The 275,521-nt window shown below is 47.4% G+C and overlaps 5 protein-coding genes, 2 long non-coding RNA genes and 2 pseudogenes across 45 annotated transcripts, besides 54 other annotated features; 5 read left to right on the top strand and 4 right to left on the bottom strand.

Moving 5' to 3' along the window:
* Nucleotides 20,511-21,495: an enhancer, noted in NCBI's record as "H3K27ac hESC enhancer chr20:49651184-49652168 (GRCh37/hg19 assembly coordinates)". NCBI's record gives its function as "activates a minimal SCP1, AML or CMV promoter by ChIP-STARR-seq in naive H9 embryonic stem cells {active_cell/tissue: H9 hESC(naive)}" and the evidence as "EXISTENCE:reporter gene assay evidence [ECO:0000049][PMID:30033119]".
* Nucleotides 32,937-33,106: a silencer, noted in NCBI's record as "silent region_13038". NCBI's record gives its function as "represses an Ori minimal core promoter by ATAC-STARR-seq in GM12878 lymphoblastoid cells {active_cell/tissue: GM12878}" and the evidence as "EXISTENCE:reporter gene assay evidence [ECO:0000049][PMID:35858748]".
* On the top strand, nucleotides 33,035-52,486 carry KCNG1 (potassium voltage-gated channel modifier subfamily G member 1). 11 transcript variants are annotated; one of them, XM_011528802.3, is made up of 5 exons: nucleotides 33,035-33,272; nucleotides 42,298-42,413; nucleotides 43,726-43,783; nucleotides 45,778-46,577; nucleotides 51,336-52,486. In XM_011528802.3, exons 4-5 carry the CDS (start codon nucleotides 45,804-45,806, stop codon nucleotides 52,101-52,103), a joined length of 1,542 nt encoding a protein of 513 aa, XP_011527104.1. In that variant the 5' UTR covers nucleotides 33,035-33,272; nucleotides 42,298-42,413; nucleotides 43,726-43,783; nucleotides 45,778-45,803; the 3' UTR covers nucleotides 52,104-52,486. The 11 variants fall into 11 exon arrangements, with proteins under 11 accessions (XP_011527104.1, XP_011527103.1, XP_011527105.1 ...); XM_011528801.2 differs by having other exon boundaries at nucleotides 42,293-42,413; XM_011528803.3 differs by having other exon boundaries at nucleotides 33,035-33,488.
* Nucleotides 34,831-35,394: an enhancer, noted in NCBI's record as "H3K27ac-H3K4me1 hESC enhancer chr20:49637285-49637848 (GRCh37/hg19 assembly coordinates)". NCBI's record gives its function as "activates a minimal SCP1, AML or CMV promoter by ChIP-STARR-seq in naive and primed H9 embryonic stem cells {active_cell/tissue: H9 hESC(naive and primed)}" and the evidence as "EXISTENCE:reporter gene assay evidence [ECO:0000049][PMID:30033119]".
* Nucleotides 51,643-52,144: an enhancer, noted in NCBI's record as "H3K4me1 hESC enhancer chr20:49620535-49621036 (GRCh37/hg19 assembly coordinates)". NCBI's record gives its function as "activates a minimal SCP1, AML or CMV promoter by ChIP-STARR-seq in naive H9 embryonic stem cells {active_cell/tissue: H9 hESC(naive)}" and the evidence as "EXISTENCE:reporter gene assay evidence [ECO:0000049][PMID:30033119]".
* Nucleotides 62,736-63,030: an enhancer, noted in NCBI's record as "tiled region #8647; K562 Activating DNase unmatched - State 12:CtcfO". NCBI's record gives its function as "activates a minimal TATA promoter and a strong SV40 promoter by Sharpr-MPRA in K562 cells {active_cell/tissue: K562}" and the evidence as "EXISTENCE:reporter gene assay evidence [ECO:0000049][PMID:27701403]".
* Nucleotides 65,537-66,499: an enhancer, noted in NCBI's record as "H3K27ac-H3K4me1 hESC enhancer chr20:49606180-49607142 (GRCh37/hg19 assembly coordinates)". NCBI's record gives its function as "activates a minimal SCP1, AML or CMV promoter by ChIP-STARR-seq in naive H9 embryonic stem cells {active_cell/tissue: H9 hESC(naive)}" and the evidence as "EXISTENCE:reporter gene assay evidence [ECO:0000049][PMID:30033119]".
* MOCS3 (molybdenum cofactor synthesis 3) lies at nucleotides 92,213-97,324 on the bottom strand. The gene has a single exon (NM_014484.5). The coding sequence runs from the start codon at nucleotides 97,297-97,299 to the stop codon at nucleotides 95,917-95,919; it is 1,383 nt and encodes a 460-aa protein (NP_055299.1). The 5' UTR covers nucleotides 97,300-97,324; the 3' UTR covers nucleotides 92,213-95,916.
* Nucleotides 96,541-97,151: an enhancer, noted in NCBI's record as "H3K27ac-H3K4me1 hESC enhancer chr20:49575528-49576138 (GRCh37/hg19 assembly coordinates)". NCBI's record gives its function as "activates a minimal SCP1, AML or CMV promoter by ChIP-STARR-seq in primed H9 embryonic stem cells {active_cell/tissue: H9 hESC(primed)}" and the evidence as "EXISTENCE:reporter gene assay evidence [ECO:0000049][PMID:30033119]".
* Nucleotides 97,364-97,853: an enhancer, noted in NCBI's record as "active region_18108". NCBI's record gives its function as "activates an Ori minimal core promoter by ATAC-STARR-seq in GM12878 lymphoblastoid cells {active_cell/tissue: GM12878}" and the evidence as "EXISTENCE:reporter gene assay evidence [ECO:0000049][PMID:35858748]".
* On the top strand, nucleotides 97,578-121,287 carry DPM1 (dolichyl-phosphate mannosyltransferase subunit 1, catalytic). 7 transcript variants are annotated; one of them, NM_001317035.1, is made up of 10 exons: nucleotides 97,578-97,779; nucleotides 100,857-100,956; nucleotides 107,480-107,513; nucleotides 110,219-110,295; nucleotides 110,380-110,405; nucleotides 114,016-114,111; nucleotides 114,933-115,013; nucleotides 115,209-115,277; nucleotides 119,880-119,994; nucleotides 120,906-121,287. In NM_001317035.1, the coding sequence occupies exons 1-10, from the start codon at nucleotides 97,619-97,621 to the stop codon at nucleotides 121,008-121,010; spliced, it is 864 nt and encodes a 287-aa protein (NP_001303964.1). In that variant the 5' UTR covers nucleotides 97,578-97,618; the 3' UTR covers nucleotides 121,011-121,287. The 7 variants fall into 7 exon arrangements, 5 of the variants coding, with proteins under 5 accessions (NP_001303964.1, NP_001303963.1, NP_001303965.1 ...); NM_001317034.1 differs by having other exon boundaries at nucleotides 114,933-115,037; NR_133648.2 differs by lacking the exon at nucleotides 114,933-115,013 and having other exon boundaries at nucleotides 97,610-97,779; nucleotides 115,187-115,277; nucleotides 120,906-121,272.
* Nucleotides 111,008-125,158, bottom strand: ADNP-AS1 (ADNP antisense RNA 1). 3 transcript variants are annotated; one of them, NR_110007.1, is made up of 4 exons: nucleotides 125,088-125,158; nucleotides 124,693-124,767; nucleotides 122,315-122,418; nucleotides 111,008-111,785 (listed from the first exon to the last, which is right to left on the bottom strand). It is a non-coding gene; the product is annotated as an ADNP antisense RNA 1 (long non-coding RNA). The 3 variants fall into 3 exon arrangements; NR_110008.1 differs by lacking the exon at nucleotides 122,315-122,418 and having other exon boundaries at nucleotides 124,693-124,770; NR_110009.1 differs by lacking the exon at nucleotides 122,315-122,418.
* Nucleotides 124,217-124,396: a silencer, noted in NCBI's record as "silent region_13037". NCBI's record gives its function as "represses an Ori minimal core promoter by ATAC-STARR-seq in GM12878 lymphoblastoid cells {active_cell/tissue: GM12878}" and the evidence as "EXISTENCE:reporter gene assay evidence [ECO:0000049][PMID:35858748]".
* Nucleotides 124,217-124,447: a biological region, named in NCBI's record as "ReSE screen-validated silencer GRCh37_chr20:49548232-49548419".
* Nucleotides 124,260-124,447: a silencer, noted in NCBI's record as "fragment chr20:49548232-49548419 (GRCh37/hg19 assembly coordinates)". NCBI's record gives its function as "represses an EF-1alpha promoter that drives an FKBP-Casp9 reporter gene in an ReSE screen in K562 erythroleukemia cells {active_cell/tissue: K562}" and the evidence as "EXISTENCE:reporter gene assay evidence [ECO:0000049][PMID:32094911]".
* Nucleotides 124,547-124,666: an enhancer, noted in NCBI's record as "active region_18107". NCBI's record gives its function as "activates an Ori minimal core promoter by ATAC-STARR-seq in GM12878 lymphoblastoid cells {active_cell/tissue: GM12878}" and the evidence as "EXISTENCE:reporter gene assay evidence [ECO:0000049][PMID:35858748]".
* Nucleotides 124,705-167,224, top strand: ADNP (activity dependent neuroprotector homeobox). Of its 12 annotated transcripts, XM_047440077.1 has the most exons (7): nucleotides 124,705-125,316; nucleotides 127,317-127,491; nucleotides 137,361-137,403; nucleotides 151,293-151,376; nucleotides 152,141-152,253; nucleotides 154,033-154,125; nucleotides 161,630-167,224. In XM_047440077.1, the coding sequence occupies exons 5-7, from the start codon at nucleotides 152,146-152,148 to the stop codon at nucleotides 164,735-164,737; spliced, it is 3,309 nt and encodes a 1,102-aa protein (XP_047296033.1). In that variant the 5' UTR covers nucleotides 124,705-125,316; nucleotides 127,317-127,491; nucleotides 137,361-137,403; nucleotides 151,293-151,376; nucleotides 152,141-152,145; the 3' UTR covers nucleotides 164,738-167,224. The 12 variants fall into 12 exon arrangements, with proteins under 12 accessions (XP_047296033.1, NP_001269460.1, NP_001425929.1 ...); NM_001282531.3 differs by lacking the exon at nucleotides 137,361-137,403; NM_001439000.1 differs by lacking the exon at nucleotides 151,293-151,376.
* Nucleotides 124,747-124,966: a silencer, noted in NCBI's record as "silent region_13036". NCBI's record gives its function as "represses an Ori minimal core promoter by ATAC-STARR-seq in GM12878 lymphoblastoid cells {active_cell/tissue: GM12878}" and the evidence as "EXISTENCE:reporter gene assay evidence [ECO:0000049][PMID:35858748]".
* Nucleotides 125,086-125,876: an enhancer, noted in NCBI's record as "H3K27ac hESC enhancer chr20:49546803-49547593 (GRCh37/hg19 assembly coordinates)". NCBI's record gives its function as "activates a minimal SCP1, AML or CMV promoter by ChIP-STARR-seq in primed H9 embryonic stem cells {active_cell/tissue: H9 hESC(primed)}" and the evidence as "EXISTENCE:reporter gene assay evidence [ECO:0000049][PMID:30033119]".
* Nucleotides 125,117-125,166: a silencer, noted in NCBI's record as "silent region_13035". NCBI's record gives its function as "represses an Ori minimal core promoter by ATAC-STARR-seq in GM12878 lymphoblastoid cells {active_cell/tissue: GM12878}" and the evidence as "EXISTENCE:reporter gene assay evidence [ECO:0000049][PMID:35858748]".
* Nucleotides 125,307-125,486: a silencer, noted in NCBI's record as "silent region_13034". NCBI's record gives its function as "represses an Ori minimal core promoter by ATAC-STARR-seq in GM12878 lymphoblastoid cells {active_cell/tissue: GM12878}" and the evidence as "EXISTENCE:reporter gene assay evidence [ECO:0000049][PMID:35858748]".
* Nucleotides 126,441-126,490: a silencer, noted in NCBI's record as "silent region_13033". NCBI's record gives its function as "represses an Ori minimal core promoter by ATAC-STARR-seq in GM12878 lymphoblastoid cells {active_cell/tissue: GM12878}" and the evidence as "EXISTENCE:reporter gene assay evidence [ECO:0000049][PMID:35858748]".
* Nucleotides 126,521-126,570: a silencer, noted in NCBI's record as "silent region_13032". NCBI's record gives its function as "represses an Ori minimal core promoter by ATAC-STARR-seq in GM12878 lymphoblastoid cells {active_cell/tissue: GM12878}" and the evidence as "EXISTENCE:reporter gene assay evidence [ECO:0000049][PMID:35858748]".
* Nucleotides 129,692-130,192: an enhancer, noted in NCBI's record as "H3K4me1 hESC enhancer chr20:49542487-49542987 (GRCh37/hg19 assembly coordinates)". NCBI's record gives its function as "activates a minimal SCP1, AML or CMV promoter by ChIP-STARR-seq in primed H9 embryonic stem cells {active_cell/tissue: H9 hESC(primed)}" and the evidence as "EXISTENCE:reporter gene assay evidence [ECO:0000049][PMID:30033119]".
* Nucleotides 130,193-130,693: an enhancer, noted in NCBI's record as "H3K4me1 hESC enhancer chr20:49541986-49542486 (GRCh37/hg19 assembly coordinates)". NCBI's record gives its function as "activates a minimal SCP1, AML or CMV promoter by ChIP-STARR-seq in primed H9 embryonic stem cells {active_cell/tissue: H9 hESC(primed)}" and the evidence as "EXISTENCE:reporter gene assay evidence [ECO:0000049][PMID:30033119]".
* On the bottom strand, nucleotides 141,547-142,427 carry PSMD10P1 (proteasome 26S subunit, non-ATPase, 10 pseudogene 1; annotated as a pseudogene).
* Nucleotides 144,005-144,164: a silencer, noted in NCBI's record as "silent region_13031". NCBI's record gives its function as "represses an Ori minimal core promoter by ATAC-STARR-seq in GM12878 lymphoblastoid cells {active_cell/tissue: GM12878}" and the evidence as "EXISTENCE:reporter gene assay evidence [ECO:0000049][PMID:35858748]".
* BCAS4 (breast carcinoma amplified sequence 4) lies at nucleotides 173,466-261,248 on the bottom strand. 7 transcript variants are annotated; one of them, XM_011528887.3, is made up of 6 exons: nucleotides 260,969-261,248; nucleotides 237,860-237,931; nucleotides 225,762-225,863; nucleotides 214,242-214,376; nucleotides 179,538-179,656; nucleotides 173,466-178,728 (listed from the first exon to the last, which is right to left on the bottom strand). In XM_011528887.3, the coding sequence occupies exons 1-6, from the start codon at nucleotides 261,146-261,148 to the stop codon at nucleotides 178,725-178,727; spliced, it is 612 nt and encodes a 203-aa protein (XP_011527189.1). In that variant the 5' UTR covers nucleotides 261,149-261,248; the 3' UTR covers nucleotides 173,466-178,724. The 7 variants fall into 7 exon arrangements, with proteins under 7 accessions (XP_011527189.1, XP_011527188.1, NP_060313.3 ...); XM_011528886.3 differs by lacking the exon at nucleotides 173,466-178,728 and adding an exon at nucleotides 204,022-204,200 and having other exon boundaries at nucleotides 178,965-179,656; NM_017843.4 differs by lacking the exon at nucleotides 173,466-178,728 and adding an exon at nucleotides 180,049-180,145 and having other exon boundaries at nucleotides 178,965-179,656.
* Nucleotides 175,761-176,260: an enhancer, noted in NCBI's record as "H3K4me1 hESC enhancer chr20:49496419-49496918 (GRCh37/hg19 assembly coordinates)". NCBI's record gives its function as "activates a minimal SCP1, AML or CMV promoter by ChIP-STARR-seq in naive H9 embryonic stem cells {active_cell/tissue: H9 hESC(naive)}" and the evidence as "EXISTENCE:reporter gene assay evidence [ECO:0000049][PMID:30033119]".
* Nucleotides 176,261-176,762: an enhancer, noted in NCBI's record as "H3K4me1 hESC enhancer chr20:49495917-49496418 (GRCh37/hg19 assembly coordinates)". NCBI's record gives its function as "activates a minimal SCP1, AML or CMV promoter by ChIP-STARR-seq in naive and primed H9 embryonic stem cells {active_cell/tissue: H9 hESC(naive and primed)}" and the evidence as "EXISTENCE:reporter gene assay evidence [ECO:0000049][PMID:30033119]".
* Nucleotides 179,421-180,001: an enhancer, noted in NCBI's record as "H3K4me1 hESC enhancer chr20:49492678-49493258 (GRCh37/hg19 assembly coordinates)". NCBI's record gives its function as "activates a minimal SCP1, AML or CMV promoter by ChIP-STARR-seq in primed H9 embryonic stem cells {active_cell/tissue: H9 hESC(primed)}" and the evidence as "EXISTENCE:reporter gene assay evidence [ECO:0000049][PMID:30033119]".
* Nucleotides 180,131-189,650, top strand: LOC124904929 (uncharacterized). 4 transcript variants are annotated; one of them, XR_007067648.1, is made up of 3 exons: nucleotides 181,775-181,802; nucleotides 182,226-183,355; nucleotides 184,296-186,088. It is a non-coding gene; the product is annotated as an uncharacterized LOC124904929 (long non-coding RNA). The 4 variants fall into 4 exon arrangements; XR_007067647.1 differs by lacking the exon at nucleotides 184,296-186,088 and adding an exon at nucleotides 189,106-189,650 and having other exon boundaries at nucleotides 180,131-183,355; XR_007067646.1 differs by having other exon boundaries at nucleotides 180,131-183,355; nucleotides 184,416-186,088.
* Nucleotides 180,529-181,240: an enhancer, noted in NCBI's record as "H3K4me1 hESC enhancer chr20:49491439-49492150 (GRCh37/hg19 assembly coordinates)". NCBI's record gives its function as "activates a minimal SCP1, AML or CMV promoter by ChIP-STARR-seq in primed H9 embryonic stem cells {active_cell/tissue: H9 hESC(primed)}" and the evidence as "EXISTENCE:reporter gene assay evidence [ECO:0000049][PMID:30033119]".
* Nucleotides 183,382-184,094: an enhancer, noted in NCBI's record as "H3K27ac-H3K4me1 hESC enhancer chr20:49488585-49489297 (GRCh37/hg19 assembly coordinates)". NCBI's record gives its function as "activates a minimal SCP1, AML or CMV promoter by ChIP-STARR-seq in naive H9 embryonic stem cells {active_cell/tissue: H9 hESC(naive)}" and the evidence as "EXISTENCE:reporter gene assay evidence [ECO:0000049][PMID:30033119]".
* Nucleotides 184,809-185,521: an enhancer, noted in NCBI's record as "H3K27ac-H3K4me1 hESC enhancer chr20:49487158-49487870 (GRCh37/hg19 assembly coordinates)". NCBI's record gives its function as "activates a minimal SCP1, AML or CMV promoter by ChIP-STARR-seq in naive H9 embryonic stem cells {active_cell/tissue: H9 hESC(naive)}" and the evidence as "EXISTENCE:reporter gene assay evidence [ECO:0000049][PMID:30033119]".
* Nucleotides 185,522-186,235: an enhancer, noted in NCBI's record as "H3K27ac-H3K4me1 hESC enhancer chr20:49486444-49487157 (GRCh37/hg19 assembly coordinates)". NCBI's record gives its function as "activates a minimal SCP1, AML or CMV promoter by ChIP-STARR-seq in naive H9 embryonic stem cells {active_cell/tissue: H9 hESC(naive)}" and the evidence as "EXISTENCE:reporter gene assay evidence [ECO:0000049][PMID:30033119]".
* Nucleotides 191,901-192,647: an enhancer, noted in NCBI's record as "H3K4me1 hESC enhancer chr20:49480032-49480778 (GRCh37/hg19 assembly coordinates)". NCBI's record gives its function as "activates a minimal SCP1, AML or CMV promoter by ChIP-STARR-seq in primed H9 embryonic stem cells {active_cell/tissue: H9 hESC(primed)}" and the evidence as "EXISTENCE:reporter gene assay evidence [ECO:0000049][PMID:30033119]".
* Nucleotides 192,999-193,591: an enhancer, noted in NCBI's record as "H3K27ac-H3K4me1 hESC enhancer chr20:49479088-49479680 (GRCh37/hg19 assembly coordinates)". NCBI's record gives its function as "activates a minimal SCP1, AML or CMV promoter by ChIP-STARR-seq in naive H9 embryonic stem cells {active_cell/tissue: H9 hESC(naive)}" and the evidence as "EXISTENCE:reporter gene assay evidence [ECO:0000049][PMID:30033119]".
* Nucleotides 194,775-195,296: an enhancer, noted in NCBI's record as "H3K4me1 hESC enhancer chr20:49477383-49477904 (GRCh37/hg19 assembly coordinates)". NCBI's record gives its function as "activates a minimal SCP1, AML or CMV promoter by ChIP-STARR-seq in naive and primed H9 embryonic stem cells {active_cell/tissue: H9 hESC(naive and primed)}" and the evidence as "EXISTENCE:reporter gene assay evidence [ECO:0000049][PMID:30033119]".
* Nucleotides 206,480-207,087: an enhancer, noted in NCBI's record as "H3K4me1 hESC enhancer chr20:49465592-49466199 (GRCh37/hg19 assembly coordinates)". NCBI's record gives its function as "activates a minimal SCP1, AML or CMV promoter by ChIP-STARR-seq in primed H9 embryonic stem cells {active_cell/tissue: H9 hESC(primed)}" and the evidence as "EXISTENCE:reporter gene assay evidence [ECO:0000049][PMID:30033119]".
* Nucleotides 207,088-207,696: an enhancer, noted in NCBI's record as "H3K4me1 hESC enhancer chr20:49464983-49465591 (GRCh37/hg19 assembly coordinates)". NCBI's record gives its function as "activates a minimal SCP1, AML or CMV promoter by ChIP-STARR-seq in primed H9 embryonic stem cells {active_cell/tissue: H9 hESC(primed)}" and the evidence as "EXISTENCE:reporter gene assay evidence [ECO:0000049][PMID:30033119]".
* Nucleotides 210,962-211,441: an enhancer, noted in NCBI's record as "active region_18106". NCBI's record gives its function as "activates an Ori minimal core promoter by ATAC-STARR-seq in GM12878 lymphoblastoid cells {active_cell/tissue: GM12878}" and the evidence as "EXISTENCE:reporter gene assay evidence [ECO:0000049][PMID:35858748]".
* TMSB4XP6 (TMSB4X pseudogene 6) lies at nucleotides 215,318-215,923 on the top strand (annotated as a pseudogene).
* Nucleotides 218,011-218,839: an enhancer, noted in NCBI's record as "H3K27ac-H3K4me1 hESC enhancer chr20:49453840-49454668 (GRCh37/hg19 assembly coordinates)". NCBI's record gives its function as "activates a minimal SCP1, AML or CMV promoter by ChIP-STARR-seq in primed H9 embryonic stem cells {active_cell/tissue: H9 hESC(primed)}" and the evidence as "EXISTENCE:reporter gene assay evidence [ECO:0000049][PMID:30033119]".
* Nucleotides 218,163-218,212: a silencer, noted in NCBI's record as "silent region_13030". NCBI's record gives its function as "represses an Ori minimal core promoter by ATAC-STARR-seq in GM12878 lymphoblastoid cells {active_cell/tissue: GM12878}" and the evidence as "EXISTENCE:reporter gene assay evidence [ECO:0000049][PMID:35858748]".
* Nucleotides 218,473-218,552: a silencer, noted in NCBI's record as "silent region_13029". NCBI's record gives its function as "represses an Ori minimal core promoter by ATAC-STARR-seq in GM12878 lymphoblastoid cells {active_cell/tissue: GM12878}" and the evidence as "EXISTENCE:reporter gene assay evidence [ECO:0000049][PMID:35858748]".
* Nucleotides 221,833-222,332: an enhancer, noted in NCBI's record as "H3K4me1 hESC enhancer chr20:49450347-49450846 (GRCh37/hg19 assembly coordinates)". NCBI's record gives its function as "activates a minimal SCP1, AML or CMV promoter by ChIP-STARR-seq in primed H9 embryonic stem cells {active_cell/tissue: H9 hESC(primed)}" and the evidence as "EXISTENCE:reporter gene assay evidence [ECO:0000049][PMID:30033119]".
* Nucleotides 233,891-234,220: an enhancer, noted in NCBI's record as "active region_18105". NCBI's record gives its function as "activates an Ori minimal core promoter by ATAC-STARR-seq in GM12878 lymphoblastoid cells {active_cell/tissue: GM12878}" and the evidence as "EXISTENCE:reporter gene assay evidence [ECO:0000049][PMID:35858748]".
* Nucleotides 235,285-235,786: an enhancer, noted in NCBI's record as "H3K4me1 hESC enhancer chr20:49436893-49437394 (GRCh37/hg19 assembly coordinates)". NCBI's record gives its function as "activates a minimal SCP1, AML or CMV promoter by ChIP-STARR-seq in naive H9 embryonic stem cells {active_cell/tissue: H9 hESC(naive)}" and the evidence as "EXISTENCE:reporter gene assay evidence [ECO:0000049][PMID:30033119]".
* Nucleotides 236,770-236,819: an enhancer, noted in NCBI's record as "active region_18104". NCBI's record gives its function as "activates an Ori minimal core promoter by ATAC-STARR-seq in GM12878 lymphoblastoid cells {active_cell/tissue: GM12878}" and the evidence as "EXISTENCE:reporter gene assay evidence [ECO:0000049][PMID:35858748]".
* Nucleotides 237,307-237,356: an enhancer, noted in NCBI's record as "active region_18103". NCBI's record gives its function as "activates an Ori minimal core promoter by ATAC-STARR-seq in GM12878 lymphoblastoid cells {active_cell/tissue: GM12878}" and the evidence as "EXISTENCE:reporter gene assay evidence [ECO:0000049][PMID:35858748]".
* Nucleotides 237,367-237,416: an enhancer, noted in NCBI's record as "active region_18102". NCBI's record gives its function as "activates an Ori minimal core promoter by ATAC-STARR-seq in GM12878 lymphoblastoid cells {active_cell/tissue: GM12878}" and the evidence as "EXISTENCE:reporter gene assay evidence [ECO:0000049][PMID:35858748]".
* Nucleotides 240,818-240,987: an enhancer, noted in NCBI's record as "active region_18101". NCBI's record gives its function as "activates an Ori minimal core promoter by ATAC-STARR-seq in GM12878 lymphoblastoid cells {active_cell/tissue: GM12878}" and the evidence as "EXISTENCE:reporter gene assay evidence [ECO:0000049][PMID:35858748]".
* Nucleotides 241,048-241,097: an enhancer, noted in NCBI's record as "active region_18100". NCBI's record gives its function as "activates an Ori minimal core promoter by ATAC-STARR-seq in GM12878 lymphoblastoid cells {active_cell/tissue: GM12878}" and the evidence as "EXISTENCE:reporter gene assay evidence [ECO:0000049][PMID:35858748]".
* Nucleotides 242,162-242,211: a silencer, noted in NCBI's record as "silent region_13028". NCBI's record gives its function as "represses an Ori minimal core promoter by ATAC-STARR-seq in GM12878 lymphoblastoid cells {active_cell/tissue: GM12878}" and the evidence as "EXISTENCE:reporter gene assay evidence [ECO:0000049][PMID:35858748]".
* Nucleotides 243,745-243,794: a silencer, noted in NCBI's record as "silent region_13027". NCBI's record gives its function as "represses an Ori minimal core promoter by ATAC-STARR-seq in GM12878 lymphoblastoid cells {active_cell/tissue: GM12878}" and the evidence as "EXISTENCE:reporter gene assay evidence [ECO:0000049][PMID:35858748]".
* Nucleotides 245,810-245,869: an enhancer, noted in NCBI's record as "active region_18099". NCBI's record gives its function as "activates an Ori minimal core promoter by ATAC-STARR-seq in GM12878 lymphoblastoid cells {active_cell/tissue: GM12878}" and the evidence as "EXISTENCE:reporter gene assay evidence [ECO:0000049][PMID:35858748]".
* Nucleotides 255,812-255,921: an enhancer, noted in NCBI's record as "active region_18098". NCBI's record gives its function as "activates an Ori minimal core promoter by ATAC-STARR-seq in GM12878 lymphoblastoid cells {active_cell/tissue: GM12878}" and the evidence as "EXISTENCE:reporter gene assay evidence [ECO:0000049][PMID:35858748]".
* Nucleotides 256,462-256,521: an enhancer, noted in NCBI's record as "active region_18097". NCBI's record gives its function as "activates an Ori minimal core promoter by ATAC-STARR-seq in GM12878 lymphoblastoid cells {active_cell/tissue: GM12878}" and the evidence as "EXISTENCE:reporter gene assay evidence [ECO:0000049][PMID:35858748]".
* Nucleotides 256,542-256,651: an enhancer, noted in NCBI's record as "active region_18096". NCBI's record gives its function as "activates an Ori minimal core promoter by ATAC-STARR-seq in GM12878 lymphoblastoid cells {active_cell/tissue: GM12878}" and the evidence as "EXISTENCE:reporter gene assay evidence [ECO:0000049][PMID:35858748]".
* Nucleotides 257,152-257,231: an enhancer, noted in NCBI's record as "active region_18095". NCBI's record gives its function as "activates an Ori minimal core promoter by ATAC-STARR-seq in GM12878 lymphoblastoid cells {active_cell/tissue: GM12878}" and the evidence as "EXISTENCE:reporter gene assay evidence [ECO:0000049][PMID:35858748]".
* Nucleotides 260,529-261,348: a silencer, noted in NCBI's record as "silent region_13026". NCBI's record gives its function as "represses an Ori minimal core promoter by ATAC-STARR-seq in GM12878 lymphoblastoid cells {active_cell/tissue: GM12878}" and the evidence as "EXISTENCE:reporter gene assay evidence [ECO:0000049][PMID:35858748]".
* Nucleotides 265,167-265,852: an enhancer, noted in NCBI's record as "H3K27ac-H3K4me1 hESC enhancer chr20:49406827-49407512 (GRCh37/hg19 assembly coordinates)". NCBI's record gives its function as "activates a minimal SCP1, AML or CMV promoter by ChIP-STARR-seq in primed H9 embryonic stem cells {active_cell/tissue: H9 hESC(primed)}" and the evidence as "EXISTENCE:reporter gene assay evidence [ECO:0000049][PMID:30033119]".

Raw genomic sequence — 275,521 nt, 5'->3', positions numbered from 1 at the left:
TCTATTTTCTAACTTTCTAACTATGTATGCAGAACTGCGTATGTGTGCACACACAAGCACACCACATGCCACAAACATGCACACACGCACAACCCACATAGCCACACTGTCTTCCCCTGATGCTGCGTGTTTTCTTCCATGTCTGGGCTCCCGCTGGCTGGCTTCTTGCCACCCAGAACCACTTATTATCCTTACTCATCTGATGAACTCCTGGTCATGCATAAAAACTCAGTTGAGGCCGGGCACAGTGCTCACGCCTGTAATCCCAGCACTTTGGGAGGCCGAGGCGGGCGGATCACGAGGTCAGGAGATCGAGACCATCCTGGCTAACACGGTGAAACCCCATCTCTAGTAAAAATACAAAAAATATATATATATTAGCCAGGTGTGGTGGCGGACGCCTGTAGTCCCAGCTGGTCAGGAGGCTAAGGCAGGAGAATAGCATGAACCCGGGAGGCGGAGCTTGCAGTGAGCAGCGATCACGCCACTGCACTCCAGCCTGGGCAACAGAGCTAAACTCTGACTCAAAAAAAAAAAAGAACTACTCAGTTGAAGAATCAGGGTAGCAGGTAGCTAACTCAGTTGAAGAATCAGGGTAGCAGGTAGCTCTAGGATGTCCCTCAATGGTCCTTGCCCTGCTAGCGTTCACAGCTTTGTGCAAGTCCCACCCCTTGAGTATGAGCTGAACCTACCAACTCACTTCTAACAAATAGAATATAGTGAAAGTGATGGAATGTCTGTTCGAAGTAAGGTTACCTAACTACGCTGGGTCCATGTTGCTCACCCCATCTTGCTCTCTCTATCTCACTTGGTTTGTTGGAAGCTGGTGCCCACAAGAAACTGAATCCTGACAATAACCACGAGAAAGTTTGGAAGTGGATCCTCCTCTGCCAGCCAGGCTTTCAGATGAGACCTCAGCCTTCACTGCAGACTTTTGAGGGGCGAGGTAGGGTACTCAAGGAAGCCTGGAATCTTGACCCACAGAAACTGTGAAATGACAAATATGTGTTGTTTTAAGTCGCTAAGTTTTGAGTAATTCATTACACAGCAACAGATAATACAATCAGCTTCTTTAGGAAGACCCTCCTGATAAAACCATTTAGGTACAGACACACAGAGGCAAGCACACATTCATCTAAACACACACGCTCACATACATGCACTCACATGTATACACACACACAAGCATCAAGCACCCTCACTCTGTGATGACTTGACCTTGGAAAGAATCACACTTTCTCATAGCTGCATTTCATCTCCCAGTCTCCCCACTGTGATTCCTTGAGGTTGGGGACCGTGTCATTGTCCACATCGTTGGATACGTGATCCTTACAGGTATCAAAACATTTTCAATACATGAACATTCATCAAGCTCTCCTTCAGAAATGAGGATTGAGGACTCGTTCTGCCTCTTGGTTTGGCTGTGTCTCCTTGCCTCTTTTTCACAAGCAGAGAGATTGCCTTTACAACACCCCTTTTCCATCACTGCTTCTGATGACAGGAAATTATTTACCTTTTGTTCCTGGAAAACAGCCTGCAGGTTTCCTCACAGAGAGTAATGAGACCAAGAAGTCAAGAGCATTTGCTGGGCACCAGCTGCGTGCCTAGAACACCAGGAAGGGAAAGAGCGCAGCTCTTGAAAAGGGTATCGACCTCACTGGGAGTTACAGGCACTGCCAGGCGGTTTATGATGGTGTGACAAAGCGAACGGTTCAGACGGCCAGCAAGGCAAACGCAGGACACTCGGAGCCTGACTGCGTGAGCTTGGAACCAGCACTGCCACTTGACAGCAAGGTAACCTGGGGAAAGTTACTCAACCTCTCTGTGTCTGTTTCTTCTGCTGTAAAATATGAAAAACCGTAGCATGTGCCTCTCAGGGCTTCTGTGAGGATTCAAAAAGGAGCACATGTGCATCTCTCAAATAGGACTCAATAAAGAGTAACTATTATTTATTATTATTGTCATTATTAAGTCCAGAAAAGAAAGAGAAAAGAATGGGTGGTAGTAAGCAGGGCAGGCATCCTGGAAGAGGTGGAACTGAGGCAAGAATAACTGGTTGGGTGGCATCGATTAAGCAGACACTATCGAGGGTGATGCCTCTGGTGGCAGAAACTGCACAAACTGTTTGAATGGAAGAATGAGCATCAGGTTGCCGATACTACAACTCAAGGAGGGAACAGTGGAGCTTGAGTGTTATTCTCGCAAGACAGCTCAGGACAGACAAAGAAAGCTGGAGCCCAGCTCAGCTGTGGGGTTCGTGTTCCTGCCTCTCGATGGGTAGGAAGTAGGAATGTGAAGGGAAGTGGTTCCCCCCTGCTCTGGGGAGAGACACTGGGGCGCACCAAAAGCAATGGAAGACTGAGATCGTGGGAGATGGTGGACTTGGCACCGAAGACTAAACCCCTTGTAAAGTGAAATTAAACATGGTAATCCAGACTATTGTTGACCCAATACCATTGATGTGGTCAGTGCTTACCTTAGAGAAATACTCACCTGTGTGCACATGGAGACAAGTCCAGAGACGGTCACTGCAGCATTGGTTGTAAGTGAAGCCAAGTGAAATGAAATACTGTACAGTATCAGACAGCAATATAAAATGAATGAGGTGAGGAAAACAATAGGGCATCTCCCCAGCAGACTAAACATGGAGTTACTATATGTTCCAGCAACCCTACTTTTGCGTCTATACCCAAAATATTCTGAAGCAGGGTCTCAGATATTTGTACACATGTTCACAGCAGTATTATTCGCAATAGTTAAAAAGTGGTAGCAACCTGCCAATGAATGAATGGATAAGCAAAATGTGGAAAATACTTAGAATGCAATATTATTCAGCCTCGAAAAGGAAGGGAATTCCAACACATGCTATGACATGGTTGAACCCTGAGGACATTATGCTAAGTGAAATAAGCCAGTCACAAAAAGACAAATATGGTACGATTCCACTTCTACGAGGTTTCTAGAGTAGTCAACATCAGAGACAGAAAGTAGAAGCACGGTTGCCAGGGCCTGAGGGGAGGGAAGATAGAAAGTTGTTGATTAATGGGTACGAAGTTTCAGTTTAGGGAGATGAAAAAGCTCTGGATATGGATGGTGAGATGGTTGCATAACAGTGTGAATGTTCTTAATGCCAGTGAACTGCGCACTTAAAAATGATCAAAATGGGCCAGGCACGGTGGCCCACACCTGTAATCCCAGCACTTTGGGAGGCCTAGTGGGGCGGATCACCTGAGGTCAGAAGTTTGAGACCAGCCTGGGCAACATGGTGAAACCTCGTCTCTACTAAATATGCAAAAGTTAGCTGGGCGTGGTGGCTGGTGCCTGTAGCCCCAGCTACTCGGGAGGCTGAGACAGGAGAATTGCTTGAACCTGTGTGGAAAAAGTTGCAGTGAGCCAAGATTGCGCCATTGCACTCCAGCCTGGGTGACAGAGCAAGTCTGAAAAAAAACAAAGATCAAAATGGTAAATGTTATTATGTTATGTATAGTTCACCACCACCACCACAACAAAAAGAATATATGGGTCTGCATGTATTAACATTGGTTTTTTAAAAAGAGAGCTGGGCACAGCAGCTCACACCTGTAATCCCAGTGCTTTGGGAGGCCAAGGCAGGAGAATCCCTTTCCTCATCTGTAAAAAGGGAATAATAACACAGCTATCTCACAAGCTGCTGGGAATGTTAAATGAGTTCAAACCCATAAAGGCTTTAAAACTGTGCCAGGCACATAATCCCTTAGTAAATATTAGCTATTATTGTTATTATTAGCCTGAGTCCTAAATAATTGGAAGAATTTTAAAAATGTTTCAGGAGATGAGGCTTGCTTGGAACAGAGGCAGGCAATGTAGGTCCCCAAATGCCGGGCTTGCAAAGGGAGTCCAAGTGAATTGTGACTGTGGGGCTTATGCCTCTGGGGTAGCAGGGAGACCCTTTTCTAAACAGTGTCATCCTGGATTCAGATCCCTAACTCATTTCACCTCTCTTCCCAGGACAACTGACAATGAGAACGTCTATTTCTTCAAATGTTACTCCTACCCACCTCGGCTTCAACTGACAGTCACAAAATAATCCAAAGTTGATACGTTTCCCAAAGTCTGAGTAATTCAGGTTTATGTTTATTCAAGGGCAAGTTATTATACATATATTCTTGAGTTCCTTCTCTCCAACCTAATTCATCATCCTCACACACTGGCACTTCATTCACCCCCAAGACCCTCTAATGGGGCTTAATTGTGTTTACCTTGCCTTTCCCCAGCTTCTTATCTGCAAAGCTCCTGGCTTCCCTCAATGTATCAACAAGCCTGATGAATCCAGCTGGACTAAGGCACTCTCTGAAAAAGAGGCCAAGGTGGGGCTAAATCAACACAAATAGGAAACAGGATGGAACAATATGGCTTCACATCCTGTCTCAGTCCCTAGCCAGCACGACGGCTGTTCATTCAATGATGGATTTTTTGAGTAGGTATCAGGCCAGGTGTCAACAGCATCAAACTGGAGACCAGGTGCCCATTCAGAGAGGTCTCACACAAAACTCCAGATCTCAGGCTTCTCTTGGAGAAACATGGGCTGCGGCAATGCAGAATTCTCTCCTGGCAACAACTGGCTGAGCCTAGTGGCAGCTTCTTCCCTCCCCTTTTGTTCAGTGGAAGCATGACCTCTCTAGCTACCCATAGCTCCCTACTGTATCTTAGCCAGACCCCTTTCCTGCTCTTTTTCCCTATCATCATTCCAACTAATCACCCCTGTAATCACAAGATATGCCGAAGTAAATCACAAGTGCTATCTATACCCGGGAAGCTTGGAGACTAGCTGGAGAAACTCTCAGAGATCCACTAATGATAATTGCACAGGGTAGCAGGTGAAAAGATTCATCAAAAACAGGACAAGAATGAGGAGTCCAGGAGTCTTCCTGTAGGACATGACTATTAAGCTCAACCTTGAAGGACCTGTAAGATTGACAGAGGAGTATCCCAGGGGAAGAAATGACAAGGACAAAGGCAAAAAATAAGAAAGTGGGGCTGTGTTCAGAGAACAGTGTACATGTTCAATCAGCAGCCAGGTGCAAAAGGTATAAGGACAGAAGGTCAGAAACATATTGTGGATAACCTCAAATACAAAACTGAGCTCAGACTTTTTTTCAAAAGGAAATACTAGCGACGGAGTCTGTGTTGCAATTTAAGGAGAAGGATCTGACAACATCGTGCAGAATGCATTTGGTTCAGGGTGGGAGGCACCGTCTGGGAAGCAATTGCAATAATCCAGGCAGCACATTCAGGGGAAGCTATAGTAACAGAGAGAAACAACCCCCAATTCCCAGGCAAATCTTCTAAACCAGGCCACCGTGCCAAAGTCAGCCAACAATGAACAGGGAGGCCCTCCTCACGCTCCAAAGGAGACGGTGCCTCCAGCACTGATTCCATGGGGGAAGGAGCCTTCTAACTTCAAAGTCTTCTGAAATCCAATTATTTAGCTCCTCCAGGCATTGGAGAAACAGCTGGCCCACTGCTGGATGAAGATGTCTGCACCAGCCCTGACCCCCACAGGTCCAACAAGAGCTCTTCCATCAAAACTTCCCTGGGAAGACTCTTTCCTTTATGGTAACCAACACGTTTCTAGTCTGTAACCATAAAGCCAAGTCATATTTTCTTCAATATTTGAAGTGCAGTGGCCCTAAGCCATCAGCTGCCCATATTAGGAGGGAGTTCAGTAATTTCCCAGGGGACCCTTTCCATATTCTTTTCTTTTCCCTTGTGATAAATACATATAACATAACATTTACCATCTGACCCATTTGTAAGTGTACAGTTCACTACTGCTAAGCATAGTCACGTTGTCACCACCATCTATGTCTAAAATCCTTTTCATCTTGCAAAACTGGAACTCTATAGCCATTAAACAACTCCCCATACCTCCCTCCACCCAACCCCTGGCAACCACCTTTCTACTTTCTGTATCTATGAATTTTGACTACTCTGGGTGCTTATATAAGTAGAATCATACAATATTTGTTGTCTTTTGCTTATTTCACTTAGCGTAATGTCCTCAAGCTTCATCCACATTGTGGCGTGTGTCAGGATTTCTTTCTTTCTTAAGGCTGAATAATATTCCATTGTATGTATATGTCACATTTTGTTTATTCTTTCATCGATCAATGGACATTTGAGTTGCTTCCACCCTTTGACTATTGAGAATAATGCTGCTATGAACATTAGTGTATTAACATCTGTTCAAATTCCTGATTTTATTTCTTTTGGGTGTATATCCAGAAGTGGGAATGTTGGGTCATATAATTCTATGTGTAATTTTTTGAGGAACCACCAAGGTAGTTCCACCATTTTAAATTTCCACCAACATTGCACAAGGGTTCCAATTTCTCCACATCCTCACCAACACTTTTTATTATTATTTTTTTAATAGTAGCCATCCTAATGGATAGTGGTGGTATCTCCTTGTGGTTTTGACTTTCATTTCCCCTAGGATTTGTGACATAGAGCATCTTTTTATGTGCTTGTTGGCCATTTGTGTATCTTCTTTGCAGAAATGTCTATTCAAGTCCTTTGTCCATTATTTAAACCAGGTTGGTTGTTCATTTGTTGTTGAATGGTAGAAGTTGTTTATATAGTCTGGCTACTAACCCCTTATCAGATGATTTGCAAATGCTGTCTTCCATTCTATAGTTGCCTGACCCCTCACATTCTTGAGGACTACCACCTCCAAATTGTTTATATTGACTCGTAAATCTTACCTACCATCAAACTACCCTTTTCTAAACAGCATCATCCTGGATTCAGCCCCCTAACTCATTTCACCTCTCTTCCCAGGACAACTGTCAGTGAGAATGTCTATTTCTTCAGAACCTACTCCTACCCATCACAGCTTCAACTGACAGTCACAAAATAATCAAACTTGATATGCTTCCCAAAGTCTGAGTAATTCAGGTTTACATTTATTCAAGGGCAAGTTATTATACATCTGTTCTTGAAATTGTAACTGTGTGTTGGATATGAAGCAAGGAGGGTGAACCTTTTGTCAGTGATTTAAAAGTGTTGAAATCTTCAGTGATTTTTGCAAGAAAGTGACCATTAAGAGTTTTCCAGAATAAGAAAAAGAAAACAGTTTATGGCTGGATGTGGTGGCTCACGCCTGTAATCCCAACACTTTGGGAGGCAGAGGCAGGCAGAACACCTGAGTCAGGAGTTCAAGACCAGCCTGACCAACATGGCAAAACCTCACCTCTACTAAAAAACAAAAATTAGCCAGGTGTGGTGACACACACCTGTAGTCCCAGCTACTCAGGAGGCTGAGGCACGAGAATCACTTGAGCCCAGGAGGTGGAGGTTGCAGTGAGCAGAGATTACGCCACTGCACTCCAGAAACAGTTTATAACTTTGGACATAAACAGGCTGTTTCAGTCACATTTATTTTTCAGTAAGTCCACAACCTACAAAAGTTAAGTAAATATGAATGCCAATTGCAGAGTAAATCACTGTTGAAAGGCATTATTGGATTCCTATGCTCACAGTGAAATATCTTGGGGATTATGATAGGGAAATGTTTCATAAACTTGAGGGGAAAAATATTGTTAACCAGAAACCCACACTATATTTCATAGTAATTTTCCTCTAAATATGATGAAATGTCGAGGAATAATTGGGTATAATTTACACATTATTTATGTCAAACTTCTCTCTCTTTAGACCCATTGCAGCATTTATGAATCTTAGCAGGTTTTCCAACTTTAAATTTTTTTACTAAGTATTATTATTCTCTTTAGAGTTTCTGTAAGTGCAGTATAGATACAACCTGTGATGTGCAAGATGATTTTAGATTGTACACAATGAATATTTTGTTTTAATCTAATGACATTCAAGTCTTTGATTGCATTTATGTTTTGGCTATTTTTATTTATGCCAAGTGATACTGCTTTTCTGTTTACCATAATGATACCAACTTTCTTTTTAAAGTAAATCTATTAACCAAAAAAGTAAGTTGGTTTAAAGAAAAACTAAGTCAAGAATAGTACAGGTGGGCCGGGCGCAGTGGCTCACGCCTGTAATCCTAGCACTTTGGGAGGTCGAGGCAGGTGGATCACCTGAGGTCAGGAGTTCAAGACCACCCTGGCCAACATGGTAAAACCCCATCTCTACTAAAAATACAAAGATTAGCCAGGCCTGGTGGCCCACGCCTACAGTCCCAGCTATTTGGGAGGCTTAGTCAGGAGAATCACTTGATCCCAGGAGGTGGAGGTTGCAGTGAGCCGAGATTGTGCCATTGCACTCCAGCCTGGGCGACAAGAGCAAAACTACATCTCAGAACAACAACAACAACAACAACAACAACAAGAATACTACAGGTATTTGTAGGACAAAAGTAGCACCATCTTGGAAGCTAATCCACCATGTTGGCTTCTGATGAACTCCAGTTCTGAGAAGTCCTCTAAGATTTCCAGTTGATTTATTGTTCCTTGTATAAGAGCAGGTACTTACCATAAATCCTGCCCTTAAGTCAGACAACCTCGATGTTATCTTACTTCAACTATCCCACACATTCCTTCTGAACCACCCCTCCTCTGTGGCATAAGAAGCCCTGGGTCTGGGGAGTAATGGTGTGGGGACCCACCATCTTGTTTCGCTGCTGCCCAGCACACCAGCATGGCTTCTGGTCCTTATTAAATGTTTCTTTCTAAGTAACTGGATTTGTCACCCTCTTTCTTCGGCCTCCCAGCTTCTTCAGACTTTGAGATAGGTTTGCATAGGCCTGCTCACTGTAAAACAGTACTGTACAATGGCTTGGACTTGGTAAATAACTACCATAAATATAAAGACAGATGTAGACAACTAAAATTTGCAAAATACTTCTCGTAAATAGAAGAAAAATTTTTTGGGACCTAATAGACAACTTCCTGTTAAAATTAGAGGGTATTGTTTCCCTCTAATTTTATTCTTTTAAAATAATTCCCTCTCATTTCCAGTATCTTAGTATGGCAGGCTCTAATACATATTTGTTGAATAATTGAGTGAATAATCAATCAGTAGAAGAAACTTACCATAAGACCCACATTATTATTCCTAATTAATTCAGTTCATAGGGACAGTGCAAAAGCATCTACGATACATCATTGAATATTTCTTATATGCCAGGCTCTTGGTCAAATGTTCTTCATATATCATATCATTAAATGTCCACAACTTTATGCAAGCGTAAGACAAAGAGAGATTAAGTCACCTGCCTAGGTGTATTAAGTAATGGTCTAAAGACATGTGTGGCTTATTTATTTAATGAGAGGCCTGGAAGTGATGGTTACATTCAGTGGCTCATCGAGGTCAGGCATGTCTACAGCTGCAATTCTTCTGATTTACCTCTTGGTCTCAAGGTGGCTGCCACAACCCCACACACCACATCCTCACATAAGTGCCTCCGGTAAGAAGGCTATAGGACTTGACACCAGCCAGCTCTCCTCTCCAGAACACCTCAGCCAGGGAACAGTCTCTTTCCTAGAAGGCCCTGAAACATTTCCCCTGACATCTCACTCGCTGCATCACGTGGCAACTCCTAGCTGCAAAGGAAGCTGGCACAGCCAGTGTCTAGCACAAGGGTGTGGCATGATTGGCTTAGACCAGGTACCTTTCATCTCTGAGGCTGGTGAAAGACCAGCTCCTTTGAAGGGTGCCTCATCCTTCATCACAAGAATGGAAAGAGGACATTACATACAGGAAAACGTGAAGAGAGAGGTTCCCAGACTATAAAGCGTCCAGGAGTCAAAAGGCTAGGAAAATAGAGGCTTGGGAATTGTTAAGGGCAGGGCTTCCCAGCCTTGGCACTCTTGACATTTGGAGCAGGATAATTCTTTGTTTTATTGGGGGCTGTCCTATGCATTACAGGATGTTGAGCAGCATCTCTGACCTCCACCCACTAGGTGTCAGGAGCACCTCTAGTTGTGACAACCAAAAATATCTCCGGAAAAATGTCCTGGGGGACAAAATCGCCCCCAGTTGAGGACAACTGGCCTTGGGTGATGCTGTGGGATGCCCAGCCTCAGAGAATATCCTGTACCCTGAACATGGAACAGAAGCCAGGGCTTTCCTAGTGCTTTGGTATTGCTGGGACCCTGGCACACCCCTGGCAGTTGTGGAGGAAGATAGAGAGCCTTGTTAATGACTGAGGTTGAACTGGCCACCATTGTGAAATGGAAGAAAGTAAAGAAGTGTGCTCCTTCTTTTTCCTGGAGTGCCCAACTGATATGGTTTAGCTGTGTCCCCACCCAAATCTCACCTTGAATTGTAATAATCCCCATGTGTCAAGGGCGGGGCCAGGTGGAGATCATTGAATAATGGGGGTTGTTTGCCCCATACTGTTCTCGTGGTCGTAAATAAGTCTCACGAGATCTGATGGTTTTATAAATGGGAGTTCCCCTGCACAAGCTGTCTTGCCCACTGCCATGTGAGAAGTCCCTTTGCTCTTCCTTCTGCCACAATTTTGAGGCCTCCCTAGCCACGTGGAACTGTGAGTTCATTAAACCTCTTTCCTTTATAAATTACCCAGTCTCGGGTACGTCTTTATTAGCAGCATGAGAACATACTAACACGCTAACTTATACAGACGAAGATTTATACCTGCTACAGAGACCCCTGAGAAGTCAATGTGAGATGAACATTCACTAAGCCAATTGCAGGGACACCGCAATATACCACTTGATGGCTGGATGTTTCCCAGCCAGGCTGTTTACAGTCTTTGACAACCACAGATGTCCCATGCACAAGGCTGGTCACATCAGGGCATGGTTCCCCTGCCTGCCTGTCAGATTGGCCCAAGCAGCTCTGCTCACTTGGATTACAAGGACCAGTGTCCAGGACCCAAATTATGAATCTGGGTTCAAGCAGTATGGCTGGACACAGAACTGTGTGAGGACAAGTTTGGGCTGGGCCCATCCCATTGCAGCATGACATTTATAATAATGTAAGTAATTAATGTTGCATGTGGGTATTGGATGGGGGGAGTGGGTTGAGTTCTTCCTTTTTGTCAATGATTTCAGAAGCATTAAAATCTTGAGCTGAATTTTGCAGGAAACTACAGCAGTAAGAGTTTTCCAGAACAAGAAGGAGGCCAGGCGCAGTGGCTCATACCTGTATGCCCAGCACTCTGGGAGGCTGAGGTGAGAGGCTCACTTGAGCCTAGGAGTTCAAGACCAGCCTGGGCAACTTGGCAAAACCCTGTCTCTACAAAAATTAGCCAGGCATGGTGATGCACACCCATAGTCCCAGCTACTGGGGAGGCTGGGGCGGGAGAATTACTTGACCCCAGGAGTTTGAGGCTACAGTGAACTGTGATCGTGCCACTGCACTTCAGCCTGGGTGACAGAGCAAGACCCTGTCTAAAACAGGAGGGAAAAAAAAAAGAAGAAAGAGGAGAAAACAGTTTATAACTTTGGATACAAACAGGTTAGTTCAGGAGCATTTATTTTCAGGAAATGCACAACATGCAAAAGTTAAGTACAATCATATGTCGCTTAACAAAGGGGATACATTTTGAGAAATGCGTCATTAGGCAATTTTATCGTTGTGTGAACATCATAGTGTACTTTCACAAACCTGGATGGCATAGCGTACTACACACCTAGGCTATATGGTATAGCTCAATGCTCCTAGGCTACAAACCTGTACAGCATGTTACTGTACTGAATACCATAGGCAATTGTAGCACAATGGTAAGTATTTGTGTCTATAAATACAAATTACAGTAAAAATATGATATAAAAGATTTTTAAAATTGTTAATCTGGGCTGGGCACAGTGGCTCATGCCTGTAATCTAATCCCAGCACTTAGGGAGGCCAAGGCAGGTGGATCACGAGGTCAGGAGTTCGAGACCAGCTGGCCAACATGATGAAACCCAGTCTTTACTAAAAATACAAAAATTAGCTGGGTGTGATGGCAGGCGCCTGTAGTCCCAGCTGCTCAGGAGGCTGAGGCAGGAGAATTGATTGAACCTGGGAGGCAGAGGTTGCAATGAGCTGAGATGGTGCCGCTGCACTCCAGCCTGCATGATGGAGCGAGACTCCATCTCAAAAAAAAAAAGTTGATCTGTGTGGGACACTTAACCATGAATGGAGTTTGCAGAACTGGAAGTTGCTCTGGATGAGTCAATGAGTGAGTGGTGAGTGAATGTGAAGGCCTAGGACATGACTGTACTCTGCTGTAGACTTCATAAATGCTGCACATTTAGGCTACTTTAAATTTATATGAAGTTTTTGTGCTGTGACATTAGAACAGCTACGATGTCACTGGGTGATAGGAATTTTTCAGCTCTATTATAATCTTACGGGACCACCATTGTATATGTGGTCCATCACTGACAGAAACATCCCTAGGCAGCACATGACTATAAATATAAATGCCAAAAGTACAGTATATGATGGCTGAAATGCATTATTATTATATATGACATATAATTAATGTCATTTTTTTTTTTTTGAGATGGAGTTTCACTCTTGTTGCCCAGGCTGGAGTGCAATGATGCAATCTTGGCTCACTGCAACCTCCACCTCCTGGGTTCAAGTGATTCTCCTGCCTCAGCCTCCCAAGTAGCTGGGATTACAGGCGTATGCCACCACCACACCTGGCTAATTTTGTATTTTTAGTAGACATTGGGTTTCACCATGTTGGTCAGCTGGTCTTGAACTCCTGACCTCAGGTGATCTGCCCACCTCGACCTCTCAAAGTGCTAGGATTATAGGTGTGAGCCACTGTGCCTGGCCTGTTATTATTATTTATTACGTCGTAATACTAGAAAAGGAACATGAGGATCCTGGTTTATGGAGCATTTCCTTGATCTTGCCTCGGCTGGTTGGGGTTCCGGGCCAGCCTGAGCCACATGGAATTATTCCAGATGTATCCAGTTATGTTCTTTGTGGAGATGAGTGCAGCCAGGAAAATTTCCAGCTTCATTTTCGGGGCCTCTTAGCAGATCTCAGGGTTTGCCTTGGGTCTTCAGAGGAGTTAGGAGGCTGGCAAAGCATTCAGAGGAAGCCCAGGAGCAAGCCCAGGGCACCAGCCAGCCCTGAGTCTGCTGAGAGGCGGAGCCCAGTCCAGACCACCAGGGCCAGCTTCAGGGGCAGGCAGCCTGTGCATCACACGGATCCCCGGGCTCAGAACGGCCCTGTGCTTGCTCAAATGCTCTGCTGTTCCCACCTTGAAATTCTTAATATTTTTTGAACAAGGGGCCCCACATTTTCATTTTGCACTGGGCCCTGCAAACTACACAGCTGGTCCTGACCACCACTCACCACAAGGGGCAATGTCCTTTGAGAGGCAAGGTCCCATTCACTGGCCTCCAGGTGAAATCAGGGACGCGGTCTCCAGAGTCACCAGCAGACAGCAAGGCAGGTGAGCATCTGGCTTGGGAGGCAATTTGCCTGGGCTCATTTTCTGCCTCTGCCACTCCATAGTTCCATGGCTTTAAGCCATTACCTATCCTCTGTGCCTCAGTTTCCTTCTTTTTTTTTTTTTTTTTTTTTTTTTTTGGAGAGAAGGAAGGTCTCTGTTGCTCAAGCAGGAGTGCAGTGGTGTGATCATAGCTCGCTGCAGCCTTGACCCCCCTGGGCTTATCCTCCCATCTCAGCCTCCTGAGTAGCTGGGACTACAGGAATGTGCCACTACGCTCGGCTAATTTTTAAATGTTTTTATAGAGACAGGGTCTTGCTATGTTGCTCAGGCTGGTCTCAAACTCCTGGGCTCAAGCAATTCCCAAAGAGCTCAGGTGAGATCAGGAAATGCTCCACGGCAGGATGAGTAGCTGGGATTACAGGCATGAGCACCCAGCTCCACTGAATGATTTTAAGCAGGCAGATGACACGGTCTGACTCAGGCTTTCAAAAGATCCCTTCCAGCTGCAGGGAGGAGAACGACTTGTAAGAGACAAGAGTGACAGCAGGGAGCCCAGGTGAAAGGCTGCTACATTCCTCCAGGCAGGACATGATGGTGCCTGGATCAGGGAGAGAGAGCGGTGGCGTGGTGAGAAGTCGGATTCAGGATTTATTCTGAAGGGTGCCCCAATGACTGGCTGATGGACTGGATGGAACAGGGCAGAGGGCACAGGAGAATTGAAGGATGAGTCCTACAATTTCAGGCTGAAAATATTAGGGTGAGAAAGAGGTGAGGAAGGTGAGGCAAGTGTGGTCTGGGGAGGGCGTGGGGAGTCAGTGGCACTTTGTGATATCTGCATGGAGTTCTTGAATAGGTAGTTAGTACAGAGTGTACTACATAGTACAAAGGAGAATTGATGTCATAGGTGTAAATTTAGGATTCACCCAAATATAGATGGTATTTCTAAGACTTGGGACTGAATATGATCAGCACAGGCTCTATGTGGACAGGGGAGAGGAGAGGGCCAAAGACTGAACTCTGGTTTAGTCCAACATTCAGAAGTCAGGAGGAAGAGGAGGGGCCAGCAATGATGGCTGAGGAGTGGGCAGGGAGGTAGGTGGAAAGCCAGGAGTATCTGTCATCCCCAGAATCAAGAAGAATGCACTCCAGTGACATGATCGATGGTCTCAAATGCTGCCGAGAGTTTGGGTACATGGATGAGTGAGGATGGACGGCTGGATTTAACAAGATGGAGATTGTGATGATTGTCTTGGGCAGATTCAGTGGTGTGGTTCACTAAAGACAGCTGCGAAGGAACCGGAAACACAGATGTGTGCAACTCAAGAGACGGTGCAGTCAGGAGAAGCACAGAACCAGTACGGTGGTTAGAGGGGAAAGGGATGCTGGCAGAGGTTTTCCTTTTAATGTTGAAGGGGGAAAATACACAATACAGGAAGTGGAGAAGAGACAAATGCAGGAATAAAGTCCCCAAGGAGAAGGGATGCAGGCCAGTGCACAGGGAAGTTGGACTTAGGTGGAGGAGGGAGGAAAAGTGGAGTCTGTGGCACAGATGCAGGTCTGCTGAGGAAGGGCAGGGACTTCTCTTCTGACTGCTCCTATTTTCTCAGCGAAATAAGGAGCAAGTCATCAGCTGAGAGTAAGGAGGGAGAGAGTGTATTGAAGATCGACGAAAGAGGAGAAAATGCAAGATAGCAATCCCTGGGTGGAAGGAAAATTGGGGGAAGGAGGAAGTGGAGGGGGACTGTCGGCAGCGCTGAGGATCCACTTGAATTGTGCGGGCCCAAATTTAAAAACAGACCCGTCGGCACGGTTGTGTGTTCTACAGACACTGTTCAGCTTAGGCACAGCTATAAACAGCTGGATTTCATCAAGGTTTGGGTTTTGCTGGAAGAATTCAGAAAAAGGAGAAGGGGGCAAGAGAGTTGGTGCACGCAGGGGCATGGCTGTGGGTGTGGAACTAGCGTTGAAGATGGGCCCGCTTGGTACAGGCATCCCTGCCCTGGGGTTGTTACATCAGAAGCTGGGCTTACTTATTTCAAAGACTCATGAAAGCAGAAGGACTTGACCTCACTTCCCCTGGCCGGGACTAGTTCATCAGACCTGGCCTGTGTACTGGATTGAACAGAGTTCCCCCAAAGAGATAGATTTCAGTGCCTTTGAATGTGACCTTATTGGAAACAAGGTCTTTGCAGATTTAACCAAGGTAAGAGAAGGATTAGGGTGGGCCCTAACTCTAGTGTCTTTGTGAGAGAAAGGGGAGGGAGATTTGGACAGAGATACAGACACAGAGCGGAGGCCATGTGAAGAAGGACGCAGAGATGGGAACGGTGCTAACGCAAGCCAAGGAGTCCCAGGAGCCCCCAGGAGCTGGAAAAAGCGAGGCAGGATTCTCCGCTAGAGACCCGGGAGGGAGCACAGCCTGCTGACCCCTCATTTTTGAACCTCTGACCCCCAGGTCTATGAGAGAAGGTATGTCTATCGCTTTTTTGTTTTTGTTTTTTGAGACGGAGTCTAGCTCTGTCACCCAGGCTGCAGTGCAGTGGTGTAATCTCGGTTCACTGCAACCTCCGCCTCCCGGGTTCAAGCGATTCTCCTGCCTCAGCCTCCCAAGTAGCTGGTGTTATAGGCACATGCCACTACGCCTGGCTACTTTTTCTATTTTTTAGTAGAGACAGGATTTCATTGTGTCGGCCAGGCTGGTCTGGAACTCCTGACCTTGTGATCTGCCTGCTTCCACTTCCCAAAGTGCTGGGATTACAAGCATGAGCCACCGTGCCCAGCCCTGTATATCTATTATTTTATGCCACCCAATTTGTGGTGCTTTTTTTACTGTGGCCACAAGAAACTAATACAGCCTTCTAACAAGATTATCTGTTACTGAATAAATCCAACAAGTTTAGGAATTCAAAAGATTTTTTCCTGCATGGCATCTATTCTGAGGCCAAAGGAAAAATCATTCTAGTCATATCTCTAGATACTTTACTTAATCCTTAATATGCTCTGGGTACATTACTTAATAGTTGGTGTGTTAACTTTCTTTATTTTTACTTTTATTTTTATTTTTAAAGATATAGACAGGGTCTCACTATGTTGCCCAGGCTGGTTTCGAACTCCTGGACTCAAGGAACCCTCCTGCCTTGACCTCCCAAAATGCTGGGATTACAGGCATGAGCCACCATGCCCAGCCTGCATGAACTTTCTTTCTTTCTTTTTTTTTTTTTTGAGACAGAGTCTTGCTCTGTTGCCCAGGCTGGAGTGCAGTGGCTCCATCTCGGCTCACTGTAAGCTCCACCTCCCGGGTTCGTGCCATCCTCCTGCCTCAGCCTCCGGAGTAGCTGGGACCACAGGCACCTGCCACCACGCCCAGCTAATTTTGTTTTTTGTATTTTTAGTAGAGACAGGGTTTCACCGTGTTAGCCAGGATGGTCTCGATCTCCTGACCTCGTGATCCGCCTGCCTCGGCCTCCCAAAGTGCTGGGATTACAGGCGTGAGCCACCATGCCCAGCCTGCATGAACTTTCAAAATTGTTAAATAGGAAAATTAATTAGCCACCGTGAAGTAACTCTATCATGTTGTCTTTTTAAAGGTGATATGTGAAATTATCTTATTCCTTTCTGTGGTTACATGAATATTGTCCCCCTCTCCCCCTGCACCCTCTAGACTTAGAGCTTTGCGTGGGCAGGGACATGTCTGTCTTGTTTAATTGTATATTCCCAGGGTCTGGCACATAGTAGATGATCAATACGTGTGTCAAATAACTAAGGACCATGACAATAAAGGCGGTAATTTACACTCCAGAGTAATATTCAAAGGAAATGTTTCCCATAGCCTGCAAAATGTTCAGCCTATACCCTAGAACAATAGTTCCTAACCAGAGGCAATTTTGCTCCCCCAGGGAATTCTCTTTTTCACTTTTTTTTTTTTTTTTTTTTTGAGACAAGGTCTCACTGACACCAGGCTGGAGTGCAGTAACACGATCTCGGCTCACTACAGCCTCAACCTCCTGGGCTTAAGTGATCCTCCCACCTCAGCCTCCCGAGTAGCTGGGACTACAGGTGCACGCCACCACTCCCGGCTAATTTTTTTTTATTTTTTATAGATATAAGGCCTCTCTATGTTGCCTAGGCTGGTCTCGAACTCCTGGCTTCAAGCAGTCCTCTCACCTTAGCCTCCCAGTGTGCTGGGATTACAGGCGTGAGCCACCGCACCCAGTCTTATTTTTTATTGGAGTCATTTTTGTTTGTCACTACTTGTGAGGTGAGTGCCATAGACATCTAATAGGTAGAGGCCAGGGATGCTACTAAGCCCCCTGCAATGCACAGGACAGCCCCTCAAGAGAATTATTCTCCCTCAAATGTTCAAAGTACCAAGGTTGAGAAAACCCTGTCCTAAAAACATAAGGTATTTGAATTGAAAGAAGCCTCAAGTATGGCAGCACAAGACTCATTTTACTAATGCATATGCCAAGGTAGAGACAAGGAAAGAACTTGTCCAAAGATATGGAACAGGGGATTGTGGGAGCTGAGACGAAGACTCAGGCCTCCTTTGCCCAGGCTGGAGTGCTGGCTGCTGACCGCGGGACCCCCCAGGCCAGAAATGAGGATGGATTCAACACTGCCCAGTGGAGAAAAAGAGGGCCTCTTTCCCCACCCCCAATAACAAACAGGATTCTTGACTTGGTATCAAAGCCAGAGAGTGACAGCAGGCAAAGGCGGCTGGCTGAGAACTGCCTCTAACCCCTGAGCTTGGTACAATGCGCTGTACTCCGCATATGAGTGCCAAATCACAGCAATTAGCCAGCGTTGTGCCCACCTGCCAACTTCACACTGGGCTAGTGGCCCAGATTGCTAAAGAGACATGCCCGCTGCAGCTACATGCCTTGGCAACCACAGGCAGTGTTCTCTGCTCTCCTTGGAGCTGGGACCACGGGGCTCCGGCTGCGGGGTATCGCGTACCTGCTATAGAACGGCTTATGAGCTCCCAACAAAGAAAAGAGGGCCTGCAGTTTCCCCCACACTCTTCCTACAGCTTCTCAGGAAGCATTCGGCCCTGCCCACCACCCACCCATCTGTCCTCCCTCGCCCCAGGAGAGGTGCTCCCTTTGGCTGGAGTAAGGAAGGGAGGAGGAAGGAGAACCAATCGCCACTTGAAGCATTTAATAAGCTGGAATCAAGATCTTGTCTACAGCCCCCCAGCAGACACTGGGTGTCTTACATATGGATGGGTAACAGAACTGCTACCCACACCTGGGATCTTAAAGGAGTTTATGGATTTTTCCATCAAGGACCAATTTAAGTGGATGGGTTGGGCTGAAAACAGCTTTCATTCCCAGGTCCTCATGGCGACCAGTAACCTATTTTGCATCTAGACTTGGAATTTCTAAATCAACAATGGAAATGGGAGCTGGCAGCTGATTAAAAAAACCAATTTTGTCCAAGACTCAGCTGTTTACGCAGCACTTCTACATCCTGAACCTCATCGACTCTTCACAACCATCTGGAGAGGGATGCAGAGCAGGGATTTTTAGCTTCACGGAACAGATGAGTATCTGGGCTCAGAGGGCACGGTGACTTGTCCAAAGTCATACAGCTGGTAAGCAGCGGAGCTGAAATTCAAAGTCAGGCCTTGTACCTTGTGGAAATGTTGGTGGAGTGATCAAAGTCCAGCCCAGTGCATCCTTGCAAGACTGTGCAAAACTCTTTAATAAATCCCTAGGGGTCCAAAGAATACTGTTTGGAGACCCTCCCCTCCACAGCCCTTTCTCCATTCTTCTCTGTGCCCTTGGACGCTGACTTGTACATGACTCATCTCTTCACTGGGCTTGGCCAATGTGGAGGCTCAGCAAGATCAGAGAGAGGAAGGAGAATGGGGTTGCATCAGGCTGCATGGGGCCTTCACCTGAAGGTCATTAGTCCTCTCAAGACAGCTCTGTGTCACAGTGTTCTCCCCTAGATACCTGCCCTTGAAGATCTTCTCATCCCATCTGACCTAAAGGTAGTGGCCACTAATTAAAACATGCAGTAGAGCAAGTGATAATAAAAAGCCAAGGAGATAAAGAAAATGGGGATGGAAAATGCAGATGTCTACACGCAGTGGTGGGTTTGTCGCAATTTTAAATAGGGGGACCAGGAAAGACTCACCACGAAGGAAACATTTGAGCAAAAACCCATAAATAAGTGAATGACAGAGCCATGCAGGTATCTTGGGGAATAACTTTCCAGATAGAGGAAATGGCACATGCAAAGCCCTGATCTGAGAGGGAGCCTGGTGTGTTGGAACAGCAGCAAAGGGTAGCCCAGGGCACGGGTGGATGGAAGGCCCCAGGGATGGACTAGACTCCCAGGAATGCAAGTGGGGCAGGAGCCAAAGGAACAGGGTGAGGACGAGGATGGCTCAGCACAGCAAATCCCTGACTAGAGGAAAAAGAACATGAGGGGCATGCTGCATAGAGAAAAGATCCGTAACTCAACTCTGTGCCTTCAAGAAGTAACCATTGAGTGAGTTGAGTGTCCTTAGCCAGGGACATCATTTTCCCACATGAGCATGAAATAGCTGCCCCTGTCACTCTCTAACCCTCACCTACTTCACTTTTCCTTTATTTATCATTGTCTGTCATTACATGCACACTTGTTCTCTTGTTTATTGCCTCTCTCACACACAAATACTTATGGCATATGAAAGCAGAGACTTTACTTGTCATGGTCAAAGTCATAGCCCCAAGATCCCAAGCCCCAACTAGAAAGCGTGGCACATAGTAGGTGTTCAGTTAATGTTTGTTTAAAGATGAATACATGAGTAGATCAACGAGTGTACAAATGACTACTATTGCTGATAACTATATTTTTCTCCAAAAGATTATTTATTACAATCCACATGAAAGGAAACGCAAGAAGAGCTACCAGCATTACCAATAAGAGTAAAGCATATCTTTTAAGCAGTCAGGGTTCATGAGTCAAGAAAGCATTTGGCACACAATAGGTGCTGAATAAATATTCACTGGGCGGACTAGGGATATAACTTGACATGCTCAGAAAAGCATTAGCCTGGGAGTCCAAATTCTGCTCCCCACATCCCCATTTCTAAATGCCACAATGAGCTGTCTTGAAATGTGAGGCTTTATGCTTTCGTTGTCTTCTCTCCCTAGCCTTCCCGTGTCACTCTTTCCTGGTAAGTCAGAGGGATCTACACTGTGTAAAAAAGAATTAAAATCGTTTCAGCAGAAATGAAAGGAGAAATTGATTAGGTTCTTTTTTTATCTTTTTCTCGCTTCAAAAGGCAGCTCTTGAAAACAAACAGGGACAGCCCCAAGGGGAGCAAGGCATAAAGTTTACACCATAATGAGGATATGAAAAGAGAACATAGAAATTGCCAGAGACCCCCATTCCCAGGGCGCTGGGGGAGACTCAGCTAGGAGGGGACCGGACTTGAAGGGACAAAGTGAATGGGATCTGAGTCAGCATCCAGAGAGCCCCAGAAGCCAGAGGCAGAGGTTGCAGTGAGCCGAGATCGCTCCACTACACTCTAGCCTGGGCGACAGAGTGAGACTCTGTCTCAAACCAAAAAAACAAAAAAGCTTAGGGCTTAAGCCAAGCCCTGCAGACCACCCACTGCCAATTAAGTATCCCCCTGAGCTCTTCAGAGCCAGACAGGGGCCTTCTATAGGCAGCTGCTCAGAGGTCTTCAAGGATCACCCAGTGGGACAGTGCCCACCTAAAACCAGGACTGGAGTGAGTGCTCACTGAACCAAACCACTGTGGGCCAACCCTCTTGTCAACAGCCTGAGATCCTTCTAAGTTCCATCTCCTGGTGTGCAGAGGGCTGCTGGTAGTGTATGGGGCAGAAGCCCCAGAACCTGGACCCATCTGAGACCAGACAGCGAGTGGCCAAACCCAGGCCTGTTTTGTGAAGCCTTGACCTCTATAAGCCTCCATGTCCTCTTCTGTAAGATGACCAGAGTGACCCTTGATCATCACAAGCAAACAGCTGGCAGATGGAGAGAAGTGGGACTTTCCTCCCCCTTGAAGTGCTCTCAGCAGCATTTGTGTAGGAGAAGCATGGGGGAGGGGGTGGTGAGGAAGACTAGAGCCAGCCTGGCACAAAAGAGAGATGACTCCTCGGGAGCTTGCTTCCAAATAGCTGTGACGGCAAGCCAGACCATCTGTTCCAGAAGTTCTCTTCTTGAGGAAGCAATGGTGGGATCAAGACAACAAGCAGTCATTCATCCATCCATCCATCTACCCAGTCATTCATTCTACAAAGATTTATTGAGCATTTTCTGTGTGCCAGGCACTGGGAATAAAACTGCAAACAAGAAAGCTCAGGGTTGGCCAGGCGTGGTGGCTCATGCCTGTAATCCCAGCACTTTAGGAGGCCGAGGCAGGTAGATCACCTGAGGCCAGCAGTTCAAGACAATCCTGGCCAACATGGTGAAATCCCATCTCTACTAAAAATACAAAAATTAGCTGGGCATGGCAGTGGGTGCCCGTAATCCCAGCTATTCAGGAGGCTGAGGCAGGGAGAATTGCTTGAACCAGGGAGGTGGAGGTTGCAGTGAGCTGAGATCGCTCCACTGCACTCCAGCCTGGGCGACAGAGTGAGACTCTGTCTCAAAAAAAAAAAAAAAAAAGCTTAGGGTTTCATGAAGCAGACAAGCATTTAAAGTTACTTAAAGACAAGTGTTTACCTACAGTTGTCAAAAGTGCTCCAAGGAAAATGTACAGAAATCACGATTGTCTACTGCGAAGAGTCTGAGATTTACACTACTTGCAAGTTAGCAAGTTTTGTGGATGCTGGCAGAAGATGCAAGACTCCTGGGTCAAAGACAAAGGACAGTTGATGACTCACAGCAACAGCAGTAGCCAGATTACTGCTACTTGCATCACTTCCTCAAGTCCCAATTCCCACAGGGCAGTGCAAAGCCATGTGGAGAGCTGCATTATAGGAGAGGAACCATAAGCTCAGGAAACCCAAAACAGCATTTGTGTCTGTGGCAAACACACACACACACACACACACACACACACACACACACACAACATAAAATTACCACCTCAACCATTTCTAAGTGGACAGTTCAGTAGTCTTAAGTATTCACCTTGTTGTGTAGCAGATCTCCAGAATATTTTCATCTTGCATAACAGAAACTCTGTATCTACTGAACAACTCCCCATTTTCCCCTCCCTGAACCCCTGGCAACTACTATTATACTTTCTGCGTCTATGAATTTGAAAACTCTAGGTACTCATGTAAGTGGAATCATATAGTATTTGTCTTTTTGTGTCTGGCTCATGTCACTTACCATAATGACCTCAATTTTCATCCATGTGGTAGTGTGTGCCAAAATTTCCTTTCTTTTTAAGGCTGAATCATATTAAGAAACCCAAATCTTTTATAACAGATAGTAAACATACCTGCTCTTTGCTCTGAAGAAAGACACCATCTCTATCTTTCAAGGCAGTTTACTATGTGAACATTCTCTAAAATGTAATCTGGAACAAAGGCAGTCAGGATGTTTGCTTGCAAGACATGCAGAAACACAAGACTCCCATGGAAAATTATCTCCCAACAGCTATCAATCCAAAAGAGACTCGTTCGTACACTCATCCATTCATTCAATTCACATTCATCCTTGCTGAGAACAGGACAGCAGTGAAACACAGTGCTACAAATAATAATGGGCTTTGTCCTCACATAATTTACAGACAGAAGACCCCAGTACAAGCAGGTAGCATAACACTGTGATTGAAGACATATAAATTTTCTTTTTTTCTTTTTTTTGGAGACAGGGTCTCACTCTGTCACCCAGGCTGGAGTGCAGTGGCACAATTATGGCTCACTGCAGCCTCAAACTCCCAGGCTCAAGTCATCTTCCTGCCTCAGCCTCCTGAGTAACTGGGACTACAGGTGTGCACTACTATGCCTGGCTAATTTTTTTTTATTTTTTAATAGAAACCAGGTCTCACTATATTGCCCAGGCTGGTCTCAAACTCCTGAGCTCAAACAATCCTCCTGCCTTGGGGATTACAGGCATGAGTGAGTGTTGGGATTGCAGGCGTGAACCACTATTGGGATTACAGGCATGAGCCACTGTTGGGAATACAGGCGTGAGTGACTATTGGGATTGCAAGCGTGAACCACTGTTGGGATTACAGGCGTGAGCCACTGTTGGGATTACAGGCGTGAGCCACTGTTGGGATTATAGGTGTGAGTGACTGTTGGGATTGCAGGCATGAACCACTGTTGATATTACAGGCTTGAGCCACTGTTGGGATTACAAGCATGAGCCAGTGTTGGGATTACAGGTGTGAGTGTGACTGTTGGGATTGCAGGCATGAACTACTGTTGGGATTACAGGAGTGAGCCACTGTTGGGATTACAGGCATGAGCCACTGTTGGGATTACAGGTGTGAGTGACTGTTGGGATTGCAGGCGTGAATCACTGTTGGGATTACAGGTGGGAGCCACTGTTGGGGTTATAGGTGTGAGTGACTGTTGGGACTGCAGGCATGAACCACTGTTGGGATTGCAGGCATGAGCCACTGTTGGGATTACAGGCATGAGCCACCGTTGGAATTACAGGTGTGAATGACTGTTGGGATTGCAGGCGTGAACCACTGTTGGGATTACAGGTGTGAGCGACTGTTGGGATTGCAGGCGTGAACCACTGTTGGGATTACAGGAGTGAGCCACTGTTGGGATTGCAGGTGTGAGCCACTGTTGGGATTACAGGCATGAGTGACTGTGGGGATTGCAGGTGTGAACCACTGTTGGGATTACAGGTGTGAGTGACTGTTGGGATTACAGGCGTGAGCCACTGTTGGGATTACAGGCATGAGTGACTGTTGGGATCGCAGGCATGAACCACTGTTGGGATTACAGGCATGAGCGACTGTGGGGATTGCAGGTGTGAACCACTGTTGGGACTACAGGAGTGAGCCACTGTTGGGATTGCAGGCGTGAACCACTGTTGGGATTACAGGTGTGAGTGACTGTTGGGATTACAGGCGTGAGCCACTGTTGGGATTACAGGCGTGAGTGACTGTGGGGATTGCAGGCATGAACCACTGTTGGGATTACAGGCGTGAGTGACTGTTGGGATTGCAGGTGTGAACCACTGTTGGGATTACAGGTGTGAGTGACTGTTGGGATTACAGGCGTGAGCCACTGTTGGGATTACAGGGGTGAGTGACTGTTGGGATTGCAGCCTTGAACCACTGTTGGGATTACAGGCGTGAACCACTGTTGGGATTACAGGCGTGAGCCACTGTTGGGATTACAGGCATGAGTGACTGTGGGGATTGCAAGTGTGAGCCACTGTGCCCAGCGGACATGTGATTTTCACCCAATGAGTTCACTCCTAAGAATTTATCCAAGGGAAATGAGTGCACTTTTCCACGTGTTCTCTGAGGAAGCAACACTTGAGCTGATCCCCAAAGGAGGGAAAGGAGGAACCCTGAAAAGGGCTAGAGGAAGAGCATTCCAGGAAGTTGGGGCATAGGGAGGTTTCCCTGAGGCTTGGCCTTCTGAGATTCTAAAGAGGCAACCTAATATAACGCAAAAGGGATGGGCCTAGGACCCAGGAACCTGTCAGTCCTGCCTCTTCCAGTCACTTGCTATGCAACCCCCACAAGTTCTTCACCCTCTCTGAACACAGAGAACCTCTGACAAAACGACCTCTAGGAGCTGTTCCAGCTATGAAGATCCAGGGGCATTTGACAGGACAATTGCAAAGCACAGACCACGCTCTCTCAAGGTTTTGAGACCAAAAGGACAAATGACCGAGGGACCAAGTCCACCCAGGCAGTGTTCTGGACAAAACAAATTGCATCTCAGGCCAAAGGGGATGACAGCTGAGGCTCCAAGGCTCTGACAGCCTTTGCTGCTACAAAATGAAGATGTTCTCCTGTCTTCCTTCCCGTCTGCAGGAACGAAACAGGGTGGCAAAATCCCAGAGCATTCCACTCAGCTGTCGACAGCCCTGCGACTGGCTGCAGCCTCGGAAATAAATGGTCCCGTCAGCTGCTAGGGAGGGTGAGCTCAGGATTTCAGATGAAAATGAAATAAGAGGGAACGCAGCCCAGAAGCAATGCAAAGTAACGGGAAGGGGACGAAAAATCTTCCACTGCAGCAAGACGGACGCTAGAATGGTGCAATGGGACGCTGACCTCAGATCCGGGGACATGGGGAATGAGCTCATCCTGGGGGACCTGGCTGGTGGGCCCTGTGCTTCTGGGATCCAGGGTCTGTCTGAGGGGACCTGGACCTGGCTGGCAGGACCACTGCTTTCTTCTCTTCCCCACCCCCACCCTTCCCTCCTCTTGCGAAAGCCATATACTTCTGCATGTGTCCAGATCAAACAGCCTACAGTAATACACCTGAGGGGCTGGCTAGCTTCAACCCCCTGCTAAGGAAGAAAGCCTCAAGCCTGACAGACTCCTAGCAGGAGGGAGACAAATTACAATCCCAAGAGATGGGACAACACAGCAATAGCTCTCTAATCTGGGGGAGGAAAGATGACAACAATAACGAAATCCAGCATCTACCAGCACCTCGGATCCTGCTGTAAAATCCAGCTTCAGGGTCTTTCTGTGTGTGTTGCCATCACAGCTTCTCATGTTCTGGCTGTGTAATCCTGAGCAAGTTATTCACCCGTGTCTCATTTACCCCATCCCAGAAACAGGGAAAATCATGTTACCCACTATGTGGGGTTGTTATGAGAATGAAATATAAAAACTTTAGAATAGTATCTGGCACATGGCACATTCTCTCAAGAAGTCAGATTCATTTTGGTTTTTATAACTGTGTTGTTTTGTATTCACATGAAATATAGCTCTACCTGTACACATAACCCACATCACATCAGCCAGGTTCAAACACCCATCTGAGTTCATTGATACTAAGTATCTATGGACTGGATTCATAGTAAGCACCCTCCTGCCTGACTCTCTCCAACCCCCAACCACTCAACAGTCTTGGGTGCTCACACATCCCCTTTTCCACGCCCACCCTCCCTTTGAGCTACCTAAGCATCTGCCAGTGTGCAGTGCTCTGATGAGCTGTCTCTCTTCTTAAGAAAGAGAAAAGTTGAACCAGGACTTAAAATCTCAGATGCCTACAGGGACCAGACAGGTAGACAGGTAAAGGGTTCTAGACTTTAAGGAGTGGTGAGGAGTGTGACAAACTGGAGAACCCAGGCCCCAGCTAAAGGAAAATGTTGCTACCAGCTCTAGCCAATTTTTGCCAGGCAGGAAAGCAGGTTCAGAATTGGCACATCTTCTAAGTTTTCAAGGGAAGCCAGAAATCTGGATTCGTATGCGAAAATCTCCTAATTTTCAAATATTGGCACATACTTCATTATTTTTAAAACATGGAAGTCCTGGGAAGATACATGAGTTTGCACCCTCTGAGTAGAGGGGAATGAGCCCTCCAGCTATTACCAACTATCAGGCAGTGCCCTCTCCCTGCAAGAACCAGAATCTCGTGGCTGGGCTGAAGCACCAAGGAACTCTAGACAGATCTTAATTAAGTGCCAGGGAGAGTACCTATTAGTTGATAAAGGCTTAGGATGAGGGTAGGGGGAAGAGTCCCCTGAGGGCTGGAGCAGTGGAGGAAAGCTGAACGCAGGAGGTGGACTTGGAAATGGGCTGTGAAAGTTATCAGGAGGCGGAAAAACTGAGGGACAAACCACAACCCAGAGGAGGGATGGAGGGAGATGGGGTTAGAGACAACTGGAAGCTTTAACTTCAAGCTTCGTCCCTTCGAGTGTGGATCCAAAATGTAACACTGCAGCACTCTCTTGAGGAGGATTCTATTAGGAAGGTGCTATACACTGCTCGGGGCTGATGGCATCTGGAGACAGCACAGAGGATGCAGGCTTCCTCCCAGGAGAAAAGACAGTGCACAGTTCCCTCGAAGTGTCCTCATCCTCCCTGGAAGTCCTCCACTGCTGCAGGCTTCTCCCGGTCCCCGGATCTGCTCATGGGCAGTCTCCTGCAGTGGAAGGTGAGCTCCTCCAGGGCTGAAAACGTGTCTTTTGCATCCCAAGTGCTTGCTCAGTGCTTGGCATATAGAAGGTCCTTAAACAATGTTTATCCAATGATCTGGGGAATGAAACCAAAAAACAAAAAAGCGGGACATCAAAGAATAAGGTACAGAACCACATTTCCAAAACAGAAATTTCCTCCAGGACAGGAAAAAGGCATGAAGGCACTGAGGCTCATTGCATACAGCTGCTGCAAAGATTTTGTGTTTGCACAGAGGAACACCTCGAGTGTAGAGCCAAGAAATAAACAGTGAGTGACACCCCATAATGGCCAGGGTCAGCAAGGCTCAAATGGCTCCAAAGCCCCCAGGAGATAGACACAATGCACCACCGGTCAGAGTTCTAGCAGATGTCTTAGATCATTCTGGAATAGAGTTAGATATAACCTTTTCCCTGAATAGATGGTACAGCTGAGGCTCAGGATGCAGGGAGATTGTGTCCAACCACACAGCTAGTCTAGTGACACAAGCTGGACCAGAACCCAGGTCCCCTGACTCTCAGCCCAGGGCTCTTGCCAAAGAACCCTGGACTAGGAGCAGGGCAGGAGCTGGGATGAGGCAGGCAGGGTACAAAATGTAAGAGGGAGCCGGATGTGGTGGCTCACACCTGTAATCCCAGCACTTTGGGAGGCTGAGGAGGGCAGATCACCTGAGGTCAGGAGTTCAAGACCAGCCTGGCCAACATGGTCAAATCTCATCTCTACTAAAAATAGAAAAATTAGCCAGGTGAGGTGGCAGGGTGCCAGTAATCCCAGCTACTCAGGAGGCTGAAGCAAGAGAATCGCTTGAACCCGGGAGGCAGAGGTTGCAGTGAGCCAAGATCGTGCCACTGCACCTCAGCCTGGGCAACAAGAAAGAAACTCCATCTCAAAAAAAATAAAAAAAGAAAAGAAAAAAAAAGTAAGGAGGTGCCCAAAAGCTCAATCATCAAGGTAAATAACATTTTGAAACAATATTTTTTAAAAATCAAAATTAGTCCACAAAAATCCACAAGAAGCAAAATATCACATTTTAAAAGAAAGACTTCAATAAAGTCACACCCTTGCATGCCTCAACCTCACCTACTGCAACCTAACCCCATCCCAGACCAGGAATCCCAAGGTGACAATGGGCTGAGACCTGCAGGAAGTGGCTATATGGAAATCTGCGGGAAGGTGACAGGATTTGGGGAATCAGAGGAACAGAAAGGGAAAGTGCCTGGGGCAGAGTGTCTGTGGAGAGAGAGAAGGAGAATGCCCCCATCCCAATCCCTGCCTTGACTCAAACACCAGCCTTCACCCCACAGACACCCAGTGGGATCCCCTGTCCAAAGAGCTAACTCCAAACCAAGAAAATCCCACCCCACCCACCACTCTCAACAGATTCCTCCCAACTCCAACCAAATCCAAGCCTTTTCATCTCAAGGAGGAGATGGGTTAAAAAAAAATGGACAGCTCTGGATAACTTTTCCTGCCCTGGAAAAACAGCCCAGAACTTTATGGCTTACTGACAGCTGGTTATGGATGGGAAGGAAGGCATATTCTTAAACTGCTGACAGTAACTCCCTTTTAAGGTATTTCCTCAGGGCCAGCAATGTCACATTCTCCTCCTGCCCGAAAAATTAACAGCAGTTTTTATTTCAGTGACAAGCTTGGGCTTTTGGGTTAGGCAGGCCTGGGTTCGGATCTGGCTCTGCCATTTACCGCGCAACCCTAGACAATCTGCCAACATGAAAAGTCACCAACTCTTGCTTCCAGGGGCCTGGCAGTAACCGAGATGGTATGATGTGGGTAGAGGGGCACACCGCAGGGAGCAGAAGCCACTGCCCAGCGCCAGCATGCTGTGTGGGTAAAGGATGTTGGCCAGATCTCCCAGTGTTTCAAAAGAAAAAATTTTACATGAAATCTCCCAGTTTTTAAAGGTCAGCAACTAATTTTAAATTAATTTTTAAAAATTTTAACTCAGTAGGGACAAATAAAACAGGTCTGCGTGCCAGAGTCCACCTCCGGGCCCAGTTGTGGCTCTGATGTCTTCAAATCACCCAGCAACCACCTGGCACCTCGTAGCTGCCCAGCAAGCACTGACGGTTCCCATTTTCTCAGGAAGCTTCCATGGGTATCATCAACATCTCTTTCCACACAACAGCTTGGGGAAGGATGCTTTTCAAGAGGAAAATGAAGATATGAGGAGAAGAGTGAAAAATCTGGAAGGCTCTAAGGGAGGGAGGAACTGCAAAGAGGGAATTCCTTAAAAGGACTTAAAAGGATTTTATTGGACATTGTTTAGCACAGTCAGGGATAAGATCAGGCAGTAATTTAACTCCTGGGTACAGCAAGTGAGTGTGTATGTTGCGGGTAGGCAGGACCGGGTGGAAGTCATTGTTCTCACTGACGGTCTCCACACAGTGTACCAGGTCTTCTGTCTGCAGGTCACTATGAAATTTGACTCAGGTGCATAGTGTTCTAATAAGCCCAGCCCCATCTCTAGAGGTGGCCATTAGTTCCTATGGATCCTACATAAGAAGAAGCTGGCTTGAGTTTGTCCCGGGACCTCATGAGGGCTCCGAAGTCAGACCCAGCTGGGTAGGCGTTCAAGTCTTCAATATCAGTGGTTCTCAAAGTGGGATCCCCAGACCTGATGCATGAGCATCAGCAGGGAACTCCTCAGAAGGACCCTACGCCAGACCCACTGAATCAGCCACTCCAGGGTGGGGGCCAGCCGTCTGGGTTTTAATAAGCCCTCAGGGGGATTCAGATGCACAGTAAAGTCTGAGAGGCCCTGCTCTGCATCCTTACCCTGTGAGCATCAGTGAGGAGTCTGACTCTCTGACGCAGTCACATCTATTCCAGAAAACTGTCCTGAATTCCCCCAGGAATCATTTCCAGGAATCATTTAAGAAGCCTGCTCTGTATGTGCCTAGCAGAGTGGGAGCTGCTGGAGAGGGGAGAGACAGCACACAGTCCTTGCCCTGATGGAGCTTGGTCCCCAGTGGGGACACAGATAATACGCAAGTAAAAAAGATAGAAACATGGCCAGGTGCAGCGGCTCACATCTGTAATCCCAGCACTTTGGGAGGCCAAGGTGGGTGGATGTCTTAAGCCTAGGAGTTCCAGACCCGCCTGTCTCTGCAAAAAATATATTTTGTTTTAAATTAGTGGTGCATGGTGGTGTGTGGTAGTCCCAGCTACTCAGAAGTCTGAGGCAGGAGGATCCCTAGAGCCCAGGAGTTAGAGGTTACAGTGAGCTATGATTGCACCACTGCACTCCAGCGGGTGACAGAGTCAGACCCTGTCTCAAAAACAAGATAGAGAGCAATTTTCTGGCTGGGTGCAGTGGCTCACGCCTGTAATTCCAGCATTTTGGGAGGCTGAGGCTGGCGGATCACTTGAGGTTGCGAGTTCAAAACTAGCCTGGCTAACATGGTGAGACTCCGTCTCTACTAAAAATACAAAAATTAGCTGGGCATGGTGGCACACACCTGTAGTCCCAGCTACTCAGGAGGCTGAGGCAGGAGAATCGCTTGAACCCAGGGGGATGGAAGTTGCAGTGAGCTGAGATCACACCACTGCACTCCAGCCTGGGAGACACAGAGAGACTATGTCTCAAAAAAAAAAAAAAAAAAAAAAATTTCAGATGGGAAAGGAAGGCAGAAGCCTGATCCACCACAAGAGGAGTGTTTCTCAATATGTAATCCAGGGACCCTCTGACAACAAAAGCCCACCCCACCCCACTCAGGCCCCTCCCCCACACTGCTGGTTGGTCTCTTTGATGTTTCTCAGACATGCCTCCTTCTCTCCTGCTTGAAGGCCAGTGCCTTTGATGTTCTGTCCACCTAGAAAGCTCTCTTCCCATCTTGCCAGATGGGCTCCTTCTGGCTCAGGGCTCCATGTAACCATCACCTCCACAGGAGCCCTCCCCCATTATTCTATCTAAAGTGGCCTCTCTGGCTTCATTCTGCAATCACGTATTTCAGCAGTTTCCCAATTCTGCCAAGCCCCCAGTAGAAGGTGAGCTCTTGGAAACAGGTCCTTAGGCAGATCCTTGTCTGTCCAGGCCTCCACCTCACCAGTAAGCCAGTGTTTTTATTCTTGTTGTTTTAGAGGCTGGATCTCGCTCAGTCACGCAGGCTGGATTGCAGTGGTGCCATCATAGTGCACTATAACCTGGAACTCCTATGCTCCACCCGGCTGGGACTGCCGCGCAGGCTAGTGTGCCCTGCGCTCATTTCTTAGGGTTAACCCTAACCCACTTAATGAGCACCCACGACTCCCCAACCCGAGCCCCACTCAAGCAGAAGGCCTCAGGCTGGTCGGCAGCAGGGTTTCTTCATGTCCTTTCTTGGTTCTCTGATGATAGGCAAAGGCAGTAGAGACAGAAAGGAAAAGAGGAACGGAGTGCAAGAGACAGAAAGGAGAAGAGGAACGGAGTGCAAGAGACAGAAAGGAGAAGAGGAACGGAGTGCAAGGCAAGCCACCCTAAGAGGCCAGCCCTGCCAGCAGCACAGATCCCTCCAAACCAATAGGTCCCTCCAACTCAGTAGATTCCTCCAACCCAATAGATCCCTCCAACCCAACCTCCAGCATCTGTGCAGCATCCTACCAACTCCGAGGCTAGGCGGCCACACTGGGAGCAAGACCCCAGGACCTGGTCCAAGTGCCCTGCACCGGCCAGGGGAGTGGACGACGAAGTGCGGCTCTGCTAGCCCGGGAGGGCTCTGGGGCCTCGGCCCCGCGGGACTGGAAGGGAAAACACCTGGCACGGTACGTACTGGCCCTAGGAATTTGGCACAGCAAGATGCTGGCAGTCCCTGGGTGGCGGTGGCAGGAAGGGCCCAAGGGCAACATTGGTCTAGGAGGTCGAGAAAAGGCGCGCGATATATGGCCCCCAGGATGTGGAAGCTTGCTTGGAGCGTTCGGCTCCAGGGCAGCAGCGCGTGGAGGGCCTCAAGGATGCAGTATTTGCCCGGGGTAGGGGGGCGAGGGACCCAGAGGCAGCAGTGCACTTGGACTTCCAGGACTTCCAGGGAAAGGCAGGAGACATGGCGCATGTGGTTCCCAGGATGTGTAAGCGCGTGGAGCGCGGCCCCGGGGCAGCGGAGAGTGGGGTTTTAATATCTAGCACATGTAGACCCTGGGGCGGTGCTGCTAGGGGCGCGGACCCGGGACCACCGGAGCACTTGCACCGCGGGGAAAGCTGACAGGGCGCGCGACCCTAGGAGGCTGCCGCGCCGCCTGGTGCGTGAAGCTCCAGGGCAGCGGAGCGCGGGGACCTTGAAGGCTGTCGCGTGCAGGCGAAGGGGCCGCAGGGTGGTCGCTCCTGGGAGAGCAGACGGGGAAGAAGGCAACGGGAGGGAGGGCGTAGCGCGAGCAGTCCCGGACGCGGGCTCAGGAACTGGCCGCGAGGAGCGCAATCCAGCAGGCGCGCCAGGGCCCCCGGATCCAAGGTGCGGGGTCCCGATTGGGCGCCTGGACGCCCCGTGACGGTGGCGCCGCTGCCACTGTCCCGAAGCGAGGCGAGGCCAGGCGCTGCGCTTTCGGCTGCCCGCCCCTTCTCCCCGCCCCGCGCTCAGTCCCCTCCCTCCGTCCCGCCTCCTGCCTCGCTCCCTCCCTCGGCGGCTGCTGCGCCGCGCTCCCGGCGCACTCGGAGCCCGGCGGGGACCGGGAGGCAGAGACGGGGCGGCCGTGGCTCCGAGGGCGGGAGCTGAGCCGGGCCCCGGGACCGAAGTTTGGCGGCGGCTCCGGGAGGCAGAGCGGGCTCCCCGGGCGACTTCCAGGCCCCTCTCGCGTCCTCGCCCCGGACCCGTGGGCAGCCGGGGGGAACGGAAGCCGCGGCCGGGCCAACTCCGAGGCGGGGACGCCGCGACGGGAACTTGAGGTGGGAACTTTGCGCGCTGCAGCCTCGCCGGGCGCCACCGAAGCGCGAACCGGACCCCGAGCCTGCAAACTCGGGCTCGGGGGCGGCTGCACGTGGCCGTGGCCCTGAACTCCCTGCGGGGGCCTCGAAACCCGCCTGCGGGGAGGCCAGGGCGACAGAGGACTCGGGAGTCACCGCTGGTGCGTGGCGGCGTGGAGCGCGCTTGTTACGGCCAAGGTGCGGGTCCGGCTTCGGTTCATCCCAAGGGGTCACCGGGATGCGAAGTCCGGGACGTTCGCCGCCGCGGTGACCCCGGCGGGGGCGCATCCCGGCTGTGGGCCGAGGTTTCTCCCCCGATCCTGGGAGGAAGGAGAGTTAGGGATTGGGGTGGGGGAGTGTGTGTCACTTGCTCATTCACTGTATCCTTAGGCACAGTATGGAGCCCCCCTTCACCCCCACCGTGGGCCTGATTGAGTCATTCATTATGAACACAGCAAGCGTTTATTGAGCGCCTACTGTGTGCTAGGCACTGGGGATACTGAGACAGTTCACTGGGCACCCCCAGGAACTGGTAGGAAGGTGGTGGTCTCAGCCTTAGGGTTTCCATGTGGGAGAGAGGCTCAGCCCGGAGGTATGGAAGGAAAAGGGTGAAGTTCATTCATTCATTCATAGATTGGACAAAGATTGGTTGAGCACCTATTGTAAGCAGCTCATCATACCAAGCGCTCAACAGTCATTCATCCAGTTCACAAACATTTATGGAGGCGCTATGCTGGGGAGAAGTGAAGAGGGATGGAATGGGGGCACCCTTCATGCAGCTTAGAGAGAAGTAAGGATTAAGACCCAGGCCCCCGCTTGGGAGGCCGCAGACTGCCGGGGTGGCCAACTGTAGCAGCCCATGTATATAGGCAGAAGTCTTGGTTCATCTAATGCATTCCTTCTCAAGGTGGGAGGTGTGGAAGCTGGAATTGGTTCTAGAATAGGAAGAAAAGATCTTTTCAAAGCTCCTTAGGGGCGGGTGATGGGGTAGGGTGGGGAGGAGTTGAGAAACACTGATCCGACATTACTGAGGAATGCAGGTTCCCACCAATGGGGTTTATGAGTTAGGTTGTCCATTCAGCAGGCATTTTCTTAAGCACTCGCTGTTATTAAGCACTTAAAGGGTGCCAGGCACCAAAGTTACCCAGGTAAATGACAGACACATAGAAGAGGGAGACAGACACAGACGCCCCCACCCCCTTTGCTGACTCCCTGAGATAAGTACAGGGGGAAGTAAGAGGAGGGAGCAGGAACTGGTCTGATTCATTGTGGGGTGGGGGAAGTTCCTGCCCTATGAATCTGAGCAGAGGTTTATTCATTAGTGTGTGTTTGATACCCCCATACCCATGATGGCAGAGTCCCTATGAAGAGCCTCACCGGCAGCACATCTCCAAGAAAAGTTTGGCACTGCTGATTGGGGCCTTGCGGTCGGCACTGTGGCTAGGGCATGCTGTCCTTCTTTGGGGGATTTTTCAGGCTCTGCCAGACCTGAGCTCTATTTGTGCCTCCCCCGGCTTTTGGAGCCCTGCAGAGTCGCCTGATAGGAGGGGAAGGAGGGAAGGTGTGTTTGAAAAACAGGCAAGCGCTGGCCCCTGGGGATCACCCTCCTCAGTCATTCTCGAAGCCAGCCCGTTCCACGGGAAAGATGTCTGTCCTGGGACACACTCCTAACCTGCAGGGAACTGCAAGCACACTGGAAACGAGGCAACCTAGGTTCTTCTCCTGAGACTTGAGAGCCCAGGCCCGCAGCCTACAGCCTGGGTTGTCAAACCTTGGGAGTAAAAAAATCAACCAAACCCCTAGTTTTGCCAAACTCTGGGTTGCCTTTTTGGCCTCTGGGAGGGAGATGTGACATGGGAGGCAGAGGTTACTTGCTTCTCCCCATCCCCAAAGACTTTCCCGAAGCTTGTCCTGGAGCCTGATTGGGGCAGATCTGAGCACCACTTTGAATTCTCTGCACCAGACCCACAGCTGGGCTCTGGCAAGAGGTGAGGGAGGTGCCTCAGGAAACAGAAGAACAAAGAGATGTGTGCTGGATGCAGGGCTAAGCGACGCAAACCAGCTCCGAGGAACTCACCTCCTGGAGCCGCAGTAGGTACCTTGGCTCGGCTGTCCTTTCTCCACCCTGCTTTCCAATGTTGATGAAGAGTCAACATTGCCTGTTGCCAGAGGTCTAGGGGTACAGGAATCTACCCTTGGTTGTTGCATTAAGCCCAGAAATGGAGCCTGTGGGTGAAAAATGGCAGCTGGTAAAGCCCCTCTAAATAGAATTAATAAAAAGGGAGAGGCGAAGAACCTAGCTGAAGCACTCCATTGCTGTGGACCATTTTTATCATCCAGCAGACTGTATTTGATTAACGAAATCAGAAATGAAGTGACTTTGCTACAAATAGGATCTGAATTGTGCCTAAGACTGTCCGTTGCCCTGAGGTGAGTCTTCACTCTCATACCCACACCTCCCCGGGCAGGTCCGATCATGCTCTCCCTCCAGAGGACTCTGGTAAGCAGGTGTCTCCCTTCCTGCCGTCCTGAGGTCCCCACTGCTCCCCCAAGCCTGCTTCTCTGCTTAATTTTGAGCTACAAGGAGGCAAAGAGAAAAGGATCTTCTGGCTCCAGTCCCCAAACACCTCCCCGTAGAAGAAGGCAAACGCAAACGTGCATTTGGTGTTATTTTGCTTGCCTGCAGCACAGCAGGGAGGCTCCCGAGGCAGCCTGTCTTTTTTATAGGGGGGAGGGACACTGGCACTTTTTCTCATTTGGGGGCAAGGGAGGGATGGAGGGAAGAGCCTAGCTCCCAGCACACAATCTCCCCAGGAACTTGGGCCCCAGCTTTCAGGAGGCTGGGCCAAGGCCCAGGGTGGTGGGACTGTGGCGAGAACAGACAGCAGGTGGCTAAGAAAGATATATTCTCCACCAGGGCACAGCAGCTCTTGGAAATCTAACATGCCAGGACCCGGGCCAGGCTAATGGTTGGATCCATTTTGATTAACGTTTTAATTGGGGATTAATGCAGCCTGACCCGCCTCTGAGTCGGCTCGGCCAGAAGCCCTAATCCTGACAGATGAAGCTATACTGGCAGTGAAACGCTGCAGGGCCTGGGAAAGAGTGGCATGGAGAGAGACGGACGGGTCCCCGAGACACCCACTGGGAGTGAGGGAATGGCACAGGTTGAGAGGCATGGTACGAGAGAGAGAAACCAAAGCCTGCAGAGTACAGGAGAGAAATGCTTTCCTTCTGGAAAGTTGCCTTGGAAGCTGTGTTAATTTCCTCCTTTCACATACTTGCACACATTTAGTGGCTTAAAGCAATATAAATTTATTATTATTATTATTATTATTTTTGAAGACAGGGTCTTGCTCTATCACCCAGCTGGAGTGCAGTGTCACTATCATGGCCCACCACAGCCTTGACCTCCTGGGCTCAAGTGATCCTCCCACCTCAGCCTCCTGAGTCACTGGGACTAGAGGTACACACCACCATGCTCAGCTGATTATTTTTTAATTGTAGAAACAGGGTCTCACTATGTTGCCCAGGCTGGCCTTGAACTCTGGAACTCAAGCAGTTCTCTCACCTTGGCCTCCCAAAGTGCTAGGATTCCAGGCGTAAGCCCCTGCGCCCAGCCTGAATTTATTATCTCATAGTTTTTGGAGATCAGAAGACCAAATGACTCACTGGGCCAAAATCAAGGTATCAGCAGGGCTTCTGGAGACGACTCCACCCTCTGCCTCCATCGTCAACATCTCCTTCCCAGAGGCCAAAATGGCAACCCTGAGTTTGGCAAAACTAGGGGTTTTGTTGATTTTTTTTAACTCTGCTCACTTGCAAATATAAATAGTGATAAATATGTTTCCCCAGCCATGGACAATTGCCTGCTTCTCCCCATCCTCAGAAACATTCCAAAATCTCGTCCATATGAAATAGAGACTAGAAACCCAGTCCCTGACTCACTGCAAGGGGTGGAGACACCACACCAGCTCCCCGAAAGGAACAAGTGGTTCAAGGAGGCAGTAAAAGGCAGGGGTCAAAGAGGTTCGGCCTGGAGTCCCACAGATCTAGTTTAATTCTGGCTTTGTCGCTTATTGCCAGACATAAGTTTTCACTTCTCAGAGCCTCAGTTTCTTCATTTGTAAAATGGGGGTATTAGTGATAATGCCCACCTTTTTAGGAAAGGATGGAGACTCAGGCAATGAAGGCTCCTAGCACAGCACCTGGCACTTAGTGAGTTTGCAGTGGAGGGAGGCTGTGGTTGCTGCTATTTATAACACTTTGTGCAGTTAGCGCTCTCTCTGCATTCCCCGCTGCCACTCGGAAGAGGGACGGAGAGCATAAGACAGAAAGAACAGGGTCCAGAGAGGCCCGCAGCTTGTTGGAACCCCGGAGAGAGACCTGAAAGCAGTTGGGGTCAGCCCAGGACCATCTGTAGAACCATTTCATGCCCCTGATGGAATGTAGCCATGGGGACAGGAGGCCCAGTGACACTGCTCATCCCTGCAGCAAACCTCCGTTCACCAGATCCCCATAATAGCCCCGTGAGGTCAGCAATCTTATCCCCATCTTCTAGGGGAGGAGGCAGGCTCAGAGAGGCCAGCGGCTCAGTGGGTGTGATGGCCTGCCCAGGCCACAGGGTTATTAGCAGGAGCAGCAGGGACGACTAGCCATGCCTGGCTTGGACCTTCACTCCATCCCATTCCGCCCTCCCAAATCCCACCCCACAGGTCCCGCACCTGTACCCTCAGTCATGTGCTGACCTCAGGGTGGTCACGTGAGAACTGCCACTCAGAACGCCTTATGATCTCAATGATCATTTATCTTTGGAAGTATGTTCTCAGCCCTCAGCCATAGCTTATAAGCATCACCTTTTCCTCAAAGGAAAGATAGAAAAATTGCGAGGAGAGTGTCAGTGGATCTCTGGGCTCCTGAATGGAAATTTGATCAAGGCAGCCCCAACGCAGAAGATTTTTCTCACGAACCAGAAGGGATTTCATTTCTCCAATGAAGCGGGACTCACAGCCTTCCAGAGCCTCTAGGAGATTGACACGTTGGGCAGGGGAGTCCAGGTGAAAGCCCAGAGCAGCTCCTGTGCCTCCAGCCCCTGGGAGAACTCCAGGCATTCCCGGTCCCCTCTCTCACACAGAATCTCCATGAGAGCCTGTGAACATGCTCATTCCTGGGCCTCCCCTTCAGACATTCCGACTGGGAAGGGAGGGTCCCAGAAATCTGTATCTCCACCGAGCACCCCGAGCAATTCAGAAGGTTCTGTCGTTCCTGTGCTCTTCGTTTTTCTTTTTAAACCTGGGTTAAAACCCAGAGTTGTACAAACCACACCGCTTCCCAGCACGCCTCCTCATTGGCCTGTGCCAGGCTGTCTCATCTTACTCATTTTTCTTCTTTGTTCCAATCCCCGCGCTTCTTCCCCTTCCTCTGCCCTTCCAGGCACCCTCCATGTGGTTAATATAGATCCTCACATGTGCTTGAGACCTTGTAAAATATGTAATGTGTGTGTGTTCATTTACATAAATAGCACAGTGCTAGAAACTTCTGTTTCTTTTTCCACTCGGCACACTGTTTTTAAGACCTAAATGTGTTGCTAAATCTCCACTCAGTCCATTGCTTCTGATTCCTGGGCAATCTGCAGGCTTCCATAATCTGCCTCTACGAAGACTTGCCTGTCCACTCCCCTGGGGATGGATGCTAGGGGACCTCCTGGTACCATAAACAACACAGAACACACATTTTTGTACCTTGTTTGTTACTCTCTTCCATCTGGTTCCCCAGAAGCAAACCCTGAGTGAAGGATTTGAGTGCAAATAATTTATTACTGACAATGTCTGCCACAACCCTTTGTGGTCCCAGGTCTGGGAAATATACCCAGAAGTGGGATTCCTGGGTCACAGGGCAGCAGCATCTTCATTTCCCTCATTACCGCCCAGTGGCTTTCCCAGAGTGCTAGGCCAGCCCGCATACCCTCTAGCAATTGGATCCGGGGATCAGATGATGCTGGATCCAAATCCCAGTGGGTCAGGTCAGAAAAGAAGATTCTCTTGGGAAGCAGGGAGGGGGGCAGCGGACTCTAATCGTAGCTTGTGAGAATTCCAAGGCGACTATTGAGGGTTCACTCAGCGTCAGGCATGGAGCCAAGTGCATCACCTGTGCCATCTGCTTTTGTCCTCACCGTAACTCAAGGACGCAGGAGCTGTTTGTAGCCTCATTATACAGATAAAGAAACTGAGTCTCAGGGGTAGGGCACAACTTGCCTAAAGTCACAGAGCAACTGGCCTTGAACCCAGGTCTCCTGATTTTAAAGCCTGTGCGCCCTTCTGCCTCTTCAGCTTAGGGTGGTTGGCACATTGTCCCCCAAGCTGGAGGAGAACCAGAACCAGAACCAGCTTTTTTTCAACATCCCCTTTTTTTTTTCAAGACAGAGTCTCACTCTGTCGCCCAGGCTGGAGTGCAATGGCACCATCTCCGCTCACTGCAACCTCTGCCTTCCAGGTTCAAGTGATTCTCCTGCCTCAATCTTCCCAGTAGCTGGGATTACAGGTGCCTGCCACCATGCCCAGCTTAATTTTGTATTTTTAGTAGAGATGGGGTTGCACCATGTTGGCCAGGCTGGACTCAAACTCCTGGCCTCAAGTGATCCACCCGCCTTGGCCTCCCAAAGTGCTGGGATTCCAGGCATGAGCCACCATGCCTGGCCTCAGCATCCCATTTCCTATTGCAACTGTCACAAATTACCACAAACTGGGTGGCTTAAGACAGCCCAATTATATTATCTTACAGGTCTGGAGGTCAGAGGTTGGAAATGGGTCTGGCTGGGCTAATATCGAGTATTGGCAAGGCTGTGCTCCTTTCTGCAGGCTCCAGGGAGCTCATTTCCTGGCCTCCAGCCTTTGGAGGCCACCTGCATTCCTTGATTCATGGCCCCTTCCTCCATCTTCAAAGCCAGCAGTGGCCAGTGGAGTCATTCTCATGCCGCAGCCCTCTGCCGCTCCATCTCCTGCTTTCTTTTTCCACAAATAAGGACCCTGTTGATTACACTGGGCCCACCCAGATCATCCAAGATAATTTCCCATCTCAGATCAGCTGTAGCAGCCTTAATTCCACCTGTAACCTTCGTTCCTCCTTCCATGCAGTCTAACGTAGTCACAGCTTCCAGGGATTAGGATTAGGACGTGGGCATCTAGGGGAATGTGGGGACATTTTTCTGCCTACCATATGCCCTGCCCTGACCACTCTGGCCTGATGTGATGCAGCTTCAGTGGCTACCGGGCACAGGGCACAGGTGAGGCCCCCACCTCTGACTTCACCATAGCTCTACTACCCTGGCCCTCCGGCCCCTGCCAGCCTAGCCAGGTCAAAGCTGCCAGGTGACACCCTCACCCCCCGCAAACACACACCCATCAGCTCAGCATTGATGGTCTGGCACCGTCCTTGGGAGACACCCATCTCCCCCCTCTCTCCTGGATTTTGCCAGCTGCTTCTTCTGTCCATAATCCCACAGCCAGGAACAGCTTCCTCTGACTCAGCTCACCATAGCGCCACCTATCCGTCGCCTCGGTAAATGGCACCCCTGGAATCCTGATTCTTCTCTTTTCCCCCTCCCCCAGGCCCCATTCCTCAGCCAGTCCTGAGGGCTCTTCCTCCAAAGTTCATCCCAAATCCCTCCTGTTCTCTGGGACTTCCACCGCTGCAAACCTTAGTCATTTCCAGAATGACTTCCATAGCCTCCAGCCTGGGCTCCCCAGCCCACTCGTTGTCCACTGACCTGGCAGGCACACATGGACTCCTTGTCCCTTGCAGAATAAGCCCCAGCTCCTTATTGTCAGCCCCTCGGCCCTGCTGCACCTGGCCCCTGCCCCTCTCCTCTTCTCCCAGCTTCCCCTCGCTCTGTGCTCTGCATTCTCTGGTCTTTGATCATCCAAGCCCACCCCCAAGTCAGGGAGCAAATTCTTGCCACTCCCTCTGCCAGGTCCTCACGGGGCTGGATCTATCCATGCGGCTCAACCCCATGTCCCCTCCTCCAAGAAGCCCTCCTTCACCCCTCCAGCCAATGTTGCCCCACACCCCACAATAGTCATTCTCCATCTCTCACCTTGCTCTGTCAACAACACTGCAGTCGCTGCAGCCTGAAATGACTTGTGTGCTCATTTGGAAACAGTCTTCCCCACCAGAAGGTCACCTCCGTGAGGACAGGGCCTAGGTCTGTCTTGTTCTCTGCCGTGTCTCCGGCTCTAATACAGAGTCTGACACGTGGTGAGCGTTCAGTAACTACTGAATAAACGAACAAATAAAGGAATGAATGACACCTGCCTCCGGACTTCACCTCATCTCCCCCATCGCAGCCTCTGCTTCAAACAGCTTCCTCTCCCCAAGCATCCACAGACCCTCAGAGGCAAAATCACTTAAACCCACCATGCTGTAGAACTAACAGAACTAACACCACAGAGAAATAAAAAATTTCTTGTGAGGATATCAGGCTGCGTGAAAAGCAGTATTATTTTTCAGAAGGCCAGGCTTTGGGGCCTCTTTGATTTATGAACTTTAGTGTAGGGTCTAGAGGTGCTGAGCCGTCCATCTCACATCAGATCAGGTATCTGCAAGACCAAAGGCCATGGAGAAATATGCCTGTTCTTCCTTTAGCAAGTTCTGGCCTCAGCATTTCCCCAGGGGACTCTGGCTTTGAGAACAAGGTCGTTACTCTGTTTATTACCCTCCGAGTAGCATCAGCCTCTCCATACTCACCCTGCTGCCGAGACAGGATCACTTTCCACACAGGAAACTCACGTGGGGGCAGGGCGTGAAGGAAATAAATCACTAATTGGGGGAGTTTTCTGCTGGAGGGAAAGCTGGGAGGGTTGAAAGAAGAAATTCCTAAAAAGAAGAGGTGATTACAGCCATGGGGATTCACAAGAGCCCTCCAGGGCTTGTGTGAGGCATTTTCCGTTTACCTCCATCACCATTCTTGCCAAACAGAATGTCACTTTTTCTCTTTTCTGTGGTAGCAAAGATGAAACAGCAGAGCTGAAAAGAGAGATCACCAAGGAAAGTGCCTGAAAGGGATTATTCCCACGCCTCCAAAGGATCCTGGCAGGCTGTGCCTGAGGAGATGGGTTCCAATTTTAGGTGAAGTTAAAAACACTCTAACCATCTAAAATCAAATCATTTTTCTTTCAAACACAGGTGTACCCTAGTTTTCCAAACCCTGATCTCTGCAATTGTAGCCTTCCCCAAAGATCAGTGAGTAGTAGAGGGATGATGTGCTTTTGTAAAGCAGTTCCTCTTAGGAAGGAGCCCCTTTTAAGTGTGAAACACCCTCCCTCCCCTTCCAGCACCTATTAAAACATTTTCTCATTCATAGGTACATGTGTTTGTGTACGGGTGTGTTTGTGAGCGAGTATCTTCCTGAACATGTCCACAGCACCGACCCATATTTAAGTATTGGAAATGGGTTTCCGTTTGGAATTGATAGATTTTTACCACTTGATTCCATTGGGGATTTGTCTAGGGAGAGGGCTGGTGATTTTGTTTTTTTGTTTTGTTTTGTTTTGTTTTAGACAGAGTCTTGCTCTGTCACCAGGCTGGAGTGCAGTGGCACCATCTCAGCTCACTGCAACCTCCACCTCCTGGGTTCAAGGGATTCTCCTGCCTCAGCCTCCCGAGTAGCTGGGATTTCAGGCATGTGCCACCACACCTGGCCAATTTTTGTATTTTTAGTAGAGATGGGGTTTCATCTTGTTGGCCAGGATGGTCTCGATCTTCTGACCTCATGATCCACCCACCTCGGCCTCCCAAAGTGCTGGGATTACAGGCCTGAGCCACCGCACCCGGTCGAGGGCTGGTGATTTTTAAAAGCAGAGTATTTGACTCCTACTAACTTCTCTATGCATCGGCTTAATTCCAGAGAGCTCTGTGGCTATAATCTAAGGGTCTCAAACTCAAATGCCTATAGGGCCGGGAAGGAAACACACATGAGTGGAATAGAGTGGGTGTTAGGAAGACAATAGTTGGGGGTGGGGACTGTGGTGGATTGGAGCATGTGCTGCCTAAAGGGGTAGCCATTTCTCAGTTGGCGTTTGGGCCAAGTGTTGCCAGATATCCTGATTTTTTAAAAGAAGCCAAGGATATGGATTTTTACATGAAATTTCTCAACTTTCAAAAACTTCTCCAAGCCAAGCAAAATATTTGTGAACCAAATTCAGCCCATGAGCTGGTAATGAATAAGCAATCTTGTTCCAGTAGCACAAACCCTTAGCTTTGAGGGTTGGGAAGGAAGGAGTCCATGCAAGTTGATATTTTGACCTGAGTTCCCCAGAAGTCGCCTTATCATGTTGGTCTCGTCAACAAGAAATGTACTCATTTAACAAGCACCTCTTTGAGGCTTTACAGTGCTGAGCATAGGGATTCAGAGATGACTAAAGCACGTTTCTTCCCCCAGGGAGCAGGCTGCCTAATGAAGGAGCCAGGCTTGCACACAGACAATTCTAGAACTGGTGGTAAGTGCCGTGAAGACGGGTGCACCAGTTGTAAGGGGAGGGGTGCTCATTTTAGCTGGAAGAGCCAAGGAAGGCTTCCTGGATGAACATGGCTGTCCAGTTCAGCCCTGCATCCTCAAGGTGATGTTTGCTGACCCCTGAGCAAACGTGGCATTGCTTTCATAGTTGTGCATTTCTTTGTCCATTGCTTCTGATTTATGGCAAGTGGTATCTGTTTTCCATTAATGGAAACAATATTAGTTGTCCCTTTAAGATAAATAATAATAGGCCGGGCGTGGTAGCTCACACCTGTAATCCCAGCACTTTGGGAGGCCAAGGTGGGCAGATCACCTGAGGTCAGGAGTTCAAGACCAGCCTGGCCAACATGGCAAAACCATGTCTACTAAAAATACAAAAATTAACCAGGTGTGGTGGCACACCTGTAGTCCCAGCTATTCGGGAGGCTGAGGCACGAGAATTGCTTGAACCCGCGGCGCGGAGATTGCAATGAGCCAAGATCGTGCCACTGCACTCCAGCCTAGGCAAAAGAGCGAGACTCTGTCTCAAAAATAATAATAATAATAGACAATAGTTACTGAATACCTACTATGTGCCAGGCACTGCATTAAATGCTCCTATGTACATAATTCACTTAGGCCTCCCAGCAATCTTATCAAATCACGTGGCTGTACCCATTTTACAGACAAGGAAATTAAGACACATCAAGGTTGAGTCACTTGCCCAGGCTGTGTGGCTCCAAAGTCTGCGTTCATAACCATTAACCAGGCTTCTCCACCTCAGCATTAAGGACACTTGGGACCAGACAAGTGTCTGTTGTGGGGACTGTCCTGTGCATTGTAGGACATGCAACAGCATTCCCTGGCCTCTACCTACTAAATGCCAATAGCAACCCCAGTCATGACCAGCAAAAATGCTCCCAGGCATTGCCACATGTCTTTTGGGAGACTAAATCAGCCCTATGAGAACTGTAGGTCTACACTAAATTGTTTTTCCAAGCCAAATAAATACCAAAAAAAAAAAAGTTAATTTAAAATAAAATGTTAAGTAAATAACAGTACATGTGTCACCTGAAAATCCACTAGGATGTCAGCTGCCTGGGATCAGAGACCCCTTCACATTCTGCACACGGCTGCATCCCCAGTGCATAGATGGATATGGGAGAATTGTGAAGGCTGGGAGATGCTGAACAATGTTGTTGCTATTTCACTATTAGGTGAATGTCTTTGTCAGCTCAGGCTGATGTAACCAAATATTAATACCACAGACTGGGTGGCTTCAGCAACACTTATTTCTCCCAGTTCTGCCGGCTGCAAGTCTGAGAGCAGGGCGCCAGCAGCACTCTTCTCTGGGTTTCACACTTAGATGCCTCCCTGAGTGCTCCCATGGCAGAGAGAAAGCCCTAGTGTCTCTTCCTCTTCTTCTTTTTTTTTTGTTTTGTTTTGTTTTGTTTTGTTTTTATTTTTTGAGATGGAGTCTTGCTCTGTCACCCAGGATGGAGTGCAGTGGCATGATCTCGGCTCACTGCAACCTTCGCCTCCCATGTTCAAGCGATTCTCATGCCTCAGCCTCCCTAGTAGCTAGGATTACAGGTGCACGCCACCATGCCTGGCTAGTTTTTGTACTTTTAGTAGAGACAGGGTTTCACCATGTTGGCCAGGCCAGTCTCAAACTCCTGACCTCAGGTGATCCACCCGCCTCGGCCTCCCAAAGTGCTGGGATTACAGGCGTGAGCCACCGCGCCCGGCCTGTCTTCCTCCTCTTATAAGAACACGAATCCCATCGTGGGGGCGTTGCTCTCATAACCACATCTGAACCAAATGACATCTCAAAGGCCCCACCTCCTAATACCATCCCATTGAGGGCTAGGGCCTGCAACCTATGGATGTGGGGGACAAAGATTCCATCCCTAACAGTGAATATCTGCGGAATCTGCATTCTCAGCAAGGTGAAGCTAGGGGTGGTCACTGAGGGTCTTCCCTCCCTTCTCCCCACAGGCCCGAGAGGGATGTGAAGGCCCAAAATGACCCTCTTACCGGGAGACAATTCTGACTACGACTACAGCGCGCTGAGCTGCACCTCGGACGCCTCCTTCCACCCGGCCTTCCTCCCGCAGCGCCAGGCCATCAAGGGCGCGTTCTACCGCCGGGCGCAGCGGCTGCGGCCGCAGGATGAGCCCCGCCAGGGCTGTCAGCCCGAGGACCGCCGCCGTCGGATCATCATCAACGTAGGCGGCATCAAGTACTCGCTGCCCTGGACCACGCTGGACGAGTTCCCGCTGACGCGCCTGGGCCAGCTCAAGGCCTGCACCAACTTCGACGACATCCTCAACGTGTGCGATGACTACGACGTCACCTGCAACGAGTTCTTCTTCGACCGCAACCCGGGGGCCTTCGGCACTATCCTGACCTTCCTGCGCGCGGGCAAGCTGCGGCTGCTGCGCGAGATGTGCGCGCTGTCCTTCCAGGAGGAGCTGCTGTACTGGGGCATCGCGGAGGACCACCTGGACGGCTGCTGCAAGCGCCGCTACCTGCAGAAGATTGAGGAGTTCGCGGAGATGGTGGAGCGGGAGGAAGAGGACGACGCGCTGGACAGCGAGGGCCGCGACAGCGAGGGCCCGGCCGAGGGCGAGGGCCGCCTGGGGCGCTGCATGCGGCGACTGCGCGACATGGTGGAGAGGCCGCACTCGGGGCTGCCTGGCAAGGTGTTCGCCTGCCTGTCGGTGCTCTTCGTGACCGTCACCGCCGTCAACCTCTCCGTCAGCACCTTGCCCAGCCTGAGGGAGGAGGAGGAGCAGGTAAGAGCCCACGCCCCGCGGGGAAACGCGCCACCACGAGGGAAGGGACTCTGAGCATTGTCACCTCCTCCAGAAAGCCTCCTCTGATTGCACACTGGCTGAATAGCATCCCTGGTCCCTCCTGACATCAGGAATGTTTGTGTGCATGGTCTGCCTCCCTGTTAATATGTGAGCATCATGGGGGTCCACGCCTGTGCCTGTCCTGGCCTCCACTGTGCCCACCACTGCCCTCCCCCTTGCCAGTGTTTAGAACAGTGTCCAGCACAAACAGGCACTCAACCACTATTTGTTGAATGAACAAATGAGTGAATAAATGGGTGGTGTGATTTTTGACGTGCCTGGCCCTGAGCGAAGCACATTACATATATCATCAAATTTATCTCAACCATTCGGTCCTTTCTCAACGTTCCTAATCCTTTGCATCATAGTAGCCCAGACACATTTTCTGGGTCCTGAAGATAATTTTTATTGATAGGTATATGTGTGTCTACAAATGGTGAGCATTTCTTTTTGTTACATAAGAGAATGAATGGAAAGTTTATTTACTCCAGGGCCTGACACGGGGTGTGTGCTACAGTCTAAGGGCTCCCACTCATCTGGGAGTTCACGGGAGCCGGAGCTGGGCTGCATGTGCCAACTACGTCTTATCTCCCTAGGGAATGCTCCAGCAACCCTGTGGGGGAAGTGTTTTCACACCCACTAGGTATTTGAGGACACTGCCCAACCCCAGGTCTAAGTCCAGTCTGTCTTTGTAAGCATGGAAATATGGTGTCCACGTGGCAGCTTGGGGACCTAATATAGCCCCACAGGACTATGTGATTGGCCCACACAAGGTTTCCCAAAAATTTGACTTGGTTGCCAACAATAAAAGTGAAGTTTTTTCATATAAAAATTCAAAATCTCAGCTTCTTTTAAAAAAAATCATAAGATCAGGCCAGGTGTGGTGGCTCACACCTATAATTCCAACACTTTGGGAGCTGGAGGCAGAAGGATCGCTTGAGCCCAGGAGTTCAAAATCAGCCTGGGCAATGTAGTGAGACCCCGTCTTTACGGAAAAAAAAAATTTAATTAGCCAGGTGTGGTGGCTTGCACCTGTAGTCCTAGCTACTTGGGAGGCTGAGGCAGGAGGATTGCTTGAGCCTGGGAGGTAAGGCTGCAGTGAGCCATGATCACGCCACTGCACTCCTGCTTGGGCGACAGAGTGAGACTCCATCTCTAAAACACAAAATTTTTTTAAAAATTGTGAGGTTGGGTCCCTCCCCTCCCCCTGCCCCGCCACCAACATATACACCAGCCTGCGGTCCTACATGGCACCTCCTGGGGAGATCCAAGTCCACAGGGGCCCAGTTCAGTCTCCTTGTGTATGAGATCATGGGCCTTTGAGTTGGTGACTCCTTCCCTGTATATGGGGATTCTGGAAGCTTCAAGAAAGACCAAAAGTTTTCAGAGGTACAAATTGTATAGGCAGTGGAGAAATAGGTATGGCGGTGTGAACTGAACGTAAATATCATGCCAGCCAATATTTATTGAGCACTGACTGTATACCCTGCATGTGCTAAGTGCTTTACGTGCACTCTCGAATTTAACATTAGAAGTACTCACCATGTCAGGATTTTTCCACTTATGTATGTGGAGGAAGTAGCAGTAGCTGTTGCATTAATAATCCACAGAGGCTTACTGGTACTTTTGGTATACATTGAATTTATTTATTTATTTTTAAAAGATGGGGTATTGCTTTGCTGCCCAGGCTGGCCTCAAAGTCCTGGCTTCAAGCGATCCTCCCACCTCTGCCTCCCAAAGTGCTAAGATTACACTGTACTGGAGTACAGTGGTGCGATCTTGGCTCACTGCAACCTCTACTTCCCAGATTGAAGCGATTCTCATGTCTCATTTACATGCACTCTCGAATTTAACATTAGAAGTACTCACCGTGTCAGGATCTTTCCACTTATGTATGTGGAGGAAGTAGGCCCTCATGCCTGGCTTATAAGTTGAATTTTTAAATGGGTATTAAGAAAATAGCATTCAACCAGTAAGGTTAACTTTTTAAACTTTTTTAAATTAAAAAAAACAATTTTAGGCCACGTGTGGTGGCTCACGCCTGTAATCCCAGCACTTTGGGAGGCTGAGGCGGGTGGATCACTTTAGGTCAGGAGTCCAAGACCAGCCTGGCCAACATGGCAAAACCCCATCTCTGCTAAAAATACAAAAATTAGCTGGGCATGTTGGCACTCGCTTGTAATCCTAGCTACTTGGGAGGCTGAGACATGAGAATTGCTTCAATCTGGGAGGTGGAGGTTGCAGTGAGCCAAGATTGCACCACTGTACTCAAGTCTGGGCAACAGAGTGAGACCCTGTCTCAAAAAAAAAAAAAAATTTAGAGATGGGGGTGTTGCTATGTTGCCCAGGTTGGACTCGAACTCTTGGACTCAAGCATTCCTCCTGCCTCAGCCTCCTGAATAGCTGGGACTAAAGGCATATGCCATCACACCCAGCTGGTAAAATCAACTTTCAATAAGCATGAAGGGTAGTGATGAAGAGATCAGGGCTAGAGCCAGATGGCCTGAATTCAAATCCTGCTTTCTCCTCTCTAGCTGTGTAGTAGCTGTGGGCAAGTTACTTAAACTCTTTGAGCCTCTGATTTCTCACCTGTCCAGGGCGGGTATGAACAGGCCCACCTCACAGTGTTGCAAGGATTCAGTGAGTTCGCATGAAGTGATTAGAAGTGATTGGGGCTGGGTGCGGTGGCTCACGCCTGTAATCCCAGAACTTTGGGAGGCTGAGGCAGGCAGATCACTTGAGGCCGGGAGTTCGAGACCAGCCTGACCAACATGGAGAAACCCTGTCTCTACTAAAAATGCAAAATTAGCCGGACGTGGTAGCACATGCCTGTAATCCCAGCTACTCGGGAGGCTGAGGCAGGAGAATCGCTTGAACCTGGGAAGCGGAGGTTGCAGTGAGCCGAGATTGCGCCATTGCACTCCAGCCTGGGCAACAAGAGCAAAAAAAAAGAAGTGATTGGGCTGACTGAGTCCACGCCACATGAAGGGATTAGAAGCGATGCATAGTGAATGTGCAGAAAGTCCTCTCTTAAGGATTAGGGTCAAGAAGAAAAAGAAAGGAAAGGGAAAGTGCTCACCATTTGAGACCTGTCTGGAAATTGCTGTACTTAGTGTAAATTTCTTCTCAGCTTCAACATCTTTGATCGTGATTTTATCAGGAAAATACTAATAAAGCCACTGTTTTGTTCAACTTCTGATACTTGCTTTTTGAAAAGATAATAATACCTTTGCCTTTTTAAGGATTCAGTGAAAATGCTGTTCTTCAACTTCATTTTGGGGTGCAGTAGGATTCACTGCTTCACATGCTCCTTGTGCACACATTTGAGTGCCTACTGTATGCAGGCACTACAGGGGAGACAGGGTGACCAGGACAAGTCTTCCAACCTCAAGAAGCTTCAAGTCTATTGGGGTTGGGATGGAGTAGTGGCACCACCCACCCCCCCCATCACCATAAGCAGGAGACACAAGCCAAGGAGGTTCTGTATGGGAGGCCCACTGACACTGCTGGAGCTACTTAGTGGGGCACGCTCCAGGAAAGCTTCCCAGAGGAAGGGGCTTCCCATCCCAGAGGTCTAAGACCTTAAAGCCCCACCAGGTATTAGTTCATATCTCCAGCCTCTAACATATTCCTAGAGACAGAATTGTTCAAGTGGGACTTGTAGAACTCAGCTGTGCCCCAGAACCTCCAAGATGCCCCAGGCTGGAACCACACTGGCCTCTCCTCTCTGCCAAAGGCCCCTTCAAGGATGAGGCCCAAATCCACTAAAGGACTGTTTACCACCCAATTATATTCCAGACCAGAGAGGCAAGCTGGCAGCCTGCATGCCAAACCCAACAAAAATATGTGTTTTAGTGGCCCATAGAGTATTTCTTTGCACTGAATTATCACCAGGACTTAAATCAACATTTTATCTATTTAACCAACATTATCACCAACATTTGTCACCAGGAGAGTTCATGTAAAACTGCACATTTCCAGCCTCTTTTGAAAGCTTCGGTGAGGCAGCCTCAGCCTAAATTTGCCCGGGGCAGTGATGGGGGCACTGAACAAGACTATTCCTCACAGTCCATCGGGAGCCGTGGAGGGTGCTAAGCAGAGGAGGAACAGGATCCCTCTGGCTATGTGTGGAAAATGGACTGCAGGGATGAGGGAGCCCAGCGGGGAGGTGAGGTGACTGCAACCATCCAGGCAAGAAAGGATGGTGGCCAGACCAGGTGGGAGCAGTGGGCAGTGGGTTTGATTCTCGCACTGTTTTAAATGAAGAGACTTCCTGGGGGTTATACGCAAGGTGGTAAGGATGACGCCAGGTCTCCTGTCCTAAGCCATTGGAAAGATGGGATTGCCTAAAGCTAGGGAGGGAAACCACCAGTGGGCAGAGGAAACCAGGATCCCATGGTGAGTTCGAGATGCCCCTCAGACACCCAGGTGGGAGCGTCAGGGAGGCAGCCTGTTGGGGGTCTGGAGTTCAGGGCTGAGGTGGGGGCTGGAGAGAGAGATGAGGAGCGGCCAGTGTAGAGATGGTGCTTAGTGCCCCAGGCCTCGGAGTGGGCACAACTAGGGAGAGGACCCGGGGCCACTCAACCTGGAGAGGTCACCTTCCGCCTGGGAAGCCCAGCAGGGCACAGGGCAGAGCTTCTGCCCTCCTTTCCTGGAGGGCCCGCTGACCCCTCCGGCGTCCCTTCCCCTCTCTCCCAGGGCCACTGTTCCCAGATGTGCCACAACGTCTTCATCGTGGAGTCGGTGTGCGTGGGCTGGTTCTCCCTGGAGTTCCTCCTGCGGCTCATTCAGGCGCCCAGCAAGTTCGCCTTCCTGCGGAGCCCGCTGACGCTGATCGACCTGGTGGCCATCCTGCCCTACTACATCACGCTGCTGGTGGACGGCGCCGCCGCAGGCCGTCGCAAGCCCGGCGCGGGCAACAGCTACCTGGACAAGGTGGGGCTGGTGCTGCGCGTGCTGCGGGCGCTGCGCATCCTGTACGTGATGCGCCTGGCGCGCCACTCCCTGGGGCTGCAGACGCTGGGGCTCACGGCCCGCCGCTGCACCCGCGAGTTCGGGCTCCTGCTGCTCTTCCTCTGCGTGGCCATCGCCCTCTTCGCGCCCCTGCTCTACGTCATCGAGAACGAGATGGCCGACAGCCCCGAGTTCACCAGCATCCCTGCCTGCTACTGGTGGGCTGTCATCACCATGACGACGGTGGGCTATGGCGACATGGTCCCCAGGAGCACCCCGGGCCAGGTAGTGGCCCTGAGCAGCATCCTGAGCGGCATCCTGCTCATGGCCTTCCCAGTCACCTCCATCTTCCACACCTTCTCCCGCTCCTACCTGGAGCTCAAGCAGGAGCAAGAGAGGGTGATGTTCCGGAGGGCGCAGTTCCTCATCAAAACCAAGTCGCAGCTGAGCGTGTCCCAGGACAGTGACATCTTGTTCGGAAGTGCCTCCTCGGACACCAGAGACAATAACTGAGCGCGGAGGACACGCCTGCCCTGCCTGCCATCTGTGGCCCGAAGCCATTGCCATCCACTGCAGACGCCTGGAGAGGGACAGGCCGCTTCCGAGTGCAGTCCTGGCGCAGCACCGACTCCCACGCACCCGGGGAAGGACACCCTCACTCCCACACCCCGGGAAGAACACTAGAACATCAGCAGAGGGGCCCTGCCCCTCCGCCTGCAGCCGTGAAAGGAAGCTGGGTCATCAGCCCAGCCCCGCCCACCCCAGCCCCTATGTGTGTTTCCCTCAATAAGGAGATGCCTTGTTCTTTTCACCATGCAAATAACATGCCCAGCAAAAACTTGCTTTATGGGTCTGCCTGGAGAAAAAAAAAAAAAATACAAACAGCAGAAACAGCATGTCTGTCTCTAATGTGGATCATGTCCAGGGAAAAGAAATTGATGAAAAAGAGAGAATGCCTTCCATGGGGCTGTCTTAAAAAAGGGAGCTGGGTTTCCCAGCAAAGCCAGCAAGTGGGGGCTGGAAGTAAAGGGCCCTGTGTGCTTGGGTTGTTCAGGCCCGGTGGGGCCCTACTGGGGTTGTAGAAAAAGAGAACAGACACTTTAAGGAAAATGACCAGTGAATACTGTGCTCCCTCTCTCGTTTCTCTTGGACTGTCCCCCCCTCTGTGCCTTTCTTTCTCCCGTTTCCCTTTTATCCTTTTTTCCTTCTCTTCCATCCTCTATTCACCTTTTTCACCCCTTAGGGCTGGTTTTTCAAACTTTCACACAAAGGCACCCCTGACAGTTGACAGGTCATCAGGGGGCCTGTCAGCGTTGTTGACTATGAGGTGAAATCAGTTCATTTTATCTTTAAAAAATCATGTGGGGTTTGTATTCTACTCTGCATTTATTTTAATCTGTGAAAAAAAAATACTTTGCATCATATACCTGCATATAAATCTAAACCTAGAGCGGGGACAGATGTTTTTGAAAGGGAGTTTACAGTTCCCTGGGCAGACTGAGAAGCACAATCTGCAGCCCCCACAGGCCTCCCCGTGCCCCCAAAGACCTGCAGAGCACCCACCCGACCTGCAGAGCATCCACCCAATCTGTGACCTGCAGAGCACCCGCCTGACCTGCAGAGCACCCACCCAACCTGCGACCTTCAGAGTACCCACCCCACCTGCAACAGGTCCCCGACTTCATACAGCATATGTGACCCACAGTAGAGAGGGCGCTCAGGCCAGTCCAGCAGATTCTACTCCAGCTGGCAGGACATAGAGCCCCTCAGTGCCAGGCGTGGGGAGGGGGCTTCCCACTCAGGTCACAGTCACAAGCTTGTCCTAACCCTCAAGCCACATCATTCCCATCCCAGCACCTTCACACCTGCCCATCCCTCTGCCAGAGATGCCCTTCCTGTGGAACACTGCATAGCTGGCTCCTTCCCAGAGAGGCCTTCCCTGACCACCTCTCAAAGAATCCACATCAGCACCACCACCACCCCTCTCCTCTTAGCCGGCTTGGTCTTCTATATCCACCCATCAACCTCTGAAATTGACTCATGTATTCCTCTTCTTAGCTACAGGACTCAGCAATATGGCTCACCATTGACCCCCAGCATCTCGCATAGGGCCTGCACCTAGTAGGTGCTCAATAAACATTTATTGAAGGAATGTTAGCCAGATGTGGTGTAGTCCCAGCTACTTGGGAGGCTGAGGCAGGAGAATCCCTAGAATCCGGGAGTTGGAGGCTGCAGTGAGCCATGATTGCACCTGAGAATAGCTGCTACATTCCAGCCTCTGTGACAGAGCAAGACCCTGACTTTAAGTAAAATAAGTAAATTAATTTAAAAAAGAAGGAAGGGAAATAGGAAAGAGGGCCAAAAAGCAGAAGGCATTTATTTTTAACATGGGATCTCGGGTTCTCCAAGCACCTCTCTCTCTCTCTCTTTCTCTCCCCTCTCGCTCCTCTTTGTCCTCCTCTCTCTCCCTCCCTGTCTTTCTCTTCTCTTCCTCTCTCTCCCTCTCTTTCTCTTCTCTTCCTCTCTTTCTCTCTCTCTCTCTCTCCTCTGCCCTCTGTGTCTGGTGGCGAGGCCACCGCGATCTCAGTACAATATACACGCGGTGATGCAGAGTGGAAATATCAACTGAGTCACGAGGGCCTCGTTAAAGGCTCCCTTGACACCTGCTTCCAATGACTCACGCCTGAAAAGTAAGTTTTCTGACTAATTAGCGCTACGTTCCCCAGCCCGGTGGGTGTCAAGCAATCGTGCACTGCCGTCATCTTTAATAATGCCTGAGATTTATGGAATGACCTTTTATTCCCCTGGAAAGGGGCTATGAGAGGCAGGAGGCCACTGAAAATGCTAAACACACAGAAATATGGTACCGAAAGAAGTATAAAATGGAGCCCTTTAAAATTCAGGGGAGGGGGGAAGTAAAGCCATGTGGGGTCGGGGAGGGATCCCTGAACGGAACAGCACTGGGAGGGAGGAGGAACAGAAGCTGGGGTTGTGCAGGGAAGCCGGGGCCCCTGAGTGGTCAAGGTTTCTGGCATCATCTTGCAGGTTCTGACCTGTCCTGGTGGCTGAGGCAGAGGCACGGACTTGGGCACCTCTCAAGACCTCACTTGAGAGAGGGACAAAGGTACTCCCGATCGTGACCCTCATGCCTGGAACGGGGCTTAGGGGCTGTTGGCCCTAAATCTGAAGCTAGGAGGCCTCTGGACACCTAACAATCTGCTTCCAGCACTGCCACTCTAAGATTGTGACTTTTCTACCTCTTTTTAGCAATGGAACCTATCTTTTGCATGGAATCTGATGCAGAAAGCCCAGATATAAATCATATGGAGTAAGAGCTGTTCTGATCAAAGTGTGGGGACACAGTTCCTTATGGGAGGTCCCTAATGGGACTCCCTTTTGACCCTGGTATGGACAACTAACTCCATACACTTAGGGGACCATCACTCCTCTGGGGGAAACAGCAAAACAGACCTTTCCAAATGTGTTTTATTTTGTAGGTCATATGGTTTATCCCCCATGTCTGATTAGCTCAGTGCTTCTCTGGGACTCACAGTTGAGGTCAGAAAGGCTGATTTAACAATACAGATTCTCAGATCCCACCTCTGAGCAGGGCTGGGAATAGTGAGGCACTTGCCTTTGCCCCAAAATGCAAGGGAAAGCCCAAGAAATCAGTAGTGGAGATCAATCATACTTTAATGTAATATTTTTAAAAATCAAAATTACTGCCAAAAAATTCACAATGCATAACATTTCAAAATTGCAAAGGATCTGTCTTTCCACTTACCTTTGTTCTGGTCTTGTCCCGACGCCCCTGGTGTGTCCTGGCAAGACAGCTCTAATCAGCCGGTCTCCAAAGAAGTACAGGTGGGGGTCTTTGGCACTGAATACCACAGCTGCTGGGGCACAGGTGTCCCATCCCATTGATAGGCATCAGGGTGGGTACCGGCGACACCCCCTCCAATGCTACAGTGAGCATTGGAGACCAGGCCCTTGCCTTCGTGGGGTCCACACAGGGATGGCAACAGAGAGACAGACAGTGAACCTGTGACCAGAAGAAAACAATTTCTGATGTTGGTGAACACAAGGGTGACCTGGCAGAGTAACCAAGTGGGGCACAGCCACTTCCGATGGTGCAATGAGGGAAGGACCTGCTGAGGAGGTGGCATTTAAATGGAGACCTGGAGGAGAGGGAGAGGCAGCAGTCCAGGCAGAGGAGACAGACAGTGCAAAGGCCCAGAGGTGGAGAAGACAGGGACATTCCACCAGCCATCGAGGGAACACGTGGGCAGAGACACAGCCCCCTGCGGGGATGCGCCCAGGGAGAGGTCTCAGAGGTGCATTTCCAGAGTCCCTACTGTGAACCAGGCCCTGTCACAGCAGCGGGGCCAGAACTGGACTCAGTCCTGCCCTGGAGTTGCTGGTAATTTGGTGGAGGGAGAAAACCGAGTGAATAAAATATTTCCACACATGTGGGATGATAGAGGGATGAGGCCGCAGAAGCCTAGAAAGACATCAGCTGAAGAAAGCAGGATTTTCACTCAGATTCTACCATTTGCTAAAATGGCCTCACCTCTGTTTTCATTCTGAAAAAAGAAACAGGATTCCCACTAATACTTATCTCTCACTCTCTTCCCTCACCCCCTCCCCATCCAGTCCTGTTAGCCTATATCCGGAATCCTACCACTCTCCTCCTGTCCTCTCCCTCCTGGATGGTGGCAGGAGCGCCTCCTGGTCTCCCTGCTCCCCTGCCTCTCCCCTACAGCAGCAGGAGGACCCCGTTAGAACCCCAGTCTGATCACACTCCACCTTTGCTCAGAGTCCCACCCCTGCGCCTCCCCAACCCCAACTCTGACAGTCTATCTTGCTCACAATCCAAGCCAGAGTCTCTCTCAGCCCCAGCCCCCGACCTGGTCTCCTTGCCTCCCCTTCACCTCTCCTTTCCGGCTACACTGACCTCTTCTCTATGCATTGAACAAACCAAGCACTATCCTGCCTCAGGGCCTTTGCACTTGCTGTACCCTCTGCCTGGAGGACCCTTCCTGAAGATAGACCCGCATCACTCACTCACTCACCTCACTCAGGTCTCTGCTCCAATGTCACCTAAACAATGAGGCCTCATCTGGCTCCTTCTTCCAGCTCTGTATAAAAGGCCACACTCCCACCATGTCCCCAGTGTATTAAACATGTCTTTTTTTCTGTACTCTGATGCTCTGTGGTCTGGGACCTTGCTGACCCTGGAGGGACTGCCCCTCCCAGAGTTGGCCAATTCCTAGAGATAGTAAACAACTTGCCTGGAATGCACCTTTCCTATGCAAGCCACAGAACCCGGAACGCACACCCCAGCCACCTCCTTTACTGAGCTCTCAGACTCCAGGCCACTGTCCACCTGGCCTAAGCACTCCAAGGCCAGGTACCAGACAGCTAAAGGAAGCCCTCATGCCCAGAACCTGCTGAAATTAGTCAAATCAGCCAACCCTAAACCTGCTCACCCTGTCCCGTGCCCATTCCTCTCCACAGAAACCACTGTAAACACTCTTGCCCATACTCTCCCCACCTCCTAACTGGCCTTGGTGTGCCCCTGTGTGTCTCAGCTCCATGGTGTGGCATGCCACCCTCCTCTTGGGAACTGTGAGTAGCAAACTATCTTTTCAATAGCAGTCCTCACCAGATATGTTAGCCTCACCAAACCTGAATGAAACCAAACCTAAATTTTAAAACACCCAGCCCCCTTACCCTACTTTATCCTTTTCTAAAATCCGTATTATCAACTGACACATTAAATACATATTTGCGGCCAGGCGCAGTGGCTCACGCCTGTAATCCCAGCAGTTTGGGAGGCCGAGGCGGGCAGATCAGTCGAGGCCAGGAGTTCAAGACCAGCCTGGCCAATATGGTGAAACCCATCTCTACTAAAAATACAAAAATTAGCCAGGCATGGTGAGGTGCACCTGTAGTCCCAGCTACTCGGGAGGCGGAGGCAGGAGAATCGCTTGAACCTGGGAGGCAGAGGTTGTAGTGAGCAGAGATTGCACCACTACGCTCCAGCCTGGGCGACAGAGCGAGACTCCATCTCAAAATGTAAATACACAAAATAAATAAATAAATACCTATTTGTTTTTGGTTTCCTCTCCTCAATTGATGATCAGCTCCATGGTCGGCTTATAGTTGGTGCTCAATAAATATTTGCAGGATAAGTGAATCTGTGAATCCCTTACTTCTGTCCAGAGCACTCCAAAATACTTACATGCATCAGCCATATTTGTTCACATATACGGTGGCATGAATTTTATTAAGATCCATGCCTATTTACAGATGCCACAATTATGGCAGGCAAACAACTCCTCCCCCAACAGATCACCTAATGATTTCTGCTGGGAAACAGCCTCCAACGTGTGAGGTTAGTCCTCCATCAACATTCTTGTATTTTGAATCAAATGTATGAAAAGATACAGCGGGACTTGTGTTTGCAATCACAAAACACAGCCTGAAAGATTTCTTATTTCTTTTCAGAAAGGAGTGTGCCTTTCACCCAAATGACCTGTAAAAGTCCAAGCTCAATTTGTTGAAATAAATGTAAAACCACCAACTGGTCTTGTTTAAAAAAAAAAAAAAAAAGCAAAAATGCCAGGACTATCTCCTGGGTCTGTGTTATTTGGTAGCTGTCGTTATTCTACCACATTTGTAATTGAGACTCAACAAAGTAGTAACAAGTCCATTTAACAGGGGGCCAGAATGGCTGCTAAATGTACGGAGGCTGCTTCTCCATCAAGATGATTAAATGGGAAATGCCTCACCTTAGAAGCTCAGGGGTCTTTTGCAATTGCCATAAAAATTACTCAGCAGTGGCACTCAACCACCCTGTCTGGAGACTGTCATGGGGAAGGGAGGGGAGGCAGTGGAAATAAAGCGAGACCTTTGTTCTGTTGCCCTCTGCTATTGAATCTCATCCCATCCAAGCTGCTGGGCTGTGGTTGGCTTTCAACAGAGACTAAATTGGGAGGTTCAGCTGAAAGCAAATCTCTGATTGATAGTCTTCCAGGAAAGACTTCCAGTAGACCTATCAGCCTCCTCCACAAGCCCAAAGCAACAGCTGGTGTTTGCCCAGAATCTCGGGGCAGGGTCTGGGAGAGCGATGAGTGTGTCTCTGCAGGAGGACCTGCCCATCTCTCCTACGCAATTCTCACATACTCACCTGCAGGAACCAGGGAAAGATCTAGAGGGGAAACAAGTAAAACCCCTTATGTCTGCAGAATTGTTATCTGCACTGGGACTTCTGGATACCCTGGTGCTTGGAGGGCAGACTCTGCTGGCTGCCTGCAAGAAACCTGTTCACCCTTCTTCCCCACAAACAGGCCCTTCGTTTGTCCCAGGTTTCAGTGTGCTCAGTCCCAGCGTTTATGCCAACTGAGGTAATCCCATTCCCTTTACCAGTGAGTCATCAGGGATGAGAAGTGACCCAGTCTCGGCTAATAAGACCTTAGAGGAAGCTGGCCTGAGATCACTAGGTGCTGGGGAAACTTTCCCTCTGTAAACAGCAAGCCTTTGCACCCCTTTCTGCCTTGGGTGCTTTTGAGAGAGGACAAGGGTCGAAGAAGCTGTGGGGACCCTGCCCGGTGCACCCAGCAGCCCCCTTCTGTGTTGTCATAACTCCCAGCAGCCTCTTCTCTGACAGGAACCAAAGCATCCAGAGATGCCTGGGATGTCAAGTCCCCACCTCACCAGGGCAGCTCATGGCAATGACTGATGGCCACAGGGGGGCAAGTCTTCAGACCCCGCCTCAAGGTGGAGCTTAGTCTGCAACTCTGATCACACTTGGTGCTCCCTGGGGATGAGGCTCCAGCGAAGCTCCCGCTGAGACCACATCTTTGCTTCACTTCTTCCCCTGCCCCATCCTGCCTCCCTCCTCCTTTACAGGATTCTCCTAAGAGCACTCCCTCAATTCACAGCATTCACTTGAATCCTCACCTAACATGCACATGAAACCCCACCCCACCCAAATCCCCAGCTAGGGGATTTGCAGAGAGTCTGACCCAAGATGACAAGAGCTGTATCTGGATAGTCACACTTGTGACTGGAGACAGCCAGTGGGAGGAAGGAAACCTAACATGCTAAGGGTGGTGGATCTGAGGATGCAAAGAGCCTACTGGGTCCGTGAAGATAGCATTGAGCTGCTGAACTCACCCAGATACTGCCCACCTCCAGACAATGCTTGTCTCTAGGATTTTAGCTACTGCTAATGAGGGAGACCAACTACCTTAGTTTGCCCAGGACTAAGAGAGTTTCCCAGGATGCTTCATCTCACATTTAATATTTCACGTGAAAATTAGAAAAGGCATACAAAAACCAGGATGAGTTGCTCACCCTACTGCTAGTCAGGCATTCTCCGCTTGTAGCCAGAGGCATAGCCAGATGATGTGAGTATGACCCCCATTTTATAGCCGGAGAAAGGCAGACACAAGAAGCCAAGTGAGCTGAGCACCAAGGATTGCAGTGGCTCCCACCCACAATCCCAGCACTTTGGGAGGTGGAGGCAGGCGGATCGCTTGAGGCCTGGAGTTTGAGACCAGCCTGGGCAACATGGCAAAACCCTGTCTCTACAAAAAATATAAAAAGGAGCCAGGTGTGGTGGTGTGCACCTGTAGTCCCAGCTCTTGGGGAGGCTGAGGCGGGAGGATCACCTGAGCCCAGGGAGGTCGAGGCTGCAGTGAGCCTTATTGCACCACTGCACTCTAGCGTGGGCAAGAGTGAGACACTGTCTCAAAAAAAAAAAAAAAAAAAAAAAGAAGCAAAGTGTTGTTATGCAACTACATAGCCAGTTAGAGGCTGGAATTCGTAATCCAATCTTTTGACCAATCCAGGGCTCTTTGTACAACAACACTCATTTCATGAAGGAGGAGCTATTAGGCCCAGGCACAACACTGACTACCAACTTTAGTGGGTGCTGTATTTGCTCTCCCCAGCATCCATTTCCTGAGTATCTGGTGATGGGCACTGTGACGGAAACTCTAGTGGCCCATCCAACCATCCACTTCCCCCTTTCTCCTTAGTAACAGAGCCCCAGTTTTATCCAGGCACACTGCCACTGGTAATAAAGACTGTACTTTCCAGTCTCCTTTACAACAAGGTGTGTACAGATGAATAAGTCCTGGCCAGGAATTTGTAAGCAAAGTCTCGCAGGGAACTTTGAGAAGCCTCCTTAGAGGAGATGGCCCTTTTTTTTCTTCCTGTTACTGGAACATAGATGTGATTGCTGGATCTCCAATAGCCCTCTTGGACCATTCATTAGGTGACCACAAGGATAAAAGACAAGGACTGAGGGTGGGAGAACAGAAAGATGGGAGCCTGGGTCCTTGAGGACACTTTAGAGCTACCAGTCTTAGACTCCTTCCTCAAAATGGGTGTGGGGATTTTTATAGGCCCAAACAGCAAAGACTCTCTCTCTCTTCCTCTGGGAATACAGAGTCAAGGAATAGAGAGAAAAAAACTAGGTTCTAATGACAACGATAAGTCCCTAGATCCAGCAGTTCCTGAAGACATCCCTTTTCTTGAACTGTTTAGTCATGTTATCTGATAAATTCTCTTTTTACTTAAATTAGTGGGGTTGGGTTTCTGTAATTTTTACTGGCTGATACATACCCAAATCCAAATTAGAAGTCCAGGCAGCGTCCTGTGAACTTCAGCATTTTGCCTTCTGGCCTATCGACACCCTTTACAATAACAGTGTCTTAAACCTGGACTTAGCAGTCTCATCGGCCAAGCACATGGGTCTTTAGGCAGAGACAATCCACAAAATTTTCTTAATTTCGTGGTTTGCTTTCAAGACAGAATAAATTGAGAGATCCAGCAGTCACATCCGTGTTCCAGTAACAGGAAGAACAGAGAAGGGCCCTCTCTCCCACTTGAAGGAGCCACACTGAACAGCCACATACTATTATGTGAGTGGGACAAGCTAGAGCAGCAGAAAGTACGACAAGTGCTGGGACAAACAGAAGGAACGTGGGCTTTGGAGCCAGAGAACTTCAAATTTGATTCCTTGACAAGCCACTGCCTTGCGGTGTGACCCTGGGCAAGTTATTGAACCTCCCTGAACTTCTAGTTCATCCTCTTTAAAAAGGGAACAATAACATCCTCCCTGTTGGAGTGATGTGAAGATTACATGAAACAAAGCAGTACAGAAAGCACCAAGTATCTGGGCCATAGTAAGTGCTCAATAAATAGTAACTATTGTTAATAACGTCACACAAGAACTCAACAGCAACAATGAAAAGGGTCTGTTCAATTAATAGCATACGTAAGATAATGGAATATGCTTTAGCCTTATTTTGTATAACATTTCAAGGGACTTTCACACATTCCTCATTTGCCTGCAAGGCGCGGCTAATTACAAATGCATTCTCACACTTCGCTACAACAGACTTGGCAGCACCACAATTCGGAGATCTTTTCATTAGCAGTTAGGTAATGAATGTGGGGGAACTGCACTGTTGTACAATTACTCGGCATACAGATTGCATCCCTGCTTTCTCCCACCGTGGCTGCCAGAATCCCTGAGCCAGGTGGACGAGTGGCTTCCACTCTGCTGCCAGCCAGCACTGAGTGGTATGATGCACTGGAGCCCGTGCCTGGATCCTGCTTCTACCACACACTAGCTGGGTGGCCTTGAGCTAGTTACTTAACTTCTCTGAGCATTGTTTTTCTCATCTGGAAAATGGAGATGATCACTTTCCTCTGAGGGCTGCGTGAGGATGGAGAGAGAAGTAAATGAGATATGCAGCAAGGTGCCTGGCAAAGAGGATAAATACAGCAATGGTTTTTGTTTTGTTTTGTTTCTTTCCTAAAGCCATTATATTCAGCAGAACTATGTTTCCACATAGCAGAAAATCCAACTGGCTTCTGTACCAAAAAAACACTGGTGAGGGGGGTGGTTGGAGAGAGGTTATCTACAGGTTCACATAGCTGAAAAGCCCAAAGGTCCTGCCAGCTTCAGGGGCAGCTACACTGTGTCATGAGAAGTCAGTTTCTCTCCATCTCACAACTTCTGCCATGTTGGCTCCACCCTTGAGTTCCCTGTGGCGATTCTTGGCAGTTCAAGACTCTCCCCTCATGCTGACAACAGGGCTGCAGCAACCCAGCCTCTCATCTTCTCAAGTTCAAGTTCAATGGGAAAGCACAAGGTATCATTTGGGTAGCTCCTACCTAAGTCCTGGGACTCACTGTGATTGGAGCAGTTTAGACCGTGTGCCCATCCCTGAGCCAATCAGTGAGGCTATGAGAAGGCAGTGCTCTGATTGGCCAGGCCTTGGCCTATTGTCTGAAAGCGGATGAGGGATGAAAACAGTAGAGACCTAGGGGGTGTTCCTCTAGCGCCCTCTACTGAGAAAACTTAACACTGCACTCACTGTAAAGGAATGACGCTTAAAAGGAACTCCGCCCATTACGCAAAGCAGATATTGAAGGGTGACTTTGGAGCTGAGAGGCAATAAATTGATAGCTGACACACACCGTCAAGCCTGGCACTGTTGAGGCATCTGCCTGGTCAGGAGCTGCAGTCAGAGAGAAACTCACAGCTGCAGCCCAGAGCAGGGAGAGAACAGGGAGTAAATTTCCCAGCACCCATCTGCTGCTGGTATCTCCCGTTGCAAACTGAACCAGAAGGCCAAAGGCAGGGCCGAAGCCGGAAGGCAGGGCCCTTGAGTGATGCAATCCCTAAAGTCGGTCTCTCAGGGTAGAGAATGGGTCGGGGGAACAAACAGGTAATATCCAGCTCTGTAGGTACAATCATTATTCCTATTTCACAGAGGCGGCCCAGATAGGATGAGAAACTTGCCAAAGCCACAGCTGACCCAGTTCCACCATGGCTGAGCCGCCCAGTCCTGGAGCCATCCTTCCCAAGCAGCAGTGGGAGGGAGCAGGCCTGGAGGCAGTGCTCCTGCTCTCCAAAAGAACATTCCTAGAAGCTCAAATGCCAACATTGTCCCTTCCGGCAATTTCGACAAACCTGCCTCTACTTGCTCAGGAGAGAATGGGGTGGGGAGAAGTGAAGTGAGTTTTTATTTCAATCTCTTTCCAGCTGGTTGCACAGCAAGAGTTTTCCTCTTCCCTGGGACTGTCTTTCATTTGCACATTGACCAGGTTGCTGCGAGGTGAAAAGAAAGTGAGATAAAAGGAGAAGCAAAAAATGCAAAATGCAAACACATGGTACCCAAGCAGGAGGGACCAAGCAATTGAAAAACAAACTAAATAGCACCTGTGATGGGTGCTGTCTGCATGTGGTGTGTGTGGATTTTTCTTTTAATTTTTTTAAATAACTAGTGTGAGAGAATGTGTGTGGATTTTAAACAAAAATACATTCAGCAGCTGATTTTCACTGCAAGCCTGAGTCCTGGACAGTTCAGTGGAGGGAAAGCTGGCTTGTATTTGCCTTAGGAAATACAGATGTGCTTTTGGGGTGGTCACAACTTCTCTCTCCTAGTTATGGCCGGAAGTAGCTGGTTTGCAATGAGCCTGAGGGTGCTGTCAACTCTTGCTACTCAAATTGTGACCATGGACCAGCGACACCTATGCTACCTGGAAGCTTATTAAAAATGCAGATTCGGCTGAACACAGTGGCTCACGCCTGTAATCTCAGCACTTTGGGAGACCAAGGTAGGAGGATGACTTGAGGCCAGGAGTTCGAGACCAGCCTGGGCAACAGAGTGAAACCCCGTCTCTAAAATAATAATAATTAATTAATTAATTTAGTTTAAAGACAGAAATGTGGCCGGGCATGGTGGCTCACACCTGTAATCCCAGCACTTTGGGAGGCCGAGGGGGGCGGATCACAAGGTCAGGAGATCTAGACCACCCTGGTTAACACGGTGAAACCCCGTCTCTACTAAAAAAAATAAAAATACAAAAAATTAGCCCGGCGTGGCAGCGTGCGCCTGTAGTCCCAGCTACTCCGGAGGCTGAGGCAGGAGGATGCCATGAACCCGAGAGGCGGAGCTTGCAGTGAGCTGAGATCGCGCTGCTGCACTCCAGCCTAGGCGACAGAGTGAGACTCTGTCTCAAAAAAAAAAAAAAAAAACACAGAAATGCAGACTCTTAGTCCCCACCCCAGACCTGAGGGATGAGAGTCTGCATTTCCATAAGAATCCAGGTGATTGGTGCACACAGCGACATTTGAAAAGCTAGTATAAATCCACACTGGTGGGACCAGGAGCTGGCTGAGAGTAAGGTAAGGGAAGCTGAGTTTTTACTAGGATGACCAACCATTCTGGTTTTCCCAGGACATTCTTAGTTTTAGCACTCAACATCCTGTGCAAACCAGGATGATTGGTCATCCCTGCTACTGACCCAACCACCTCTGCCAGCTTCTGGGGCCCTGGTGCCTAAAATTCCCAGTGAGAAGACCCTGGCTCCCCGACTGACTAAGGCCTAACAGTCGGCTGGGTGTGGTGGCTCACACCTGTAATCCCAACACTTTGGGAGGCTGAGGTGGGAGGATTGCTTTGTTAGGAAAGTAAGAGCATAACAGGGCCAGAGTAACACCATTTTAAGTTCCGCTCCATTTGAGACTAGCAAAGCACATTCCTTGCTGGTCACCACCCATAGTCATGGGATGTTTATAGTAGAGGGAACAACTAAAGCTGCCTGCAAGGACATGCCCCTATAACAACAGAGAATCCAAATGTCCCAATACCCATAACAATATATGTTTTCTAAATAATAATAGTTATGCTTTGATGTACCCACCCAAAAATGTCAAGGATAGTTTCCTTTAACTCAATAGAATAATAAATTTTGTCATGCTGTCTGCTCACCCGCATGCAGGCATAGCTTAGTTTAGTCTTTGCATAAACAAGACCTCTATATAAGCAAAGCTTAGGCTGGGCATGGTGGCTCATGCCTGTAATCCTAGCACTCTGGGAGGCTGAGGCAGGACGATCACCTGAGGTCAGGAGTTCGAGACCAACATGGTGAAACCCCGTCTCTACTAAAAATACAAAAATTAGCCAGACGTGGTGGCATGCACCTGTAATCCCAGCACTTTGGGAGGCCTAGGCGGGTGGATCACGAGGTCAGGAGATCGAGACCATCCTGGCTAACACGGTGAAACCCTGTCTCTACTAAAAATACAAAAATTAGCCGGGCGTGGTGGCACACACCTCTAATCTCAGCTACTTGGGAGGCTGAGGCAGGAGAATGGCGTGAACCTCGGAGGTGGAACTTGCAGTGAGCTGAGATCGCGCCACTGCACTCCAGCCTGGGTGATAGAGTGAGACTCCGTCACAAAAAAAAAAAAAAAAAAAAGAGAGAGAGAGAGCAAAAAAGAAAGAAAGAAGAAAGAAAGAAAGAAAGAAAAAGAAAGAAAGAAAGAAAAAGAAAGAAAGAAAGAAGAAAGAAAGGAAGAAAGAAAAAAGGAAGGAAGGAAGGAGAGAGAAAGAAAGAAAGAAAGAAAGAAAGAAAGAAAGAAAGAAAGAAAGAAAGAAAGAAAGAAAGAAAGAAAGAAAAGCAAAGATGATGCATTCCTCTGCTTGCTTTCTGAGGACACCCTACTCTGTAACAGAGTAGCTTTCAGTAAACTCTTCCTCTCACTGCACTCTCCGACTCCCCTTGAATTCCTTCCTGTGCAAGATCCAAGAACTCTTCATTGGGGTCTGGATCAAGACTTCTTTGTCCAGTAACAGCTTGAGCCCAGGAGTTTGAGACCATCCTGGGCAACATAATGAAAACTCCTCTCTACAAATAATAAAAACAATTAGTCGGGCGTGGTGACATCTGTGGTCCCAGCTACTCAAGAGGCTGAAGTAGGAGGATGGCTTGATCTCAGGAGGTCGAGGTTGCAGTGAGCCATGGTCACACCCCTGCACTGCAGGCTGACCCTGTCTCAAAAAAATAAAAATAAAAAACATAAAGTCTAAGAGGTGTAGGGAGGCCTTGAGTTCTCTGTGGCTTGGTCCCAGCTCCCCTCCCCAGCCTCCTCCTTCTCTGCCTCTCCCTTCTCTCTTGGAAGCTCCGGGCACACAGTGGGTTTGCAATCAGCACATGAGCATGCTGAGGCAGGGAGGCCCGATCCGGAGAAGCTGCTGCTGATGGTATCGTGGTTCATGTCTAAACCTTCCAGGGTCTCTTGCTGACAGACTTGTGCACATCCTGAGGTTCCTCTGGAATGCTCTTCCCTGCCTCCTCCTGACTCCCTACTGTGCTGGCAACCCCACTCTGCACAACCGCCACTCTCCTGATGCCCACCTTGTGCCCTGCTCAGTACACACTTGCAAAGACCCACAGCCAATCCAGTGAGTGAATAGCATGCAATCAGAGGACTCATCAAACTCAGCTACCCTAAGACTTTCTTAAGCTCCCCAGTGGTTCTCAGCCCTGCTCAGGCTAGAATTTTCTGAGGGCTTTTAAAATTTATGAATGCCTGGGCCCTGATACCAGAGATTCTGGTCAAGAACCACAGAGCAGAACCCTCTGAATCCGCCAGGCGTTTCTCACCCACCCCACATTGACCCCAAAGGTCTCAGGGAACTGGGGCGGTGCAGGGGGAGGGGGATGGTTCGGAAACTCAAATGTAAAGCCACTGGGCCCACACTGGCAACCCGCATGTGTGAATCGAAGGCTATCAGGAAATAGAGGCTGCCGGGGCTGGAGCCCAAAGGCTGTCAACATGGCAGCCTAAGCAATGTATGTTCAAAGGACAGCAATGCAGGTGGCTAAGAAAGAGCTGCATCACCTTTCGGAGCCTCAGTTTCCTCCTCTGTAAAATGGGCATGCAAATGATAATGCCCACCTCAGCCGGGTGCGGCGGCTCACACCTGTAATCCCAGCACTTTGGGAGGCCGAGGCGGGCGGATCACTTAAGGTTGGGAGTTCGAAACCAGCCTGACCAACGGGGATAAACCCCATCTCTACTAAAAATACAAAATTAGCCAGGCGTGGTGGTGCATGCCTGTAATCCCAGTTACTCAGGAGGTTGAGGCAGGAGAATCACTTGAACCCGGGAGTCAGAAGTTGCGGTGAGCCAAGATCACGCCATTGCACTCCAGCCTGGACAACAAGACCGAAACTCCATCTCAAAAAAAAAAAAAAAAAAAAAAAAAGTGAACCCCTCGCAGCACCAGGCCTGTATTCCCACTGGCTCAGCTGATGGGCACGGGCTGTCCCTTGACTCACTGTCCCAGCAGCTAGGGGCAGTCCCCGTCACTGCCTGCTCTCCAGCCAGTGTGTCTTTTGTAGCTGCTTAGGGCTGTGATCCTTCTTACAGTAGAAAAACCTTCCTCTATTCTTATGGTTCTAACCCAAAGTGAGAAAATGAAAGTCATTGGAGAGAGCATGTGTTTCTTTACCCCACACCTTCTTAATTCATTTACATTCCCTGTGTGACCCCTGGTTTATATGACAGAAGGAAAGAGGAGTTTCCTTGTAAATGCAAAAAAAAAAAAAAAAAAAAAGCCTTAGAGTTCCTTGGGCCACAACACATGCTATATGCATGTTCATTCACTTCCCTGCTTTAGAGCTCATGTATGCCCAGACTGGTTAATGTGCCAGAAACAGGCATTCCTATACTCCTAACTAGACTCGGGAAGCGGCTGGCTCAACCTAGATTGCAATGGCCTGGATGGCTTGGCAGAAGTAGTGTCTGTTCCTTGTCCTTCACCTCCACCTACTGGTCCTTTCAAGAACTACAACCTTGGGTCAAAACCAAGCTCTCCCCTCTGACGCTGCTTGTAAATACCCACGTTTGTACATTTCTACAAAGGAAAAAGGAAATGTTCTTTTGGACCGTCCGTATCGGCAGGAGAAAATCATTCAGGCCGCCTCTAACAGCTGGTCTATGCCATCCTTAGGCACTTGGTGGGATCTCTTCACAATAGTTTTATGGTTTCAACTTCGAATCAGAAGTCAATCCCAGCCGGACACGGTAGCTCATGCCTGTAATCCCAGCCCTTTGGGAGGCCGAGGTGGGCAGACCACATGAGGTCAGGAGTTCGAGACCAGCCTGACCAACATAGTGACACCACATCTCTACTAAAAATACAAAAATTAGCCAGGCTTGAGGGCATATGCCTGTAATCCCAGCTACTTGGGAGGCTGAGGCAGGAGAATTGCTTGAACCCGGGAGGTGGAGATTTCAGTGAGGCGAGATCACGCCATTGCACTCCAGAGCGAGACTCTGTCTCAAAAAAAAAAAAAAAAAAAAAAAAAAAAAAAAAACAGAGGTCAATCCCAAAACCTGGATCATGCAAGCATGAGAAGAATACAGCCTTTTCTCAGGTCTTCACGTGCCTGCCTGTTTCTCATTCTTCCTCAACTCAAATGTCACCTCCGCAGTAGGTTTTACCCTGGCAACCTTTTTAAAGAAGCCATCACCAGCTACCTACCCAGTCCCTCCTTACCACATCACCAGGACTGACTTCATTTGTAGCTTAAATTATTGTTTATGTGTTTTCTACCTGTTCATCACCTATTGACCCCAATAGAAAGTAAGCATCCTTCTATTTTTGGTCTAATTACATCCTCACTACCACTCTTCAGGACTAATATTATCTTTCCAAATACCCACCCCCTTTTCATGTAAACAAAATGCTTTCTTATGGCAGAAAATTGAGAGTATACATGAAAACAGCAGGGTTTTTTTTTTTTTAAGTGAAAATAACCTGCAATTCCACCAACAAAAGAATAACATTTACTGATGGGAACACTTTTAAACTTATAAAACATCACTCATAAAACAAGAATGCAGTAAAAACCTACAGTGAAAGACAATTTTTCACCTATCAGAACGGGAGAATTCATAAAGCTTTATACTTCATTGTCACCAGGGAGTAGAGAAAGAGGTCCTCTCCTGCACAATTGACACAAACTTTTTGGGACAATTTGGCAAAATTGATCCAAACATAACATGCATATGATTTCTGCCCCAGTAATTACATTTCTAGAAAATTATCCTATAGAAACTAGTGGATATATGTACAAAAATGTTTGTTGCAGCAGTTTGTAGTAGAAAAAAGCCTAGAAACTGGTTGGGATTCTTTATCTCAGGGCCACAGACTCTCAGAGGATTCATGGATAGGATTGTATTTCCGCACAGTGGTTGGTTTCCCTTGCATTGTTACGTATTTTACTTTATGGATTTAAAAACATCTTCCTGCCAGTCACAGTGGCTCACAGCACTTTGGGAGGCTGAGGCGTGAGGATCACTTGAGCCCAGGAGTTTGAGACCAGCCTGGGCAACATAGCGAGATGCTCATCTCTACAAAAAAATTAAAAAATTAGCCAGGTGTGGTGGTGTACACCTGTGGTCCCAGCTACATGGGAGGCTGAAGTGGGAGGAACAATTGAGCCCAGGAGTTCAAGGCTGCGGTGAGCTATGATCTGGCCATTTCGCTCCAGACTGAGGAACAGAGTGAAACACTGTTTTTAAAAGAAAAAAGAGGCGGGCGCGGTGGCTCACGCCTGTAATCCCAGCACTTTGGGAGGCAGAAGCGGGTGGATCACGAGGTCAAGAGATCAAGACCATCCTGGCCAACATGGTGAAACCCCGTCTCTACTAAAAATACCAAAAAAATTAGCTGGGCATGGTGGCATGTGCCTTTAGTCCCAGTTACTTGGGAGGCTGAGGCAGGAGAATCGCTTGAACCCAGGAGGTGGAAGTTGCAGTGAGCCGAGATCGTGCCACTGCACTCCAGCCTGGCAACAAAAAATAAATAAATAAATAAATAGTTTTAATACAATAAAAAATAAAAATATTTTTGGCCAGGCGCAGTGGCTCACACCTGTAATCCTAGCACTTTGGGAGGCTGAGGCAGGCAGATCACCTGTGGTCAGGGGTTCAAGACCAGCCTGGCCAATATGGTGGAACCCCATCTCTACTAAAAATACAAAAGTTAGCCAGGCATGGTGGTGGGCACCTGTAGTCCCAGCTACTCAGGAGGCTGAGGCAAGAGAATTGTTGAACGCGGGAGGCGGAGGTTGCAGTGAGCCGAGATCGCGCTCCTGCACTCCAGCCTGGGCGACAGAGCAAGATTCCATCTCAAAAAAAAAAACAAACAAACAAAAACCTTTTCTGAGCAAAGGTCCATAGGTTTCACCAGACTGCCAAAAAGGAACTAGGGCACAAAAACAGACGAAGGGCCCATTTATTAAAAGGCACCGGTTAATCTGGTTACAGTGCATGCAGACAGTGGGAGGTTAACTGAGGTGTTAAAAATGAATTCAGTTTATCTACATGTTACTGATCTGGACAATCTCAAAAGTACATTGTTAGCTGGGTGCAGTGGCTCACGCCTGTAATCCCAACACTTTGGGAGGCTGAGGCGGGCAGATCACTTGAGGCCAGGAGTTCGAGACCAGCCTGGCCAACATGATGAAACCTTGTCTCTACTAAAAATCCAAAAAAAAAAATGAGCTGAGCGTGGTGGCACATGCCTGTAATCCCAGCTACTTGGGAGGCTGAGGCACGAGAATCACTTGAACCGGGGAGGCGGAGGTTGCAGTGAGCAGAAACTGCACCACTGCACTCCCGCCTGGGTGACAGAGCGAGACCCTGTCTCAAAAAAAAAAAAAAAGGTACACTGTTAAGTGAAAAAAGCAAGGTGTAGAATGGTGTGTGGAACAGTGTGCAATGTATGCTCACATTCGTATTGAAGAGAGGGATATTTGCATATCTCTGCTTGTGTAGGCACACACCATCTTAGAAAGGAGACACAGGACTCTAGTAACCATGGCTGCTCTGGGGAAGCAAGCTGGTGGTCTAGGAGTTGGGATAGAAGGGATACTTAGTTTTTGTTTGTTTGTTTCTCACCTTATCTTATGGTACTGAGATACTTTTTACTTCTTATCTTTTTATATTGTTTGGATTTTTTTTTAACATGTACAAACATTTCTTTAAAGTTCAACTTGGTATATCTTAAAAAACTAAAAAATAGAAACAGAAAAAATAAAGTTCAACTTGGAAAGTTTAAATAAATCTGAAGTGTAATCCTTGAAGCCACAACATTTAGTAGACTCTCATTACATTTGTTGAAGAAAAAAGAAATACATGACGAATCAAGTGACTACATAATTGCTTTCTAAAAAAAGTTATACTAGGTCAAGTTCAGAGTCCTCCCTGCTCAGAATTCCCTCCCAGGTAGACAGAGCACTGCCAGTCTCTGCGCTGTCCTGTGGACACCCACTGTGGATTCCACAACACACGCCTTCTTCCTGTCGGCCTTGAACTTTTGTGTTGCACTGTCTAAATAGCTGGACCTCTAATAAGAAAAAATGTGATCCTGTCTACTTTTTTAAAAAGGTTAGCCTGATGTGCACACCTATAATCCCAGCTACTGGAGCCTGGCATAGGAAGATCACTTAAGCCCAGGAGTTTGAGGCTGCAGTGAGCTATGATCAGACCACTGCACTCCAGCCTGGGCAACAGGCTGTCTCTTTAAAAAAAACATGGCGGGGAGTATTTGCCGGGCACGGTGGCTCACACCTGTAATCCCAGCACTCTAAGAGGCCGAGAGTGGATCACCTGAGGTCAGGAGTTCAAGACCAGCCTGGCCAACATAGTGAAACCCCATCTCTACTAAAAATACAAAAATTAGCCAGGCGTCGGCCGCCACACTGTCTGGGAAGTGAGGAGCGCCTCTGCCGGGCTGTGCAACCCTCCAAGTGTGAACTGACAGCCGTGTGTGTGATCTTTCTGCCCTCCTCAAGTTTGCATTTTTCACATTAAAGTTTACTTTTTAATTAAAAAAAAAATAGCTGGGCGTGGTGGCGGGCGCCTGTAATCCCAGCTACTTGGGAGGCTGACGCAGGAGAATCAGTTGAACCCGGAAGGCAGAGGTTGCAGTGAGCCAAGATTGCACCACTGCATTCCCAGCCTAGGCAACAAGAGTGAAACTCCATCAAAAAAAAAAAAAAAGTTTTTATCTGTGGTTTAAAAAAATGACCAAAAAATTTACCATCTTAACCATTTTTAAGTGTGCAGTTCAGTAGTGTTCATACACTCACGTTGTTGTGCCATCCACCTCCAGGACTCTTCATCTTGTGTAACTGAAACTCTGTATCCATTAAACGCTAATTCTCCCCACTTCCCTAATCCCTGCAACCACCATTGTACTTTCTATCTCTGTGAATTTGACTACTCTAGGTGCCTTATGTAAGTGGAATCATTCAGTGTTTGTCCTTCTGTGACTGGATTATTTCACTTAGCATAATGTCCTCCAGGTTCATCCATGTTGTAGCTTGTGTCAGAATTTCCTTTATTTTTAAGGCTGAACAATATTCCATTATGCATATATTATACATTTTGTTTATCTATTTATCTGTCAATGGATACCAAAAAGCTGCTTCCACTTTTTGGAAACTGCAAATAATACTTCTGTAAACATGAGTGTGCAAATATCTCTCCATAATCCTATTTTCAGTCATTTTGATATATACCCAGAAGTGGACTTGCTGGAACATATGGCAATTTTACTTTGAATTTGCTGGGGAACCGCCATGCTGTTTTCCACAGCAGCCACGCATTTTACATTCCCACCCACTATGCGGCCACGCATTTTACATTCCCACCAGCGATGCACATGGGTTCCAATTCCTCCACATCCTCACCTGTTATTTTCTGTTGCTTTGATAGTATCTATCCTCATGAATGTATAATCCTGTCTACTTTTGATGGATGGGGGCATCTGAAATCTCCAAGCCTGAGGCAGCCAAATTTCGAGAAAGCATCAATAATTCAGGTTCCTCTCTGAGAAAAAGAGAAGTGAATCCCTTGTGAGGATAACTCAAAAAATAATAATATCAAAGCTGGGAGAGAAGTTACAGGTCTTCCAATTCAAGCCCTTCATTTTACAGATGGGAAAACTGAGGCCAGAGAGGAGGGGTGTTTAGCTCTGAGCACAATTTGAGCTGGGAACAAAGTGACAGCTTTCATTCCACCTCACAACACTGTGGCCCGGGTCCAAGATAAATTTGCCTCAGTATTTGACAAGAAGGTTGTTCTTTCTGTCTGAAGGCAGAGTGCCCATGTGACTAAAGACAGTATTTACAGTTGTCAGGGCAGCGGCAATGATGCAGCTGACGCCTCCGGGGCTGGGTGGGGCTCCATGGTTACAGTCAGGGTGGGGCTCTTGCTCATCCTGGTCACTGGCTGGGGCAACACTGGGGTGGGGATGGGTGGGGGGGTCTCTGTCTGAAAGTTGCTGGCACATTCAGAGCCCTGAGCAAGGACTGGTTCCAATTCCCACCTCCCTGCTGTCTGTACACTGCTGGATAGAGATCCACCTTCTTCCCCCAGACCCGGTGCCCCTCGGCAGAGAGAGGGCTACCAGGTCTTACTTATCTAAGAATCCCTGGCCCCTTGCCCCAATCCCAGCCCCAGCTCCAGGCTCTAGACATGACAGCATCTAAGAGATGCCAGGTGCATACAGCTGAGCTTAGAAAAGGCTGGCTGCACACACCTGGGAACCACAAGCCCCTCTGCTCCTCAATCCTTAGAGAGGCAACAGAGCTGAACCCTGATTCTAGAGCCTGGGTTCCAATCCCACCTCTGACACCTGCCACAGCAGGGACCGAGGCCAAGCCCAGTAACCTCTGCCTCAGTTTCTTCATCTGTAAAGCAGGGATAATAATAGTACTCACCTCATAAGCTGATCTTGTGAATTAAATGAGTTAATATTTATGCAGCTGTTAGAACTGGCTCGCAGTTCACAACAATTGCTATGGTTGCGGTGGTTGGGATGTATTTATTTTAATGTCCATTAAGGGAAAAACTAAACCAGTACAGAAAATCTAAGACTTCATAGCCATTATGCTATAAAACAAAACAGACTAAAGTTGTTTAACAACAAAAAAATGGTTTTAAAGAATGTGCCTTTTTAAAGCACAAGTGTACAGAATGACAAATGTTTTAAAGTGATCTGGCGCCCCCTCCTGGTAATGGACAGTAGCTGTCCTGCCAATCCCCCCATTCTGAAACTGCTGAGGTCAGCGCTGTCACTCACTTCCCTCCGGGGACTGACTTAGGAGAAGAGTTGGTCCCATGGGAAGATGGGATGCTCCACATGGCCCGACCTGAGAAATGCATCCCTGCCGTGCTGAAGGAGCTCACCGGTGAGCCCACCCACCTCGCTGCCACTGTTCAATAGTTAAGGAAGTGCTCAAAGCTGGAAGGCGACCCAAACTTGGCCAGCCCCGCACTGTGCCCACCCTGAAATCCCTCTCCGGTTTCCCAGCCCTGCACAGCCCTGCCACAAGCTGGTTTTCTCCCAGGAACGTCTGCAGGATTGAGGAAGCCACAGGGCCCACCGAGGAGGCCCTCCTGCTCTGGCAGGGGTGTCCTGTTGAGCCCTGCTGGCCCAGTCCCAACGGAAGGAAGGAGTGTCCTTGGCTGGACCCCTGGGCTTCACACACCGCGCCGCCCAGTCCTCAGGAAGTCCGCAGAACACAGCCCACACTTCTCACAGTGGCCTGGCCCTGCGTCCTCTAACCCTGACTTTAGCCTGTCCCCTCTCTCTCCTTTCCGGACTCCAGCCACACTGGCCCTGCCTCTTCCTCAAACGCACAGAGCTCTGTCCCACTTCGGAGCATTTGCCTTTGCCGGTGCCTCCACCTGCCTGGGCTGCCTCCACCCAGACCCCAGAGGGCTCACTCCCACCCGCATGTCTGCGCCAGGTCCCGTCTCCCTCGAGGGTCCTGTTGGTGCCAGTCCCCACCTCCCTGTGCCACTGTCCTTTCTCATTTCCTTCAAGCCGGTCCCAACAGTGCAATTGTTGTCTGTCTTTCCCGAAGTCTCGTCTATTTCTCCCACCAGCTGTGAGCTCCAAGGAAACAGGTGTCACACCTGCCCGGCTCACTCCACATCTCCAGCCCACATTGTTCCACAAATGTGTGTTGAAGAGATGAACACTAGCCTCACTTTGCACACAAGGGAACTCAGAGAAGTGAAGTGACTTAAGGACAGACAGAAGTGTCTCCGAAGGTTACACCCTTGACCTGTGCCACACAGCCCAAGTTCAGCATGGCCTCTGAGTAGGGTAGGTCACCTCCCAATGAAGTAACTTTTCCCATTTGAGGGGGTCACCACTGGCCTACGAACCCTCCCACATCACTGACTCTGGTGACATCATACAGGCGAGATTCAGTCATCGGGTCAGCTGCATATGGTGCAATCCCTCAGCCCATGATTCATTCATTCCAACTGACATTTGCAAAGAATGTGTAGACACAATATAAGTGGAACGTTTCACTCACAGGGAAGAGGAACGGGTTACTCATTCCTTTAGCCACTAAATTGGCAAATGAATTTTTACTGCCTCCGAGAGCTGGAGACAAAGGAGGGGCCTATTCTAGATGTGCTTCTAGGCATACTCAAAAACTCAGACACATCACACAGGGGTTTTTTTTAAAGAGTCATCGAATATTCCAAACCTTATTCAGACTATAAGATGGTTGCCAGAGTGATTCAATCAATCATTCCACAAATAAACAAGGAAAGCATGTACTACGTCAGATGGTGACGGAGCCATGGAGAGAAACAAAGCGGGGAAGCCCAAGAGGAGATGCGATTGTAATTGGCATGTCTTAATTTTAAATTATTTAAGTTGACCTGGCACAGTGGCTCGTGCCTGTAATCCTAGCACTTTGGGAGGCCGAGGCCAGAGGACTGCTTGAGGCCAGGAGTTCAAGACCAACTTGGCCAACACAGTGAGCCCCATCTCAAATTTAATAATAATAAAAAATAAAATAAATGAATACATGATTTAAGTTAAGTAATGAAGGAAGGCCTCCCTGAGAAAGCGACATTTGGGCAAAGTGGAAGGAACAGCCCATGCAAAGGCCCGGAGGACCATGCCTGATGTGTTGGAGGCACAGACATAAGGTGGTGGGGGCAGGGCAAGCAGGGTGGTGAGGCTGGAGAGGAAGAGGGCAGATCGGAGTCCTCTGGGCAATGTGACTTTTACCCTGAGTGAGATGAGAGCCAGCGTAGGGTGGTTTTCTGTTTGACTTTTTTCTAGAGACAAGGTCTTGCTCTGTTTTCAGGCAGAGTGCAGTGACATTCTCAGAGATTACTGCAGCCTCCAACTCCCAGGCTCAAGCAATCCTCTGGCATCAGCCCCCTGAGCAGCTGAGGCCACAGGCATGCACCACCATGCCTAGGTAATCATGTGTGTGTGTGTGTGTGTGTGTGTGTGTGTGTGTGTGTGTGTGTGTAGAGATGGGGTCTCGCTATGTTGCACAGGCTGATCTCAAACTCCTGGCCTCAAGCGGGAGTCACAGGCATGAGCCATTGCAGCAGGCCAGAAGGGGGGCATTTTCAGCACAGGCGTAAAAAGATACCCCTGAGGTGTTAACACGTTCCCTCTGGGAACAAGAGACCAGAGAGGAGGTGACTTTAACAGTTCAGCTGAGAGGTGATGGTATGTGGACCAGGTGAGTGATGAGAAGCAGGAAGATTCTGCATGTTTTGAAGGTACAGCCCATAGGGTGTTGATGGCAAACGGAATGTGGGAATAAGAAAAAGAGAGGGGCCAGGAGCAGTGGCTCATGCCTGTAATCCCAGCACTTTGGGAGGCCGAGGCGGGTGGATCACCTGAGGTCAGGAGTTCAAGACCAGCCTGGCCAACATGGTGAAACCCTGTCTCTACCAAAAATATAAAAAATTAGCCGGGCATGGTGGTGGGTGCCTGTAATCCCAGCTACTTGGGAGACTGAGGCAGGAGAATTGCTTGAACCTGTGAGACAGAGGTTGCAGCAAGCCAAGATCACGCTACTGCACACCAGCCTGGGCAACAGAGCAAGAGTGAAGAGGAAGAAGAAGAAGAAGAGGAAGAGGAAGAAGAAGAAGAGGAAGAGGAAGAAGAGGAAGAGGAAGAATAAGAAGAGGAGGAGGAGGAAGAAAGGAAGGAAGGAAAAGAAAAGAAAAAAGAAAAAGAGAGGGGTCAAGAACAATTCCAAGATTTGTGGCCTCAGCACCTGAGAGGATGGAGGCTCCACTTTTGGAGCAGGGGATGGCCGTAGGAAGAGCGGGTTTGGCAAGGTGGGCTCAGGGGAAGTTTAGTGTATCAAACCAAAATTCTGTGGACTCGAAAAGATCAAGATGATCCCAAAATTATTATTCACAGAAACCCAAACATCAGCCCAGCACCAGGGGAAACCACTCAAGCAGTCTAGAGCAGAAAGGGAAAAATGTTAAATGGGTGTGCAGAAACTCATGCTGGAACGAAAGAAGAGATAAAAACAAGCTGCTAGAGAAGAGAAAAGAATGTGCCCCAAGGACCAGAGCATTGCTGGAGGAAGGTAGCGCAGGGAGCCCTCCCTCCCTGCACACAGTCCGGGACCAAGCACAAAACCTCCTTGATTAATCAGTTCCCACTTCTGGTGCCATTAAACCAGAAAACCAGAAAGGAGGTGTCTTCTACTCTGCAGCTTCTAATGAATGCCCAGCTCCTTTGGGAAGGATCCCAATCAATAAGGAGTTGAGAACAAAAAGGGCAAAGTCCCTTAAACAGCCCAGAGTGTCTCAAAGCCTGACAGTCTCCTCTCGGCAGAAACGGTCTAAATGGCAGCTGCCTTGAACGGACGTCTCTCACATCGTACAGCGCCCGGCCCTCTAAGGTGACTAACGGTCCTGTTAACGCCTGAAGACAAACATCTCACATTGTTCAGATTAGCCCCCGCTCCTGGCGACAGCAGGCACAGTTTCTGGACAGTTTTAAATAAAAACAAGAGGGCCTGGTGCCAGAAGTGAGAACTGCAATCCCTGTCAACTGTCACTTTTGCTGACAGTGATGAGGAATGAATGGGTGGCAGCAGATGCGGCTCCTCAGACCCAGTGACCTGGGGCAGAGAAGCCCAGAGGGGACCTGGACATATCGTCAGAAGTTCCAAGATGGGACTAATCAGGAGGTGTGTGGGTGCCGTAAATCCCCAGGACAAAGAAAGATGGTCCTTCTGGGAGTGTGAAGATAAATACGGGCAAAGTTAGCAGAGTCCTCCCTTGGGGCCAGAAGCCTCTAGAATTGCATTTCTATAGGGGACATCTTTTGTTTCTAGCTGCGCAGAGTCTGCCTTGACTTCTGCACGTAAAGCCTGGATTTTATTGTGGAGAACTATGTTAATCATGTCTTTTATTATGTATTTTTGCTGCTTTGACATCTTGGGACCTTGCTGACCCAGAAAGTACATTTCCTCCCAGGGTTAGCCAGTTCCTAGAGACAGTAAACAATTGGACTGTGAACATGTGTTTCAAATACAAACCAACCAATCCAGAGCCAGCAGCACCTCCTCTACTGGGCTGTCACACTCCTAGCCACTGTGTGCCTGCCCTAAGGCCACTAACACCCTGAGCCACCGGACAACGAGGGACCAACCCCACCCCCCCCAGAGCTCACTGAAATTATTCAGATGAGCCGATCCTAAGCCTGCCTACCTGGGTCACCTATTCCTTCCCACAGCCACAGCGGGAAGCTTTCTGCCCCTGTTTTTCCCTGGAAACCTCTGCCTCCCGACCAACCATGGTACTTCCAGGTGTGGCTTCTCCATGGTGTGTCATGCCCCTTCCTCTTGGGATCTGTGTATACAACACTCTTTTCTTTCTTTCTTTTTTCTTTTCTTTTTTTTTGGAGAACGGGTCTAACTTTGTTGCCCAGGCTGGAGTGCAGTGCAGTGGTGCAATCACAGCTCACTGCAGCCTCAACCTCCCTGGCTTAAGTGATCCTCCTACCTCAGCCTCCCGAGTATCTGGGACTCCAGGTGTGCACCACCACACCTGGCTGATTTTTTTTAAGAGGCAGGGTCTTGCTATATTGTCCAGGCTGCTCTCAAACTCTTGGTCTCAAGCAATCTTCCCACTTTGGCCACAATCTTTTCTTTTTTTTTGAGACGAAGTCTTGCTCTTGTCCCCCAGTCTGGAGTGCAATGGTGCAATCTTGGCTCACTGCAACCTCTGCCTCCCAGGTTCAAGTGATTCTAATGCCTCAGCCTCCCGAGTAGCTGGGATTACAGGTGTGTACCACAACACCCAGCTAATTTTTTGTGTTTTAAGTAGAGATGGGGTTTCACCATGTTGGCCAGGCTGGTCTCGAACTCCTGACCTCAGGTGATCCGCCCGCCTCGGCCTCCCAAAGTGCTGGGATTATAGGCGTGAGCCACCATGCCCGGCAGCAACAATCTTTTCAATAACAGGGTGTCTCCTGATCTGTTGGTCTCCTCATTTCTAAATAATAATAAAACCTACATTTTAAAACAAGAACCCCCTCTCCCCAACTTGCAGGCCATGGGACTGGATGGTGCTGACCCCATTTACCCAACCCCCAGTCCAGATCCAGGGATGGGCCTATGGCTGAGGCCTGGCCAATCAGAATACCCCAGCCCTGCTCGCTACAGTGTGCCCAGTAAGAACCCATCCTGGGCCCATAGTTAGACCAGCTGGGAAAGGGTGGCTGCCAGGATGGGCTCCACTCTGCCCTGCTCTTGGCTTCATTCTCAAGCAGGCGCTCCCGGGGGGCAGCCCACAGGCCCGCTTGACTGAACAGCAACACAGTCAACTGATGTTGTTTCTCCTGCTGTGCTGAGCTGCACATTTGCAGGAATAGACTGGGAAGTTGGGTTTCATCAAGTTTGGGGTTTTGCCGAGAAACAAGGACACAGCATGAGCAAGGAAGGGATTCTAGCAGTGGGTGATGAAATCTCAGCTGGAATAGAGGAAAGTGAAAACATGGGCAGGGTGCAGAGTGCAAGTGGTGTGATGGGGGATTGTAAAGGGCAGAGTGTAGTGTGCAGGCGGTGGGATCGGGGATTGTAATGGGAATGGGCAGGGTGCAGTGAGCAGGCGGTGCGATCGGGGATTGTAATGGGCAGGGTGCAGTGTGCAGGCGGTGGGATCGGGGATTGTAATGGGCAGGGTGCAGTGTGCAGGCGGTGGGATGGGGGATTGTAACGGGCAGGGTGCAGTGTGCAGGCAGTGGGATTGGGGATTGTATGGCCCCGCGGGTCAAGACGTTGCTGGAATTAAAGCTATGGAGGGAATTCGTTGAAAGGCTAGGGGCTGGGCAAAGTGGCTCACACCTGTAATCCCAGCATTTTGGGAAACCAAGGTGGGTGGATCACCTGAAACCAGAAGTTCGAGACCGGCCTGGCCACCACGGTGAAACCCTGTCTCTACTAAAAATACAAAAATTAGTCACACACGGTGGTGGGCACTTGTAATCCCAGCTACTTGGGAGGCTGAGGCAGGAGAATCACTTGAACCCGGGAGGCAGAGGTTGCAGTGAGCCAAGATTGGGCTATTGCACTCCAGCCTGGAAGACAAGAGTGAAACTCCGGTTCAAATAAAAAGAAAAAAAAAAGGCTAGGGACAGGTAGATCCAGACTTGGAGACCCTGAAGCTTAATACTGCAAAGACCCCCTCTGGGAAAAAGGTTACAAAATTATGAATATAAGACTGAGGGAGGCTAAGGCAGGAAGATCATTTCAGCCAGGAGTTAGAGACTCCGGCCTGGATGACAGAGCAAGACCCTGTCTTAAGAAAAAAAACCTCAGTCCTGAATGTGATCCTGCTGCTAGATCTAATTACCAGTTTATAGGAAATACAGAGGACAGAAGAACATGTTAAGCTACACAGTGGAGCTGCAAAATCTGGACTGTGGGAAACGCTACAGGACAGACAGCCCCATTTCTTCAACAAACATACTGTCAAGGGAAAAGAAAAAGTGGAAGGGAAAGTCTAGAGATTAAAAGATACATAAAAGACAAAAAAAGTTAAAAAAAAGATATACAAAAGACATGTCAATCAATTGGAATGTGTGGACTTTAAATACTCATTCAAACAAACCAGGGTTTTCTTTATCCTGATATGGAGCCTATTGGAAGTTTGAGCACTGATAGGATATTTAATGTCATTAAAGAATTATTGTAGGCCAGGCTCAGTGGCTCACACCTGTAATTCCAGCACTTTGGGAGGCCAAGGTGGGAGGACTACTTTAGCCCAGGAGTTTGAGACCAGCCTGGGGAACATGGCGAGACCCCTTCTGTATAAGAAATACAAAAATTAGCCAGGCATGATGGCATGTACCAGCTACTTAGCAGGCTGAGGCAGGAGGATCTCTTGAGCTGCAGAGGTTGAGGCTGCAGTGAGCCATGTTCACACCACTGCACTCCAGAGTGGGCAATAGAGAGAGAAGCTGTCTCAAAAAATAACAAGTATTATTGTTCAATTTAAAAGTGGGTACAGGAATTGTTTTGTGATATTTGCTTTTTTTTTTTTTTTTTTAAACAGAGTCTTGCTCTGTAGCCCAGTCTAGAGTGCAGTGGTGTGGTCACGGCTCACTGCAGCCTCAGCGTCCTGGACTCAAGCAATTCTCCTGCCTCAGCCTCCCAAGAAACTGGGACCACAGGTGTGCACCACCATGCCCAGCTAATGTTTTAAAAATTTTTTTAGGGGGAGGGTCTTGCTATGTTGCCCAGGCTGGTCTCCAACTCCTGGGCTCAAGCAGTCCTCCCATCTCAGCTTCCTAATATGCTGGGATTGTAGATAAGCCATGGCACCCGTAGATAGTTGCTTTTTTAAAAAAAAATCTTGACCAGGTGCGGTGGCTCACGCCTGTAATCCCAGCACTTTGGGAAGCTGAGGTGGGCAGATCACCTGAGGTCAGGAGTTCAAGACCAGCCTGGCCAACATGGTAAAAATCTGTCTCTACTAAAAATACAAAAAATTAGCCAGGCGTGGTGCTAGACGCCTGTAATCCCAGCTACTCAGGAGGCTGAGGCAGGAGAATCACTTGAACCTGGGAGGCGGAGGTTGCAGTGAGCTGAGACTGTGCCACTGCACTCCAGCCTGGGCAAAAAGAGCAAAACTCCATCTCAAAAGAACCAAAAAACCTTATGTTTTAGAAACATTTATGGATAAAATTATGTGGCAGTCAGAATTTTAAGATGATTTCCAATTGGCCATGCCCTTGTGTGGGTGAGAATAAATAAATAAATAAAAGAAGGGCAGTAGAAAGGCTGATTAAACCAAAGATGAATTAAGATCTTTCCCTAGGAAAAATATCAACATCTTAGAAGATAGCTGGACCATATGAAGAGGCAAATAAGAGCTAAAAGACCAAAATCTTAAAGGACAACAGACTACACCCAGGTTTCTTGGCCCCTACAGGGTTATCTGAAAAAGGGAGAACACCTGACTGCTACTAGGACCCAAACAAATCCTCCAGAGGAGAAAAGGTCAGATCTTGGCAGACTGGAGCAGCCTCTGAAGATGGAGGCAAGATACGGAAAACTCTAAAAGCTGCAGAGAGAGAGAGCCCAAATAAAGAGCCAGAAGAGAACTGTCCCCTGAAGCTAGCTTGGTACTGACTGGAGAGGAGAATATCACAGTAAAATATCAAAATTATTATTGGATGATTTCCAGGTGATGATTTTTCGGGTGAGGACACAGGACTTGCCTGTGTCCAAAAGAACAGGCCTGAAAACCTTATGCAACCCCAGCTCTAATGATAGGTTCAGTAAAGATAAGACAAATCAAAGAGGAACCACAGACTGAGTCCAAGCCTGGTTCAGAAGTGGGTCTGATGGGCCAGGCGCAGTGGCTCATGCCTGTAATCCCAGCACTTTAGGAGGCCAAGGTGAGCAGATCACTTGAGCTCAAGAGTTCAAGACAAGCCTGAGCAATGTGGCAAAAGCCCATCTCTACAAAAAATACAAAAATTAGTTGAGTGTGGTGACACAAGCCTGTGGTTCCAGCTTCTCAGGAGGCTGAGGCAGGAGGATCCCTTGAGCCTAGGAGGTTGAGGCTGCAGCAAGCTGATTATGCCATTGCACTCCAGACGGCAAGACAGAATGAGACCCTGTCTCTAAAGAAATTTATTTATTTATTTATTTATTTATTTTTTGAGGCGGAGTCTCGCTCCGTCACCCAGGCTGGAGTGCAGTGGTGCGATCTTGGCTCACTGCAAGCTCTGCCTCCCGGGTTCATGCCATTCTCCTGCCTCAGCCTCCCGAGTAGCTGGGACTACAGGCACCCGCCACCACGCCCGGCTAATTTTTTTGTATTTTTAATAGAGACGGGGTTTCACCATGTTAGCCAGGAGGGTCTCAATCTCCTGACCTCGTGATCCGCCCACCTCGGCCTCCCAAAGTGCTGGGATTACGGGCGTGAGCTACCGTGCCCAGCCAAGAAATTATAAAAATTTAAAAAGTAACCTTTTCATGGGAGATTTCTCCCAATTCAGGGGTCAGGCAATTACAGGCCACCACCCATTTTTGAAACTAAAGTTTTATTGGAAATACTGCCATGCCCATCTGTCTAAGTATCGTCTATGGCCGTTTTCACAGTGTAGCAGTTGAGTTGTGTCATTGCAGCAGAGATCATATGGCTCACAAAGTTGAAAATATTTTTATTCTGGCCCTTTACAGAACAAGCATGCTGACCCCTGTTCCAACTGGATTTACATTCATGGATTGTGGACATGTGGACACAAAACACAGACTGCCTTGCATCCTGATGAAGCTGGAACCAGTATTATTTTCTGCTTTTATCTTTAGCAGTAATAAAACATGGGCCTGGATTATACCAGGAGGTGGGTTGTGGGTGTATCATTTTGCTTGTGTTAGGGGAACACGGTCTGCTCAGGGCTGAAACTGGCTTCTTCAGAAAAAGTCGTGGGCACAGGGCTAGGGCTGCTATTTCCTTCTTGCGTGATCTCTCTTTCAACCCTTTAAGAAGGCTCCTGGAGACTCATTCAGCCTTTGAGATCCTAAAGGAATCACACCTGTTTAGGGTAAACAGCTCAGGTTGCAGCTACTGAAGGGTCCTCTACCTGACCATCATAATGAGACTCCACATGGCTGAGACTGAACAGATAAGAAATCAGGGAAGATGAATTTGGACTCTAATTGTTTTGGTCTTACAGCTCATAAGGGTAAGGGGGACCAGGTATGGTGGCTCATGCCTGTCATCCCAGCACTTTTGGAGGCCGAGGCGGGTGGATCACATGAGGTCAGGAGTTCAAGACCAACTTGGCCAACATGGTGAAAACCCCGTCTCTACTAAAAATACAAAAAAAATTAGCCAGGCAAGGTAGCACATGCCTGTAATCCCAATACTTGGGAAGCTGAGATAGGAGAATCGCTTGAACCCAGGGGGCAGATGTTGCAGTGAGCTGAGATTGTGCCATTGCACTCCAGCCTGGGCAACAAGAGCAAAACTCCATCTCAAAAAAAAGGCGGGGGGGAGGTGGGCAAGAGTATTTGAGTTCAGCCTTTAATTCCTTTGGACTTCAATTGTGCCTTTGGTTACAAGGAATCTTTGGATATTAATTTGTCCCAGGGAATATAATGAAGACTTTATATTCAAATATGAAATATACTGTTGGCTTTTATTATGAGAGTATATTTAATCTCATTACCAAACCTCTGATGAGCCACACTGGACAACAAAGCTGCACATAATTTGAGATGGGAAAGAAATAGGGAATTAATTGTCAGTGAAGAGTAGCCTTTGGGTTGATTTAATGAGCATGCCTTTCCAAGCCCACTGCTGGGCCACTCTGTCTAGGAGTTTCCACAAGGAGCACTGGCTGGTATTGGAGTTCAAGAAGGCAAAGCCAGGAATGGCTTCAGAGACCACTATCGCCCCATGGAGGCAACCCACCCTTGGGTGTCCAAAGGCCTAATAGTTATACCTAATGGGTCAAGAGAACCAATGCTGGAAGGGAGATTGTGGAAGGACACCTATTTCCCATTCTTTCTGTTTCCTTGGAGAGGCACTTCCATTAAAACAGCAGTCAACTCCAATGTGGCTGCACACTGGGCTCATCTGGAATCATGGGGTCACCTGATTTAGCAACAATAAATATAAGACACCCAGTAAAATGGGCATTTCAGGTAAACAGCAAATATGTTTTTAATGTAAGTATCTCCCATGCAATCTTTGGGAAATACTTGCATCAAGAAAAAAAAAAGATGTTGTTTATCTGAAATGCACATTTAACTGGGCATTCTGTAGTTTATCTGACAACCTTGGGAGGGGGAACTCTTTAAAAAATAATAATAATACCAATGAGGCTAGCCACAGTTGCTGGCTCATACCTGTTACCCCAGCACTTTGGGAGGCCAAGGTGGGAGGATGGCTTGAGCCTAGGAGTTCAAGACCAGCTTGGGCAATATAGTGAGACCTCGTCTCTACAGAAAACAATTTTTTGAAAGTAGCTGAGCGTGGTAGGAGGTGCCTGTAGTCTCAGCTACTCAGGAGGCTGCAGTGGGAGAATTGCTTGAACCCAGGAGGTTGAGGCTGCAGTGAGCTATGATTGTGCCACTGCACTCCAGCATGGGCAACAGAGGGAGACAGTGTCTCAAAGAATAAAAAATAAATAAACTTTTAAATACCAACGTTTGACCCCTGAGATTCTGGCTTCATTGGGCTGGAATGCTGCCTGAGCAACAGGACTATTCAAAGCACCCCAAGCGGCGGGGCGCAGTGGCTCATGCCTGTAATCCCAGCAGGCTGAGGTGGGTGGATCACCAGAGGTCACGAGTTTGAGACCAGCCTGGCCAACATGGTGAAGCCCCGTCTCTAGTAAAAAGACAAAAATTAGCCGAGGATGGTGGCGCAGGCCTGTAGTTTGAGACCAGCCTGGCCAACATGGTGAAGCCCCATCTCTACTAAAAAGACAAAAATTGGCTGAGGATGGTGGTGCATGCCTGTAATCCCAGCTACTTGGGAGGCTGAGGCAGGAGAATTGCTTGAACCCGGGAGGTGGAGGTTGCAGTGAGCCAAGATCGTACTACTGCACTCCAGCCTGGGCGACAAAAGTGAAACTCTATCTCAAAAAAAAAGTGCCCCAAGCCATTTTACTCTGCAGCTGAGGTGGAGTGGAGAGTGCTGCCCCAGAGTAAGTCCTGGTGTCTCTCTGTCTTGCTCCACCTTCCCACGCCCATCCAGGAAGGATGACTGATGTGGCCAGCTGGAGAGTTTGAGAGAAGGAACTGGGCATATGTGCTCTGCCTTGCCTCTTGCCTCTTTTTAAGATTGGCCTGGGGGTGGGGGGTTGTCTGCTGAGCAGCAGGGCGGCTCTGTCCCTCTGGTGGACCTGCAGACTGGGACAGTATGTGTGTGGGAAAGGGTGGGACAGCATGTTAGCAAGACTGGCCATACCTAAACATAGTCCCCAAATATTAGGTTGGTGCAAAAGTAATCGTGGTTCTTTCCATTACTTGTTTTTTTGTTATGTTTTGTTTTGTTTGTGTGTTTGTTTTTGACACAGAGTCTCACTCTGTCGCCTAGGCTGGAGTGCAGTGGCGCCATCTCAGCTCACTGCAACCTCCGCCTCCTGGGTTGAAGAGATTCTCCTGCTTCAGCCTCCAGAGAATCTGGGATTGTAGGCACCTACCACCACACCCCAACTAATTTTTGTATTTTTAGTAGAGACAGGGTTTCACCATGTTGGCTAGGCTGGTCTTGAACTCCTGGCCTCAAGTGATCCACCCGCCTTCGCCTCCCAAAGTGCTGGGATTACAGGCATGAGCTACCGCACCTGGCCCGTGTTTTTGCCATTACTTTTAATGACAAAACCACAATTACTTTTGCACCAACCTAATAGCTTTCTTACTCATAAAGGTGGAATTTTCATCGTCTTCCTAACTCAAGCATCTCTTTCTCACTTGGTTCTGAACCTCAGTATGAAAGAAAAGGATGCGAAGCATTGGCCCTCTAAAATCCCAACATCTGCTACCTCCTTTTCCTTTTTTTGGCTTGGCTAATTCGCTCGCATTCTTCACGTCTCAGCTCAAAGGTCCTTTTCTCCAAGAGGCCTTCCCCAGACAAAGCAAGCCCCCCGGCAGTATGTATGCTTTCATAAAACCCTCAGAATTTCTTTTTTCTTTCTGGCCTACATTGAAACTGTCATTGATAAAAGCAGAATATCTCAACCTCGACACAATTGACGTTGGGGGTCCAGATGATTCTTTGCGATGGGGGCTGTCCTGGACATTGTAGGATGTTTATCAGCATCCCTGGCCTCTCCCTGCTGGATGCCAGTAGCACCTCCCCTCCCCCCGCAGTTGTGACAATCAAAATGTCTCCAGACATGGCGGAGTGCCCTACACTATATTATTGAGTTCAAGGCCAGCTGCATGAGTGCACGGCGTGTGCAGTCACAGGGCCGCATGCTCAGAGGGCCTTGTGCTTGGTTGAATGCTCCGCTGTCATCATGATATTCTTTTTGTTTGGTTGGTTTTGGTGCAAATTTAATTTTATTAAAGCAGCCTTGATGACAGCTTGATTTTAGGACTTCGACTTCCAGAACTGTAAGACAATAAAGGAGTGTTGTGACATATCATTTTCAACTGTGTGACAATTTATTGGCTGGCAATGAAATTATTAGTAGTTTTTGAACAGGGAACCTACAAATTATGTCGCTAGTTCTCACTGTGTACCTCGTTTTTTAACACTACTCTCCTCATTTCAAAGCAACGATGGGGGCTTTGGAGGAGCAAAGAATGTGTCTACCTTATTCACAGTGCTGTCTTCCCGGTGCTGGTGAAGAGAAGGTGCTCAAAAATATTTGAGGAAGGCAGGGAGTGATGGAGAAGCTCAATTTAGGCCCTGCAGCTACCCCTGGCTGAGAAACAGAAGGAAAGAATCACCTCGGTCCACTGGCATAAGCTGCTCTATTCATCAGCGAAGCCTTCCTTCCCGAGGCTGCAGGAACATTCTTCCAAACTCTTCAAGCGTGTCAAATGGCAAGTGTCCCCTGTGTGGTCTGTGGGTCTCTCCCTCGGCTCTCCATATGCCATGTCAGCTGGGCCAAGCAGAAATCCCCAGATGTAATAAGATAAGGCCGGGTGAAAGCCTTAACACTGAATTTCTGAGCTCGGCTCATTCAAGGCAGCCTTTCACTTTGCATTAATTCTGGCCAATTTAGCTTGTCCTCCCATCTGAAAATCAGTCTACCAGGATGCAATTCTCATAGCCAGGGGAGCTAAGGTCAGCTAGGCAAGTATCTCTGGCAGCAGGAAAATGCCATTTATAGTAAAGCCACTTAAAGTGGGGACCCAAATTTCAAACTAAATAATGAAGGGGAAAAAAATGTTTGATTGGGGCTGCATCTTGAAAACTGATAGTAAAATTTCTAAGAATAAGCTTATTTCCTTTCATGGCTTTCTTTTATAGGTTCACAGTTTGCAGGGCCTCCCGGGGGGTGGGGTGGGGGATGGGAAAGAGCATGAGGGAGGCTCTGGGTTCCCCTACCATTATGTTTCTTGGTCTAGGAGGGAGATGGTGACAAGAGTGTGTTCAAGTTATGAAAATTAATCAAGCAGTACACTTAGAATTTGTGCATTTTTCTTTTTTAAAAATAGAGGCAGGGTCTCACTATGTTGCTCAGGCTGGTCTCGAACTCCGGGACTCAAGTGATCCCCTCATCTTGGTCTCCCAAAGTGCTGGGATTACAGGTGTGAGCCACCACACCCAGCCAGGATTTGTGCATTTTTCTATATATAATTTGTTCAATTAAAGATTTTTTATAATGGTTCCAAATTTCAGGAATCTCGAATTACTTGCTTAGTAGGATACTAAGCCTACAAAATATAAAGTAATACTTTACTGTATACTTAAGTCTATGGAGTTGCTGTCTCCTATCTGTAGGAGTAGAAGACAATTACTTCTTGGCTTGGGTTGGTTTGCCCCTGGTAAGGAGGTTTCTTGTGGCACCAGGAAGGTTTCATGATTCTCCATAAAGAACAGATTTGGCATGTCTTGCTTGGTGCTTCTCTCATTGTGTGTCTAATGATTCCATGGACATAAAAGAATACTCTATATTGAAGGAGAAAGTATGTTTCTTACTTGCTGTCCTCAGTCCTCCCCCAGTGGCTCTCATCAGTATCCTCATCCCAGTAAATAACACAAACATCCACCCAGTCCATCCAGGTGCTCAAGCCCAACCCTGAGGCATCTTGACTTCCCCCTCTCCCTCCTCTGATCCTTCAAAGATGTCCACCTCCAAGTCACCGCGCCAATCTGTCTACTTCCCTCCTCTCTACCACCCATTCTAGTCCTAGTGTGGCCAGTTGAATAACAGCCCCCAAAGATGTCAAGCCTGAAACCCTGGAGCCTGTAAATATGTTACTTTCATGGTAAAAGGGACTTTGCAGGTGTAATTTAAGTTAGGAAGTCTGATCCTTTGAGCTGGAGCTGCAAGGTTAAAAAAAAAAATCCTGTGATGGGGAGTGTAGCTTGGATTAGCCAGTTGGGCCCTATATAATCACAAGCCCTTAGAAGAGGCAGACAAGGCTGGATGCGGTGGCTCACGCCTATGATTCCAGCACTTTGGGAGCCTGAGGCGGATGGATCACCTGAGGTCAGGAGTTCGAGACCAGCCTGGCCAACATGGTGAAACCCTGTCTCTACTAAAAATACAAAAATTAGCCAGGCGTGGTGGCACATGCCTGTAGTCCCAGCTACTCGGGAGGCTGAGGCAGGAGAATCACTTGAACCCAGGAGGCGGAGGTTGCAGTGAGCCGAGATGGAGCCACTGTACTCCAGCCTGGGTGGCAGAGCGATACTCTGTCTCAAAAAAAAAAAAAAAAAAAAAAGAATGACAGAGTTTGTGAGGGAGAGTTGGACTGAGGGCATCACGACGGAGTTAGGGGTTGAAATTGATATACCACTGGCTTCGACGATGGAGGAAGGGTCGAGAGCCGATGAAGGCAGGCAGCCTCTAGAAGCTGGAAAAGGCCAGGAACGAATCCTCTCCCAGAGCCTCCAGAAAAAAAAGCAGCCCTGATCACACCTTGATTTTAGGACTTCTGACTTCCAGGATGGTAAGAGAATAAACCTGTGTCAAGCCACTTCGTTTGTGGTAACTTGTCACAGCAGCAATAGGAAACTGACATACTTAGGTGCCATCACTTTTCACCTGTGCCTAGCTGATCGCCTGCCTCTGTCCTTGCACCATAATCTCCCTTTTTCACAGAGGGGCCGGAAGAATCTTGGTAATTTAGAAACAGGGTCCCTGCACACCAGCACATCCTCCTTTTTTTTTTCTTTTTTTTTGAGATGGAGTTTCAATCTTTTGCTCAGGCTGGAGTGAAGTGGTGCAATCTCGGCTCACTGCAACCTCTGCCCCCCGGGTTCAAGCGATTCTCCCGCCTCAGCCTCCTGAATAGCTGGGATTACAGGCATGCACCACTACTGCCCGGCTAATTTTTGTATTTTTAGTAGAGACGGAGTTTTGCCATGTTGGCCAGGCTGGTCTCAAACTCCTGACCTCAGGTGATCCACCCACCTTGGCCTCCCAAAGTGCTAGGATTACAGGCGTGAGCCACTGTTCCTGGCCACATCCTCCTTCTTAAAACCTCCCATGGGTTTCCATGATCCTTAGAATAAGATCCAGCCTCCTCACCATAGCCCACAATGCCTTGCGCCATCTGGCCCTGGCCTCCCTCTTCCCATTCATTGTGCTCTGGCCTTAGCTGGCTTCTATGTGTATCCCAACTTGAAATGCTCTTTCCAGCCTCAGAACCCTTGCACTTGCTGTTCCCCTTGCCTGAATGCTCTTCCCAGCTCACCTCGTGGCTCCTGCCATCTCCTTCAAGCTTCTTGGCTGAAACGGCCCCTTGCCAGGGGTCTTCTCTGGCTACCACCCCAGCCCCCAGCCATTATTGCTTCTTACAAATCACAATCTATGACTGTATAACTGGTTATCTGTCCTCTCCCTCTTCTACTAGGATGTAAGGTTGTATGGACAAGACGCCCAGTCTGTCTTGTTCGTGGTTGTGTCCCTCTGTGTCAGGCATCAGTACCTGACCATTTGTAATGAGCATTAAATATTTCTTAAATGAACCCGTTGTGTTTCCTTGGCATGACCTAAATGACTTCCCCATTGCATGTCCTCTACTTATAATAAGCACTTGGGTTCTAGTTCTGATAGAATAGAAGCAAATAAATGGGAAACTCGGGCCTTTGTGCAAGGTCAGGGTTGTCAAGCCTACAGACATGGGCAGATGTTTCTCTACAGAGCAATGCGCATGAGGATAAAATACATAGCAGCTGTTGATTAATTAAATAGTCCTAAGCTGAGTTGCAGTGAGCCAAGATCATGCCAATGCACTCCAGCCTAGGAGAGAGAGACTCTGTCCCCCCCACAAAAAAAAAGGCAGCAGCAGCAGAAAAAAACACCTAGATAATTCACAACTGTTGTTTTTTAAATCGTGAATAATTGAACTAAAGATTGGAAACCAGAGTCAGTGTCAATCCACAGTACTTCATAATAAACTATCCTATTTTTCACCCAAATTCTGGGCTTGGTTTTTGTTTGTTTGAGACAGAATTTTACTCGTTGCCCAGGCTGGAGTGCAATGGCACGATCTCAGCTCACTGCAACCTCTGCCTCCCAGGTTCAAGTGATTCTCCTGCCTCAGCCTCCCAAGTAGCTGGGATTACAGGCGCACACCACCACACTCGGCAAATTTTGTTTTAGTAGAGACAGGGTTTCTCCATGTTGGCCAGGCTGGTCTCAACTCCTGACCTCAAGTGATCCACCCACCTCGGGACACTGCCTGTGTAATACACCAGTGTTACACAGAGGATTCCCCAAGATTTCACTCTGGAGTTCCACATCTAGAGAGAAGGAGGCATACCAAATGTCTCAGAGTACATTTCTATTGTATCTGGAATACACTTCCGTGATTGTCAGGACATAGATTGCTTTCTATGCCCTGACAGGGCATGAACACATATGAAGCAATGGCAAAGTTTTGCTTAGAGTCAGTATAGCATGACACTTAGGGAATGGGCTCTTCAACCAGAGCATCTGGATTCAAATCCCAAATAACACAGTAAGTGCTCAAAATATTAGCTATTATTGTATTTAGAATAAAAACCAAACTACTATGGTCTACAAAGTTTATGATGTTCCCTGCTTCTCAAACCTCACCCTGTCCCACTCTCCCTAATTGTTTGCAACCCAACTTGCCTCTGCAGTTTCTTGAACGGAACATTCCAAGTTTATTTACCTTGAGGTCTTTACAGTTATTTTTCTCCCAGTATAGAATTTTCCTCAGATCTTCTGTAACTGGCTCTTTCTCACCTTTCAGGTTTTGGGTTTAATGTCATCTCTGAGGCCTTCCATAATTAAGCTATTCAAAACAGATCCCCTCCCCCACCCTAATATGTCACAGTTTCATTTCTTTTATGGCACTTATCAGTAATTTACTTATCACCATTTAAATATAAACTCCTCTACAACAGGAAACCTCTTGCTCATTTTTATTCCAGAACCTAGAAGAACTAGTACACTGAAGGCATTTGATGTTTGTTATGAAAAGGAAACAACAAAAAAATCAAGTTCAGGCTGGGCATGGTGCCTCATACCCGTAATCCCAAGCACTTTGGGAGGCTGAGGCAGGAGGGATGCTTGAGCCCAGGAGTTTGAGATCAGCCTAGGCCACATATTCAGACCCCATTGCTACCAAAAAATTTTTAAATTAAAAAATGGCTAGGCATGGTGGCATACAACTGTAATTCAAGCTACTTGAGAGGCTGAGGTGGGAGGATCACTTGAACCCAGGAGGTTGAGGCCACAGCGAGCTGTGATCACAACACTACACTCCACCCTGGGCGACGAAGCAAGACTTCGTCTCAAAAAACAAATTATGTTCAAATCCTATCTCACCATAAAAACCTAGCTACAATCCCCAGAGAAAACCAAATTTCAAATACTAATATATGCCAGGTGCAGTGACTCATGCCTGTAATCCTAGCACTTTGGGAGGCTGAGGTGCACAGATCACCTGAGGTCAGGAGTTCAAGACCAGCCAGGCCAACATGGCGAAACCCCATCGCTACTAAAAATAGAAAAATTAGCCAGATGTGGTGGCAGGTGCCTGTAATCCCAGCTACTCAGGAGGCTGAGGCATGAGAATCACTTGAACATGGGAGGTGGAGGTTGCAGTGAGCCGAGATTGTGCCGCTGCACTCCATCCAGCCTGGGGGATAGAGCGAGACTCTGTCTCCAAAACAACAACAACAAAAAACAAATACTGAAATAGATCTGGGTTGTGTACTGGGTATCTGTTATATTCTTAACAGCCCATCTTTTGAAAAATATTTCACTATTTGGGAAAATCCCACATCATGAGTTCTGTCTTCCTATTGTAGATATCAAAACACAAATTCCCAGCCTCTCTTGCAGCTAAGATGTAGGCATGTAATTAGACTCTGCCTACCAGGCACCCTCATAAGGCTTGACTCAGAAAAGAATAATGTAGTGACTCTGTTTCTCGACACATGGACTGTGGCTGAAGTGTTGGGCTTTCTGGGAGAGTTGGGGGGGCACGTCAAGTGAAACTGGTGAGACTGTAGTGGCGTTTCCTCCGGTACTTGATAGGGCAGCACAACATAGACACTGTTCTCCTAAGGCCAGTTTTGTGCATGATTTCGGGCATCATTCCTAGAAGTACAGCCTTGAATCTGTCCCCAAAATTCTCAAAAGCACCTCCTATCACTTTAGTAAACCTTTTAACACTTAGCTAGTCAGCTTCTCTTGCCTGTCCCCTGTGACAACCAGGTTTATAGGAACTACAACTGTCTATAACTTTAGGACTTCAGTCTTTAGAATATGAAATTGTTCCTGTGTGTCGCTATTTGTTTCCTGCTATGTATCAGAATCAGTTGTCCCTGGAAGAAGGAGATGAAAAACACAGGCCAGCCATCTTTGTTCTCCACTCCAGGTCACAGTCATTTACCTCCATAACTCGTTGGCAGGAACAGTCATAAGAGACCTGCTTCATCTTTATAACAGAAGGGTATACCATACTTTAAGTATACCTGTTCAAAGAATTAGTTACAATGTTTCACAGTTAAAAAGTGATGACTAATTTTGAATTTGTTAAATACCACCCTCTTATAATAAAACAAGATTCTATATCACAAATTGCAAACTGGTAAGTAAATCTGGTCTACAAAGGGTTTTTGCTGGCTTATGATACATTTAAGCTTTAAAAAAAATGGTTAACAGAAATACAAAGATTTTATAGTTGTATCTGTGATTTCTGCCATTCTTAAAAAAACAACAGCAGCAATTGATGATTATAAGCCTGCATGCAGCAAGCAGGAGGTCACAGGCCCCCTTCTGACAAGCCATTAGTTCATCTGGCCACTGATAGGCACTCACAAATCAAATTTTTACTTATAATGTTGTTGTATATATTGGAAGTTGGTGAGACTACCTACTATTTTATGAAAATGTTAAGTAAACAAACATAAAAACATTTTACATTAGTATAAAATGCTGGAATAAAAAAACATTAAATCAAAAGAGAAAAGGCAAATTAAAGGGGGAGAGGCAAAGGGTTGGGACTTTGACTTGAAAATTCCAAAGCAAGTCAAACCATAGTATGCAATTTAAACGATGTGATATGTGTGCAACATAAGGTGGACCCTGAAGTTAACTTTAAGAAAACAGTAGCAATTTATAAGAGACACTGACAGACTACAAAGGTGGTTTCCTTTATTTTGGTAAACTTTAAAGATCTCGGGAGGGTGTGGTGGCTCACGCCTGTAATCCCAGCACTCTGGGAAGTCGAGGCAGGCGGATCACGAGGTCAGGAGTTCGAGACCAGCCTGACAAACATGGTGAAACCCCCTCTGTACTAAAAATACAAAAATTAGCCAGGCGTGGTGGCGTGCGCCTGTAATCCCAGCTACTCAGGAGGCTGAGGCAGGAGAATCGCTTGAACCTGGGAGGCGGAGGTTGCAGTGAGCTGAGATCGCACCACTACACTCCAGCCTGGGCAACAGAGAGAGATTCCATCTCAAAAAAAAAAAAAAAATCTCATTTTGATACTAATTCAAAAGGCCAAATAGAATGACCCTCTTTCTGAATAATTAAAACAATTTACATTTTAAACATGTATTTCTGTAGGATGTATTCTATCATCTGAAATATTAATAAGATCCAAGAATTTCTTAACTGAACAGTAAACAGATCCGAAGTATATAATCTGTGAAAATGATTTAGAAAGCATTTTGACTGGGGGAGGTGGAAAATAAGGACATGTAAATGATCTGCAGTTTAAAATGCAAAATCCTGTCACGTTACATCTCACATGTCCAAGACATCCTCCGTGTGCTGAAAAAAAAAATGATGGTTCTCAGAAACGGTATAATCCATTAATAAGTCATTCATCCAATACATAACAATTTTTAAAACTCCTTATAAAAAGGAGTCCACGTATTCACAGATACTGTAGAATCCCCAGCTCCTATGTATATTACCGAAAAATGCAAACAAGTGTATCTTTGAGGTATTATGGCAATCCACATCTTTCTCATCAGACTATACCAGTCACCTCAGTACTGTGGAAATGTTCCATCGATTTTGGCAGCCCAGGCCATGAGGCCCCCCACAACATCCCGAACTGTTAAAGGGTCTAACTCTTGAGCTGCTGATAAGGACTGGAGGATCTTCACGGCTTTCTGTGAGTCATTTCCCAGTTTGCAAATCACATAAATGGGGACAGCAGCCCCTTCTTGTGTGCCCTGCTTCTCTTCCCAGATTGCTTCTTTTAAGAGTTTCAGGCTCTCCGCATCCCTGCGTTCCAAATGTTTCAGAGGGATGTGTAGGGCATGAGGCAAACGACAAATGTCCACCTCCACCTGAGGCCTGACGTCCAGCAACAGGTGGAATGCCCCAGAATCCAGCAGTCGCTTATAGTCGGTGACAGAAACACGCTCCTCTGGGCTCAGTAGTTGCAGGGAGCGGCATTTATCAGTGGCTGAGGAGCCACAGAAGGCTTCATAGTCCAGCAGATCAGTCACAGTGGGCCGTTCCCCGCAAGCTGCACAGTCGAGCCTGCGGCTCCGCAGCCGAATAGAGCGGAAATGCCCTCTCAGGGCATCAAAGAGCAACAAGCTGCCACTGTAAGAGGGGCCCAGACCCGCAGCGATTTTCAGCACTTCCAAGGCCTGCAGGCAGCCCAGGACCCCGGTAACGACACCGAGCACCCCGCCGTCCGCGCAGTTGGTCACTGTCTCCGCTGGGGGTGGTTGGGGGAATATGCAGCGATAGCAAGGGCCACCGTCATAATGGTAGACTGTGATTTGGCCCTCGAAGCGCAAGGCACTGGCAGACACGAGGGGCCGACCCGCCAGCACACATGCGTCATTAACCAGGTAGCGAGTGGGCACGTTGTCCGAGCAGTCAGCCACCACATCATATCGGCGGACCAGGTCTAGGGCAGTGGCTGGCGTAAGGGCCTGAGTGTACGGCACGCATTCCACTGCCGAATTGAGGCGGCGCAGCGAGGCGGCGGCCGAAAAGGCCTTGGCCTGGCCAGCCAGTGCCTCGCCATGCAGCACTTGGCGGGCCAGGTTGCTCATCTCTACCACGTCATAGTCCACAAGGCCAAGGCGGCCCACGCCGGCCGCTGCCAAGTACTGCGCTAGTGGACAGCCGAGCCCACCGCAGCCCACGATTAGCACGCACGCGGTCCCCAGGCGCAGCTGTCCGTGCACGCCCAGCTCGGGCAGCACTAGCTGCCGGCTATAGCGCAGAATCTCATCTCGGGACAGAGCGGCCTTCGGCGGCAGCGGCGACACCGGAACCAGCCGTTCTGGCTGCGGTTCCTGCTCAGCCAAAAGAGCCGACGCCAGCTTCTGCTTCAGCGAATTCAATTCCTCCTCACGTTGGGCAACTTCAGCTTGTAAGGCGAGTACCTCCTCCCGGGAAGCCATGGCGACCTCTTCCGGAAGTTGTCGTGAAAGGCATTTCCGCTTCCGTCTTCTGTCTCCTAGCGACTGGGATAAACTAAAAAACTTTATGGAGCTTGGGAAAAGGTGATGAATAGATATTTACTTCCTGAAGAAACCTTCAGATTAAACTTCAAAGATGTATAAATCCAGAATATTTCTAATTGAACCACGCAATGGCCCTAGAAGAACTAGCGATCAATCACACAGGTCATCCCCCGCTTCCGAATTTGGTACGGTCCGACCCGTCCTTTTCCGCGCCACATTACGTAATTCCGCTTCCGGCATCTGGCTCAGTTCCGCCATGGCCTCCTTGGAAGTCAGTCGTAGTCCTCGCAGGTCTCGGCGGGAGCTGGAAGTGCGCAGTCCACGACAGAACAAATATTCGGTGCTTTTACCTACCTACAACGAGCGCGAGAACCTGCCGCTCATCGTGTGGCTGCTGGTGAAAAGCTTCTCCGAGAGGTAGCGCACCAGGTCTCCCTCCCCGAAGAATGAGATGAGCTGGCTTCCCCGGCCCGGGTGTCGGCAGCTGGCTGCGCGAAGCGGCCCTGTCCAGCCTTCTTTGCCTCACACAGGAAGGCCCGGGGAGAGGGCCACCCTGCGAGGGAAGCAGAGGCGGATGCTTGTTGGGTTTTCTTCGTGTCCTGGGTTCTCATTCCTGCCCTTGGGTTTTGTGAGACTCTCATTTATCTTTATTATGTAGTACTCCCGTCCCCCGCCTTTCCGTAGAAAGGTTGGCCACTCTTTTACTTGGAAGCGAGGCTGAAAGCGTGATCCCACTCCTCCCTCTAGGCGGTCAGGATCTGCGGCAAGAGCCGGGAGTCCAAGCGAGAGCTCTCACTCTCCGCTCCGGTGCCGAGTGCTTACATAAGCATGAGGTTTGGTGTGTGTGGGTTAGGGAGCTATTGCTGGGCACGATAACCTTTCTGGAAAGGAGAAAGCAGAAGAGCATCTTCGCTGATCACTGGTGGATGTTTGGTGTGATTGTTAGAACCGGGATGGGGGGTGGGTGGAGTTCGAATTTGGAAGTGTTAATGCAGTGTTTTTAAAAACTGCAAAAAATCCTGGAGTCAGTACGAAGTAACTTGTTTTACGATTGCACAAATGGGATCATGCTGTGAAATCTTTGAAGACTTTTTCTCATATTAACATGTACAAACATAGCAAATTACTTTGGAAGTTAGGTAACATTCCATATGGCTGTGTTATTTATTTAATCAGGTCATGGCAATGAACTGGATTATTTCCAGCGCCTTTTGGTTGTTTCTGTTTTTTGGCTTTTGCTTTGTCGATGAGAACAAGGACTTTGTTCACACCATATTTTCCAGCTAAATTTAGAAAAGTGCTTGACACATAGCGGTGCTCCTTTATTGCATCAGTGTTGGCAGCAGACGCGTTCATACTTTTACTTGTGTACTAGGGATAAATTCTTCGAGGTAGGATTGCTGGGTCGACAGAAATGTGCTTAAAATGGACAGTTACTGCCAAATTGCTCTAAAGAAAAAAAAGGTTGTACAAGTTTGGACTCTCCATTCTTCAGAGTGCCTGTTTCCCTATCAACCAGCCCGCCTGAGCATTAGACTTAACATTGTTGGAAGTACTCATTTGTGAAAACCATTGCTGTTTTGATTGTATTTCCTTGAATAACTGCCTTCATATGCCTTGCCCCTCAGAGTTTTAAAATTTTTATTTTTCCTGTTTAATCTTTTAATTTTGATTTCTATAAGCTCTAAATTAAAGAAAGTAACTATCATACAACCGATCTCGTTCAGGGCTTGTATTCTAATTTTGCAATTTTTTTTTTTGCTGTTTTAATTTTTTTATGTAGTACAATTTATGTTTCCTTTTAATGGTTTGTGAATCAATCTTTTAAGATCAAAATGAAGTTTGATAAAGGAAACAAAACTTTTCAGATGCAATCAAATTACTTGAAGTCAGCCCAGCTTGGTACCTTTGAGCTGCCTCACCCTCAGGTGGTGTAGCTGCTTTGAAGTGGTAGGGGACAGTAATTTGCTTTTAACGACCCCATTTTGTTTATGGAATTTCTCTTTCAGCACGTCTATTAAAATCACCTTACATATTTTGGCATGTAAAGGCACCAGTGCCCAGATTTAAGGCACAGTGGGAAGCCAAAGTCATTGTTCTACTCTTGGAGAATAGATAACACAGGGGTTTGCTTTCTTGTCTTCAAAGTTTGCTGGGGCTGACTTGTTAAAGCCTTTAACAGTGGAATATGTTTTCTGGTTGATTTTCTTGTATTTGTTTCTTTTTTCTTTTTCTTTTTTTTTTTTTTCTTTTGGAGACGGAGTCTTGCTCTGTTGCCCAGGCTGGAGTGCGGTGGCGCCATCTTGGCTCACTGCAGGCCCCGCCTCCCGGGTTCTTTTTAGTAGAGACGGGGTTTCACTGTGTTAGCCAGGATGGTCTCGATATCCTGACCTCGTGATCCGCCTGCCTCGGCCTCCCAAAGTGCTGGGATTACAGGTGTGAGCCACCGCGCCCAGCCTCTTGTATTTGTTTCTTAAAGCAGGACCAAGAGAAAACGGAATGTTATGTCGTAGGTATTATTTATCCACCAAGTATTGTGTTGGTTTGTTTTTAGACTAGAAACTACCACCTGAGATTAATGGGAAGTAACAGATGTTAATTCTGAAGCACAGTGGAATCTTTTGTAATGCTACTCTGCTTTTGTTTTTTTAATTTGATAATGTGAGGTAATAGGCACAACTATTTGAAATTGTGGTTTAAGATAATGTCACCATTCTAAAATCGGTTTTTTTAAAGATGAAATTAAATCAGATTTATACTTGATTATTCTATTTGGATCAGATTAACAAGAATAATCACTGAGTTACTCAGTTTGGTTTGAGTTACCATGTAAAGTACTTTTGAAATATTTTATGTAACTAAGATTTGCTATTAAGGTTCAGAATATTATTTCCAAATAGGTAATAAAATTTCATATGGCTGGGCACGGAGGCTCATGCCTGTAATCCCAGCATTTTGGGAGGCTGAGGCGGGCAGATCACGAGGTCAGGAGATTGAGACCAGGCTGGCTAACACGGTGAAACCCCGTCTCTACTAAAAATACAAAAAATTAGCCGGGCGTGGTGGTGGGCGCCTGTAGTCCCAGCTACTCCGGAGGCTGAGGCAGGAGAATTGCTTGAGGCCAGGAGGCAGAGGTAAGCCGAGACTGCGCCACTGCATTCCAGCCTGGCAACAGAGCAAGACTCCATCTCAAAACAAAAAAAATTCATATGATACATAGGTCATTACGTGATTTTCTTTTGAACTAAAAAGTTTGTTCTCTGTGTAGGAATTCTTTAATATCTCAGGACATTAGCATGTTTCAGCAACATACTGGGTTTGGAGGTAAAGTACTAAATGTTTGACATTTATTTCATTTGATAATTGAAGTTTTCCTCAACGATTAATATAGCAATACATCTCCATTTATACTTTTAAGGAATTAGTAATTTTTAAATTACTTTTAAATTTGAGAACACTGTCATCAGTCATTAATACAAATTTAATTTTTTTAGTGGAATCAACTATGAAATTATAATCATAGATGATGGAAGCCCAGATGGAACAAGGGATGTTGCTGAACAGTTGGAGAAGATCTATGGGTCAGACAGAATTGTAAGTTATAAGAACATTTTTCTGTGATATGAATTGTGATTATGTAGGGGAAAGATGAGACATGAACAATGCTTAAATTCAATCTATTTGTTTAGAAACTGAAAAGATAAAGAGCAACTTACGCATTTGGGATTTAAATGCATTTTTGTTGTCCGTAAAATTTTACATATCTTTGGTATGTTGGGTCAGTGGTCATTTTACAGCAAAGAGTGAGCTTTTGGATGAACTCTGTTTATAACTAATTCTGCAGATAAATTTTCTTGAAGGGCAAAAATTAAAGCATGATACTGAATTGACAAGGAATATTATATAATTGGGTTATAATTGGTAGTGTGTGTGTGTCTTAATCTTTCTTGCTCCCTTTCGGTAAGTATTCTCATGCTTTCATTAGAGAATACTGCCTGAAATTAAGAGCGTGTAGGTAGAAAAAGTTACTGTTTTCTTGTGAAACATTAATGACTTCTTAGAGTACTTGGCATTTTTAGTCTATAGAATAGTCTTGTGAAAGTAGATTGACTGTATTAGTCCTAAACTTTAGATTCACCCACTGTACCTTGAAACTTGTTATTCTAATATAGAAGTTACTTAGGCAAATATAGAGTTTATTTTATAATGGCTTCATGAATTTTATTTTTGGTTACCGGTTTGTATTTACAAATGTTTATGTATACTCGAGCTCTTTTATAATTTATATTCACAAATTATTGCAGACCACAGTTTTTCAGTCTTGGCACTATTGACGTGTGGACAGATTAATTCTTTACTGTGGGGGTTGTCGTGTTTATTGTAGGATGTTCAGCACCGCATCTGGACTCTTCTCACTAGATGCCACTAGAAACCCCCCTCCCCACTTGGCAACTGCAAATGTTTGGATATTGTGAGATATTTCCTTAGGGGAAAAATTACCCTTTGCCTCCAGTAGAGAACCATTGGTATAGAGAAAGAAGTCCCTTTGAGAACCTTTATTGTTATTTACAGTTCAAGAAATGGTAAATTAATCATTTTAAAAAAAAGCCACTCAGTCTAAATATTCTTGATAAATCTCAGTAATAGAAATACTTTCTACTTAGAGGTGAGTGTCAGTTGTATGAGGTCTTGGTGGCAAGAGTTTAAAGGAACTGTGTTACTACATGGTAAATGTAGTTCTAGGAATTCTTTCAGTCTGTCTCACAGATGAGTAACTCAGGTCTGTCACACCTCAAGTCTTCTCTGAAAACCTTCTAATGGATGGGAATACAGAAAGAGGTAAAAAGTTGACAAATTTTCAGGCTTCTAGCAGAGACTTTCAGTAATGCTAGGTTTGAATTTTTGGCCAGTAGTTCCCTGTTTTCTTTAGAAGCCCAGGGTGAAGGCCACTGATTCACAACACTTTTGAGTTATGTGCTGCCATTTAATCTCGGACCATCAACCAGACAACATTTTGAATACTTTTGTCATAAAACCTCAGCCTTAGGATGTGATTGATTGATTTTAGGGAATGGTTACTAAACTGACCTTTCAAATTTTGGAACAACATTGTCTTCAAAGACATTTTTTCTATCAACCCAATAAAATTCAAAATGAGAAAAAAAGTTGCATTCACTGTTACGATTTCCCTCTACTACCAGATAAAATTCCTTATTCATTCATTATTTTATGACATTTAAATAAGTTAAACTAGAAAATGACTTTTAAAAAAAAACAGTATTAATCCATGCTAGGGATGACACTTGCTTTTAGTGACAGATGTATGTTTCGTTGAGAAAATGAAGGATATTGAAACCATGTTAGAATACCTCAGATAAAGTGTTCACCACAGATGCTTTGTCAGCCTTTCAGACTGGCTGAAATGAATCTTTCAGAAAAGAAGCCAAAGAAGATATTTTTAAAAATTCTGTAGGTGACACAACTGAAGCGAGAGGTTAGGTCATTTTTAATGACCTAACTAGGTAGGACCATAGAGAAATTGGGGGCACTTACTCTGAACTATTCACAGTGCTTACAAGGCAGAGATCTGAAATTGTGAAGGACTTCAACTGCTCTGTGTTGAATGCTTTTATTATGTTTGGTTTATGTAGTTTGTTTCATCTCCCAACTTGAGATCAGATAAAGTCATTTATATTTTGTCATATTTTCTTCCAGCTTTATTGAGGTATAATTGACAAAGTTATATATATTTAAAGTATGAATACCACATTTGGGGAATGAACCTGTCCATCACCTCACGTAGTTACCCTTGGGGGCAAGTTGACAGTGATGAGGACAGTTAAGATCTGCTCTCTGTAAATTTCAACTATATAATATGATACTATTAACTATAGTCACCGTGCTGTGTGGTAGATTCTTAGAACTTTGTCTTACATTTTGTCATTATTTTATAGTTTAGTATTTTAAAAACTTACTCTGATAATAAAATGTAACACGTTTATTATTCTTAAAACATCAAATGTAAGATAAAAAGGTTTGACTACTTGAAAATATTAAACTTCTGTCCATTCCTAAATACCAAAATATTTCTAACAAGATCAGTACCCCAACCAACCAGATAATTCATAAGACCAAAACTAGAAATGGCCAGTAAACAAGAAAAAAATACTGAGCCTCACTGATAAGTGAAGATTTACAAAACAGGAGGAGAGTACATATTAGCCTTATTAGCTGAAGATTTATTTTTATTTTCTCCTTTCTTTTTAACCCAGTGTTTCTGAGAGTATTATAGAACAAGTCCACTCAAATACTGTTGATCCTAGTATAAATTGATACTGTTTTTCTGAAGTATCATCTGGCAGTAATCTCATGACCCTCAAAAATCCTTAATGCCTTTGTAATAAGTATAAAGCAGTTTATAAAACTGTATATGTACTATAGTCTCAATTCTGTTTTTAAGTAACTTTTTTCAAGATTGTCTGTGATAAGTTTTACAAAGGTTCTTGTCAAACAAATTATAGTTTCCCATAAAAGTATTTTATAAGCAGCTGTGGCAAACATGCTTCAAAAAGTATATGCCTGTCATTCTTGCAAGCACTTTATGTGAATCCACTTGCTTGTTCCTCATGAAAGCCAAGTGAGAGGGGGCTTTGTCACGCCTCTTTATATTCTCAAGATCACATGGCAAATGAGTAGTGGCCAGGATTCAAACCCAGGCATTGTGGTTCCAGGGTTCATCTTCCTGTCTGTAATGCTATCCTGCCTCACATAGAAAGGGGCCATCAGATTGATATGAAGAGGCAAAAAAGGATCAGGGGAGGGTGGAGAGGTGGAATTAAGAGTCTGAAAGTAAAGCATACCAAATAGAAATAGTTTGGATTTCCTACATAAGAAATAAACAAGCACATCCTTGTAAAATATAAATGTTACCAGTAAAACCGAAGTTGCCTTTGATGAACATTTTATTTATTTATTTATTTATTTTTTTTTTGAGATTGGAGTCTCGCTCTGTCGCCCAGGCTGGAGTGCAATGGCAAGATCTCAGCTCACTGCACACTCTGCCTCCTGGGTTCAAGCAGTTCTCCTGCCCCAGCCTCCCGAGTAGCTGGGATTACAGACCTGCACCACCATGCTGGCTAATTTTAGTATTTTTAGTAGAGACTGGGCTTCACCGTGTTGGTCAGGCTCTTCTTGAACTCCTAACCTCAGGTGATCTGCCCACCTCAGCCCCGCAAAGTGCTGGGATTACAGGCGTGAGCCACCACGCCCGACCTGATGAACATTTTCTATAGGCATCCCATTCCCTTGCACAGGGGAGACCCAGGTCAACAGTTTGGTGCGTTTTTTTGTGCATATATGTGTGTATGTGCATTTGCAGAACTAGGTAGTGTGGTGGTCTTGTTTTTTAAAACATAACTGCCATCTTCCTGTATCATCATTACTTCTAATTCTGTCTTGGCGATCTTTTGTCACCAGCTCACCTCATTTCTGTTAATGGCTCCATAATACTCTAATATTTTATATAAACCTTTGAAGATTCTGAAAATTATAAGTATCATAGTCTCCTTGTCCATGGTTTTGCTTTCCGTGATTTGTTACCTGCAGTCTGAAAAGAGGTAAGTACAGTACAAGAAGATTTTTTGAGTTAGACCAAGTTCACATAACTTTTATTACAATATATTGTTGTAATTGTTTTATTTTATTATTGGGTATTGTTAATCTCTTACTGTGCTTAATTTATAAATTAAACTGTGATAGGTGTGTATGTATAAGAAAAAGTATATATAAGGTTTGGTACTATTGGAGATTTCAGGCATCTCCTGGGGGTCTTAGAAAGTATCACTTGGGGTTAAGGGGGTGTGCAACTGTAACAAAGTTATGTTTGTTTGTTTGTTTGTTTGTTTGTTTTTTGAGACGGAGTCTCACTGTGTCACTGAGGCTGGAGTGCTGTGGTGTGATCTCAGCTCATGCAACCTCTACTTCCCGGGTTCAAGCGATTCTTCTACCTCAGCCTCCTGAGTAGCTGGGATTACAGGCACGTGCCACTACACCTGGCTAATTTTTGTATTTTTAGTAGAGATGAGGTCTCACCACGTTGGCCAAGCTGGTCTCTTAACTCCTGACCTCAAATGATTCACCCGCCTCAGCCTCCCAAAGTGCTGGGATTACAGGTGTGAGCCACTGCATCTGGCCAAAGTTATCTTTTTTTAAAAGAAAGATTTTCCAGCTAAAACAGAGTTGTAGAAAATCTCAGATGAGCTTTAAAAAATTTGCTTTTTCAGGGCAGATACCAGATGGGGATCAGTATTTTGTCAGAAATTATTCACAAAATCAAATAAAATCTAGCTGTGATCTGATATATCCTGCTCGATTTTGTTCAGTGACTTGCAATTATCATAGATGCTTATTTGAATGTCTTTCCTTCCTGTAAGCTCTTACCAGACAGCAGTGTATTTTATCCATCTTTATGCAAGATGTACTTTGCTATAGATACAAATTGTGACTTAAAATTTTTTAAATGTGGGGATAGTGGAGTAAAAGTGTAGAGGATTTCTTTTTAGCAGTTAGAGTTAGATTGTTATCAGCTTAAAATAGCCTGTTATCACTATAAGATGGGTTTTGTAAGTCTCATGGTAATCATAAAGGAAAAGCCTAAAGTAGATTCACAAAAGATAAAAAGTAAGGAATCAAAGCATAATAGTACAGAAGATAATCATAAAGGAAAGGAGAAAGAGAAAGAAGCAAAAGATCTACAAAACAACTAGAAGCAATTAACAAAATGGCAGTAGGAAGTTCTTACATTACATGTCGGTAATTACCTTGGATATAAAGGGATTAAATTCTCCAAAGACCTGGAGTGACTGAATGGATTTTTTAAAAAAGAGCCAACTATATGCTTCCCACAAAAGACTTGACTTGTAAGGATACACATAGACTCAAAGTGAAGGGATGGAAAAAGACATTCCATGCAAATAGAAACCTCCAGCAGATTGCATATAGTGAAAAAAAAAAAAAATCATCTGCTTTAATTGAAAATGCTTTGTTGAGAGATTTGCAGTCAGAGGCAACCTGCTTATATACTGGCAAGTGTAGAAGGGGACAAGATAGACAAGACATGCTCACTAATGAGTCTCCCTGAACCCCATACCTCAGAAACGTAGGGCACAGTGAGAACTTTGGCATTTGACTTTTAAAGTGTCCAGCCAAAAGGAAAAACTAAACAAGTAAAAGTCAGGCTCCAACTATTAAGCAAAAAGATTTAGGAGGACTAAGTGATTGACCAATAGTAAGAAAAGAGAAAGAATTTAATTAGGAATATGACATGTCCTTGGACCAGTAGAGGAGATGAGGTCATCCAAGCATAAGGTCAAGATAAGTTAATAGAGGAAGAGTGATATTAGTATTCAAAACCCAAAGGGAATCGAGAGAACAAACATCAGATTTCCCAAGAAGGTGCAAAATAATGAAGTAAGTCCTACATTTTTCTAGGAAGGAATCAATAGATTTAAAAGGAAAATCAAATATAGATGTAAAGACATATTTAAAATAGAGTGAGTGACACCAGAAAAAAAAGTTTAAAATTGTGATTGTAGGGTCAGGGTTAAAGAATGTTGCTTTGCTGGACGGGCGCGGTGACTCATGCCTGTAATCCCAGTGCTTTGGGAGGCCGAGGCGGGCGGATCACGAGGTCAGGAGATCGAGACCATCCTGGCTAACACGGTGGAACCCTGTCTCTACTAAAAATACGAAAATTAGCCGGGCATGGTGGTGCATGCCTGTAATCCCAGCTACTCTGGAGGCTGAGGCAGGAGAATCACTTTAACCCAGGAGGCAGAGGTTGCAGTGAGCGGAGATCACGCCACTGTACTCCAGCCTAGGCAACAGAGCGAGACTGCATCTCAAAAAAAAAAAATGTTAGCTACGTTAAACTATTTGGTTTGTTACCAAATGCTTTTTTTTTTCTTTTGGCAAAAAAATATTAAGGATACTTTGCTTTAAGTTCTAACAAGTGCAACTATATTTCTATTAAAGTGAGTATGCACTTTTGAATAAGATAAAATTTAACATGATAAGATTTCTGTTTCTGTGTGTAAAATGCTATTTCTTATTCCTACAGCTTCTAAGACCACGAGAGAAAAAGTTGGGACTAGGTAAGTCGTGTAATCTCTAACCCCTCACACCTGCTGCTTGCTTGGTGACATGATCCAGTGTGTATTTTCCCAGTTTGGAATAGGGCCAAAATACAGTAACTTCCTATGATGGTTTTTAATGATCTTAATGACATTTAAATGGTATAACTTGGGTCGCCTGTATAAGTCAAGACCCACTCAGGAAAACAGAACCACTGTAAGTCTTTCAGTGTAGGGAATTTAATACTGAGTCTCTGGTTACACCCCTGAAGGAGTTCCTGAGAAACCAAATGGAGCAGTGAGGCTACTAAGATTAGTAACAGCTGGAGGTCACTGCCACCCCTAGGGATGGAGCAACGGCAGGAAGAGATGTTAGAGCCCAAGAACCTGGGCTGCCCAGAGGGAGCTAGAATGATGGGGCAGGGGCTGCCTGGCAGGAGCTAGAACTGTGGGAAATTCCCAGTCAGAGGTAGGAGGGAGAGTAACAGAGGGAGGACCACTTAGACTTTTCCCTTTTCCCCTCCCTGCAGTCTTCCACCTGTACCTCCCAAAGCTGTTTGGCAGCCAGTTGACAAGAGAATCTGGAATATGTAGTTCACCCAATATAGCACAGAGTAGGGAAGGGCCAGAGAATGGGTCTGAGGGCAAATATCTTGGACCAGCATGCTGCAAACCTTGGAACATCCTTTAAGTTACAAGTTTAAAAAGTTACTCTTCATTTAAGGCTGGGCACAGTGGCTCACAAATGTAATCTTAGCACTTTGGGAGGCCGAGGTGGGCAGAGCACGAGGTCAAGAGATCGAGACCATCCTGGCCAACATGGTAAAACCCCATCCCTACTAAAAATACAAAAATTAGCTGGGCGTCGTGACGCGCATCTATAATCCCAGCTACTCGGGAGGCTGAGGCAGGAGAGTCGCTTGAACTCAGGAGGCAGAGGTTGCAATGAGCCGAGATCACACCACTGCACTCCAGCCTAGTGATAAAAACAGTTATTCTTTATTTTTAAAAAAGGAAGCTTTTCCAGCTTTTAAACATACAGCATTATTGAAAAGCTCATATGAGCTCAGTAATTCTGAGAGGAAACTCTGCCTTTATTTGTGCTAAAACTTAACATGAAGAAAGCACAATGCTTAACTGGAGTCTGCTATCTTGAAGACCATCAATTCCCAAGCATCAAATGTTCTCAGTATCTGAACCCAGAAGATTCTTTGGGATTCAAAAAAATCTGGAAACTGCCATGAAACCAAAAAGTGTAAATATTCACTCCTTTATCTTTCTGAGACAGTCTTACTCTGATCCCCAGGCTGGAGTGCAGTGGCACAATCTCGGCTCACTGCAACCCCTGCCTGCTGGGTTTGAGCCATTCTTGTGCCTCAGCCTCCCGAGTAGCTGGGATTACAGGCGTGTACCACCATGCCCGGCTAATTTTTGTTTGTTTGAGACGGAGTTTCGCTCTTCTTGCCCAGGCTGGGGTGCGATGACGCGATCTCGGCTCACCGCGATCTCTGCCTCCCGGGTTCAAGCGATTCTCCTGCCTCAGCCTCCCAGGTAGCTGGGATTGTAGGCATGCACCACCATGCCCAGCTAATTTTGTATTTTTGGTAGAGACGGGGTTTCTCCATGTTGGTCAGGCTGGTCTCGAATTCCCGACCTCAGATGATCCGCCTGCCTCGGCCTCCCAAAGTGCTGGGATTACAAGCGTGAGCCACTGCGCCTGGCCAATTTTTTGTATTTTTAGTAGAGATGAGGTTTTGCCATGTTGGTTAGGCTAGTCTCAAACTCCCTGACCTCCAGTGATCCACCCATCTCAGCCTCCCAAAGTGCTGGGATTACAGGCATGAGCCACCACACCCAGCCGATATTCACTTCTTAACAAAATAAGTTAGAAGAGTTCAGCCTTGCTCATAAGACACTTGTGAGGGGTCTGGACTAGAGAATGCAGGAATCCCCAAGTCCTGCTCCTAACAAGTTACCCTAGCCTGCCAAGTCCCTGTGGGACTTTGAGGCATGGAGCTGGCTGAGTAATTGTCACCTAGGCCTTTGGCCCCAAATACCAGAGCAAGGGTCTAGCGTACCAGGTTTACGGTGTAAAAGACAAGAAAAAGGGAATTGAAATGTTTTGGATGGAGAATCAATAGGACTTAATTACAGTTTAGAAGTTATGGTTAAAGGCAGGAAATCAAGAATCATCTCTAGACCTGTGGATGGAGCAGTTGGATAGTTGGTGCCTTTCCTGGAGAGGTGGCCTGTAAGAGAGAGGTAGAGAATTGGAAGATGATTTTGCAATGTTATCTTTGAGATTTCTGAAATACCCAAGTGGAGATATTAAGTAGGAAGCTGATTTGTAAATGTGGAGCTCATCAGTGTCTTAGGGGGATGCCAAGGAAACACCAGATGGGTTTTTAAAGCATGAGAATGTGATAATTGTGCTACATAATCTTAGACTTTTGAACTTATAAACTATTTCTTTGCTATACTGAAATAGAGGTATGATCTATTGTATTAAATTGACATCTGAATGGGGGTGTGTGGCCAGCTACCTTCTTGATTATATATGTAATATACATGAACTTATGTACTTAAGGTGAAAAATACCAATTTATTAATCTGACTTTTAGAGAACTAATGTGTGCTCTTCAGGTGCTAAACAATTTCCTTGATGTTCAAATGTATATGTAAAGATTTCTGTTGATTTTCTTGAATGGATCTACTTTCATTTTTAGGAACTGCATATATTCATGGAATGAAACATGCCACAGGAAACTACATCATTATTATGGATGCTGATCTCTCACACCATGTAAGTGGTATGTTTCTTTATTAGCTATTTATGGTAGTCTTAGCCTGTTTTACTGACTTACTGTTTATTCTTTTCAAATTTCAGCCAAAATTTATTCCTGAATTTATTAGGTAGGTACTATTTCTAATATTTGAAAGAAATATGACTGGAAACATTTATCTTACTGGTTTTGGGCTTATTTTCATTTTTTATTAATCAAAAATACACATACTATTTTTTCTATCAAAAATATAAACAAAGTTTGGGAAGTCAGGGTAGGAGGGTTGCTTGAAGTCAGCAGTTTGAGACCAGCCTGGGCAACAAAACAAGTACTTGTCTCTACAAAAAAAATAACAAAAATTAGCCAGACACAATGGCATGCGCCTGTAGTCCCAGCTACTCAGGCGGCTCAGGTGGGAGGATGACATGAGCCCAGGACTTCAAGGCTGCAGTGAGCTATGATCATGCCTCTCCATTCTAGTCTTGGTGACCCTGAGACAGAGTGAGACCTTGTCTCTAAAATATTTATCTGTATAGATAGTAGACACACACACACACACACACACACACACACACACACACAACACACATTTGAGACTAAATGATGTATTTTAGGAGTCCTGAGGAGCAAATCAACAGGTAGTTCGTTATCTGAATTCTTTCAGACCACAGAAAAAGGTGGAAGATGGCTTCTCTGATAAATGGAATTAAGCCTTGAGTTATTAGAATAAAACACCGTGAACAAAAGGGTTTATTCCAGGAATGCCAGAATGGCTCATTATTGGTAATCACTTATAATTCATTCATTATGTTAACAAAGTAGTGTGGTTAAGTCTGTAGATGCTAAAGGAGATATTATTTACTACCATTTTCTAGTTAAAACTTTAAGAATAGAAGGAAACCTCTTAAGCATAATAAAAATAACCCAGTCCTAATACAAATACCACACCAAATAGTGAAATGCTGAATCATTTCCAATACATGCATTAATACAGGCATGCTAGCTATCATTAAACATGGAAATGTTAATACAGTAAGATAAGAATTTAGTTAAATGTTAGTAAAATATACACAGTTATATTTGTTTGTAGGCAATATAATTAAATTCTTAGCCCAAAAGACCACAAAACCTCTGTGAATAAGATTTTGGAAGCTGTTCTGAGTTTAAGCTAGATACATAAAAACAGAATCAGATTATTGTCCCTCCAGTTCAGGGAGTTCAGGGAGTTCCCACTAACATCTAGGGAAAAATCCAAGTTCCTTCCCTTGTCCCTCAAGCCCCTATGTGTTTGTTGGCCCCTGCCTCCCTTTCTGACCTCTGCCTTGTGCTCCTTCCTTTTTGCTTTCCATGCCATAGCATGCTTCTGAGTTCACAGAGTTCCATTTTCCTTTGCCTGAAATGCTGTTTCCATGCTCCTTGATGACCATCTGCTGCTCATCCTTCAATCTCTGCGTAAAGTCACCTTAGACCTTTTTTGGTTATATCTCCAGTATACAAAAGCCTCTTTAACCTGTAGAGTAGAAAATGGGCAAAAAGATACAAACAGACCATCTATAGAAGAAATCCAAATGGCTAATAAAAGAAGACGTTCTTCCTGGGATGTAGTCAAGGAAATAAACACAAAATAACTGTGTGTGACCATTTTATTATCCATTAGTTTAACAAAGTTAAAAACTTTTAGAGCAGTAGTAATATCCAGTACCAATAAGATGGTAAAAAATGGACACACAAATATTGCTGAAGGAAGTATAAGTTGCTATAACCCTTTTGGAAAATATGTGTTCAAATTTGGGAAAATATGTGTTAGAATTAAAAATACTCAGGCTTGGCCGGGCGCAGTGGCTCACGCCTGTAATCCCAGCACTTTGGGGGGCCGAGGCGGGCGGATCACGAGGTCAGGAGATCGAGACCATCCTGGTGAACACGGTGAAACCCTGTCTCTACTAAAAATACAAAAAAATTAGCCAGGCATGGTGGTGTGCACCTGTAGTCCCAGCTACTCGGGAGGCTGAGGCAGGAGAATGGCATGAACCTGGGAGGCGGAGCTTGCAGTGAGCCAAGATCGCGCCACTGCACTCCAGCCTGGGCGACAGAGCGAGACTCCATCTCAAAAAAAAAAAAAAAAATACTCAGGCTTCATTTGGGCAATTCCAGTATATTCCATTTTGGGGAGTCTAAGCAGTAATACATTTATAAAAACGTTTATTGTGGCCAGGCACAGTGGCTCATGCCTGTAATCCCACACTTTGGGAGGCTGAGGCGGGCGGATCATGAGGTCAAGAGATTGAGAGCATCCTGGCCAACATGGTGAAACCCCGTCCCTACTAGAAATACAAAAAATTAGCCGGGCATGATGGCACTCGCCTGTAGTCCTAGCTACTTGGGAGGCTGAGGCAGGAGAATCACTTGAACCCGGGAGGTGGAGGTTGCAGTGAGCCGAGATGGCGCCATTGCACTCCACCCTGGCAACAGAGCGAGACTCCATCTCAAAAAAAAACAAAACAAAACAAAAAAAGTTTATTGTAGCACTGTTTATTGTGGTTGAGAGGGTAGGGCACCATGGAAACAACCACAGAGGTGTGTGAGTTGAATATTCTATGAAGTAGTTTTGCAATTATTAAAAAGAATGGGAAAGAGCTCTCTTGACCTGTAGGGATGTCTATGATTCCATGATTTGCATTGTTTTTGTTTTGAGATGGAATCTCACTCTGTCATGCAGGCTGGAGTGCAGTGGCGCAGTCTCAGTCACTGCAACCTCCACGTCCCGGGTTCAAGCAGTTCTCCTGCCTCAGCCTCCAGAGGAGCTGGGAATACAGGCACGTGCCACTACACCTGGCTAATTTTTGTATTTTTAGTAGAGACAGTTTCACTGTGTTGGCCAGGCTAGTCACAAACTCCTGACCTCAAGTGATCCACCTGCCTAGGCCTCCCAAAGTGCTGGGATTACAGGCGTGTGCCACCACATCTGACCCCATGATATGTATTGTTAACTGACAGAAACCAGGTCACAAAATGTACTTTTTTTGCATCCCAATTTTGTAAATGCAACCAAAAATCCTAGGGGTGTATGTTTGTCTTTATCTTTCTCTAGGCAAAGAAAAGTGTGGCAGGACATCAGGCTGTTTTTAGTATTATTTGCTTCAAAGAAGGCAAGAACAGAATGGAAGGGTATTGGGAAAATTAATTATTTTAATTTGAGAGACAAGGTCTTCCATTGTCACCCAGGCTGGAGTACAGTGGCACAATCACAGATCACTGCAGCCTGAACCTCCCTGGCTCAAGCCATCCTCCCATTGCAGCCTCCCAAATAGCTGAGACTAAAGGCATGTGCCACTGTGCCCGACTAATTTTTTTTTTTTTTTTGAGATGGAGTCTCACTCTTGTTGCCCAGGCTAGAGTGCAGTGGCGTGATCTCAGCTCACTGCAACCTGCCTCCTGGGTTCAAGTGATTCTCTGCCTCAGCCTCCTGAGTAGCTGGGATTACAGGCACCCGCCACCGCGCCAGGCTAATTTTTATATTTTTAGTAGAGATGGGGTTCCACCATCTTGGCCAGGCTGGTCTTGAACTCCTGGCCTCGTGATCCACCCGCCTCGGCCTCCCAAAGTGCTAGGATTGCAGGCGTGAGCCACTGCACCCAGCCTGTGTCGACTTCTCTTAAAAGTTTTGTTTGTGTAGCTCATGAAAATGACTGTTGAAAGCTCAGTGGCTTTTTCTAATTGACAGCTAATTTATTCTACAGGAAGCAAAAGGAGGGTAATTTTGATATTGTCTCTGGAACTCGCTACAAAGGAAATGGAGGTGTATATGGCTGGGATTTGAAAAGAAAAATAATCAGGTAGGTACATGTGTTACAACTTCTTTATTAGTATAACTACTGGAAATGTATTCATAGCAAGTATTTGGATTAGCTATCATGCTGCCCGGGATTTGTGGGATCAGGTTATAACTTCCAGTAAATACTCCCAGATAGTTTCTTACAGTTTTTCCTGTGATTAGAGCCTGGATGTTTTTTATTAAGGAAAAATCAGCATAAACCTTTGGACCTTTGGTAGAAATGGTCTCATTCAGCAAAAGTTACTGTACTGGACCTTCAGTTTTAATTTATGTGACCTGTTCTATACTTTTGGTCTAAATATGTAGGGTTTCTCCCCATAATTATAGTGTAATTTTAATTAAGATTGATTTCAGACAGACCTGGGTTAAAGTCTTAACTCACTGCAACCTCTGCCTCCCGGGCTCAAGCAATTCTCCTGTCTCAGCCTCCCGAGTAGCTGGGACTGTGGACCTGCACCACCATGCCTGGCTAATTTTTGTTTCATAGAGATGGGGTTTCACCATGTGGCCCAGGTTGCCCTCGAACTCCTGAGCTCAGGTGATCTGCCTGCCTCAGCTTCCCAGTAGCTGGGACTGCAGGCACGTACCACCATGCCCAGCTAATATATATAATATGAATATATATATATAATATGAATATATATATGAATATATATAATATGAATATATATGTATATGAATATATATAATACGAATATATATGAATATATAATATGAATATACATATTATATGAATGTGTATATATATTATATGAATGTATTTTATTTATATATATATATATATATATATATATATATATATATTCACTTTTTTTTTTGTAGTGATGGAGTTTTGCCATGTTGCCCAGGCTGGTCACTCCTGGGCTCAAGTGATCCAGCCATCTTGGCCTCCTGGGATTACAGGTGTGAGCCACCGCGCCTAGCCAGGTCTCCTTTCATTGACTAAAAATTTCTATTTTGTTCTAGATAAATAACATTTTTATGAAATTAATGTTACATTTATGAAATTAGTATAGCATTTTAACACTGTTCTTCGATGTGTTTCTCTTGTTTATAAATTGTATTTTGTAAAGAAGATCTGATTGTTTTATTTGGCAGCCGTGGGGCCAATTTTTTAACTCAGATCTTGCTGAGACCAGGAGCATCTGATTTAACAGGAAGTTTCAGGTACAGTGAAAATTTCCACTACTTTTATATAACTTCTTGGCTAACTTTCTTTACAATGGATATTTTAAAGAGACACTTTACATTTCTACCTTGTTTTTATTCTGGGATACTAAAAAGGCAGACTAAAATTCCTAGAAGTTGCTAATGAAGCCTAAACATCTCAAGGAGACATATTGTGCTTTTCCTTTAAAAAGCTGAAGGCAGTTAGGTTTGTGTGCTTGTTAACATTAGTATTAAGGCTCAACTGCTCTTTGGAATGTTGCTATTACTGATAATCTGTTCCAAAGAATAGCATGTACTTAATTTTCTGCATTTCATATGAATACCTACAGCATTGTCTACAGAAAAGGTTAAACTCTTTAATATTTATATAGAGCTCTCTCAGTTACCTTGTTCTCCATATGTTTGAGGAAATTTTTGTTGTTCAATTTGGACAAAGCTTCGGTCCCTCTGAGTTTTGCGTGTCTGTTTCTGGGTGTATGGGGTGGTGGTCTAGATTTGCTGTAGTAGATGTGAGCTGCTTTGTGTGACTGACCATGGCAAATGACAAAACTTGCCAGATTTTTTTTTTTAATCTCTGAAACTATAAAATGCCCCTGCATCTACTTTAGTGACCCCCAAGCCCCCCAAACATTACTTAATAATTTCTACTAGTTGATACTTTTTTCCACTAAATAATGTTGATTCTTGGGTCCTTTGCTTAATGCAGGAAAATCTAGGTCCTTAAATGTGAGAATTGACACACACACACACACACACACACACACACACACACACAAATTAGGACCTGGCTGTTGACAGTCAAAAAGAAAAATGAAGCCTCTCTAGAACTAAAATGCAAATAGACTGGAGAGCTGAACTTGGGGATGAAAGAGAGGGGAGGCTATACCCTAAGGCTAAAGAGTCATTTGTGATATGATTAAGATCTCTGATTGCGGATGGGCGTTGGCTGGTGGATGGGCAGTGGCTTGCGCCTATAATCCCAGCACTTTGGGAGGCCGAGGCATGTGGATCACTTGAAGTCAGGAGTTTTAAGACCAGCCTGGGCAACGTGGCGAAATCCTGTCTACTAAAAATACAAAAATTAGCCAGGTATGGTGGCGTACGCTTGTAATCCCAGCTACTCAGGAGGCTGAGGCAGGAGAATCACTTGAGACCCAGAGGCAGAGGTTGCAGTGAGCCGAGATTGCGCCACTGCACTCCAGCCTGGCGACAGAGGAAGACTGTCAAAAAAAAGCCAGGCATTGTGGCTCACACCTGTAATCCCAGCACTTTGGGAGGCCTAGGCAGGTGAATCACAAGGTCAGGAGATCGAGACCATCCTGGCTAACAGTGAAACCCTGTCTCTACTAAAAAATACAAAAAATTAGCCAAGTGTGGTGGTGGGCCTGTAGTCTAAGCTACTTGGGAGGTGGAGGTTGCAGTGAGCTGAGATCGCGCCACTGCACTCCAGCCTGGGCAGTAGAGTGGGACTCCGTCTAAAAAAAAACAAAAAAAAACAAAAAAGATCTCTGATTGCCATGTGGCAACAATGCAAAGAATAGTGGCACTCACAAAATCTCTGTACAGCGGGAAGGGCCAGTGTGGATTTCACAGGCCACAGTTTTGATGGTTTTGAATAAAAACCTAGGGTAACTGGTAACTAGTTGTGAAGATAGAGGCTGTGAAGAAAAACACAGCAGGGAGAGGAATGGGGTGAGGGTGGTTTGCTGCATCAGAACCATACAAGGATTAGTGGAGGGGATGGGGGTTGAAGGATGGCCTGGGAGTTCTGGATTTTCATGTATTGACAGCAATGATTAGCTGTGTTCTGTATAAATGACAGAGCAGCCAAACAGACAAAAGTGAACCTGTTAATTGCACAATTTTTTTTTCTTTTTTCTGAGACAGGGTTTCGCTCTTGTTGCCCAGGCTGGAGTGTGCAATGGCGCGATCTTGGCTCACCACAACCTCCGCCTCCCAGGTTCAAGAGATTCTCCTGCCTCAGCCTCCCGAGTAGCTGGGATTACAGGCGTGCGCCACCATGCCTGGCTAATTTTGTATTTTTAGTAGAGATGGGGTTTCTCCACGTTGGTCAGGCTGGTCTTGAACTCCCGACCTCAGGTGATCCTCCTGCCTCCGCCTCCCCAAGTGCTGGGATTACAGGCATGAGCCACTGCACCCAGCCCAAAAAATTTTTTAAATAGGCTGGGCGCGGTGGCTCACGCCTGTAATCCCAGTACTTGGGGAGGCCGAGGCAGGTGGATCACAAGGTCAGGAGATCGAGACCATCCTGGCTAACATGGTGATACCCCGTCTACTAAAAATACAAAAAATTAGCCGGGCGTGGTGGCGGGCGCCTGTAGTCCCAGCTACTCGGGAGGGTGAGGCAGGAGAATGGCGTGAACCTGGGAGGCAGAGCTTGCAGTGAGCCGAGATTGCACTGCACTCTAGCCTGGGCGACAGAGTGAGACTCTGTCTCAAAAAAAAAAAAAAATTTTTTTTAATAGTTAAATCTCATTGTCTTCTCATAAGAGTGGTGGTTTCTTAAATACATGCATTAAAGTTCATTTGTCGCTAGACAAAGCCCATTTTTGTCATTAAATCCCTAGATTTAGGAAGAAGGTGCTTTTTACAAAATAAGAAAAGGAATCCTGGAAAGGCTACAGTCAATATAAAGCCATTTAATAGCATAGACCACCTGGATCCTAATCGCATTTATGGGATTATATGGCTTCATGTAACATTTTATTTTACTAGCCACAGTGTTAAAGTTACCATGTGGATGGGGAGGAAGGAGGTGGCAGTGAAAAGAAATATCTTAGAAAATGATTCTTAAGGGGAATAAAGCAACTCTTAAAGAGAGGAAATATTTCATAGCCTAATCCCAATTTTAAAGGTAATGCTGGCTGGATGTGGTGGCTCACACCTATAATCCCAGCACTTTTGGGAGGCCAGTGATGGAGGATATCTTGAGCCCAGGAGTTTAAGACCCCAGCTCTGGCAACATAGTGAGTCTCCGTCTCTACAAAAACTAAAAAAATAAAAATAATAATAATAATAATAACTTTAAAAGTTATTCTAAGTTATTTAGCAATTATTTAATGGCCTTTCTTGCTTAGCCTGGCATGGTGGCACATGCCTGTAGTCTCAGCTACTTGGGAGGCTAAGGTAGGAGGATCTTTTGAGCCTGGAAAGTTGAGACTGCAGTGAGCCATGGTTGTGCCACTGTACTCTGGGCAACAGAGTGAGACCTTGTCTCCAAAAATACAAATATATAAATAAAGGTAATGTGGAAACATAGTCCCATCAGTATCATAGTTCTTCCCACCCCACAATCCCAGTGCTCCCTCCCCTAACAGCATCTGACATATTATATATCTTCATTGAGTTTTTAAGTTCACTTCTTAACCCCAAAACATAAAAAAAAAACCTGAAACCCAGTACATTGGTCAATAAATATTTATTATTGAATAAATATTGCTACCATCAGATTCTCCTCTCTCCATATTTATTCCAAATTGATTCCTTTGAATCCTTAAGGAAACTATGTGGATAAAGGATTGCACACACTAAGCTGTCAGGTTTTTCTAAGGGCTGTGCTGTCCTATACCCACTTCATAGTCAAAAGATAAGGTCGCCTTAGAAGTCTGAGGGAAAAAAAATGTGGATTCAGGGTGAAACCCTGAGGCACAGTAGGTCCAGATGGCCTTAACTTTGAAGAGAACAAAGTTACACCAAACTGCCTCTTCTTGCTTTCTCCCCTCTCCCCACAAAAAAAGGTAGAAATTGCTGCCTCCCTATGAACTGAGACACTGATCTTTAAAAAAAAAAAAAAAAAAGTGTGACTCTGAAAATACGGAGCTCCCTGCTATTTAGTTACTGAAGAAAGTGCTTGGGTCTACCCACTGGACTGCCCAACTCCGCTGTCTTTGTAAATCTGGTGTTTGGCCTGCAGTCCATCTAAAGTTAGGCTGCACATTCACCCACTGTTAAGTGTCTAACTGTGACCTCAACTGGTGATAGGTGAATCCCACCAGGATTGTTTCTATCCTGTGATGCCTCGTTCCTGTTTTAACCTAGCTTCCCAAGCTCATCCTAGAGCAACTTAGTTTATCCTGGGGAATTTATAAAGGAAATCATGAGAAATCAAAACTCATCATAAACATTTATTGGAAAATGACTGTGAATTATGAGGTTCTTTCTTGTCATCTAACATATATAGTTGCTTCATGATCATCTGTCCACCCTGTTGTTCAATATTTGGAACAGTTTCTTTCAACTTTAAATTTTAGGGAAATCTTAAATAATGGATGGTTCTGCATCAAATGATTCATTTTACCGTATTTCACTAATTTCTGATAGTATGGTGGGAAAATAATTCTATAAAAAGATAACTGAGAATTCATTTTCACAATTATTCTAAGTTATTTAGCAAATATTTAATGGCCTTTCTTGCTTAGGACAAATGTATCATAATCATCAAGTGTGCGAGCTTTTCTGTTTACCAATGGCCAGTGAAAGTTTTAGGCTTTATACATACCAGTGAACTCTTTGAAAGGTCAGGATACATAGGCATGTGTATTTATCCAGAAGTTGATATATATTTTTAATTTCTTACAGATTATACCGAAAAGAAGTTCTAGAGAAATTAATAGAAAAATGTGTTTCTAAAGGCTACGTCTTCCAGATGGAGATGATTGTTCGGGCAAGACAGTTGAATTATACTATTGGCGAGGTATGCAACTGATGCTAAATAGTGTGTCATGTTCCTGGTAAAGGAGCAGTAAGGTTTAGAATTTTTATAATAAAAAGTTTAACTTTCATAACTGCTAAATTGTGGAGGTCTTCTAGTTGTTTAGAATATTCATGCACAAAGGGTAAAAATTCATATTAGTACATTTGAACAGTAAGATTTAAAACATTAACAGTCAGCATTCTCTTTTAAATAATTAAAAGTTCCTGGTACTTTCTCAATCCTAGCCCTTTCTTCTAACTAATCAGCATTATGGACTGAGTCTCTTTGCTTCTTTTCCTTTTGTCACCGCCAATGGCCACCATACTTTAAAATGAATGATGAGTTCCATATGTCCATTTCCTGTTAGTAAGAGAAGACCAGGAATTACAGAGCAAGGAGGTGGTGATCTGTAATATTTAGGGCTCGTTAGTGAGCTCTTAGGGTAGGGAAGACTCTCCTCATTTAATAGTAAAACTCTTATTCAGAGCAAGAAAATAGCTATGGAATGTCACTTCTCTTGTGGAAGTTACAAGCTATTTTACTTAATGCTAAACCATTGTAGCTAAATTTGACAAGTGAAAAATCTACGCACAAGGCCATTTTACTTTTGGAGTATAATTTTTCCTTGAAATGCAAACTGAAACTTGAGTAAACCAAGGTAATACCTAGAATCAGTGCTTTTTAAACAGTTGCAGATTTGTTTCATGTGACCTATCTTTAGATAATGCATGTTTAATTTTAAAGACTTGGAGATACACACAGTTGCTTTCATAATCCCCTAATTTTATACTTACTTTAAGGACCTCTGTTGTAGGACTAATCCTATTTCTGTTGTGTTGGTAATGTGGTATACCGGCTAAGCTGCCTAATTGTTTTTAAAGACTAACGTTACTTTTTTTTTTTTAAACTAGGTTCCAATATCATTTGTGGATCGTGTTTATGGTGAATCCAAGTTGGGAGGAAATGAAATAGTATCTTTCTTGAAAGGATTATTGACTCTTTTTGCTACTACATAAAAGAAAGATACTCATTTATAGTTACGTTCATTTCAGGTTAAACATGAAAGAAGCCTGGTTACTGATTTGTATAAAATGTACTCTTAAAGTATAAAATATAAGGTAAGGTAAATTTCATGCATCTTTTTATGAAGACCACCTATTTTATATTTCAAATTAAATAATTTTAAAGTTGCTGGCCTAATGAGCAATGTTCTCAATTTTCGTTTTCATTTTGCTGTATTGAGACCTATAAATAAATGTATATTTTTTTTTGCATAAAGTATTGCTGCCTTCATTAGAGTATGTGAATGTAGAATTTTTTACATGGGGAATAATTTGAAATAGTCTTTTTAAAAACTGGAATCATAGATCTTTATACCTAATTGATCTCAGAAGTAAGATAATGTTAACTGATGAAATGTTTATGGCTGTGTCTGTATGAATTGAAAAAGAAATACACACCTCTGCCCTTTCCTTAAAAATGTATCTCAAATTTCTTAAACTAGAAAATACATTTAGAGCAGGCATTTACAGTTCGGTTCTTTTCAGCTGTTGAATTGATGAAACATTTCATCTATCAAAGCAGGTCTATTTAAAATGCATATTGTGAATTGGGAAACAATTTGACAGCAGTTGATTACATAGCCGTTTTTTTCTCTTTTGAGCAATAACCTCTATCAGTAAGGAAAAATATTAATGACACTGAGGCAGAAACTTAGCTGCTACAGTAATTTTTAAACATCTTACTGAATTATATAACAATTTTTTTCTCAAAAGACTTGTTTTCATATTATTTAAAGACCCTCAGCAAAGCTCACATCCCTACTAATTTGAAAAATCTCTGCCTTAAGCTCTTCTCTCCATTTAGAAAAGTGTTCTGCCAGTTAAAATTTGGGCTAAGCTATCCAATAAAGCCAGGGCAAATATTATGTTTACCCACTTTCTCTAAAGTAGGTATTTCAGAAGAGATCAGTTAATTTCTAACTGTAGCATAGGTTATGGTCATGTAGTATCTTTTAAAATTTGAGTAAGGGCATGCTTTGAGCAAGTAAGTTTAAGTTGACTTTCTTCTGGAAATAAAAGTAAGAGGTGTCTCTAAATTATTTATTGAACAGTATTCCTAATTACTACATTTTCCTGGCTTAACTTGGCTGCTGAAGAAATTGAGGCCCAGCACAATGGCCCATGTCTATAATCCCAGCACTTTGGGAGGCCAAGGCAAGAGGATGGCTTGAGCACAGGCATTTGAGACCAGCCTAGGGAACATAGGGAGATCCTGTCTCTACAAAAATATAAAAAAAGCTGGGTGTGGTGGCACTCACCTGTGGTCCCAGCTACTTGGGAGGCTGAGGTGGGAGGTTCACTTGAGTCTGGGAGGTCAAGGCTGCAGTGAGCTGTGATCATGCCTGGACAACAGAGTGAGACCCTGTCTTTTTTAAAAGAAAAAAAAATGAAAATCTGATTTTTCATTTGCATTTCTCTCTGACAGATTCTACCAGAAATGAATCCCAGACTATAAAACCTGTGGTGTCATTTCGAACATTAAAACCACCCCCTCCCACGCTTCTATAGTTGAACCCATAGTACACATTCCAATAAGGGCCACTCTTGTTCTGTTTCCCTTATGTCCAGAACTGTCCAGCTGGCCAGTGAGGGAACTGCTTTCCTTAGGGAAGAAACTTCTCTCATTCATAACAAGAAGAAAATTCATCAGTGCTTGATGTGAAATTAGTTTTAAGCTAAGATAATAGAAATGTAATATTCTCAGTTTTTTTGGAGTGGTTAGAATTTATTTTTTCTTAACCTAAACTCAAAGTTGAGTTCTCAGTGTCAAGTATGTGGAGCAGAAATTAAGTAACAACCTTAGAGAACCTAATATAGATAGTACTGCCTTCTCAGATACTCACTAGAGTAGATAATGTTTGCCTTTTAAATCTTTTTAGTTATTCACACAATCATTATCACAACACTGTCACTCTTGGAATTTACCATAGAGTATTTGAGCAGTGAAGACTCATAGCATTTGGAAGTCATTTAGAAAAGAATCTGGAATATTTAGATGCATTTTTGTAGTAAATCTGGTGCTTAAACACTGTAAAATTAAATATTTACATCTGAATCCAGCATCCCATTTTGCTTTGTAAATGAGGCCAAAGATGAAATCCAGATGTTTTCCCTTGTATTTGTATTATCACTATATGGAATCTAAGTATATCTAAGAAAAACTAAACTTAAACTTACTTTGCTTATTTCATATTAGTTTTTATCTGTCTTCTGCAGTGTGTAATTAGATTCTTTAGTTTTCTGAATCAAATGCTTTGCCCCAACCCCTTTTTCCACGACTTTTTTCAGCTGTTTTCCCTTGAAATACTGACTTGGCTTTTAAAGATACATTTTATCACAATTGCAGAAATGTGTTGTATAAAAGTTTGTTAAACAGGGCTAACTGAAGTCTTAGATGTTGAACAGCTATGTGTAACCACAATTTATACTACTTGCAGCGAACTCAGATTATTTTCGGATGTTAAGTATGGCTTGAAACTATGTTAACTTGAAATGTAAAGAAACAGCAAAAGACAGGTGTATTTACCTAAAGATCACATATTAAGGAAACAGGCTTGGTTAATTCCTCACTATTGACATCTATTACTTGTCAATACATTTAACCAACCAATGATACTTTAAATCATAATGTTACTTTGAACAACCTACTTTAAAAGGTTGGTTCAAAAATGTTGAGGAGATAATGTATTGGTTGGGATTGACCTAAATTTACAAAGCAACCATGTGCTGTCTTATGCTACCCAGATTGTGGGAGCACCAAAAGCTATGTCCCTAGGACTACAAAGTGTGTTGTTTAAGGATCTTGCAGAGAGCCAATGCCCCTATTGGCAACATCACTTCTCATCCTTAAGTTTCACCAGTTGGGTGGCCTCAAGGCACTAGGATTCCCATTTTTTTTTTTATTCAGGTCAGAGAAGAGTCCATCACTGTGACTGGGAAGAATGTCAAGTCACAGGGTAACGGCGGACCTTAATAAAATCTCGGCCCCTCTGCACCGAATACCCCACCAGGAAGGGCTAAGGCATCCATGGGGTTGTGTCTCATCTCAAGTCGCTGTGTGAAGCACGAGGCCCTCACACCTCATTTAAGGCAGGAGGCGTCAGGGGCGACCGGCCAGGTGTCCCGGCGCCTTCCCGCCGCTTCTCAGCCGTGGAAGCGCGGGCATCTGAGCACGTGGAGCCGCCCCAGGCCGCCCCGCACACCCCTCCCGCCAGATGTAGTCCAGGCCCAGCTGGGCCCGCGCAGGGATCCCCAGCACGGCCACCTGACTGAGTGCTGGGCGTGCTGCGGCCCGCTGCTTCTGCCTCCGCCGCCGGCGCTGCGGCCAGAGGAAGGCGCCCGCCGAGCACACGGGCCCCGGGAGCGCACTGCGGCCATTATCCGCGGCGCCTCCTAGTGGGTCAATGGCAAATCCGCCTGGTTCTCGCGAGAGCTCCCCCCTCAGTGGGGATTATATAATTTCCCTCAAGCGGGGGTGGGGGTGCTGAGAGCACCCTCCCTCAGGAAAAGTTAGGTGCAAGCAGGGGTGGGAGTAAGAGGAACCCCCCCTGGGGAAAAGGGGGTTAGGGGTGCTGTCCCCACTGCCCCCCCCTATTTAGCTGGACAATGAGTCCTCTTATGCTAATGAGGCACTTACGTCACTTCCGCTCTTTCTCGGCCGCCATTTTGGCTAGGGCAGGTTCGGGGACTCGGTCCGAGGCGCTTGTATTGTCTGCTGAGGGGAGACGCGGGATCAGCCCCCTCCCCCGCCCGTTGCCGCCGCCGCCTCCGCCGGCCCGGTCTCCCCTCCGCCGCCCGCCGGGATCCATGAGCTGAACTCCCGCCCCCCCCCCCCCGGCCGCCGCCATCTTGTGCCCCCTCCCCCTCCCGCAGGCAGCGCTAAGGGGGATTTTGGCGTCTTCTCAGACACAGCTCCCTCTCTCGGTCCCCGCTGCTGAGGAGCGAGAGGAGCGCGGCCGCCGCCGCCCGCGCCGGTGAAGCCGCCTCTCCCACACCCTCCGTCTCCTCCCTCCGCCCCTCCTTTGTCTGCACCGCTCGACGACGCCGCCGCCGCCCGCCGCTCTGCTGCGCCCGCCGCGCCCCCCGGCAGCACCCGCGGCCGCGGCGCGAGCCGGAGTCCGCCGAGCCGGAGCGCGACGAGGCCCCGGGCGCGCCCTCCCCGCTGCCGCCACCGCCGTGCCGCCGCCATCCGCCCGCCGCCGCCGCCGCTGTCCGGCCCCCGAGCACGCCGGCCCCGCGCGCGCCTCGAGGCCGAGTCAAGGTAAGCCCGGCGCCGCCGCGCGCGGACCCGCGGCCCTGCCCTGCCTGGCTTCCCGACCCCGGCCCGCGCGGCCGCCAGTGCAGCCTGGCCCCGGGCGCGGGCGCATTGTTGTTCGCATCGCCGCCCTCCAGCCGCACACACGCTCCTTTGCACACCCCGGCGCCGACGGGTCCCCCGTCCCGGCACGGACCGCTACCCGACTCTGCTCCGGAGGTCCAGGCGCCTCCTCCTGCAGCCCGACCCCCTTCTCCGCCCTGTGAGCCCACCGAGGCCAGCACTCTGCCTGGCCGCCCGGAGCTTTTGCAGCTAAGGGCATCTCCCCCAGCCAGAACCGAGCTTCTCCCATCCTGGAACTAATCCCGTCCGCCCCCCACCCCCAAAAGGAGCCCCCCCACGCACACCCCCATGCCTTGAACCAGCCTTCTGCCAGGTCTGCCCACCCTTACCTGGGGGAGGGGGGACGGGGTTGGGGGGGGCGGGGAGCATGCATGGCATGGAGTGAGTCTTTGCCTCCCCTGTGCAATCCTTCTTCCCCAACCTGCCAGCTTTCCTCTTATCCTGACCACAGTTCACCACCATCCCTTTTCCCCAATCTCAGCTGCCTGGTCAGCACCTCTTTCGAACATTCTGAGCCCCAACTTTGCAGTAAGGTGGTAGAAAATGGAAATCCAGAGAGCTGCAAAAAGATTTTTTTTTAATGTAATGAATGGGGAGTAGTTTTGTGAACACACTCGTATTCACCTCTTCTTTCCTCTGGGAGGCCTGCCTGCCTTCCCCTCCCCCCCAACCTTGATCCCTGTCTGCTGGAAAAGGCGCGATTGCTTCTCTTCCTCTTCTGCCCAAGACCAAGACTCTAGGTCTGATATCCTTTTTAGCCACACACACACACCCCCCACACACGAAGTCTTCTTAATCTTCTTGAATTTACCAGTTACTCTGGACACTTCTTGCCATAACCCCATTTCACAGACAAAGGCTTAGGAGGGAAAAAGAACCAAACTGTTTCTGTGTTTGTCATGTTAATGATGTCCATCCCCACACACCCAGTTCCCATCCCTGATGCTTCTTGTGCCTGTATCTTGAACCTTCAGAATGAAAAAAAAAAAAATCTCTTGGATAGCTTGATACAGTTTCTTTAGAAATCTGCATTGTTGCTTCTGGTTTATGGCCATGGAGAAAATACCAGCCCCCACCCAAAATGCACCGCAGCCAAGTCGGCTAAAGGCGATGAGTGTTGGAGTCAGTAGGGGGCGCATTCTCTGCACTGGGTAAGGCTGCAGAGGGGGGAAGGGCCCCCGAGCTAGAACAGGATGTGCTTCACAGCGCCTTCTACAGACCATGGGAAAATGGGCCCAGCAAGACACACTCGCACTCTTAGTTGGTGAGCTGACAGCAACATGGCGAAGGATTAAGTGAGTCAAGAGCAGTGATTTTACTTCTTTTAAAGAGCCCACCCTGCATTTTAGAAGTTTTCTCCTTTTACTTTTTCAAAACTGTTGGCCCCCAGTCCATATTTGTTCTTGACGAATCACCTTGGCACATCCTTGGTTCGGATTCCCTTCCTCTGGAGTTCTTCCACCTCAAGTTTTGAATGTGTCACCATATCTTTCCTAAGTCTGGTGGTAAAGGAGAAGGTTTGAAACAAAGTAACAGGTTTGGGGGCATAGCTGGTTAACTCCCTTCTTCATAGGCCAAATCTTTCCAATTCTTTGAGAGTTAAAAATCATTCTTGAGAGATGTTGGATTAAGTGTGTAGATGGGTGTCATGATTTGCAAAGCCTTGTTGGTAAACATCAAGCCCATGTTGGGTTCTTCATTGTCGAACTCAAGTGTTGATTGTAAAAATTTCGTTTCCCTCCAAATTTGGACTTGTAATTGCCATTCATTATCTCAGCAGCCAACCACCTTTACAAAAATGTTGATACCAGTCTTCTGTGAGCACCCACCTTCTTAGGGTGTGTTGATTTCCATAGATTTTACTCCTCTTGTTATTTCCATAGGTGTGAGATGCACAATGCGAAACCTAGGCCCCAGCTTTTACACCATGATGCGCAGGGTTGTACTTTTTGTACTGAACTGATAGGTGGCCTAGTGGTTATGCCCTGTACTACCATTTTGAGGATCTGGACTCCGTTTCCTGCCTTGCTCTTTGGACCACATTGTCAATTCACACCGGTGGGTATATTCATTTTGGAGGGTGGGAACTGCAGCAACAGGGAAGCCAGAGACTTCCTTCTCCTTGGTCACCACCAAAACCAACACTTCCAAAATTTCAGCCTAGCCACATTCCTCAAGGAACCGGTTAGAGCTGGTTGCAGTAGTGGGTTCTGAACACTTATTAACATAAGAAATTACTTACAGCTTTTTTAAGAGAAATTTTTACAGATGCTAATATTGTAATCATTTGCATTCTACACCCCTTTGTATAAAGTATAAGTATTCAGTTACTATTACTTTGATAACCCAATCTCTAGAGTTGCTAAGCTTCTAAAAGCCTTAAATGTCTGATGAAAACATGGTTTTCCATGAACTTGTTCTTGCTACCAAAGATTGACAGTGGTTGATGTTTGTGGGTACCTTTAAGACTTTGTATGTTACATAAATACACCAAGATAAGTTTATGGAGAACTGAATGGGTGTATTCTTTGATACCTAGTTAACCAGTTGGTGCTTAACAGGAGAATTTTTCATTGGAGAATTGCTACCAGGTAACATTTTGGTGAGTGAAAAGGAGGCCCTTTGGTACAGGTATTTGACTAGAGACATTGCTTCTACAATTTCTTAGTCATTGTGAAAAATCACATATTTAAATGGGATTATTTAAATTTTTAAATACTGTATAGTATTTGTAGGCAGGTATAGTTTTTATCTTTATTTGGTGTTTTATATGCAGTTATTTAAGTTCTGAAAATGACCATATAATTTGAAGACAACTTATTTGACGGAATGTTTGAAATGAAGTTTGTTGAGGGGCTTTTGTTTGATTTAGCGAATGGGATACAGTGTTGAATGATGTCCTAAGTGGTAACAGCCATTTTCCCTTAAAGGAAAACTTGCTGTGAGCTCTTAGAAAGCATGTATTCTACTGTTTCAAAGGTTTCTTGGTTTTAACACTCAAAAAATAAGGTGAGGCCAGGTGAGGTGGCTTACGCCTGTAATCCCAAAACTTTGGGAGGCTGAGGCAGGAGAATCACTTGAGGCCAGGAGTTCAAGACCAGCTTGGGCAACATAATGAGACCCTGTCTCTACCAAAAAAAAAAAAAAAGTGAAACAATTGGGCTTGAAGACTGGAATTTATAGTAGGTAAACTATATACTTCATTAAAGTATAGTAAAAGGTTCAATTAACTAGAGTGTGGGGAATGGGTATTCTGTTTAACTGAACTTTAAGTAGAAATTCCTTTTTTATCTTGGCCTTTGTTGAAAAATTTCCTGAGACTAGCTTATTAGGAGCTATATATTGAAACTAACCTCTTTGATTTTGGTTTTTATAGTTCCTGTATAGAAAATATAGGAGATTGGGCTGAAAATCTCTTAATGACCCTTGGCCCTTCCAACCTTGGAAGTCATTGATTTTATACATGCCCACTGTGAATTTGCTTTGCTTTGCTTAAGTTTATCTTTTTCTCCTTATACCAGAGTGCAGGAAGAGTTTTAATACTATTTATATTAAAATAAGAACTTCACAACCTTGAACAGATGGTTTTGGTACCACTTGCAAGTAACCAACCAGTAGGCTTTTATCAGGCAAAAATGGCTTATTATTTATATTTGATTATTAAAAGTATAGGTATATAAGGCATACTATGTGAAGTTGTTGCTTTCCTTGTAACTACTTACACGTTTTGAAAGTATTAAAAAGTTAGTATTTTGAAAACTAAAATACTCAAGTTTATTGATTAAATAAGATGATGCTGGCTACAAATTTTATTTTGAAAATTGCAACTTAATAAGGAAGATAAAGCTGTTTTGTAAAGGAGAAAGTAGAGATTGATACTTCATAGGGTAAAAAAAAGAAAAACTTCAGCATTTATGTTTCTTCTTTTGAGAATCATATATAAGTAACAAAACTGCATAAATTGCAATAGACCTAGGTCACTTGATTTCACAATTGGGTGTGTGTATGTATGTACACATACATATAAAATATATGTAGGTTTTCTAGAGCTGGAAATGATTGTCATATTATTAAATACAGATGAAAAGTTCAAGTATCACGTGTAGTTTGGGGAAAGTACATTTAGTTTTGAGATGTAGTTTGGGGACAATACATCTAAGTGTAGTAAAAAAATACCAGAATTAAACTTTATGTATGTATTTTTTCCAAGTAACCTATTTAAATCTTAGTGAAATAAAGATTTTTAAAGTAATATGAAAGAAAAAAATAGGAAGTTTTTATTTTACAACATTAGAAGCATTATTGTGGTTTACACCAAAGTACCCATGACTGTTGTGTAAATAAGCTACTTGTTCAACCTGGAGTTCCAAAGGAGTTTTTAAAAGAGCATCATAAAGTCAGTTATGTCTTACATAAGGTAAAATAACTTTCAGTGGGAGTTTAACCTTCATTCTCTTGACTGAGAGGCATGTACATTAAGAGAAACATTGCTCCCCTATGTGTAAATAATTTAATTATAGTTGGATTCACAGAGCTTGACTTGTTATTAGCATCGTATAAACTTAAAGTTTTTCCTCCCCTAGTTTTTGTGTGTTGTTTGTTTGTTTGTTTGAGACAGTCTTGCTCTGTCTCCCAGGCTGGGGTGCGGTGGCCCAATGTCGGCTCACTGCAACCTCTGCTTCCCGGGTTCGAGTGATTTTCCTGCCTCAGCCTCTGAGTGGTTGGGATTACAGGTGCCTGCCACAACGCTTGGTTAATTTTTGTATTTTTAGTAGAGATGGGATTTCGCCATGTTGGCCAAGCTGGTCTTGAACTGCTGACCTCAGGTGATCCGCCTGCCTTGGCCTCCCCAGGTGCTGGGATTATAGGCGTGAGCCACCGCTCCCAGCCCCTCTCCTAGTTTTGTAAGAGCTTGTGATAGTAACTGGAGTAAATGCCGTATTTTGCTGATGTACCTCACTGCCAGTTAACACCTTCTATGTTGTTAGTTTGGAAACTCGGTGTTTGAAACTAGTATAAACCAAAGCCCCATGCTAATTAACTGAATTGATACTTTGAATGTAAAAGCTGTTTCTTGTTTTTACTTTGGCACTTTCCACCTTGATTGTTGAGATACTTTATTTGATAAACCGTCCATGCTTTGCCCATTGTGGGTGGCCATTGTGATTTCATGGTTTTTTGTTGTTTGTCTGATCCTGTTTATTAGAAAGTGAGGAGAGGATGATTATGTTCCTTCATCCTCTCAGTGTCTTAGTACTCCCTACACCTGCGTTATGTTATGACCTACCTTTGCGATCTGCCAGTTTTGGGGTCAGCTTAAGTGAGAATTCATATTCTGCTTCACTGGAATGAGAAGGCTCTCCTCACATATTATCATGCTTCTCAAGTTGGTATATATGAGCCAACTTGATTATGTAGTGTGTGTGTGTGTGTGTGTGTGTGTGTATAGGAAGTCACAGATAAAAATTGAGCCAACTGTGGAAAGTGACAGTTTTGATTGCAGGGCACACGTTTTTTTATTCTAATCAATGAAAAATGCAAAATTCATATTACTGTTTTTAGTCCTGGGTCCTGTCATCTCTGTGTATTAATTCAGTCCTCTGCCTTAAGGAGTTCCTTGAGATTTCACTCACAAGCTTTGGTATTATTGATCCCTACCTTGGTTCCAAGACAGCAGCTAGAGAAAGCCTGGAACCTCTCAAGAATTTCAGCAGTGTTCTGGAAATAAAGATTTAGAAAATAAGAGGAAAGCATAGACAACGTTGGATGGAGTTTACAAAGGGAAGCCTGCTCTGAATATATGCCACAGTTTTAGATTTAAGTTAAAGATTTAATTTAAAAGCATACACGTAATCTAAAAGAGTCATGCATTATTTGACCAGCTGTTAGAATTAAAAATGAATCTGCATATCCTAATACCCTCTTCAGTAAGGGTATAGATTTGTAATTGAGTCACTTAGCTGTGGGTTGTGTTTATATGTCACTTCTCATGTGACTGTGATGACTTTAATAAGGATGTGCTGCTTAAGTGTAAAGGCCCCCTTGCTGGCCTTTATGGTATTATAGTATTGGTGGCTTGTCTGTTTTATTTTCCAAGCACTTTATAAACTATTCCCAATTTTCTCAGGACTATCCTTGTTTCACAAGTAGGGAAATCAAGGCACTACCACATACAATGATGAAATGAGCCACAGAGTATGTCTGGGCTGGTTCCCAGGCCTGTGCTTGCAACACAGGCCTTTATGGTGCTCTTGTAAGCTGTTTGGCTAATGGGGGCTCACATGAATGCTTCCCATTTCACAGTGAGGTTTTATGCTTCCATGTGAGCTTAAACCCAAGGATTCCAATGGCGTCTACATGTAAAGAAGCTAGCCACACCCCCAGCAGGGAGAGTATGGGTGTAAATTGTGCAGGTGGCAGTTAATTGGAGTAGCATATTTCTGCTGGGAAGTTAACTGTATAAGAATCTAAAAAGAAACGTTGTTTATGTTCCCTTTTCTTTTCCCAGTTTTTTAGTTTAAGACAGTCAGTCTGTCCTGAGCAGTTACTTTTTTCTTAGATAATTGCTGGCTTTTACCCTTTCTTTTTCTGAATCCTTCATGCTCCATTTAAGAGCTTGTGGAAACCTGTGCTTCAGTTGACAATCTGTAAAGCTCTGCTCTTCTGGTGGAAGCTCATGACCTGAGAACCTTTTGAGTGGTCTCTTTTGAGAAACTCCTGTCTAGTGGAAATATGGTGGAATTTATTAAAATTTTCAATTCGAATTATAAATTTAGGTTGACAGAATCCTTGCTCTTGTGAAAGAAGTGAGCTGAGACTGGGAGTATCCAAATGCAAGAAGTGCTCAGAATCCTGCTTCAAGATCAGTTACACTTAAAAACAGCAACAAGAGGATGGGTGCGGTGGCTTACATCTGTAATCCCAGCACTTTGGGAAGCCAAGGCTGGCGGGTCACCTGAGGTCAGGAGTTCAAGACCAGCCTGGCCAACATGGTGAAACCCCATCTCTACTAAAAATACAAAAGTTATCCTGGTGTGGTGGCACTCACATGTAGTCTCAGCTACTTGGGAGGCTGAGGCAGGAGAATCACTTGAACCTGGGAGGCGGAGGTTGCAGTGAGCCAAGATGGCACCACTGCACTCTAGCCTGGGTGACAGAGTGAGACTCAGTCTCAAAAAAAAATAAAAATAAAAAACAGCAACCAAAAAAAATGCAAATAAAACTTCTCTGAGGAAAGTGTGAAAACTTGAGCCATCAAGTGGCAAAACCTGGTACAAGAACGCTTTTGAAAAGCTACCTTCGGTGAAGCCTTGATCCTGGGAAATGGCTTCGAAAAACTTGAGAACATAGTTTAAATATTCTGTTACTCAAGAATAGTGAAAGAAATATATTTCCTATTGTGGGAAATTATTTCTGAGTAGTTTCGGTAGAGCATAAAAATGTATTATTAGGGGATCAAAATAACGTTTTATGTCATTTAGATACAAAGACTTGGCATGCTTCTGAAATAATTTATAAATGGACATATCTGCGTGTCCTCTTGTGGTGTTGTGATACATACTGGTTTTCATCCACCACGGTTCCTGGCTCATAACACCCATAACCCCATTACCGTGTTTTGTTATAATATAGGGTACGTTAGGTCTCAGAAAATAATCTCTGATCTTCTCCTGCTCTCCTTACACGTGTCCCAAGGCAAGATTCTGATCTTTACCCAGCTTTCTGATTGTAGGTCTTGAGATCCTCTCTAGAGAGAGGGTGTTGGCCCTATACCCCGGGGAAGGGAAGTAAGGTTTCCTATATGAAGCTTTTATAAAAACCCAGGAGGGCCAGGCGCGGTGGCTCACGCCTGTAATCCCAGCATTTTGGGAGGCTGGGGGCGAGCAAATCACAAGTTTAGGAGTTTGAGACCAGCCTGGCCATCGTGGTGAAACCCCATCTCTACTAAAAATACAAAAAAAATTAGCTGGGTTTAGTGGTGGGGGCCTATAATCCCAGCTACTCAGGAGGCTGAGGCTGGAGAATTGCTCAAACCCGGGAGGCAGAGGTTACAGTGAGGCGAGATTGCACCACTGCACTCCAGCCTGGGGGACAGAGTGAGATTCTGTCTTTAAAAAAAAAAAAAAAAAACGCAGGAGGACTGGGTTCAGAGAGCTTCCAGATAGTTGAACACACCTGGAGGGTGGCGCCCCCAGAGAGGGTATGGAAGCCCAGTGCCCTTACGCATTTCTTTATCTGTACTTTTTATAATAAACCGGTAAACATAAGTGTTTCCCCAAGTTTTGTGAGATGCTCCAGCAAATTAATAGAACTCAAGGAGGGGGTCTTGGGAACCCCAGCTTGAAGTGTCAGTCAGAAGTTCTGGAGGCCCAGACTTACAGTTGGAGTCTGAAGAAGGAGAGAGCAGTTTTGGGGACTGAGCCCCCATCTTGTGGAATATGACACTGTATCCAGGTAGACAGTGTCAGAACCAAATTAGAGGATACTCAGCTGGTGTCCGCTGCTTGGGAAAAAACCCTACACGTTTGGTCACAGAAGACAACTTCACGACTTCTGTGTGGTGTGAGGGCAGAGGAAAAACAAAGTTTGAGAGTTTTCCCCTAAAGCACCCCTTAAGGGCTACTTGTGAATTATTTCCCTTTTTCACATTGATCTTAAGCCAGATTGTCCACTTACAGCGACAGCAAGTGGCTGTATGCCTGTGGAGTTCTTATGTAGGCAGTGGAGTGCTAGAATCACTCTTTATGCTGTGTCCCTGCCTTGCTGCAATACCTGTTTAGAGTGAAGTAAACTGGGAAGTGCTCCTCACCTCACACTCTCCCTAAATCTAAATTGGTATATTATAAAGTATCCTCAGTCTGTTTTTCTTGTTTAAGTACCGAGGCATCTTCCCCCGCTTTCAAATACAATTTTAGGTGAACTCTTAAATTGATGAAGGGTCGGGGGGCCAGACCTCTGGCTGCCCAGCTTTCACCTTGTCCCTCAGGCATCATCTTCCCTCTGTTTGTATACATATCTTAAACTCTTAGAGGAGTTCAGCCTGAAAACAACTGGTTCTACTGGTGTACTGGAAATTCTGGTGGTCACTGCTAGAATTCTTGCCTGAAATCTGAATACGGAAAGTATCAGGATAAGCAGCAACACAGTAGCAGTTTTCCAGTTGTGGGCACCAGTCTTGTAGTCTGAAAATCTTCCTAAAAGACCAGTGACTCCACATATTTTTTAAAACTTAAGATACGCAAAATCTAGATGACACCTTTATGTTTCTACATAACTGTAAGTCACCTGGGTTTATTTAAGATAGTTGCAGATGTTCAGTTGCCTAAATATTTTAAGTGTCACTGAGCTTGTTAAGAATATGCAAACCTGAGTATGAATGGCTCACACAGATGTAAAATATTGTATAAAAACACTACTGTGCATGATGCATTGTAATGTGTACAGGAACAGATGTTGTTATGGCAACCACATCTGATTCTCAGTCATAATAGTTTGAGCTTTTTGGAGAGGTTATGCCCTGGTGTGAACTCAGAATTTTGAAAGTGATTATTTTAGTATCTCATCTGGTTTAAGGTGATAATGGTAACTGACTTAAGCATTAACTTGCATCATCTCATTTAATCCTTCTGCCATTAAAACAATGAGATAGTGTCCTTCTGCTTATGCCATAAGAAAACAGACCTCTAGAGGTTAAATAACATGTGTAGGATCACAAAGCTTGTAAGTGGCAGAGCAAGGATTTAAATACAGATCTGTCTAACTGTAGGGTGGACCACTGCATCTTTATTTTCTAGCAAAGAAAAGCTTTACTGTGCTATGTCACCCTACCTCTTGTTAAGGAGGTTTGAAGTTATAAGGTACAAATTTTTTACATATGGCTGATAGGTAAGTTTTTGTCCAGGAAAATAGTATTATTAGCACAAATTTTGACTTAGGCTATAAGCTTCACCTGTGAACCTTTTCTTTTCCCCTCGTTTTACTCTTACCCCAGTATCCTATTATCTCATACCTAAGGCAGTGATGGTTTCTCAGACCTCTTAGATTGAGAAGATGTGGCATGGGTGTAAGGTCCCTCAGGTAATTCTGAGGGTTGGGTAGGTCTGGTATCTACTCTTTTACTTAATTGACTTCCTCCAGGCTTTTTTTTTTTTTTTAATGGAGTCCAGGCTGGAGTGCAGTGGCGCGATCTCAACCTCTGCCTCCTGGGCGCAAGAAATTCTCCTGCCTCAGCCTCCCGAGTAGCTGGGATTACAGGCGCTGGCCACCACACCGAGCTCATGTTTGTATTTTTAGTAGAGATGGGTTTCACCATGTTGGTCAGGCTTGTCTCAAACTCCTGACCTCAAGTGATCTGTCTGCCTTGGCCTCCCAAAGTGCTGGGATTGCAGGCATGAGCCACTGCTTTCTTTTTCTTTCTTTCTTTCTTTTTTTTTTTTTTTTTTTTTTGGAGGTGGAATCTCGCTCTGTTGCCCAGGCTGGAGTGCAGTGACTGCAACCTCCGCCTCCCGGATTCAAGCAATTTTTCTGCCTCAGCGTCCTGAGTAGCTGGGATTACAGGCGCACACCACCACGCCCGGCTAATTTTTGTATTTTTAGTAGAGATGGGGTTTCACCATATTCGCCAGGCTGGTCTCGAGCTCCTGACTTCGTGATCTGCCCATCTTGGCCTCCCAAAGTGCTGGGATTTCAGGCATGAGCCACCACACCCGGCCTGGATTAATCCTCTTAAAGTGCCATTAGAATCATGTCCCTTCTGTACTTCGTTACCTGCAGCATCTCCTCGGTGCCTACCAGACATGGCAGCAGACTCCAGCTTCACATTCAAGATCCCCATCCTATCCTCACCCTGCCTTTCCAATCATGTCGTTCCTTGTTACTCAGAAGCTTGACATAGCAACCATTCTGACTCAGTGGAGTTGAGCAAGAAGTTCCTAGAACACCTTGCTTTCCGGCCTCTGGAACTGCGCCAGAAGTCTTTTGCAGTAAATGCAGATTCTTCACCTAAGTTAATGGCCCCAACTCAGCAGCTGTTGCCACCCTCCCTGCTGAGAATGAACTAAACATGAAGCCTCCTAGGATTTAGTTTGTGACACATCTGATACATCGCCTCTTTTACTGCAAATATTTATTGGATGTCATATCTGTAAGCCTTTTCTAGGCAGAGATTCATTCATTCTGTCTGAATTTATTGAGTGCCTGCTTTGTTCTAGTCATTGACATAGATGATAGAGATACAGCAGGGAAAAAAACCAAAGTTCCAGGGTCTCCCTTTGTAACGCAGGCTGGAGTATAGTGGCACCATCATAGCTCACTGCAACTCAAGCCATTCTCCCACCTCAGCCTCCCAAGTAGCTGGGACTATAGGCATGCACCATCACACCTGGCTTTTTACATATATATATATATATATATATATACACTTAAATATATGTATTTTTTCAGGCTGGTCTTGAACTCTTGGGCTCAAGCAATCCTCCCACCTCAGCCTTCCAAAGTGCTGGGAGCTGTGAGCTACACCTGTGAGATGGCACCCTTGTCCTGCTGCATATTTTAAGAGTTCTGTTTAGTCCATCAATTGAGGTCAGGAAAATGAACGTGCTGAAAGATAATATGTAATGATAATAATTTGTAGACATAAATGCCAGCCGTGTCTGTTAACTATTTCAGGTGATATTGTACTAAATCTCTGAAATCACCTGTGATGAACTTTTAAAATAAATAAAACTTTTAAGTCACAGTGTGATTATAATTTTTGTATAATTGGTAGGTAATGTGATGAACCAGGCTGTTTATTTACCATTAGATTGTTGGTTTGCTATAAATGAACTACACCAGCATGAGAGAAAACAAAACTTCCTTAAAGTGCTAAAATTAAATTTTTCATCATTCTGTTACCTTTCAAAAGCTTTCCATTTCATTTTTCCCAGGACCTCTCCTCTTGTTCTTCTACTTTTGTAGCGGAAACTGAAGGTAATTTGAAATTTTAACACATGGGAATTCTCTGAAGATCTTTTCTCTACTGCCACATGCTCAAGTTTGCAAAACAAGGTAGTTGAACGTCTCACTGAAGTAACCCAGCTGTACTAAATCTATTAGTTAAGGCAGAGTGAATCAGGGCCTTCATTGCCAAAAGTAATATAATATCCTGTTCCTGGCCTCTTGGAGTGGAGCAGATTTGCCAATAACGTGAACACTCTACCATTTTTTTTTCTTTAAGTACTTAAAGGTTTTGGGGCCACCTAGGTTCCATTAATGTATTACCACTCATATTAAATGATTATAGTGTCAAAAATGGTCTGGAAATTTGTATAGACCTTCAAAATGCTGTGTTACATCCACGGTTTGTTCTAGAGGTTCTCTCCTTTTCTGGGTAATATTAACAAATGCTTAAGATTCACATTTTGGTAAAGAGATCCATCAGTGATAAATGCCCCTGATTTTGAACCCAGACCACCCTGCTGTTGAAATTATAAGCAGACTTTGTCTCCTTCCCTAATCAATACTGCTGCCTTAAATTTCCCAGTAGCCACTTTAAAAAAAAAGAATGTGTTTATTTTTAATTGTTGTAAAGTATACATAAACTTTACCATTTTAGCCTTTTTTAATCTTGCAGAACTGAAACTCTATACCTGTTAAACAATAACTCCTCTTTTCTTCCTTTACCCAGCCCCTGGCAACCACCATTTTACTTTTCTGTTGCTATGAATTTGTTTATTCTAAGTACCTCATGAGTGGAATCATACAATATTTGGCCTTTTGTGATTGATTTTATTCATTTAGTATAATGTTTTCAAGGTTCATGTTGGAACATGTGTCGGTACTTTATTCTTTTTCATGGTTCAATCATATCCCATTATGTGGATATGACCACATTTCATTTATCATCAGTTGATTTCAGTTGTTCCTATTTTGGGGGTATTATGAATAATACTGCTGAGAATATTGATACACGAGTTTATGTGTGGTCCTGTGTTCCCGCTTCCCAATTGCTTATGTAACTTTTTGGACTTTTACTGTTCTCCCAGTTTGACTGGAGCCTGGAGGTAGTTGAGAACAGACCAGGCTCCTACCAACTCCCTCCTTTGAAAAAAAGGAAGCGTCTAGTTTCCCAAGGGACTTTCAGAAGAACATGCTTAGAGTATTCACAATGGGAAGATAATAAAGGGGAGACATAGGATACATCTGTTTTTTGAAAAGCTGGCCTGTTATTTAAGAATACCAAGGTTGTGGTTTTCATTTTACAAGATATTACCATTATGATTTGCATAGAAAGAGATTCTTCAAATGTGACTATCTAGTGACTCTTGGCCTCCATGGTGATGGTAAGAGTGATTTAAGACAAGTGTCCTTAGAGCTGAATTCTTCTCTGGATGTGATGGAATCATCTGACTGACTTGAGATACGTACAGATTCTTAATTTCTGTGTTGCTGCTTCAGCTGGTTTGGCTGAGCCTTTTAATTTTTGAAGACCATTTCAACCTTGGGTATTGAAGTTCTGGCACTTTCAGATGTACGTAGGGAACATGCTGCTGTTTGTTTTTAGTGAATGCCAAAGATAGAGTTTGGTCTGCATGGGTAGTGACAGGAGTGCTGCATCTCAGGTCTGGAGGGTGGCTTCAAGACCCAGCTCGCTCATGGGCAAGCAGTTGCTTCACCTCAGCTGCTAATTTGTAGGATGAGAAGAGTTTAGATTAGGCAGCTCCTAGGTTCTTTCAGTGATTGAGAGTGCTGCTTTTTCATAACAGATTTCTGTTGATGGTGTGATTTGGAAGATGAATCTCAATCTTTTGACTTTCCTAAGGCCTGCACTGGACACTTGTTTTTTAGTTTTTGGTTTTGTTTTGTTTTTCCCCCTCATTTCAGAAACAGAATGCTTGTGTTCCTGCAGTTGAGGAGACCCTGAAGACTGGTGATTGTTACTTAGATTCCATCCAAACTATCTTTTTCCTCATCAGCTGAACAAGCTAATTCTGAAAAGGCACTGCATATTTTTAAAAATATTTTTTATGTCATATGTATGAAGTGGATGCCACTGACACAAATGTATTTTTCAGGAGCATTAATTGAAAAATAATGTCCAGAATTAGAGTATTGTTGTCTCACTCGACCATCTCCTGAATATGTCACATCCGAATAACAGTTTATCCAGGGAACTAGGGAGACTGACAAGCTGGAGCTTATCCTTTGGAGAGTGGCCTATGAGATCATGGAAGGAATGGTGAGAAGAACTGATCCTGGTTAACTGGGAGAAGAGGGGCGTGTCTTAAAGTTTTGAAAGGCTGTCATGTGACTAGGGAATTTATAGCCTGAGAGCTATGGGCAGGTTACACAGCGTTGTAAAGCATAAACTTGTGAACAGAAGCTGTCCAGTGTGGAATGAGCTGCCTGATGGGATTTTGTGCGCCCTCTTACTTGAGGTGATCAGGCAACAATCTTTCAGAGCATCTTTTTTTTTGTAGAAAGGATTCACACATGTTGATGGAAGGTGACAAAAAATATTACTTTGACTAAACGTTTTTGTAAAGAATGCTATATTTAGATAAATACCATCTTTCGCCTTGCATAAATTTACACTCCTAACTAAAGAAATAGTTATAAAAAATATAAATAATTGATAACAGTTAAAAACTTGAAGAAAATCAGTGTTTATTTTTGGAGGCAGTTTTGTATTTGGTTATCTTTTATTATCAAACTGGGAGAATAGTAAAAGTCCAATGAAGTTAGTAAGAATAGAAGAATACAGAAACTGGTTACATTTCCTGCCTGCTTATCTTTATTAAGAGTGTTATAATATGATTATCCTAGGCAATATAATTGATGTTCATTATTCAGATTTAGCTTTCAGTACATACGTGTGTCATCATTTGCAAAGTAGTTTTCTTTCTTATCTTCCTGGTTCTCTAATTCCCTCACCCCCCTTTTTAGCCTCAGTACTACTGTACATTTTCTAGTAAACTTAAGGAAAGAGGATACTAAACTTTATTTTCTTACCTCTGTCTTGCTGCACAGTTTTATCTGCTAATCCAGAAGAACATTCTGCCCCTGGATAGTCAGAATTACGTGTTTTGTGGATTGGGGAGGGAGGGGAGGAAAAGGAGGAGGCATCAGAGCTGCCTTTCTATGAAGAGTTTCCGGCATCTGGAAGCTCTTTTGCCCAAGCTTATAGGAGAATGGAAATCAGCTACCTCTGTTCAGGGCGGTGTATTTTAGAAAAAGATTGAGTGGGGTGATTGTTTCCAGTCTGGCTGTAGGCTCTCAATCTTAAAGCTGTGTAAGATTAATTTTTTAAAATGCAAATATATAAACCTTTTTGCAACTGGTTTGATTTAAATGTAGGGCTTAATGGCACATGTAAAGCAAATAAAGTATGTTCACTACTTCAGATGCAAATCCTAAAATAGGAAGAATAAGGGCTTATTGGCTATAAGAAGAAATAGGGTTTTACCGTGACCACAGTTTTTGACTCAATGAGTGATATAGACAGGTATTAAATATGTTGCTGAGGTAAAGGCAGGAAGGAAAGAAAATGCACAAATACAAGAATGATGTTTTTTTCTTTCAACATTTTATTTTTTAGTTTCTGAAATACAAATCAGAATACATTTTGTTACATAATCATTTTAACAAGCTTGACATTTTTTCAATGTAAGCTGACTCGATATAGGTACTTTAAAACTTCCTTTTTAAAAAACCATACGTTTTATCTTGGCAAATAGCTCATCAAAAAAAAAATACACGTGTACATGGGAAGTTGTTTTTCATTATTTTCTAGCACAACCCCCAACTTAAAATTTGGTCCACTGAAATACGTAAATATTCCTCCTATCACAAAAATAAAATCTCATGGTTGGGGAAAAAAACAACTGTCTGGCATAGGCCTGAGTGAGCTTGAGAAACAAGTTAGGATGTTTAACTGTATGGAGGAACATCACGGAGTCCACCTAGAACCATCTAGCAGAACGACTAGCCTGTTGCTATTGGAGCTATTCTATTTCAGAGACTGATACAAGGTGCATGCTCGGAGGTTGCTGAAGATTAACAACAGCCACGGAATCACTTACTCAGAATTAGCCGAAATTCAGTATACAAGAATATGTGACAACAGTAGAACAGTCAGCAGTTACTCAGTGCCCAGAAAGCAAGCCGTAAGTTTAGAATAAGAACCTCAGCAGGAACAATAGTCAACATGTTTATAAGACTTTGAAGGTGAGAAAACATTTGTAGATGATGTCCTGTGCCCAAGTATGTTAGTTTCCAGGACACTGGGGACAGCATCACAACATAGAAAGTAAGAAGAAATCCAAGCTGTTTAACCTTCTACCATTCTCTTGAGTACTAAACCCAGGGCACCTTTGGCCACTTGTGGGGTTTCTTTTCTTCTTTATTCTCTATGTAAATATTGCTCCTTGGGACACCAGCAGTTTTGCTTCTTCCACTCTTATCACAGACTAAGTGTGGAGGAGTGTTACCCTCAGTGTCTTGGATGATTGTGGATGCTTTGTAGTACAGAAGGATATGAATCATCTTGAAGTTACCCTTGGCTGTGGCCTGGTGCTTTGCTGTAGCCTCATAATGATCCTTACCATCTGGATTAGCCCCACCTTCTAGTAACATGAGAGCAATCTCATGCCTGTTTTTGGAAGCTGCATGATGTAGGGGAGTAGAGCCATTTTGATTGACAGCATTCACTTGAGCACCTTTTCCCAGAAGGGCTTTTACAGTCTCATTCTGGCCAGCACAAACAGCAGTCTGAAGAGGAGACCAATCTCGCATAGTCTTTATCATTCACTGGCACTCCAAGTTGAAACAAAAATTCAATAATTTATGTATGTATGGCTGAGCATGCCCAATGCAATGCACTTCTGTCCTGGTCAGTTCTCATAGCCAGGGGTTTATTGGCCAGAATCCTCTCCTTCACCTCCTCCAGCTTCCCTCTGTAGGCCAAGTTGCAGACCATAAGTTTAGACACACACCCGTCTGTTTTGCTTTCCCAGGATTGATGTTTTCTTTCTGATTAGTTTTTATCTTAACAGGTACTAAATGTTTCCACAGAGACATAACAAAATCTGTTCTTTAAATAAATAAAATTATCGTCACAGGTAGCAGTTAACTGATGCTTTGATTCTGTTCATGAGAGTCAAATGCTTGTCCCTCTTAGAAAATTGCCAGCATAACTTAACATTTTTTAGTTAGATCATTGGTTTAAGGAAACTTCAAAAATCTTACTCTTAAACCCCAGTGGGGGTTATAAGAGATATATAAAAATTCTTGCATCAGCATCAATTGGAATAATTTAAATATCAAGGATCTGAAATTCTTACATAGTAACTTGGGTTGATGTTATCAAAAAATGAAATTGTTTATATTGTAGTAGCCTGATTGTCTTCCTAATTTTTATTAACTTAGAAAATACAGATACCTTTTTTTTTTTTTTTTTTTTTTTTTTTTTTTTTTTTTTGAGACAGAGTCTCACTCTTGCCCAGGTTGGAGTGCAGTGGCGTGATCTCTGCTCACTGCAATCCCCACCTCCTAGGTTCAAACGATTCTCAGGCCTCAGCCTCCCAAATAGCTGGGATTACAGGTATGTGCCACCATGCCCAGCTAATTTTATTGTATTTTTAGTAGAGATGGGGTTTCGCCATGTTGGCCAGGCTGGTCGTGAATTCCTGGCCTCAAGTGATCACCCTCCTTGGCCTCCCAAACTGCTGGGATTACAGACATGAGCCATGGCGCCCATCCTGACAGCTGCCGTTTTCTTCACTAGTAATAGCGTCATTCCTAGCCCTTGATTCCACACTCTTCTCTTCTCCCAACCCCAGGTAAAAGATAATCCCAGAGAGACTGTGTTTTTCTTTACAACTTTAGGGTAGAAATGTTTTTTTAAAAATCACAGTGTGAACTTTATTTTCTGATCCTTTAGGTTTACTGTGGATTCCCTATCACTTCATACTTTGATCAGACTAATAATAATTGGTGAAGATTTTCAGTAAACTATCAGAATTCTGCTATAGCCATCAAACTTCATGCTTTGGTTTGATTGCCCACTAGGCCCAGATTCTACATTTCAGTAACCTGCCACTTTTGCATAAATTTGCGTCATGGGCTTAGTTTAGATGAGTAACTATTTCGTGGAGGTACTTGGGGGCAGGGAACCTTTTTTTCTTTCAACCTGAGCACCTCTAGTTTTTATCTTTTTTATATTTCACCTAAGATTCCTTTGGAAACGGGTTTCACAGCTTTTAAAAAATAAAAAGTTTGAAGCTAGGCGCAGTGGCTCACACCTGTAATCCCAGCACTTTGGGAGGCCAAGACAGGCAGATCACTTGAGGTCAGGAGTTCGAGACCAGCCTGGCCAACATGCTGAAACCCCATCTCTGCTAAAAATATAAAAAAAATTAGCCCAGCCTGGTGGCGCGTGCCTGTAATCCCAGCTACTCGAGAGGCTGAGGTGGGAGAATCGCTGGAACCTGGGAGGCAGAGGTTGCAGTGAGCTGAGATTATGCCACTGGGTAACAGAGGGAGACTCCGTCTCAAAAAAAATAAGGTTTGAAAATCACTAGTTTAGGCTAAGTGCAGCTTATGTTTAGGTGTTAACCAGGAAGAAGTAAGGATCCTTGTGTAGCTCTCAGTGCAATATTAGATATGCTTTTCTTAGTGGAAATGAAAGTTTTGCATTCACTAGTGTAACTGATACATTAGTCATCACTTTGGGTTATGTTCAGGTTTTGGTTCCCGAACATTATAAAGTAGCAAAGTTTACACCTGCAGTTGAAGGAAAGTAGGACACACTATGACACACTAGATCCTCACTTGGAGTAGTTTAAAATGTAATCTGGACAAGTTGGACTTAGAGGCTAGCTTTTTCTTCTGGCTTATCTGTGCCTGTTCAGAGGTAGCTGGGTTGTCTTTTGCTTATCTAAAACAGGCTTATCTTTTTGTTTGTTTTGTCTTTCTTTCAGATGATACTAGTAAATGCTTTTCTGCTTTTTTTCTGCCCGTAAAAATACAGACTATATGGTGCCATCCTTGATGTGGTAGCTCTGCAGAACTACCATAGACAAGCTCCACTAATTCTTGGTGTGCCAGATCCTGCAGACTTTACCTTGAGCCTGCTAAACTGGGACTGTCATCTGTTGGGTGATGCCATTGCACTCCAGCCTGGGCAACAAGAGTGAAACTGTCTCAAAAAAAAAAAAAAGAAAAGAAAAGAAATCTGGGTTTTAGTGTATCCATCACCCAAATAATGTACAAGGACATCTTTTTCAGTTAGTGTTGGTAGGAAAATTGGATTGCCATAGTGCAGAAGAATGAAACTAGACCCCTATCTCTCACCGTATGCGGAAATCAACTCAAGATAGAAAAAAGACTCAAAGTGAGACCTGAAACTAGGGAAACCTGGGGGAAACTCTCATGGACATTGGTCTAGGCAAAGAATTCATGACTAAGACCTCAAAAGCACAAGCAACAAAACCAAAAATAGATGGGACTTAAACTGAAAAAGTTTCTGCACAGATACAAATATCATGCATATGGTTTTAATTTATCTGTAGCCTAGGGCCTAGATGAATCTTAGATTTTCATTCCAGCTGTCTGACTCTTGCTTTGTAAGAAAGCACATGAATAGGATATGGGCCTGGATTAGTAAAACGTTAATGTTTGGGCCCTAATCAGTAGATGTGGGTATAATTTGCAAAGACTAATAGGAATGAGTATGGCTAGTTCACTCAACAGTGTTAGTCTCCAGAATTGAACGTTGGCTGGGCACGGTGGCCCATACCTGTAATCCCAACACTTTGCGGGGCCGAGGTGGGAAGATCACTTGAGCTCAAGAGTTGGAGACCAGCCTGGGCAGCATAGGGAGGACCCCTATTAAATTTTTTTAAAAAATTAGCTGAATGTGGTGGCGCATACCTCTAGTCTCATCTACTTGCGAGGCTGAGGCAGAAGGATTGCTTGAGCCTGGAGAATTGAGGCTGCAGTGAGCTGTGATCATACCACTGCACTCCAGCCTGGGTAACACAGAGTGAGACCCTTTCTCAAAAATAATAATAATTGAATGTTTACATGTAGTTCATCAGATGGCATGTGCTTACCAAAAAGCTAGTTACTCTCTATTTATTTAGAGGCAGGGCCTTACTCTGTCACCCAGGCTGGAGTGCAGTGGCACGATCATTGCCCACTGCAGTCTTGAACTCCTGGGCTCAAGTGATCCTCCCACCTCAGCCGCCTGTATATCTAGGACCACAGGTCCACACCCATGCTTTCTTATAGAAACATAGGTCTTGCTGTGTTGCTCAGTCTGGTCTTGAACTCGGCCCTCTAACATGCTGGGATTATGGGTGTGAGACATTGCACCCACACCTAGTTACTTTCAGTCGTAAATAAAATACTTGCAAATGTTAATTCTGTTATTAATAGGTCATTGAGCTTTCTCTGAATTCTAGAATTTAGGGTGTTTAACTCTTCTCATATAGTGTTTTTTGTTTTTTTACTTCATGAAATCAGAGTCAAAGCATTTTTTAGAGTAACTTTCATCTTTCAAACTCCTGTTCTTTCTACTAGACTCAGTTCACAAGTGTAATTATTTTGCATAAATACCCTATCTTCCCTCTTATTTATTCACTTTCTCTTCTGTGTCCGCCTGCCCAGTGGGTCTGTCAAGACTTTTGGTTGTGGGTGACAAGAACTTAGCTTAGGCAGAAACGATAATGTGTGTGTTTATATATTGGAAAAGGCTGGCATAGGGAAGTGCTGTTCTTCGGGCACAGCTGGATTGAGGACCTTAAACAATATCAATAGGAATTGTTCCCTTTGCTTCCTTCATGTGATGGCAGGTCTCAACTCTCCTTTTCAGCGTCACGTCATCCCTGTTCGGGGGACATGTCCAACTCTACTGGTCATTATCTTACATAGATGAAATATTCTTAACTAGTCAAACTGAGTCATGTGTACTCTGCTCTGCTGGAAAAGTGACTTTCTGTCTTCCATCAATCGTGGCAGAGGCGTTTCCAAGAGGAGGCTGGGCAGGCAAAAACAGGTGTCTAAACCCTACTGATTGAGGGCTGGCTATGTGTATTCTAAGCTGGAAGAAATGGACTGTTGAAGGGGAAGAAGAACCATGTCTTACTCATCTCTCTATTCCTAGCACAGTTGAGTGGCTAAGTGCAAGTGCTCTGAAAATGATTGTCTAACAGATGAACAATATATAGGTTTGTTAAATTGGATATTTTTCTTTTTTTATGTCATGAGCTGAAAGGTTCGGCTGAAGGGAGCTAGTTCTCCTTGGTGTTGGAATAATGATGCTCATCTGATTTCTTTTTTTTTTTTTTTTTTTTTTTTTTTTTTGAGACAGTTTTACTCTTGTCGCCCACAGGCTGGAGTGCAGTGGTGCAATTTCGGCTCACCACAACCTCCGCCTCTGGAGTTCAAGCGATTCTCCTGCCTCAGCCTTCCTAGTAGTAGGATTACAGACATGTGCCACCATGCCCAGCTAATTTTGTATTTTTAGCAGAGACGGGGTTTCTCCATGTTGGTCAGGCTACTCTCCTGACCTCAGGTGTTCCGCCCGCCTCGGCCTCCCAAAGTGCTGGGATTATAGGCGTGAGCCACCATGGCTGGCAAATTTTTTTTTTTTTTTTAATGGCCATCCTAATGAGGCAAAAGAGAAGGGATTAGCTATCCTTCTGCATGTCAAAACCCATCTCTGGGACAATTTTTGGCATTAGTGTTAAGGTTTCTTTCTCCCTAAGAGTAATAATTACCTGTATTTTAGTTTTTAGCTCTCTTTGCATTCGAAAGTGAGGAAAGGGCCTTGAATTTCAGGCAGAGACAATTTCTTATCTATTCTGTTCCCACCCCTCAGTTACTTAAGTATGGATCCCTTGTCCACATTTATAAAGGAGAATCAAATAGATAACTTTTTTTTTCTTTTTTTGCAGACAGAGTCTCACTCTGTCGCCCAGGCTGGAGTGCAGTGGCTCGATCTCAGCTCACTGCAAGCTCTGCCTCCTGGGTTCACACCATTCTCCTATCTCAGCCTCCCAAGTAGCTGGGACTACAGGTGCCCACCACCACGCCTAGCTAATTTTTTGTATTTTTAGTAGAGACGGGGTTTCACCATGTTAGCCAGGATGGTCTCGATCTCCTGACCTCGTGACTCGCCCGCCTTGGCCTCCCAAAGTGCTGGGATTACAGGCATGAGCCACCGCGCCCAGCCTAGATAACATTAATGAACCCTGGAGCCAGCTATTGATTTGAACTTATGTTTCTTAACAGCAAGCAGTAGCTGCAAAGAAACATAGGGTCCTTCTCTTCTTTTTCTTATCACCCATAATGATTGACTGATAGAGTTTGGTTGAAACTTTTTTCCAAAGAATTGTTTGGCTTGTTATAGTTCAAAACACTCACAAGAAAGGGTAACAGTGGCCCCTTCTGGGATGGGGAGCTGCGTGGCTGGAGGGATAAGAGTGAGAAGGAAGCCTTCTTTGCTTATATTTCTGAATTGTGTGCTTGTTTTATCTACTGAGAAAAGTATTTAAAGCAAAAAAAAAAAAAAAAAAAACAGAAAAATCTTTGCAAATGCTTTTGAAGGTGCCAGTGTATATGACTGTTACTTCAGCTGCAAATGGAGAAAATCTTAGAGAAATGATCTCCATGAACAAATGCATGGAGGGCACACTTTGTTCTGGAGAAAGGGAGATTATGGAATTTCCAAGGTTATTAGGAATGTCAGAAATACGCATATGAAGAGCATTATAATCTTTACACTGAAAGTTGTAGAATGTTCTGAGTTAATGTGAACATACATTCCTGGCCAGGCATGGTGGTGCACACCTGTAATCCCAGCACTTTGGGAGGCCAAAGCCAGCAGATCACTTGAGCTCAGGAGTTCAGGACCAGCTTGGGCAACATGGCAACACCCCATCTCTACAAAAAAAAACACACACACACACACAAAATATAGCCAGGCGTCTAGGTAGTGTGCACCTGTAGTCCCAGCTGGTGGGGCTGAGGTGGGAAGATCACTTGTGCCCAGGAAGTCAAGGCTGCAGTGAGCTATGATTACACCACTACACTCCAGCCTGGATGAAAAGTGGAACCCTGGCCAGGCGTTAACGTGAGTTAACATGAACATACATTCCTGGCCAGGCATGGTGGTGCACGCCTGTAATCCCAGCACTTTGGGAGGCTGAGGCAGGTGGATCACCTGAGGTCAGGAGTTTGAGACCAGCCTGGCCAACATGGTGAAGCCCTGTCTCTATTAAAAATACAAAAATTAGCACGATGTGGTGGTACGCGCCTGTAGTCCCAGCTACTCAGGAGGTTGAGGAAGGAGAATTGCTTGAGCCTGGGAGGCAGAGGTTGCAGTGAGCCAAGATTTGTGCCATTGCACTCCAGCCTGGGCAACAAGAGCAAAACTCCGTCTCAAAAAAAAAAAATGCCGGGCGCGGTGGCTGTAATCCCAGCACTTTGGGAGGCTGAGATGGGCGGATCACAAGATGGGCGGATCACGAGGTCAGATCAAGACCATCCTGGCTAAACGGTGAAACCCCATCTCTACTAAAAATACAAAAAATTAGCTGGGCATGGTGGTGGCGCCTGTAGTCCCAGCTACTCAGGAGGCTGAGGCAGGAGTATGGTGTGAACCTGGGAGGCGGAGCTTGCAGTGAGCCAAGATCGTGACACTGCACTCCAGCCTGGGTGACAGAGCGAGACTGTCTCAAAAAAAAAAACAAAAAAAAAAAACTGGAACCCTGTCTCAAAAAAAAAATACAGATTTCTCCTAGTTGCCAAGCCTACAGCAAGATAACATTTTTTGGTACAGCATTTCCCAGTAAGCAGTGTCACTGCTTTATTTATAAGCCTTTTAAATTCAAAATAGATAAGTAAACCCAACACCAACTCTGTGGCTGAAATACCGCTTTTTATAAATTACAAGTTTCTTACAACTAAGTTCCCTTATGGGCATACTCACTTTTTCAGAAAAAAATACCTACCAGGCAGTGAGATGCTTCATCTTAATGTCTTAAACCGACTTTTTAAGCTGTGGGTAGGCACTTAGAAGAATGGGTTTTTCTTTCCCCCAAGCTGCCGCTTGATTCTTTTTTATGTTTTCTATAGACTAATGACCCCAGTGGTGGCTGCATTTCCAAATCTTTATGTCTTTGTTTTTCTGAGATTGTTGAGCCACTCATCCAGGAGGCAGGGAAACCATTAATGGCTGGCTTCTGGACACATCTGTTATGAAGTGTGAAGCAGAGTTAACTCAGGAAGTTCCCAAAGAACTGAATTTTGGCCCATAGAGAGTTTATGAAATGAACAGAGAAACAAGATGTCTCTTCCCAGTCTTAGGTATCTGTGGGCATCCATTTTAATACCTGGTTTCTTCAGAATTAGCCTGTGACACTTTTCTGTATTTCTGAAATATTTTTCTAACATGTGCTTCTCTCTAAAAGACCTGGTTTGTAGTAACTGTATGTGTTTTTTGTTTGTCTGTTTTTGAGATGGAATCTCGCTCTCGCCATGCTGGAGTGCAGTGGTGCGATCTTGGCTCACTGCAACCTCTGCCTCCCGGGTTCAAGCGATTCTCCTGCCTCAGCCTCCCGAGTAGCTGGGATTACAGGCACGTGCCACTACGTCCAGCTAATTTTTTGTATTTTTAGTAGAGTCGGGTTTTCACCATGTTGGCCAGGTTGGTCTCGATCTCTTGACCTCGTGATCTGCCCTCCTCGGCCTCCTAAAGTGTTGGGATTACAGGCGTGAGGCACCATGCCCAGTGTGTACTAACTGTTTTAAATTAAGCAAGTGATAAAGAATTTGCTGGTTTTAAGCCACCACAAAAGATGGTTTAAAACAATTTAGCAATAAAATTTGGACAAAAAATAATTGATTTGGTCTTAATTTATATCAGAAGTGACTTCTAAGTCTGTAGTTGGCTTCACAATATGCAGATTATTAGCATAGCAGAGAGAGCAGGGGACACCATAGTCATTGCTTCATAGTGAGCAGCAATTCTATCTTGAGTATGATAAGGCCTAGAAGGTTTTTTTGAAATACTTTTCATTTTCGGCCCCAATTAGACTTTGGTACTTCATATAGAATATTTTGAGACTTCTAAGTTAGAGTAACGTACCCAGTTTCAAAATTTCTAGGGGTTACTCTTTGATTTTGGTAGATTTCACTCTTTCTCCTTTTATTTTCCATTTTTTTATAGTTAACGTTGATTTTGGATTAGAATAATAAATGAGGCAGCATTTTATTACATTTGGATTAGTTGACTTGCCATTTACAGATGATATTGGTATTACAGAGTAACAGCCTTTGTTAATTAGAAAACTGGATTTGCATATATTAAATTTTAATTCCTGGTGCTTTGTCTTTTGTTTTTGCTGTTTTGGGTTTTAGAACTACTTTATATCCTGCGAAATTGTGTTAGATTTGGATTATTAAATTGATAAATTTTTACCATATTATGGGAAGCATTTCTGATCTCATTAGAAACCATACATATTCTCAGCTGCCCAGGTTTTACTGATTTTATTTTCTCATTAAAGACAAACTTCTGTTTTAAGGAACTTGGGAAAGTTGATATGAATTTCTAATTTAATGTATTAGGTCATTAAAATAATTTTTGAGTTCCCTTAGACACATACAGGCTTTTCATTTTTTTCAAAAGTACCCTCCTTAAAGTCTGTAACAGTTAACATTTTTGAGTACCTTTGCCCAGGTACGTTGCAGGCAGGGGTGGAGTGGGGGCATGCATTGGTCGAGTCACATATCATTACTGTATTTAGTTTGGGGAGTATACAGAAACTTAAGGTTTTTTTGTTTTTGTTTTTGTTTTTGTTTTTGTTTTAAAGAATACCGTAGCAGTAGGCAGGACAGTTCCAATTCAACAAAAACCTCTTTACCCTGGCACTCAAAACTGTAATGATGATGAACTGGTAAGCATTTTTCTGTTTTCAGATGTTCAACATCAAAATGAGAAAAGCACTAACACTTGATTTAAAAATAATTGATTGCTAGTATTTCTCTAATTTTCATCTTGAAGTTCATTACTGAACTGTTGTTAAGTCTTATCAGAATTATGCCAGATTAGACTCATAGTCAAAATGTCCTGTTAAAAACTGGGAAAATCAGAGAGTACTTATTTTGCCTGCCTGCTTTAAGTATTCAAAATATAGTAGATATGTGCTCGGCTCAGTGGCTCACGCCTATAATCCCAGCACTTTGGGGTGCCAAGGCAGGAGGATGGCTTGAGTCCAGGAGTTTGTGAGCAGCCTTGGCAACATAGTGAGACCTAGTCTCTACAAAAAAATTTTAAAAATTAGTTGGGCATAGTGGCGCACTCCTGGAGTCCCTTCCTCTTGAGAAGCTGAGGTGAGAGGATCACTTGAGCCCAGAAGGTTGAGGCTATGGTGAATCGTGAGTGCACTGCAGTCAATGAACCATGAGTGCACTGCACTCCAGCCTGCGCGACAGAGTAAGACTCTGTCTTAAGAAAAGGAAGGAAGGATGGATGGATGGATATATCAAGCCATATGCACATGAAAGCAGGTGTGTGTCTGTGTGTGTACACACTAGATGAGGATATCTATGCACCTTTTTTGTCAGATGGGTAGGTTTTATGATCCTATCATCAGTGGAATTAGTAAATATTACAAGTTGTACGTGTTTTGACTTTGACTTAAATTTTTTTTTCCAATAGAAACTATGTTCCAACTTCCTGTCAACAATCTTGGCAGTTTAAGAAAAGCCCGGAAAACTGTGAAAAAAATACTTAGTGACATTGGGTTGGAATACTGTAAAGAACATATAGAAGTAAGTAGCATGTCATTTTTAAATTTTAACATGACTCAGCTTCTGATCCATTACTTTGTGTCAGTGGCCAAGATGGCTAAATCTTAGATGTGATTCTGAATTTCAGCCACAGCAGTAGCTTCACGAAAACATTCTCAATAGCATTAACTTGTGCCTTTCTCCCTAAAATGGGCTTTTTCATTTTTGCATCCTGAAGCAGAAGGCTACCATTGAGGACTTAAGCATGTCAGGCGTTGAACTAGGTGCCGTAAAGTTGTCTATACATTTAATCCTTAGAACAACCATGGAGGCGGGAGGCAGTGTAGCAGTTCTTATCTCCACTTCACAGATGAAGAACAAATAAATAGGCCCAGCCTTGCAGCTGAGAAAGTGGCAGTGTCTGTGGGACTCAAAGCCTGTTCTCATTCTGATACGCCTGAATGTTCTGGTTGACCTTCTTCTAATTGTTGAGGCGTGCTTGTGTGGGTGCTTGTTGTCTCTTTCCTTAGGATTTGAGCATTTGTTGCCCCTTTTGACCCATCATAGACTATTACTTTCCCCCTTGTATAACAGTTTGGGCTTTATGAACTGTTTTTCAAGCTGTTTTATTCTATGAGCTTTATAACAGCTCTGTGGGATAGCCATGCAGTGGTCTCCTTTTCAACATCTCACTGTTCCAGGTCTTATGGTTTGTTGGTCAGAGCCCCTGATTGAAAAGAAATGTTTGAAGCTGTTTCCCCCACTAACCTTTAAGTTCTAGGTGGCTAGGGAACATAGCTACCTTGTTTATCCATTTAGCCCCAGCACCTAGCACAGTGTTTTGCACGTAATAGGTGATCAGTAAGTGTTTGAATGGAATTGGAAGTAAAAAAGCAAATTCATTCATACAACAGGTTTTCTTAATTTGAGTTCCACTAATAATACTTGAAGAGTATGGCATGGAAACAGAAGCTGCTCAAAAGTTGACTTCTCTAGTCACGTTGTTCCAAGTGTGGAAGTAGCCCTTCTCCAACCCCAGAGTTCAGGTAGATCTGCCCAAATGAAACAGTCCATTCACTTTGCACTCTGTGGGGTCATCTTCATAGAAATAATTAATACCAACATCACAGTACATTTCTGTCATGCATTTGATTTGTTCCTCCTATGATTATTTATGTGTAGACTTCATTTTCCACCTTGAACTGTGAACTTTTTAGGAACAAGTGGGATTTTACCCTAAGACTTTTAATCTTCCTAGTCTGGAGGGAAGTGGACCATTAAATTTTTACATGAGAGTATAAATTTAACATCATACTGCTTAACTTTCTTTGAATAGCTTTCTTTCTGCCTTTTTGGGTTTGAAATTTGAGTTTTCTTCCTGATCTGATCTCCTGCCCCCTCCCCTCGAAAAAAATCTTTTTTTTGCACAGAACCAGAAATCATATTTGCAGTGCTGTAAGCAAACATTGCTATTTTAGACACCATTCCAGTACTGTAACTGACGAGTTAGAGTACAGTACTCTAATGAAAAGTGCTTTGATATTAGTGTGTGGCTGAATTTTTTACTTAATTAGAACTTCCAGCAATTTCCTTGGAAACCTGACTGACCATCAGGAAAGTGGTTGGTTGATATAAAATGTAGACTGCAACTTCCATATGCCTTTTTATATTTAAGAGCCTTATCACTCCTAGTTTAAGTCCTTGTTGACGTTGGTTTTCCTGTGCCTCTCCCCATCTTAGTTAAGAGGTGAGATTTACATGTAAGATTGGGTTAGCGTTTATACCACTATGTTTTTGTAAACTTATTTCACTGTTTTCTAGGATTTTAAACAATTTGAACCTAATGACTTTTATTTGAAAAACACTACATGGGAGGATGTAGGACTGTGGGACCCATCACTTACGAAAAACCAGGTAAGTGGCACAGGAGACTTCCTCAGATGGCAGCATGCTTGGTATACTCCCTTTTCAGCTCTAGGCCTTTTATAGCGGTGCAGTGATTGCGGGCAAGTGCCAAACATCGAAAGTGTCAAAATTGCATTTCATATTTTCCTGACCAGTGGGAAGACTAAGAAAAACTTTTTGTCCTTTTTTGTCATTGGACTAAAACTTGAGGTGTAAGAAGAAACAAAATTTTGTTACTTAAAAGTTACGAAGCCTGCTGTATCCCACCATTTCCCCTAAAAGTGCTCTGGCTCTATTTTTCTGCATCTGTGTTGCCATTCTTGTTTTTTCTGCACAGAAAAAGACAAGACCCTTCCTTACATTTAAGCTTTTCTTATTTCCCTATGTTGATGGCACCCAACTTCTATGGGAGGCCTGGGGAAGTGACTCTGTAGGATGTCAGTGACAGAGAGATAAAACTTCTTACAAATTGGCATTAAAAACAATATTAGCACTGCCAGCAAGTATCAATAGATGATGATGATGTCATATAGGTGATATTTCCTTCTGCATAGAGAGAGGTAATTGTCAATTTAATTTTTACCATTACCTATTTTAGGAGTGATTCTCATTCTGCATTAATGATCTGTTCATCTATCGGAACATACTTTTCAGGAAATTAGTACTCAGATATTTGACTTTTTTTTTTTTTTTTTTTTTTTTTTAAATACCCCAGGCAAAGTTACTAACCAGCAGTCTTAGAATGAGAATGCTTTCCAGTGGGACACATCATTTATTTAATTCAGTTTTATCAATCTGAAAGCCTCATAGCTGAATACTAAAGAAGAGTTGAGCTTTGAGGAGAAGCAGAGTATTTCATCATGGTTCAAACCAGTATCTGAAACAAGTAGGTTTCTAGGGAGAAAAGATAATCTCTTACCAAGCATGTCAGTTCACCTGCCTTCATCAAAGGACTGACTGCATAGGTGTTAACAATCATAATTCTGAAAGTTGCTCTTTGATATCAGTATATTCTATAATGTATTATTGGCTTTTAAATACCTCACCCTCCTCACAGTCTGTAGGACATTTTTATTTAACTTCTTGATTTGAATCAAAGCAGCTATTACTTCATTAGCTCTTTTGAAGTGTTCTTGGTTGAGAAGGAACAGCAAGGCTTATAGAAGAAAGCCAACTTTTCAAATCAGTCTTTCTTTTGATCAGCGCTGAATCTGATACTACACTGTACTTTAATCAGAGGAAAAAATGGAGATTTGCCTTTTTTCTATGAAAATTTATCCATAATGAGGAAAGGAATAAAAGATATAGCTTTATCTCTTGTAATTGTCTAATTGCACTAAAACATCGTGGGCCCTGAATTTTACCGCAGTCATTCACCACATAACGACATTTTGGTCAGTGATGAACTACATCTACGACAGTGGTCCCATAAGAATATAATTGAGCTGAAAAACTTGCTACCTTATGACATCATAGCGCAACATATGATTCATGTTTGTAGTGATACTAATGTAAACACACCTGTGCTGCCAGTCATAGAAGTATAGCACATACAGTTATTTACAGCGTATAATACCGTCGTGCATTGCTTAATGATGGGATGCATTCTGAGAAATGCCCTGTTAGGTGATGTCATTGTTGTACAAACATCATAAAGGGTACTTACACAGACCTAGGTGGTATAGCCTCCTATTACCCCTACGCTATATGGTATGGCCTGTTGCTCCTAGGCTACAAACTTGTATGGCATGTTACTATAAGAGAATACTATATACTGAATACTATAAGAGTGATTAACACAATGGTAAGTATTTGTGTTTCTAAACATAGTGAAGCATAGAAAAGGTACAGTAAAAATGCAATATAAAAGAAAAATTGGTACACCTATATTGGGCACTTGCGGGACTGGAAGTTGCTCTGAGTGGTGACTGAATATGAAGGGACATTATTGTACATCACTGTAGACTTTATAAACACACTTAGGCTACATAAAAAGTAAAACTTTAAAATTCTTAACTTCTGAATCTTTTGTAATAACACTTAGCTTAAAACACAAACACGGCAACCTGCCCGGGTCCCCTTCCACACTGCGGAAGCTTTGTCCTTTCACTCTTCATAATGAATCTTGCTACCGCTCCAAAAAAAAAAAAAAAAAAAATTGTACAGCTGTATAAAAATATTTTGTCTTCATATGCTTACAGGCTTTTTCCTAGTCTTAAACTTTTTTTTTTTTTTTAACTTTTTAAACTGTTGTTAAAAACTAAGACACAGACATAATTAGCCTAGGCCTACACAGGGTCAAGATCAATGGTATTACCATTGCCACCTTCACAGCTTGTCTCACTGGAAGGTTTTCAGGAGCAGTAACACGCATGGAGCCATCATTTCCTGTGATGGCAGTGTCGTCTTCTAGATACCTCCTGAAGGATCTGGCTGAGGCTGTTTTAGAGTTAACTTTTTTTTAAAAAATATAGAAGTAAGTGGTACACTCAAATAATGATTAAAAACTCATTACCGGCCGGGCGCTGGGCTCATGCCTATAATCCCAGCACTTTGGGAGGCCGAGGCAGGTGGATCGCCTGAGGTCAGGAGTTCGAGACCAGCCTGGCCAACATGGTGAAACCCCCTCTCTACTAAAAATACGAAAATTCGCCAGGTGTGGTGGCAGATGCCTGTAATCCCAGCTACTGGAGGTTGGAAGTGGGAGCGGGGAAGGCAGGAGAATCGCTTGAACCTGGGAGGTGGAGGTTGCAGTGAGCTGAGATCGTGCCATCGCACTCCAGCCTGGGGGACAAAAGCAAGACTTCATCTCAAAAAAAAAAAAAAAACCTCATTACCAAAATCCTTGCATACTTAAGTCCCACAGTTGGCCCTGGAGAACCTGCATATACCAAAAGCTAGCCCTCTGTATAAGAGGGTTTGAGCATCCCAAGAATACTGTATCTTTGATCTACATTTGTTTGGAAAAAATCCACATATAAGCAGTTCAAACCTATGTTGTTGAAGAGTCAACTGTATAGTAAATACTAGGTGACAGAAATTTTTCAGCCCCGTTATAATCTTGGGGGAACATAGTCCCATATGCAGTCTGTACTAGACAGAAAACATCAGCACATGACTTCCTGATAATGACAGTTAAAAACCGTATTGCCAGTTTATGTATTTACTATATATACTTTTTATTTTAGAGTGTACTCCTACTTTTTAAAACAGCTTTTCATGGTAACTGGTAGCAGCCTCATACAGCTTGTGTTCACTGTGTCTCTTGATTGCATCATTCTTGTGCATGGTTTAATCTCATGGTATTTTGTTCATCATGGCCCCTAAGCATACAAAATCCATAATGTTGCCAGTAAGGGGCCATGTTGAGTGATTGACCTGGAAACAGAAGTGATTAAGGACTACGAAGGTGGAGAATCAGTGATGGTTATTTCTTGCCAGTCAGGCTTGTCCCATTTTACCATAGCTATGATCTTGAAGAACAAGAACAAAGTGACAGAAGCTGTTAAAGCATCTGCTTCATTGAAGGCAATGAGACTAACAAAAATTCAAGAAGGGCCTTTATCAGACACACACAAGCTTCTGATGACCTGGATTGAAGAGCAGACACAGGTGCACACGGTGCTGTGTACCTCTCAGCACCATGATGATCCCAAAGCAAAAAGTGTGTTTGAGGTGTTGAAAGAAAAGGCTGGACCTGGCTGTGATGTTGAATTGACTGCTAGTTCTGGGTGGTGTAAACAATTCAAGAATCGTTATTCATTACATAATGGGAAAGTGGTGAGTTTGTGAGTGCTGATGTAAAGGCAGCGGAAGAATTTTGGGAAACTCTAGATAAGCTGAGTCTGGAGGAAAATCACTTGCCAGAACAAATTTTCAATATGGATGAAACCTTTCTATTCTGGAAACAGATGCCTGAAAGGACTTTGATCCATGAGGTAGACCAAAGCAATGCCAGGCTTCAAGTCTTTTAAGGACTGGATGACAGTCTTGCTTGGGGGCAATGTTGCAGGCCACAAATTGAAACCCTTTGTGATTTGGCATGTTGAGAACCCTAGGGGCTTCAAGCATATCAATACACACACACTTGGCCAGTGCACTGCAGGAGATATAAGAAGTCGTGGGTGACCCTGCTCCTCTTTCAAGATGCCCTCCTGAATAGATATGCCTGCGAAGTGGAGAAGTAGTATTGAGAGAATAACATACCCTTCAAGCTTTTGCTTATTGTCGCTGATAAGCAAATGCCTCCTTTAAGTGGTGTTTTTCATCCCAGTATCAAACACCACCTCTTTGATCCAACTGATGGAGTTACAGCAGCTTTTAAGGCGTACTATCTGAGAAAGGCCTTTGTCCTGTCGTCGCAGCTTAGGGAGACACTGAGAAGATTCTGATACAATTCTGGAAGGATTGCAATATCTGTGACTGCATTAAGAATCTTGCTTGGGCTTGGGTTGATGTCATCAAGGAGTGTATGAATGGCATCTGGAAGAATACACTCAAGAGGTTTGTCCATGACTTAAAAGGATTTGCATAAATCACAAAGTCTGTGATTGAGATGGCAAACAACTTTAACCGGGGTGTGGATGAGGACAACAGGAGCTCCTAGAGGTGATTCCTGAGGAATTGACTGGTGAGGAGCTGTGGGAACTAGAACAAGTTCCCGCATAGGTGAAGAGGAAAGAGAAAAGGAAACTGCAGGAAAAGCAAAAGAAGAACCCTCAAGAAAATTCAGTGAAGGATTTAGCAGTGCAGACCTCAGCAAGCTCCTTAAGTCTGAAAACACGTGGCCGGGCTTGGTGGCTCACGCCTGTAATCCCAGCATTTTGGGAGGCCGAGGCTGGTGGATCATCTGAGGTCAGGAGTTCAAGACCAGCCTGGCCGACATGGTGAAACCCCGTCTCTACTAAAAATACAAAAAAATTAGCCGGGCGTGGTGGTGGGGCGCCTGTAATCCCAGCCACGAGGCTGAGGCAGGAGAATCGCTTGAACCCGGGAAGTGCAGGTTGCAGTGAGCCGAGATTGTGCCATTGCACTCCAGCTTGGGTGACAAGAGCAAAAAAACTGCATCTCAAACAACAACAAAAAAGTTTGAAAACATGGATCTCAATACCAAAAGGTTTTTATTAATAGAGAAGAATATTCATGGTTCATTATCTGCTTACAATCAAATCTATGATGAAAAAAGGAAACAAAGCACCGTGGGCTTATTCTTGGTAAGTGTGAGACCTCCTCAAGAAAAGCCTAAGGCAGGTCCTTCTGCAGTTATCCAGAAGAAGGCATTGTTACCATGGGAGATGGCAGTTCCATGTGTGTTACTGTTCCTGAAGACCCTCCAGTGGGACAAGATGTAAAGGTGGAAGATAGTGATACTGTTGATTCTGACTCTCTGTAGGCCTAGACTAACGTATGCGTTTGTGTCTTAGCTTTTAAGAAAAAAAATGTTTTTAAAGTTTTTGGTTTTTTTTTGAGACGGGGTCTTGCTCTTGTCGCCCAGGCTGGAGTGCAATGGCACGATCTCAGCTCACTGCAACCTCAGTCTCCTGAGTAGCTGGAATTAGAGGCGCCTGCCACCACGTCCGGTTAATTTTTTGTATTTTTAGTAGAGATGAGGTTTCACCATGTTGGCCAGGCTGGTGTCGAACTCCTGTCCTTGTGATCCACCTGCCTTGGCCTCCCAAAGTGCTGGGAAAGTTTTTTTTTAAAACAAATTTTTTTAAGCTTATAGAATAGGCATATGAAGATAGAAAATATTTTTGTACGGCTGTACAATGTGTTTGTTTTGGGGGTTTTTGTTTGTTTCTGAGACGGAGTCTCGCTGTGTTGCCCAGGCTAGAGTGCTGTGCTGTGATCTTGGCTCACTGCAACCTCTGCCTCCTGGATTCAAGTGATTCTCCTGCCTCAGCCTCCCGAGTAGCTGGGATTACAGGTGCCTGCCACCATGTGCAGCTATTTTTTTTATTTTCAGTAAAGGTAGGGTTTCACCATGTTGGTCAGGCTGGTCTCAAGCTCTTGACCTCAGGTGATCCACCCGCCTGGGCCTCCCAAAGTGCTGAGATTACAGGTGTGAGCCACTGTGCCTGGCCAATCTGTTTGTGTTTTAAGCTAAGTATTACTACAAAAGAGTCAAAAAGTTAAAAATTTAAAAGTGTATAAACCACAGCAAGCTGAGGTTATTATTGAAGAAAAAATATTTTTTAGGGCTCGGCACAGCGGCTTGCAATCCCAGCACTTTGGGAAGCCAAAGCGGGAGGATTGCTCGAGCCCAGGAGTTCAAGGCCAGCCTGGGCAACAGAGGGAGACCCTGTCTCTACAAAATTTACCCTAGTGTGGTGGCACACACCTGTAGTCCCCAGGACTGAGGCGGAGGTGGGAGGATCGCATGAGCCCAAGAGGTTGAGGCTGCAGTGAGCCGATTGTGCCACTGCACTCCAGCCTGAGCAACAAAGTGAGACTTTGTCTCAAAATTTTTTTTTTAGTAAAACTTGTGTAGCCTAAGTGTTCATAAAGTCTACAGTAGTGTACAGTAATGTCCCAGGCTTTCATATTGACTCACCCAGAGTAACTTCTAGTCCTGTAAGCTTTGTTCATGGTATCATTTATCTTTTACATTGTATTTTTACTGTACCTTTTCTGTGCTCAGCTATGTTTAAACATACAAATATTTACCATTGTGTTAATCATTGCCTATGGTAATCAGTACAGAAACATGCTGTACAGGTTTGTAGCCTAAGAGCAATAAGCTATGCCATGTAGCCTAGGCGTGTAGTAGGTTCTACCATCTAGGTCTGTGTGAATACACACTTGAGGATTTCACACCATGATACATTTTTCAGAATGCATCCCTGTGGTTTAGCAACACATGACTGTATAGTAAACCTGAAGTCTTTAGTAACTTCCTTCATTTAGGTTATTCTTGTTATTTCTAGCTGCAAAATGTTTATCTTCAAGTCATTTGTCTTTGGTTTAGCTAAAATGTGACTTTTTTTCCCTAAACATTGAGAAAGAACTTAGCATTTTTTTAATTTACACTGACAAAAATATTTGGTTTAAGATAGCTTTTTTTTTGAGTTTCTATTTTATAAAGTTACTATACAAAAGGGGAAAACATACTAAAATCAGTGCTTTTTTTTGAGACAGTTTCGCTCTTGTCGCCCAGGCTGGAGTGCAATGGCCGATCTCGGCTCGTTGCAACCTCCACCTCCCAGCTTCAGGCGATTCTCCTGCCTCACCCTCCTGAAGTAGCTGGGATTACAGGCGCCCACCACCACGCTCAGCTTATTTTTTTGTATTTTTAGTTGAGATGGGGTTTCACCATGTTGGCCAGGCTGCTCTTGAACTCCTGACCTTGGGTGATCCACCCACCTCAGCCTCCCAAAGTGCTGGGATTACAGGCGTGAGCCACCACGCGCGGCCTAAAATCAATGCATTATTAAGAATATCCGGGGGGGATCTGGAATCTGTTAACTGCCTATCTGAAGTGGCATTCTAATTCTAGTTTTTGTGTTTACTTTAGGACTATCGGACAAAACCTTTCTGCTGCAGCGCTTGTCCATTTTCCTCAAAATTCTTCTCTGCCTACAAAAGTCATTTCCGCAATGTCCATAGTGAAGACTTTGAAAATAGGATTCTCCTTAATTGCCCCTACTGTACCTTCAATGCAGACAAAAAGACTTTGGAAACACACATTAAAATATTTCATGCTCCGAACGCCAGCGCACCAAGTAGCAGCCTCAGCACTTTCAAAGATAAAAACAAAAATGATGGCCTTAAACCTAAGCAGGCTGACAGTGTAGAGCAAGCTGTTTATTACTGTAAGAAGTGCACTTACCGAGATCCTCTTTATGAAATAGTTAGGAAGCACATTTACAGGGAACATTTTCAGCATGTGGCAGCACCTTACATAGCAAAGGCAGGAGAAAAATCACTCAATGGGGCAGTCCCCTTAGGCTCGAATGCCCGAGAAGAGAGTAGTATTCACTGCAAGCGATGCCTTTTCATGCCAAAGTCCTATGAAGCTTTGGTACAGCATGTCATCGAAGACCATGAACGTATAGGCTATCAGGTCACTGCCATGATTGGGCACACAAATGTAGTGGTTCCCCGATCCAAACCCTTGATGCTAATTGCTCCCAAACCTCAAGACAAGAAGAGCATGGGACTCCCACCAAGGATCGGTTCCCTTGCTTCTGGAAATGTCCGGTCTTTACCATCACAGCAGATGGTGAATCGACTCTCAATACCAAAGCCTAACTTAAATTCTACAGGAGTCAACATGATGTCCAGTGTTCATCTGCAGCAGAACAACTATGGAGTCAAATCTGTAGGCCAGGGTTACAGTGTTGGTCAGTCAATGAGACTGGGTCTAGGTGGCAACGCACCAGTTTCCATTCCTCAACAATCTCAGTCTGTAAAGCAGTTACTTCCAAGTGGAAACGGAAGGTCTTATGGGCTTGGGTCAGAGCAGAGGTCCCAGGCACCAGCAAGATACTCCCTGCAGTCTGCTAATGCCTCTTCTCTCTCATCGGGCCAGTTAAAGTCTCCTTCCCTCTCTCAGTCACAGGCATCCAGAGTGTTAGGTCAGTCCAGTTCCAAACCTGCTGCAGCTGCCACAGGCCCTCCCCCAGGTAACACTTCCTCAACTCAAAAGTGGAAAATATGTACAATCTGTAATGAGCTTTTTCCTGAAAATGTCTATAGTGTGCACTTCGAAAAAGAACATAAAGCTGAGAAAGTCCCAGCAGTAGCCAACTACATTATGAAAATACACAATTTTACTAGCAAATGCCTCTACTGTAATCGCTATTTACCCACAGATACTCTGCTCAACCATATGTTAATTCATGGTCTGTCTTGTCCATATTGCCGTTCAACTTTCAATGATGTGGAAAAGATGGCCGCACACATGCGGATGGTTCACATTGATGAAGAGATGGGACCTAAAACAGATTCTACTTTGAGTTTTGATTTGACATTGCAGCAGGGTAGTCACACTAACATCCATCTCCTGGTAACTACATACAATCTGAGGGATGCCCCAGCTGAATCTGTTGCTTACCATGCCCAAAATAATCCTCCAGTTCCTCCAAAGCCACAGCCAAAGGTTCAGGAAAAGGCAGATATCCCTGTAAAAAGTTCACCTCAAGCTGCAGTGCCCTATAAAAAAGATGTTGGGAAAACCCTTTGTCCTCTTTGCTTTTCAATCCTAAAAGGACCCATATCTGATGCACTTGCACATCACTTACGAGAGAGGCACCAAGTTATTCAGACGGTTCATCCAGTTGAGAAAAAGCTCACCTACAAATGTATCCATTGCCTTGGTGTGTATACCAGCAACATGACCGCCTCAACTATCACTCTGCATCTAGTTCACTGCAGGGGCGTTGGAAAGACCCAAAATGGCCAGGATAAGACAAATGCACCCTCTCGGCTTAATCAGTCTCCAAGTCTGGCACCTGTGAAGCGCACTTACGAGCAAATGGAATTTCCCTTACTGAAAAAACGAAAGTTAGATGATGATAGTGATTCACCCAGCTTCTTTGAAGAGAAGCCTGAAGAGCCTGTTGTTTTAGCTTTAGACCCCAAGGGTCATGAAGATGATTCCTATGAAGCCAGGAAAAGCTTTCTAACAAAGTATTTCAACAAACAGCCCTATCCCACCAGGAGAGAAATTGAGAAGCTAGCAGCCAGTTTATGGTTATGGAAGAGTGACATCGCTTCCCATTTTAGTAACAAAAGGAAGAAGTGTGTCCGTGATTGTGAAAAGTACAAGCCTGGCGTGTTGCTGGGGTTTAACATGAAAGAATTAAATAAAGTCAAGCATGAGATGGATTTTGATGCTGAGTGGCTATTTGAAAATCATGATGAGAAGGATTCCAGAGTCAATGCTAGTAAGACTGCTGACAAAAAGCTCAACCTTGGGAAGGAAGATGACAGTTCCTCAGACAGTTTTGAAAATTTGGAAGAAGAATCCAATGAAAGTGGTAGCCCTTTTGACCCTGTTTTTGAAGTTGAACCTAAAATCTCTAACGATAACCCAGAGGAACATGTACTGAAGGTAATTCCTGAGGATGCTTCAGAATCTGAGGAGAAGCTAGACCAAAAAGAGGATGGTTCAAAATACGAAACTATTCATTTGACTGAGGAACCAACCAAACTAATGCACAATGCATCTGATAGTGAGGTTGACCAAGACGATGTTGTTGAGTGGAAAGACGGTGCTTCTCCATCTGAGAGTGGGCCTGGATCCCAACAAGTGTCAGACTTTGAGGACAATACCTGCGAAATGAAACCAGGAACCTGGTCTGACGAGTCTTCCCAAAGCGAAGATGCAAGGAGCAGTAAGCCAGCTGCCAAAAAAAAGGCTACCATGCAAGGTGACAGAGAGCAGTTGAAATGGAAGAATAGTTCCTATGGAAAAGTTGAAGGGTTTTGGTCTAAGGACCAGTCACAGTGGAAGAATGCATCTGAGAATGATGAGCGCTTATCTAACCCCCAGATTGAGTGGCAGAATAGCACAATTGACAGTGAGGATGGGGAACAGTTTGACAACATGACTGATGGAGTAGCTGAGCCCATGCATGGCAGCTTAGCCGGAGTTAAACTGAGCAGCCAACAGGCCTAAGTGCCAGGTTCCCTGGCGTTGGTGACATGCTGCAGCCTGGAACTCTGATATCCAGTGTGACTGCAAAGCTGTCTTCTCACTGGTACTGCCTTGTGAGTACTGGTTGGACTGTGGGGCATGTGGCCGCTGCAGTTCCAGTGGTTATTTCTAAGTCTATGACAGGACAGGCTGTTCTTGCTTCAGAACCTTCTCTGACAGACACGGTAACTAAATGTGAAAAACCAATAAGCTGGTGACTCATGAATACACACGAGGAAAAGCAGAGGTTTATTTTATCTGCCTTTTCAACATTTCTTTCCCTCTGTGAAATGATTGGTCAGATGTCTTTGAGAAGTGTTAAACTAATTCACATGGTAGTGTAGGGCCAACATACAAGCTACCAGTCTAATGTGTATAGTAGACTTTGGGAAAAGCGATTTTTTTTCATGTATTCATTCTGAATAGTTGAAATGTATATTTGTACAGTCTTTTAGACCTATTCAAGTGATGCTCATGATCCTGTTACTGTGTGCCCATCATAGATTTCTTTTTTTAGTGTTGCCCTTGCTGTGTAATAAACGCTCTATCTAGTTTACCTAGCAAAAGCTCAAAACTGCGCTAGTATGGACTTTTTGGACAGACTTAGTTTTTGCACATAACCTTGTACAATCTTGCAACAGAGGCCAGCCACGTAAGATATATATCTGGACTCTCTTGTATTATAGGATTTTTCTTGTTCTGAATATCCTTGACATTACAGCTGTCAAAAACAAAAACTGGTATTTCAGATCTGTTTTCTGAAATCTTTTAAGCTAAAATCACATGCAAGAATTGACTTTGCAGCTACTAATTTTGACACCTTTTAGATCTGTATAAAAGTGTGTTGTGTTGAAGCAGCAAACCAATGAGTGCTGCATTTTGGATATTTAGTTTTATCTTTAGTTCAACACCATCATGGTGGATTCATTTATACCATCTAATATATGACACACTGTTGTAGTATGTATAATTTTGTGATCTTTATTTTCCCTTTGTATTCATTTTAAGCATCTAAATAAATTGCTGTATTGTGCTTAATGTAAATATTTGCTTTATTACACATGACAGTCCTGTGTGTCCATTATATCTTTTGCCATTTAATGCCATAACTCTTTCATCAGAGATGGCAGCCACAGTCACAGAGGAAACTTGTGGAAAACCCAAGATCTGTCATCTGCAAATAGAATGCTTTCTCTTGAGGCACCTGGTACAAAATCTGTTTTTCTTTTTTTTTTTTTTTTTTTTTTTTTTTTTTAACTGAAAAACAAACACCCTTGAGTTTTTCAGTTCACCTTTTGTTAAGGAGCAGAGCCTGCATATATATGTAAATGTCTCAATGATAAAAAAAAAAATGTAAACATGGATTGGCATTAATTTGCAAGCAGAATCTTAATAGCCTGATGGGTTTTTTGTTTGTTTTTTCTTCTAGATGAAGTTAAACGTTCGTTTTCACCTTACGATGGGAACAACTGTAGTGCAGGCGGCTCTGCCTCTATTTGCCACTCTTGGCCCTCTTGCTATTAAGGGAAAGGCTTTGAAGAGCACAGCACTGACAGGGCTGTAAAGATGGAAGGAGCTGGTATTTTTACCATGCGTAGATTCCCAAGAGAACTTGTACTAAAAAGCAGAAAGTTACAAGGAAGCAGAATTAGGCCAACATTTCCAGCAATTAAAACAATGATGGGAAACTCCAATCCATGAGGAGGCTGGTCAGTCACCTCAAGGATAGTGGCCTAAAGAAGTCTGAAGTGGCTGATGTCCATAACTTCTGAGTCTGTTTCCAAAAGAAAGACTCTTGTTAATGCTGTTACCAGAGAGTAGAGATTTGACCAGCCTCTCCCTAAAATGTAAGCTTCTCAACAACAGTACAGGAAGAAGTGCAAGAGTAGACTAGAACCTTTAAGGAATTTGGGGCTGGAACGGAGCTATGTTGCATCTGTTGTTATACAGGTAGATTATAAGTTCTACATGCACCAGCCAAAACTTAGGACAGGATGTCCCCAAATTAAGATACTACAGATTACCAAATCAGAAATAACCAGCTGGATTTAGGCCAGCTCACATTTATTTGGAAATTACCCTCCCTGATTAACAGGCTTCTGAGTTGTACGTGGAGGACTAATGAGACTTGTACAAGACACCACGGGGCTTGGGGTCCAGGTCCCAGTTGGATATCGGAACAGACACAGATAAGTGTGTTTCCTCATTAAGGTGGTGAGAGTGTGCCTTTTGGCATTCAGAAAAGGGTTTAGCCACCCTAAGAGTTGGAAATAAAGATTCCCAACTGGAAATGTTGCAGAATCCCTACAAGTGTCTCAATAAAAGCCATTTTAAAAGAATATTGTTGCTACTGTTTGCTTTTCAAATAATCTGGAGATCGTTGGCTATGGCAACGTGCTGCCACCTAATTAGAGAATGCCTGTAAATGTAGGCTGAACACTTCTAACATGAGAAAACCTAAGTATCCTACAGAGGTTTGGTGTGTTTTGTTTTTGTGGGTGTCGGGGGAAGGGGGTGGGGAGGCGTGTTTTTGGCCCTGCAGGTTTTCTCGTGGGAATGAGTTCACTCAGACAAGCTAGGACTGTGGCTTCTTTCCCTGTTCATCACATAGAGCATTTTCTCATCCTATCTTTGGTTCCTTGTCATTGTATAGGGAGAGGAGAATCTTTATCAAACAGCTTCATTCCCTCTTGCAATTCAAGCAGAAAGGGTATCTATGCCTCATATCGCTCTAGAGTTGTATGTCAGTTTGATCCCAATGCCTACTCCTTTGTAACATCCATTTCTGGCATGAACAAAATGAGTGCCAAATTTGAAAACTGCGATGTATTAAAGATGGGAGTTTCCCATCTGAGATGCTTCACGCTAGAAACAAACCTGCTTATTGCCAAATAAGTACTACCATACAGAAGTGTAGTTCCTTTACTACTTAGACCTCAGACTACTAGTACTGAGTCCTCGAGATGAGACTCAAGAATTATCACTAGGTGGTTCGTTTTTTTGTTTGTTTGTTTTTGAGATGGAGTCTTGCTCTGCTGCCCAGGCTGGAGTGCAGTGGCGCCATCTCAGCTCACTGCAACCTCCGCCTCCTGGGTTCAAGCCATTCTCCTGCCTCACCTTCCCAAGTACTGCCGGGACTACAGGCACGTGCCCCCATGCCTGGATAATTTTTTTTTTTTTTTTTTTTGTATTTTTAGTAGAGACAGGGTTTCACCGTGTTAGCCGGAATGGTCTCCATCTCCTGACCTTGTGATCGACCCGCCTCAGCCTTTCAAAGTGCCGGGATTACAGGCGTGAACCACCACGCCCATCCATCTCTACATGGTTCTATGCCACTAACATTTGAGAACCATTTAGCTTGATGGAAATTTTCTTTCCCTAATGAAATTAAGTAGAACATGTTGAACACGTGGATTTTGCAGAGTATCAGGCAGCGTTTTGTTTTGTTTTTCTGCCTGTTGTGACCCTTCCAGCCCCCCTGCTGAGCAATAATTAGGTGCCAGTTGAGGCATGTTTCACCAAAATGTCATGGAGGAACATCTCAAAAGCTTCCAGAAGACTAGAAATGAAGAGGCTGCTCCCACCATTAGGAAATGGCATTCCAACATACCAATTATCAGTGGGTCACCATGAGGTAATCTAGAAGAAAAACATCTTAGCTGATACAAACTTGACAGGTTTGAAAATAAAAGGCATTTCTCCCATCTGCTGCAAAGTTGGCTTGAAAGCTTGACCAAAGCAAGGTCCCCATTTGCTAATTCTTTGCATCCTGCTTCCCACCAACTTGTACCACTTCGGTAACGGACTACTCGCTGTAACTTGAATGTAGTGGAGCTACAGTATAGGGGGGGTTGTGTTTTAAAGTCAGCATATAAGAGTTGCATATAGTCAAAATCACCCCCGAAAGTTCTTGTCATTATTTCAAAGTGTCCAACCAAGAGGAGGGGACGCGGGAAGGAAGGTCCCTAGTCATTTCCAGAACAAATCTTCCACGCTATTTAATGAGTTTGGCTGCATGTGTGTGTTTTCAGCATACAGCGTTAATGGATCTGTGATGCAAACCCCTTCCCCATCCAGGACACCACCTAACCTTAAGGTGTAAGACCATTCGAACCTGAACTGGTTTTTGCAATTAAAAATCCTTATTTTGGCCGGGCGCGGTGGCTGACACCTGTAATCCCAGAACTTTGGGAGGCTGAGGCAGGTGGATCACCTGAGGTCAGGAGTTGGAGACCAGCCTGGCCTACATGGTGAAACCCTGTCTCTACTAAAAATACAAAAATTAGCCGGGCATGGTGGTGGGCGCCTGTAATCCCAGCTACTCAGGAGGCTAAGCCAGGAGAATCACTTGAACCCAGGAGGCGGAGGTTGCAGTGAGCCAAGATCACGCCATTGCACTCCAGCCTGGGTGACGAGTGAAACTCCGTCTTAAAAAAAAAGAAAAAAAATCCTTATTTTATTTATGTACCTTTAATGATGTCTTATTACTATAAGTGAAGCAAAATGGATACTCTAATAAGCAGAGCAGGCACCTTTTAGGAACCATAAAGCAGAAGTAAAAGGGCTTTTCCAATATACTTGATGTGAGTGCTGTACTGGCTGCCATCCTAGACTGCAGTGGGACGTGACAGCTGTGTACATGAAGTAGCCAGTCTAGGAATCAAAAGTAGAGATCCCGCCTTGGAGAGATGGAGGAAGAGACAGTGGCATGACTTAGCCATTGCCACTCCGTCTGCCAGCAAAGCTGGATCAGCATCCCCTGGGGAAGCTCAACTAGAACCCTCTCCCCCAAGGACAGGACTCCGGACAAGGGGCTCCGCTACACCCTACAAGGACAATATTGTTCCTAAAAACACCTGAATCTTAGGCATCGTGAATACACAGCTAACCAACGGGTATTTTCAGAACGGATGTGTAGTTCTGGGACTAATTGTAAAGCACTGGAATCCAAGGTATTTGAGTCCTCAAAACCGTCCAACCCCAATCCTCCGCACTCTCCTCCAAAAACCCCCAAACCTTGTATTGGGAGTAGGAACTCCAGGTTTCAGGTGCTGACATGGAGGTGCAGAGAAGCTAACTTGTCCTGACATCTCAGCTGGCAAAGGGGAAGCTGCTGACTAGGACATGGGATATCTGAGTCCACAGCCACCGGTATTTCCGGCCACACCATGCACCTGGGCCTAGGATAGAGACTGGCCTTGGAAGAAAGTTGGCTGCTGCTATGAATGAAAAGATGTGTGAGCCCCATTCTCACAGTGTTCAGTCCCTGGCTCAGCGTTCCCCAAACTGACTCACACTCCACCACCATTGTCAGTTGTGCCACATCTGCCTCACAACTGCTTTATGTTCTTAGTATGTCTCAACTCCCGCCACCACTTTTTTGGGGGGACAGGGTCTCCTTTGTCACACAGGCTGGAGTGCAGTGGCACGATTACAGCTCTGCAGCCTCAACCTGCTGGGCTCAGGCAATCCTCCTGCCTCAGCCTCCCGACTACTGGGATTACAGGTGTGAGCCACCATGCCTCACCCTCACTCCCCCTTTTAAAGGAAAACGATGTCACCAAAAAGCAAAATCACCATAATTTGCCACAAATTCAGATGACCATAAAAGTGACTATGAAAGTAAATACAAGACAAACATTAGATTTTTGCTACCTGTTATCGCATGCTGAGGCTGCAAGCCTGAGACTTGCGCTATTAAAAAGGAAAATCCGGCCGGGTGTGGTAGCTCATGCCTGTAATGCCAGCACTTTGGGAGGCTGAGGCAGGTGGCTCACCTGAGGTCAAGAGTTCGAGACCAGCCTGACCAACATGGAGAAACCCCCATCTCTACTAAAAATACAAAAAACTTCAGCCGGGCATGGTGACACATGTCTGTAATCCCAGCTACTCAGGAGGCTGAGGCAGGAGAATCGCTTGAACCGGGGAGGCAGAGGTTGTGGTGAGCCAAGATCGTGTCATTGCACTCTAGCCTGGGCAACAAGAGCAAAATTCCGTCTCAAAAAAAAGGAAAATCAGAGCAGGGTCCCAGGTCCATAAGCACCAAAATGAGCCTCAGCCCAGACCCGCCTTATCCCAGGATGACTCTGCTACCTCTAGCATGCCGGATAGTGCTGAGCTAGGGGCTGACAGATGGGCTTCAAGCCCAGCCTGGGCTCTGGCTCCAAGAGCTGCTCAGGGAACTCTGCTTCCTTTAGCAGTGACTACTCACTTTGCTTTGCCCAACCTCAGACCCTTTTATATTAATTAGGACTCTCACTGGCAGGTAACGGGAAATCCAGCTCAGACGGTGCTTAATAAAGGTGACAAGGGGGCAACTGGCTGTGTCTGGGGAGGGCAAGCTGCTCAGGGACATCACCAAGGATTCAGGTTTTCTGTCTCCATCCTGCCACCCACAGGGACACTTCATCCTAGGCAGGCACCCCGGTATTCATAGGGTGCCTTCCACTTACCTAACCTGAGAGGTTTCCCCTTCATTCAGTATTAAGAAAGAATCCTGAATTCTAAGCCAACTGGACCATTCCAGAACATCCGACTAAGCTGATGGGCTTAGTCCAAAGCTACCTGGTCAGTCACTGAGCTAGCATTACCCTGGTTGGCTTAGACTAGTCAGGACCCATCTCTGAAGCTCGGGTGAAAGCAATTCAACCCAAAACCGGAAACCAATTCAAAACCAATTCCATGCTACACTCAGAAGGTGCAGAGCGATGCTGAGGACCCAGCACTTCAAAGGAAGCCTTGTGCCATATGAAAACCAGATAAAAGGTGCAATTGCTCCAACTCAGAAGACGAAGCAAGTTCTGAAAAATCTCTTGACTGGTATTCTTTGGAAGCAAGTGATTCCCAGCCCTGGCTACATACTGAAATCACCTGGGGGGGTTTAAAGACAGGTGATCTAAGTTTCCCCCTCCCCTGCTTGGAGATTCTGATGTAATTGGTTTGAGGTGTGGCCCAGCTGATTCCCAGACGGAACTGGTTTAAAGGGATGCGCAGTGAACGTGGGCTACAAGCTCCAGCCTTCCCTTGAATAGTATGTCTGCTCCAGGCAGTTTCCTTTGAGACCACTTATTCTTTTTCCCCGCCACTCAACAAACACCTGCTAGCAGCCTAAGAAGAACCTGTACACTCAGAGATGCAACCTGCATGTAGAAAACCATTTCAAGAGTGTAGACTTGCCCCAACATCTCCTCGGTTCATCCCGGCAACAAGGAGACCGTGGCCTAAGCTGGAATCCTTACCTTCTGGGTAGAGTCCCCACTGCAGCAGCACCAGGCTTGGGGATGCCAACAGAAGACCCGCTCCTCCAGGTCTCCTCCCTTTCATTCACCTCGGCCTGGCTCCTCCAGATGAAACTCCGCCCATTACGTCTAAAACGGAGCATCTCCGTGGAAGGCCCAGTGAGAAACCCCTCCTGGTTGAAGAGGCTGGCCTCGGGTGCTCATGCCTCACTGGTTTGGTTTTTAAGGGGAACCGTATGTTCATTCTGACCAAATATAATGCTTGTGTCCCCTGCAGTCCTCCCCTTAACTGCTTCTCCAAACCCAGCATCATGAGCAGTCCTTAAAGCACACTCTGCCAGAAGGCCCAGCAAAGACTGCAGAGGCCAGCCTCAGACCTGCTGCCCTCCACTCACTCCTACTGCTGCAAGCCTGAAATGCATCAAGCTGATTATCACCTGTAAGAATTTCCAGGCTTTTGAGCCCATAGCAAGCCCAGGGAACTCAGAGAGGAGATTCTGTGACAGCTGCTTGAAATTAGAACTACTTGCAACTCCTTCCAAAGATGTTTGCACTCTTCACCATAATGCAAAGTGGGATTTAGTGGGATTTTGCTTTAAGATGGAGAGGAAGGTTCCTGGAAACCTGTAGCTGCCTGAGTCAACTAAACATCTCCAAGGAGTTGGTAAACCCTGTAAGCAGACATTGTGGGGTACCTGTCTAGCTTCTAACCTTCCCAAGAACTCCCCTTTTTACCCCAAGAAGGAGAGTTTTTATCATAAGTAGGTGTTGGATTTTGTCAAATGCTTATTTTCTGCATCTATTGAGATGATCATGTGGTTTTTGTCCTTTATTAATATGGTGTGGTACACTGATCTTCAGATGTTAAACCAACCTTGCACTCCTGGAAGAAATCCTGCTTGGTTATGGCGTATAATCCTTTTTTATATGTTGCTGGATTCTGTTTCCTGATATTTTCTTGATTTTGCATTTGTATTCTTGTGGAATATTGGTGTAGCTTTCTTACAATGTCTGACCTGGTATCAGTCACCTCCCAAAGGAGAGCCCTGGACAGCACACACTTCTCTAGTGGGACCCCATGCCTCATCCTCAGGGAGTTTGGAATTGGGGTACAGAGGTGCTAGCTAGACTGCCAATTGCTTGAACTGCAGTGACCATCTAGCTGCCATCCTCCACCACATTAAGCTGAGACCGAGATGCATTTCTTCACACACTCCATATCCTTGGAATAAATTTCCCATTGTCTGAGTCTCTGGTTCTACGGATCTCAAATGCAAATGCCCACAGGGGCTAGGCAAGTGAAATAAATTAGTGAAATAATTTGAGTATAAGAAAAGCCTGGAGACCAGGACCCCCCCCTCCAAAGCAACTTGACTTTATGTAGCTCATTGTTTAAAATTAGAATATCTGGCACTAAAAACAGTGGGCTCACATTCTTAAGGCAACAAGCAAACAAACAGGAAATTCAGTTCTTTATATGCATTCTCCTAATTTTTAATTGGTGGCAACTGATTTTAACCATTTTTTTGAATAGGCAAACACCAAAATATCAAAACTTTTAAAGAACAGTGAAAAGGATACCTCTCACCCCAGATATCCACCATTCTCAAATTTGTGTTTATCCTTCCAGAGAATAGTAATGTCTTTTTCACATAGATAATAGCATACCACATATATTTTTCTGCATTTGGCTTTCATATCTTGGCGATGTTTCCACACCAATTCATAAAGAACTCTTAACCCATTTTTACAACATTATAGTATTCCATCATATGGTTGGGCTATAAAGGAATAAAACCCAGATCAATAATCACTTGGGTTCTTTCTAATCTTTTGCTGTCTCACTGTGCAGTGACTAACCTTGTACATTTATCTTTTCTTTCTTGTGTGTGTAAGCTGGATTCCTAGGGGTGGAATTACTGGGTCTGAGGACATTTCCCCCCGCAACCCCCCCTTTTTTTTTTAAGAGATTGGGTTTTGCTTTGTCATCCAGGCTGGAGTGCAGTGGCATGATCACGGCTTACTGCAGCCTCAACCTCCTGGGCTCACTCAAGCGATCCTGCTGCCGCAGCCTACTGAGTAGCTAGGACCATTTCTAATTTTGTTAGGTATGCCAATTGCCCCCCCATGAGAATGGTGTCCCACCATCAATGTACAAGAATATGTTTCTTCAAAATATCACCAGCAAGACCAGGCACAGTGGCTCAAGCCTGTAATTCCAGCACTTTAGGAGGCTGAGGCAGGTGGATCACTTGAGGCCAGGAGTTTGAGACCAGCCTGGCCAACATGGCAAAACCCCATCTTTACTAAAAACACAAAAATTAGCTGGGCATGGTGGTGCGCACCTGTAATCCCAGCTACTTGGGTGCCTGAGGTGGGAGGATCATTTGAGCCCAGGAGGCAGGGGTTGCAGTGAGCTGAGATCACACCACTGCACTCCAGCCTGGGCAACAGAGCAGACTCTGTCTCAAAAAAAAAAAAAAATTCAATAGTGTCATCAAAAATTTTAATCCTTGCCAGCCTGAAATGTGAAAAATCTCAGGGTATTTTTCCATACTTATTGGCATACATTAAGGTTGAGTATCTTTTCATGTTTTGCATTTTCTGTGAAACTCCTGTTCATAGCCTTTGCCTGTTTTGCTACTGTTTCCCTTTTTTGTAGGTGACATTTTTTAGGGAGATTATCCCTTTGTAGCATGAGATGCAAATATATTTTCCCAATTTGTCATCTATCTTTTGAATTTGCTTAGGATTTTGTTGTTTTGGGATTTTTTGGTTGAGTTTTCCGTTGGTTTTGCCATGCAGAAGTTTAAAAATTTTATATAATCAAATTGACCTCTTTTATGGCTTCTCGATTTTGTACACTTCGCCAATGTTTTTAACCTATTTCTTCAATAGATTCGTTTTATTTTACTTTCTAAGACAGGGTAACACTTTGTCACCCAGGCTGGAGTGCAGTGGCACAATCTCAGCTCACTGCAGCCTCAAGTTCCCTGGCTCGAGCAATCTTCCCACCTCCCACCAAGTAGCTGGGTCTATAGGCAAGCACCACCATGCCTGGCTAATTTTTCTATTTTTTACAGAGAAGGGGTTTTGCTATGTTGCCCATGCTGGTCTTGAACTCCTGAGCTCAAGCGATCCACCCACCTTGGCCTCCCAAAGTGGTAGGATTCAGGTGTGAGCCACTGCACCCGGCCAATAGATTCATTTTATACATTAAGCTCCTAATCGATTTACAATCCAGGTGTGCTGAGTGAGGTATGGAGCTCTATTTTTTCCAGAAGTTTACCCAATTGTCACAACATGAAAACATCTTAAAACAATTCAGGGCAAACCACACATTTCTGCCAATCAGATACAACCCCATGGGCTGCTACCTTGAAACCTCTTGCTTTGGTGAGCACGAAGTTCACATCCGCTGGGAAAGTGGGAAAGGGGGTTGACCGAAGAGCCTTGCTCTTGGGAAGAAATCTGCAGTGACCTTTCTACTGGTGTCCCTGTCCAACATCAGCCACAAAAGAAAAAGACTGGCAGGCCTCGGTGGCTCACGACTGTAATCCCAATACTTTGGGTGGCCAAGGTAGGAGGATCGCTTGAGCCCAGGAGGTTGAGACTAGCCTGGACAACATAGCAAAACCCCGTCTCTGTTTAAAAAAGAGAAAGATCAGATCACCCTTTCCTAGGCTGCAGTTACCCTTACCAAGGGGTTAGAGGCCATCAATAGTCAGCAACCGAGGACATCATTGACTGGACAATGGAAATGTCAGGCACTTTGCTTTAATGAGGACGCACATGAAGTCACCTGGCACAGGGACAGTGGAGCCGCTCAGAGGACTGAGGTTAGGGGTTGGTGATGGCAGGGCGCAGTGTCCCGGCCTTCCTTCTCCCCAGATGTTTCCAAGCGTCCCTTAAAGCTCATTGTTTGGCAGTGCAAATCCTAGGAACTTTGGAACGGCTACTTCCAGTTCACTTGTCACCTTTTCCCCATAGATTTCCTGTGCAACCTCACCCCTCCTAACAGGACAGGGAAACCCAGAGAGAGCAGCCTCCATTCTCCCATGACTTCTAACTCTGACACGTAAGGGCAGTCCCTGAGTCACTCGCTGTTCAGGCCCTCGGATGCCGCTGGTCAACTGAGAAACGCAGGACAATCAACCCTTTCCCCATCACAGCCCGGGCCCTGCAACAGCAGCCTCCCATTACTGAGAGCCCCTCGCCAGTGTGCCCAGCATGCACACAGCTCACCTCATGTCACCCTCACCACAACCCATCAGACCAGAGCCATCCTCATGTCTTACCGCAGGGGCAGCTGGACTCAGAGAGAGCAAGTGAAAAGCCCAGCTCACACAGCTAAGAGGCATGGGAGCGGACAGTGCTGCCAGGCAGGCTAACCTCAGGGCCATGCTCCTAGCGTGGGGCCTGTGGGTCCCTGCTTTAGGACACTCAACGTTGCTGCGGCTTAATCACATGGGATTTCCTTCCAACTCTCCCTGGCCCCTGTTTCAGGGGCTGGGAGGAGAAAGAAGCCTGGGAGTGCCCAACACTCAGCAGATACTCACCCTTCCGGAAATGAGTGTCCTCAACTGCTTGTCTAAAAAATTAACATTAGCTTTCTCCTTTTTCTTCTTTTTTGAGATAGGGTCTCGCTCTGTTGCCCAGGCTGGAGTGCAGTGGCACGATCTTGGCTTGCTGCAACCTCCACCTCCCAGATTCGAGCGATTCTCCTGCCTCAGCCTCCCGAGTAGGTGGGATTACAGGGGTGCACCACAGCACCTGGCTAATTTTTGTATTTTTAGTAGAGATGAGGTTTCACTATGTTGGCCAGGCTGGTCTCGAATTCCTGACCTCAAGTGATCTGCCCACCTTGGCCTCCCAAAGTGCTGGGATTACAGGCGTGAGCCACCTCACCCGGCCAACTTTCCATCCAACGTGTGCTCTCCCTGAGCACACTGGGGCATGCAGAGTGTCCAAGCTCCCTTCGATAAAAACAGTCCCAGCCAATACAACACAGCCATGGGAATGATCTACAGTGACACAGCAACAGTGACACCTCCCAAGGTAACATCAAGCCGGTGAGGCCAGAGACAAGAGATGACACACCGTAGGTACACATCCCGTGTGTCCTCTCTTTATACAGAGCACAGAAACAAGAAACTCCAGTCCATATGGTTAGATGTCAGTATGCTGTCAGCCTGGGGTGGGGGTGGGTATGGGCATGGACCAGAAGCGGGCATGAGGGGGCTGCTCAGTGCTGATAATGTTGGTTGCTCAGTCTGGTGAGGCTTAAATAGATACACTCAGTTTGTGAAAAATTTAGTGAACCACTTAGGCACCCCTTTCTGTAATATAAATTATACTTCAATAAAGGTTTGTGCCAACACTACATTTTGGGAGGCCGAAACAGGAGGGTCCCCTGAGCCCAGAAGTTCAAGACCAGCCTGAACAACATAGGGAGACCCTGTCTCTACAAAAAATAAAACAAATTTGAAAAGTTGCCAGGCATGGTGGTGCACATTTGTGGTCCCAGCTACTTGGGAGGCTGAGGCAGGAGGATCACTTGAGCCCAGGAGCTTGAGGTTTCAGGGAGCCATGATCACACCACTGCACTCCAGGCTGGGTGACAGGTGTCTCATTTAAAGAAAAAAAAAATTGTAAAAGTCACCTCAATAAAAAAATGCTGACCGGGCATGGTGGCTCACACCTGTAATCCCAGCACCTTGGGAGGCCAAAGTAGGAGGATCACCTGAGGTCAGGAGTTCGAGACCAGCCTGACCAACATGGCGAAACCCCGTCTCTACTAAAAATACAAAAATTAGCTGGGCGTGGTGGTGTGCTCCCGTAATCCCAGCTTCCTGGGAGGCTGAGGCAGGAAAATAGCTTGAACTCGGGAGGCGGAGGTTGCAGTGAGCTGAGATCATGCCACCGCACTACAGCCTGGGTGACAGAGTGAGACTCCATCTCGAAAAAAAAGAAAAGAGAATAAAAATGCTGACTTTTCCAGAAACAAGGGGTCTACCTATATCTCTGAATTCCAAAAATTGTCTAAACTATTTCCCTGCTTTTCTGTTTTTAATTTTTAAAAACATTTTTAGCCAAGATCTCACTTGGTTACCCAGGCTAGAGTGCAGTGGCACAATCATGGCTCACTGCAGCCTCAACCTCCCAGGCTCAAGCAATCCTCCCACCTCAGCCTCCCAAGTAGCTGGGACCACAGATGTGCACCAGCACGCCAGGCTAATTTTTGTATTTTTGGTAGAGATATGGTCTCATTATGTTGCCCAGGCTGGTCTCAAACTCCTGGGCGATCTGCCTGCCTCGGCCTCCCAAAGTGCTGGGATCACAGACATGAGCCGCTGCACCTGGCCTCTACTCTATCTTGCCAGATTCATTATTTTAGGCTTCCTTGAAAAACTTTTTTGGGGTGTGGGGGACAGGGTCTTGCTCTGTTGCACATGCTAGGGTGCAGTAGAACAATCACGGCTCACTGCAGTCTTGACCCTGTGCATAAGCGACCCTCCTGCCTCAGCCTCCCAAGATGCTGGGATTACAGGCATGAGTCACCTTGCCCAGGCAGATTATCTTGAAATTCTAATGCAGATTTACAGTTCAGTCCTGTATGTGCATAGGGGAATTATGTGTGTGTTCTTGGCTCTTCGAGGAATTCCAGAAATACCCATTGCAGGTTGAAGCCACAGTGAGAAATCCGGAGTGTTAGGACAATAGCAGGAAACTCATCTGCATGGGAAGAAATGTGGGTAAACAAGCCTTTGAAGACCCTGGGGGTCCTAATGACCTCTGCACTCTTGCTGGAAATCCAAAGGCCGGGACTACCCCTCCCTCAGCTGGAGCCTCATCAGCAGGTGCCCAGGATCAGGCCCTCGCAGGTGAGGCACAGGAGGAACCTTCTAGAAAACACTGCACAGGTGAAAAGGAAACTATCACTCCCCGTCATTCTCACACCAGACCAGGGCTGAGCTCTTGACACCTTTATTGGAAGGATCCTCAAGGCTGTGGGCACCGAGGTCTGGAGGCAACAGAAGCAGCATCCACCCACCCACCACAGTGGCAGAGCACACCCCGTGCAAAAACCCATCACAGAGAGAAGGACCATGGAGCCCCTGCAAAGCCATCATGGAGAGAAGGAAAGTCCCCACTGTCCATCAGCCCCGGCCAGGCCTGGTCCCTCAACCCCTGTAGAACCCCAAGCAGGCCGATGTGGGAGGCATCACCACACGTGGGTTCCAACTGCTTCTCCAAACCCTGTGGTCTCACATGAGGCAGGGAGGAAATTTGAAAATGGCAGCAGCCTGGGCACGGAGGCTCCTGCCCATAATCCCACCACTTTGGAAGGCCAAGGTGGGTGGATCACTTGAGCCCAGGAGTTTGAGATCAGTCTGGACAACATAGTGAGACCCCATCTCGACATTTTTTTAAATATTTTTAAAATATAAAATAAACAGCAATACAAAGAAAAAACCCCCAAGCTGCAGTGTGTACACAATGTCACTTTCCAGCGTTCCTGATGGGAAGACCACAAAGCTCACAAAGGCCGAGGGCAGGTGCGGGGGTGGTGCTGTGCTTCCCCGGCGTCCACAGGAAAATAGTCCTCCGTCCTATACAGTGTGGGCAGCTCGTACGTCACGGGCACCGGTGCAGGTGACTTCTGGAATGACAAGAAATGAAGCTCTATCAGCGATTTGGATCCACTTGTTCCATGACCCAGGAATTCCCGGTCTACAAGTTCATCCTGCAGGACTCACACATATGACCAAAGACTCTGAGCTCCTCTGACAGCACTGCCTGTGACAGCCAAAGCCGGCCACCCAAAGGGACCAAGGCATCCATGTCAGGCCCTCTCCACAATGGAATACTCTGTAGGCATCAAGAAGAGCCAGGCAGCCCAGGCGCAGTGGCTCATGACTGTAATCCCAGCACTTTGGGAGGCCAAGGCAGGCGGATCACTTGAGGTCAAGAGTTTGAGGCCAGCCTGGCCAACACAGTCAAAGCCTGTCTCTACTAAAAATACAGAAATTAGCCGGGCATGGTAGCGCGCACCTGTAATCCCAGCTACTTGGGAGGCGGAGGCAGGAGAATCACTTGAACCCGGGAGGCGGAGGTTGCAGCGAGCTGGGATTGTGCCACTGCACTCCACCTAGAAAACAGAGTGAGACAATGTCTCGGGGAAGAAAAAAGAAAAAGCCAGGCAGATCAATATGTTCTGGCAGAGGAGGACTAAGAAAGCAAGGTGAGAAGGGTAGACATGTGACAAAGGGACCTATACCGACACGTGACAGCTCTGCAGGGCCATCTCAGAGCCTGGGTACAGTGGCTGTGGTTGGTGGCATGACTGATTTTTTTTTTTCTTTTGAGACGGAGTCTCGCTCTGTCACCCAGCCTGGAGTACAGTGGTGCCATCTTGGCTCACTGCAACATTCACCTCCTGGGTTCAAGCAATTCTCCTGCCTCAGTCTCCTGAGTTAACCGGGATTATAGGCGTGCACCACCACGCCCGGCTAATTTTTTTTCTTTTTTTTTTTTTTTTTTTTAGTAGAGATGAGGTTTTGCCATGTTGGTCAGGCTAGTCTCAAATTCCTGGCCTCCGGTGACTCGCCCGCCTCGGCCTCCCAAAGTGCTAGGATGACAGGCGTGAGCCACCGCGCCCGGCCAGGACTGATTTTTCTTCCACTGTGTACCCATCTGTGCTGCCTGGAGTTCCTGCCATAGGCATGTGCTACTCTTTCAAAAAACAAAACCATTTTAAGAAGTGCTTCCTCGTTTCTGGTGAGGATTTTTGTGGAGGGAGGCGGAGAAGGGGAGATTTCCCATCGAGCCGCTCACTGTGCGCTGGCTGGCGGGCTCCTGCAGGCTGCTGAGCATCTCCAGGAAAAACCAGGTCACCAAGAACCACCTGGAATGACGGCTGTCAAACCTGGCCATGCGCTGGAATCTCCTGGGAGTTTTATGAACTACTGATGCCCGGGGCCCACGCCAGGGGGTCAGATGTCTCTACTCGGGGGCGTGGCCTGGGTGTGGGACATTTCACAGCTCCCAGGTGATTCTCATGCAGAGTCCAGGTTGTAAGGACCACGGCCTGCACCAGAAGAAGGAGAGGGCTCCCGGGCTACTGCTCCTGGTTGGAGCCGGTGGAGATGAGCAAGGATGCATGGTCAAGGAGGACAGAGGGAGGGGACCTTCTCACCACCCCCTAACCCTGTCCCCCAGCTCCCTGCACTGTCTCGTCTCCTGGCCACCTCTGCCCACTCTGGCTGAGACCCAGTTCTGGCTACAGCTGAAAGCTGCGTGTCAGTACAGGGATGTGGGCTCCAGACTATGGCCAATGACAGCTTCCCCACTGCCAGACACCTCTGCAGGCCCCTCCCCATGCTGCCTGCTCCCCTTCCCTCCCCTCCCCCTGCACTTGACACCATGACCCCAGTGCAGAGGGGGAGATCAAGACTCAGGAGTTGCCCTGCCCCAAGTCACACATCCTCCAAGCATCTGTCCACCAGCCGGCAACTCACAGTGCACCAGGCCAGCCCTGTCCTGTGCACTGAGGACACAGCTGTGAACAAGACAACCATCCCAGCCCTCATGGGGCATGGCACTTAGTGGGGACACAAATGAACCAGGAGAAACAATGCCACCCTATGATGCGGGCTGATGGCAGGACAGGCACAAAGGCCTGGGGAACCCAGATGGGGCCTCAGCTCATCCTAGAGGGTTGGGGGAGTTTCCGGGTGCTGAGCCGTGTAGGACCTTCACAGCCTCAGCAGCAACTGGCCAGGAGTCAGGAGAACAGGGGTATAGAGGTACCAAGGGCCGGTGTTCCAGGCCGAGGGAACAGCCTGTGCTGAGTGGGTGGAGTGTGGGGGCTGCGGGGATCAGCGCGTAGACAGGGAGGAAGCCAGACAAAGGGCTGGGGTCCACCTGGGATCTTGCAAGCCAAGCTATGACCTTGATCCCATGAGCACTGAGGGCCTTTGCAGCTCGTAAGCAGGAGGCTGTGTGTGTGATGAGGTCTGCACTTCAGGAAGAGCAGGAGAGAGAATACACTCTAGGGGCGACAGTGGAGACAGCAGGAGGCTGTTTCATGTGTCCCCCAAAAGTGAGAGTGGCCAGGTAATCACGTCTGGGCTCCAGGGCCTTGACTTACCACCACATCACACCGAGCCTGTTGCAGAAGGGAACCATCAAAGGATCTTAAATAAGCTAAAACATGCTCTGACATCTAGGGATCTCATACCAGCCTGCGTCACCACCTTCACATCTGGAAAACCAGGACAAGTGACGCACCTGGCCAAGGGTGAACCTCAAACACGGCGAATGGAACGTTGTGCCCAGCCAATCCTCAGTCAGCCACTCTTGGCTCAGCCTGCTCAGGGGATGACTCGGGAGACAAGGTCTATTCCTGCCTGCCCCTCCTCTCCTAGCACGTTCCCCAGCTGCCCCTGCCTCTGTGGGTCAGTGGACACACGTCCCCCTGATGGCACTGCAATCAGAACACAAACAGGAGCTGAGCCACAAGATACATCTCCAGCCAGAGGGCTGCCGCTGGTGGGTAACCCACAGGTGTGGAATTTCACCTTCTTTCTTTTTAATGATGGCCTGAGATCTGGCTGTCATGATATCTAGAAAATGCAACATTCAAGTGAATCATGGGAGTTCAAAGACCGCCCCTCTCATCCTGACACATGACTAGGGGCCAAAGAGTGTTCTGTGATCTGAAAAGACACGGCCCTTCTTCTCCTGGTCCTGAGGACCCAGGCAAGGGTCAGTGACCAGGCCAGGCCAGAGCCAGTGTTCGGCCCAGCCAGGCGGCCTCTCCTAGGCCAGCTGGGCCTCATCCCAACCCCCTGTTCCTTTTTGAAATGGTTCTGTGCAGAGGGATGGAGTTTCTGTCTCCTCCCTCAAGGAGATGGATTCTAAAAATGGAGGAAAAATCAATATCATTATGAAGAAGCCAAGGAGAGGGAGTGGCGAGAGGCCGCCGGCAGCTCTAGATGTGATGGCGTCTTTAGGCCTGGAGAGAACTAATGTAAGAAACCCCCAACAATTGCATCCTTCCTGGTCACAGAGGGGAAAGGTCATCCCTGCATTTGGACAAGGGGGTCGCAGGGAGACAAGCTCTGTCGGTGTCTGGCCAAACGTCACAATGGATTATTGAACAGCTGCTTCCCGTGCACTCAGAAAGGAAGTCAATCACTAGGAGCCCCCAGGGGCTCCAAGGAGAACAAGCATGCTTTCCTTTTTCAGGAGGGCCACTGGCCTGGAAGACCAGACAGAAGGCTGCAGAGGCTGGTGCCGCTCCACATCCACTCAGGCCCAAGCCTGACACCTTGGAGGACACGCTGGAGACACGTGGGTGAGTAACCCACAGCTCTTTGGAGAACTGGGCTGAAGTCAGCCAGGCAGGGGCAGAGGGGCATGAGCCAGGAAGCTCAGGTGTTTCCTCTTCAGACCAAAACACAGTCTTGGAGAGTGGTGGGCATGGGTGGGCGCTGTTTCCGCCTGTCTGTCCATTTCCCCTTGGGGTGCTAGCATCTTGATTTTTTTCTTTTTTTTTTTTTGTTCCTTTTTTGAGATGGAGTCTCGCTCTGTCGCCCAGGCTGGAGTGCAGTGGCGTGATCTTGGCTAACTGCAAGCTCTGCCTCCTGGGTTCACGCCATTCTCCTGCCTCAGCCTCCAGAGTAGCTGAGACTACAGGCACCCGCCACCACGTCCAGCTAATTTTTTTGTATTTTTAGTAGAGATGGGGTTTCACTGTGTTAGCCAGGATGGTCTCAATCTCCTGACCTCGTGATCCACCCACCTCAGCCTCCCAAAGTGCTGGAATTACAGGCGTGAGCCACCATGCCCGGCCCCTCTTTTTTTTTTTTTTTTTTTTTGAGACAGAGTCTCGCTCTGTTGCCCAGGCTGGAATGCAATGGTGCAATCTTGGCTCACCGAAGCCTCTGCCTTCCGGGTTCAAGCGAGTCTCCTGCCTCAGCCTCCTGAGTAGCTGGGATTACTAAAGGCGCCCACCACCACAACCAGCTAATTTTTTTGTATTTTTGTAGAGATAGGGTTTCACCGTGTTGGCCAGGCTGGTCTTGAACTCCTGACCTCAAGTGATCTGTCTGCCTCGGCCTCCCAAAGTGTTGGGATTACAGGCGTGAGCCACCATGCCCGGCTGCATCTTGATTTTTCTAAGGGATCCCCTTGTGCCCAACTCCCCATCCGAGCAGCTCCCCACCTCCCCCACAGCTCAGGCTGGGGCCAAGAGCAGGCCTAGCCCATGTGAGCAGCTCACCCTCCACCCACAGAGATCAGTCCAGGAGTAAGCATGTGACAGGGCCACTGCGATTCTTGCTACTGGGACAGGGATGCTCTCCCCAGAGGTTCCTGGGAGTTCAGGTGACAGGCCACTCCTGCCACCCCACCAGGGGCCCGCCTGAGAATGAACCCCGCACAGAAGGATGCAGAGTTAGAAGACGCGGCAAGACAGAGTCCTGCCAATATCACTTGGAGCGCGTGAACCCTATTTTGCTGAAGGCTGGAGTTACCCTGGGGCTTTTCCTGTTCATGAGCCTCAAAATTCTCTTCTTTCTTTAAGCCACACTGACCAGGGTTGCTTGTAACTAAGAGTCCTGCCTGAAATAGATAATAAACCCCCAGGGGTGGCAGCAAGTGCTTTGAAACCAGCCGCCTGAATCAGCAGGTAAGGGCTGGTGTGTGAGGCTGAAAACAACCAGATGCCCGCAGGGCTGTCCGGCTGCAGACGCCCTGGCGGGTGGACAGGACCATTTCCCAGAGGCAGACCCCCTCACCGGCACACCCGCATGCCATGGAAACCACTTTCACACCCGTTCTCTCTTGGACTATCATGGCAGCCTGCAAGGGAGGAGTCGCTATGTCTCAGGGGTCCCGGGAGGGAGGGAGCACTGGAGCTGGGGTCCCCTCGGCCTGTCCAGCTCCAAGACCAGCCCTTGCCCATCGCCCTCTAGGGCTCCTTGAGGATGGAGCAGCAAACTCAAACCCTGGGGTTTTCACCTTTGAAAATCTCAGAGAAGACTTCAGAGCTCTCCACGTCCCACCTCTCGCCCTCCGGCTGGGAATGAGTCCCCGCTGGGGTCCAGGAGGTGCGTCCAACCCTTTGGAATCCAGCTCCCCACCCCCTCCTCCCGGGCCGCAGGCAGGAATGTTCTCTGCTCTGGGATAGGATAGGTCAAGACACAGAAACCTGACACGGCTGTGAGCTCCTCCGCAGCCCACCCCCAGCCCAAGGCCCGCCTCTGCCACAGGGAGTGCTGGGGCGCAGGGCCTGGCTGCTTTCAGAGTCTCCCCACACCCCCGCAGCTCCCTGCGTCCACCCTGCGCACCTGAGTTCCCAGACCTGCAGGGCACAGGCCAAATGCATGTGTGCTGGGTCGGCTTTGTGATTTTGTAAAAATGGAATTAACTGCAAACATGTAAAAATCAGATTTCCCGTGAAAAGCAGACTGCCGGTTTCTCTTGGAAAATCAGACCATTGGGCAACTCCGGGCCCACAGTCCCTCATGGCTGAGGGTGGCTGAGCTGAGGAGCCCCAGCCTGAGATCCCCACGGTTCCTGTAACCTGCTGCGTCTGGCCGAAGCCTCAGAGTTGGCCCCGGCAATCCGCAACACCCAGCAGCTCCGTTTCTCACAAAGACCCCAAATGGCTGTCACAGCACGTGACAGGGTGAAGCCTCAGGCCCCGGCTGGGTTCACAGCCTCTCCTCTGAAGCCCCCCAGTCAGAACAAGCTCTGCTCTAAAGCCAAGCCCACCACCTCAGGGCCTCCGTTTGCCCTGTGCTGCCCTGTTTCTACAAACCCGCCGCAGCCCCTCGCCAGTCTGGGCCCACCCGCATCTCCCTCTCGGGAAGCCCTAATCGCACATCCCTGACCCTGCCTGGTTTTTGGGTCAGGGTCAGCAAAATGTTTTCTGTAAAGAGCTAGATAGTAAATATTTTAGGCTTTGCAAACCACACAGTCTCTGTCACAACCACTCAACTCTGCCCAGGTAGTATAAATCCAGCCATAGATATGTAAACAGAAGGCATGGCTGTGTGCCAATAAAACTTTATTAGAAAAGCAATGGCAGGCTGGGTGTGATGGCTCATGCCTGTAATCCCAGCACTTCGGGAAGCTGAGGCAGGCAGATCACCTGAGGTCAGGAGTTCGAGACCAGCCTGGCCAACATGGTGAAATTCCATCTCTACTAAAAATACAAAAATTAGCTGGGTGTGGTGGCGGGTGCCTGTAATCCCAGCTACTTGGGAGGCTGAGGCAGGAGAATTGCTTGAACCTAGGAGGCAGAAGTTGCAGCGAGCTGAGATCACGCCACTGCACTCCAGCCTGGGCAACAGAGCGAGGCTCCATCTCAAAAAAAAAAAAAAAAAAAAAAAAGCAGTGCCAGGCCAGATTTGATCCCTAGACCATAGTTTGCCTCTGAATTCAATCTGTTCTCCCAAATAGAACAGGAACAACAAACCCTTCCCTATATCTCCCTTCCAAGTGAGCACTGAATAGTAGGTCATCAGACATGGCTACCCAGTTGCAAGGCCAGGCCCACCTCAGTGACTGTCCTTGGGCCTGACTTTTATGTGGTTGGCTGTTCTTGGGTGACCACTGCAGCCCCAGCCAGTCCTGGCTTGCCCAGAACAGGCAAGAGGCACAGGTCAACAGGGCTGCTGGGCCCAGCATCCTCCACCCCAAAAGGGGGGGTGGACACACTGTACCTGTACTCACAGGCTGGGATCCAAGGTTGTCCAGGGTCTGCCCCAGCCACCCACAGCCCCACCAGAGCCTGGGCCAGCCCCTCTGAGCCTGAAGCCTCAGGCCGGCCAAGTGGAGGAGCTCAGGTGCCTGCTGCTAGAGGCCCACCTTCATCCCCCAGGGCACTGGGCACCCCCAGTGCCAGGGAGCTTGAGAGAGGCCCATCCTACTGTGAAAACAACCATGCCTACTACACACCAGGTGACACTACTTCTAACCTCACAGCACTCTTTAAGGCAGGGTTTCTCATCCTCCTCTGCCTCACTTTCTTCCTCTACAAAACGGGGATAACGCCATCAGCTTCGCTGAGTCCTGCCTGGAGCATGGCAGTGAGGCTAGAGGTGCTGCAGCTACCTTGGGACCAGGAAGACAAAATCCACATGCTACGGATGGCAGAATAGCAGCCAGGAGAAGCCTGGGTCCCTGACTACTTCCTTGAGACGCCCTGTCAGCTCAACGGGCCACCTTAGTACTTCTTGTCACAAGTAGGAAAAAACACCAACCTATTTGCTCAAAGCACCAGGTGCAGCCTGTTGTATACATCCTCTTGTTCTCATGATCCCTCTGTTAATAGTGAGTCACCCAGGTCACACAGAGAGTAAATGTGCTGAGCTAGGACTCAAGCCCGGGTTATTTAGATAATGAAATGAAAGGATCAGGCTGAGCATGGCAGCCTGTAATCCTAGCCTTTGGGAGGCCAAGGTGGGAGGACTGCTTGAGTCCAAGAGTTCAAGGCCAGCCTAGGCAATAGAACGAGACCCCCATCTCTATAAAAACAAAAACATTAGCTGGTCATGGTGGCACACACCTGTAGTCCCAGCTACTCAGGAGGCCGAGGTGAGAGGATCGCTTGAGCCCTGGAGGTCGAGGCTGCAGTGAGCCGTGATTGTGCCACTGCACTATAGGCTGGGCAATAGAGCAAGACTCTGACTCAAAAAAAGAAAGAAAGAAAGGATCACCCAAGAATTGACAACTGCTAGATGCAAAAGCAAGCAGACAAGGAGAAGATACAAATCTCAAAATCGTTCCAAAACAATTCCAAATTGTTTGTCTGCATCTGCCCCTCCTCTCTTGAGTAGGGCTGCACTTAGTGACCTGCTTTCAAAGAGCAGGGTATGGAAAGTGGGGAAAGAAACTGCACAGTGGAGAAACCTGGCAAACGTCACTTCGGCCAGGTGACCCACGTCCAGCAGCATCAGTGCTGAGCCATGTTGAGTATCCTTGCTATGATGTGAAGGGCGCCTTACCTCTGCGGTCTTCCTCCCCCAAACCCACAGCCCTGGTCTAAGCATGAGAAAAACATCAGATAGGCCCTAATTAAAGGGTATTGTTCAAAATACCTACCCGATATTCTCAAAACTGTCAAGGTCATCAAAAACAAGGAAAGTCTGAGGCTGGGCGTGGTGGCTCATGCCTGTAATCCCATCACTTTGTGTGGGTGTTTTTGTTTGTTTGTTTTTGAGATGGAGTCTCTCTCTGTCATCCAGGCTGGGGTGCAGTGGCATGATCTTGGCTTGCTGCAACCTCTGCCTCCCGGGTTCAAATGATTCTCATGCCTCAGTTTCCCCAGTAGCTGGGATTACACGCGTGCGCCACCACACCTGGCTAATTTTTGTATTTTTAGTAGAGACAGGGTTTCACCATGTTGACTAGGCTGATCTCGAACTCCTGACCTCAAGTGATCTGCCCACCTTGGCCTCCCAAAGTGCTGGGGTTACAGGAGTGAGCCACCATGCCTGGCCAATCCCAGCACCTTGGGAGGCCAAGGCAGGAGGATCCCTTGAGTGCAGGGTTTCAAGACCAGCCTGGGCAACACAGGGAGACCCCATCTCTACAGACAAAACCCAAAACCCAAAAAAATTAGCTGGGCATGGTGGCATGCACCTGTAGTCCTAGGTACTTGAGAGGCTGAGGTGGGAGGATTGCTTGAGCTCTGGAGGTCAAGGCTGCAGTGAGCCATGATCTTGCCACTGCACTCCAGCCTGGGCAACAGAACGAGACCCTCTCTCAAACACAACAACAACAACAAAAGCCCAAGACCAAAAACACCAAACCAAACCAAAACAAAACAGGCAGGTCTGAGAAACTGTCATAGGCCAGAGGAGGCTGGGGAGACATGATGACTGAATGTAGTATGGGATCCCGGAACAGAAAAAGACTTTAGGGAAACAGAAGCAACTGTGGACTTGAGTTCATAATGTGTCAGTGTTGGTTCCTTAGCTGTGACAATGCACACAGTAAAATGTTAACAACAGAAGAAGCTGGCCAAGGAGTACAAAGAGAGTCTCTGTACTATCATAGCAACTTCGCTCTAATTCTATAATTTTTTTTTTAAAGTCAACAGAAGAAACAGATCAGTCTCACTCCATAAACCAAGCCCCAGCCTCTCTTAATTCAACCTCAGTGACCGAGAACGGAGCATTTACAGAGTGCCCGGCCCGCGATGGGACCTGAAAGGTCACAGAGCATTCATCCTCACAGCGGCTGAGAGAGGCAGGGAACCTCCATCTCACTTTGCAAAAGGGGAAACTGAGGCTCAGCGAGTCACTTGGCCATAACCACTCAGCTGGGAATTGGCAGAGCTAGGGTTTGACCCCAGGCCTGCCCAGCTCCAGCATCTGCACTGTCCCAGCACACAGGCACCCCCGGAGCTGTGTGGGGCTGGGGGTGAGCTCTCAGTCAGGAACCAGGATGTCCCTTCAGCATCTGCCCTCCAACCTCAGGACCCTCAGGGGTTGCCTGATCTGGCCCACTCAGAGAGCACAAACGGGTCACCTTTGGTCAGCATCCGGCTTGCAGACAAATTTAAAAATGAGTTCATTGCCAACAGTGAAGAACTGGGATGTTCAAATAAACATTGAGTGCCTATTTCTCTAGAAAAACTGAGCTATCTGGCCACCGCAGGCCCACATTCCTGCAGGGTGCAGTGAGCTGCCCCATCAGCCACGACATGCGCTGTCTGGTTTGTCACTGTCCCCGCCTGGCCTGCAGGACCTGTGAAGCCCTATGGGCATCCAAGCTGGCAGTGGCTCCAGGCTCACACCACCAGGCCAAGGCTCCGTAAGGCTGAAGAGGATGCCAGTGGAGAGGCCTCTGCTTACCCTGAGCCCTACAAGTAAGGGACTACTGACCTGGGGCCCCCACCACGGCCGGTGGCTGCTGTCCCTCCCCTGCTGTCTCCTCCAGTGCTTACAAGAGCCGTGAGTGAGGACCTGTGATGATGCCCACTGTACAGATGAGAAAGCGGGCTTGGAGAGAACAGGGCTAGGCCACGTGCCCAGGGTCCCAGCTGGTCAAAGGCTGAGGAGAGACTCAACTGGGCTCTTCTGAGCTCTTGGTGGCAGCCCCCACTACCGCCGGCCCCCAGGTCCTGTCCCCTAGGTCCTGGGTGCCCTGCTATGTCCTGGCTCCGGGCTTTCTGTACCTCAGCCTGTCCTGCCTGCAATGTTTGTGTCTGCTCCAGGGCCCTGAGTCTTCCAGAACACTCTGACAGCTGTGAGCAGAACCCCTCCCATTTCTCTGTGGGCAGCCCCTGCGTGTCCAGTCCTGCCCTTGGGGTTGGGCTGGACAGCCTTGCAGAGCTTGTGTGGGCACCGGCCCCTTCCCATCTGAATCCTCCTGCCCAGTCCAGCCCAGCCCTGACCCCAGCCTCTGCCGGCCCAGTGACCACAGCAGCTGGTGGACATGGGAGGCTGCCGAGGCCCTAGTGACAGAAGCACAGGGCTTGGGGCTGCTGGAGCTGGCAGCCGGTGTCCAGGGCGAGCCAGCAGCAGGGACAAGCTGGTGCAATCTTGTTAAGGTGATGCTGACCCTAGGGGGCAGCTCTGGAAGGTTCCTGGATTCCCACAGATTCTGCTTTTAGCTGGAGGAAAAGCGTTAACATGGAAACCAGCAGAGGAGTGGCCCCAGAAGTCTTGCCAAGCTGCTGGCTACTAAATCCAAGCTCACACACAGGGACAGCAGGTGGGGGGAGTCGGTGTCACGGCACCCTCCAAAACCAGGGCTCCATGGGGCACCAGCTCCTGATCGAGTCTGGTCCCTCCAAACTTGGCCAACAAACTCTGCTGTCCATGGGCCAAGTCCCCTCTTTCCTCCTGCCCCTCCCCATCCCTCTGTCCTAGAGTCCTGACTCCCTCCTTCAATTGATGGTTTGTGCCGGAGTCATCCTACTTGAGCACCAAGGCGCCTGGGCTTTGCTCCTGTCACATGGCCACTGACTGTAAGTGTCTCATCACCATAGACACACAAGTATATCTTTATTTTTATTTATTTATTTATTTTGAGATAGAGTCTTGCTCTGTCGCCCAGGCTGGAGTGCAGTGGTGCGATCTCGGCTCACTGCAACCTCCGCCTCCAGGGTTCAAGTAATTCTGCTGCCTCAGCCTCCAGAGTAGCTGGGATTACAGGCATGCGCCACCATGCCTGGCTAGTTTTATATTTTTAGTAGAGACGGGGTTTCACCATGTTGGCTAGGCTGGTCTCAAACTCCTGACCTCAAGTAATCTGCTTGCCTCGGCCTCCCAAAGTGCTGGAATTACAGGCATGAGCCACTGCGCCCAGCCAAAAAGTCATTTAAATATAAATAAAGCACACAGAAGGCGGCAGATGCAAAGTGCCGGGGGAATAACACAGACAACAATTGCTGTTAAATGGTATCAATAATGCTACTTTGAGAGGCCGAGGCGGGCAGATCACCTGAGGTCAGGAGTTAGAGATCAGCCTGGCCAACATGGCGAAACCCTGTCTCTACTAAAAATACAAAAAAAATTTAGCCAGGTATGGTGGCGTGCACCTGTAGTCCCAGCTACCCAGGAGGCTGAGGCAGGAGAATCTCTTGGACCTGGGAGGTGGAGGTTAGAGTGAGCTGAGATCACACCACTGCACTCCAGCCTGGGTGACAAAGAGAGACTCTGTCAAAAAAAAAAAAAAAAAAATCAATCATGATCAATAGTAAGGACAATAGCAGCTCCCCCTTACTCTATCTTGATGATCACACACAACAATCCTCTGCAGGGATATGAATGGTGATCCCATTTTATAGCCATGGAAACTAAGACTCAGTGGGGTTTAGGAACTCACTCCCCGGCGTGATGCTTGTACAACAGACCAGGCCGGCCTCTGGAGTGTGCAAACCCATGCAATCAGGCCCCGGGCGTGGGCTACCGCTCTGCTATCCCTGTCTTGAAGTTCTTAGTAAGTTTGACAAAGGGGCCCTGCCTTGGCATTTCAAACTGTCACCTGAGATCTGTGTGCCCTCAGGATGGTGTTCTTCATCCTGTGCTATCAGTCAAAAGGATGACTCGAGGAAGGCGCCACAGATGAGCCCTGGGCACGGAACAAGGGACAGCATGGTGCTGGCGCTCCTGGCTGAGAAAACACCATGGGGCAAAGGCCAGGGGTGGCAACGGTGGTAGAATTTGGGGGGGCACATGAGCAGATGGATTTGGCTGGAGCTGGGATTGACCCACTTGCAGGACAGAGCAGCAAATGGAAGAGTCCTTCGTAGCCCAGGGCAACAAACCAACAGCTGTGCCCAGTGGCCTCGCTGGGTTCAGGGGTCCCCCATCACACTGAGATCCACCTCCCCAAGGGAGGCAGCTTTAGGCCCAGACGCCTGCAGTCAGTGTCCAACCTCCAGATCCGTCCCCTTATCCCATACCAACAGCTGGCTACAGTCCGGCCACCAACTGCTGTCACATCAGAGTCATACATTTCTCACTTTGATGCTGAATTATCAATAGAATCCTTGAAGGTTTTGTTGGCCGGCCTGGAAGGTGGTTGGCTCCACAAAAAAGTATTGAAAATAGCACCAACTAGGCCGGGTGTGATGTCTCATGAATATAATTCCAGCACTTTAGGAGGCCGAGACAGGCGTATCGCTTGAGGTCAGGAGTTCAAGACCAGCCTGGCCAACATGGCGAAACCCCATCTCTATTAAAAATACAAAAAATAGCCAGGCATAGTGGCACGCACCTGTAATCCCAGCTACTGGGGAGGCTGAGGCAGGAGAATTGCTTGAACCCTGGAGGCAGAGGTTGTAGTGAGCCAAGACTGCACCACTGTACTCCAGCCTGGGTGACAGAGTGAGACTCCGTCTCAAAAAAAAAAAAAAAAAAAAAAAAAAAGCACCAGTTAGCTCTGGGAAGAAAACCTGACCTACCATGTTGTCAGGTTGCACAAATACTACTCTAAGGAGCCCAGTTCCTGATGCAGGCAGCTGTTATCCATTCAAAAAACAAGCCCTCGCCAGGCATGGTGGCTCATGCCTGTAATCCCAGCACTTTGGGAGGCAAGGCGGGCAGATCACTTGAGCTCAGGAGTTCGAGACCAGCCTGGCCAACATGGTAAAACTCCATCTCTACTAAAAATACAAAAATTAGCCTGGAATGGTGGCATGCGCCTATAATTCTAGCTACTCAGGAGGCTGAGGCACAAGAACCCGGGAGGTAGAAGTTGCAGTGAGCTGAGATTGTGCCACTGCATTCTAGCCTGGGTGACAGAGTGAGACTCTGCCTCAAAAACAAACAAACAAACAAAAAAAGCCCTGAGTGCAAAACGAGAGGCAGCCTGGAACCAGCAGGTGCTCAGATGCCTCCTCCAGGCCCCTGCCAGGCCTGGAGAAATTCCTTCCCTAGAGCTATGCCCCCTCCCTACAGAGAAGCACAGCCCAAGTGCAGCTGAAGGACCTGCTTCAGAGACAAGGCCTGGACTGTCCCCTGTGCCCCTTCTCCCCCATTCCAGGCCTCCAGGGAGCCCTGGCAGCCTCTTCTCAAACTCCCCCTTTCCTCAGACATGAGGTGTCCTTGGAGGTCTGGCTGTGCCCGTGCATCTCAGCCCAGGCCCGTCCTTCTCCCCGGCAGCACTGCCGGGCCTGCACATGCACCTGCGACCCCTCTCCTGCACTGTCCTTGCCTGATGAAGACATTTTCTTCCATCCAGGCCCCTGAGAGTGAAAAGGGATGGATGGTTTTCAAGGTCTGGGGAATAATTTTTAAGAGGGAGAGAAAGGAAAAGAGGGAGAGACGGAGACAGCACAGTGGAAACAGAGATGAACATCATGAGACAGGAGGAGACACAAAGGGAAACAAAAGGCGGCTTGAGAAAAACGTAAAAGAGAGCAAGTGCCAAAAACAAGAGGGCAGAATCCAGAGAGCGGAAACAGATGGAAAGGAGGGGAAAATGAGGGGAAGTGGGGAAGAGAGAAGGAAAACTAGAGGGATAAGGAGGAAAGAATGAGGCAAAAAGAGAGAGAGAGGCCAAGGCGGGAGGATAGCTTAAGCTCAGGAATTCAAGAATCCAGCCGGGCAACACAGCAAGACTCCTGTGTCTAGTAAAAATAAAAAATAAAATAAATTAGCCAAGCATGGTGGCATGTGCCTGTGGGCCCAGCTATGTGGGAGGCTGAGGCAGGAGGATCGTTTGAGTCTAGGAGGTGGAGGCTGCAGTGAGCCATGATTATGTCACTCCACTCCAGTCTGGGCAACAGAGCAAGAACCCGTATCTAAAAAAAAAAAAAAAAAAAAAAAAGGAGAAGAAGAAGAAAGAAAAGAAAGAAAGAAAGAAAAAGAAAAGAAAATATGAAGGAACAGCCTAGTGGCCCTGATGCAAACATGAAGCAGCCACATAGGGGGAGGGAAGCAGGGATGAGCGGCCAGGCTGGGGAAAGGGGCTGGAGCGGGGGGAGATGGGAAAGGGAGCTGGGGTAGTCGCTCCAAGGGTTCCAGGACTCTCTGCGCCCAAGCAAGGCAGGTCACCTGCCCCTGGCATGGACACACAAAACAACTGCACCCCCCTCACCTGCCAACCCCATCCCTCTGTGAAAGCTATGATATTCTAAATGTATAAAGGACATCTCAGAAGACAGGCCGTCCGTGCTGGACGGAGGCCATCTCGCCTTCAGGGAAACACCGCACCCTTGTCATTTCACTCACAGCTCCTGCAAAGCTCTGGTCCAGCCCCTCCACCCCAGGCCCACACTGTGGGCTCCACACGGTGCAGGCCCTGGAGCCCTCCACAGCTGCAAAGAGAGAAACGATAAGGGAATGAGATCCCGAGCCTGCTTCCTAGTCCATGCCCACACCGATGCTGCAGCTGGTCAGCCCCTCACCACGCAGGGAACTCGTCTGCCCCATTCGCTGCTGAACTCTTGGCCCAGGACAGCATCTGCCGCACAGGAGACGCCTAATCCATGTGAACTCAGACCTCCCACCTCTGGGCCTCCCGCTCCCAGGTGACTTCATTTGGCCTCATGGAGACACAATACTGGATGCCTCCAGTGCTGAACTCCACGCTCAAATCTCTAACTGCTGCTTGACCACCCCAGCAAATCCTGTTGGCTCTGCCTGCAAACGTATCCAGACTTTTTTTTTTTTTTTTCCAGAGACCGGGTCTTGCTCTGTCACCCAGGCTGAAGTGCAGTGGCACGATCACGGCTCACTGCAGCCTCAACCTCCTGGGCTCAAGTGACACACTCTTTGTCTTTTTCTTTTATTTATTTTTTTGAGATGGAGTCTCGCTATGTCGCCAGGCTCAAGGACAGTGGCATGATCTTGGCTCACTGCAACCTCCGCCACAGGTTCAAGCAATTCTCTTGCCTCAGCCTCCTGAGTAGCTGGGATTGCAGGTGTGTGCCTTCACACCTGGCTAATTTTTGTATTTTTAGTAGAGACGGGGTTTCGCCATGTTGGCCAGGCTGGTCTTGAACTCCTGACCTCAGGTGACCCACCCTCCTGGGCCTCCCAAAGTGCTGGGATTATAGGCGTGAGCCACCACGCCCGGCCCAGACTCTTAATTCATGTAGCAACTTGGACAAATCTCCAGGGAAGTATGTGAGTGAAAACAGCCAATCCCAAAGGGTCACAGACTGCACCGTTCCATTTATAGAACATTTTTGAAATGGCAAAATCTTAAAAATGGAGGGCAGATGAGTGGTAGCCAGGGGTTGGGCAGGGAGTTGGAGGACAGGAAGGGTTAGGGTGGTTATAAAGGACAGCACAGGGGACCTGGCGGGACCCTGCTCAGTGTCTTGGCTGATAGAAGTAAATTGTATGGAATGGGTACAAACCTACAGGACTTATGCCATATGCAAATGAGTCCAAGTCGGACTGGGGAGCTCTGCATGGGATCAGCAGGTCAGATTCATGTTGCTATCCTGGTTGGGATATTGTGCTATGGTTTTGAAGCATGTTACCACTGGGGACAACTGGGCACAGAAAGGGATCTCTCTGTGTTCTTTTTCCAGGCAGGATCTCACTCTGTCGCCCAGGCTATAGTGCAGTGGTGCAATCACAGCTCACTGCAGCCTCAACCTCCCAGGCCCAAGCAATCGTCCTACCTCAGCTTCCCAAATGCCTGGAACCCCAGACATATGCTACTATGCCCAACTAATTCTTTTCTTTTGAGATGGGGGTCTCCCTATGTTGCCCAGGCTGGTCTCGAAATCCTGGGTTCAAGCGATCCTCCCGCCTCAGCCTCCCAAAGTGTTGGGATTACAGGCGTGAGCCACCGCGTCCGGCCTCTCCATGTTATTTCTTGTAACCGAATGTGAATCTACAATGTTCTCAAAAGAAAATTTCAATTAACACGCACACACATCCAGAGTTGGCTACACCTCCCCACCTCCTCCTGCCCCCCTCAACCTGCGCCAGGCCACCAGCACGTCTCCTGGACCATTCCAGCGGCTCTAAGCTCCCTAAGCTCCACACCGCACACCTGGCATCTTCCCTCTACATGCAGCAGAGCGGTCCCAGTAAAACAAGGGCTGAGCAGGTCTCAGAGCCTCCAGGCTGAGCCTCCCACTGGCCCCAGAGCCTACTCCCTCCACTTCTTCCCTCCCCCAGAGCACCAGCCACCTGGCTCTCAAGTCACCTCCCCAGAGGCTCTCCCTGGCCCCTGTCTCCTCCTCCTCAGACACCTCTCCTTTCCCTTCCTTACAGGGCTCTCCCTGGGGCATATCACACACTAGGCCATCGCCAGGGCCAGGAGCAGGCGGCCTCTACTCCTTCCACGCCAAGGGTCTGAACAGTGCCTAGCTCACACAGGTGGTTCAAAGATAAGTGCAGTCGGCCCTCCACATCCGTGGGTTCCACATCCATGCGTTCAACCAACATGAATCAAAAATATTCAAAACCGAGGCTAGGCGTGGTCGCTCAAGCCTGTAATCTCAGCCCTTTGGGAGGTCAAGGCGGAAGGATCACTGGAGCCCAGGAGTTCAGACCAGCCTGGGCAACATAGCAAGACATTGTCTCTACATTAATAATAATAATAATAAATTAGCCGGGCATGGTGGCACACCTGTAGTCTCTCAGCTACTTGCGGGGGGCTGAGGTGGGAGGATTGCTTGAGCCCAGGAGGTCAAGGCTGCAGTGAGCTGAGATCTCACCACTGCACTCCAGCCTGGGTGACAGGGCAAGATTCTGTGTCACACAATAATAATAATAATAATAATAGCAAGAGCCTGTCTCTACAAAAAATACAAAAGTTAGCCAGGCGTGGTGGCACATCCCTGTAGTCCCAGCTACTCAGGAGGCTGAGGTGGTAGGATTGCTCGAGCCCAGAAGTTTGAGGCTGCAGTGAGCTATGATCTGTGTCACTGCATTCCAGCCTGGGCGAAAGAGTGACTGTCTCACCAAAAAAAAAAAAAAAAAAATTCAAGAAAAAAAAAAAAGGATGGTTGTATCTGTACTGAACATGTTCTGATTTTTGGTCATTATTCCCCAAACAATACAGTGTAACAGCTATCTATATAGCATTTACTTTGTTTTTTTGTTTTTGAGACAGAGTCTCACTCAGTCACCCAGGCTGGAGCACAATGGCGCGATCTTGGCTCACTGCAACCTCTGGCTCTTGGTTTCAAGTGATTCTCCTGCCTCACCCTCCCAAGTAGCTGAGATTACAGGCGCTTGCCACCATGCCCGGCTAATTTTTCTATTTTTAGTACAGACAGGGTTTCACCATGTTGGCCAGGCTGGTCTCAAACTCTTGACCTCAGATGATCCACCCACCTCGGCCTCCCAAAGTGCTGGGATTACAGGTGTGAGCCACCATGCCCGTCCAGCATTTACTTTGTATTAGGTATTATAAGTAATCTAGAGATGATTTAGAGTATATGGAAGGATGTATGTAAGTTATATGCAAATTCTCTCTATATATTCTCTGTATTAGAGACTCAAGCACCCATGGATTTTTGATAACTGAAAGGGGTTCCTGGAGCCAAGCCCCATGGATACCAGGGATTACTGTACTAACTTGAATGAATGAATGAATGAAGATGGGGTGGAGGTTTGGCAGCAGAGTTAAGCCTGGCCCAGGGGCTGGAGTTGCTAGTTCTTGGCAGCTCCCGGAGCAGACAAGCAGGCTAAGAGGGGACTGTGTGGGGACGGGATGGGCATGGAGGTGGATGGAAGGAAGCTCCAGGCAGCAACACTGTGGGGTGGTCTCCAGGCTCAAGAACCCTAGAGACAGAGGGAAAGAGGAGAACATCCTGCTGGCTGAGCCGCCCACCCTCACCCCACCATGGACATTCTCAACAGAACCAGAAATGGGGGACTGCTGATGGGGAATAACTCACTTCTCAGGGCACAAAGCCTTAGAGGCTTCCCACTACCTGCCCATTCCCTCAGTGAGACTCATGTTGCTTATGGGAATAAGGGTGGAAGTGGAGGTGGGGGTCACAGAGGACCTCGAATTTGCACTTTGACATCCCCCACCAAAGCCCCAGAGCTGCTAGCATTGAGAGCAGAGTCCCTTCATCCAGCGCAGTAAACTGTCCCATTTCCAAATCCCTCAGATGGCAGCGGTCCCCCTTCCTAGCTGTGTGACCTTGGCCAAGTTACTAACCTCTCTGTGCCTCTGTTTTCTCATCTAAAAATGGGGGCTAATAATTGCTCCTACCTCATAGGGCATTATGCTCATATAACGGAAAGTGCTTAGAAAATAGCGTTCAGCTGGGTGAGGTGGCTCAAGCCTGTAATCCCAGCACTTTGGGAGGCTGAGGCAGGCGGATCACCTGAGGTCCGGAGTTCAAGACCAGTCTGACCAGCATGGAGAAACCCCGTCTCCACTAAAAATACAAAATTAGCCAGGTGTGGTGGCGCATGCCTGTAATCCCAGCTACTCGGGAGGCTGGGGCAGGAAAATTGCTTGAACCCGGGAGGCCCAGGTTGCGGTGAGCTGAGATCGCGCCATTGCACTCCGGCCTGGGCAACAAGAGCGAAACTCTGTCTCAAAAAAAAGGAAGAAAATACTGCTCAATGAGTGAAGGCTCATTTCATTCTGAACAGGGCTCCCTGAATTCATATGCTTCTAAAATGCCATCATTAGCTTGTGAACAGCACAAACGTACAATGTTATAATGTTGCATTTTAAGTAATTAAATGCATTCAGTTTCAAAATATGAACATTTAAACTAAATCACAGTTACGGGAGCCAGTTCTGATACTGCTTCAATGTTTAACTTACAAGGAGGCTTGAAAATTACAAGTGCCAGAACATCTCTCAGCCACTAAGTGATGTGACTCATCAATCAATCAATCAGAGGGCCTGGCACACAGTAGGTGCTCAATAAATGACTGCTGGCCAGAGAGTGAGAGCTTATAGGAGGCCACATGTCAGGCACAAAGATGCTGGCAGGCAGCCCTGCAAGCAGCGCCCCCATGTCTCTCCAAGCACTGACCACTGTCATCTGAGCCCCTCCTGCCCCGTACCAATGCACACACTTCCAGGGGCACTGCCCAAGGCCTCTGGAGCCAGGTCTAGGCCAGCAAAGAGCTACCAGACACAAAAGGGACAAGGAGGCTGGAAGACTGTGATCACCAATCCTGATCAGGGTGGCACCTTGAAATTGGTGCTTGGAGATGCCCAGCCCCGAAACAGCCACCTCCCTGCTCCAGCTTCTCACTCCATTTAAAAACCAGCATCTCCCTCTCCGGCTGAGGTTCCCAGGTTAATTATTAGGATTCCCTAAGTAACAGGAACTTTGACCTTGACTTTGGGCCTGGCAGCATGACAAGGTGTGATGTTATCAGCCAGAACAGGCATCGGGATGAACTCACTGCCTAATGAGACACGGTTTATTTTCCCAGCAGAAAGTTGACCAGGAACAGAGCCAAGTACTTCCCAGGCTCCGTGGGCATCAAAGGGATTGCACCTTTTCCAGACCCAATCCACAGCTGCAGGCAGCAGGCAGGAGTCTGCACTGACAAACGACTCACCTCTGCACACTGCTTGATTCCAGAACCTGCGTTCTGACACCGATCACACCTGCCATCCCCTGCCGGGCCCAACCTCACTCAGGAATGCCTGCGACCCAGCAGCCTGTCGTGGGCTGTGCTGCGAATGCCACACATGGGCCAGGCTCTTCCCTCCCGCAGGCCTTTCCCAGCCTGTCCTCTGCAGCTTCCCTTGAGCTCGTTCCTCTTTTTCTCTGTGAGGCATGGAAGTGAGATGCATGCAGCCCACCTTGTTATTATCCGCTGATAGTTTCTGCCTGTGAGTTTTATTCTCCAGAGAGACCCTAAGCCCAGGCGGGGACCCAGGTCCTCCATTTATTCATCCTCAGGTTCATGGCTGTTGTTACTAACAGTTCCCACGTACCAAGTGTTGCTCTCTAGTGACACAGTCAAAAGCGTCCCTGGGGGGCCCTCCTGTGGGCGCACTTATGCCCTGATGTGGACATCAGGGCTCAGAGAAGGGCAATGGGTGCCCACGGCCCAGCCTGGGCCGGCCAGGCTGGTGGACGGCAGACAGACTCAGACCTGTCCTAGCCCTGCCGGCCCACACCCTTCCCCTTCCCCTTCCAGTCTGAGGAGGAAGGGGTCCCAGGAAGGTCTCTTGGAGGAGCCAGAGATGCAGGTGGAGGTGGGGCACGAAGGGGGATGCGAGGATTGTGGCCTGGGGGACAGGGGGCACAGTGAAGGTTTGTGATTGTGTAGGTGACACACAGAGAGACATGGGACAGAGACACAGGCAGGAGAGACGAGGAGATGGAGTGGCACAGATAGGGATGCAGAGACACATGGAGAGACGCAGAGACAAGCAAGATGAACGCAAGAGACATGGATCCAGGCAGTGACACAAAGATAGAGACAGACCAGAATACCAACAGAGATGGAGATGGGAAGAGAGACAGCAGGAAACAGAATTGTTGGGGATGCAGAGCCAGAGGCCGAAATCTCCACCAAGCAGGGCTGGGGGTGAGGGTGGGGCCTTGCCTGGGCCCCTCCCCCAGTGGTCAAGATGGAATGGAGGGCTGAAGATGGGAGGAAGTGGGAGAGGTGGGACCCAAGACACCCCTGGCGGGTGTGCCCAGGTGGGCGTGGCTAGCCCAACCCCTCATGACCCAGCATGGCTTGAGACACACCACGAACCCGGCCACCCCTGAGCACCGGCGTGCTCCTGGCATGAGCAGTGTGGAGGGGCTGACCCAGATGGGCAGCAGCTCAGAGGCGAGTGAGCCACTCCATTCAATTCCTGCAGGCGAGATCCATGGTGGCCGACATCAGCGCATGGCAGGAAGCAGGCGACAGGTTATTCTGTAAAAAGCAGCTTCAGGACTTGGCTTTGGCAGCCTTGAAGACGTCAGAGACACACCTACGGTGCCGCATGGTGGGGGGGGTTTGGAACAATCAGCCCCTCCAGAGAGAGCTGTCTACAAAAGCAATCCTCGCAGCCCACCCTAACTGAGCACCTACTATGTGCTAGCGCTGTGCCAAGTGCATAAGTGAATCCCTTCAGGCAGCCTGGAGCTCAGGACTGCAGGCTCTGGAGCCAGGCAGCCTGGGGACACCTCTTCTACCTCCTCCCGCTGACTGTGGGGAGAAGCTCCACCTCCTGCTGCCTCAGTTGCTCTTTATAAAATGGGGCCAATGATAGCAACTTGCCTCACTACACAGCAGCTGAGCAGGTGAGTAATGAGGTCAGCGCAGAGCGTCCGGGTGCCTGCCTCACGTGAATACTCAACAAAGCACGCCACTCTCCACAACTTATGCGCCTCAGCTGCTAGAACAGCGCCCACATCAGAATACTGCTACATAGAAGCTGCCAAATGGAAAGCAAATCATGCACGTTCAAATCCTCGACCTGAGGCCATGAGGCTGGAGAACTGCCACCCATTTCACAGAGGGGGAGGTTGAGACTCTCCCAAGGCCATGGAGCCGGCCAGCAGCACCACCAAGATACAAAACCCGGGACTGTTTGGCTCCAGAATTCCTGCTTTCATATATTTTTTAACTTTGTATTCTTTTCCATATTTATAAGGAAACTTTTTCATATTTATAGGAAACATATAAAAGCAATGAGGGGACTATGATGAGTCCCCACGTACCATCACCCAGTCTTGACAGCTGTCATTCTTCTGGGCCAGTGGTCCTTAACTCGGGGCAATTTTGCCCCCGGGGACAGCTGGCAATTTATGGACTCCTTTTTGGTTGTTACACTGCGGGGAGGGTACATCTAGCGAGTGAGGCTAGAGATGCGGCAAAACACCCACCAGTGCACAAAACATCCCCGAGTATACAAAACATCTACAGTGCACAAAACACCCCCCAGTACACAAAACACCTCCCAGTACACAAAACATCCCCAGTACACAAAACACCCTCCAGTACACAAAACACCCCCAGTACACAAAACACCCCCCAGTACACAAAACACCCCCCAGTACACAAAACACCCCCAGTACACAAAACACCCCCCAGTACACAAAATGGTCCCCACAGCAAAGAAGGACCTGGCCCCAAATGTCCACAGTGCTGAGGTTGTGAGGCCTGGTCTGCATCCTTGCTCTTGGTTATCCCCCTCCAAATGCTACAGGAACTGGATCCGCAATCTTAAGGGCGAATGGGGTTTGCATTATGATACGAGGAGCTGCGAGGGACAGAGTTTCTCTATGATGAGTGACCCTGAAGGTGACATTCCGATTAGAAAGGGGGGTGTTGGCTGGGTGAGGTGGCTTACACCTGTAATCCTTTTGGGAGGCTGAGGCAGGCAGATAACTTGAGGTCAAGAGTTCGAGACCAGCCTGGCTAACATGGCGAAACCCTGTCTCTACTAAAAATACAAAAATTAGCTGGGCATGGTGGTATGTGCCTGTAGTCCCAGCTACTTGGGAAGCTGAGGCAGGAGAATTGGTTGAACCCGGGAGGCGGAGGTTGCAGTGAGCTGAGATCACACCACTACACTCCAGCCAGGGTGACAGAGCAAGACTACGACTCAAAAAAAAAAAAAAAAAAAAAAATGAAAGGGGATGTTGTTAGCTGCATTCATTGACACTTCATATAAGACTAAGAAAACATCATGTGTTTGGCTCAAAAAGTAGGAGTGCCAGGTGGAAAGAATGTGGGGGGTGTAGAGGGATCCCACCAACTGCCTCCCTTGGCACTCACCCAGAACCCCTTTTGCAAAGTGAACCCAGACCAGCCGTGGGCCCTGGCACCCCTCACATCCTTGATGATGTCCCCCGCTGAGGAGACTCAAATGCCAGGCTGGGCAGGGAGAGGTGGGTACCCACCCACGAGTTCATGTCCTGGGTCCTCTGGGTGCTGCCCGGTCACTGCAGATCATTGCCAAGGCCCAGATGCAGGCCCCTGAACCAAGGGCCCTGAGGAGATTTATTTAAGCCTCTCAGACCTGTTTTCAAAATCAGTTGATTTCACAGAAAATCTGCATCCGCTCTTTTAAAATGTGCAAGGCCTCGGCCGGGTGCAGTGGTTCACACCTGTAATCCCAGCACTTTGGGAAACCAAGATGGGCGGATCACTTGGGGTCAGGAGTTCAAGACCGGCCTGGCTAACATGGCAAAACCTCATCTCTACTAAAAATACAAAAATTAGCCAGTCATGGTGGCGGGCACCTGTAGTCTCAGCTACTTAGGAGGCTGAGGCAGGAGAACTGCTTGAGCGTGGGAGGAAGAGGTTGCAGCGAGCTAAGATCAGGCCACCGCACTCCAGCCTGGGCAACAGAGTGTAACTATAAAAAAGAAAAAAGAAAACACACACACACACACACACAAAGCCACAAAAAGCGCAAGGCCTGGCCACTCTGGTCTCTGTTCCAGGCTGCAGCTGAGGGCCCCGCCTCCCCTGCCAGTCACAGCCCCAACCTGGCCTCTCTGCATCACTCAGGGCCTTGCCTGGTCTCAGTGAGTGTTTGAATTTCAGTTCCTGGGGTGTGAAGAATGTGGGACTCTGGAATCAAATGGGCCAGGCCCTGGCTTTGTTAAAATGTTCTAACTCCTCTGATCCTCGGTTTCCTCACCTGAAGAGTCGGAATGGAGACAGTTACTCCGTACCGGGTGGCCTGGGGATGAACCAAGTAGGGCAGGTAAGTGCTGCTTGTGGTGGCCCAAAGACAGCCCAGAACACTCCAGCAGCATCAGAACTCTCATCACCATGGCAAAGACAAGACACAGGCCCCACCCTTGAGCAGCTCTCAGGCTAGGGGAACAACAGGAGAAAATGCAGATGAGGCCATGTGCCCGCCAGGCAATGAACGAGGGTTTGGGTTAGGGGACCCCAGAGGAAGGCTGGCTGGGGGAACCCAGGCGGCTTCCCAGGGGTGGGACCGTGTGACTGGGGCTTTGAACAATAATGAACATTGCCAGGTGGGGAGCGGGAAGGGTTTTCCAGGGAGGGGAACCGGCATGTGCAAAGGCCGCAAACAATGTCCAACAACCCCAGGATGGCAGGGCTGGGCCCAGGGCACTGCTGCCACAGGGGATGCCCCTGACGGTGGTGCTGCTTTGAGAGAAGGGCATGTTGAGGGTCCCACCAACCAGGGCAAAGTTGGGGTGCTTCCACATAGGGCCCAACAAACAGCACCCCCCCAAAAATGAAAACTTCTTGTTGTCGGAAGGAACTTTCTCCCCTCTCATCCTCAAAATCTCAGCAAGAATGAAATGCCTGAAAAACACAATTTGATTCCCAAACCAGCCTGCCAGGAACCCTCCGTCCCCCTATAGCACTCCACCAAAGACCTTGAAGGAAACGAACCCGGGAGGTCCCTGGGAGCCGTGGGGAGGGGGCTGGTAGGTGGGGGCTGGGACCCGGCACCCCTCGGCCCTCCACAGTCGTGGTCCTCATATTTGCTATCTGCTCCTGCTGCATTTTTACTGCAAGGGCTGATGGGGGCAGCAGGAGAAGCAGTGGCTGGTTCAGGGCCGGGAGAAGGCGCCTCACAATTTCCTCTCCCTTCTTGTTTGTGTCTTACCCAGCCTCCACCACCAGATAAAGCTGAGCTGTCGGGCTCCCTCCCCGAGTCACCTCCTGCAGGGGGATTCTGCAGGGGAGAGACCCAGCACCCCCCACCACTTGCAGGGCTGGACAGGAAGGGGAGAGGAGGCAAGGGGCGGGAGCTGGGGGGGTCGCTGGGGAGGGGAGCACGCTGAGCCTGGCACTGACGACTCCTACAGGCAGCCCGGGCAGGGCAGCTCCGCCCATGGCCTCATTACCTCCCTTACAGCCTTGAAAATCCTCTCCAGCCTTCCAGTGCCTGGACACGCCCCCTAAGAAATCTGGGAGGCAGGCAAGAAGCCTTCAGAACATCTGCTGATGACTATTTATTGAACACCTACTATGTGCTCTACCGGGGGGGAGACTCAAACACACCAGCAGGCACCAAGAGTGAGCACGGTAGGCCAGATGCTGGCTGGGCAGGGACGCCGCTCAGGGGCCCACTCAAACCTCTGCTTCTTCATGAGAAGCCACAAGGGCAAAGTTGGGGTGCTTCCAGATAGGCCTCAACAAAGAGCAACCCCCCCAAATAAAAACTACTTGCTGTCAGAAGGAACTTCCTCCCCTCTCATCCTCAAAAATCTCACATGAAATTTGCTTTTTGGCAACTAACTCAAGTTAAATATATCCATATACCACGCTGGCCGAAGAGCAAGTGTGGTTGAGGCAGAACTAGCCCAAAGATCTCGAGTTTGCAGCCTTGGCAGTTGAAGTTTCAGTCCCTGCCCTTGGGAAGCTCACAGAGGGAGGTAGAGACACACCTGACCAGCTGACCAAGGTCAAAGCTGGATCAAATCCCAGCTCTGCCAGTTACACTGTGTGACTCTGAGCAAGTGAAGAGCCCCCTCTGAGCCTCAGGTCCTTTCTTTGTAAACTAGAATAATAGCATCTGCCTCTGGTGTTGTTACAGGAAATTGAGATGAGGCACAGAAAGCCCTTCGTATACAGTAGGGGCTCAATATAACTATTGGCTGTTAGTCATGTTGCTGTTTAGAGTTGAAGAGTTCCAACCAGGGCTGGTGCATAAAAGTGGAGAAGATGCCGCTCTACTTCTCCCTGGTCTCAAATCCTCCACAGTGGAGGGGACGAAGAGGTACAGGTCATCAGCCTAAAGTCCAGAGCTGGGGCTATGCTGGCTGCAGCCCATGGTACAACACAGTTTTATTATTTTTAATTTTTTAGAATAGAGACAGGGTCTCACTGTGTTGCCCAGGCTGGTCTCGAACTCCTGGGCTCAAGTGATCCTCCTGCCTTGGCCTTCCAAAGTGCTGGGATTACAGGTGTGAGCCACTGCTCCAGCCACAACATGTTTTTCCACACAGTATTCAACAGTTAGAAAAATACTGACTTTTTGACATGGGAAGATTCATAAAACAAAAAACAACAACAACAAAAAACCCTCCAAATGTCCAGCTTTCTCCCCCATATAGGAAAACCTGGTGACCACTGGCCGCCATTTATGCGAGGCTGGCGCCAGGCAAAGGTTCCACTCCTGTACACGAGGCATGGGGTCTGCAATTCGCCACAGTCCCCACCACTCCCTCCTGTCTCATGCCCAGAAGACTCACTCACTCATTGCTGTTACCAGATCACCCTGGGAGCGCTGCAACTGTGGGACCAGGTGACATCTCACACCCTGCCTGTCCTGGCTCTGCTTTGCTCCAAAGCCACCCTGGCTCCCCTCCAGCCCCTCTGCCCATCTTTCTTTCTGGGAAGGTCTCAGCAAGCACGGTCTCCCCAGGCCTCTGCTGCCCTGGTGGGGGTAGGGGTGAACAGGTGGGCCAGGCAGCCCCGAGTCCCAGCCAAGCTTCCCTCCCCCAGGGCAGCATCGCTCTGTGCAGGAGTCAGGAGTTGGCCCAGTCAGCTTTGCTGTCAGCCAAAGAGCTTCCCTGGGAAGCACCGTGTTCTTCTCCATCAGAAAAATTAATCAAAATGACACCTCGTGAACAAGATGTTTTGGCGGCAGAAAACAAACAGTGGTTTACAACAAATTAGTGAGGCTGCTCTGTGCCCCTGGGCACGTGAGCCAGGAGGAGGGCCGGCCTGGCATGGTCAGCAGGAAGCTGGCCCGGCCAAGGGGACACCTGCTGTGGCCTCTGTGCACTTCCGAGGTCCGCAGCCCGCAGGGCTCCAGCCCCATTTCACACTTTCACTTCCGCACATGCCTGAAACCATCTCCAGATGTGAGGGGCCCTCCGCAAGCAGGCGCTGGGCTGATGGCTGCCCCCTCTAGCAGGGTCTCAGGGACATTTGTCTGGAAGACCTGGGCCCCTTTCTGGAGACTCTTTTCTTTCCTCTGACCGGACAAGGGCCCTGAGACCTGGCAAGGGGAGGATTCCAGAGAGCTCAGGGCACAGCATTAGATATTTCCAGGGGAGGAAACATTCCAAACAACCAAACCTGCAGCCTGGAGGGCACCCACGTGCCCTGCTCAGCTCTGGTGTTCAAGTCCTAAGACGTCACAGACCCCGAATGCCAGCCTGAGCTCAGAGCAGAGAACGAGCCCTGGTTTCTTGCCAAGTGAAGCAAATTTGGCCAAGTCCCTCCCCTGCTACAAGAATCGCCCTTAGAATAGTGTTAAATTCCTCTGTGTGGCCTTGAGACCCTGCACAATCTGGTCCCTGCTACCTCCCAGACCTTCTCTCTCTCCACTCTGCCCTGGCTCATGCAGGCAGCCCACGCTGGACTAGCAATTTCTCAAGCACCAAGCTCAGGTGTGTTGCAGAGATTCTGCAATGGCAGTTCCCTTGGCCGGGAGCGCTCTTTCTTCTGACTCCACACCCACACTTACTCATCATCTAGCTCTCAGCTTCCACAGCCCCTCCTCAGAGGCCACTCCTGACCCCTCAGACCTGGGATCCCTTTTAATTTTTTGTACATTTTATTTTGCAGAGACAGGGTCTCACTCTGTCACCCAGGCTGGAGTGCAGTGGTGCAATCTCGACTCACTGCAGCCTTGAACTCCTGGGCTCAAGCAATCTTCCCACCCCAGCCTCCCAAGTAGCTGGGACCACAGGCACGCACTACCATGCCCAGCTAAAGGGCCCCCTTTAGAAACAGCCATCTAACTGAATTTTCTGTTTTTTTTTGTTGTTGTTGCTATTGTTTGAGACAGAGTCTTGCTCTGTTTCCCAGGATGGAGAGCAGTGGTACGATTATGGCTCACTGCAGCCTTGACCTCCTGTGCTCAAGTGATCCTTCCACCTCCTGAGTAGCTGGGAATACAGGCATGCACCACCACCCCTGGCAAAGTTTTGTATTTTTTTTGGTAGAGATGGGGTTTCGCATATTGCCCAGGCTGGTCTGGAACTCCTGGGCTCAAGTGACCCACCCACCTAGGCCTCCCAAAGTGCTGGGATTACAGGCGTGAGCCACCGTGTCCCACCTGTAACTGAATTTTCTTTGAATTTGGTCACTGTCTGTATTCTTGCACCAGACACAAGCTCCCTGAAGAGATCACAGCTCTCTACCAAGGCAATATGTGATGGAAAGAAGAACGTGGATTCATATCCTCATGTCCAACTGTGTGATCCTGGGTAAGTTACTTACCCTCTCTATGCCTCAGTTTCCTCAGCTGTAAGATGGAGATAGAAATAGCACCTCCCTTGTGGGATGTTATGAGGATTGACAAGCTGAAAACAGTGCCTGGCACAGCAGGGCTGGCTCTGTCAGCTGCCCCGTGATTCCCGCTCACCGCTGAGCACTAAGTGTTGAGTCTGTCCTGGACCACTCCATTCCTCACAAGCAAAGCTGGCTTTTCAACCGGGTGCAGCGGCTCACACCTATAATCCCGACACTTTGGGAGGCCGAGGTGGGTGGATCACTTGAGGTCAGGAGTTCGAGACCAACTTGGCCAATGTGTCGAAACTCCGTCTCTACTAAAAATACAAAAATTAGCCAGGCATTGTGGTGCGCGCCTGTAATCCCAGCTACTCGGGAGGCTGAGGCAGGAGAATCGCTTGACCCCAGGAAGCGGAGGTTGCAGTGAGCTGAGATCACTCTACCGGCTGGCTTTTCAGGTGGCCGACGCTCTTCCGCTCCATGCTCGGAATCCCTCCTGAGAGTTCCGGAGCTTTCCTCCTCTGCTTTAGCGTGGGCCCTCATCATTTTCCATCAAATCCAAACAGTTTTCTAGCAAGCAAAGCCTCTCATGAACCTGCCCGTGCCGGCTCACTGACTCAGTCAGACTCTCTGAGGCTTAATTTTTTTTTGAACTTTAAAGATATTATTTTAAGCTGGGCGTCGTGGGTCACGCCTGTAATCCCAGCACTTTGGGAGGCCGAGGTGGGCAGATCACCTGAAGTCAGGAGTTCGAGACCAGCCTGGCCAACATGGCAAAACCCTGTCTCTACTAAAAATACAAAAATTAGCCTGGCGTGGTGGTGGGTGCATGTAATCCCAGCTACTCAGGAGGCTGAGGCAGGAGAATCGCTTGAACCCGAGAGGCGGAGGTTGCAGTGAGCCAAGATTGCACCACTGCACTCCAGCCTGTGCGACAGAGTGAGACTGTCTCAAAAAAAAAAAAAAAAAAAAAAAAAAGAGAGAGAGACTGAACGTGACCAGATCATGCACCCTCTTGCAGGCCATGACAAGGAGTTTGGATTTTATTCTGAGGTCACTGAGAAGCCATCTCGGAACAATTCAAAATAACGTTAAGATCTCAAAAAGGTATTATTTTAATAATATCTAGTAAATTAGAGACGTGGTCTCCCTATGTAGTTCCCAGCTCAAGTGATCCTCCCACCCTGGCCTCCCAAAGTGCTGGGATTATGGGTGGAAGCCACTGTGCCTGGCTGTCTCTGAGGCTTACAAAGGCTAAGAGACTTGCCCATGGTCACACAGCTAAGACATGTCACAGAAGGGGCTTAGCTACAATAAAAGAGAGGGGCAATTCTTATTAAAACCTCACAATGTTATAACGATCAATATAAAAGCATAACTAAAAACTTTTCGTTTATATAGTGCAGCATGAAAATGTGGACTTTTGTGCCATGAAATACATGTGTTGTAGCATGGTCATGCGTACATTTTTGTGGCTGGGTGCCAAGGGCCTGGGGCACAGGCTGGCTCCGTCTGTGGAGCAAATGCCTCTTTCTCAGGCAGCTCAAAGGTAGGGCTGAGAGGCCAGGATCCAGTCGGAAAGCTGGCTGAGGGGGATCGCTAGTATCCACAGGTCACTTCCTGCACCGGACCCCTCGGGCCAGCCCAGGCCACAGGCAATGTCCACACCAGCACCAAGTCACCTGGGCAGCGGGCAGCCTGCCCTCTCTGGGGGCTGCGCCTCTGGTGAGTGGTGTGGCTCCTCCCATGGGGGCAGAAGCCCATGCCAGCATTCCCGTGGGGCCACCCAATATCCTTGTCCCACCTCAGCCCTCTCCACTCCATGGACCCTTTGGAGGCAGCACGGGTGGGTGAGGAACAGACAGCCCAGGGGCGCCACATGGCCAGGTCACCCTGACTGGCTGCTGCGTCTGGATGGTCACTGTTCGGGCCAGCCTGGGGTCGGGGGAGGCCTCAAACACCTGCCTCAGGGGGGCAGTGGGGTCCTGGGGGAGAGACCAGGAGAGAAACCAAAGCTCTCCGAGCCCCCGGCTGCCTGGGCCTCTCAGACCTATGCCGGGCATTGGAACAGGCCCCGGGAGAAGGGCTTGGTGGAGATCCAAGCCCTTGGTGGAGACTGGAATGTCAGCCTCTGAGGGTGATGGCCCTTCAGGGTCAAGGAAAGGAGGTGTCCACCCTGGGGGAGGAGGCGCTGAGGGGAACTGACTACAGATGGCACAAAATCCCAGCTTTGAAATAATCAAGATGGAAGACACTGAGAATGCCTGGGCACCCTACGAGGACTCTCACCTCCCAGAGAGCAGGTCCGGCGGTCAGGGAGGGCATAGAATGGACCAATGGGGTGCAGGGCACCAGCTCTGGGCCCAGACATCACAAGTTCAAATCCCAGCTCCACCATTTTCTGGGTGGGCAAGCAACTTAACCCCTCAGTGACTCGGTTTCCTCATCTGTAAAACAGGAACAATGACCACACCCTCTTCACAGGGTGGGGTGTGAGGCGACTACAGAGTCGGCCCCAACACCAGCGGTGATGATCATCATTCTGCAAGGGCCCCTCCAGCTCACACCCTGGAGCAGCCACAGCCCTGGAGCCTTCAGGTCTGCACACACATACGCACACACTAGGCTGCACCACCTCCCCCAGACAAAGCCCTTGTGGGGCCAAGAACAACACACTGGGGTTGCTGAATGACTCACCCACCCCTGGCCAGGACGCGCTTCCTGGAACAAGTCACTGCAGGTAGGTCTAGGGGGCTCTCCAAGGCTTAGCAAGGCCCAGTGTGGCGGAGAGGAGAGGGTGCAGGTCCCAGCATGCCCCAGCCACACCCCGGGGGGGGATGCCACATCCCTGCAGCAGGAGTGCTGGGGGGACCTCAGTTTCACACCCCACAGGCCTGGATTCCAAACCCAGTAGTGACTCTGGATAGGTGATTCTCCATCTCCAAGCCTCAGTCTCTGCCTCTGTAAATGGGAACACTAGCACCAACCTCATCGGGATGACTGTGCAGACTGCAAGAAGTGTATTAAATGACAGGCAGGACCCACTGTTAGGATACTTGGGTTCTAACAGGACATGGGCAGCCAAGGTCCTGTGTCCTTTCTGCCCCCCATGTGTCTTAAATTTGTTTTTTGTTTTTTTTAATTTTCAGAGATAGGGTCTTGTTCTGTTGTCCAGGCTAGAGTGTAGTGAGTGGCATGATCATGGTTCATTGCAGTCTCAAACTCCTAGGCTCAAGTGATCCTCCTACCTCAGCCTCCTGAGTAGCTAGGGCCACAGGTGCATGCCATCACACTTGGATACTTTTTTGTAGAGACAAGGTCTTGCTTTGTTGCCAAGGCTGGTCTTGAACTCAAGCAATCCTCCCACCTTGGCCCCCCAAAGTGGTGGGATTATAGCCATGAGCTACCACATCTGGCCCCTAATGTGCTTTTTTTTGTGAGACAGGGCCTCACTCTGTTACCTAGGCTGAGTGCAGTCATGCGATCTCGGCTCACCGAAACCTCCACCTCCCAGGCTAGGCTCAAGTGATCCACCCACCTCAGCCTCCTGAGTAACTGAGACCACAGGGATGCGCCACCATGCCCAGCTAACTTTTCTATTTTTTGTATAAATGGGGTTTTGCCATGTTGCCCAGGCTGGTCTTGAACTCCTGGGCTCAAGTGATCCACATGCCTTGGCCTCCCAAAGTGCTGGTATTACAAGCATAAGCCACCGTGCCCGGCCCCAAATGTGCTTTTAAAGCCGTCAGTGGGAAATGTCACTCGGGAATGGTCACCATAAGTTGAGGGAGAGGACAAAGGATGCAGTTCATGACTTCATTGTCTTTGGAAAGCAAAGAAATGGAGTTTGTCTGAAGAGGGGCAATCCCAGAGGGCTTCTCACAGGAGATGTCTTTAACTTGGTCTCTGAAGGAGCAAGAGGAGTTCCTAGACCATGAGATCTGGGAGGCCACTGTCCAGCTGTTACAAGCTTGGGCAAAACACTCACCTGGAAGCAGGCAGGTGAACAGCACATGCCTCAGGCAGGTGAACAGCACATGCCTCAGGCAGGTACAATGAGGCCAGGAGCCTGTGACTGGAAAGCACATGCCCTATCAGGCATTTCAAGTCACAATGTTTAAATACATTGCCTGGCCAAATAGAATGAGTTGACATGGGCCAAATTCTGCCCACGGGCAGAACCCCTGACACTTTCTGAAGTTTCATTTCCTCACCTGTTAAATGGAGATACTGTTAGTACCCAGCACACAAGATGGCTGGGAAAGATAAATGAATTACTGCATATAAAATGCCTAACGCAGAGCCTGGAACCTTGTAAGCACTCAATAAGGCCAGGCATGGTAGCTCATGCCTGTAATCTCAGCACTTTGGGAAGTCAAGGCAGGAGGATCGCTGAAGTCCAAGAGATGGAGACCAGCCTGGGCAGCAAAGCGAGCCTCTGTCTCTACAAAAAGAAAAATTAGCCAGGTGTGATGGTGCGTGCCTGCAGTCCCAACTACTTGGGAGGCTAAGGTGGGAGGATCACTTGAGCCCAGGAGTTCCAGGCTGCGATGAGCTAGGATCACACCTGCATTCCAGTCTGGGTGACAGAATGAGATCCTATCTCAAAAACAAAAAGCACTCACTAAATGGGCTGCTGTGATAAAGTGGAGATAAGGTGTGGACAGGTAGGAACAGTGGAGACAGGGCAGTAGAGGGGATACCTGCAGGCAGAGCCCAAGGAGCCACAAGAGGCCCCGCTAGGTGACACCTTTCCTGTGAAGGGGGCAAGTCACCAGAAACAGGCGCTCCAGGCCCGTGGCCTCAGACAAGTCCCCTTATCTCCTTCCCCGAGCCTCCGTCTTCTCACCTATAAACTGAGGGTGATTGGCCAGGCACGGTGGCTCATGCCTGTAATCCCAGCACTTTGGGAGGCCAAGGCAGGTGGATCACCTGAGGTCAGGACTTCGAGACCAGCCTGGCCAACATGGTGAAACCCCATCTCTACTAAAAATACAAAAATTAGCTGGGCATGGTGACGTGCACCTGTAATCCCAGCTACCTGGGAGGCTGAGGTAGGAGAATCACTTGAACCCAGGAGGCCAAAGGTTGCAGTGAGCTGAGATCACGCCACTGCACTCCAGCCTGGGTGACAGAGTGAGACCCCATTTCAAAACAAGACAAAAAGGACACATGATCCTTCCTTCCTTGCGGGGCCACGGAGAGGATCCCAGGAAGACAGAGGAGAGATGAGGAAGAGAACAGCCTTTGCAGGCCACAAAGAGCCATATGCAGGAGGGACGCCCGTCCCCCTTCCCCGGCTTGTTGGGCCAGCTTGAGGCTGACTCCTGCCTCAGGAAGGGCAACCTGGCCGGAATTCTAGATGTCATCCTGGGCACTGTCCCTAAGTGTGCAAGGATGGGCAGGAGGGCGGGAGCTGTTTCTGCTCACCACAGTAACCTCAGATGGCACTCAGCAAACAGTAGGCGCCCAATAAATGGTACATGAGCACACGAACCGTCACAGCCCAGGGCTCACAGGGGACAGAGAAAGGCTGAGGTGCCTGGCCGCCTGTACCCGTTTCCTGTCTGCAGAAGTGAAATGTGCCCCCCTGAACTCTGCTTCCTGCATGCTCCTCCCCACGCTGGGGTCTGCGGAGCGAAGGGGGAGAGGCCCTCCCCTCACTTCTCGGGGCAGGATACTCACGTTCCTGAAGGAGGGGAGCCCTGCGGATCCCAGCCACCTCCGCAGGGCCTGAGGGAAGGCCCCATGGTCCCGCTCAGCCTGAAGCACGTCTGCTTCCAGGAAGGCGACGTGGTGTCCAACCATCTTGACGAAGGCCTGAGGGACACGGAGAAGCCATGATGCCGCATCTGTGCAGGCTGGAGCCCATTCCTGGCCACACTCCCTGGGCTGGTGGGGACTCCAGGCCTTTCATCACTGCGACCAGCCTCCCTCCAATGGGGCTCCCTGCAAGGCAGCAGGGCCTGCTTAGCTGGAGGGGCACCTGCAGAAACCCTGACAACGGTCACAGCTCCCGCTGGTGGCCTCTTGCTTTTTCCCCATAGGGACCCTGTTCTTAGCCTCCATTTTAGAGGGGAGGGAAATCAAGGCTCAGAGAGGCTGGGTCACCTGCTCAAAGTCACAAAGTCAGGAAGTGGCAGGGGCAGGGGCGGGGGTCTCAGGGCACATTCATCAGATTTCAAAGCCTTTTTTGTTAAAAGTTGATTTTATAGAAATAGCCCAAATGCTTATTTATTTATTTGTACTTTTCATCTACGTTAAGGACACACAATTGCTCATTTTAATAGTGGATGTGCTGTATATTCGAACTCAGAAGCCACCAAGGGCCTGGCAGGAAACAAGCAGGTAAAGGGGGCCTAATGGGAAGCAGGGTCAACCAGAAAGCTGAGTCCAGGCCCACAGGGACCACTCAGCTCCAGGCCTCAAGTGCAGAGCTGCCAGTTTCAAGAAGAAAAAGGGGTGCGGTGGCTCACGCCTGTAATCCCAGCACTTTGGGAGGCTGAGGCGGGTAGATCACCTGAGGTCAGGAGTTCAAGACCAGCCTGGCCAACATGGTGAAACTGCGTCTCTGCTAAAAATACAAAAAGTAGCCGGACATGGTGGCACATGCCCGTAATCCCAGCTACTCGGGAGGCTGAGACAGGAAAATTACTTGAACCCGGGAGGCGGAGGTTGCAGTGAGCTGAGATCGCGCCATTGCAGTCCAGCCTGCGCGACAAGAGTGAAACTCCGTCTCAAAAAAATAAATAAAATTGGACAACTCAGTGGTGGCCACTACGCAGACCAGACTTCGCTCGTTCTCGCGTGCCTCGCTCCGCTTCTCCTCCGTAACCATGTCTGACAAATCCGATATGGCTGAGATCGAGAAATTCGATAAGTCGAAACTGAAGAAGACAGAGACGCAAGAGAAAAATCCACTGCCTTCCAAAGAAACGATTGAACAGGAGAAGCAAGCAGGCGAATCGTAATGAGGCGTGTGCCGTCAATATGCACTGTACATTCCACAAGCATTGCCTTCTTATTTTACTTCTTTTAGCTGTTTAACTCTGTAAGATGCAAAGAGGTTGGATCAAGTTTAAATGACTGTGCTGCCCCTTTCACATCAAAGAACTACTGACAACGAAGGCCGCGACTGCCTCTCCCATCTGTCTATCTGGCTGGCAGGGAAGGAAAGAACTTGCATGTTGGTGAAGGAAGAAGTGGGGTGGGACAACAGTGAAATCTAAAGTAAAACCAAGCTGGCCCAAGGTGTCCTGCAGGCTGTAATGCAGTTTAATCAGAGTGCCATTTTTTTCTTGTTGTTCAAATGATTTTAATTATTGGAATGCACAATTTTTTAAATATGCAAATAAAAAGTTTAAAAACTTAAAAATAAATAAAATTAAAATAAATAAAAAAAGAATTCTGGCTGGGCATGGTACCTCATGACTGTAATCTCAATACTTTGGGAGGCTGAAGCCAGGGAGGGTCACTTGAGGCCAGGAATTTAAGACCAGCCTGGGCAACATGGTAAAACCCCATCTCTACAAAAAATTGAAAAATTAGCCAGGCATGGTGGCATGTGCCTGTAGTTCCAGCTACTCAGGATGCTGGGGCAGGAGGATCACTTGAGCCCAGGAGTTCAAGGCTGCAGTGAGCTATGATCAGACTCTCTGGATTAGAATCCAAATTCTACCTCTCAACAGTTACTTGTGTGCCTTTTGGCAAGTTACTTAACTTCTATCAGCCTCCATTTTATTATCTGAAAAATGGGGATTAAAAACAGTATCAACCTTGGCCAGGTGGAATAGCTCTCATGCCTATAATCCCAGCACTTTGGGAGGCCAAGGCAGGCTGATCACTTGAGGCCAGGAGTTTGAGACCAGCCTGGCCAGCATGGCGAAACCCCATCTCTATTAAAAATACAAAAAAAATTAGCCGAGTGTGGTGGTGCATGCCTGTATTCCCAGCTACTCGGGAGACTAAGGTACGAGAATTACTTGAACCCGGGAGGCAGAGGTTGCAGTGAGCTGAGATCATGACACTGCATTCCAGCCTGGGGGACAGGGCAAGCTCCATTTCAAAAAACAAAAACACTAACCTTATTCAACAAGTAGAGTGCTTAGTACATATTAAGAGCCCATCAAATCTCAGACACTATCATTTTAAAAAGGACATTCAGATTTTACGAAAAATCTTGTTTTATTCAATGTTAGCAATAAATCTACACTTTAAAAAAAAATACTGTTCAGGCCCAGTAAAATGTAACTCACCCATTTGTGACCTCTGGTGTCTGTCTTTTCATACTGTCTCTGTGCTCAGTACATGTATGGGCATGTGTTAGTGTGCGTATGCACGTGTGTACATGGCTAAAGGCAGCAGAGGTGGGGACTACAGTGCCATCTCAGACAAGGCAGCACCTCTGTGGCCTGCTTTGTTCCATTAGTAAAATAGAAAAGATTTTTCTCATACCAGGAACAGGAATGAGGACACCTCAGTGCTGGCTGCTTCTGGGAAAGCCTCTCCTTCAATAATACCATGAAATGCAGTCCTCCCAAGACCTGTCAGGCCTCCTGCCATCTAGCCCTACCTTCCCTCCTCCCTCCACGTGCTTCCCTTTGGTTCCTTTAAAGTGCCCAGCCTCACCCCACAGGGCCTCTGCACCTCCACTCCCTGCCTATAGCGCCCTGCTCTCCTTTCTCCATGGGGTGTGGCCCTGCTTGTGTGTGTGGGTGTTTGTTTGTTTGTTTTGTTTTTTTTAAGATGGAGTCTCACTCTGTCGCCCAGGCTGGAGTGCAATAGCGTGATCTTGGCCCGCTGCAACCTCTGCCTCCCGAGTTCAAGCAATTCTCCTGCCTTAGCCTCCTGAGTAGCTGGGATTACAGGCAAGCACCACCACGTCCAGCTAATTTTGTATTTTTAGTAGAGACGGAGTTTCTCTGTGTTGGTCAGGCTGGTCTCGAACTCCCAATCTCAGGTGACCCACCCGCCTCAGCCTCCCAAACTGCTGGGATTACAGGTGTGAGGCACTACACCCGTTCTAACTTTGTATTTTTAATAAAGACGGTGTTTCACCATGTTGGCCAGGCTGGCCTCGAACTCCCGATCCCAGGTGTTCCACCTGACTCAGCCTCCCAAAGTGCTGGGATTACAGGGGTGAGCCACTGCGCCGAGTCTGTCTTTCTGGCTTCCATCTAACTGTCCCTGAGCACCTGATCTCATATAGCCCCGGCAGGCACTCTGGAGCCACCCAGATTCCTGGTCTTCACAGCCCTCATTGCCCTCTGAAATTCTTATCTATTCATGGTCCACGCCCTTTAGAATGTGGGTTCTAAAACAGAAGCTGCTGAGTCAGCACTGCTCACAGGCCAAGACCAGAGCCTGGTCCAGGAGACAGGGCCCATATGGGTGGCGGATGCATAAATGCACACGTGCATGAATGAATGAATGAGTGAATGAGTGAGTGAGTGTATCCTTAGCAAAACGACATTGGGTGAACCCAAGATGGAGGCTTCTCTCGTGCTGCTGCCACCCTGGGGTTCTGGCTGTAGCAGGGCTGAAAGGCTGAATCAGCCACGTCATGTGTGTGTGTGTGTGTGTGTGTATGTGCAGATGTGTGCGTGTGTGTGTGTGTAGAGGTGGGTGGGTGGGAAATGGGCCAGGAAGCATATGCCAAGGGCTCTAGCCTCAGAGGCCTGGCTCAGCCAGCACATATGCTTGTAAAACTCAGACGAAAGTGCCGACTCCCCTTCCTCCAGCCGATTCCAATTTTACGCTCCCAGCGTTAATACCAATCTGGTGGAGAGTGTGAGGCGAAGCTGAGGAATGTGTACTCGCGATGTCTGAACTGTCTCCAAAATGCCTGCCAGTGAGGCCAGCCCAGCCAAGCCGCAGCCAGAGAGGCTGAAACCTGGGCCAGGGCAGCTCCGACTCCGGGGAGAGGAGACGCACACGTCCACCCACACAGCCAGGATGTGGTGGCTGCAGGTGAGCGAGAGGGCCCACCGCTAATCTTAGCCACCCTGAGGGCTGGGTGCAGGGAGCATGACTGATTTCTGCATATTTTCCTCTTCAATAAAGATATACTACTTTTATAATCAGCTGAGAGGGAGGGAAGGAAAGCCTCATTGTTTAAAAATATATTGGCAAGTACTGAGGAATTTGAACACATTTTCCCCCCTGGACACAGGGGTCTTGCCATGTTGCCCAGGCTGATCTTGAACTCCTGCGCTCAAGTGATCCTCCCACTTCGGCCTCCCAAATGCTGGGATTACAGGCCGAGCCACTATGCCTGGAGAATTTGAACACTTCCACCAAATAATTCCCAGCTTCAGAGCATGGGTCCTGTCCAGAAAGGTGTGTTGACATCCAGGAGGGGGGAACATAAACTTTGAAACCCCAGTTCTACCACTGCCCACCTGTGTGAACTCAGGAGCGTCACTTCTCATCTCTGTGCCTCGGCGGCTTTTTCTGTAAAATGAGACTAATAGCAGGACCTTGCTCCTGGGGTTGCTGTGGAGTTGAAGTGAGTTCTTATGTGTAAAGCACTCATAGTCCCTGGCTTGTAGTAGGCATTCAAAAGTACTAGTTTTTGTTGGCTGGGCATGGTGGCTCATGCCTGTAATCTTGGCACTTTGAGAGGCCAAAGTGGGCAGATTGCTTGACCCAGGAGTTCAAGATAAGCCTGAGCAACATGGCAAAATTCCATCTCTACAGAAAATACAAAAAATTAGCTGGGCGTGGTGGCACACACCTGTAGTCCCAGCTATTCGAGAGGCTGAGGTGAGAGGATCGGTTGAGGCCAGGAAGTGTGACTGCACCACTGCACTCCAGCCTGGATGACAGAGCGAGAACTTGTCTCAAAAAAAAGTTAGTTTTTATTAATACAACTGATAAAGGGTCAAGTTCTGGCCTGAGAGGTCACCTCATGGTTTCCAAGCTCTCACCTGGCAGGTCACACTGATTCTGAGGGCAGGGTGGACTTACACTCTGTGGAAGCCACTGACACTCTAGTCACCCCAGGACCCCCGGCTGGCAGGGCAGAACAGTGACTGTCCATCCTGGACAAATTATCCCTCTCTCAGCCTTGTGGACAACTACAACCACCATAATAGTTTGTCCTTGCTGAGCATCTGCAAGATGGCAGGTGCGGGTCTCATTTAATCCTCACAATGACTCTGAGGGGTAGATGGCACATTCCTTTCCTGGAGATGGGGGTCTTCCTTGAAACTGACTCTAAGGGGGTTGGTGAATTACCAAAGGGGCAGATCAGAGCCCCAGCTCTCTGGCTCTGGAGTCCACCTGCCCCATACAATGTCAGGTTCTCAGCAGGTCCCTCAGTTTTATTGTTTGATGTCACACACTTGAGCTAATAGGAAATACATCACCAGCCAGGCGCAGTGGCTCACGCCGGTAATCCCACCACTTTGGGAGGCTGAAGCGGGCAGATCACGAGGTCAGGAGTTCGGGACCAGCCTGACTAACATGGTGAAACTCCGTCTCTACTAAAACTACAAAAGTTAGCCATGTGTGGTGGCACGCGCCTGTAATCCCAGCTACTCAGGAGGCTGAGGCAGGAGAATCACTTGAACGTGGGAGGCAGAGGTTGCAGTGAGCCGAGATCGCGCCATTGCACTCCAGCCTGGGCGACAGAGCGATACTCTGTCTCCGAAAAAAAAAAAGAAAAGAAAAGAAATACATCATCTCCCACTTGATCTTAAAATCCATGGCCCTCTTGGGACCTCACTTAGGACTCCCCCCTTTTAATGGAGCATCAGTTACAGAGAAATCTCTCTCTACTCTAAGGAAAGCAGACGTGCAGGGGTGTTGACAGGAGGTGAGTGCCACTCAGCCTCAATGTTGGTGAGACTCTAGGGCAGAGTAAGGTCTGTGACAGCCGGGAGATTCACGCCCCACGGTGGTGACAGTTGCTTCTGAGCTCCAGCTGCTCCCAGAAAGGAATGGGGAGAGCTTGGGGTTGGTCTTCTAACACCTGGTCCCTCAGCAGTCCTGGCTCCTGTTGGCATCTGAGTTTGCAATCTCTATCTAAAACTTATAGTAGGCCAGGCATGGTGGCTCACGCCTGTAATCCCAGCACTTTAGGAGGCCGAGGCGGGTGGATCACAAGGTCAAGAGATCACGACCATCCTGGCCAACATGGTGAAACCCCGTCTCTAATAAAAATACAAAAAATTAGCCGGGTGTGGTGGCAGGCGCCTATAGTCCCAGCTACTTGGGAGGCTGAGGCAGGAGAATCACTTGAACCCGGGAGGCAGAGGTTGCAGTGAGCCGAGACTGCACCACTGCACTCCAGCCTGGAGACACAGCAAGACTCCATCTCAAAAAAAAAAAAAAAAAATTATAGTAGTTGCGGGTGGGAGTTCAAAATAGTGTAGTCACTTTGGAAAACTGTTTGAAACGTCCTAAAACGAGTTGAGTTCAAAATGGTGTAGTCACTTTGGAAAATTGTTAGAAACTTCCTAAAACGAGTTTCCATAGCTCTCCTAAAAAGATCTGCCAATAATTCCACTCCTAGGTATCTACCCAAAAGAAATGAAAACATATGTTACACAAAAACTTGTACGCAAACGTTCATAGCAGCATTGTTTACGACAGCCGTAAAGTGAAAAGCACCCAACTGTGCGCCAGCTAATGCATGGACAAATGAAGTATGGTCCAGCCATATACCAAAAGATGACTCAACCACAGAAGGAATGAGGTCTTGGCACATGCTACAACATAGATGAACCTTGAAACCATTATGGCAAGTGAAAGAAGCCAAACACAGAAGGCCATATATGGTATGATTCCATTAGCATGAAATGTCCAGCACAGGCAAATCCAGAGACAGAAAGTAGATGAGTGGTTGCCAGAGCCGGGGGCTGGGGAATGGTTGCTAATAGACATGTGGTATCTTTTGGGAAAACGTTCAGGAATGAGATAGTGCTTATTATTGTATCACCTAGTAAATATACCCCACACCTCCAAATGGTATACTTTAAGAATAATCTGCTGGACGTGGTGGCTCATGCCTGTAATCCCAGCACTTTGGGAGGCCAAGGCAGGTAGATCACTTGAGGTCAGGAGTTCGAGACCAGCCTGGCCAACATGGTGAAACCCTGTCTCTATTAAAAATACAAAAATCAGCCAGGTGTGGTGGGCCTTCCTGTAATCCCAGCTACTCGGGAGGCTGAGGCAGGAGAATCGCTCGAACCTGGGAGGCAGAGGTTGCAGTGAGCCAAGATTCCGCCACTGCACTCCAGCCTGGGCAACAGAGTGAGACTCAGTCTCAAAAAAAAAAAAAAAAAAAAAGAAGAGTTCGAGACCAGCCTGGGCAGCAACTTAGTGAGCCCCGGTCTCTACAATGAATGAATGAATGAATGAATCAAAAAAAGAATAATCAATGTAGACTTTCTTCTTTGTGGGGAGCGGGGGTTACAGCAGCTGCAATCCCTCTGATGGGTCCTGTCATTCTAAGAACAGGGTCCACACTCCAGGCCTCGGCCCTACCCTATGGGCTACACCCCTCACTCCGTCTCATTCCTGACCTTGAGCTCCTCCCAGGCCCCAGGTGCCTGAGAAGCTGCCTTTTCCCGCCTCTGGACCTTTCTTTGCACAAGCTGCTCCCTCCCCAGGATTCCTGCACCAAATCTCAGGCCTTAGGTTCCAGGTCACACACTTGGGAAGCCCCCTCTGTTCCAGCTCTGGCCAGGACCCCTTGGTGTGTGCTCTTGCGGCTGACCCACCCCACCCGGCCTGCTTCCCTGTCTAATGCTCCTCCAGGACCACCTGCAGGGAAGCCGACATCTCCCCTCGGCCATATGCCCAGCACCCATCTCAGGGCAGCCTACAGTGCAGCAAACGTTTGTTGAATACGACAAGGATTTGGGTGTAAGAACCTCACCACCGTAACTCCCATTTTACAGGGAAATGAGGCTCAGAATTTTCTGGAGGTCACACACTAGGAGGCAGCAGCACTAGGACTTGAACCCAGGCTATGCAGCTCTAGATCAGCGCTTTGAAACGCGGCAATCTTGCCCCCCAGGGGACATTTGGCAACATGTTTGGTTGTCACGCTGGGGAGTGGGGTTGGAGGGATGCTAATAGTATCTTGTGAGTGGAGGCCAGAGAGGCTGCTAAGCAACTTACAATGCCCAGAACAGCCCCACAACAAAGAATTTTCCAGGTCAGCAGCACTGGAGCTGAGAAGCCTGGCTCTGGGGTGTGTGCCCCTAACCACTAGGCTGTCCTGACTCTTCGGCGGCTTCCTCCTCCTCAGGATAAAGGCCAAAGTCCTGACCTTGGATGGCAAGGGTTGGACAACCTGGCTGCTGCTGCCAGTTTCTTCGGCCCCACTGGGGTCCGAGTCCCCTTTGCCCCCAATACCTGGCTTCCCAGGATCCTTCCAACATCCCAATCTCCTCCTTGCTCAGAGCCAAGATCCTGCCTGGAGCCCCTGCCTGAGCTGCACCCACCTAACACGGTTCCCACAGTTCCCCCACCCACCTAACACAGTTCCTTCCACTCATTCTCCAAGGTCCTGTAGATCCCATACCTCCGTCGCTACTTCCCTTCACAGCACTTGCCTAATGAAAGCAAATCCTGGAGAAGTGTGGGCAGCAGAACGATGGCTCCCAAAGATGTTCATGTCCTAGTCCCAGAACCTGTGAATATGTCACCTTCCTTGGCAAAAGGGATCCTGCAGGTGTGATTAAGTTAAGGATCTTGGAATGGGAGGTCACTGTGAATCATCCAGGTAGGCCCAACGTAATCTCAAGGGTCCTTACAAGAGGGAGGCAGGAGGGCCAGCAACAGAGAGACAGGAAGATGTCACTCCGTGGGCTTTGAAGGAGGAGGCAGGGGCCACGAGCTGAGGAATGCAGGCAGTGCTAGAATCTGGAAAAGGCAAGAAAAGAGGCAAAGAAAGGCAAAGATTCTCCCCAGAGCCTCCAGAACGGGCCAACCTGCCACCACCTTGACTTTAGCCCCATAAGGCACATTTTGAGCTTCTGACTTCCAGAACTATAAGATAATAAATGTGTGTTGTGGATGAGTGTGGTGGCTCATGCCTGTAATCCCAGCACTTTGGGAGGCTGAGGCGGGCAGATCTCTTGAGGTCGGGAGTTCGAGAGCAGCCTAGACAATATGGCAAAACCCTGTCTCTACGAAAAATACAAAAATTAGCTGGACGTGGTGGAAAGCACCTATAATCCCAGCTACTTGGGAGGCTGAGGCAGGAGAATCACTTGAACCCGGGAGGCGGAGGTTGCAGAGAGCCGAGATCATGCCACTGCACTCTAGCCTGGGGGACAGAGCAAGACTCCATCTAAAAAAAAAAAAAGTGTGTTGTTTTCTTTTCTTCTTTTTTTAAAATTGGGCAGCGTCCTGAGCCAGGGTAGGCTCAGAGAGGCTCGTGTGTTGTTTTAAGCCACTGAATTCATGGTAATTTCTCCCAGCAGCGATAGGAGGCTGATATGGTAATACCCTGCTGAGGGTCTCTCCTGGCCCTCAGTCAACATCAGTGGACTGAATGCTCAGAAAGGAACCGGGCCTGACAGCTGGGCCAGCCCAGGCCAGGCGAGAACCAGGCTGCAAGTCTTCACATTTTCTTTCCTCTTTCAAACGTGTGGAATAAAATTCAAATGAATCAGCTATTCCAAGGGCAAAGTTTTAATTATATTCCTGCTTCATTCTCTGCTGACAAGAATGTTAATTCTCTGCTACCTCGGTGCTGACAGCCACGCCTGCTCCCTCCCTCTGCAGCTTGGGAGGGGCTCACGTTCCCTCTGGCCAGGTGACTATGACACAACCGCAAGCTCCTCTCAGCCTCCGGGTCCTCTGCTGTGCAAGGAGCCAGGGTCCCAAGCCCAGGGCCCCAGGTGGATGAAGAGTGTCTGCACTGGCACATATGAGCTGGAGTCCTGTCTTGATGTAACTAGTGTGACCCCAGAGAAGTGGCTGACCTTGCAAAGCTTATGCTCCTCTTCCAGGAGATGGGGGCAGTGAGGGGACTGACTGCAGTGCAACAAGGAGGAAATGAGATGCCATGCATCTTAGCCAGGCAAGTAAAAGATGGGTGAGCTACGTCAGCGGTAAGGCAACAGGGCATGGTGGGGACTGTGGAAGACTGGAGAGCCCACGCCCTTCTGAGGAGCAGCAGCCACCAGCTCCACCCATTTTTTTTTCTTTTTTGAGACAGAGTCTTGCTCTGTTGCCCAGGCTGGAGTGCAGTGGTGCAATCTTGGCTCACTGCAACCTCTGCCTCCCAGGTTCAAGTGATTCTTGTGCCTCAGCCTCCTCAGTGTGTGTCACCACGCCCGGTTGATTTTAGTATTTTTAGTAGGGACAGGGTTTCACCAGGTTGGCCAGGGTGGTTTCGAACTCTTGGCCTCCATTGATCCACCCGCCTCAGCCTCCCAAAGTGCTGGGATTACAGGTGTGAGCCACTGCGCCCAGCCTCCATCCATTCTTGCAAGAACACTGCAAGAATGCAACCCAGGGGCTGGAAATGTTCTCTCTCTCAATTTGGGTCATCATCACATGATGTCGATATATGTAAAAATTCACTAAATTACATACTTAGGCGTGTATACATTGTATATTTATGCCTTGAAACATAAACAGATTAAAGTATTTAAGGAAATGTGGGCCCAGGGTTATCAAAGCTTCTGAATTTTCAAAAGCTTAAAATGCAGATTTTTATATAAAGTACCCTGATTTTTAAATGTTGGAAACAAATTCTTTTTTTTCGTTTTGAGACAGGATCTTGCTCTGTCGCCCAGGCTGGAATACAGTGGCACAATCAATGCTCACAGTAGCCATGACCTCCTGGACTCAAGCCATCCTCCTACCTCAGCCTCCCAAGTAGCTGGGACTAGAGGCATGCACCACAACACCTGACTAGTTTTTGTATTTTTTGTAGAGATGGGGTTTCGCCATGTTGCCCAGGCTGGTCTCAAACTCCTGGGCTCAAGTGATCCTCCCACATTGGCTTCCCAAAATGCTGGGATTACAGGCATGAGCCACTGCACCTGGCCTGGAAACAAATTTTTACTTGTGATTTTTTTGAAATATCACTTGAGTGCAGACTCCCCAACTCCCACCACCAACCCCCTGCATTGGGCATAATGCCTGACATGCTCAAGGCCAGATCGGCGTCTTTGCGGAAAAGGCAAAAGCAAGATCAAGTCCACAGCCTCAGAACCTTCGTTTGCCTAGACGTACCTCTAGCCGGTCCACTTTGGCATAGATGCCACGCATTTCTGTCAGTTTGGCCTTAAGGACTGGGATGTTTTCCTCCAGGATCTGTGAAGTATCACTCCTGATCTGCAAGGAACAAAACAGCTCATCAGGCCTTCTGCCCCATCACTGTGTCCTCCTGCCTGCCTCAGAGGTTGGCCAGGGTCTACACAGACCCCAATGATGGCTGAGGTGCCAGGTGGCATCCTGCGCAATACAGGCCCAAGAACAACTCAGAGCCCCAGGGGAGGACCAACATCGTCGCCTCTGTGGACCCAGACCTACCCAGGTATTATGTACTGAACCACAAATTAATCACTTCCCACCAACCACCCAGCAACACCAGTCCCAAACTAAATATCTTCATTTTCTAAACCACTGAACTGGAGCGAATGGAAAGAATCAGAATCTCTTCTCTAAACCAAAGTCAAAGTCAGTCCAGTTTTCATTGCATTGGAATTAATATTAACAAGTTGATCATTACGAATAATATTCATTAATAATGTTAATGAAAGCCACAACTCTTATGTATCAGATGCTTCCGACACGCAGGCACTGTCCTAAGTACTTCCTTGCACCATCTCCTTTAGTTTTCATTTTCTTCTGCTTGGCAAGGGCCCCAAAAGTGAACTGTATGAAGCCACATATTTTTCCCTTGATCACTGATATCAGACGCTGATGGTTCCTTTTTCCTTCAGAACCCAAGGACCAAGCCTAACTCTTCTGTGTGTGTGAGAGAGAACGAGAGATTCCATTTTCATGTTATCATATCCTCGCTGTGCAAAAAAGGCCACATATTCATGGCTCTCAAATTCTGGGGAGCGGCTGGGCGTGGTGGCTCACGCCTGTAATCCCAATACTTTGGGAGGCCGAGGTAGGTGGATCACCTGAGGTCAGGAGTTCGAGACCAGCCTGGCCAACATGGTGAAACCCCGTCTCTACTAAAAATACAAACATTAGCTGGGTGTGGTAGCACACACCTCTAATCTCAGCTACTCGGGAGGCTGAGGCAGCAGAATCGCTTGAACCCGGGAGGCGGAGGTTGCAGTGAGCCAAGATCAAGCCATTGCACTCCAGCCTGGGTGACAGAGTGAAACTCCATCTCAAAAAAGAAAAAAAATAAAATTCTGGGGAGCAACTGAATCTCCTGGGGGAAGCCTTTCAAATGCTGATTCCCAGCCTCTCCTAGTTTGAGAATCCGCACTTTCAGCCAACAGTCTGAGGCAACGTTGGAATAGGAATCTGGGGACCACTGTTAGAGAAACACCAGTGGGCACAGCAGGAGCTGGACTAAGGAGTCAGGCTAGTGTTTAAATTTAGCTCTACCCACCATGAGCTCTGTGACCTTGGGCAACTCACTGCACCTCTCTGAGCCCTCCTTTGCTCACTGGGACAGTGGTGCAAGACGATGGTCCTTCTTTCGCTGGGATACTGAGGATGAGCTGTTTAGCACAATGCTGGCGTGGAGTGTGGAGGCGGCTTCTGATGTGCCCCCCGTGGTCTCACCCTCCTGGTATCCTCACCCTCATGTAATCCCCTCCCCAAGATTTTGGGCTGAGCCTAGTGACTCACTTTTGTTTGTTTTTTGAGACTGAATCTGGCTCTGTTGCCCAGGCTGGAGTGCAGTGGCACAATCTCAGCTCACTGTAACCTCCGCCTCCCAGGTCCAGGCGATTCTCCTGCCTCAGCCTCCCGAGTAGCTGGGACCACAGGCACGCACCACCATGCCTGCGTAGTTTTTGTATTTTAGTAGAGACGGGGTTTCACCACGTTGGCCAGGTTGGTCTTGAACTCCTGACCTCAAGTGATCCACCTGCCTTGGCCTCCCAAAGATCTGGGATTACAGGCATGAGTCAGCACTCCTGGCCCCAGATTTTTATTTAAAATTTTTTTTTGAAAACTATACCTGTTTTTCCTCCTCTTTCTGCCTAAGTACATCAGACTTCTTGTGGTTATCGTGAAAATCTGCTCCCACCACTGTTCAGGATAACATTTCCCCCTTGCCCTCGGTTTCCCGAGACCTTTGCCCCATTGCCCTGTACGTCTAAAACCAAACTCCTCCATGCCTCTCCCCACGCCTAGCCCTCCTCTGGTCACAGCACTGCCATCTCTCTGGGCACCTAGCTCTAGGTGTCCAGTGTCCTCAGGGATACTCGTTTTTCACGCTCTGATCCCACAAGGTCAAAAATCGGCCCTGAGAGGGTGGCATGTGGTGTCAGGCTGCCCAGCCTAAGCCCCTGCTCCACTGTTCTCCACTATGACACCAGGCTGGTCCCCTAGCCTCCCTGGGCCTCGGTTTCCTCATCTCATATTTTGAAAAAAAAAAAAAATTTTTGAAGGCCGGGCACAGTGGCTTACACCTGTAATCCCAGCAGTTCGGGAGGCCAAGGTGGGCAGATCACCTGAGGTGAGGAGTTCAAGACTAGCCACAGCCAAAATGGAGAAACCCTGTCTCTACTAAAAATACAAAAGTTAGCTGGGCATGGTGGCGTGCGCCTGTAGTCCCAGCTACTCGGGAGGCTGAGGCAGGAGAATCGCTTAAACCCGGTAAACAGAGGTTGCAGTGAGCCAAGATGGCGCCACTGCACTCCAGCCCGGGCGACAGTGCAAGACCCTGTCTCTAAAACAAATAAAAATTCAAGTGGGGCTCCCATGAGAAATGGCTGGTTCTAGGACTGAGCTGAGTCTGGAGCATCTTGTAGCACCAGAAAGCAAGAAAGTGTTCCACAAAATAAAGGATGAGATGGGGCTTACCCAAGGGACACAGAAGCCAACCTGCAAGAGTGAAATGGCCAAAGCTGGGACAAGCTGAGCAACAAAAAATTAACATAGTATTAGATCAAAGCTCCAAGTACAAAGTAAATGTGCACAAACCTAATATGTGCAGAGGATTGAATGGGTCTGGAAAGGGGGAAATGGCAAATTCCACTGGAGAAAGCCGCAGGCACCACCTTATGCAGGCTCACATCCGTGATGCCATGTGGGCATCGGGGACCCTCTGATGGGATGTGATAAGAAGGCTCCTCCTCTGTGGTGATCGTTCCATAAATTCCTATCTCCAGTCTAACCACATGAAAAACATCACAAAAATCGAGGGACCTTCTACGAAACACCTGACCAGCATGTCTCAAAACTGCACAAGTGATGAAAAGCAAGGTAAGACTGAAACTGTCACAGACCGGAATAGACTAAGGAGATGTGACAACCTCGTGCCATGTGGCACCTTAGACTGGATCCTGGAACAGAAAGAGGACACTCATGAGAAACTGGTGACATCAAAACAAAGCGTGGAGTTCAGTGAATAGCAACATACCAATGCTGGTTTCTTCGTTTTTTTTGTTTGTTTGTTTGTTTGTTTTTGGTGGGGGGTCGTGGGTTGTTTTTTGTTTTTTTGTTTTTTTATAGGGTCTTGCTTTGTCACCCAGGCTGGAGTGCAGTGGTGTGATCATGACTTGTTGCAGCCTCGACCTCCTGGGCTCAAACAATTCTCCAGCCTCAGCCTCTTGAATAGCTGGGACTACAGCTGTCCACCACCATGCCCAGCTAATTGTTTATCTTTTGTAGAGACAGGGTTTCACTGTGATGTCCAGGCTGGTCTTGGACTCCTGGCCTCAAGCTATCCTCCTGCCTCAATCCAAAGTGCTGGGTTTACAGGCGTCAGCCATTGTGCCTGGCCCCTTAGTACTGACAAATGTACCATGGTGATGTGAGATGTTAACAATGGAGGCCAGGAGCTCAAGACCAGCCTGGGCAACATAGCGAGGCACCATCTCTATTAAAAAATTAAAAATGTATTTAAAAAAACTTTAGGGTTAATATGGCAACTCTCTGAACAATCTTTGCAATTTTCCTGTAAATCTAAACTATTCCAAAATAAAAAATACATAAATATGGTTTTAAAAATTCAAGTAATTAGGTCTGGATCTACAGCTTCTCTTAAGTCAGCAGCTTTGGCAATGATGGGCCTGAGTCTCCCCGGGCAGCAAAGGCTGGGACTGCTCCCTCCAGATGGGCCTGATCACTGGGGTTTCCACAGTCATCACCCCTCCCCATTGTCTCACCCCAGCTCCACGCTCTGCCTGGCTCCAGCATTTGTTACCAGTGACAGGGAAAGGTCCTCAGTCTCCTCCCTTTCTTCCCCAAGGCCAGATTTCTAGAGAGAAGCTCATTCCTCAACAAGGCTAAACTTGGAGAAAATCACCCTGATGTAGCAAAGAGCAGATAATTAATTCCAGGGCAAGGTCAGAGCACCGGGGAACAAACTTGAATCGTATCCTTCTGTTAATTTCTAAAGAAACAAATCGGGGGAGTGAGAATGAGCTTGGGGGTATGGGCTGGGATTGGCAACCTACAGCAGACAGAGAAAGTGGTAGAAAGGAGACTCAAGGACCACCCTCGCCCCCTAAATCCCAAAGAATTGGGAATAAAGAAGTCTCTTTTTTTCCCCCTTATTTTTGTTTATTTAGTTTTGTTTTTGTTCTTGTTTTTTTGAGACAAGTCTCACTCTCTCTCCCAGGCTGGAGTACAGTGGCACCATCTCTGCTCACTGCAACCTCTGCCTCCTAGGTTCAAGTGATTCTCTTGCCTCAGCCTCCCGAGTAGCTGGGATTACAAGCACCTGCCACCATGCCTGGCTAATTTTTGTATTTTTAGTAGAGATGGGGTTTCACCATGTTGGCCAGGCTGGTCTTGAACTCCTGACCTCAAGTGATCCTCCCACCTTGGCTTCCCAAAGTGCTGGAATTACAGGCATGAGCCACTGCTCCTAGCCTGTTTCTTATTTTATTTTTAGAGAAATCCCTTCTCTGATGCAGCTTCTCCAATGGCTGAAACTGAAGGCAACAGGGAACTGTTTATATCTGCCCAGAGGTTTACCGTAGTTACTCAGAATGAGGGGCCAGGGAAGGCAATCCTAGGGGCTGAAAGGCCCCAAACCTTACCTCTTGGTTCCACCCTGGGCTGGGAACCATAAAAGAAACTTTAGGGCCAGGTGCGGTGGCTCACACCTGTAATCCCAATTCTTTGAGAGGCCGAGGTGAGAGGGTCACTTGAGGCCAGGAGTTCAAGACCAGTCTGGGCAACACAGTGAGGCACCATCTCTATTTTAAAAATTAAAAATTTATTAAAGGAAAAAACAGAACTGTAGGGTTAATGTAGGTCCAGTCTAGAGGGGCACGATACCAACAGAGCACACTCCATGAACTCTCACCATGTGCTGGGAACAGGCCCTGTGAGGCAAGAACTATTTCCTCTTCAACCTTATTTTATGGGAGATAAAACCGAGGCTCAGAGAAACTAAATGAGCTGGCCCAAGGTCACAAAGCTAAAAAGTGGGAGAGGGAGGAGTCTAATCCAGATGGGCCTGAGACCACCCTTCCTAACACCAGAGGTCTACAGATGTCATTCATCGGGCAAAGGCAGTGTCAGCCCAATCATGCCTAAAAAAAACAAAAAAAGTAAAACCAAACCAGATGCCAAGATATCAAAGTCAGGATATTTCCCTTAGAAACCCAGATCTCTGACTTCTTGTGAAAAATCAGGAGACCTGGACACACTGAGCCAAGACCTGGCCACACTGAGCCCATGTTCCACATGGCAACAATCAGCTGGAGCTGAGTGGCAGCTGCCACTTTTGTTAACCCCAGTCCCCATCACTCCCTACAGTCTCCCCAACATGGAATCCATAGCTACCCAGAGGAGCACTTTCTTCTTATGGAGGACTCAAAAGGAAAGTGACACATTTCTCATCTCCAACTCACTTCTCATTACATTACAGGTGTTTACATTTGCACGCCTTGGGCTACGCTCTGAGAAGAGCAAACAGATTTCAGTGAAAAAGCCTCCATGCTCTAGAGCCTCTCCCAGGACAAACACCCAACCAGGTGTGCTAGCCTGGAGGCCCCAGACCCTTCCCCCAACTATCCTCCCACCTCTCCAGACCTGGTCTCCAGAACCCAGAAGTCTGGGCAGCAGGTTCTGAGGTCACCACAGAGGAAAGTCATCTGTCCAGAATGATTCAGGCCCCTAGGAAGGAGAGCCAAAGGCATTTGACCCAAGAACATGCACCCACGCCAAATGCAACTGCTGGGCCAAGGCCAACAGGAAATGTTCTCCATTTATGTGAGCGAAGTAAGACTCTGCTCCTTGGCAGAAGGTGGGCCGAAGGCCACTGGAGTTTCAGAGGGACTGGACAAGCTACCCAAACCCCAGAGGGCACTGAGCTGAAAGGCTTTACAAATCCAGCCTTACTGTGGATAACTTCATCAGTGTCATGCCCCTCTGGTGCTTTGGTAACAATGATGATGGCATTAGTAGCTGCCATTTGTTAGTCATTTAATAAATAGCACTGTGCTATTTATTATAATATTATAATAAAAATTATTAATAAATAGCACTGTGCTCAGCAACGATCTTTAACTGGGTGTAAGTGACACAAAGGAAAGTTCACAGCTCGTAAGTGGACAGCTTGATGAATCCGCACATATGTTTACATCTGTGTAACCACCACCCAGACTAAGATATAGAATATTTCATCACCCCATAAGGCCTCCTGTAGGCCATGACTACCCTCCCCAAACCAACCACTACCTGACTTATACCACCCATAGATTACTTCTGCCTATTCCTGAACTTCAGACTAGTGGAATCGCACAGAATGTATTCTTGTGTCAAGCTTTTCTTTTTAAATGTATTATTATTATTTAAAAATAAAGATGGGGTCTCCCTATGTTGCCCAGGCTGGTCTCAAACTCCTGAGCTCAAGCAACCCTCCCACTTTGTCCTCTCAGAGAGCTGGAATTACAGGTGTGAGCCATCATGCCTGGCCATGACTTCTTTCGTTCAATATCATATGTGTGAGATCATCTATGTTGCTGTGTATAGCAGTCGATTCTTTTTCATTGCTGTGTAGTATTCCAATATATGCATAAATCAATAATTGCTTTACTCATTCTACTGCTGACGGACATTTGGGTTGTTTCCAGTTTGGAGTATCATGAATAAGCCTTCTTTTTTTTTTGGGCCGGGGGGACGGAGTCTCACTCTGTCACCGAGGCTGGAGTGCAGTGATGCAATCTCAGCTCACTGCAACTTCCGCCTCCCGGGTTCAAGTGATTCTCCTGCCTCAGCTTCCCAAGTAGCTGGTACTACAGGTGTATGCCACCGCACCCAACTAATTTTTGTATTTTTAGTAGAGACAGGGTTTCGCCATGTTGGCCAGGCTGGTCTCAAACTCCTGACCTCAGGTGATCCACCCGCCTCGGCCTCCCAAAGTGCTGGGATTACAGGCGTGAGCTACCACGCCTGGCGAATAAGGCTTCTATGAACATTTGTGTGTGAATTTTTGTGTGGTTTGGGCACTTGTTTTCATTCCTTATCGGTAATGACAAGGACTAGAATTGCTGGGATGTGGGTTAAGCACATGTTCAACTTTGTAAGAGGCTGGGTGCAGTGGCTCACGCCTGTAATCCCCAGCACTTTGGATGGCTGAGGCGGGTGGATCACTTGAGGTCAGGAGTTCGAGACCAGCCTGGCCAACATGGTGAAACCCCATCTCTACTAAAAATACAAAAATTAGCCAGGCGTGGTGGTGGGCACCTGTAATCCCAGCTGCTGGGGCACGAGAATCGCTTGAACCCAGGAGGCAGAGGTTGCAATGAGCTGAGATAGCGCCACTGCACTACAGCCTGGGCAACAGAGTGAGACTGTGTCTCCAAAAAAAAAAAAAAAACCTGTAAGAAACTGCCAAGCTGTTTTCCAAAGTGGCTGTAGTTTTTTTTGCATTTCTACCAGCAATGTATGAGAGCTTCGTTGCTCTACATCCTTGCCAACACTTGGTATTTTGGTGGTTTTTAAGATCTAGCCATTCTAGTGGGTGTAAAGCACACATCTCTGCCTCATCTATTCCTTACAGTAACTCTTTGGAGATGGAAACTATTTGTAGTGGATTAAGGACAGCTACAAACTCCTTAATTCCTTCCATGAAGGGGTAGAATACAGTTTCTCTCCCCTGATTCTGGCTGGGCTGTGTAACTGCTTTGACCAATAAACTACAACAGAAGTGACACTGTGTCAGTTTCCATACTTAGGCCTCAAGACATGTGGCAGCTTCCTTCCTGCCCACTGGACTGCTTGCTCTGGGGAGGTCAAACAGCCATGCTACGAGGAAGCCCACGCCAGCCACGTGGAGAGCGTGCACGGGGCAAGTTACACCAACCAGCCCCAACCAGCCCCAACCAGCCCAGCCCAGGTACCAGACAAGTGATGAAGGAGCCAGCTTCGACTCAAATGAGCTGAGTCCTCTGTGCCCTGCTCTAGCCCACAAAATAAATGGGTGGTTGTTTTACATCACCAAATTTTCGGGTAGTTTGACACAGCAATAGATAATCAGAACCATTATTTTCATTTTACGGAGGAAAAAATAAATGTTCTGAGAGGTAACGTGACATGTCCATGGCCCCACAGTAGAAGGAATCAGAAAGTGAAGTGCCAACAATTGGCATTATATCAAATGTTAAAAGAGGTCCCAGAACAGAGGGGTGAATTTCAGTGACAGAGAGTGATCAAGACAGGCTAATGGAAGAACTAATAGAGCAGACGGGAAGCTGGACTTTGATTTCTAACAGCCTAATTTTATCTGAAAGGAAGTGGCTTCTCTCTAAACCGTGCAGCCCAGGGCCTGCCTTCTCTCGGACCTGTAAATTGATCAAACAGTGTTTCTGAAGACCGAGGCAGGGACCTGGGGGGACAGTGGTCCGTGGTGTGACATCACCTGCTCCTAGAGGACCCTACTCATCCCTAACTTGGATTTCAAAGCAGCTCTTAAAGAGAAAAAAGAGGCCCCAAGCTAGGGCTGATCACCGGACACCTCTCTCTGTAGTCATGTAGCCCCACAGCACACAGCAGACATACCAGGTAAGCCAAGCATGAACCTCTAGGGGCCAAGAGGATTTCTAGAATATAAATGGCATTGGCACAGCGTGCCCATGCAGGGGCTGTAAGCTCAAACACCCCCAGGGGTCCCACAAGCGTCACATATTTGCAGAACTGGCTGGGCACATTCTGTCAACACAGACACATGGGAAGAGTCTTTGCTTCCAAAAGGATGCATGTTCTCTTCCATTTCTTGGAACATGGGATCCTCTTGGTCTGGCTTTACTTTCCCACTTTCAGTAGGGTCAAAAGAACAGAGAAACATCATCTATCAAAAATACACAAGCACGTGGCGGCTGTGGAGTCAGGAAGGCTCCCCGGGAGCAGCCAGCACTGTATCAAGCTGGAAAGCACGCTTGCTGCCCACAGCAGGTGGTCGCTTGCTTGCCACGTGACATGGCGGCCGATGCTTGCAAGGTAGGAATGAGTACCCCAGGAGGGCCAGATCTTTGCTTTTCTGAGAGAAGCCGGAACTCTAGATTTTTCACATGAAATTCTAAAAATGTCACAAGCTAATGCCTGCTTTTTTCCCCCCCAGAAACATCAAATTATCTGCAGGCAGGATTGGACCTGTGGGTCATCTGTGTGTGGCCTCAGGATTAAATCTTTCCATGAAGCATCTCCAGGCTTCGAGTTAGGAGGACCTGCCTGATGCTGCCTGCAATCTTGAGTCTCCTGGCAACACAGACACACACACTTCCCACCACAGGAAGCTGTGATGGTTTTTCAGGGCTGGGCCACATGGGTCTCTCCGCCTGTCCACATGGACTTCTGCCCCCAGCCCTCTTCAGGCTGATGCTGGGTCTCCTTGCGCAGAATGCCCATGTGGATGACGGGATGGGATTTGAAAACAAAGGTGTCCCTGGAGCATCCATCCACACCATCCTCCCGACCTGCCTTCCCTGCCCGCAACCACGATCCTTCACCCAGTGCCCAGCCATACCACATCCCTGGCCTCCCCGCCTTTGCACAGGCTGGTCCCTCTGCCTGAATGCACTCCTTCCCCATCTGTTGAATTCTCTATTTCTCCTTACAGCCCCAGATTCATCACCACCTGTTATACGAAGCCTTCCCAATTTCCTAGGCAGGACTTAGCACCCCTGGCTCTGGAATCCCTTCACACCTTGACCTTACCTTGACAACAGCACTGTAGCATGGGACGGCACCAACTGATACCCAAATCAGTCTCCCCACATACACTGGGGCTTGATGGGAATGGAGATGGACTGAACTCTCTTTGCATACTCAAGTTTATGACGGGGCCCATTCATGAGAAAGTGCCCAATGCAGCCGGGCATGGTGGCTCACGCCTATAATCAATCCCAGCACTTTGGGAGGCCGAGGCGGGAGGATCACTTAAGGCCAGCAGTTCAAGACCAGCCTGGTCAACATGCTGTCTCTACTAAAAATACAAAAATTAGCCAGGCATGGTGGTGCATGCTTGTAATCCCAGCTACTCAGGAGGCTGAGGCAGGAGAATCACTTGAACCCGGGAGGCAGAGGTTGCAGTGAGCCGAGATTGCATCACGGCACTCCAGCCTGGGGGACAGAGCGAGACTCTATCTCGAAAGGAAGGAAGAAAGGAAGGAAGGAAGGGAGGGACGGAGGGAAAGACGGAAAGACAGAAAGACGGAAAGACAGAAAGACAAAGACAGAAAGAGAAAGAAAGAGTCCAATGCGTGGTGGTAAAGAAAGGACAATCCAGGCTGTTAAAAGCCTGTCTTGTTACCTAGCTCCCACCTGGACCCACATCTGAACGTAAAAATTGACTCAAGAGAAGAAACCATATAGGTCCTCTTGGGATTTCTGCTGTGACCCTAGAGGCTGGGCCGAGGTCCGCTGAATAGGTAGGGATGACTCAGTGCCTGCTGTCTAGGGTGGCTTTGTGCCGGGCACAAAGAAAGGCGTTCAATGAACATCTGGGGCTGCTGTTACTGTTACTCCCTTGGGTTCTCACAAACACTCTCAGGGTCCGGACACGGTGCTTCTCAGGGACATAAACGCACACCACTGGGCCCAGGTGGCCAGGCTTCCTCCACTCTGGGGAGACACAGGGCCTGGTCACAATATGGAGCTCTACCCTTTGGGCCTCCAGGCAGACACCTCAAGCCCAGGTTACTGGTTTGCCTCTAATAAGCTTGGGAGCTTCTAGAAAATTCTATCAGCACTCCTGGGGGCTCCACACCTGGCTGGCAGCAATCCTAGGAACACTGGGATCTAGAAGCAATTTCTTTTTCTTTTCTTTTTTTTTTGAGACACAATCTTGATCTATCACCCAGGCTGGAGTGCAGTGGCGCAATCTCAGCTCACTGCAACCTCCACCTTCCGGGTTCAAGCAATTCTCCTGCCTCAGCCTCCTGAGTAGCTAAGATTACAGGCGCCTGCCACCACACCCGGCTAATTTTTGTATTTTTGGTAGAGGCAGGGTTTCACCATGTTGGTCAGGCTGGTCTTGAACTCCTGACCTCAAGTGATCTGCCCGCTTTGGCCTCCCAAAGTGCTGGGATTACAGGTGTGAGCCACTGCACCCAGCCTCTAGAGGCGATTTCTAGAGACTCTGGCGTGGGAGGCTTTGTCTTCTGGGCCATTGTCTTCCATCTTCCTCCTCAGCCAGGCTAGTAGATTTGGGCCAACCAGACAGAGTAGGAGGTAAAAGCAGAGAGAACAGAAGGATTCAGGAAGGAACTCGATGCCCAACTCCACCACGGGCTGTGGCCTGGGCAAGAGGCTCCTCCTAGGCCTCGCAGGCCTGAAGCCATTTCCTGGCTGTCTCCATGTTTGCACAGGGGACGGTGCAGAGCTGAGGAAAGTTAAATATAGTCTAGCGTCCCCGCTGAACGGCTCCCTGCATCGGTGCCCGAGAGTGCCACCTTGTGGTCCACTCCTGGCTCCTCTGCGGAATAAAAACCATCTCGAGGGAAGGACGAGATCAAGATGGCCGCCTCAGGAAGCACTTGGGGTTGAGTGAGAGAGAGAGAGCGAGAGAGAGAGAGAGGAGGGAGTGTTTGCACGTGGCTTTCCTCTCAGCGCTGGCCGCTGCCCCATTCCTCCTGGTTGCTAACTCACCACCAAAATGGCTTCCGCAGAAAACTCCAGCAAGGGCCTGAAGTCTGGCCTGGGCCTAAACCCACGCCTTCCAGGCAGCCACTCACCAGGTCAGCCAGGCTGCAAAACTCTTCCAGCCTGAGGAGCATGCCCTCGATGGTCTCCTCCACCTCCTTCGCCTGAAAAAGAGACGATATCCTGGAGATTAGCAAGTGGTTTCCAGGGAGACAAACACCCTTCATTTTTTTTTTTTTTTTAAAGCAAACTAAGTCTTAGGATTATGTGCCCGGTTCCTGCTCGACCCCCTTCCACTGCCTCCTTTGAAAGAGCAATAAACAGGCAGCAGTCCTGGCGCCCATCACGGAGGACTGGTTAAAGCCACCACGGCCTCTCCATTCTATGCAGCTTTCAAAAGAGACAAGATCAACAAATACAGGAAATAACAAAGCTACCCGTATCCTCCACGTTGTACAGATGAGGACACGGAGGCTCAGAGAGGTGGGGTAACCTGCTCAAGATCACACAGTTAACAAACAGCGGGGCAAGGATCCTAATCCAGATGGAGTCCACAACCTCACAGCCTGCTCTAATAAACACAGTGGCCCCGGTGATACCCCGGAGAGGAAAAGCAAGCTGCAGACGGTGTCAGATACAAACCATACCAAAAAAAATGTGTGAGGCGGGCGGATCACCTGAGGTCAGGAGTTTGAGACCAGCCTGACCAACATGGCAGAACCCCGTCTCTACTCAAAATACAAAAATTAGCCGGGCATGGTGGCGTGTGCCTGTAGTCACAGCTACTCCGAGGCTGAGGCAGGAGAATCGCTTGAACCTAGGAGGCGGAGGCTGCAGTGAGCCAAGATTGCACCACTGCACTCTAGCCTGGGCAACAGAGCGAGACTCCGTCTCAAAAAAAAGTACATGTCTTCACAGAGAAAGGCCTGGAATGATATGTGCCAGACTGCTAATAGTTAAGAGATGTGCTTATACTTAAAAAATTTGTTGTTTATCTGAAATTCAAATTCAACCGGGCATCCCATAGTTTCTTTGGAAACCCTATTAACAGGGCTTACTTAGCCCTGGGCAGGAGGAGTTGGGAAAGGGACTCTGACAAGGGAAACTTGAATTTTTTATGTTATGTAAAGGGTCCATGGCCGGGAGCAGTGGCTTATGCCTGTAATCCCAACATTTTGGGAGGCCGAGGCAGGAAGATCACTTAAGTCCAGGAATTCGAGACCAGTCTGGGCAACATGGTGAGACTCCATCCCTTTAAAAAAAAAAAAAAATTAGCCCAGGTGCACTGGCTCACGCCTGTAATCCCAGCACTTTGGGAGGCTGAGGCGGGCAGATCACGAGGTCAGGAGATCGACACCATTCTGGACAATGTGGTGACCCCATCTCTACTAAAAATACAAAAATTAGCCGGGTGTGGTGGCACACACCTGTAGTCCCAGCTACTCAGTAGGCTGAGGCAAGAGAATCGCTTGAACCCGGGAGGCGGAGGCTGCAGTGAGCCAAGGTCACACCACTGCACTCCAGCCTGGGCGACAGAGCGAGATTCCGTCTCAAAAAAAAAAAAAAAAAAAAAAAAAAAAAAATTAGCCAGGCATGGTGGTGCATGTCTGTAGTCCCAGCTACCCAGGAGGCTGAGGCTGCAGTAAGCAGTGATCGCACCACTGCACTCCAGGCTGGGCGACAGAGTGAGAACTTGTCTTTAAAAAAAGAAGAAGAAATAAAACCCAGTCATCAGGCTGGACATTAACATAAATGAGTGAAACAGGCCATCAGGCTTGTGATCTGAGAGGTGCTCATCCAGTCCTCCAGCTGCTGGCCACTAGCTGCCATCAGGAAATGCAGGCCCGGAGCTGCCAGATCTTTCCATTTTCCAAGAGAAGCCAGAAATCCTAATTTGATAGGAAATGCCCCAATGTTTAAACATTGGAACACATTTAAAAAACCCTTTAATGCTTCACAAATTAAGCCAATAACGAACGTGCAGAGGGCCTGCCAGTGTACAACTGCTTCATGCACTTGTGTAAAAATTAGGGAAATAATTAGCGGTTTGGCCAGGCGTAGTGGCTCACGCCTGTAATCCCAACACTTTGGGAGGCCAAGGTGGGCAGATCACCTGAGGTCAGGAGTTCGAGACCAGCCTGACCAACATGGCGAAACCCCGTCTCTACTAAAAATACAAAATTTAACCAGACGTGGTGGCACGCGTCTGTAGTCCCAGCTACTCAGGAGGCTGAGGCAGGAGGACTGCTTGAACCCAGAAGGAGGAGGTTGCGGTGAGCCAAGATTGTGCCACTGTACTCCAGCCTGGGAGACAGAGCAAGATCTGTCTTCAAAAACAAAAAAGAAAAATTAGGTTTTTTTTCCCCCTCAAGTTATCTACTACTTTTATGACTTCTAAAATACCAGTTTCTGTTGTTATTTTTGTAATGGCCAGCATTCAGGAAGAAAGTTCGCCAAGCACATGATCTGCTTTCCCTACCAGGCCACACCGTCCTGCTCCAGGGAGGCGTGCTCAGAGTTTCTGGGCAGGCCTAGTCCCTGCCCCCTGCACCTGAAGGCTCCCTCACCACCCACTTGTCCCCAGAGAACTGTTTATACAGCACCAGTTCCTGCTGCTTCCAGCATGAGCCATCTCCACCACAACAAAATAAACGACTGCACAAAAAAACATCTTTCAGGCTGGAGTATAAATAGTACCAAGTTGCAATTTTAAACTCTGCAACCTTCATCTCACAGCTGGGACTATTTCTGTGCCTCAGTCGGGGAGAGGGGAGAGAAGACGGGGAAAAAGAAAGATCATTCCCCCACCCAACCCCAAAATTAAATTACAATGAGAAAATGTCATTATCGCACTAAGGGAGAAAGGATGGAGCCAAGAGGTCACTGTGGTTAGAGGAGAAGATTGGTTGTTCTTTCTGGTCCAGGGGAAAGAAAGAGAAAGAGAAAGAGAGGAGTGGGGCACAGCGGGTGATGGAGAGATCCTGGGAGTGCAGGTGCACACAACGCAGACACGGGTCCAGACATGCTTAAGAACACACAACCTGCATGGGAGGCCACGGAAGCCCATGCCCCAGCGGGGTGGGATGCCTCCTTCCCAAGATGTTTCTGCAGCACTGTGCTTGTAGGAAGTGCATTGCAACCCATCCTGGCCTGCTCAGGAAGGGCACGGCGTGGTCACGGCACTTCTGGGTTCACCTTACCCTCTGCCAGCCATGCAGCTGGAACCCAATGGCTTAACCTCTGCATTTCACTGCCACTGGATCCCCTGTGACAGGAACCATCAGGCCCGTTTGGCAGAATGGTCAGGAGGTTAACCTGACATCATAGATGTGGCTAACTGATTTAACAGAGTGCTGACACACAATAGGTGCGTGATAAGGGGTTGCATTCCATAGCTCGCTTTCTCTCTTTTTTTGTATTTTAATTTTTGCAGAGACAGGGGTCTCACTATGTTGCCCAGGCTGGTCTCAAGCTCCTGGCCTCATGCAATCCTCCTGCCTCAGCCTCCCAAAGTGCTGATATTATAGGCATGAGCCACTGCACCCACCCAATCTCTTTCGCCATAGAATAAAAACAAGGGCTAGTCACTGTATTTGAATTACCTCATTTACTTCTCACAAGAACCCTATGCAGTAGGTGCTACTATTTCCCTCTTTTTACGGATTGAGAAACAGAGGATCAGAGAGGTTAAGTCCCTTGCCCAAGCTCACACAGCTAATAAATATTGAAGCCAGAATTCGACCCTGAGCACTCTAACTCCAGAGCTAGAATGTGTAACAAGATGTTCTTTGGGGCTGGGTAGAGCGGCTCATGCCTGTAATCCCAACGCTGGGAGGCTGAGGCCAGAGGATCGCTTGAGCCCAGGAGTTCCAGTTTAGCCTGGGCAACAGTGGGAAAGTTTGTCTCTATAAAAAGAAAACTAACTGGGCATGGTGGTGCACACCTGTGTGGTCTCAGCTACTTGAGAGGCTGAGGTTGGGAGGGTCACTTGGGCCCAGGAGGTTGAGGCTACAGTGAGCTGTGATGTACCACTGCCCTCCTGGGTGACAGAGTGAGATTGTCTCAAAACAAAAACAAGATGCTCTTGGGGGAAGTTAGAAATGTGTCCCCTTTGTTGCTGCTTGTCAGCTATGGTCAGTCCCCCACCTCACCCCCTGGTATCTAGGGAGGTTCCCAAAAGCAGGAAGGATCAAAGCGAGAGTTTGCTGACTGTCTGGTCAGCAAAGGGAGAAACAAGCCCAAGACATTCCCGACCAACAGGAAGGCGCTCAGGATAAGCCAGCCCACCATGCCCACAAATCATCCATGGGCAATTTTCTCTCAAGATTATCCCCTAAGTGGCCTCAGAAATGAGAGTCCCGCAGGCTGCAGCCCACGTGCCTTTTTAACCAGCCTGTGAGCAGATGAATGCCCTCGCTGTTCTTCGCAACCCCCTGGGCATAAACTGCTCCACTCAGAGGGGAAGGAGGCGAGAGGCTCACTTTAAGTGACATTCAAGGAAGGACCAGTGGAGATGGTGAGTGGGTTTTTTTTTTTTAAACAAACACCTGCGAATCATGGTTTTCACTTTTTTTTCCCACATCCCCGCTTCTCACAAAGTGGCAGTGCAAGCTTCCCAGCTGGGAATGCCCAAACATTGAAGAGGGGCTGGCCCTGCTCACCAAGGGGCTGGCACAAAAAAAAAAAAAAAAAAAAAAAAAGGTCCTCCACCCATGATCTTCTCTAATTCAACAAATGGAAACTCCATCATCCTCTCGTTCAGGCCAAATACTTCGGAGCACCCTTGACTCTTCTCTCCCACCTTCCACCCCATCCAATGTGCCAGCAAATCTTCTCATTTCTACCTTCAAAATGTCTCTACCCAAATCCAACTACTTCACTCTCTCTCCCATACAACCAAGCACCATGGCGCAAGTCACCGTCGTCTCTTGCTAGGACTCTTGCAGTAGCCTGCTCGCTGGTCCCAGCTTCCTGTTCTTACTGCCCTTCAATCTACTCTGTGCAGTCCTGTTAAGACAAAAGCTCTCCCCACCCCAAATCCTCCACTGTACCACTTTGCACTCACAGGGATGGCTGCAATCACAAAAATGGAAAATGATGAGGGCTGGCGAGGATGTGGAGGAATTGGAAGCCTCACGCACTGCTGGTGGGAAGGGTACAATTGTGCAGCTGCTCTGAAAACCAGTCCAGCATCTCCTCAAAAGGAACACAGAGTCAACTTATGGCCAAGCAATATACCCGAAAGAAATGAAAACAGACCAGGCACAGTGGCGCACACATTTAGTCCCAGCACTTTGGGAGGCTGAGGCAGGCAGATCACTTAAGCCCAGGAGTTCAAGGCCATCCTGGGCAACATAGTGAGACACCGTCTCTACAAAAAAAAATACAAAAATTAGCCGGACATGGTGGCATGTGCCTGTATTCCCAGCTACTTAGGAGGCTGGGGTGGGAAAAGCACTTGAGCCCAGAAGATCAAGGCTGCTGTGAGCCATCATGGCGCCACTGCACTCCAGCCTGGATGACAAAGCAAGACCCTGTCTCAAAAAAATAAAAAATAAAAATAAATAAAAAAGAAATGAAAAATATGCTCTCACAAAAACTTGCACAATATTCATTACAGTCAAAAAGTTGAAAAGCCTGGGTGTGGTGGCTCACGCCTGTAATCCCAACACTTTGGGAGGCCGAGGCAGGCAGGTCACTTGAGGTCAGGAGTTCGAGACCAGCCTGGCCAAGATGGTGAAACCCCCTCTCTACTAAAACTACAAAAATGAGCTGGACGTAGTGGCACAAGCCTGTAGTCTCAGCTACTTGGGTGGCTGAGGCACGAGAATTGCTTGGGGAATCCAGGAGGTGGAGTTTGCAGTGAGCTAAGATCGCTCCACTGCACTCCAGCCTGGGCGAGAGAGCAAGACTCTATCTCAATTTAAAAAAAAAAAAAAAAGGCCAGACGCAGTAGCTCACGCCTGTAATCCCAGTACTTTGGGAGGCCAAGGGGGGGCGGATCACAACGTCAGGAGATCGAGACCATCCTGGCTAACACGGTGAAACCCCGTCTCTACTAAAAAATACAAAAAATTAGCCGGGCGTGGTAGTGGGCGCCTGTAGTCCCAGCTACTCGGGAGGCTGAGGCAGGAGAATGGCGTGAACCCAGGAAGCAGAGCTTGCAGCGAGCCAAGATTGTGCCACTGCACTCCAGCCTGGGCAACAGAGTGAGATTCCATCTCAAAAAAAATAAATAAATAAAAAGTAGACACGACCCAATATCCATTAAGTGATGAATGAACAAATAAAATGTGATGTATCCCTACAATAGAGTATCATTTGTCCATAAAAAGTAATGGAGCACCAGCACACACTACAACATGGATGATCCTTGAAAACATGATGCTAAGTGAGAGAAGCCAGGCACAAAAGGTCACGCATGACATGATTCCACTTACAAGAAATGTCCAGGCTGGGCACAGTGGCTCATGCCTGTAATCCCAACATTTTAGGAGGCTGAGGCAGGCAGATCACTTGAGGTCAGGAGTTTGAGATCAGCCTGGCCAACATGGCAAAACCCCATCTTTACTAAAACTACAAAAGTTAGCCAGGCCTGGTGGCATGAGCCTGTAGTCCCAACTACTCGGGAGGCTGAGGCATGAGAATCGCTTGAACTCTGGAGCTGGAGGTTGCAGTAAGCCAAGATCGTGCCACTGCACTCCAGCCTCGGCGAGAGAACGAGACTCCATCTCAAAAGAAAAGGAAGGGAGGGAGGAAACGTCCAGAGATCGGCAAATCCACAGAGACAGAAAGAAATAGATTCGTGATTGCCCCTCTGCATGGAGTGGCAGGGAGAGGAGGGAATAACTGCTAATGGTGATGGGGTTTCTTTTTTGGGTCATAGAAATGTTCTGCAATTAGGTCACGGTGATGTCTGCACAACACAGTAAATATACTAAAAGCCAACAAACTATATACTTTAAAATCATACATTTATACATGAATTATATACCAATTTTTTTTTCTTAGAGACAGGGTCTCACTCTGTCATCCAGGCTAGAGTGCAGTGGTGGGACCATAGCTCACTGCAGCCTCCAACTCCTGGGCCTCAGGGATCCTCCCGCCTCAGCCTCTTGAGTAGCTGGGACTACAGATGGGCACCACCATGCCTGGCTTCTATTTTTTGAGTCCTCCCTCATCTTCTACCTGCTCAGAAAACACCTAATGGGGGCCTCCCCAGCCCTACTCCATCTGGAGCCTCCACCTCCCCCTGATCTCACTGCCTGTTGCTCGTCCCCACCCACAGCCTCACCGCAGGGCCTTTGCACCTGCTGTTCCCTTTACTGGTGAAAGTTGTCTCTCACTTCCTTCTAGCTTTTGCTCAAATATTTCTTCCAGGTGAGGCTTTCCCTGACCCTATAGCTCCCCTACTCCCGGTCCTCCTGCCCCAATTTACTTTTCCCTTTAGCATTTATCACCATCTAACATAACTATTTTTTTCATGGCCGGGCATGGTGGCTCACACCTGTAATCCCAGCACTTTGAGGGGCCGAGGCGGACAGATCACAAAGTCAGGAGATCGAGACCATCCTGGCCAACATGGTGAAACCCCGTCTCTACTAAAAATACAAAAAATTAGCCGGGCGTTGTTGCGGGCGGCTGTAGTCCCAGCTACTCGGGAGGCTGCGCCAGGAAAACGGCGTGAACCCAGGAAGCGGAGCTTGCAGTGAGCCGAGATCGCGCCACTGCACTCCAGCCTGGGCGACAGAGCGAGACGACTCCGTCTCAAAAAAAAAAAAAAAACACAAAAAAAATAACATACTATTTTTCTCAACTTGTTTCCTGTCATCTTCCCCACCAGAATGAAACCTCCGGAGGACACAGGTTTTTGTCTCTTTTATTTGTCTTTCAATTCCCAGAGCCTAGAACAAAGTCTGGCAACTAATAGGTACTTGTGTTTCAAAGTTGGCCTTCCAACTCCCTCTCATCCCACAAATGCTTTTGCAAAAGGACCTTGCAGCAACTCCGGTGAAGAGGTGGGATCCAATTCTTCCCACTCCCGAATCTAGGCTGGCCTGTGACTTGCTTAGACCAATAGGATGTGATGGGAGCAAGGCTCTGTGACTCCCAGGTCTAGGCCTCGAGAGACCTCAAAGCTTCTGATTCACCCTCCGGGAAGCCAGAAGCCACATAAGGAAGTTCAGGCAGTATCACAGGGCAACTAGATTCAATAATAACTTAATTGTACATTTTAAAATAACTTAGAGGTCCTAGCCAGAGCAATCAGACAAGAGAAAGAAATAAAGGGCATCCAAACCAGTAAAGGGGAAGTAAAATTTGCTGTTTGCTGATGACATGATCGTATACCTAGAAAACCCTACAGACTCCTCCAAAAAGCTCCTACAACTGGTAAATGAATTCAGCAAAGTTTCAGGATATAAAAACCAATGTACACAAATCAGTAGACTGCTATACACCAACTGCAACCAAGCTGAGAATCAAATCAAGAACTCAACTTCTTTTGCAACAGCTGCAAAAAATAAAATATTTAGGAATATACCTAACCCAGGAGGTGAAAGACTTCTACAAAGAAAACTACAAAACACTGATGAAACAAACCACTGACGACACAAACAAATGGAAACATATCCCATGCTCATGGATGGGTAGAATCAATATTGTGAAAATGACCATACTGCCAAAAGCAATCTACAAATTCAATGTAATTCCCATCAAAATACCACCATCGTTCTTCATGGAACTAGAAAAAAAAATCCTAAAATTCATATGGAACCAAAAAAGAGCCCTCACAGCCAAAGCAAAACTAAGCAAAAAGAACAAATCTGGAGGCATCACATTACCTGATTTCAAAATATACTATAAAGGCTGGGTGCGGTGGCTCACACCTGTAATCCCAGCACTTTGGGAGGCCGAGGCGGGTGGATCGCTTGAGATCAGGAGTTCAAGACTAACCTGGCCAACATGGTGAAACCACGTCTCTACTAAAATACAAAAATCAGCCAGCCGTGGTAGTGCATGCCTGTAATCCCAGCTATTGGGGACACTGAGGCAGGAGAATTGCTTGAACCCAGGAGGTTGATGTTGCAGTGAGCTGAGATTGCGCCATTGCACTCCAGCCTGAGCAACAAGAGTGAAACTCTGTCTCAAAAAATTAAAAAAAAAAAATTAAAAAAATAGGCACATAGACCAATGGAACAGAACAGAGACCCAGAAATAAACCCAAATACTTACAGCCAACTGATCTTTGACAAAGTAAACAAAAACCAGAAGTGGAGAAAGGACACCCTATTCAACAAATGCTGCTGGGATAATTGGCTAGCCACATGTAGAAGAATGAAACTGGATCCTCATCTCTCACCTTATACAAAAATCAACTCAAGATGCATCAAACACTTAAATCTAAGACCTGAAACCATAAAAATTCTAGAAGATAACATTGGAAAAACGCTTCTAGAGATTGGCTTAGGCAAAGACTTTATGACCAAGAACCCAAAAGCAAATGCAATAAAAACAAAGATAAATAGGTGGGACTTAAACTAAAAAGCTTCTGCACAGCAAAAGAAATAATCAGCAGAGTAAACAGACAACCCACAGAGTGGGAGAAAATCTTCACAATCTATGCATCTGACAAGGGATTAATATCCAGAATACTAAGCAAGAAAAAAAAAATCCCATCAAAAAGTGAGCAAAGGACATGAATAGACAGTTCTCAAAACAAGATATACAAGTGGCCAACAAACATATGAAAAACTGATCAACATCACTAATGATCAAGGAAATGCAAATCCAAACCACAATGCGATACCACCTTACTCCTGCAAGAATGGCTATAATCAAAAAATCAAAAAATAACAGATGTTGGCATGGATGTGATGAAAAGGAACACTTTTACACTGTTAGTGGGAATGTAAACACTTTTAGGCTGTTAGTGGGGATGTAAACTAGTACAATCACTACGGAAAACAGTGTGGAGATTCCTTAAAGAACTAAAAGTAGATCTACCATTTGATCCAGCAATCCCACTCCTGGGTATCTTGAAGTCATTATATGAAGAAGATACTTGCACATGCATGTTTACTGCAGCACAATTAGCAATTGCAAAAATATGGAACCAGCCCAAATGCCTATCAATCAACAAGTGGATAAAGAATATGTGGCACAGCCGGGCGCGGTGGCTCACGCCTGTAATCCCAGCACTTTGGGAGGCCAAGGCGGGCGGATCACGAGGTCAGGAGATCGAGACCATCCTGGCTAACATGGTGAAACCCCATCTCTATTAAAAAATACAAAAAAAAAATTAGCCGGGCATGGTGGCGGGCGCCTGTAATCCCAGCTACTCGGGAGGCTGAGGCAGGAGAATCGCGTGAACCCAGGAGGCGGAGCCTGCAGTGAGCCGAGATCACGCCACTGCACTCCAGCCTGGGTAAGAGAGCGAGACTCCCGTCTGAAGAAAAAAAAAAAAAAAAAAAGAATATGTGGCATATATACATATAGATACCATGGAATACAACTCAGCCATAAAAAGAAATGAAATAATGGCATTTGCAGCAGCCTGGATGGAAATGGAGACCATTACTCTAAGCGAAGTAACTCAGAAATGGAAAACCAAACATCGTATGTTCTCACTCGTAAGTGAGAGCTAAGCTATGAGGACGCAAAGGCATAAAAATAATACAATGGACTTTGGGGACTTAGGGGAAAGGGTGGGAGGTAGGTGAGGGGTAAAAGACTGCACATTGGGTGCCATGTACTCTATTTAGGTGATGAGTGCTGCGGCAAAATCTCAGAAATCACCACTCACTAAAGAACTTATTCATGTAACCAAACACCACCTGTTCCCCAAAAACCTATTAAAATTAAAAAATAAAATAACGTAAAGTCCAGGTGCAGTGGCCCATGCCTGTAATCCCAGCACTTTGGAAGGCTGAGGCAGGCAGATCACTTGAGGTCAGGAGTTCAAGACCAGCCTGGGCAACATGGTGAAACCCCATCTCTACAAAAAAGTACAAAAATTAGCTGGGCATGGTGGCACATGCCTGTAGTCCCAGCTACTTGGGAGGCTGGGGTGGGAGGATCGCTTGAGCCAGGAAGCGGAGGGTGCAGTGAGCAAAGATTCTGCCACTGCACTCCAGCCTAGGTGACAGAGTGAGGTCCTGTCTCAAAAAAAATAGAAAATAACGTAACTTAAAGAGTGTAATTGGGCTGGGTGTGGTGGCTCACGCCTGTAATCCCAGCACTTTTGGAGGCCGAGGCAGGCAGATCACCTGAGGCCAGGAGTTCAAGACCAGTCTGGCCAACATAGTGAAACCCCATCTCTACTAAAAATACAAAAATTAGCCGTGTGTGGTGGTGCACACCTGTAATCCCAGCTATTTGGGAGGCTGAGACACAAGAATTATTTGAACCCAGGAGGTGGAGGTTGCAGTGACCCAAGATCTTGCCACTGCACTCCAGCCTGGGCAACAGAGTGAGACTCGGTCTCAAAAAAAAAAAAAAAAAAAAAAAAAAAGTATAAATGGACTGTTTGTAACTCAAAGGACAAATGCTTGAGGGGATGGACAGCCCATTCTCCATGATGTGCTCATTTCACCTTGCATGCCTGTATCAAAACATCTCATGTACCCCCTGAATATATATACCTACTATATACCCCCAAAAATTAAAAAATAATAATAATAAAATTTAAGAAAAAAAGAAGTCCAGGCAACTCTTCTGTAGAGGCCAGTGAGCGAGGCTCTAGAGGTTGAGAGGCCACATGGAGGAGAACTGAGATGTCCCAGCCAATAGCCAGCACCAACTGCTAGACACATGGGCAAGGCCATACTGGACTGCCAGGGTGGCCAATCCTCCAGCTGAATGCAGTTCATGCATGAACCCTATGAAATGGCAGATGCTTGAAGTTGCTAAGGTTTGGGATAGTTTGCTATCCAGTGATTGGTAATCAATACAGTGCTCATGAATATTCACTGCAGAAAAGAAAGGAAGATGAAAGGGAGAAAGAGAGAGAAGGGAAGGGGAGGACGTGTACTGCCTGGAAGAGCTGTGGCCTGAGAACAGCAGCCTGGGCGGCGCCTTAGTCCCAGCCTTGCATTTTATGCTGTGTGGTCTCAACTGCACCTCTCACCATCTCTGTGCTTCTGACTCCCCATTTGAAAATTGTGAGAAAAACAATCCACAGACTCTGTCTCATGACAGAAGCTAAGGAAGTCTAGTAAGTCGCTTCTCTGGGTCACTCCCAGTGAGATGCCACCTCCATTTAAAAGGACCCTACTAGGCTCTCCAAACTCAAATGACACCGAAGCCATGCAGGTAATAAATACAAGAGAAGTGGGCTGTGCTGAATACTGCTTTCTGCAAACTGTTTATGTTCAGTTTCCCACTTTTTTTTTTTTTTTGAGATGGAGTCTCGCTCTGTCGCCCAGGCTGGAGTGCAATGGCGCAATCTCAACTCACTGCAATCACTGCCTCCCAGGTTCAAGCAATTTTCCTACCTCAGAGCCTCCTAAGTAGCTGGGACTACAAGAGCACACCACCACGCCTGGCTAAGTTTTGTATTTTTAGAAGAGACGAGGTTTTGCCATGTTGTCCAGGCTGGTCTTGAACTACTGACCTCAGGTGATCCACCCACCTCGGCCTCCCAAAGTGCTGGGATTACAGGCATGAACCACCGCTTTGGCCAGTTTCCGACTTTTGACAGAGAGATTTTACTTCTAAGAAAAACAGCAGTGCAGGTGGGGTCATAAAGAGCAGCTGATGTTCAGCCTCCAGGTCAGGGAGACAACAGGGAGGGGTGGAGACTGTAGCAAACAGGAGACCCCAGGCCCTATTTAAATGGGCTGGCTGCTACTGGGCCCCAGCTTGTGCCAGGTAGGGATATGCCAACCCTGCTTTGTTCAAGACAAATGGCAATCCAGATGTTTATGCAAATTCTCTCGATTTGAAAATGTTCAAAACTAGCCTGATAAGTTAAAAAACACTATGACAGCCAAATAAAACTGTCTGTGGGCTGAATGTGGCCTTCAAGTCTCTGGCCAATCTGTGTTTTTAAAACACAAACACACATGAAATACCAGAACAGGCAAATCTATAAAGATGGGAAGGAGATTCGTGGTGGGGGTTGGGGAATGACAGATAACGGGTGCAGTGTTTCCTTTTGGGGTCATAAAAATGTTCTAAAATTGGTTGTGGTTGATGGTTGTACAACTCTGTGAACATGCGAAAAGCCATTAAATTATACACTTTAAACAGGTGAATTATATGTATGCAAATCACATCTCAATAATGCTGCTTAAACAAATACACACACACACACACAAATACTGAAGAATCTTAGCATAGCAAGGTCCATTCAGCCCAGGCAGAAAATCATCCTCATCTCTATGCACAAGATGAAAGCGATGAAATGAAGGTTGAAAGATCCCGGAAGCCAGGGAGCAAATGAGGTGATTCTCTGAGTAGCGTTAGGTTTGAACTGCAAACCAGGAAGGAGTTGGCAGGTTAAACAACGACCCACTGCCCAGAGAAGAAACTCGGGAACTCGTTCCTCTCAGGTCCCCAAAGCAACACAGAGTTCCCATCCTGGTCCCAAAAGGATGCTTGATCTTGAAGTTTGAGTGTCCAGAAGGGGCTGACTACTCTGCTCTAAAATCATGCAGACCCTGACTTCCAGGAAGGTTAATTTGGCAACAGTAACGAACATTTAAAATGCATGTGCTGTCTATGGCCATACTGCCCTAAACGCACTCAATCTTGTCTAAAATGCATGTGTCCTCAGACACAGTAATACACCTCCTAGGTATTTATCCTACATATTTGCATAAATGCAAAATGATGTATGTGCAGAGATATTTATTGCAGGACACTCTGTGACAGCAAAAAATTCCACATAACTTAAATATCTGTCAACAGAGGAATGGTTACCTAAAGTGTCATTCAGACAAACAATGAAATTCTGTCTAACTGCTGAAAATAATCAGGTAGCTCCTGTGCATTCATATAAAAAGGTCTCCAAAACATGAGTGAAAAAAGCATGAGGCCGGGTGCAGTGGCTCATACCTATAATCCCAGCACTTTGGGAGGCCCAGGCGGGCAGATCACTGGAGGTCAGGAGTTCGAGATCAGCCTGGCCAACATGGTGAAACCCCGCCTCTACTGAAAATACAAAAATTAGCCAGGTATGGTGGCAGGCGCCTGTAATCCCAGCTATTTGGGAGGCTGAAGCAGGAGAATCGCTTGAACCCGGGAGGCAGAGGTTGCAGTGAGCTGAGATCGCGCCATTATACTCCAGCCTGGACAACAAGAGCGAAACTCCATCTCAAAAAAAAGAAATCCAGATCCCCAGGCCCACACGCTCTGCTTCATGGGATCCTCCCTAAAATTCATTTTCTACCAGCCCCCAGAGTGATTTTCCAACAGACCAATCAGACCAGGTCACTTCCAGGCTTAAAATCCTCCTGGAGAGCTTTTATAATTCCAATGGCCAGGCTGCACCCACATGAATTAAATCAGAATACTCAGGGATGGGGGCAAGCAATCAGTATTTTTCTCTCTCTTTTTTTTTTTTTTTTTTTGGGAGTCTAGTCTCACTGTCTCATTTTGTCCCCAAGGCTGAAGTACAGTGGTGCGATCACAGCTCAGAAGCTGGGACTACAGGTGTGTGCCACCACACCTGGCTAATTTATTATTTTATTTTGTAGAGACATGGTCTTGCTATATTGCCCAAGCTGGTCTTGATCTCCTGAGCTTAAGCAATCCTCTCGCTTCAGCCTCCCAAAGTGCTGGGATTGAAGGCATGAGATACTGCATCTGACCCCAGCTAGTATTTTTTAAAGATCCTCAAATTATGCCAAAGTTTGTAAAGTTTGAGAACTATAATCTATATTAGTGCTCCCAACCATGCCTATACCCCACCCCACCCGAGAAACTGATTTAATTGAATCTCCTGTTTATAGATGCATGAAAATACATATTTTTGCCTTCTGTTTTTATTTACAGAAAACGGCAGCACACACACATGCCCCTTGCACCTCTCACTCAGCACTCTGTGCTGAACGCTGCTGTGCATGGGCAAAAGCAGCGCTGACTCCCGCTGCAGCCGCTACTGCTCCACTCATCAGAAGAATCGCTATGGCACTGGCCCGCACTGATGGGCACTGGGCTATTTCTAATCTTTGGGAACGTGTTTTGTTTTTGAGACAGAATCTTGCTCTGTGGCCCAGGCTGGAGTGCAGTGGCGCGATCTTGGCTCACTGCAACCTCCACATTCCGGGTTCGAGCGATTCTCATGCCCCAGCCTCCCGAGTAGCTGGGACTGTAGGTGCATACCGCCACAGCTGGCTAATTTTTGTATTTTTTGTAGAGACTGGGTTTTGCCATGTTGGCCAGGCTGGTTTCAAACTCCTGGCCTCAAGTGATTGCCTGCCTCAGCCTCCCAAAGTGTTGGGATTACAGGCATGAGCCACCATGGCCAGCCAACGTGTTTTGTTTTGTTTGTTTTTTGAGATGGAGTCTGGCTCTGTCACCCAGGCTGGAGTGCAGTGGCACAATCTCGGCTCACCACAAACTCTGCCTCCCGGGTTCAAATGATTCTCCTGCCTCAGCCTCCCAAGTAGCTGGGATTACAGGTGCCCACCACCATGCCCAGCTAATTTTTGTATTTTTTTAGTAGACATGGGGTTTCACCATGTTGGCCAGGCTGGTCTGGAACTCCTAACCTCAAGTGATCCACCTGCCTCGGCTTCCCAAAGTGCTGGGATTACAGGCGTGGGCCAACATGCCTGGCCTAACGTGTTTGTTTTAAGGCCTCTGTGTGACGCTGAAGCTGGGCCGGATGGGAGACCTTCATCCAAGGCTCTAGGCAGACCCTCACCTAAAGCAAGGCCATGTCCTGTGAGGAGAGGCTGCCAGAGCCCTGAGGAAGGCTCCCCCCACTCCTGGGCAGGTTTTGTGGGTAGAAAGTCAGGCACATCTGAGAAAAGCTGCCTCTCCCAGCACCTGCCTTGCCCCTGGCTCCTCATGCCCCGGAAGGTTCTGATGCAGGGAGGCGGCCAGCTCAGTCCTTGTCCACCTGGATGGCGCAGCATCCGTCTCTGGTCTCCCTGCTGCCACTGCGGTCCCCCCAGTACATTCTAACACCGCAGCCACGTGGCCATGAATCTTTTCATTTATTATTTTTGAGACAGGGTCTTGCTCTGTCACCCAGGCTAGAGTGTAGTGGCACTCATAGCTCACTGCAACCTCAAACTTCTGCACTCAAGCGATCCTCTTACCTCAGCCTCCCAAACTGCTGGGACTACAGGCATGAGCTACCACACCTAGTACAAGTCGATAAATCAGAACCTGTCCTTCATGCATGACCCTAGAACAGAATTCAGACTCCCCCCCTGGGGACCCAGGCCCTGGTGTGGCCCTGTCTACCTCCCCCCACACCCCTGTGGTCACTGAGGTCCCTCCACTCAGGCACCTCCCGGTCCCTCATCTTTCCCCTGTGGCCGGGCATCTGCTGTCAGATCTTTGCCCTCCGGTCCTTCCCATCCTCCTTCCCCTCAGTCCCTATCACCCCTCAGGTGTCTCCTGTGTGGCATTTATCAGCATTTAGTCACTCTGTTTGTCACTAGTCTGCTTAGCTTCCTCCCCACCTGCAACACCAGGTACCATGCCTGTCTTGCTGGTCTCGCCCAGTGCCTACAGCAGAATGGCACAATGCAGGTTTGCCATACAATTTAAGGAAGAGGCCAGGTGCGGTGGCTCATGCCTGTAATTCCAACACTTTGGGAGGCTGAGGTGGGCAGATTGCTTGAGCCCAGGAATTCGAGACCAGCCTGGGCAACATAGCAAGACCCCATCTCAAAACAAAATTTAAGGAATAAATATTGGAACTACATCTTTGAGACAGTAGACCATACCCTGGAGTCCCCCTAAGAGACTTTTTTGTTTTTTGTTTTTGAGACAGAGTCTCACTCTTGTCACCCAGGCTGGAGTGCAGTGGCACAATCTCGGCCTCACTGCAACTTCCACCTCCCGGGTTCAAGCAATTCTCCTGCCTCAGCCACACAACTACCTGGGATTACAGGCACCTGCCACTACGCACAACTAATTTTGTATTTTTAGTAGAGACAGGGTTTCACCATGTTGGCCATCCTGGTCTCGAACTCCTGCCCTCAAATGATCCACCCGCCTCGGCCTCCCAAAGTGCTAGAATTACAGGCATGAGCCATGGCGCCCGGCCCCCCATCACAGACTTCTAATCCAGCATCCCAAACTTGAATGCCCAAAGGGGACCAGCAGGTCACAAAAGGATGCGACATGTTAGGAAGTTTCCCACAGGTGTGCCGTGTTTGCAAGTTGGATGTAACATTCTTAGCTTCTGCAAAGAAAACTCCTCTCCCACATTTTTCTTGAAACTCAAGGCCATCTTTGGCTAATTTACATTTTTCTACTTTTGTCCAGGTACAGAGTTTGGAGAAATATTTCTCTTTTCTCTCATCCTGACTATAGAAAAATCAAAAGTTCGCCAGGCGCGGTGGCTCATGCCTATAATCCTAACACTTTGGGAGGCCGAGGCAGGTGGATCACCTGAGGTCACAGGTTCGAGAGCAGCCTGGCCAACATGGCGAAACTCTGTCTCTACTAAAACTACAAAAATTAGCCGGGCGTGGTAGTGCATACCTGTAATCCTAGCTACTTGGGAGGCTGAGGCAGGAGAATCGCTTGAACCCAGGAGGCGGAGGTTGCAGTGAGCTGAGTTTGCGCCACTGCACTCCAGCCTGGGTGACAAGAACAAGGCTGTCTCAAAAAAAAAAAAAAAAAAAAAGGGATGTTCAAACCAGAAAGAGGGGTGGCAGGGAACTAGTTGAACAGAAAACCCGAGGCCCTGGAAACAGTAACTCACCTGCCAACCCAGCTCAAGGCACCGCCCCTCAGCAGCTCCTCCATCTGGGGAAAGCAGTGTGAAGTCCAGGCAGAGCTTGTGCCCCTTCACTTGCCCCATCTCCTGCTGCTCCCCCTCCCACCAGCTGCTCTTCTCTCCATCCCCCAAAAACCCCCTGCTTCATCCCATCCCAGGGCTTTTGCAAGAACTGTTCTCTCTGCCTGGGATATTTTTCTCCTCAGCCAGCCAACTCCTACTCAGGCTCAGGGCTCATCCTAAGACAATGCTGCCTCAGGGAAGACCTCCATGACTGCACCCAGACAATAACCTTCTATTCACCCTCCTGAGTCTCTATGCACACACAGGTGCCCTATCTCACATCCGCCCATGTCTGTGCTTTGTAACATTCATTACAGTTTAGAGGTTTTGTTACGGTTTCATTTTGTTTTGTTTTTTGAGATAGGTCTCACTCTGTCGCCCAGGCTGGAGTGCAGTGATGCGATCTCAGCTCACTGCAACCTCCACCTCCCAGAGCCCAGGTGATCTTCCCATCTCGGCCTCTCTAGTAGCTGGGACCAGGGGCACATACCACCACGCCCAGCTAATTTTTGTAGAGACGGGATTTTGCCATGTTGCCCAGGCTGGTCTCGAACTCCTGGGTACAAAGGATCCGCCCACCTCAGCCTCCCAAAGTGCTAGGATTACAGGCGTGAGCCACTGTGTCTGGCCTTGTTATGTGTTTATTGTCTGGCAGTGCCACAGGGGAAGGGCCTCATGTGTCTCACTGCCTGTGGCGTCCCCAGCTCCAGGAAAGACTTGGCACATACCGAGGCTGAAGGTGCTGAATGAAGCAGGCCCCACTTCACAGGGAGGCCCAGGCCCCCTAAGGCCGGGGTTGGCTGGACTGAGATTTCTGCTGCTCCATGGAAGCGGCAAAAGTGCCCCCGGGAGACAGGCTGGTTGGGAGGAGGCTGCTGTCCAGGTCTGTTCGCAAACTAGGTTTTCCTTTTCCTGCTCATGTGCCCACCTGGAAACTGTTCCAGCTTGGGGATCTGGTAATGAATTAAGCTTTAAAAGTGGAGGCTGCATGTGACTCTGCTCTGGCGCAGTTTCTGTTTCTTTTGGTAAATAAACTTCAACAAGTGCTTTCAGTGGGTTATGGCTGCATGGAGCTACAGGGAGTTGGGGCTCTTTATTACAAATCCCTTACAAATGAGCATAAGCAAACCCGTGACTGAGTTAAAGACAGCCCTGAGTGAGAAAATGAAATGAATACACGCAGTTTCTCTTAAAGACTATTCCTAATAGAGACAAAATGAAGCTGGGGCTTAGCCACTGGGCACAATGACATGTCGCTGCTGAGAGTAAGGGAGAGAAGGAACAAGAAATGCACTCAGGATGCTAAAGGCAGTGAAAAGTCGCAGACAACCTAAATGTCTGTGCCTGAGTCCCTGGGACACTAGACCAAAGTATGCTTGGGGAGCGTGGAGCCTCCCCCAGGACCCTGCCTGGCAAAACGCACCAGCCCTGAACCATTTATGAATGATTCATAAATTACGGTCCATCCACATGAAGTCATTTATGCCATGAGAGCCTCTGTTTGCTGACCTATAAAATCAACATAACACCATCCCAGTCACCAGGTCACTGCCGTGACACAATGACATAAGCCATGAACACAGTTTAGCAAACTGGTGCCACACAGTATGTGCTCAGGAATGGGAGCAATTACTATTTCATCATGGGACACTAGGAAGGCAGAGGGTGACGGAGACCTAGGCTCTCCAACATGGCAGCCACGCGTCTCATGGGACTACTGAACACTTCAAATGTGCCCAGTCCAAGCTGAGATGGACTGAAAGTTCAGTATCAAAAGCCTGATTTTGAAAACTCAGGACAAAGAACAGAATGTAAAATTTCATTAACTTTGTACTAGTGATCATATGTTGAAATATTTTGGATATGCTTTTTATTTTTATTTTTTTATTAACTAGAGACGGGGGCCTCACTATGTTGCCCAGGCTGGTCTTGAACTCCTTGGGCTCAAGTGATCCTCCAGTCTTGGCCTCCCAAAGTACTGGGACCACAGGCGTAAGCCATTGCTCCTGGCCCAGATATACTGTTATTTTAAATATATTGAAATTAATTTCACCTGTTTCTTTTCTTTTTTAATTCTTTTGGGTTTTTTTTGTTTGTTTGTTTGTTTTGAGACAGAGTCTCACTCTATTGCCCAGGCTGGAGTGCAGTGGCATGATCTCGGCTCACTGCAACCTCCACCTCCCAGGTTCAAGCGTTTCTTATGCCTCAGCCTCCCAAGTAGCTGGGATTACAGGCTCATGCCACCACATCTGGCTAATTTTTGTATGTTTAGTAGAGACAGGGTTCCACCATGTTGGCCAGGCTGGTCTCAAACTCCTGGCCTCAAGTGATCCGCCTGCCCTGGCCTCCCAAAATGCTGGAATTACAGGTATGAGCCATGGTGCCTGGCCACCTGTTTCTTTTTCATGTGGCTCCTAGAACACTAAAAATTGCGTAGGTGGCCACGCACAGTGGCTCACACCTGTAATCCCAGCACTTTGGGAGGCCGAGGCGGGCAGATCACCTGAGGCTAGGAGTTCGAGACCAGCCTGACCAACATGGAGGAACCCTGTCTCTACTAAAAATACAAAATTCGCTGGGCGTGGTGGCGCATGCCTGTAATCCCAGCTACTCGGGAGGCTGAGGCAGGAGAATCGTTTGAACCCAGGAGGTGGAGGTTGCGGTGAGCCGAGATCACACCATTGCACTCCAGCCTGGGCAACAAGAGTGAAACTCTGTCTCAAAAACAAAAAAAATTGCATAGGTAGCTCACATTTGTAGCTCCAATTATATTTCTATTGGACAGTGTTTATGGATACATGCTCATGTTATTTTTAATTTTTAAATTTTTGTTCGTGTTATTTTTAATTTTTTATATTTTAACATTTTTTTGTAGAGACAGGGGTTTCCCTGCGTTGCCCAGACTGGTCTTGAACTCCTGGTCTCAAGTGATCCTCCCACCTCAGCTTCCTAAGTCGCTGGAATTACAGGCATAAGCCACTGTACCCTGCCTCCATGCTATTTTTTTAAATTGAGATATAATTCACAAACCACAAAATTCACCCTTTCAAAGTGTACGATTCAGCAGTTTTCAGTATATTCACAAATTTGTGCAACCAACACAACTATCTAACATCCAGAACATGTTCATTACACCAAAACGAAGCCCCATACCTTCCCATTAGTAGTCCCCACACATTTTTCCATGCTATTTTGAGTAAAGAAAAGCAAGTTGCAGGACAGTATTACAGCAGCAAGTGAGGTTTCATTTAAAACTAATATAGATGGGCCAGGCATGGTGGTACATGCCTATAATCCCAGCACTTTGGGAGGCTGAGGCCAAAGGATCTCTTGGGCCCAGGAATTCAAGACCCGCCTGGGCAACATAGTGAGATCTCGTCTCCACAAAATAACTTTGTTTTAAAAGTTAACCTGACATGGTGGTGCGCACCTGTGGTCCTGGCTATGCGGGAGGCTGAGGTGGGAGGATCACTTGAGCCCAGGAGGTTGAGGCTACATTGAGCTATGATTGTGTCACTGCACTCCAGCCTGGGTGACAAAGTGAAACCCTGTCAAAAAAAAAAAAATTAAAAACGTCTGTTCAAAAATTATTTTAAAAATATGTGGAGATGGCTGGGCGCTGTGGCTTACGCCTGTAATCCCAACACTTTGGGAGGCCGAGGAGGGTGGATCACGAGGTCAAGAGATAGAGATCATCCTGGCCAACATGGTGAAACCCCGTCTCTACTGAAAAATACAAAAATTAGCTGAGCATGGTGGCACACGCCTGTAGTCCCAGCTACTCGGGAGGCTGAGGCAGGAGAATTCCTTGAACCTGGGAGGCGGAGGTTGCAGTGAGCTGAGATCATGCCAATGCACTCCAGCCTGGTGACAGAGCAAGACTCCATCTCAAAAAAAAAAAAAAAAAAAAAAAAAATATATATATATATATATATATATATATATATATATGGAGAAAAAGAAAAAGAAAAAAGAGAAAACTCATATATATGTATATATATATATATGGAAAGATATTTTATGGTTTTTTTTTTTGAGAGGGAGTTTTGCTCTTGTTGCCCAGGCTGGAATGCAATGGCTGATCTCAGCTCACTGCAGCCTCCGCCTCCCAGGTTCAAGCGATCCTCCTGCCTCAGCCTCCCAAGTAGCTGGGATTACACACCCGGCTAATTTTTGTATTTTTAGTAGAGACGGGGTTTCACCATGTTGGTCAGGCTGGTCTCGAGCTCCTGACCTCAGGTGATCCACCCGTCTCGGCCTCCCAGTAGTGCTGGGATTACAAGCGTGAGCCACCAGGCCTGGCGAGATAGATTTTTTTTTAAATGTCTCACTCTGTCGCCCAGGCTGGAGTGCAGTGGCATGATCAAGCCTCACTGCAGCCTCACTCTTCCCCGTCCCCTATCCCCATCCCAAGCAATCCTCCTGCCTCAGCCTCCCAGAATGCTGGGACCACTGGCATGAGCCAATACTCTGCCTAGGCAGATACAGATATCTACATTTGTAAATGCATTTTAAATGTCCGGAATGATTTATACCAAACAGTTAATGCTGGTTTTCTAAGAAAACTAGAATTGGGGTGGGAGAGAAAAGAGAAAGGGGTGCATAGCCTTTATGTTAAATACTCCTGTACTGCTTTTGTGGTTTAAAAAGAGAATGGGTTGAATTTCTGACCGTAAATAACTCCTAGTGAACTCAGACAAATAACTTTTTCACAACAGCGTCGACAGATGCCTCCAGCCGGAAGGTAGAGGGTCTCGTTTTAGATCTGCTTTTCACTTGGTGCTTTTAAAATAGAAAGCGCAGACAGAGGCGTGGTGTTTTCGCTCCGAGCTGCAGCAGCGCAGCGCGGCCCGCACAGCCGCAGCCTGAGGCGCCGCTCGGCCCGGGCACCGCTCGGAGGTAGCCGGGGCAGCAGAGGTCCCGGGGTCCGCCTCTCCCAGGGCCGGCCTGGCAAAGGGCGGCGCCTGAGGACCCGGCGGATGCTGGGGGACCCGGGTGGGGAGGGAAAGCGAGCCTGGGCCTCCGGGGCCCGGTGTCGCCCGGAGGAGCGAGCAGGGACGACCCGCTGCACATCTCTGCGTGGCGCCCCGCAGCCACCCTTCAGGAAGGGGGGAATCCCCGGGCCCCCCACTCCGGGAGCGAGAGGATGCTCCGGGGAAGCCGAGGGTCCGGAGCCCGGACCCCTAACCGCGAGAACCCTCTCCTCCAACTCCACAGCCCCGTCCCCTACCTCGGCCCCAGGCTCGGGGGTCAGGAAGAGCGCGAGCTCGCGCGCCCCGCTGCGCATGGGCTCCGGCTGATCAGCGTCCACGAGCAGCATCAGGAGGGCGACGGGGTCCGGCTGGCGGAGGCTGCCTGGGAGCCCGTGGTTGCGCCCGGGCCTCGGAGCCCCGCCCCCGGTCCGCTGCATGCCCCGCGGACCGCCTGGCGGAGGCGGGGCAGGTGCGCTCCCGGCGGTCGCGGCTCGCAGCTCCAGGAGCGCCGGGCCGAGCGGGCAGCGCCACCCAGTGGCGAGCGGCGCGCGCTGCGCCCGCCCCCGCAGCACCTGGGCATCAGTGCTTTGCAAACTCGCTTGCAGATGGCAGTCACCTGGAGCTCTTTTAGAATTTCCCAAGCCTGGACCACACCGTCTCTGGGTTAAGACCTGGGCATCAGGATCTTTTGATGTTTGTTAGGTGGTTCCAACCAGATTGTTGACCCAAAGCTAAATTTGAGAACTATTGGGGCAAGCCACCCCTCCCCATCGGAATCCCGGTAGAGTACAGGCTCCCGGCCCCGGACCCGGCCGTAAAATAGAATCCCCGGGAAGCTTTTAAAAGCCCGGAAGCCAGGCCTCGCACCAGGCCGATTAAGTTGGAATCCTTCGGAGTGGGGCTTGGGCATCGGTAGTTTCTAAAACTCCCCGGGTGATTCTAACGGGCGTCCGGGTTAGAGAGGCGCTAGCTTAGAGGAAGCCCAAAGCCGCCCGCCCCCCACCCGTTCCCATCCTACTAAAGCATCTAGTTTGCATCGGGCGGAGGGTCCTGGAATTTAGGGAAGGCCGAGTGTGACGGTCCTCGTCTTCCTCTTCGGTGCGGATTTTAAAATAAACTTCACCAGGAAACTATTGAGCGCACTACATTTCACAACCGCACCCACTCCCTCCATGCCCTCGGAGGCCGGCCTAGATAGACCCTTTACAAGCCTTGGGGCTGAAGAGAGCGAGGTGCGCCTCATCTCCCACCCCAACAGTGCTAATGAGGAAAGTACTAAAAGGCAAATAGGTATAAGACAAGTCTGAAGTTTTGATTTTTCGTTTGATGACTTATTTTTATTTTTAATTAATTAATTTTTTTTTTTTGGAGACGGAGTCTCGCTCTGTCGCCCAGGCTGGAGTGCAGTGGTGCGATTTCGGCTCACTGTAACTTCCACATTCCGGGTTCAAGCAATTCTCCCCCTCCCTCAGCCTCCCGAGTAGCTGGGATTACAGGCGCCTGTCACCACGCCCGACTAATTCTAATTTTTGTATTTTTTAGTAGAGACGGGGTTTCGCCATGTTGGCCAGGCTGCTCTCGAACTCCTGACCTCAGGTGAGCCACCTGCCTCGGCCTCCCAAAGTGCTAGGATTACAGGCGTGGGCCAGCGCCCCCTGCCTGCTGACTTTTCTTTAAATGTTAAATCGCCTCACAAAAAAAAAAAAAAAAAAAGGCTGAGCTGCTTGGGCAAACATAAGGAGACTCCATCTCTCTAAAAGAAAAAAAAAAATTAAAATTGCAGGATGTGGTGGGGCACAACTGTAGTCCTAGCTACTGGAGAGGCAGATGCAGGAGGATTGTTTGAGGCCAGGAGTTCAAGGCTACCGCGAGTTATGATCGCACCACTGCACTCCAGCCTGTGTGACACAGTGAAACTCTGTCTTTTGTTGTTGTTGTTGTTTTTTAAAAAGGAGGGGCTGGTATCAAGGGTGCAAATAAATATATAGGACGTCCCACACCTTCCTCTCCATTAAATCTGAATTTATATTGTAGTTGGCCACCCTAGGTAGGGGCCTAAACAACACATGTTTGACCTGCCTTTTGTGTAGTCCATCACTGCACAATTCCCACTTCCAAATCTGTCCACTGCTAATTTCTCCCTATCCAAATATCCAGGCCTTCAGGCCAGTCATTTTCTGGAAAATTCTTGGCAAAGACTTGGGCCTCAAGTGCTTAAGGGTTTTATAGGAACTCACTGAGCCCACACTCGGCCATTCGTCATTGTCATGATTTCCCTGATGCTCTGAGCCCTCCTCGCCATCCCCTGGGAGCCGGTCTCAGACCCTTGCCCTTGCCTGCTGGCTAGGCATCTCCCACAAAGAGCCCAGGACTGGCCTCAGATCACCAAATTGACCTGAGCACAGCAAACTTCTCCTGGTGGATAAATCTCAGAAACATAAAGCTAAGGAAGAAAAGTCGTGTTGCAGAAGGCTCTGTAGGGCACTGTGCCATTAGCACAGTTTTTAAAACACGCAGAACCACACTGTATATTGTTTATGGACACCGACAGATGGAGCAAAAGTACAAAGCTGTGCATGGGAACGACGTACCCCATGTTCCAAAAGTGGTTACTTTAGGGCGGGGGAGAAGAAACTGGAGAGGGGTATGGGAGGGAGGGATTTCTTTTTCTTTTCTTTCTTTCTTTCTTTTTTTTGTTTTTTGACAGAGTCTTGCTTTGTTGCCCAGGCTGGAGTGCAGTGGCACAATCTCGGCTCACTGCAAGCTCTGCCTCCCGGGTTCAAGCGATTCTCCTACCTCAGCCTCCCCAGTAGCTGGGATTACAGGAACAAGCACCACCAAGCCTGGCTAATTTTTGTATTTTTAGTAGAGACAGGGTTTCAACATGTTGGCCAGGCCAGTCTCCAATTCCTGGTTTCAAGTGACCCACCAGTCTCGGCCTCCCAAAGTGCTGGGATTACAGGAGTGAGGCACTGCACCCAGCCCAAGAGGGATTTAATATATATATATTTTTTGAGACAGAGTCTCGCTCTGTCGCCCAGGCTGGAGTGCAGTGGCACGATCTCAGCTCACTGCAACCTCTACCTTCCAGGTTCAAGTGATCCTCCTGCCTCAGCCTCCTAAGTAGCTGGGATTACAAGCACATGCCACTACGCCTAATATTTTTTTTTTTTTTGAGACGGAGTCTCTGTAGCCCGGGCTGGTGTGCAGTGGCGCAATCTCGGCTCACTGCAACCTCCTTCTCCAGGGTTCAAGTGATTCTCCTGCCTCAGCCTCCCAAGTAGCTGGAATTACAGGTGCCCACCACCACGCCTGGCTAATTTTTGCATTTTTAGTAGAGACGGGGTTTCACCATGTTGGCCAGGCCGGTCTCGAACTCCCGACCTCAGGTGATCTGCCCGCCTCAGCCTCCCAAAGTGCTGGGATTACAGGCATGAGCCACCGCACCCAGCTACGCCTGACTAATTTTTGTGTTTTTAGGAGAGACGGGGTTTTGCCATGTTGGCCAGGCTGGTCTTGAACTCCTGACGTCAGGTGTTCGGCTGAGAGGGATTTCAATATTCGGAATGTTTTATTTCTTCGGCTGATGTTTGTAGCAATACCAAAACTGTATGAATGTCTAAAATGACTCATTTAAAAAAAAAAAAAAAAAGCCAGGCTGGCATGGTGGCTCACGCCTGTAATCCCAGCACTTTGGGAGTGGGAGGCCGAGGCGGTCGGATCACATGAGGCCAGGAGTTTGAGGCCAGCCTGGCCAACAGGGCGAAACTCCTGTATCTACAAAATATACAAAAGTTAGACAGGAGTGGTGGCACACGCCTGTGGTCCCAGCTACTCGGGAGGCTGAGGTGAGAGGACCACTTGAGCCTAGAGGTCAAGGCTGCAGTAAGCCGAGATCATTCCACTGCACTGTAGCCTCGGTGACAGAGCCAGGCCCTGTCTCAAAAAAATAAAATAAAAAAAGAAAAAGGAAATTGCCCATATGAAAAAAAAAAAAAAAGCCTGGGATATTAGCTAAAAGTGCTGATTACCCAAATCCTCTTCCCTGGGGAAAGAGGAGGTCTGGGGAAGGGGTCTCTGTGTCCTTCACAAGTGTCCCAGCGATTCATACCCTGGGCCAGGTTGGCTGGTTGACAATCATTTTGTTTCTAGCCTTTTTTTCTGAATATGTGATTGTACCTTAGAAATATTTTGCTAAAAATATGGATGCCCAGAAGCCCACCCCAGACGTTCTGAATCAGGATCTTTGGTGAGAGGGGGCACTGGGCCTCCGCATTTAACAAGCTCTGCTTCGATTCTAATGCACACTGATGTCTGGGAATAACCCTATCCAGGGGCTCCGCCGCGCTGCCAGCCTTAGTCAGGGACCCCCATGGGAGGCCAAGTAAATGATTTTACACAAAGAGGACTGAGTTTTTAAACATCTCCCCAGCCTCTCAGGGTGCTGGGCTCCTGCCCGGGGGCCCTGCCCCTGCTGCTCCCTGCCCTAGGTCCGCAGCCCTTGGGGAGGCCCCGGACAGCCGCGAGCCTGAGGCCTGGAATGCAGCCCGCCCAGGCCGCACCCTGCCCAAACCAGTTTGAACCAGCTGCAGGGATGGAGCCGTGGCGCGTCCCCACGAGCTCCCTCTGGTGCCCAAGCCGGGCTCAGAGCTGCTGCTCCCGCCTCCTGCTCTGGAGGCCTCCTCGGGTGCAGACAGTGGCTCCATCCCAGCCTGGGGGGAGTGGGGGTGCCAGTGGTTGCCAGGCTCGAAGGCCCGTGGGAGCCGTAGCCCCCTGCTGGGTCCCAGGTCCCACACCCTTCTGCCCCCACGCCATCTGCTTCACCTCTAGCTACAAAATGACTGCCTGTCTGTGTCTTTTTAAAGTCAGTTCTCCCAGCGCAGGCCTCAGGCACACAAAGTTCTAGACCAGACAGTTCCCAAACGTGGCTGCATATTGAAAACTCCTGGGAAACTTCCAGAAAATACTGATGCTCAGACCCCACCCCCAGAGGCTGTGACTTAATTTATGGTGTGGGGTGTGGCCTTGGCTTTGAGAGTTTTAAAAGGTGCTCCTAGGTGGTTCCGATCGACAGTGTTTCAGCACTGGCATAGCTTTGTCTGGGACCCCGATCTCTAAAACCATATTCGTTGTTAATGTGTCCTGAGCCCTTACTATGTGCCAGGCACTGTTCTAAGCTCTTTGCATAGATGCCCTCACTGGATCCCCACCACACCCTGTGAGGCAAGTAGGTCCTGGGACAATCACCACTGTCTAAAGAACACGTGACAGGCGGTGGCTCACACCTGTAATCCCAACACTGTGGGAGGCTGAGGGGGAAGAATCGCTTGGGACCAGGAGTTTGAGACCAGCCTGGGCACCTCTCTCTGAAAAAATAAATAAAATGTGAAGTCGCTCTCCTACTTAGTGTGTTTCCCCACTAGTGAAATAATTTCAAGCACAACCCATCTACATAGAAGCATAGTTTAAAAACAGGTATTGGCTGGGTGCGGTGGCTCATGCCTGTAATCCCAACACTTTGGGAGACTGAGGCGGGTGGATTGCTTGAGGTCAAGAATTCGAGACCAGCCTGGCCAACATGGTGAAACCCCGTCTCCAGTAAAAATACAAAAATTAGCTGGGCTTGGTGGTGCTTGCTCCTGTAATCCCAGCTACTCAGGAGGCTGAGGCAGGAGAATCTCTTGAACCTCGGAGGCAGAGGTTGCGATGAGCCGAGATTGTGCCACTGCACTCCAGTCTGGCCAAGAGAGTAAGATGCTGTCTCAAACAAACAAACAAACACCCCAACACCACCACCAACAATAAAAACCCAGATATTAAAAAACATTTTTGGGCCAGGCACAGTGGCTCACGCCTGTAATCCCAGCACTTTGGGAGGCTGAGGCGGGCGGATCACCTGAGGTCAAGAGTTCCAGACCAGCCTGGCCAAGATGGTGAAACCCCATCTCTACTAAAAATATAAAAATTAGCCGGGCATGGTGGCAGGCGCCTGTAATCCCAGCTACTGGGGAGGCTGAGGCAAGAGAATCGCTTGAACCAGGGAGGTGGAGGTTGCCGTGAACCAAGATCGCGCCATTGCACTCCAGCCTGGGGGACAAGAGCGAGACTTCATCTCAAAAATAAATAAATACATAAACGAACATTTTTGGCCACCCAAGGTGGGTAGGTCACTTGAGCTCAAGAGTTCAAGACCAGCCTGGCCAACATGGTGAAACCCCATCTCCACAAAAATTACAAAAATTAGCCAGGTATGGTGTCATGCACCTGTAGTTCCAGGTACTCAGGAGGCTGAGGCAGGAGGATCACTTGAGCCTGGGACATTGAGGCTGCAGTGAGCCGTGATCACACTACTGCATTCCATCCTGGGTGAGAGAGCGAGACCGCCATCTCAAAAAAAGAAACAAAAACCATTTTTATGTCATAATTTTGAAATGTTCACTACAGTAACAGGAAACAGCAATCGCAGCTTCCCATTCTCTCCCTGATAAGGAAAGCTTCTACATCTCTGCAGTCATTTGAGTAGTTTTTCTCTACTCCTTTCCCTTCCACAGCAGAGCCACATAAAGGGTCTTGCAGCTTTAGAGGCAAGAGGCCACAGGGCAAGATTCCAAATGCTCCCTGAGTGTCGCGTTTAGCCTTACGGCAGAGCTTCCTTGGCCTTGAGAAGCGAGAGGAGAGTCACTTAGTTGGAGGGCGAAGGAATGTTCTCCCTTCCAGCTACCGAAATTGTGTCCCTACTTGTTTTCTCTGCGTCTATCTAAACAGTAAGTGGCAGAAACTACTGGCCAGATACAGGGACATCAGAGGTTCCCCAAGGTGTGAATTTCAGTGCTGTCCGTGGATTCTCATTCACTGCTCTCAGCCACCTCTGGGTGTTACAGGTGTTACCCCTCATCCAAAACCGCTAGGGCCAGACGTGTTTCAGAATCTGAGCTCTGTGGATTGTAGAAGGCTAATACAAAGCACATACAAGTCCCATGGGAGCTGGGGCAGCATCCTCTTATCTGATCGTATTTCTCAGCAAAGTGTGTGGATATTCACCTTAAATGAGCTAAATAGAGGCCTTAAATAACCTCCCGTCTCTTCACCTCAGTGAATTTCTGCCAAACTGATGGGAAAGAAAGCTAACGGTTTTGGCGTTTCCTGGATTTCAAAATTATAAAAAAGGAATCGACTTGCTTCCCAATCCCACAGCTGGAGAAAATGAGGCCCCCACACATAACCGCTGAGTGGAGCAGTTGAGCTTTGCACCTATTATATCACATAGAGATAGATCAGAATCTGCAAGAAAATTGCTAAACACCCTAGTAAAAAACCGTATTCTTTAGACTATTTGAGACATTTGTTTTCTTGTTTCAGAAACTTGAGTTTTTGTTCATTAAGATTCTAAGAACTTCTTTCTCTCTTCTTTCAGCAAGATTCTTTTCTTTTTTTTTTTTTTTTTAAATAAGTCGGGGTTTCACCATGTTGGCCAGACTGGTCTCAAGCTCCTGACTTCAGGCGATCCACCCGCCTAGGCCTCCAAAAGTGCTGGAATTACAGGCATGAGCCACCGCAACCGGCCTTTCATTAAATTCTAAGGACTTATTTCTTTCTCTCTTTTCTTTCTCCCTTTCTCTCTCCTCCCTTCCTTCCTTCCCTCCCTCCCTCCCTCCCTTCCTTCCTTCTTTCCTTTCTCTCTGCCTTGACTTTCTTGCCTTGACAGGGTCTCACTCTGTGGCCCAGGCTGGAGGGCAGTGGCCCTGATTTCGGCTCACTGCCACCTCGACTTCCTGGGCTCAACCAATCCTCCCATCTGAGCGTCCCAGGTAGCTGGGACTACAGGTACGCACCACCATGCCCAGGTAATTTTTGTAGAAACGGGGTTTCACCATGTTGCCCAGGCTGGTCTCGAACTCCTAAGCTCAAGCCATCCTCCCACCACAGCCTCCCAAAGTGCTGGGATTACAGGCATCAGCCATCACACCTGGCCTTTCATTAAAATTCTAAAGACTTCTTTCTTTCTCTCTTTTCTTCCTCTCTCTCTCTTTCCTTCTCTCTCTCTTTCCTTCTCTCTCTCTTTCCTTCTTTCTCTTTCTCCTCTTTCTCCTCTTCTCTCTCTCTCTCCCCACCCACACCTTTCCTCTCTCCCTTTCCTTTCCTTTCATTTTTTTTTTTTTTTTTTTTTGTGGGATGGAGTCACTCTTTCACCCAGGTTGGAGTGCAATGGCACAATCTCAGCTCACTGCAACCTCTGCCTCCCACATTCAAGTGATTCTCCTGCCCCAGCCTCCCAAATAGCTGGGACTACAGGTGCACGCCACCACGCCCGGCTAATTTTTTTTGTATTTTAGTAGAGACAGGGTTTCACCGTGTTGCCCAGGCTAGTCTAGAACTCCTGAGCTCAGGCAATCCACCCACCTCGGCCTCCCAAAGTGCTGGGATTATAGGCATGAGCCACTGTGCCCGACCTTTTCTTTTCTTGCCTTGACATGGTCTCACTCTCTGTGGCCCAGACTGGAGTTCAGTGGCACTGATTTCGGCTCACTGCAGCCTAGACATCCCAGCCTCAACCAATCCTTCCACCTCAGCCTCCCAGGCAGGTGGGACTACAGGCGCACACCACCACGCCCAGGTAATTTTTGTTAGAAACACGGTTTCACCATGTTGCCCGGGCCGGTCTCAAACTCCTGAGCTCAAGCCATTCTCCCACTGCAGCCTCCCAAAGTGTTGGGATTACAGGCATGACCCACCGTGCCCAGCCTCAAAGGACTTTTCCATCTCTGGAGTCCATGGCATGGCATTCTGTGTTCTTTGTAAATGAGATGCTGCTCTATGTGAAATCTGCCGCCATATCAATAACATAAAAAGCTGAGCTGGGCCTCTGGTTGAAACAATGACCAAAAGCAACCACATTAAAAAATTTAGCCAAAAAAAAAAACTTTTTTTATTGCATTTACCTTAATGAGGATGTGGGAAGCCTTGTTTTCAGTAGTTCACGTGACAAACACAGATCTTTTAAAGGGACTCTGAGTTCAATTTAAGGCAATGAAATAATATAGCTGCTAAAAAGCAAATGGGAATGAGGATGTTTACTAAGAAGAATACAGAATGCAAAGCAGAGGGGCCAAGAAAGAATGATCCCTGGTCCTAGGACAGCCCCTTCTGGGTACAGAGAGTGGCTTCGGGAGGGAGCATTGCATAGGGGCTAACTGCACAGGTCCTAGACTCAAACTGCCTGGGTTCAAATTTTGGCTCCCCACCTATGAGCTGTGTGATCTTGGTGGAGTTACTTAACTTCTTTGTGCCTGACTTTCCTCTCCAGTAAAATGGCATGATACAACTCACAGGGTTGCTAAAAAGATTTAATGAGGCCAGGCATGGTGGCTCACACCTGTAATCCTAGCACTTTGGGAGGCTGAGGCAGGTGGATCACTTGAGGCCCGGAGTTTGAGACCAGCATGGCCAGCATGGAGAAACCCTGTCTCTTCTAAAAATACAAAAATTAGCCAAGCATGGTGGCAGGTGCCTGTAATCTCAGCTACTCGAGAGACTGAGGCTTGAGAACTGCTTGAACCCGGGAGGCAGAGGTTGCAGTGAGCGGAGATCATGCCACTGCACTCCAGCACTCCAGCCCGGGTGACAGAGCGAGACCCTGTCTCAAAAAAAAAAAAAAAAAAAGAAATTCAATAAGAACAATCTCATTATGTATGCTGCTTCAAACAGTGTCTGGCAAAGAGTAAGCACTCAATAAATACTATATTTTAAGTGAAATGTTGACAAACTAGAATGTTTTCAAGGAAGGGCAAAGAGGATGGATAGATACATAAGAAAACAGGTGACACTGCCAAAGTATTTGTCACTGTTAAATCAAGATTAGCCTAAAACTGCCTCCTTATATATTTTAAGTTCGGCTTAAAGGTTTCTCTGTACACAGTGAACTATAACAAATGGAGGTGTTGCGTGGGCATGGTGGCTCATGCCTGTAATCCCAGCACTTTAGGAGGCCAAGGAGGGAGGATCACTTGAGGTCAGGAGTTCGAGACCAGCCTGGCCAACATGGTGAAACCCCATTTCTACTAAAAATACAAAAATTAGCTGGGCGTGGTGGCGGGTGCCTGTAGTCCCAGCTACTCGGGAGGCCAAGGCACGAGAATCACTTGAATCTGGGAGGAGGAGGTTGCCGTGAGCTGAGATCAAGGCACTGCACTCCAGCCTGGTGATAGAGTGAGACTCCATCTCAAAAAACCAAAACAAAACAAAACAAGTGGAGGTATAAACAGACCGTAGTCTACACTTGTGCCAATCACCGAATTTTGGCCAATCAAATGTAGTCAACTGTTTGAACCATGTTCAAATAAGGCAAACGCTGAGCTGTAACCAATCTGATTGTTTCTGTACCTCACTTCCATTTTCTTTTTTTTTTTTTTTTTTTTTTGAGACAGGGTCTTGCTCTGTCACTGAAGCTGGAGTGCAGAGGTGCAATCTCGGCTCACCGCAACCTCCGCCTCCCGGGTTCAAGTGATTCTCATGCCTCAGCCTCCTGAATAGCTGAGATTACAGGCGTGCACCACCACGCCCGGCTAATTTTTGTATTTTTAGTAGAGACAGGGGTTTCACCATGTTGGCCAGGCTGGTCTCAAACTTCTGGCCTCAAGCAATCCATCCGCCTCGGCCTCCCAAAGTGCTGGGATTACAGGAGTGAACCACCACTCCTGGCCATCACTTCCATTTTCTGTAAGTCACTTCCCTTTTCCTGTCCATAAATCTTCCACCATGTGGTTGTGCTGGAGTCTCTGAGCCTACTCCGGCTTGAGAGGCTCCCGATTCACAAATTGTTCATTGCTCAATTAAACTCTCTTAAATTTAATTCAGCTGAAGTTTTTATTTTATCATCACCAACTGTGCATCTGGGTCTGTTGAGAAACTGAATATAAAGTCATCTCATGTTGGCTGGGTGCAGTGGCTCATGCCTGTACTCCTAGCCCTTTGGGCAGCTAAGGCAGGAGGATCACTTGAGCTCAGGAGTTCAAGACCAGCCTGCTCAATATAGTGACACCTTGTCTCTATTATTTTTAAAAACTTTAAAAAGAGAAAAATTAAAACTAAAGTCATGTCACATGGTGCCAGTTTGAAGAAGCTGGAGCTGTTTTGCCTGGAGAAAGCTTGAATGATCTGAAGGAAGGTCACGAGGAAGAAAGATTCAGTGAATTCTATGAGGCTTCTAAGGAAAGAAGTCCAACTGATCCAGAGAGACAAAAGCCACAGAAGCACCACCGGCTTGGCTGTGCAGGCTGGTCGCCGCACCACTCACATAGATGACCATCTGAGTGGCATCCCTTGGTGCTGTGCTACACAGGGGCTGAGGGAAGTGGGATTCCAAAATGACCCTCAAGATTCCTGCCCCTTGGTGGACATGCCCTGTATAACTCCCTCCCCTCCGGGGTGGGCTGGATCAGTGGACACGTGGGATATCACTCCTGAGATTAGACTCCTGATGAGCTTATTTTGAGTTACTCAAAAGGGAGATTATGGCTGGGTGTTGTGGCTCATGCCTGTAATCCCAGCACTTTGAGAGGCAGAGACAGGAGGATCGCTTGAGTTCAGGAGTTCAAGACCAGCCTGGGAAACATGGTGAAACCGTGTCTCTACAAAAAATGACAAAAATTAGCCAGGTGTGGTGGTGCATGCCTGTAGTCCCAGCTACTTGAGAGGCTGAGGTGGGCGGATTGCTTGAGCCCAGGAGGTTGAGGCTGCAGTGAACCATGACTGCGCTATTGCACTCCAGCCTGGGTGACATGGTGAGACTGTCTCAAAAAAACAAACACAAAAACAAAACAAAAAAAACAGATGATCCTGGGTGGGTCTGACCTAATCAGACAAGCCCTTAAAGGAGGGTTTAGAGGTGGAGGAAGGCAGAGAAACAGGCCTTTGCTGGCCTGGAAGAAAGTGAGCATTCATGGCTGTGGCCTGCCCTTGGGGTCCATGTGGCAGGGAGCTACAGGTGCCTCCAGGAGCTGAGGTCCCTAGACCTACAGCTGCAGGAACTAAGTTCTGTCAACTACCTGAATGCACTTGGAAGAGGCCTGGAGCCTCAGACAGCCCCAGCCAACACCCTGATGGCAGCCTTGTGAGACCCTGCGCCAAGGATCCAGGTAACCCGTTCCAAGACCCCTGACCCAGGGAAACCGAGATAACATGTGTGTCGTTTTTTGTTTGTTTGCTTGTTTTTTTTTTTTTTTTTTTTTGAGATGGAGTTTCGCTCTTGTTGCCCAGGCTGGAGTGCAATGGCGTGATCTTGGCTCACTGCAACCTCCGCCTCCTGGGTTCAAGCGATTCTCCTGCCTCAACCTCCTGAGTAACTGGGATTACAGGTGCCCACCACCATGCCTGGCTAATTTTTTTTGTATTTTTAGTAGAGATGCGGTTTCACCATGTTGGCCAGGCTGGTCTCAAACTCCTGACCTCAGGTGATCCACTTGTCTCGGCCTCCTAAAGTACTGGGATTACAGGCATGAACCACCACACCCGGCCGATGTGTGTTGTTTTAAGCTGCTAAGTCTGTGGTGATTTGTCAGGCAGCAGTAGAAAACAAATACAGAGGCACTGCCAAAGGGAAGCTGACTTTACCTGGAAATAAGGAAAAGGGTGTCTAGAGGTGAAATGGCAAGGTGCAGTGGCTCACGTTTGCAATCCCAAAGGAGGCCGAGGTGGGAGGATTCCTTGAGCTCAGGAGTTCGACACTCTTGAGCTCAAGAGTCCTTATCTCTACTAAAAATTAAAAAAAAAAAAAAAGTAGCCAGGCATGGCGGTGTGCACCTGTAGTTCCAGCTACTTGGGAGGCTGAAATGGGAGGATTGTTTCAGCCAGGGAGATGGAGGCTGCAGTGAGCTACGTTCATGGCCGCCATGGCACTGCGCTCCAGCCTGGGTGACAGAGCAAGGCCCTGTCTCAAAAATAAAAATAAAATAGGCTTGGTGCGGTGGCTCACACCTGTAATCCCAGCACTTTGAGGGGCTGAGGTGAATGGAGGTCAGGAGTTCAAGACCAGCCTGGCCAACGTGGTAAAATCATGTCTCTACTAAAAATACAAAAAGTAGCCTGGCAAGGTGGCGAGCGCCTGTAATCCCAGCTACTTGGGAGGCTGAGGCATGACAATAGCTTGAACTCAGGAGGCAGAGGTTGCAGTGAGCTGAAATTTCGCCACTGCGCTCTAGCCTGGGTGACAGAGTAAGATCCCATCTCAAAAATAAAAATTAAAAATAAAGTAAAGGTGAGACACACGCAAGTGGACAGGTGGGATCTCCACACAGTGAGTCCCGACAGGTGGGACAATTCTAGCAGAGTTCAATTGTCACTTCCCAGCCTGTTCCTGATACATAGGGATGGTACAGATGGGGTTTGTGCTTTGCATAGAGAGTTGACATAAAGTTTGACAATTGAAATCACATAGGGTTTCTGCTTTGGATAAAAGGTTGACCTCTAGATCTGTGCTTCCCAAATTTCAATGAGCCGGGCATGATGGTGCACGCCTGCTACTCTGGAGGCTGAGTGGGGAAGATCTCTTGAGCCCAGAGGTTCAAGGCCAGCGTGGGCAACATAATGAGTCCTGTCTCTAAAAACAACAAAAAGAAAAAAGCTTTTAAAAAAGGAATGTACCAGGTGAATGACATCGCCTGGGGATCTTGTTAAAATGCAGATTCTGAATAGGCAGGTTTGTTCAATCACCTGAAGACTGCTATTCTTCAAGAAATGTCAATTAGGCTGGGTGCAGTGGCTCACGCCTGTAATCCCAGCACTTTGGGAGACCAAGGCAGGCGGATTACTTGAGCTCAGAAGTTCAAGACAAGTATTTTCTTTGTAAGGATATAGAATATAGTTCCAGAGGAAGTTCACCAGAATAGCATCCTGTGAAGACAAGAACGGCCTTGGTCTTGTTCAGGGCCGTGTTCTCACCATCTGGCAGAGTAGAGTTGACATATTTTGAATGAGTAGAGTTTGTGAATCATTCTTAACAGCTTTATTGAGATATAATTCACATACTATACAATTCACCTATTTAAAGTATACGTTTCAATGGTATATTTAGTAAATTTGTGGAGCTGTGCAGCCACCATTTTCATGCGCCCAAAAAGAAACCCCACTTATCATCACTCTGCAACCCTCCCATTCCCCTACACCTCCAAGGCAACCACTAATCTACTTTATGTCTCTATGGATTTGGCTCTTCTGGATACTTTGATGTAAATGAAATCATATACTCTATGGCCTTTGTGTTTGACTGCTTTCACGTACTATCATGTTCTCAAGGTTCATCCATGTTGTGGCATGTATCAGTACTTCATTCCTTTTTTTTTTTTTTTTGAGACAGAGTCTCACTCTGTCACCTAGGCTAGAGTGCAGTGTCACAATCTTGGCTCACTGCAACCTCTGCCTCCTGGGTTCAAGCGATTCTCCTGCCTCAGCCTCCTGAGTAGCTGTGATTACAGGTGCACGCCACCATGTCTGGCTAATTTTGTTTTGTTTTGTTTTCAGACAGAGTTCCACTCTTGTCCCCCAGGCTGGAGTGCAACGGTGCAATCTCAGTTCACTGCAACCTCCGCCTCCTGGGTTCAAGCGATTCTTCAGCCTCAGCCTCCCGAGTAGCTGGGACTACAGGCACAGGCCATCATGCCCTGCTAATTTTTGTATTTTTAGTAGAGATGGGGTTTTGCCATGTTGGCCAGGCTGGTCTCAAACTCCTCACCTCAAGTGATCCACCTGCCTTGGCCTCCCAAAGCACATTACAGGCGTGAGCCACCACACCCGGCATCCCTCTATATTTTATAAAT

Source organism: Homo sapiens, chromosome 20 (genome assembly GCF_000001405.40).
Source record: "Homo sapiens chromosome 20, GRCh38.p14 Primary Assembly".
Classification (NCBI taxonomy): domain Eukaryota; kingdom Metazoa; phylum Chordata; class Mammalia; order Primates; family Hominidae; genus Homo; species Homo sapiens.
Note: the sequence above shows the minus strand (reverse complement) of the source record. Positions and strands in the feature narration are given on the sequence as shown.

Bases quoted from the DNA above. Each gene is read 5' to 3' on its own strand.
- KCNG1 (NM_002237.4), top strand. From the start codon at position 45,804: ATGACCCTCTTACCGGGAGACAATTCTGACTACGACTACAGCGCGCTG. The intron at 46,578-51,335 runs GTAAGAGCCCAC...CCTCTCTCCCAG, and splicing joins TGAGGGAGGAGGAGGAGCAG to GGCCACTGTTCCCAGATGTG.
- MOCS3 (NM_014484.5), bottom strand. From the start codon at position 97,299: ATGGCTTCCCGGGAGGAGGTACTCGCCTTACAAGCTGAAGTTGCCCAA.
- DPM1 (NM_001317034.1), top strand. From the start codon at position 97,619: ATGGCCTCCTTGGAAGTCAGTCGTAGTCCTCGCAGGTCTCGGCGGGAG. The intron at 100,957-107,479 runs GTAAGTTATAAG...TTATTCCTACAG, and splicing joins TCTATGGGTCAGACAGAATT to CTTCTAAGACCACGAGAGAA. The intron at 119,995-120,905 runs GTATGCAACTGA...TTTTTAAACTAG, and splicing joins TGAATTATACTATTGGCGAG to GTTCCAATATCATTTGTGGA.
- ADNP (NM_001439000.1), top strand. From the start codon at position 127,324: ATGCACAATGCGAAACCTAGGCCCCAGCTTTTACACCATGATGCGCAG. The intron at 127,492-137,360 runs GTGGGTATATTC...CATTTTTCCCAG, and splicing joins CACATTGTCAATTCACACCG to GACCTCTCCTCTTGTTCTTC. The intron at 137,404-152,140 runs GTAATTTGAAAT...TTTTTCCAATAG, and splicing joins TTTTGTAGCGGAAACTGAAG to AAACTATGTTCCAACTTCCT.
- BCAS4 (XM_011528886.3), bottom strand. From the start codon at position 261,148: ATGCAGCGGACCGGGGGCGGGGCTCCGAGGCCCGGGCGCAACCACGGG. The intron at 237,932-260,968 runs GTAGGGGACGGG...TCTCTTTTTCAG, and splicing joins CCCCCGAGCCTGGGGCCGAG to GCGAAGGAGGTGGAGGAGAC. The intron at 225,864-237,859 runs GTGAGTGGCTGC...TGTTCCTTGCAG, and splicing joins TTTGCAGCCTGGCTGACCTG to ATCAGGAGTGATACTTCACA.